The sequence below is a fragment of the Pipistrellus hanaki genome (genome assembly GCF_964339955.1).
Source record: "Pipistrellus hanaki genome assembly, chromosome: 3".
Taxonomy (NCBI): Eukaryota; Metazoa; Chordata; class Mammalia; order Chiroptera; family Vespertilionidae; genus Pipistrellus; species Pipistrellus hanaki.
The window spans coordinates 63,264,736-63,553,093 of record NC_140505.1 but is presented as its reverse complement, the minus strand read 5'-3'; the positions used below and the strand labels follow the sequence as shown (position 1 = coordinate 63,553,093).

The following is a 288,358-nucleotide window of genomic DNA, read 5'->3' as shown; positions in this document are numbered from 1 at the left end:
CTCACTTTAACGTTTGCTGAGACTAAGAGTATGAATTTTTAAAAGACATAAGAACAGAAAAAGGAGTATTCCTTAATCCTATGATTAATTATTAAAGGGGACTTTAAAACATTTGTTGAAGGGCTTAAAAGTCAGTTCATTTTTGGAGTAAAGATGGCTAAATATTCTTGGATACTCTTTTCTTTAAAAGCTAAGTTTTATTTCTTATCCCATTAAAAATGGGGCAAATGTACCAATAGATTACCACTGAAATAATGTACCAGTGTCTGCAGGTCTAGTCTTTCCAACACCTGCCACTTTCTGTGTCCTATATTTTGGAAGGTTTCTATTTAGAGCCCTGAATTGTCATGAAAGTAGCACACTTATTGGAGGGACAGCAAGGAAAGTCTTTAAAAAAAGGATTCTACCTAAACTAGCAATAAGATAACCCTGCAAAGGCTCTTGGCGTGTGAATAATGGGGTTCTCATATCCCCAGAGCAGTCCATGATCAAAGTGAATAACTTAAGTGACCATAGGCTTTATCACAAGGAAGAATACTGGCTTCCAAAGTCCTGCCTAAATCCTGTCCACAGTTCATTGGTTTGTCCACAAAATTTGGATTTTTTTATGCAGCATAGATAGAACAGAGCACATTATTTGCTTCCTATAAGTAAATGAAATATTTGAGTTTCTAGTAATGGCTGTTTTCAACAACATATCTCCAAAATCATTTCATTAGTAATATAATGTTTACACTGAAAATGTGAATTTCTTTCAAGGAACCAATTATGCTACTCACCAATCAATTTTTTCCCAGAGTACCTCACATCTCAAAAGTAGTCCTGCCATATAACATCTAAAATACAAGCCCAGAATTTAAAATCAACTTACATTACAAAAAAAAAAAAAAAACTATGAAACAATAAAAAATACATACACTGAACCATTTATATAAGTCATTGTTGAGAAATTCTTTCAGAGGTTATGAAAACAAGTCACCCTTACTCTAACATGTGTCCTTTCACAAGACTAACAGTCATAGTCAGCTGTTTTATAATTGGTTCTGATTTTTGCAATATAAATGGCCAATTTCTGCACCATTGATTCAACTAGTCATGCACTCAATAGCACAACAGAAAGCATCATGAAGTGCTATTTTTAAATGTTTTATTACAAACACTTGGCAACAGTTTTTAAGAATATAAACCATCTTGCTGTTTGTTTGTTTTTTTCTTTTGAAAAGAAACCATCTAAATATTTGAGAATACTGCCCTGAGAACTTTAATATCTTAACAGAGAAATTATCTTAAAACATTTTACTTATTTCTAAAGTGAAATTACATGATAAACTATAAAAAAGCATTTAATATAATAAATGTAAGACAAAGGAATCAAGAGAACACAAATACTTTTAACTGAAATAATGAATAAATTGTTATTCTTATATAATATTCATTTACAGAGCTAGAAGGATAATAACAAATCATCCTTTCTCCTTATCTGTAAAAATAACATTTTTACATTTATAGATAGATTTTACTCCTTCAATACTTTAAAAATTATTTTATAGCATTTTTCAAGTGATGCATATTGAATGTCTTTGTGTCTTTCACTTTAATCTACAATCTATGCTTCAATCACTTTTACAATACCCCTGGGAAGAGGTGGCGCAGATGATGCTTAAAATATTACCTAACTAATTCCTGAGGCATGTCTTTCTCTTTGAAGATGGCTCTGAATGGCAAAGTGTTCTTCATTATATTTAGCAAAAATTCAATTCTTTTAAAAATCTTTATTACATTTATTGGGGTGACATTGGTTAATAGAAGTATAAAGTTTCAGGTGTACTATTCAATAATAAATCTGATTATTTTGTTGTGTTCACCACAGAGTCAAGTCTCCTTCAGTCACATTTATTCCTTCTGTACCCTCTTCTATCTCCCCCACCCCGTTTTCCTCTGGTATTCACCATAGTATTGTGTGTGTCTATGACTTTTTGTTTTTATTTTGCTTAGTACTTTCACTTTTTTCTTTCAGAACCCCCCCTCCCGCAACACCCCTTCCCTCTGACAGCTGTCAATCCGTGCCCTGTATCTATGAGTCTGTTTCTATTTTGTTTATTTGCTTATTTTTTTTCATTAGATTCCATATATAAGTGAAATCATTGCTATTTGTCTTTATCTCTGATTAACATTATACTCTCCAGGTCCATCCATGCTGTGGCAAAAGGTAAAATTTTCTTCGTTTTTATGGCTGAGTAGTATTCCATTGTGTAAATGTACCACAGCTTTTTAATCCACTCATCTATTGATAAGCACTTGGGCTACCTCTAAATCTTAGCTATTTTACCTTAGTTTGTGTATACTCTTAACCATTGGGTGTATATAGAATATATTTTGCCATCTTCATGAATAATTGAAGATATTTGTCATATCCTTAGCATCAGATCATCTCTCCAACAAAAATGATAAAATAAAATAATTTAATCTTTCTTCACATGACATAAAACAGTTCACCATCCTGCTATTAGTATTTATAATATGATTTTTTGAAACACAGAACTCAGAATTAAAGATAATATATTAACTGTGATCTGGGGGGGGGCGCGCACAGGCCTGCAGGGGAGGGCAGTTAGTGGCAATCGGATTGGCAGGGGAGCAATTAGGTGTTGATCAGGCTGGCAGCAGAGTGGTTAGGGGCAATCAGGCAGGCAGGCAGGCAGGCAAGCAGATGGGAGCAAGCAGTCCTGGATTGTGAGGGATGTCCATTTATGCAGCTGGGACATCCCTCGAGGGGTCCCAGATTGGAGAGGGTGCAGGCTGAGCTGAGGGACACACACACACACACACACACACACACACACATATACACCCTTGTGCACGAATTTCATGCACCAGGCCTCCAGTTATTTTATAAATTATAAAGATTATGTTATAAATTATCAAGATTATTTTATAAATATATTGACTTATTTTTAATAATATGATTAGGTCTGATATTCTGTATAAATTAAATACTTGAACTATCTGAAATCTGCTTTTGTGTGAAGTGTTACTTTGAGACTAAATTTTCTTCTCCCTGATGCCCAAAAGCATTACTTAGATGCCTGAAAAATATTTTCTGAATGATCCATCTTTCCTTTAATGGCTCTTCTTAATTAAATAATTCTTTCTAAAAGGCCATGGTGTTTCATTCCTTTTCTGGAACACTGGGAAAAACTGTATGGAACACTGGGAAAAACAGGATAAATAAAACAAAAATAAATAAATAAATTTTTTTAAGAGTACATAACGTCAGTGTCTTATAATCCATGTTAGCCATGAACAAATTGACTAAACTCTTCCAGCACCAGTTTTCTCTCCTTAGAAATGTGGATTGTGTCAGTTATCATTGTTTTCTAACATTATGAAATCTAAGTTAAATATCATTCTTATAAGCACATTTATACCTTGCAAATTTTAACCTTTATGAATGTAAAGTGCTATTTTTCACTAATTAGGTTACCAATATTCTCACTAGTGTGGTCCAGGTCCTGAATAAGCAGTCTCATCCTTGGCTGAGAATTCATTAGAAATATTAATATAGTGGCCCTGACCCAAAATAATCCAAGTAACATCTGAGAACCACTGTTCTACAACATTAAACTGAGTTAATTGATATAAAGGTACATATGGTTCAAAGAAAAATATTCCAGTACAACTTGTAACAACGTACCTAAAATGTTTTACCTGCTTCAAAATTTTGCTTAGGGCTATGGTGTTTACATCAATGTTTTGACAGGAAGGGATTTTTTTCAGTATGGCGGAAAATGAACTGGATAGGAATTACAAGTTGAAACTGTCTGTCTTTCCAATAGTGTTGATAGCCACATATTAAGTGAGCCCCTGACTTAGCCATTAATCTTATCTAATTTATGGAATAGGCATTACTAGTCTATTCTTAGTGACATGTTTAAATTTGTTCTTGAGATCTATTTTTTCTGATTTCTGCAGTCTCTTTAACTCTTTGGGATTTACATTTTACATGTTCAAGTCAAGAAGTTGTGTAGTTTAAAATGCATTCACTGTAGCAGTAGACATTTATTTATATTAAATTAGCAACAGAACAAATTTAAACAATATAAATTGCTATCATCTTCTCCTTTCCACCTTATTACTGTGATACAGTGACCTTTAAATTGCAGCTTTGGAGTTATGATAATGTAGAAGGTGGTGTCAGCTATATAAATCTTGCAATGTTTACTGTCAATCCTCCCCCTCAAGGAGAAAACTCTATATTGGTAAATGAGTACAAGGTTAAAAGTAGAGGTCAAAACTTAAGTACATGGCTCAGTCATACTAATAAAACTATATACTCAGTTGGCTTCTGGGTAATAGGCAGAAATAGATGGAACTGGAAAAACCTAGATCTTAAATTATCAGGTTAAATACCCCCCAGATCCCTAGTCTGACTGCTTCTTGAAAACCTACATTTGTACTAACTAAAATCAACAAATACATTTTACTTATTGTTGTACAAGTCTACATCAGGGATAGGGAAATTCCTGCTAAGTCTGAAATATAATTTCAACCATTTCAAAAAGTATAGTCTTAGAAATAATGAAATAGCTTGTTTTGTGGGCAAATATAAAAAAAAAAAAAAAAAAAAAAAAAAAAAAACACATATTAGATGTAAGATTCTAATTGGAAATCCATGAAATAAACCTTTATATATACTGCTGTATTATAGCACTTAGTATATTATGTAGACCAGCGTTTTTCAACCGCTGTGTGCCGCAAGATGTTGCCTGGTGTGCCGTAGGTGCAGACAAGACAAGAATTTTATAATTTTTCACTATTTTGTTTACTTAATATTTCATAATAAAGTAATTATAAAATACTTTCTTTGTGTTTATTTGATTCCTATTCAAGAGAATTACTTTATATATAGTCAATATAGGCACAGAGTTAAATTTTTTAACATTTTCTAATGGTGGTGTGCCTCTTGATTTTTTTCATGAAACAAGTGTGCCTTTGCCCAAAAAAGGTTGAAAAACACTGATGTAGACTATAACAGACACCACATAAATAATATGTAATCTATTGATAATTTTCTGTGACATTCATTTATCTATACAATTTTAATTGATACTAGAAACGAAGGGTAAAAAGATGTTAAGGCTGATATGCATCTAAATAAATGACTATGGCAGAAATAGTAATACAAAAATTGACACAGGGAAATTAACATACATGTTTTTCTGTTTGTAGTGTCTTTATCTGGTTTTGAAATTAGGATAATGCTGGCCTTATAAAATCAGCATGGGAGTCTTCCCTCCTTTTGAATATTTTGGAATAGTTTGAGAAGAGTAGGTATTAGTTCTTGTTTGACTATTTGGTAAAATCCACTATAAAGCTTTCTGGTCTAGGGCTTTTCCTGGTTGGGTGTTGTCTTTGTTTTGGGGGGTAGTTTGTTACTGCTTTAATTTCACTAATTTAATTTGTTATCTGTCTATTGGGACTCTCTGATGCTTACTGATTCAGTTTGGGAAGATTGTATTTTTCTAGGGATTTATCCCTTTCATGTAGAATGTCCAATTTGTTGGCATATAGATGTTTGTAATGGTTTTTACAATTTTTTTTTGTTTGTTTCAGTTGTTTTTTTTATTTATTTAGGCCCTCTCTCTTTTTTTCTTGATGAGTTTCATTAAAGGTTTGTCAATCCTTATCTTTTCAAAGGACCAACTCTTGGTTTCATTGATCTTTTATACATTTTTAAGAATATATTTCATTTATTTGTATTCCAATTTTTATTATTTCTTTATTTAAACTTTGGATGGTGTTTATTTTTATTTTTCAAGTTCTTTTAAGTGTAAAGCTAGATTGTTTATTTGAGATATTTCCTGTTTCTTGAAACAGAAGATTTATTTTTCTGTAAAGTTTCACATTATGTTGAAACTTAAAAACTGTTTTTAACTAGGAAATACTTATACTGAGGCAAAACTGACTTGAAATATGAGCTTATGAATATTGTCAACAACATTAAATTAATTTAGAAGCTGATCTAAGGAGTATATATTTTTAATTTAAATAAAAGAATCTGAACCATGACAAGTATTGTCGCATTTTATTTAGAAGATACATGAGTAGGAGTTTTGAGTCCAAAATTAGTGTTATGACTGCTTTGGAAAAATAGAAGTAAAATCTGGAAATTTTTCCTAGAAGATTGTTTCAATTGCTGAGGAGGGGAAAAAAAAACACGTAGGTCACTGGTCAGGAAACAAGATTCTTACACAAACTGAAATTGTTGTGTAGAACAGACTCATTGGTCATTTACAAGCTTAAAAAATTTCTTCCAAAACTGTTGGATTTATCAGTAATGCTTAAACTTTTCCCAATATATATGACTTCCTTTTTGGAGCCTAGCTAGAAGTAATTGATACCCTGTGTTCTGTTGACTAGAGAACTATAATTAAATTATAGAAGATATATCAATGATTTTTATCAATCTCTTGCATCAAGCTCAACATAAGACAGTGGAGGTTTATATTATTAAACAGAATGCTGCCCCTCAAGGAGTGATTCATACAAATAATTTAATGTATCTGCGTGCTTGACTCTTGGAAACATCAAGGGTCAAAAAAATATATTAAATTTTATTTTTTATTTTTAAAATTATATTTTATTGATTTTTTACAGAGAGGAGGAGAGAGGAATAGAGAGCTAGAAATGTCAATGAGAGAGAAACATCGACCAGCTGCCTCTTGCACACCCCCCATTGGGGATGTGCCCACAACTAATGTACATGCCCTTGACCAGAATCAAACCTGGGACCCTTCAGTCCGCAGACCGATGCTCTACCACTGAGCCAAACCAGTTTCAGCTATTACTTAAATTTTAATTTGCCTTTAACAGTAACAACAGAAATTAATTTGATCCCAGAGTGCAGGAGATCATCTTTACAGTTTATTCTATGCAATTTAGTCTTAGCATTTAATCTTTTAAAATGCATAGAAATTAGATTTAAAAAATGACTTGCTAATTCTCTTTAACAGTAAAATTTAAAGGAACTTGTACTTGATGTGTAATTGTCTTATTTAACTAAATATAAGTCATAACATTTTTGTTTGATTTTAAAGCCAAGAAAATGCACTTTAACAAAAATTCCCAAGCAAAAATGCACTTTAACAAAAATAGAAAGCTATCAGAGTTTTTTGATTCTCTTTTGTTTCTCTTATTATGTTTCAGTTGGATAAAAATATAAATAACTAATTTAGTTCCATTTTCTCTTGAGATAAACATTTCCATATTGCAAAAATAAACAAAAATCCTGCAACACTTATTTAAAATTTTCAAGTTCATATTTTAGATTTTAAAGAAAAAGAGAGCATTTGTTTGATATCAGATCATAAACCATTACACTTATTCTTGTGATATGCTCTTGAATGGAAATTAACAAACATTTTGGATTTAATGACTAGACTTACATTTTGAAGAAAGACAAAACATACTGTTTGATAAAACAATTTAACCAATTTGGATTAGAGAAAAAGTTACTTCTAAATAATTATATTATTTTGTTTTCTAGTTGCTGATTCTTCTTATTAACTGTTATGTTAACAAATAATTTGATTTCTATAATGTTGCCATCACTCATTTCTAATATATTTTACATAAAAAAACAAAAATGGACCTCATTTAGAGTTTATATTCCTTTATGCCATTCTTCTTAGCATTGCTATTAGAGCTAAATGCCAGGAGGGGGGCAGTTCACTAATAATAAGGTACTATTCATTTATCATAGTGTAATTTCTAAAACATAAATTAAAAATAGCTCATTTCTCAAGATATTCAGAACAGCCTTCATTTCTCAACTATTTTGTTTCTCAAACATTTTGCATAGAAAGATCCCTTAATTTATGTTTGTCATAGAAATAAAGTCTAGTGGTTGCAATGGACATCATAGTCACGTGTAAGCTTGTTAATTCATTCTGATGTCTGGCTTTTTTTTTTTTTAAGTTTGCATAGAGTTAGCCCAAACTAACACTTGGCAGTGATAGCATAAACAGAAAGATAGGCCCCAACCTGGACTGAGCACCAGGTGACACAGAAGTCATCTCCAGCTACACTGGCTTAGCCAATTAGCAACATCACAGAGGCTTTTGAGACTACAAGAGTATTTATTCCATGGCAGCTGATTCTCCTGTACATGGACTTCATATTCTCTATTAAAAATCCATAAATATGCTCAAAATCCATTCACGTGTGATGCCTCTGTTGCCATGTGTAATACAGAGTATTATCATACACTGAATATGCTAAAAAAAAAAAAAAGTCAAGTCTGATTTCTGAGAGGGTATGTCTTTTGATTCATAAATGAGCAGGAATTAGTCACACAAAGTTGGGAGGTGTTGAGTGAGGAAACAGCCTTGACAAAGAGTTACAGATTTCAAAAAAGTTAGCCTAGGGAATTGGTCAGGCTTCAAGACCATGAATGGTGAGATGAGACTGACAATATAAGCAGGTGTCAGAATGTGAAACTGGCAAACAAGTCTCTGTTAGTTTAATGAACTGAGTTTTTGCACTGGAGAAGATAAGGAATAATTGCAATGATGCATCTGGAATATGCAAGAAACAGATTTGTTTTCAAGGTGTTTAACTCAGTGTTTATGAAGAAAATCTATCTGATAAAACAATAATGAAGGCAATAAAAAATTAAGAAATTTATATAGTCATTCAATTGAGAAAAGTAATAATCCTATTCTAAAGATGCTGTGAATTAGAAAGATTTTTTAAAATTGATTGGATTTTGTGAATATAATAGTATGAAGAGTCTAACATAAGTATCAGTTTTATAGCTTGCATAACAGAATTGATGGTGGTATTTCCTATCAAAATGCAGAGTAGAGACAAGTTAAGAAGAAAAATGAAAATTGAGTTCATAAATGTTGATTATAGAATTCCCATGGAAAATCCGTATAGAAATATTCAGAAGCCAATCAGATAAATGTGTCTGTGGTTCAGGAAATGGTTATGGGCTTGGGTATTGAGTTGAAACATCAATAGAATATAGGGGGGTAGTTGAAACAAATGAAAATGTGTGCAATAACCTGAGAAAGTACATTGCATAAGAAGAAGAATGAGCTAAAAATAAAAACCTGAGCAATATTTAACGTGTCCTGAGAGAAAAGAATCTGCTCAAGATTAAAAAAGAGATTAATCAGCCAGGACTGGTTTGGCTCAGTGGATAGAGCGTCGGCCTGCAGACTGAAAGGTCCCGGGTTCGATTCCGGTCAAGGGCATGTACCTTGGTTGCGGGCACATCCCCAGTGGGGGGTGTGCAAGAGGCAGCTGGTAGTTTCTCTCTCATCGACATTTCTAATTCTCTATCCCTCTCAATTCCACTCTGTGTAAAAATCAATAAAATATATATATAAAGAGATTAATCAAAGAAATCCCAGGGGAGGAAGGACAGTGTGGTAACACAAAAGTCTTGGGAATAGAGATTGTATTACATGAGCATTAGCTATTAGAGCAAAGGACACACAAAAATATCCTTACAAATAGCATGTGTTTCACAATGTTAGAATGTCACTGGACAATAAATTGATGGAAATTCCGTTTGCAGAAGTGTTAATGAAAAGTAAGGAAAGTGAGAACAAGTGCATATTATTCTTTCTAAAAATTTGGATAAAATGGAGCAGAGGTAGATTGGACATTACATTTAATATAAGGGCAAAACAGAAAAATAAATCAATAAGGGATGAACCAAGAGTGAGCAACATAGAGCAGGGGTAGATCAGAAAAATGCAAGGCAAACAAGGAGATAAAATATAGAACAATTTTATGAGATTTCTGAAAGTAAGAACAAAGACATGTTCTTTCAGCCATATTGAAGGTTTTTATTTTCCTTTCTATTGAATTTTTTGAGGTTATGCTAGTTAACAAAATTATACAGGCTTAAGGTGCACACTTCCACAACACATCAACTATACACTGTAGAATGTATTCACCACCCCAGTCAAGTCTCCTTCCATCACCATTTATTTCCCTTTTACCCACCTTTACCTCCCATTACCCTTTCTGCCCTAAAATCACCACCCTGCTGTTTCCATGGAGTTTTTTTTTTTTCTTCTCCCTTCTTTTGATCAATCTCTTCACCTTCCCTCCCTCTCAGACCCCCAATTCTGCTACTACTGACAACTGTCAGCCTGCTCTCCATGAGTCTGTCTCTATTTTTCTTATTAGTTCATTTTGTTCTTTAGATTCCACATACGGTTTGTGAAATCATATGGTTTGAAGTGAACATATTCTCAAGATTTTATTGTGCTATTGCAATTGAGTCTTGATTGCTATTGTTAAATTTTCAATTAGCAATAGCAACAGTGTGTGTGCGTGTGTGTGTGTGTGTGTGTGTGTGTGTGTGTGTGTGTTTGCAACTCTCAGGCTGTCTGATTACAAAGCTCAACCCCTACTGCAGCATATGAGCTGCTCTGTAGGTGCTGACCACACAGTGTGTAATTTACCGCAGCAGGGTTTGGTGCCAGCCAAGATTTCCCTTTGGATATGCTGCTTGTGAAACTTATTGGACCCTGCTCTGATGTGGTCTGAAGCTGGCCACGGGGTGTGTTGGTTCTGGGCCTCTTGGGAGGGACTCTGGTCCAGGCCCGTATAAGATGCCGGCACTGGACAAGCTGTTAGGAGCTACAAGTGTTCCACAGTTTGTGGCTGTCTCTGCTGGGCCTGGATGCCCACAGGAAGGACCAAGCTGTGCACCGAGATGGGCTTTTACCAGCACCAGGCATGAGGGTAGGTCATCAAAAGTCCCAAAGCATCCCCAGATCTGCCTCCACCTGCCTTGGCCTGCCAGCTGCCTGTTAGGCTCAGTCACTGAAAGAGCCTCCGGCTGGACTCAGGGAGGAAAGAGTGGCCTTCACCAAGTTGATACAGTTTCAAACTCGGTGCCCGTGCTTGGTCTAAGGCCACTCACAAATGTCTGGGTATACCAAGTCCAGCTACCACCCACTAGGTGCTCACACACCCTTGTGTTGGGGCAGGGTCTCTGGGAATCATCAGAGTGAGGCCGGCAGAGTTTATCAGGCCCAAACAGACCAAGACTTGGCCATGTGAAGGGAAGGTTCTGCCACGGGCAGGTGTGCAAAGGAAAACCCCCCCTGCCCCAGAGCCACACTGCTCAGTTGATCTCAGATTTTGCCTGGATTAGGGTGGGTGGGGTTCAGAGCCAGAGCCTGAGCCCTGAGGTGGATCTGCTGGAAGCCCAGAGGGTGGTTCTAGCAGATTTTCTGTGAGGGGGACGTGCCAATCAGGTTCAAGAGGAAGTGGGAAAATGGACCTCAGACCAAAGACACACAGCTCAGTCACTTACACCCCTGAGTCTGTCCAGATCTCTGTACCACAGCCAACCAGCTGACCCCTCAGCAGTGTGTAAGCTCCACAGGGTGGGTGAGAAGGTGGGGCTATTGCTTCCCCCAGGCTGATATGATAAGGAGGGGGGTGGTGCTCCACCCACAAAAGATGGTGGCTGCCCTATCGAAGAATGAGGCAGCAGAGGGAGTCTGGTGGCTGTCCCTCCACTCTTTCCCCAGGATGACAAACTTCAGACTCTCCTCACATGACTCTAGTCTGTTCTGCCCTCCCTCTGCTGAAACTCTGGGTAAGTGGCTGCAAATGAAATGTTGGGCCCTTTAAGAGTGCACTTGTGTCTCCAGAGGACTCCAGTCTCTCCTTGGCAGAAAGAAAACCACCCCCCACCCCCCGCCTTTTCACCGCCAAATGTTACATGTGTGACACTTCCCAGCTCTGGTGCTGTGGCCTGGAAAGCCCAGCTTGGGGTTCAGACCCATGCTCCTCAGGAGAAACCTTGTAGATACACAGCCAGCCCTTTTCTGTGTCTCTACCCTTCCTGCTAGTGTGACTCAGCCCTTCCTACTTGTGTCTCCACCCTTCCAACTAGTCTTGATGTGGCTTCTTTTATAAATCCTTGGTTATAAGAGTTCTCTTCAGCTAGTCTGCAGTTGGTTATTCAAGATGATTGTTCTATACTTTAGTTTTAATTCATCTTTGGTGCTGGGAGGAGAGTGTAGTTTTCACCTTGGACCTCATTGCATATCTATATCTATATCTATATCTATATCTATATCTATATCTAATCTATATCTATATCTATATATGTGTCTATATCTATATCTATCTATATCATCTATATCTGTCTATCTATATCTATCTCTATCTACATTAGAGGCCTAGTGCACAAAATTCATTTGGGAGGGAGGGGTCCCTCAGCCCAACCTGCACCCTCTCACAGTCCTGGAGCACTCAGGGTATGTCTGACCAATGGCTTAGCCATCATTCATGTCTGGAGTGGGTCTAAGCCATCAGTCAGACATCCTTCGCACTGCCATACAGTGACACTGCTGCTGCACTTGCCAGTCATGAGCCTGGCTGAGGGCTTCTGGCTGAGTGCTGCTCCCCCTGTGGGAGTGCACTGACCACCAGGGGGCAGCTCCTACATTAAGCGTCTGCTCCCTGGTAGTCAGTGTGCCTCATAGTGACCCATTGTTACCCAGTTTTATCTATTTGCATATTAGCCTTTTATTATAAAGGATATTTTTCTTATAATGTCATATATCTATATAGAAATTTTTAGAGGCAAATTTATCTGTTGTATAATCATTTAGAGTTCTGCTTTTAGTCAATAAATCTAATCATAGAAATATAATGAAACAGAATTTATATTTAATTCTAATAATTTCTAAGCAGTTTTTAAAAATGTGGAATGAAAAGAGGAGAGTCATAAAAATATGCTGGGGTGGGGGAGAAAGAAACATCTTTTGTATTGGAATTCAAGACCTAGTGAGATATTTTGCCTCAAAAAAAAAAACAAAAAACAACTTGTAAAATATTACATGAGTTCATATAAATATCTAACAGATCGGCTGATGTGTTCTATTCAAGTTTAATTAGCAGCTTCACATCCCTCAGTCTTTCCACTCCTGACTGCACCAACACCTGCTCTACTCAATTCGGAAATAAAATGTATATCGGGCTTCTTAGTGGACTGTAAACATGTTCAAATGCAGTCCAGGGTGAGGATGTGTGCACGGTGCAAATTGCTTTTTAATATCTGTAAACATGTAAACCTCCCCTTAGCCATCCTTCTCACACAACTTCATATTAACCTAATGATCTGACTATAACAAATTGTCGGATTGCATTTTGCTGCCAAACTGTTTTACAGTTAAGCTGTTGCTTTGTGCTTGCTCCTTTTTGTTCAGCCAAATAATTTGCTTCTCAGTTCCATGGCATAGAAAAAAAGAGATACACGGGGATTTGGAATGCATATAATCATATACACAGCAAGACAAATACCATCAATTTATTTCCAGTGTATTCTACTATGCATATTTTGTGTTTAGTGGTAGAATTACAGCTTTATTGGGAAAACATAATACAGATTTATTTTATTGTTGCTTACCATTCAAACACAACATTTGTAAATATAACATGGTAATTCATGATAATAAATATTGAATAGCATTTCTCTGTTTGGGAAGTGTTTTATAACTCTTAATTCCAGTGTTAGATGAACAGCTTATAATTATATAATAATATTTGTCATCTATGTACTTCAGGTTTAATTTTTAAATTTGATTTAAGTGGCTTTTGATCACAAAAAGAATGTAGTGCTCCTCCTCTGGGAAGGAATGCTATTGTAAATCAGTCACAATGATGCAGTTGCACAATAAAGCATAGGTCATGACAATTACTTGACTGTTTTAACAACCTTTGTTTTATGAGTTTCTCATTATTACAAATCACTATTCAATTATTCTGTATTTCACTTAATATTTTAATTTCCTCTAGTTTTAACCACCTAAGTTATTGCAAGAAATAAGTTATGTTTCAGATAGCTATTCTTATTTATCCTTATAATTCTCATAACCCAGATTTGGGTTCAGATACAGTTTTTAATTTATTAACATTTTGAACAACTATATTGTCTGTAAATTTTTTCGTATATTTATGACAAGATGGACTTGGCTGGTTACAACTCCATAGGGTTGGTGACTTCTGAAAAAGCTGGAACCAGAAGAAACAATATCGTTTTTCAGGAGGCCTTATTGCATGCTATTTATGTCTTAAGTCAATTTAATGAAGAGTTAATTTCTTCTTGCCACTGTTTGATAACACATTCATTGTTTTCAAGGAGCTAATTTTTAAAAAGGTACTCAACCAGTGCTAAAGCTTAATGCAATTGATTTAAAATAGTGTTTTGCCTTTAAAATATTTTGTATTATATGAGGTATACTGGTTAATAATAGCAAATTTTGTAATCAAAGAAAACATGATAATTTCAAAAGAAACATCAAAAGTGTCTTATTCAAAGTAATGTCCATCACTAGCTATACATTTCCCAATCTTTCAGTTAATTTGTGGATACCAACCCAATAAAACTTTTCTTGTTTTGAGGCAAACTATTCAGCGACCCAATTTTCCACTTCTTCGTACGTTTTGTGTATGTATGTGTGTGTGTGTATATATATATATATATATATATATATATATATATATATATATATTGATTTTTTACAGAGAGGAAGAAAGTTAGAAACATCGATGCGAGAGAATCATCGATCAGTTGCCTCTTGCACACCCCCTACTGGGGATGTGCTGCAACCAAGGTACATGCCCTTGACTGGAATCGAACCTGGACCTTTCAGTTTACAGGCCGAAGCTCTATCCACTGAGCCAAACCAGTTTCGGCAAAAAGGTGTTTTAAGAGGTCATTCTTTGACAAGACCAAACTAATATTGAATTAATTTCCCACTCATCAGTAGATTTTATTCTGTATCAAGTTCATGATTAATTTGCACATCAGAAAATTTCACATTTCCTTATTACTTTCCAGTTCATCTCTGAAACTGACACTGTGGACCAACCTCTAGTCATCTAGCACTTCTCTTTTCATATCTATAACCCTGAACTGGTCTTTATTTGATTTGTTTCTATTTTTCCCCTCATTCAGTGGCTCAGTCAATATGTCAAAAAAAATTGGAAATAAACTTTGGCCTCAGAAATTTAAATAAACAATGAAATTTTCCAAATCCTCTCTTTCTTCTTTCTAATTTAGTGAGGACTCCCATTCTTTATCACACATCACATTCTTAGAAGACTCTCAAATGCATCTCTGCAGTTTCATCTTTTACCTAAAGTTCCTAAGTGTAGCCAACTCCATCCTTTTTACAAAAAACTCAGAGAGTTTGAGATGTGAGATTTTAAGGCCTTAGTTAAATGTATTTTTTTGTGCCAGTTTTCTAAAAATGAAATTAGTCTGCATGACCATTAAGAACTTTTATAATTCTAATATTCTATAATACTGCAAATTACTTATTTTTAATTTCTTTTTATTGAATTTACTGGGGTGACATTGGTTAATAAAATTATATGTTTCAGGTGTACAATTCTATAACACATCATCTGTATATTGTATTATGTATTCACCACCACATAAATTATTTCTACTTATATATTTCAAATTGCTATCTCCTTTTCACCATAAATCAGCTTCCTTCTTATCAGCTAAGGTTACCATGATTTGCATTGTATATACAGTTAATCTCTTTCTTGTTCTTCCCTAATTTTGAAATTTAATTAGTTACTTGAATGAAAGTATAAGGGATTCTATTACCTTTATTATTTTGGGTAAAATTTGAGATAGTATTCAAGTTATACAATTAAAATAATTATTGAGTGATATATATACATATGTTTTTGTATACATATATAAACATATATAGATATATATGAGAACTTCCAGATTAGAGTTGTATTTACTATGTTCCAGTGTTCAACAAATGCAAAATTGACATATAGATTCCATTATCTTAGAAAGAAAACGAGATTTTGACCTTTACTTTTTCAAAGCTTTTTTCAAACATATGATTCCATAGACCAGTATATATAAAATGAGTATAACTCTGGAAAGAAAGGCTTGACAAGAAATGAGGATGGAGAACAATATTAAAGCAAGATAATGAAGGACTTTACACATTATATTGAAGGGTTTGAACTTTATTTGAAAGAAAGGGAGTACCCACTGAGCTAATTTACATAGAATTATCATATTATCATTTTCATTTTAAACAATTGACTTTTGCATCAGTGAGAAATTGAATTGAGAAGACAAAACTCAAAGCAGTAGGACAATTTATAGGGCTTTTGCAGAAACTCAGATATGAGATGACAAAGGACTACCCAGGGCCATGTCAATAGAAGTAGACAAAAAAGAAAACAGTATGAGAGAAATTTTAAAGGTATATAATCGACAGGTTTTTTAATATATATATATTTTCCCCCAAAGGAAATTTGCATTCATGTTATTTTTAATTTATTATTATTATTATTTTTTTTTTTAGAGAGCGAGGAAAGTAGAGGGGTAGAGAGATAGAGACATCATTGAAAGAGAAACATCAGCACTATTGATCAGTTGCCTCCTGCATGCCTCCTACTGTGGACTGATCCTGCAACCTGGGCATGTGCTCTGACCAGAAACCAAACCAGCAACCTCTAGGTTCATGGATGGACACTCAACCCATGAGCAGGGTGACATGGTATTTTTAAGCAAAATTGTATGTGAGGAATAAGATGGACAGGGGTGAAGGATAACAACTAATATTATGGTTTTAGCAATATTATTATGGATGATGGTCTTCTCATTGGATTAGAGCACTGGTCAGCAAACTGCGGCTAGTGAGCCACACGTGGCTCTTTGGCTTCTTGAGTTTTTAGCAAAGGCCAGCTTAGGAGTACCCTAATTAACTTAATAACAATGTACCTACCTATATAGTTTAGGTTTAAAAAAATTGGCTCTCAAAAGAAATTTCAATCTTTGTACTTTTGATATTAGGCTCTGTTGACTAATGAGTTTGCCAACCACTGAATTCGTATATAAATGAAGATTAGTATATATTAGATTAGTGTATAAATTATTATATAAATTAAGGCATTTTCTTATCGATAGAATAAAGAATAAAAACAAAGTGAGTTCTGATTTCTGGTCCAACAACCTCAAACTTTTGCACATGTTTTTATATGTTTTAGAGAACCTTAAGTAATAAGATGTGACTTTTGGAATTATATCATTGGCAGAAAATAGTCTGCCAGTGATTGAGAAATATTTTCTTTAAAAGGCCAGATAATAGATATTTTAGATTTTTTTTTCTAGTCCAGGTGCTCTTTTTATAACTAAAGAAATCTTTTGTGTATAGAGCTAAAGCACCCAAAGGTAGTATACAAGTAAAAGGATGTGGATGTGTTCCAATACAATTTTATTCTGAAATATAATTGTATTAAGCTACAGTGTGCTGATCTCTGTGTTGTGTAGTTGATTGGTCATAGACACATAGAGACTTGAATTTTTGGGGGGGAATGATAAAAAAGTATTTGGTTGTTAAGAGATCTCTATTCTAATCTAGGATTATCAGTATGTAAACTCATTATGATATCATAAAGAGAGGTCAACTTTTTCAAAGCAGAATAGCAAACGTGGTAGGGAATAAAGGGATTGTATTCAATTTGCCACCAAAAGTATGTGACTATTACATTTCTTAATCTTAGAAAATAGTCTGTCAGATCCCATGAGGAGTATTAAGGCCTTACTTCACAATTCTTAGGAAGGATGAAGAGAATAATCGTCTACAAATAGCTAGCTTAGGAACATGAAAATAATGTATTCGTATAATAGATCTTTAGAAATATATTCAATTCTTGCATTTGATTGAGATAAGGGGAGTCACCTGTGATTGACCCAAAGAAATTTGTCTTAAATTTATGAAAACTTAAGTTATTTTTCAATACAGTAAGAGCTGTTGGTGTACTTTACCATTATGTGAAAAGATTTACCACAGAGTTCTCATTAAAATTAAGTACTGGGTACTTAGCATTCTCTCCTACTACAACAGAGCCATTATACATTGAAAAGAAATATGAGGAAGCTAAGGTATTTCTTCCACTCACTTTTTCATGATTTTTTTTTTCTTGCCAGAGAAATGATTCATTGGCCCTTCTCTATTTGGCTTTCTGGCTTTTTTCTGACTTCTATACAGGGAAATGAATAATGTGTCAAAGTGTAAGGTGCATATGAATTGTACCCAAAAAAAGAATAGTTATTATTAACATTCAATTGTTAAATTTTATATTGTATTTATTTGATTGGAAAGGGAAGAAGATATTTAGAATTTGGCTCATATCCATGATTGATTTTTTTTTTTTAACTTAATGCTCTAATATTCTAGACATTTTCTCAGGAATAAAAATGTGCATTTTTTTAAATCAAAAAACAAATCCCCATTAAAATAATCAATGTGAGTTTTCTTTAAACCTAATTAAAATGAATATTTTATATATGTAATCACCTATAGTGTTTTAAGAAAATATATATATTTGAGAGGATTGTAAAATTGTTTTTCAGTCTTCACTAATAATGCTATTTTAAAGATATATAAAAAGTAGCAACTTTAGATTTTTTTTCTTCTTTTGTATGACTTAGCAAGCAAGATAAAATTCATCACTGAAAAAAGAAAATGCTATAATGTCCTCATTTATCACTTGTGAGGGTAAGGTGTATCCTAGTGCTATTAAATGTTTAATGTAGCTGTTGGCAGGTGTATATAATGAGCTATGTTTCATGTCTGTGAGGCTGCTAATATAACTATTTCTCATTCACCTATTGCAAAGTGTAGAAAATTTTTGTACTCTTTGAGAAAATTCATTATAATATTATTTCCTTATAGTTAAGATTATTCATGTTATACAGTGGCTTTAAGATTAGTTCAGTTTTATTTGCTTTGAATAAAATGGACATGTTCTTTTGTTAGGGAATATAAAATTCAGCCTCTGGGAGATTTTACTGGATATGAAAAGAGCTTTGTTATTAAAGGTCAACTGCATTGGAGAGTACTTCTTATTTTAGAAAACTTTATAGGGCCTGTTTAAGTCCAAGAATTCCCTCTAATGAAGTTATATGCTGTGTTGTGCCTTATTAAATTTACTTCATATTAGTTTGACCATCTTTTGATTGTCTACTTAATTGAATTCCTTCAAATAAATGCTATTTCACAAATCCAACTTGTACTCAGATGAAATTAATAAAATAAATATTAAAATTAAAATTGGCAAGTACTAATATATAAACTTTTATGGTAGTGAAATATTTTGTAGTATATGCTTCAGATTAGAGATTCTCAAACTCTATACATATAAATATAACTTATATTATTTTTTAAAAAATCTAAGGTATTACCCCAAAAGGGTTTATTCATGATACTCAATAAAACATGCTCTTCTATAAAACCCTCCATGCGGTTCTAAAGCAAACAGCAAACCAATTGAACAGAGAAGCATACCTATATTAATAGACATAGGGAACTCATTCTGAATGTTAAGGACATAGCTGTAAAATATATGCAGAAAAACAGGGAGCAAGGTGTTGCATAAAATTTGTACTGAATCTAAGATAATTTTGACACAGACACATATATCTTTTTTCCCCCCTCAGAAATATATGTATATCAGTGCTGGTTGTATTATAGCACTGAGGTTATTACTTTCTAAATTACTTATTATCAGAAAAAATATTCAAAAAACATAGTGGCTTGTCCTTTAAAGGATATAAGAGAAAAGAATGCATAGGTTTTTAAAGTAAATATGCTATACATTAAGAATTAACAAAATATCCAAAGACTTACTCTATAGTGAAAATACATAATAATTACCTGTGGCACTTGTTAAAAATGCAATCTTGATTCCACATTTAAAACTTCTGGTCCACTAACTGTGGGATCAGCAAAAGGACTTGCATGTTGTAGCCTCATTCTAGAACGTGGTCCTGAATCAGTTAATGTGTGCACCCCATTCTGAGAACACTGCTCAGATAACAAGACTGAGAATGAGAAAATTATCCATAAAATAAAACTGGTTTGAACTTTATCAGAATAAAATTAGGACTGTATCCACACCAAGAAGTAATTCACCTTTTCCTCATAAGACATTTAGAATTTCCTAGTCTATCCTATTATAAAGAACTTTCTATCTACTTCTCAGATATATAAAATGAGTGATAAATAATTATTTTAAAATTCCTTAAAATATAAGTATTATTAAAATTTATAATAATTTACTTAAGGCCTAGTAAATGGGGAAATAAAACAAAATTGTAAGTAAAGTTGAGCTTACTTAGAAAGAAACAACATACCATATTTGATCTAAGTTAACGTTCCTGTTCACATGAGTGAGTTGAAAAATATCCATTTTTAGCTCATGTGCTATCAATTCTCTCATCTTTTCATTTTTATGCTCTTAAGAACAACTTAATCACAAATGTATTTTTAAAATATATCTTTAGTTTTCATTTTGACAAAATTTAAGTCAAATATTTCCACAAATAAAACACAGATGAGTGATGAGGTAACTTTAAGCAGCCCAATATATATATTTTGATTTCCAATAGGAAAGAAGAGAGGGACAATATATTTTATCTTTAAAAAAGAACAATATATTTTTTCTTTATAGTTACCATTTTCTAAATTTCTTATTCCTTTGTATAGATCTTCTTTTCCACCAGTGGAACAGATAAATAAATAATGGTTTAGTCATACAATTAAATTCCACTGAAAATGAAAATGTATGAATTACAAATATAAATTACAACATGGATAAACCTCATGTGAATAGTATTAAGCAAAGAAAGCTGACATAAAAGAACATAAATTGCCCCATTCTATTTACATTAAATTAAAACAAAAATAGTAATAATATTGATGAGACAGAAGGAAGCTAGCTAGAAAGGGGCAGGAACCATGGAGGGCAGGAAGTAGAACCAGGGACACCATCTAGGTGAAGTTACTAAGACAAACAACCCGAATGTGCAGGGAAAGAAGGGCGAGAGCAGAAGGGAGGTTTAAAATGTATGGATGTTGCTATTACAGGCAGCTTGCAAATAACCAACCACAAGGCAGCGAGGTGTACTAACCAATTCCAAGAATGTGGCTGAGGCAAAATCCTTTGAAAGGCCCAATCAGAAACTATCAAGGCTGTATCTACCCTCTCCACCCCAGACAAAAATCCTGTACTTCCTCTCCTCCCTCCCTCTCCCAGGGCACCAGACATACTTCCCTGTGCCCACGAGGCTTATGGCCTGGTGGGACTTGCACATGGACTAATGGAATTTAAATAGCTTGGATGCTAACTATATCCCACTGGACACTGGCCTCCTTTTTACTCTCCTGGAACTCCAGCTGCACCCTTTCCAAAATTAGGTTCTCTCTATATATTTTGCTTCTACTAACCATTTTTATCAGTGAATCAGTTCTTTGGTTTTGCAAGACACCAAACTCAGACTTAAACCCCACATTTTGGTTTCAACATTGGTGTCAACTTAAAGTGATGACAGTGTAAGGGAAAACAACAAAGTGATCACCATAAATCTCAACACAGTAGCTACCTGGGCAGGGGTATGGGTGTGAGAAAGGACAGTAAGTAGGATATGGAACAAGGTTGAAGGGTGTTCTATTTCCCAAACTGTATGTTGCTTACAAACATGTTCATTTTGTGAGAAATTACTGAGTTGCCCTTTTGTTTCACTGGGGAAGTGACAAGCACACATTTCTGTATGTGCACTGTTTTTATTGATAAACTAGAGGCTTGGTGCACGGGTGAGGTCCCTCGGAGTGGCCTGTGGGGATTGGCCCCAGCTTGTGGCCCCAGCTTCACAGCCCTGCAGTCCCACCTGGCACCCCGCCATGGCCTGGCATCACCCCCTCATCTGCTCCACCATCCCTCCTTCAGGGCGATTGATCAGACCGGGCCCCCCACCCAGCTCCATCAGCTCCTGGGATCAAGACAGTGGTCCCGACCCTGACCCCTGCAGCTGGTTGCTATCTGTGGGGCAGTTGGGGAAGGGTGATTGGGCCCCTGCTCACACCTGCCTGGGCCTAGTGCAGCCCACTCACCTGTTCCACCATCTTGCTACAGTCCTGCTCTCATCCGGGCCTGCACTGCCACCCACTGCCAGCACTGCATCACTAATGCCTGCTATGTTCTGCACCGCCCCCTGGTGATCAGCACACGTCATAGCAAGCAGTCAAACTCTAATCTCCCAGTTGAACTCCTGGTTGAAAGTACACCCACAGAAGGGGAAATATGCATATGAGGCTTTTATTATATAGGATGTTTAAAAAGAAATGATTTAATAATCCTAAATTTGTAATTAGAAAAAAAATGAATACATTGCCTAACTAGGTGATTCCCAGTTACTTTAAATAGAATGGAATAATGATTTTTGGACTTGATGTTTAAAAACATAGATTTATATTTTAAAACGTATGATCTCTATGTTTTTACAAGATACATTCACCCTATACTATTTTATCTTTAAGATGACAATACAAGCTTTTTTTTTTTTTTTAATAAAGACATCAGAGAACTTATTATGAGGATTATATGGAGCAATGCTGATTTCAACTCAGAAATATATGTCAAGACTACTCTCTCCAGTTTTATTGCAAAAACTTGCAGTCAGAACACCATCATCTTATACAAGAATGATTGCTAAGTCTGAATTTTTTGTTTGTTTGTTTCAAGTGCATTCTCAAGCTTAGTTTTCCTTTTATAAAACAAATTGATAGCATTCCTACCTTCATTTAGCATTTTGCTTGAAAACCTTCCACTATAGGATGAGGTTCAGTTTCCTTAGATGACACAAAAGTGGGTTTCAAATTCTATACTTCACTCACTCTCCATTTTCATTTTCTACAAATCTCTATCAAGAAACCTATTCTCCCCCAACAAGAACTTTGCATAATTCCCAACCCTCCTTTCTTACTCCATATATTTGAACAAAGCGATCTCTGCGGCTGAAACGTGCCCTCTCATTGTCTGAGAAATGTTTATTCATTCTTCCAGATGCTGTTAAAATTATCCTCTTCTATTTAATCTTAAGGGTTTTCCCTGACATAGTCCATATGTCTAAGCTCTGAGCCTCTCGTGTACTTCATCAATATCTCCATAACTCCAGGGGAAATTTGGCATGATACATTGTCTATACTTAGATTACTACTTAGGTAAGTTTTAGGACTTTGCTGGCATTTTCATAGAAGTGATTTTTTTTCTCCTTCTCTAACAGGTACAAGAAAAAAGCGAAAAGAAAGAGATAGAAGCTGGCAAGTAGCAACAAATGAAAAAACAAAACATGTGTCGACTCCATTCAGATAAGTCAGGGTATTTTCCTTCCATTTACCTAGCTATCCTCCCAAAATGTGTGCTGCATCAAGGTGTTCTCAAGAGAAGTAAGTGAAAATAAAGATTGATGGACAGCTGTGGTTTCCCTACTAAACATTAAGGAACCAAAGGAACACATCACATGAAAAAACAGAAATGAAAATATAGTCAAAGCAAATTAGACTGTTTCTCCAATGTTAGCCATAGCCCACATTGTCATAAACATGCATATCAGAAGGAGTCCATGTTTGTTACTCATATCCACTTTTTTAAAAAGAATATTATATCCCATTGTTGCCTAACTAACAGTATCATTTCCTCCTAGAATGCTAAACATTTCACTCATTTAGAATATCTGCATAATGAATAATGCTCTGGAGAATTGGAACGCATTCTCCCATGAATAAATTGTGTTCCTACTCAAACAGGCCGTCCACAGGTTTGCCCTTGTTAAAAGGAGCTCCATCACCAAGCTTAATTTGGAGTGTGAAATTTGGAAACCCTTTAATAGTTGTAGGTTTTTGGAAGTGAATGTCTTCCATGATCCCAGCACTTCTTTCTCTCACAATTAGCATTTACCTGGGCCTTTCAGGGCAGCTCAGTTTCAGCTGATTTGAAAGATAATTGCTTATCTCAGCTAAATGCTCACCTGAGACACGCAAAGTAAATTTTGGATGCCCTATGACATCCCAAATGAGGAGACACAACTCTCCATGGGTCTCTCATGTTTCTGCACAACTTTCAAGAGAGGCATTCACAGTTCTTTTTCCTAGACAATCTTTTTTAAGAACATTTGTATTACCCTAAATTTTTACTCTTTTTTTTAAATAGACTATTTTTAGAGCTGTTTTAGGTTTATAGAAAATTGAGCAGTTAGTACATATTTCCTATACTCCGTTTCCTTCCAATCACAGTTTTCCATATTAACTTTTTGCATTAGTGTGATATTTTGTTTCAATAATGGACCAACATTGGTCCATTATTATTAACTAAAGGCCATGGTTTACATTAGAGTTCATTCTTTCTGATATACAATTTTGTGGGTTTTAACTAATGCATAATGTTATGTGTCCACTATTAGAATATCATGCTGAATAGTTTCACTGCCCTAAAAATCTGTTTAACTCTTTATATTTTCCTCCTTACCCCAAAACCCTCTCAGCCACTGATCTTTCTCTTTCTCTATAGTTTTGCCTTTTATTAAAAACTGTTATATATGTATAGTTACACAGTATGAGTCAGTGAAAATAAGAAACATATATTTAGTCTTCGTTCTCTATTCCTGACATAGAGCTAAAACCTTGGGATTTTCTGAGTGATAGAGATCATTGGAGCATTCTCTGTTACTCATAACAATACCTTTTGAACCATACTTTATTTTCACAAAGTGGCTTTTGGTGGGCCTCTAGATAGCTTCAGAACTGGGACTGGTTGCCAGAGGAATCAACCATGTGATTAGAATGTTGGGATTTTAAAGTCCATCCTGGACCCAAGGAGAAAAGAGAAGCTAAAGATTGAGTTGGTCAATGATATAATCAGTCATGTCCATGTAATATCACCTTCATACAAACCCTTAAAGGATGGGGTTTAGAGAGCTTCTGGGCAGGTGAACACATTGAGGTTCTGGGAAGGTGACATGCCCAGAGAAGGCATGAGAGTTTTGTGTTTCTTCCCCCCATACCTTGTCCTATGACTATCTTCACTTTTGTTGTTCCTGAGCAGTATCCTTTACAATCAGCCAGCACTGGTAAGTAAAATGTTTCTCTGAGTTTTGTGAGCCATTCTAGAAAATTACCAGATATTCATAGGGGGTTTTGGGAACTCTGAATTTATAGATAGCTGGTTGGAATTACAGGTGGCAACCTGGGACTTGTAACTGGGTTCTGGAGTCACAAGTGGGAGCAGTATCCTGCTATATTCAGGTAGCTGATGCTGGAAGTGAGTTGAATTGTAAGATATCCAGTTGGCATCTGGGGAATTAAAGAATTGTTTGATATGGGAAATGTCCACACATTTGGTCTGAGAAATGTGGTGAGCAAAAACAATCCAGAATAACCATTTTAGAATGGCTTCTTTCACTCAGTCATATGCATTTTAAAATTCTACCATGTCTTTCTTCCTCCCTCCCTTCCATCCTTCCATCTGTCCCTCCCTCATTCCCTCCTTCCCTTCCTTCTTTTCTTTCTTACTTTCTTTCTTTTTTTTTTCATGTAGAAGTTCAGTTAATCTCCTATCCTATGTTGAAAATATTATTCTCCCTCCATTACATTATCTTTCTTCCTTTTTTAAAATTCAGTTAGCTATATTTGTGTGGGTCTGTTTATCCTTTTCCATTGATATAATGCAACTTCTTCACCAGTGTCATACTGTCTTGGTTACTGGAGCTACGTACTAAGTCTTGAAGTTGAATGGATCAATCCCCCAACTTTGTTCTTCTTAAGTATTGTTTTGATTGAGTTCTGTTTTGTGTTTTTATTTATTTTTCTTCTTCTGATAAGAAATGGAATGCAATTCATATTCTTTATTCTATATATAAGGTATATCTTTTGCTTTCTTTTTGTTTTTCTTAAGTTTGAATATGTCATACCTAGTTGATACTATTGTTATTGGTCTTCAATGGGCTTTATGAATATGTGATTTGGTATCCATCAATAGCTTTGGAAACTACTCAGTGTTCAGTAATTCAAATATTCCCTTTACTTCTTGCTGAGCTCATCAAAATATTCTTAATTTGTCAGATTGTTTTTATTTCCAGCATTTCTTTTCAACATATTCTTAAGTTTCAATCTTTCTGTTAGTACCCATATATTGTTTCATGTTGTCCACTTTTTCCATTAATGTCCATAGCATATTTCTCAAAGTTATTGTAAATTGCTGGTCTGATAATTCCAAAATCTCTTTCATCTGAGTTAGATCCTCTTTTTTGCTTTGTCTCTACAGTTTACCCTTGTTTTATTGCATACCAGATAGTATTTCTTACGTTGTGGAGAGACAGAATGATGTATCGAGTAACATGAACTCACATAAATACACTTTTATTATGAGAGATTATGTTTATTTGGGTACTAGTTACACTCTGCTTACTCTTTGCTGTAGTTGTAGGTGCCTGAAACTTCAATTTTCTCCAGTGTTCTTGTTTTCCTCTCTGATCTTATCTTTAGGTTTCCCTAGAAACTTTTTTCTTAAATAGCATCTGCACTTGGCAATCTATCAGCTAAAATGCTCTATTATTATACAGAAGCCTTGTTGATGTGGTAGTAAAGTGTGGGGAAGGGAAAGTCTTCTGCACTCCTATAATTAATTCTTAGTCTTTTAGGGGGCTTATGCCCACGAGTTGTTACTTTCACAAGTGCTTCTCAGCCTTTAGTTTTCTTCTTTGGTGAGAAAGAAAAGCTAAAGCACACCGAAGTTGGGTACTTATCTTCCTCCATTTTCAGTGAAGTAGTTCCCTTAGAAGGGATTATGGGCAAAAGTCTCTGAGTATATTGCAAAATTTTAGGGTTTTTCTACACCTGTGATGCATGCAATTTTTATTTTTTATTTTTACCATGAGAATCTGTTAGGTTCCAGGGTATAAAATTATGAAATGTATGGGTCTGCCTAAGACTGGAACTCCAAAAAATTTTAATTCTTAAACTTTTCTACACTCAATCTCTAGTAGGTTATCAATTACAGTTTACATTTTCCTACTAGTTTCTGGCTCCAGTAGCTTCTGCTCTTGGAAAAGTGTGATTCTCTTGCAAAGATGTGATTCTCTATATTGCAGCTTTTAGTGTGTAGGTTTGCCTTGTTACATCAAGTTATCTGATGGATCTTAAGAGTTGTTGAACTTTTAGTTTGTTCATCTGTTGTCTTTTTGTGATAATGGAAGAAATAATTTCCAAGCTTTTTACATCTTGGAGCAGGAAATATAACAACAATTTTTAAGGGTATTTGTATAACAAACAGCTTTGGAAAATAATGTCCCCTCAAAATAAGCAGGCTTATTATAGCATTTGAAAATACAATGCCTCCCTCCATATTAAATAGCAGGTGTGTTTGCTCTTCAGAATTGAAAAGATAATATCTCTCCGGAGAACAAAGCATAGGCTTGTAAGCTGCTCATTATAAAAGGTTGAGATTCCCTATGTTCAGGGATGTTTTGCAATGCAATCCACTATGTTTGCAGGTGTCATTTTGCCCTCTTTCCGTCCTTCTGTGAGAATTCTGTTCTTTAACCAAAGAACATTAAGACAACATAGCAGAGTATACATGAACGATATTAAAATGACCTCACTTCATTTAGAATCTAAAATAAAGCAGCTGACTTAGTTTTCTAACCCCTTTGCTTTCACCCCTACTAAAAACAATTCATATACACCTTTCCTAAATGACTAGAGTAAATTTAGAAAAACATAAATATAAATAAAATATTTAAAATGTAACAACTTAGTGAGCTATTCATTATCTGATTTATTCTCTGGATTTAAAAAAAACAAATGCAGCCAAAATTTGCATTTTGAATTAATTATTTGCTTATTGTCAAGCCTTAGGGGTGGACTACTGTATCAAATGAGACAATGTTGAGCTACAGGGTATCAAAGATAGTGAGGAGAATCAGTTGGAGGGCTATGAAATTGTGCAGCAGAGTTAAGGTATTTAGAGTTTTACAAACTAATGTCAATCAAACAAAACTTTGACCTTTCCTGGAGAAATAAAACATTGGAAATTAAATTGTCATAAGCCATCAATACAAAAATAATTGAAATATTTATACACATATGCAATGAATCCCATTGCAATTTTGCTTATCAACGGCCAATGTCTAACTGTGGTTTGAATAGATCTTAACAGAATTATGAACTTATATTTTCCTGTAAAATTTAGGTTCTGGAATTATTTGCATTATTGCCCACATTTCATGATTTCTATATGTAGCCTTATGGTAACTCATTTTTTAAAAAACATTAATAATCCTGTTTTTAATATATTTTATTGATTTTTTTATAGAGAGAAAGGAAGATGGATAAAAATCTAGAAACATTGACCAGCTGCCTCCTGCACACCTCCCACTGGGGATGTGTCTGCAACCAATGTACGTGCCCTTGACCGGAATCGAACCTGGGACCTTTCAGTCCACAGGCTGACGCTCTATTCACTGAGCCAAACCAGTTTCGGTGTAACTAATTTTTAAAATATAAAGTGTTAACATTCTTTTGTTAATAAAACCTTAATGTTTATTATCACCAATTCAACCTCAAAACCCATCTTTTAGATGCTTAAGCATGTAAAATTAATATAAAAAACTAATGTTTCTTTTCTAAACAACTCATGAAGGTAAAAAATGTCAGTGAATTTAGTTTCTTACTAAGAGTCTTCCAATTGTAATTTTCTGTCTTGATAGCAGAGTGTGTTGATGTTATAAAGCTGATTTTATAGAATTCTACATAAAATCTCAATTTTATTAATGATTTTTCTAAGTTACATGGAGTGATCTCATTGAATCTGATAGTCCTCATAAAATTTTAAATGTGAAATATCAGCATTGATATATGTTTTCTATATTTCCCAATAAGGTTTGTCAATGTATCACTGTTGGGAAGTTTCTTGTTGTTCACAACTTTAAATAATTACCCTCATGGGTTACTGACACTTTTTATTTGGAAAAAAAAAAAAAGAACTAAAAAATTTGATAAAATTTCAGGCAATCTTTTCTAACAAATGTTTTCATTCTATTATCATTCTTATAAGATAATAAAAATACACACTGAAGTCAAAGTGTAAAAATATTGTGATAATGTACAATATAATCAATTTATACTTTAAGTGTTAAGATGAGACTTTGGACTTAGAGTTGATCAGAGGAACAAGGTAATATTTTAGAAACTATTTGGATGGAATGAATACATTTTTCATGTGAGAAGGACATGAATTGGAGGGTTGCAGAGTCAGAAAGCTATAGATTGAATGTTTGTGCCCCCCTAAAACCTAATCCCCATGACACATGAGGGAAGAGCTAGAAAGATGCTGTGTATGAAATATGGAGCAAGCTTTCACTAAACACTGAATGTTGGACTTCTCAGCCTCCAGACTGTGAAAAATAAATTTGGGTTGTTTATAAGCTACTGACTCTATGGTATTCTGTTAGAAAAGCCTGAATCCACTAAGACACATTTAATTCAGCATTTTTTAAGTTAAAATGTATTAAAAGTTCTAATGTAATTTGGAATCCATTAGACTGATAGTGCCTCAATGCCAAAGGCATGCAAATTGTATCTGAGCCTGCATGCGAAGCAATTATTTATCAGCCATGTTTTAGATGATCAGGAAATTATGTTTATGCACTTAAATCCTAACATGAGGGCATGTTATTTATACATAGGTGTTTTACTGCAATTTAATTATGTTATAAGAAATTGGATGGGGATTTGTAGTTAAGATATAAAATGTTTAAGTTTTCCCATTTAAATCAAAAATAGACTTTTATTGGTATAATGCTAGACAAAGATTTCTTTATTCTGAAAATATATTATTTCATGACTTGGATCTTTATAATTCCTACGTATGTAATTATTTGCACTGTACCAGAGTTTCTAAATGCCTATAGCATTTTCAAAGAGGAAAGATTTCCACCAAAACATGGAGTTTTGCTCATGAAAATTAATTTATTTTATCCAATGTCTCTATTTCTTACAAATGAATTTCAATCAATATTTTATGTGATGATATTCAATGAAGGATTTATATTGATCAAGACAGCTTAATATCACCTTCAGCTTGATTAAATCTCAGACAAGTTTCACCTTGGCTGGTGTGGCTCAGTTGGTTGTAGCATCACCCACTACTCCAAAAGGTTGAGAGTTTGATTACCAGTCAGGGCACATACCTAGGTAGGGGGTTTGATCACAGGTCCGGGGACACATGGAAAGCAGCTGATTGGTGTGTCTCTATCACAGTGATGCTTCTCTGTCTCCCTCCCTCCAGGTCAATAAATAAATAAGTAAATAATAAATAAATAAATAAATAAATAAATAAATAAATAAATACATAAATACATAAATACATAAATAATCTTAGACAAGTTTCTTCTTAGTTATAGTACTCAGATCTTAGTTTCCTGTCTTCTTGAAGGAAAGATTTCAATCAAGAGACAAAGTGTAGAAAGGCAAGCAAGAATTTATCGACCAGAGCAAAATTATACTTAGGGCAGTGAAACAAGGAAGAACATAGAAGTAGCAGGAGAGCCCAGGCTGGGCTGCTTTGGCTCACTGGGGAGTCAGAGAAAAAGGGGGAAAAGTGGCCTTGGAGACAAGTTCAGGGGGTCAGCCCAAGACAAGCTGCCACTGCTTATTGTTCCCTTCCTTGCAAGTCTGATGGGATCCCCTTAGAGGTTAGAGGATGAGGATACCTGCCTGTGAGGGTAAGAGAGGAGGGAAAGCATGGCACAGGCTTGCTCCCTGGAGGGAAGTATTCATCAGCTTTATGCTGATATACCAAGATGAAATGTATTCTCAATTTGTCTGTCCTTGGGCATGGTTTGCAAATAGCACTCATTGGATTTCTGTTATCTGTCTCCCTGAGTAGGGTGATTTAAACTATTTATCCTCTGGTTGGGAATGAGAAGTGCAAACCACTCATTGTTAAGAGTCCTTGGTTTAGAGAAGATATGATTTACTAGATGGTTTCTGTTTAATATCTTAGTTTCCCTATTCTGCTTGTCCTGGAATTTTCCTAGCTTTTATTATGTTATAACAATCTCCTCTTTTTAGACAATTTGTAGCTGTAAATTCTTTTTCATCCACTTTGAGATGTAAATCTTCTATAACCAAGCATGTTTTTCTCAAGGACTTGAGAGCCATCCTTTTGTGATATAATCAAGGAAGTTATCACCCCTATTCCTCAGCCTCCGTGGGGAGGTACTACTGTTAGCAACAATGATGGCCTAATCACATTCACTGCTTCCTCATAATGTTCTGCAATACTTTTTCAGTATCTCATTCCAGTGCTAAAATTCTTCTGCCTTTTGTTTGAAAGGGGTTGAGTTTAACCTGTCACTCCTAATACAACAGTCTTAAATAAATTCTTATTATTTTAAACAAGTGTCCATTACAAATAATTCCTTGATAATATAGTGCCAGGCCAGCACATATATCTATCCTTTAAAAAAAAAAATGTATATTTGACAAAATGAGGCAGGTTAGTAAGAAGCTAGAAAAATTCCTTGACAAGTGGAATGGGGAAACTAGGTCAGATAGTTAAATTGCCAAGCAATTTACAGCCAGATAATAAATCGCAAGGTCTTATCTTCCCTAACCAAGGACACTTAGGAGCAAATGGTTTACACACTCCATGCTGGGGCAGACCTGTCTCTGTTTTGGTCCCTCTTCAGTGACATTCTTTGAAGGTGAAACTGACCAGGAAATGATCCTGACCTCTCAACAGGTTCATTTTGATGAATCAGCATATTAAAGGACACACCTGGAAAGTTGATATTCTGTTGAGATCCTCCCCTGAGCCCTCTTCTGAAATTCCTGCCTTTAAAAAAATGGACAAAAACCCTTAGGACAAAAGAGTTGAGAACAGCTGTGCCTCCCAGCTCCCTCCTCCCCTCCTGCTTCTTTCATCAGGCATATGTTTGTGCTCCTTTCCTCCTAAGCTCTCAGGGTCCCAACAAAACTTTCAACCAGGGGAGCACGGGTAGCATCAGCTCATCCAGGATTAATGCCCTCAAAGAGCCTTCCTTTTGCCTAACTTTCCAAAGGACCAAGGAAGCTCTGCCCGTTGTCACTGAGAAGGTTACCTTGAATGCAGACTGACAGGGCAGGGTCCAGTGGAAACAAAGGCGGGTGGAACATAGGCAGAGGCAGAGGCAGTGTGAGCAGCCTAACCACAGGAACAACCAAGCAGAAATAACCAATGTTTCTAGTCTCAAAGCGGGAGGCATGGGAAACCAAAGGAGGGCCTGTAGTCACAGGGTGTAAGAACACATAGAAACAGAGAAAGTTCAGCACAGGACAGAGAAAGAACACAGAAACAAGGAACGTTCAGGTCTGTTACTGGGCTAAGAACAATGAGGGAATCAATCAGGTGAGGACACAGGTAGACATGGAGCAGGCTTGTGGCAAATACATACCCCTGGACCACAAGGCTTTAACAGGCATTCCCCTATTGGGTCCCTCTCTCCTTGCAGGGAGTCCAAATCTGCTTGTAGTAAATCTCCCACACTTTTGCTTAAATTGCCAGGTCCTTGGAGCTCATTCTGTTGTCATGAGACATGATCCCAGGGAAACACTTGGACTCACCTTTCTGGTTATCTCTATGATCTTGCCTCTTCTATCTTAAGCCCTTCCTTTGTTTCAGTCCTCAGATTTAATCATTATACTCTCAAAATCACCTTCACTCTTCTCATGAAATCTTTAATGCAGGGAGTTAAGAACCCACACATTCTAGACCTGGCTGAGGCAGACCTGCCTCAATTCCAGAGCCTTTCACACACAAGCACATGCATACCCACCGAAAGCCTGTCTCCGCCGTGTTTAAGACCTGGGGAACATTTCTTTGTATTTTGGTTTTGAAGTTTCTAAATGCAATTACATTTTTGCCAGTATGTAAATTTTGTTACAACACCTACTAACTTGTTCATTAGATGAATGATAGGTCATGATGTTTTTTTTGTTTTTTTTGTTGTTTTTTTTTAAATCAGTTACAGAGAAATAGATGATGAGAGAGAATCATCAATAAGCTCCCTCCTGCACACCATCTAATAGGGATGGAGCTGGCAACCCAGGAATGTGCCCTGCCTGGGAATCTAACCATTGCCTCCTGGTTCATGGGTGGATGCACAACCACTGAGCTACATTGGCCAGGCAAGCCATGATGTTTTTAAAGAATCTCAAGAACAAATTACTTGGTGAAAAATCCAGTGAGTATTAAGTGAAGCTGAATACTTTTGGCAAAATACAAACATAGGGATATTACATTATCAACAAAGCTTTGCTCTTAGAGAAACTATATAATTCTTTTTGTTGTTTGTTTGTTTGTTTGTTTGTTTAATTCTAGGCTAGGTTTAGTTAGTTTGTTTAATAAAACCTATTCTGGGAAATATTTTGGAAAATGTTATTTAATATTTTAAGGGAAATAATTTTTATACAATTTATGATCTTTATTTTTAAAATATGGGGGAAAAAGAAAGTATAAATAAAATTTATAATATATCTTTAAATCTAGGAAAACATTGCTTAATCCAAAATATTGTTCAATTGTAATAACTTTAATTACACCAAAACAACAATAGTTTAAAAAATTACCCTTTACACCATTCTATTTTTTTCTTTTCTTTTGAATACTGTGTTTTCTTTTCTTTAATTCAGGCTGCTTAAATCTCTTTACAATTCACATACATTCCAGATAATATATAGTTAATAAAATTTATACTTGTGAGTTGATTAATGTGTTTTCTTTTAAATTTCTGGGAAAATTTATGATATTCTGCTATAAAATTATATATATTTTAAAATAAAAATATGATTATTATGTAGAATTATTTAATCATTTAAATATAAAATTTCAACATAAATGTTATTAGTACTATCATATTTAACTTACAAGTGGTAGTACAGAAAATAATAAGCAAAACTTTATGTTATCTGTTTACAAGCTTTTCTACAGTTTAACCAAATAAATCCTTTTGATTAAGCTTAAATGAAGAATATTTTCAATGCCATAAAAAAATGTTTAAAATGCCTACAATTCTACTAAAATTTCCATAGACATAATAGAGAAAAAAGAGTGACTTGCGTTAACAGAATACTTTCAAGTGAAATAAGATTTTAAAGCGTAGTATAGCTAGAGTAGTTATTAAAAGACATCAGAGCAAATCCAAATAGGAAGAATTTATGCTCTTGAGTGCTTTGCTGAAATCCTTTCAGTCGTGTTGAGGCAAGATTGAGTCTGTGCTTTTCCAGTTTGTGCGTCAGGTAAAACATAGCAGGGGGTGAAATGAATTCATCTTTCTGTCTACAAGTAAACTGAAAGCAATTTTTGTCTTCCCATGTGGTCACTTGAGGTGCTTGTCATGTTCAAGCTAATGGTATCAGGCACCCTCAGGTTGTTTAAGTATTCATGAAGTAATTAAATTCTCATTAACATATAAATAAAAGAAAACTGAAAACAAGTTAGCAGGCACCTAACATCTGTTCTAATGCTTTTAAGTATTAAAATTTGCCACACACAGAAGGAAAGTGCATTCTGTTCTGGGAAGTATTTTGCATAGATTATTTATAGAAACTGTAATTAAACTGATTTGGCATATTAAAGAAAGTTAACAGCAGAGCTTTATTTAGATAGTTTGTTGGTCTCCGTCACCTAAAATAGGAATTGAAAATCAATATGGGAAATGTAAAATTAGGTTTTGTTTGTTTTGCATTTCAGATAAAGTTATAAGAATAATTGAAATTTTATTTCCATCTGGAAATAAGGTGGTTAAATTTTTATTCAGGCATACATCCAACTTTGTAGCTGCAACAAAAAGTCCTTTTATTGTCAATTATAAAGTGATTTGGATTCTTACTCAAAAATTTCACTTAACCCCACAAACTTACCTTACTTACCTATAGAGATGATTTTCTTGTTAGTATTTTCTACATGTGGATTTGTCAAATGTTAAAATGAAAATGTATTAAAGAGGATCTTGTGTTTTATTATTAACCTTCCTAGTTCCTGCAATTGTTCACTTTTAATAGAGTCTTTTATATTATGGATTATATTTTATAATTGCCTATTTCCCAAACCTTTGGCTGTTTCGCAGTTTTCCCAATCAAATTTGTCATTTGAATAAAATGAGTTCACTATGTTACCTGGGATTGTTAAAATCTATGTTTGCTAAAATTATGGAGGACACAAAATAAAAATAATGTGAACAAAGTTAAAGTGAAAATTACAGTGGAAGAAAAGTAATTATTCCTCTACCTTCTAAGTTCTCTCTGGAGTCTCTGTTATATATATATTAACAAATAAAAACAAACTGAAACTTATTAAAATGTATACCTGATTTATACATGGGCGATACCAGGGCAAAAATGAGTAACTCCTCAAGGTGGCTTAGAACTCAGGCTTAACTGTCATCTTCACTTAAACAAAAAAGGGAGAAAAGTGTGGGGGCGGACAGTTATGGGAAGGTAACCAAAAAAGTGGTAAATAAAAGTGAGATTTGTTATGTAGCCTTCTCCACTGATAAAGATACAAAACTGTCTATAGAGATTAAGCTTTGTCTTTCCTGGTAGAGGGGGAAAGAAGGACACTTTTGTAAATGTGTGTCCTTTTGGGTAAATCAGTGAAGAAATAGAGCTTTTCTTGTATCTGTTTCAACTCAGTTGTATTTAGCACAAAACAATTCTGTGTGAAAGTGGCTTTCCTCTATAATTTGGTATACCATTAGATTAGATGAATATAAATTGAATTTTGTACATGATGAGAGTAAGCACAAGATAAAAAAAAAAAATAACAAAAACAAAAACATGGACTAAATTTTTAAGAATTGTATGCCATGCTTCAATTTGTCCTTTTCTATTTTTCAATATAGAGGTGGGGGATGGGCTAAATATGTGTAACTAAGTAAATTTTATGGCCTTTGAAAGGTTAATATGGTATATTAGTACATTTATGTCTAGAAAATATTTATAGTTAAATAATTTCTATTTTTTTAATATATTTTATTATTTTGTATAGAGAGGAAGGGAGAGAGATAGAGAGCTAGAAACATCGATGAGAGAGAGAGTCATTGACCAGCTGCCTCTTGCACACCCCCTACTGGGGATATGCCCGCAACCAAGGTACATGCCCTTGACCGGAATCAAACCCGGGACCCTTCAGTCCCCAAGCTGATGCTCTATCCATTGAGCCAAACCGATCTCGGCATAATTTCTATTTTTAAAAGATCGGAATATTATGTAGAATTTTAAAATCTCACTATGAACTATTGAAAAAATTAATCACATTTTCAATGAAACATTGTCTTTATTTTAAAAATGTAATTCCCTTATTTCAAATAATCTTTGTTCATCTAAAGTCCTTGAAAAAATGTAAGATTAATTAACCATTAAAAGTTGTCAATTTAAACCACTTTATTTGCCATTAAAAAAACACCTTTAAGATGACTTAATATGAAATCCCCTCTTTTATTTCCTGTCTAATCACAACTATTCATTATTCATGGCCCAGGAAAAATATTACCTCATCCTCAAAAGCCTCTCCTGATGTATACCCAGCAGCAACATTTGTCACAATTTTCAAAAATATTTAGTTAATTTATTAACTTTATTAAGTCTTCCAGATAGTTTGAGTTTTCAAAGGCTGCTGTAACAAATTACCATAAACTTAGTGGTTTAAAAAAAAAAAAAAGAAATGTGTTCTCTCAAGTTCAGGAGGCAAGATGATGGAAATCAAGGTGCCCAAAAACATGCTCCCTCTGAGGGCTCTAGGATAGACCCCGTCGGCTTCTGGTGGCTCCAGGTGTTTCGTGTCTCATGGTTCACTCACTCCCAGCTCTGCCTTTTCTTCAACGTACTTGTCTTCCCTGCTCTGTCTTCTCTCCTTAAAAGGAAGATTGTCATTGGATTTAAAGCCCACACGTTTAATCCAGGACGAGCTAATGTTGAGATTTTTAACTTACATCATTGAAGACCCCTTTTCTAAATGAACTGTATGTTACTAAGATAGCAAGTGAGGACTTGGACATGTCTTTAGGAGACACCATTCAAGCCACTGTGCCTATTTAGTGTATTATATCTCTGCCTTCCACAATCAAGGAACTACTGTTTTCTGAGTTTTGTAAAGGTAAAAATTTTTTAATAGGCAATTCCCGTGTCCTCTCTCCTGTGTAACTTATCAATGTTCTTTGTACATATAATTAATTTAATGTAGGTATTTTAACTGAAACATTCATTAAGAGCTTGTCTTAATTTCTCTCAGATATATTTAATTAAATATACTGATGTTGCTTCTGTTTAAAAAATAATCACGTATTTGATATTTGGATACCAAGTGTTGAAATGTATAATTAAAAATACTGAAGTAATTTTGGATGGAAACATTAGTGCAAAATTCAAATGACTGCTATCTTCAGATTTTATAATCTTACAGCTGTTGTGATTTTTTTCTCACTATTTCCACATTAAAACATTTAGAATACTGCTATGAAGATTTTGCGTATATATATATATAAAAGCCTAAGCGACTATTAATATGGAACAACAAGAGCAACTGGAATAACTGATCACTATGATGTGCACTGACCACCAGGGGGCAGACACTCAATGCAGGAGCTGTCCCCAGCCCACAGACCCCGATCACGAATGGGGCTTGCTGGCCAACCTCCTGGTCCCTCCCCATGGCCAGCAGGCCCCTAGGCTGGGGTGGGGGAACCAGGGATGGGTGGCTGCAGATGCAGTCCCTTTGTCAGGGGAGCCGAGGGCTGGCTCCCTCCTTGGGGCTAGCAGCCAACCTCCTAGGTCCCTCCTCAAACCCCTCCCCAGCTGCCAGGCCCAAATGAGCCCACTGCCTGTCCATCATGCCCTTTCCCCAACCAGCAGGCCTCTATTGCCTGATCAGGGCTGAGCCCTGGGGCTGGGATGGGGCATCAGAGGTGGGTTGTGGCAGATGCAGGTGGTGAGGGAAGGAGAAGAGGAGGCAAAAAGGTGCGGAATCATGTGGTGGCAGTGTGCTGGTCAATAGGGAAGGATGAGGTGGGGGCAGGGATGTGGGGAGATGGAGATATACCACATATAGTGCATGTGATGGTGGTGCACAGGTGGTGAGGGAAGGGGGAGGCAGGGAAGTGAGGAGGCAGGGAACCATATTGGCCATCATCTCTGGCCAGGCCTAGTGACACCACCCATGCACAAATTTTGTTCACAGGGCCTCTATTCCTATCTAATAAAAGAGCACTATGCAAATTAACCACAACTTCAGTACACTCACAAGCCATGCCCACCAGCCAATTAGGAGCAAGTATGCAAATTAACCCAACCAAGATGGCTGCGGCCTCTGAGGAAGCCAACCTTCTGCAGTCCTGACCTGCTTTGGCCTCCACTCCAGGCTACAAAGTTTCAATTATAAAAGATAAATAAATCCCAGATACCAGGGCCTCCTCTTAGGTACCAGGGGGCATGTCTAGCCTGCAGACTACCATAGGCCCCCTTGCCCAGGCTGTCCTATGCCCCAAGGGAACCCACACCCTGATCCAGGACACCCTTCAGGGAAAACCAGCCAGACACCACCTGTGCACCAGGCTTCTACCCTATCTAATAAAATATTAATATGCAAATTGACCATCACTCAAACACACAAGATGGCTGCCCCCATGTGGTCAAAGATGGCTGCTTCCATGTGGACACAAGATGGCCAGCAAGGTAGGGTAGTTAGGTGGGACCAGACCTGCAAGAGAGGGCAGTTGTGGGCTATCAGGCCAGCAGGCAAGAGTGGTTAGGGGCAATTAGGCTGTCAGGGGAGCAGTTAGGCATCAATCAGGCTGGCAGGGGAGTGATTAGGGGGTGATCAGGCTGGCAGGCAGGTTAGGGGCAATCAGGAAGACAGGCAGGTGAGCAGTTGGGAGCCAGTAGTTCTGCATTGTGAGAGGGATGTCAGACACCAGTTGGACACCCCTCGATAGGTCCCAGATTGGAGAGAGTGCTGCCTGGACTGAGAGACACACACATACACTCCCATGCACAAATTTCATGCACTGGTCCTCTAGTATAATTATAAAATGTAATAGCACATAAAAGGTCTTTAGTGCAAAATCCGACAGTCACAAGACTGCTCTATCAACTCATTAAAAAAGGGAAAAGTGTGATGCAATGAAACAATGCAATGTTATAATAATACATTTCTTGATATTCTGTGACCTAGTAGTATGATATTAGTTATGCCCCATAGAATAAAAAGAAATAATAAGGAATTTAACATTTCAACTAGCTAGGAGCTATTTACTGTAAGCATAAAGTGAAATACTGGAGGTCATACTTCTATACTTCAAAAAAATACTATTAATAGGTAAACATGTATCGTAGCAGGCAGTTTATAAATGAGCCATTAAAAATTTTATGTATATACATACAACTTATGATATAGAAAATGATATTTTTCCAAATATCATTATAGATAGTGTTAGTGTGATCCATATATAGATCACACTAACACTAGATAGTTAAGAATGAAAGTTTCTGTACACACATCCACCACATCAACAGCAGTATATGCCTCCTAGACATCTTCATTGGTTATCTAACATGTGCTTACCATGGTTTCACGTATTTATAGGCTTTAGCAGGCTAAAACAATGATTCTGCTTTATCTATTTCACTATGAGACAAAGTTAACCATATTTAGGGAGCAAAAGCTTTATAATCAAGTAAGGAAACACATTAAACCTCCACAACAAGATGAAAAAACTTCTAAGGACATGATATAATCCTAACAGGAGGATGGGTTATATACCTACATATAGTGTATGTGGGAATAGTTTAGAGCCTGGTGAAATACATTAAGATACTAGAGGCCTGGTGCAGGAATTCGTTCATAGGTGGAGTCTGGCCAGACAGCCCTGATTGGGGGAGTGACCCCCGCAATTTGGGGAAAGGTTGAGCTTGGGGAGGGGCTGCAGGAGGTTGACCGGCCGGCCCCACCCTCTGGTTAAACTCCTGATCTAGGGTACAATTTCTGTATTAGCCTTTTATTATGTAGGATATGGGACCTAACTGATCCTCAAATCTGTAATAATCACTAGAACCTCCAATAGGAATTTCATCCAGTTTTTCTAGTGGAATATCATCCAGTTTATGGTTTAGGACTGCTCAAAGCTGTTCTTCCACTGCAGGTGCTCTGTCAGTGAAATCATTATACAAACTGTAGGGAGCAATCTGAATCACAAGGGATTTTGAAAAGTTAGGATGATTGCATATCTGACCTTACTGTTTTAAAATTAGTCCTCATCCGAGGATATTTTTCCACTGATTTCCACTGATTCCTCCCTGGCCGGGGCCCTGGACAGACAAAGTAGAAGAGAGAGAGAAAGACAAAGAGAAATATCTATGTGAGAGAAACACATTGATTGGTTGCCTCCTGCGCATGCCCAGGCCAGGGCCCAGGCCAGGGAGGAATCTGCCACTGAGGTATGTGCCCTTGACCGGAATTGAACCCAGGATCCTTTGGTCCACAGGCCCCATGCTCTATCCACTGAGCCAAACCAGCTAGGGCTAATCTTACTTTTGTATTATAAATATAGTACTATAAAACTCAATTATTTTTTCCAGCTTCTTCGATTTTCTACCATCATAGATAATTCAAATTACACACAGTTGACTGCAAGTTCTTTACTAGAGGAAGTAAAGGAAAAGTAAATTTTGGTTACGTTCTGCTGTGGGTCACCTCATGTTTGTATATTATCAATGAGATCACTACCCTAGGCATTGATTGTGCTACTTGAGCATAACTGAATATAAGGAAAATTGGTAGTTCAAGTTTTGACAAGTGATTTTTTTTTTTAGGGGATGGCTTATTTTAAAATTTAACAAAATTAACATCAAATTCAAAATCAGATGGACATTTTGACAAACTGAATGATGAGCTTAAATCTGTAAAATAAATTTAAATATGGAGAACTGTTTCTGAAAAGTCTAAAATTTAATCTTGTTCTTATGAACATTCACTTTGGCTTTTTTTAAGACATGAAGAGTTGGGATAAACTAACCTTAAAGATAACTCCTGCTGTTTCATAAGGAATCATTTGTCAGTGCTTTGAAATTGGAATATATTTTTTAAGTACTTTAATAAAGGGTGTCCCCAAAAATGTATACACAATGGAACAGCTGACAACTCAACTTTCAAAATGAGATGTACTTTAATAAACACTGTCCTCATAATTATTCAAAGTGTGTGTATACATTTTTGGGGACACCTACATTTTAACTTTAAAAAAAATTTTTTTAAAGCTCTACTCAAGTTTTTAGCTATTTAGTTTTAAAAATACATCATTTGGATCTCTGATAACCTTAAACGATAGTGAGGCTCAGACAGAGATCATTTCCTGAAAAAGGTTGACCTCTAACAGAACTGATTATTTTCTTACCCACATAGTTATATAGGATTCTGCCAGATCTCCACTACAAAAATCTTGCCAGTATTTTTAGACAATTGTTTACCATCTATTTAAAAATCTTATACCACCAGAGGCAAAGCACATAAGACTGAAAGTAAACTTATTTCTAGTCTACTTATCCTAAATAACTCTTATAAAACCATATGGGAGAACAAAAGTAATGTATAGAAAGTAATTTCTTTATTTTCTGATCTGTCAGACAAAATATAACTTAAAAAAAAAATAAAAACAGAACACTCAATGATAAAGTATCTACCTGTTTAAATTAAAATTACTATCCTGGAGTCTTTTAACATCAATACATAAAAAAAGAAAAAGCTTGCAAACTCAAGATGATGCTTGACATGATAGCTATGGTTCAAAAATGTCTGTTTATAGTAAGAAACTAAAATCATGTCACTGCAAAATTCCCTATGGCTTTTGACAGTGACATTAAAGATTTTAGTCTTATGGTCATGTGAAGCTGCTACTAAATATAACAATAAACTGTAAAAAGGAGGGAAAAGACAGTGAGGAACTGAAGGATAGCTAATGTAAGGACATCCTATACAAGTAAAGCATAGTTTGAAATGGACATTTTCTGCTAGGGATCTGAATATACAAGAAGTTTTCCACTAGCCCTTCCATTTTGAGAAGGATCCTCTGATCCTCTCTAATAAAAGAGAAACATGAAAATTGATCATACCTTTGCTACACCCCCAAGCCATGCCCACCAGCAGATCAGGGTGAGTATGCAAATTAACCCAACCAACATGGCGGTTAATTTGCATATTCAGGCCAGAGAGAAGACTGAAGACAGCATAAGAAGCCAAGCGCTGCAGAAGGAGCAAAGCTGTGGAGAAGCAAGCAAGCAAGCGGGGCTGCGCAGAAGGAAGGGAAGCAGGCGGGGCAGGGAGAAGGGAGGGAAGCAGGCGGGGCAGTGGAGACTGCAGCAGGAAGCCCTATTGCAGGAATCTTCCTGCAAGGGGCATCTAGTTAGAAATAATTCCTTTACATTAATGTGAATGGTGTTGCACAGTAGCAGCTTCAATTTTCTAGGCTAGTCTTCAATTCAAGTATGAGAAATCTCACCAGGAATAATCATACATGACAATGGGGTAATAAAAGTAAGGCAGTTCTCCCATGCACAAATATTTCAGACAAAAACCTTCAACTTGAACCACCAGGGCCTGGCTGGTGTTGCCCAGTGGTTGAGCGTTGACCCATACACCAAGAGATCGCCAGTTCGGGGTTCAATCCCCAGTAGATGTTTCTTTCTCTCCTCTCCCTTTTTTCTCTAAAATCAAAATAGCCATATTTTTTAAAAATTAAAATAAAATAAAGGTAACCATCAGGTATATCCCAGCATACTCACAAACCTATGCTTTGTTTTACAGCATTGATATAAAATTAACAATAAGATTAATGGTGAGGTTTTTGTTTTGTTTTGTTTTGCCTGCAACTATATACACGTTGAAAAACTATTTTACATCACATGATTTTAAATGAAATAAATATAAAAATGAACCATTCAATCAATACATAACTTTAAAACTACATTATTTATTTTGATAACAGTGTTGTTCATTTTCCGGTCAATAATCTTGTGAGCTGATGATGAGCTGATTCTCATTCTCCTATCCAACAGGCCGATAGCTGTACTCAGCTGCTCTGAATGAGGCTTGGGGCCTCCATTCTTCACATGGCGAGACAGGAAAACACAGACAACTAGGCAATCAGCCTTCGCAAAGGGATATTGGCTCCCAAGTACATTCTCACAGAGTCCTGGGTAACACTGACTGTCTGTTGGCACGGCACCATTGTACTAAAGGCAAGCGGCCAGGAGCCTTTGCTTCTTGTTCACATTCTGCTCTTCAAGTTACAGCTTCCCCTTGGTAGGAGTCTTTGTCGTTAGGTGGTCACCGATGGTAGACTTGGAAACATGATCACAGGATTGAGAATCTCATTGCAAGAAGTGCAAAGCGGTTTTCCTCCATCTTCCTGCAGCTCACTTCTGAACTCAGTGATTCATCCAAGGAAGGAAATCTTAGAATGGGCTCCAGCAAGTGGTACTGTCATGCCAAAGCTCTCCCTTCTGACTTTGCATAAGGTTTAGAGAAACATGAAAGTCATCAGACATTTTCAAGTTTAAAAGTTTACCGGATTCATTTATTTATTTATATGCATGTATTTAGTATGTATGTATGTATGTATGTATGTATGTATCTATGTATGTCTTGATACTTAGTAGAAAAGAGTCTCCAGCACAAAACCAGAGACACATGAAAACCCTGGCGCTTTTAGTCACTTGTCAACAAGTGGTGGTGGGCTAACATACCAGGGCAGGCATCCTGTTTTCTCTGTGGTGCTGGGAAGCCATGTCTTTAGGTAGGCTCCCCTCAGTCACAAGGGAAAGTGGACTAGATCCAGCCAGAAAGGAAAAGAGGAGAAAGGTAAAAAGGAGCAAGGAGGTGAGGGAGAAGGGGGACTCTATGCTGCTGCCACTGCCATTGCCTGCTGGAGCCCCCATTCCTATATCTTTTTGACTCTCCTTAAAAAATTCCCATCATTGGCCCACTCAGTTGTTCGATGAGACCAAGGGGAAGTTTTGTTGTTAAAAATCTTAACTTTGAAAATGAAGATTTACTAATGGCTTCATTTCCTAGACAAGTGGTTCTCTGCCAGGGATAGTTTGCCCTCTGAGGATCATGTTTTTTTGTTTGTTTGTTTGTTTTATTTATTTATTTATTTATTTTTAAAATTATTATTTTTTTTAATATATTTTATTGATTTTTTTTGAACCCCTCCCTCCCTCCCACACATCCCCTCCCTCCCCAGAGTTTTGTGTCCATTGGTTGCACTTATATGCATGTATACAAGTCCTTCGGTTGATCTATTATCTCCCCCAGATCTTCCTCCCTTCCCCGCTGTAATTTGACAGTCTACTTGTTGATATACTGTCTCTATATCTATCTTATGGTTCATCAGTTTATAATGTTCTTTATTATCCACAAATGAGTGAGGTCATGCGGTGTTTCTCTTTCATTGATTGGACATGTTTTAGTTGTAATGTTTTGGGGGATATTATAGGTATCTGCTGGTAAATATTCTTCAATGCAAAGGAAAGCTCCTAACAACAAATAAACCAGCAAATAATGCCAATAGTGCTAAAGTGGAGAAATCAATCCTGTTCTATACAATCGCATCCTCCCTTAAAAATAGACATTCATATAAAATATATGCATAATTTTTTAACTGTAAGGGCAACAAGTAAGACACTGTTTATTCCTCATGTATGTATGTATACATTTTTTTGTCTAGTGCTGCTGAAACAGGGCTGTAGCCAAATGATTATGATGTAGTGCTCTTTTCAAAAGTCTTTTCAGAGAAGCAGTGTTTTAATTTGGAACAAATTAGTAAGTATTTACTGCACATCTATTAAGTAAAAGCATTCCTGGAGGAACCAAATATGCCTAAATGAAAGTTTTCTTTAATCCAAGGGCTTAAAACCAGCGAGACCTGCACCAATAAGAACTACAATTAAGGTTTATTAGTTCTTTGAAAGGAGAAGGGAGGAAAAGATTAATTCTTGCTGGGAGGTTGTGGTAAGGCCTTATTTAAGCAGTAGGATCAATACATACTGGGAAATAATGTGAAAATATTCAAGGAATAGAACTTACTGAGAAATGCAACAATCTTAATTCCATGGTAAAGATGAGTTAATTCTAAAAATCTTAACTCATTTAATATGCTTCATATGAGAAGTGAGGATTAAGAAGAGATTTAAAGGCTTTTTTAAAAAGGTAAATTGTCATCTGGGTATTGGAGATTGTCTTCAAGCATATGGTTGCACATGAAAATATGCATGGAAAATGGCAAACTTGGACATGCATAGAAATGGAATATTTGAATTTCAGATTAGTTGTTTTACATGTTGTGCACTAATAAATATTCATTTTGCATTTTCTTTGGAAGAGAAAATTGAAAGCATTTTCCTAATCAACTATATATATATTCTTCAAACTAGTATCTTCTTGTAGAGGAAATTTTTATTTAATCACAGGTTAATGAGATTTATTTGGTTCTATCCATATATAATGATTTTATAGGGCTTTGGAGGCTTTTTGTTAAGAATTTTTCTTACTTTATGTTGTAAAATTACAAAGATACATCTAAATTCATTCCATTCTACAAATTATTTTTCCATGTGGTAAATTAAAAAATAAACAAACAAACAAACAACAAACAAAAAACAGGATAAAAGTGTTCTCTTTTGGTGCTATTAAAGGACCATAGAATCATATCAGCAACTTTCTCAAACGTCAACAGTTTGTGTCCATAAAAGCAAATTTCAATTATCTTGGACACACTCAACAATTGCCAAGATTCTTTATGTACTATGCTTGAGTATTCAAGCTAAACAAATACGCAAACACAAAAGTCACTCCTGATGTCCTCTAGATTATTTTTAGATGGAAGAATCTATAAACTAATTTACCCTTGAGAAAAATTTCAAGGCATACTTGTTTATTTTGCATTACATAATTTAAAACAAAAAATTGCTAATCAATTTCAATTTGCAATCTGAAGATTTAAACATTAATGTTTAAACTATGGCATTTGTTATTTTAACAGTCTCCTATTTAAAAATAAACTTGAATATAATATTTGATATTAAAGTGATATTAAACCAGGGCTAGTGTGGCTCAGTTGGTTGGGTGTTGTCCAGTGCACAGAAAGGCTGCTGGTTCAATTTCCAATCAGGGTACATGCCTGGGTTGTGGGCTCAATTCCTGGTAGGAAGGGTGAACGAGATAGCAAATAGGTGTTTCCCTTTCACATGAATGTTTCTCTTTCCCTTACTCTCTCTATAAAAAAAATCAATTAAAAAAAGTGATACTGTTACAGATGTCCCTTTTTTCCCATAATAAAAGCTAACAATTCTTAAAAATTAATGTATATACATGTATATAATAAAAAATTTATTGATATTAAATAAAAATATAATCACATTAAATATGTTACTATAGTCACATATTACAAACATTACAATCTGCGTAATTTAAACATTATTAAATGAATACATTATTTTTAATAAAAATTGTTTGTATTTACCTAACATAAATTTCATACTGATTTAAATTATTTTAACACAAACCATTTGGCAAGATTAGAAAATAGTCATTCCTGAATATTTATATAACTTTTCTAGTCCCAATAGAAAGATATTCACCTAAAATGTCATTTTCTGGAAGAAATAGGGTAATATTTTCTCAGATATGTGTGCTTTGTGTCACCTAAGACATTTCTATATAAGGCTGGCAGAGTGAGCTCTTTCTTAGTCTATCTATTCATTCTTGATATTCGATAATAAACACTTAATATAGCAATTGAATTAGCCAAGTACAAATGTCACCTTTTCATGACAGAAATAAATGAATGTATCCATAATAGGGACATTTGTTTTACATATACACTGTGACTAAGACTGACCTTATAGACAGACTATTTTTTTCAGAATACCAGGTGAACATTTGTACTTATAGGCACAGAATACAGAGTTAGAGTTCCTGCAAAGATAAACAGTAACACGAAAAAAATCAACATCTTTGGAAGCACACTGATTCTGCTATGATACTAGACTATTCTTCAGCAAACTTTTGCAACTGCAAAGGTGAGGTAGCAAGTAGTGTAATAAATAAACCTTAATCTTTTAAAATAATTAACTTAGAACCAAATAGAAACGAGAGACCTGTGTGTACAAACCACAATGGAGAAGCGCAGTTGTCACTGCAATATTTTAGCACTAGATTTAAGAATGGCAATTTAAATTAAATTGATAATAATAACAAAGCAGGTAAAGAGGGAAAAAAGGTTTGAACTTTTAGCCTTAGTGACACTCTATTAGAATCAGAAGAACTCTTGTAATAAAGACCTTCTTATGTTCTATTAATGGATGCTGAACTACGCTTCCCCCTTTGTATTACTAACAGGTCATGTTGCTGGAATAATGGATTTCATGAGAGCTTTACATTTTCAGGCATGTTGAGTTTCCAGCATTGTAGCACATGAGGTCACTCAATGTTAAGAGGGTTCATTTCAGACTAGAGCTTCTAAGCTGACAGAAAAACTGAATATTTATGGACTGGAAAGCAGTATAAAATTGAAATATTATTTTCCTTTCTTATTATGCATAGATACACAAAGCAATAAAATATGTTTTCTCTTTTTTGCTAATTCTATACTTCCCATGACAAGTAACATTTTATTTATTGTCATCTAAAATATACTGTATGTATGCATACACATAAGCATATGCAAACATGTATACACACATATTATACATGCACAAAAATGGAAAATATTAGAAATAATTGTGATTTGTTCCTATTTGAATCTCTTTATTTGAATAAGGTAAAATGGATCTATGGAATTCCTACCATAGATCTGTCTTTTTCTTACCCAAAAAAGTTTTTCTCTTTTTTACTTTAAAAAAAATCTTTATTGTTGAGATAATTACAGACATACAGACATCCCTCTTTTTCCTCCCATTATCCCCCTACATCCAGATCCCACCCTTCCCCAGGCCTTCCTCACCCTATTGTCTGTGTCCATAGGTAATGCATATCCTATCTATTGTAATAAAGAGGAAATATTCTAATTGACTGTCACACTCTCACAAAGGAGGGAATATACTAATTGACTGCTATGCCCTCAAAGATAGTGTTGCCCATAGCCACAAAATAATGGTGCCCAGCCTTGCCAAAGTGCCTGCATCTGGAGTCCCCCAGATACCTTGGATGTTGGTTGCCCAGCCACCCAGGGCTGCCTGAGGCTCAGGAAACCAGGGCCAGCCGAGGTTTGATGGGGACATCACCTTCCCCTGATCACTGGGTCGCCTCCAGCCCCTGAGGGCTCCTGGACTGTGAGAGGTAGCAGGCTGGGCTGAGGGACTCCCTGCAGGACATGAATTTTCATGCCTCTAGTATGCACATACATTATTTAATCTATAGCAGCCCTCCATTTCCCCCACCCCTTTCTCTCTGAGATTTGTTAGTCTGTTCCATGTTTCTATGCCTCTGGTTTTATTTTATTCATCAGTTTATTTTGTTAATTAAATTTCTTGTTGGTTTATTTAATTGTTAGATTTAATTGTTGATAGGTATATATTGCCATTTATTGTTTGTTTCTCTTCCTCCTTGTTCTTCTTTCTTCCTCTCCTTCTTCCTCTCCTTCTTCCTCTGCTTCTCCTTCTCCTTCTCCTTCTCTTTCTCCTTCTCCTTCTCCTTCTCCTTCTCCTTCTCCTTCTCCTTCTCCTTCTCCTTCTCCTTCTCCTTCTCCTTCTCCTTCTCCTTCTCCTTCTCCTTCTCCTTCTCCTTCTCCTTTTCCTTCTCCTTCTCCTCCTTCTCCTTCTCCTTCTCCTTCTCCTTCTCCTTCTCCTTTTTCTCCTTCTCCTTCTCCTTTTCCTTTTTTTTCTCCAAATAATACCCTTCAACATTTCATTAAATACTGATTTGGAGGTGATGAACTCCTTTAGCAAGTTCTTGTCTTTGAAGCTCTTAATCTGACCTTCAATTCTAAGTGATAGCTTTGCTGGGTAGAGTAATCTTGGTTGTATGTCCTTCCTTTTCATCACTTTGAATATTTCCTACCACTCTCTCTGGCCTACAAAGTTTCTGTTGAGAAATCAGCTGATAGTCCTATGGGCACTCCCTTGTAGGTAACCAACTGCTTTTCTCTTGCTGCTTTTAAGATTATCTCTTTGGCACTTTAAGTATTATGTGTCTTGGTGTGGGCCTATTTGGATTCCTCTTGTTTGAGATTCTTTGTGCTTCCTGGACTTGTAAGTCTATTTCTTTTACCAGGTAGGAGAAATTTCCTGTCATTATTTCTTCAAATATTTAGAAGTAGAGTTACTGTCAGAAAATTAATTATACAGGAAACCTAGTATGGATGAGGGGGAAGGAGATAATGGTGAGAACCAAAACTGATTTAGGCTATAATAAAGAATAAAAGTCATTTGCTTGAGCAAAGAGCAGTCTGAAAGGTGCAAACTCATGTAGCAACCCAACTTTGCTCTGTAGAGAACCAAGCAAAGCAGAGTTTATCAATGCCAATCCACAGAAATATAATTTTTATGCAAATTAAGGCTTGCTGGCTATGTTCACAGGGATTGATAAGTTCCAATGTGCAAAGGATGGAGGCAAAACTAGAAGAAATATAAATTCCATATGTGTTCAAACAGCAGTTGTTCCAGGCTCTGCCTAAGCTGAGTTTAGCAACTACTTCTCTAATAACCTTCTCACTCTATTTTTAGTGACTCTCCTAGCAATGCTTAATACATTTTTAATTTTTTTTTCTATTATCAATGGTTTTGAATGAATGGCAAACACATAAGTAATCCCAGAAGCAAGAAAAATCTGAAACATGAGAAGGAAAAAATAAAAGAAGTCCATTTTGAAATGCAGAGTGTGAGAGATGGAAAGAGTTGAAGACATGTCAAATTATCTAAAACTAGAAGCCCAGTACACAAAATTCATGCACTGGGGAAGCGGGTGTCTCTCAGCCCAGACTGCGCCCTCTCAAATCTGGGACGCCTTGGGGGATGTCCGACTGCTGGTTTAGGCCCGATCCCACAGGGCCTAAACCTGCAGTTGGACATCCCTCTCACAATCCAAGACTGCTGGCTCCTATCTGCTTGCCTGCCTGCTTGCCTGATTGCTCTGAATCGCTTCTGCCTGCCAGCCTGATCACACACTAACCACGCCCCTGACAGCCTGATTAACAGCTAACTACTCCCCTATTGGCTCAATCACCAGCAACTATCCTCTCCTTCTGCCCTGATGGCCCCCAACTGCCCTCCCTTGCTCACCTGGTTGCCCCCAACTTTCCTCCCCTGCCAGCCTGATCTTGCCCCCAATTGCCTTCCTCTGCCGGCCAATTTGGTTCTGATTGATCAGATTCTATACCAGTCAGCATCAAAAGTTCCACCTCCTAGGTAGCCATTGGCTACTCAGACTTCTCCCAGCTTTGGTTCTGATTAGTCAGTTTCTATGCCAGTCAACATCTCTGGGCCTATCAATGGGCCTGATCAGAAGGCAGGGCTTATCAGCAGCCCTGGTTGAGGACTGGAGAGAAATGGGGGCATGGCTGCTGGACAGGCCTGCAGAGAAAGAGAAAAGCAAGTTCTGACCAACAGCTTCCACAGAGGCTATAGATCAGATCCTGCTTCTCTTTTCAGGTCTCTCTGATTCACAGCTCCCTCAGCAGTCAGTGCTGGGTCACTGTGCCTGTGGCTATAGCAGTCAGTGCTGGGTCACTGTGCCTGTGGCTATAGCAGTCAGTGCTGGGTCACTGTGCCTGTGGCTATAGCAGTCAGTGCTGGGTCACCAGGGCAACCCAGCACTGACTGCAGGACTGACTTCCATTTGGACAAGCCTCTGGTCATGACAGACCCAGGGTTTTTATATATTAGGATTTAAAATTCAGAAAACAGTATCTTGCTGAAAGAAACTATATATTTAATATTTAGTAGAGAAAGGAATAAAATAAATATATGAACCTTTCCATAGATGCTGATAAAACCATTTGATAAATTTTACCACTTTGGCAACCAACTCAAAGAATTTTACCAATTATAATTCTGGAGTAATACAATTTTGTGAAATCTGGGAGTGCTTCAGCCATTTTGTAATCATGTGAAAAGACACATTTTTATGCTCATAGAAGTGTACTGTTAAAAATAACGAACAGAACTCACTAATGTTGGTTACTGTTATTACTGCTACTGGGAATAGAGTTATAAAATATTTTAAGCATTTAAATTGTCTTTTAAATAATATGCTTAGTCTTACAAATAGAAAGTCCATTAGTAAAGATAAGTATCCTATATAATGAAGAAGTAAAATGCAAATTGGCCCTCACACCCTTGCATCACAAGATGGCAGCCCCCATGTCATCACAAAGTGGCCACCCCAATGTCTTCACAAGATGACCGGCAGGAGAGAGCAGTTGGGGGCGATTGGGCCAGGAAGGGAGCAGTTAGGTGTCAATCATGCCGACAGGGAAGAGGTTAAGGGGTTATCAGGCTGGCAGCAGAAGTGGTTAGAGACAATCAGGCAGGTATACAAGCTACTTGTTAGGAGCCAGTAGTCCTGGGTTGTGAAAAAATACTTTTAGTTGGTTTGGCTCAGTGGATAGAGTGTCAGCCTGTGAACTGAAGGGTCCCAGGTTTTTTGTTGTTGTGTTTTTGTTTTTGTTTTTGTTTGTTTGTTTTTAATATATTTTATTGATTTTTTACAGAGAAGAAGAGAGAGGGATAGAGAGCTAGAAACATCAATGAGAGAGAAACATCGACCAGCTGCCTCCTGCATACCCCCTACCAGGGATATGCCCACAACCAATGTACATGCCCTTGACTGGAATCGAACCTGCGACCTTTCAGTCTACAGACTGACGCTCTATCCACTGAGCCAAACTGGTTTCGGAAGGTCCCAGGTTTGATTCTAGTCAAGGGCACATGCCCAGTTTTGATCCCCAGTGGGGAGGCCTGCAAGAGGCAGCCTATCAGTGATTCCCTCTCATCATTGATCTTTCTATCTCTCTCAGTTTCTCTCTTCCTCTCTGAAATCAATCGCTGGGGACAACCCAAACCTCTTGTTTGCAGCCATATTGGTTAGGTTAATTTGCATACTCACTCCTGATTGGCTCTTGGGTGTGGCTTTTGAGTGTAGTGGAGTGCTGGCTAATTTGCATATCAGTCTTTTATTAGATATGATTGGAGGCCAATCAGCTATGAAAAGAAGGAGTCATAGAAATCAGAAACCAGAGTGGATGTTGTGGACACAATCAAACTGCATGGTCTTAAAAGACAGAAAACATTCTTACATGTGATTAGAATTATCATCGTCCAGAAGCAGCAGTGAGGTGGGAGGACAGTGCTTTTCCCATTTCTCCTAAACTGAGATTCTAAAGTATTGGGGATGATGTAAAATAAAATATAATGTTTGAAAAGGAAGCTGCAGAAGAGATGATACTTATGGTTTGCAATCTGAATTTTTCTAAAATAAAGATAAGAGATTATTCTGAAGAAAGCATGGTAATATGTGGGAGATATGTTTGTTCTTATCTATTGAACAGAATTCTTTAAAAACGGTGAGTATAGAAGCAGAGAAAATATCAATTAAGGATTATCTCCAGCTGCATGAAGTAGATAACAGATAAAAGTGACTTAAAGGACAGCAGCTGTGTGTGTGTGTGTGTGTGTGTGTGTGTGTGTTAATATATGAAGAAAGTTAGAGCCTAGGATGGTTCATTAGCTTCCTGAGGTCACCATTTTTTTTTAATTCTTTTATCTCCCTGCTGCACCATCTAGAGTGAACACCATAATCCTCAGGGTCACATGTTTTAAATTGGCCTTCCATCTTATATTCTGAGTGATAAGTAGTAAATTAATAAGAAAACAAGGAGAAAAAGGTGGTGCCTGTTTCACAAGGTAAAACATGCCCAAATATTCTATAATAGTAGACTTCCACTGATACTGACTCAACTCTGCCATATAGAGAGAAGCAGGAAAACTTAAGTTAATTTAATTTATTTTAATTTAATTTAGTTTTGTTTTCCTTTATTTTTTTTTCATTCTACTAAGAAGGCCCATTGTCATCCTAACAAAATCAGGATGACCAAAGTGCCTCTATCTTACCTAGATATTTACCTTATTATTTTAAGATTTTTCCCACCAATTTTAATATTTTATTACTGAGACTGATAATTCTTTGTCTTCCACCATCCTCCTCCAGAACAGAGGAATAGAACATGAGGGCACAGAAAATACAGATGAATTGGAGGAGGGGGGAAGACATGACCCCTAATGCTAACCATTGCCCATTATGTAAAAATATATTTAGTCTAGCGGTAATAATTATAAATGTTTTGTCAAAAATAGTCAAAGTGGTCCTAGTTTGAATTGATTACCCTCCTGAGGGATTTGAAGGGTAAGGATGTTGAAGATGGAAATTAGGGAAAAAGAATTACCACCTGAAGCAATGAAATATTTACATTTGATGGGAAAGATCCTAAAATAAAAATGTAGGTATCTAAGTAAGATGAAGTTAAATGTAAGCTTCTAATTTTCCCTACCCCAAACTATTATAGCTTACCTACTCAAAACCATGGTATAATCATAAGAAATTATCAAAGAATTATACAATGCTTAAAAAAGAAACACACACACACACACACACACCAATTTAATGATATGGAACAGGTTCAGAATATATTGTTAAAATATAAAAATATAACAAAACTTTGTGTACATTGAAATTATCCCCCCCCCCCTTTTTTTTTAATCCTCAGCCAAGGATATTTTTTCATTGATTTTTAGGGAGAATGGGAGAGAGAGGGAAAGACAGAAACATCAGTGTGAGAAAAACATCAATTGGTTGCCTCCTGCATGAGCCCTAATCAGGGCCTACAACCAAGATACATGTTTTTTACTGGACTCAAACCCATGACCCTTGGTCCACAGGTCAAAGCTCTATCCACTGGGCCAAATGAGCTAGTGTGTCCCCTCTTTTCAATCATTAGAAGATTTACCCAACTTTTGGAAACAATTATATTTGAGTGGGGGTAAATTTTATTTTCTCCATATCTTTCTGTTCTTGCCATATTAAATATGAGTTACTATTTGCAATGAAAAAATTCATCATAAATACTTTTAATAATAGTAAATACATGAGATTGACTGACAATTCTGAAATGTATTCTTCCATTCAGTGATCATATAATATACTTCCTTTAATACATTCCTAAAAATAGATCAGATTGTTCCTCCTTAGATTGCATTTTTTACAACCAGGATCTGATGAAGCCCTGTTTTGGGGTCAGAGATTGGATACATTTACAAGCCAAACACTGTCATAGGAAAATTAGTAAATCTAGCTACTTTGTGTTAGAAACCTGAGACAACACCATTCTGACCCATTAGAAACTTGGAGTGATCATTGTACTTGCATTCTAAAGAAACCAAAAGTATTTGAATATTTATAAATAAGACAAGACAAATAATATGCTATTTTAAATTTTTTAGTGTTGTTGATACTGCATAATGTGATGTAGCCTGACATTATAGAGTTCAGCTTCTTTTTTGTTTGATGATGATCTTAAAATGTTTTATAGCAAATCATTATGCAACATGTGCATTTATTTTCATATTACCGTGACAATATATTTGTAAATCACCGAAGTACTGCATTATATTTGCATTTATTTCCTTTGGTAAAACAATAGTTACATATTTTATTATTATAATTTTACAACCTTATTCATGCAGACACTAACTACAGCAGCCACACAAAAAAAAACCTAAACTTTTTGTAATCACACAGCTGTAAACACACTAAGAAGAGGATATGATAATTAAGTGATTTGGGGTCTACAATGAAGATGCTACTGAAAGAATCAATTGTTCATTTTAGACTTTAAGTTTGAGGCTTTACTGAAATCTAAATGGCAGCCAGTGAAAAGTGCTTTTTTAGCCATTGAGATATTCATTCAACAAATAGCTATTTAGGGCCTACATGTGTCATGTCCTGCTATAAGCTCCAGAAAAATAACTCTAAAGAATAAATAATTGTCTTCATGGAAACTTCATGTTTTGTTCTCTTTTATTTTTTTAATAGAATTTATATGTAAGAGCAGATTTAGGTTCCCAGAGAAAAGAAAAAAAGTTGGAAGATATAAACATTTCACATATCTCTCCCTGTCCTGTCACATGCGTAACCTCCTCCATTATCAATATTGCAACCAGAGTGGGACATTCATTAAAATTGACTAGTAATTGATGAAAGTACACTGACACATCATATCCCCCAAAAGCCATGGTTACATTAAAGCTCACTTCTGGTATTGTCCATTCTATTGGGTTGAACAAAGTAAGAGTGTTGCATTTACTTAATTGAACGCATTCTATTGGTTTATAAGGATATATATATATATATATATATATATATATATATATATATGTATATATATATGTGATTTTTCTTCCCTCTGAAAAACTTTTTTTTGCAAGGCAGGTCTGTAGGAAATAAACCCTATCAGTTTTGTTAGTTGAAAAAATATTTATTTATCTTTCACTTTTGAAGGTTTCACTTTTAGGGTACAGAATTCCATTCTGTTGGTTTTACTGTCTTAATTTTTTTTCTCTCTTCGATTTTCAGTTTTAGAAGTTGCTCATGTGATAGCCTCAAATTCAGCAATTCTTGCTCAGCCATGGCCAGTCTACTAATGACCCCATCACAGACATTCCTCATTTCCATTGCAATTTTTTATCTCTAATATTTCTGTTTCATTCTTTCTTGGGTTTCCACTTCTCTATTCTTGCATGCTCTCTACTTAATGTGTTATTCCCCTTAGCATGTTACTTTAATCATAGCTATTATACATTCTTAGTTTGATAATTCTAATATCCCTATCATACCCCAGTCTGGTTTTGATGTTTGTTCTGTCTTTTCAAACATGTTTATTGCTTTTTAGTGTGCCCTACATACGTTTTTGTTTTGTTTAGTTTCATTTTTCTGGAAGTCAGACATGATGTACTACTAAAAGAAACACTTGTCCTACACACTCAGGGACACATAGTGCACTCTCCATTCAAAATGTGCACAATTTGCTGTCCTGGGAAATCCCACACTCCATCCAGCAGGACCATGCCTTGGAACCAGCCTGAGGTCATTTCCCATGGAGTTCAAACTAGAACATTTCCTGGTGGAGGGGCCTTGGGTAAAGGGGCCAGGGTGCTGGCAGTTGGGCTTGGTCAAAAAGAGCAAAGGGAAAAACATCACAAGTAGGTAGCAGGGGTCACCTGGGTCAAATTCTAGCTAGCTCATAGCTGCGGGGAGGAACAACGGGAGCAGAGAATGTGCAGTGGCAGGTGAAGTTAAGGCTGCTATGGCCTTGGGATTGCGCCTCTAGGTTCTGCTCCTGTATCATGGCCCGAGGCTCTTAGGGCTTCCTGGAAGGCTATACATTTGTGCCATCAGTGTGTATGGCTCACTTTCCTGTTCTGGCTTAAGCAGCCCCTCCCCGCCCGGATTTCAGGCCAGAGCCCTCTTCTCGCGCACCTGGCTGGGCCTCAGAGGTGCCACTGCATGGTGACTCAGAGAGGAGCAGGCCCAAGCGTCCAGGAGAACAGGGTTTTGTGTGCTAAGTGGAGTGAGCCGGACTCCTGAAGGCCCAGGATGTGACGAAGCGACTCCAGCACAAGGGGGGAGGGGGGAGGCGCGGGGGGGGGGGGGGGTGTGTTTCCTCACTTGTTTCTCATCCTAGGACCCACCCCCTCCCCACTGCCTCCCTCACCCCCATAGAACTCCCGAAATCCCTCAGAATTAGGCTTTTGGGAAAATGTGTTTGTGCTGCAGAGCTTCCAGTTTGATTATGCCACTCCCTGAGCTGCCCCTGATGCTCCACAGATCCCAGCTCATCCTCGCCCTGGTGCTCTGTTAGGACCAATACTAATTCGTAGGTAAGGAGTGGGGGCAGGGGGGGGGCGGAGAGGGGAGAAGGGACATTGGGTTTTCTCATGAGAGGTCTCAGTCTCCCAGGGAGCCTGAATCTCTGGACTATAAACCTCACAAGTGCTTTTCAGTTTCCTCCCCGCAGCAGGTGGGACAAGGTGGCAGGAGCAGACTGGAGATGAGCATGTCCCTCCTGCCTTGTAGAGTGCTGGAGGGGCCTGGGTTGGGCGCTTCACTCCTCCCAGGTTAGTCTCTGATAAACCCCCAGCAGGTTGGGCTCCTGGGGTGGGTGCAGGTGGGGAAAGGGGGAGGGGAGGGGGCACAACTGTGATAATGTCGACATTAAAACTTTTAATTTACAAAAAAAAACAAAAAAAAACAGAATGCTCAAGTGTTTTTCCTTTTCCTTCCCCCTGCTGGAAGTGAGAGTTTGTTTTTTTTTAAATTTTTTATATATATATATATATATATATATATATATATATGTTTGGTTTCTTATTTCTCCCCCCTCAACTCCCCCTCCCCCCTGCTTCCTCCTGGATATTCACTGTTTGCAATAGGTTGAGCTCCTGGGAGTAAAACCACTAAAGTATGGGCCCCTTTATAATTGGGCTCCTCTGAAGTTTTCTAACTCTCAGACTTATCCTTAGAAGCTCAGGCCGTTCATCAGTTATGCACATACCTCATTTTACTGTGCTTCACAGATGTGGCCCTGTTTTTTTGTTGTTGTTTTTGTTTTTTCTTTAAACTGAAGGCAAGACCCTCCTCTAGCAAAAAAAATAAATAAATAAAACTTGCTTTGTTGCATGATCTGGGACCAAACCCACAATACCTCTGAGGTGTTACTAAGTTAATTTTCCTTATCTCTGAAATTCTCCTGTTGTTCTTTACAATTTTTATAGCCACTGATCTGCCCAGTAATCTCACTTCTCTTATGAATCTAAGAAAAAGTATTGATGTTTTACTTTGCTCAGATTTTTATTTGTTGTTAGGATGCAGTGGCAACTCTAAGCTTCTTACATCCCTGGCTGGAGACCAGAAGTCTGGAGATTGCCTTTTAATGGAAGCAAGGAAATAATAAACTGAGAAACAAACGAAGTTTCTAATAGGTCAGATGAGGAGTGCTATGGGGAAAATAAATCAGGATAAGGAATATAGGCAGTTCTACCGATAAGGAGAGATTGCCATTCTATATTGAATAGTTAGGGAAGACCTCACCTAAAAGGTGGCATTGGAGCAGTGAGAGAGGGCCCGGTGCTGTCTGGAGGAAAGAACAGGTACAAAGACCTTCAGGTGTAGAATGTTCTTGGTGGTCCTGAGCAACAGCCAGGAGGGCTGTGGAGGCACAGGTGAACACCAGAGATGTAAGACTTAAGCCACAGGCAAAGCCCTTAGAGAGCCATGCAAGTTCCTGTGAGATGGGATGCTAACAATTTTGCATTGAACACTACTGAGGTGATCTGATTTAAGTTTTGAAAGTATTATTATAGTTAATGTCCTGAATATATACTGTGAAGGGCATGTGAAAAGAGAGGAAAGATTAGGGAGCTAATCCAATAACTCATGCTTCTCTGTATCATTGACTAGGGTGATGGTGAAGTGCTGATTTTAGGTTTTAAAATCTGGATATATTTTGAAGATGAAAGACGAGACTATTTGGATTTGCCAGAGGAATCAGTCATGGCACCAAATGTTTGACTTAGACCAAAATGAAACAGCCATTTTCTGTAATTATGAAAACAAATGCCTGAACTGGATACAGTATGAAGTGTGTTCTAATCCTATCTAATAAAATAGTAATATCCAAATTACCCTCACTATAAGGCACAAGATGGCCACTGCCATGTGGTCGAAAATGGCTGCCCCCTTGTGGACACAAGATGGCCACCACAAGATGGCCTGCAAAAGAGGGCAGCTGAGGGCAGTTAGGAGTGACCAGGCCAGCAGAGGAGGGCAGTTGGGGGAGACCAGACCAGCAAGGGAGGGCAGTTGGGAGGAATCCAGGGATACAGGGTAGGGCAGTTGCGGAGTGGGGGGCAGTCCTGCAGGGGAGAGAAGTTGAGAGGTACTAGACATGCAGGGGAGGGCAGTTAGGGGGTGACTAAGCCTGCAGTGGAGGACAGTTGTAGGGGACCAGGCCTGCAGAGGAGAGCAGTGAGGGGTGACCAGGCCATCAGGGGAGGATAGTTAGGGTGACCAGGCCAGCAGGGGAGGGCCCTTGGGGGTGACCACGGATGCAGGGAAGAACAGTTAGGGGTGACCAGACTGGCAAGGGAAGGCAGTTAGGGATGACCAGGCTAGCAGGGGAAGGCATTTAGGGGCAATGGGCTGACTGGGGAGCAGTTATGATGTTGATCAGGCTGGCAGGAGAGTGGTTAGGGGGTGATCAGGCTGGCAGGTAGAAGCAATTAGGGACAATCAGGCAGAGGCAAGTGAGCAGTTGGGAGCCAGCAGTCCTGGATTGTGAGGGATGTCCAACTGCCCATTTTGGCCTGATCCTGACATTGCTCAAGGGGTCCCAAATTGGAGAATGTACAGGATGGGCTGAAAGACACCACCCTCCCAAGCACGAATTTCATGCACTGCGCCTCTAGTGATATATAAAATTTCAATCCATGTGGTGTTTGCAAATATTAAATTAGTAACACAACTGAATAGAAAGTAACACCAAGAAGAGAATAACCATCATCAGCTAAAGAATGATCCAAATATTTTTCAAGCACTCTGGTAAGGGTGCTCTCTGGGAATTTCAATACTATCCTATAAAGCAAGTTCTTATTCTATATGTGTTCTCAAGGAAACAAAAGATCAAACACCTACTAGGAAATTCTAGGCAGCAAATAAAAGGAAAAAACAACAACACTCAAAGCAGCTTTAACCAGAAAAACAAAAATGTCAACTTCAGGCACTATGTTGTACAGATGATTTCTAGAATTTATTCATATTGTATAACTATAACTTTATACCAGTGACATAAACCAGCCACAGAAGAGCAAATACATACGTACTTCATATTTTCACATATATATGAGGTATGCAAAATGGTCAAATTCATAGAAGCAGAGAATAGAATGGTGGTTGAACACTGATAAGGGAAGATGAAAATGGGGAACTATTGTTCAGTGGGTATTATCTTTTTATCATTAGCAAAGTTTTCCTAGAAGTTACTCAGCAATTTTCTCTTCCCACCTCATTATCTACAACTCTAACTGCCTGTTCCCTGACAAGGGGAATTGAACAAAGCTGGTATTTATCTGATTTGCACCAATAGGTGGCCTTTCCACTTCTTAAATATTGAAATGCTGATGAATTACTTGTTAAACAGCTGCTGACTCAGGCCCACCTGGTGCCCCTCCAACCCTAACCTCAGTAGATCCTGGGAGGCCTCTTAGAGCAAGGGGGCCTCCTAAACCCCTCTCCATGTTACAGCAGGCCTCCCTCCTAATTGGTGGATGCCTTTGTAATACCAGTTGCAAAATATTTTAGAAAATGATTAGGATTACTGTGCGTAGTTGTGTGAAACTCATGGAAACATGGAGGTCAGTGGGTTCCCTGATCTAATTTAGTTTTGTTGAAAAAGCAGAAAGGCATGGTGACTAAGCCATTGCTAGTATCTGCTACAACAATTGGCAGTATAAAAGCCTCATTATGTGGGACAGTGCTAAGAATTGTCCTTTATGTGTGGCACTCCTCAAGGAATTTTTACATGGTTTAAACATCCTGAGTGGTTTTCACTTGTACAATTAAGCTAGCTAGTAACAATAGAAAGCTGCCTTATTCCTTGCACATCACTATGTATTTAATATTGTTCTTTTGGCTGTTGTTGTATTTAAAGCATAGGTACATTTCTATCCATATTTCCCTGAGTCAGTTAAGACAAGTCTTAAAGTCCAGATCTGCTCTATTCAGAAGTTAAGGAACACAACATAGGATGCAATACAGGAATTTTTCAGAACAACAAAGACATAGAACTGAATATATCTCTTAGAATCAATCAGCTACACAAGATTTTCTATCGTCTGTTCCTTTTTTCCTTAGACTGCTGGCTGCTGTTTAGTTATAGGAGTCAGTTTCATTTCACCTTAATGAAATTTCACAATCACCTTCCGTTCCTGAGGAGCCTACCCCCCTCAAGCCTCCTTTCACTGTAAGGTGAGGAAAACAAAACAAAACAAATAAAAAAATCACCTTTCATCTTTTGTGTAATTCTGTAGGACAGACTTCAACATCAAAATAATCTTTCTGGAGGGAAGCAATTTTGCCCAGAGGAAAACAATTTAGACATTAATATGCAGAGCAATTTATAAATCTTATTTTTATTAAAAGAACCTTATTTCTTATTTATATTGCAAAGGGACCATTTAAGTGATTCCTAGACCCCCACTTCTCCCAAAAGATGACTTTTCCCTCAATGAACTTTGCCTCTAACCAATAAAACTTCAGTACATTTCCCCAATTGTCACCATTTATTATCAGATATTGGGGTCGAGTCTCAGATGACCCTCTGTGACAAGAGCCTTATAAAATGCCTCTAGAATTAGTCATTTCAGCATATATTTAGCCTGAAAGATAGCCCAACTAAAGAAGCCATAAAGTGATATTGAATATGTTTGACTATGTAGCCAATAATATGTAGGCTAGACACCAGAAAATGATATGTAATAGATAGAAATATCTTCCTATTTCCAACATCTTTTAAAAATATATTTTTTATTGATTTCAAAGAGAAAGCTAAAGGGAAAAAGAACCTGAAACATCAGTGATGAAAGAAAACCATTGATTGGCTGCCTCCTGCACGCCCCCTATTGGGGATCAAGCCAGCAACCTATGCATGTACCCTTGGCCAGAATTGAACCCAAGTCCCGTTAGTCCCCAGGTTAAAGCTCTATCCACTGAGTCAAACCAGCTAGGGCTTCCCAACATCTTTTGATAAATATGCTGGAAGTGTCCCTAACATGCATTTAGACTAAATGAAGACAACAAAGAGGTTTTTTTTTTAGAGAATAATTTTATAAATAGAGATGTGTGAGTCAGGTTCATAAGTTTGAAATATTAAAACAACTATTTCTGATATTTTCTTTTTTTTAATATATTTTTATTGATTTTTTACAGAGAGGAAGGGAGAGAGATAGAGAGCTAGAAACGTCGATGAGAGAGAAACATCGACCAGCTGCCTCCTGCACACCCCCCACCGGGGATGTGCCCGCAACCAATGTACATGCCCTTGACCGGAATCGAACCTGGGACCTTTCCGTCCTCAGACCAACGCTCTACCACTGAGCCAAACCGGCTTTGGCAATTTCTGATATTTTCTAATCTCTCTTGCCAACTTCACCCATTTCAACAGAATAGAAACTGTTCTATGCTCACTGCTCCTGGGAAGGATATGCTGCTGTAAAGCAGAATCTTCTAAGTTTTGAATTGCATATGGTTGATATTTGAGGACAGTAGGAAAAACCCAGGGCATAAACAATAGGATTTGGAGAGATACATGGAAAAACAGTGAAATGTCCTTCAGACTGGGGAAAATAATGTCTAGATTGAAGCTTGAAGGGTATATAGTGGTGATTGGTTTTAAGGTCAATTTTCTTTGAAGTCCCATAGTCCAGGTCCAGGAGAGAGAGAAAAAAACACATCAACAGTTTTACATAATCTAATAGTAGGAGAAACATATACTTCACTTTCCAGGTAGAGCTAGGCAGAGAAGGACAGAAGGGTAATGGAATCTCCCACCCCCAAATGGATAGTTGTATGAAAAACCTAGCAGATAAGGGAGAGAGAGAGAGAGAGAGAGAGAGAGAGAGAGAGAGAGAGAGAGAGAGAGAGAGGGAGATGAGAAAGAGAAATTGATCAACTGCCATATACAGGATGAAGCGCTAATCAATCTAGCCCATGGACCGGGGCCCCAGCAGATGATAAGTTTCCTGGATAGTAGCATGAGAATGGGACTTTTCCTTCAGTGGGACTTTGAGCATTGAATGAAGGATGGTTCCATGGCAGCCCATATGCACTGACAACTAAGGACATGGCAGAGTGACGAATGAATTGCTAAATACCATCATGGACAGATGATGATGAGGACCAGATGGCCCTCTTTCAGCTGCAAGAAACAAACAACCCAACAAAACAGCAGCTTAAGCAATAGACGTTCTTTACCTCACATAACAAAACCCCAGGAGATCTGATTAATTTAGCAGCAAAATAATGTCATGGAGGCCTTGAGGTTTTTCATATTCTTCTTAGTCAACCTGAGCTGCTGGCTTGGGTTGCATCTTTTCTGCAAGGATCAGTGAACAGCTACCATAGATCTCAGCACCATACTTACTACACTGCATCTAAAGAAAACAAGGGTACTTTCTCCTTGAAAATCTCTCTTTATTAGAAAGAAGAAATAAAAAATTGCTTAGCATGCTTAATCCAATCTTTCTATTTATATTTTAGAGGACATGCTCCTTTTAGCGCAAATACAGGCAAATGTTTGAGAATTTAGATGGCAGAAAAGTGAGATAAAGGGGCTTTGGGGGAAGGGGAATTAATGTGTTTGTCAAGTAAAAATACATCAGCCACATCCACCATTCCATGTCTCTGTATCACTTGACTATGGAGTACATACTCCTATGGCCATGACAAAAGGAAACAGATTTGTTCATTGGCATTGAATATTTAATATTGACAGAATTATTTCACTAAAAACAAAAAACAAAACCAAGTCCAAAAATTATTTCAGTGAGCTATATGAAAACATGGTTATATGTTTTACACAATTAGGCCTATAAAATTAGACTTATGATATTGCTAACAAGAGAGAAATATATAATCATGTGTCATATATTTTTGGAAGGGACAAATATGCAAAGTTATAGGTTTATTCTTATATGATGTAATAATAAACATTATCCATAAGTGACCCACGATGCTCTTTCTGCTTTGCCTGGACACAGGGATAACAGGGATTGAGACTCCTCTTTGTCTGAGCAGAAGTGAGGCTACATCTACTGCACTTTTTCACTTTTACAGTTTGATTGCTATAATAGATAGAACAGGATGCTCAGTTAAATTTGAATTTCAGAAAAGCAACAAATAATATTTACATATTAGTATGTTCCAAATATTGACCAATGCATATTTATGTAAAATATATGTTATTAGTCTGAAATTGAAATTTTTATTTGCTAAATATGGCAACCCTTCATTAACCAGAGGAGTTGACATATGTAGGACTGCCAGAGTTTCCAAGTGCTCCTGGATACCCATATTTCCCAGATATCAGTTTTCAACTGCAGTACCATAAATTCAAACAATCTGGCCCAGAGATTGCTACAATATAGGTTGTGACTAGACTACCTTTCCAATTACTCTATAAAAAAAAAGGAAAACAGTGGGGGTGGGGGTGAGTAAAGGCTCCTACAAATGAACTATGGGTAGCAGAACATCCTAGTGCCAGTATTCTGCCTCCTTTCCCAATGGGAGAAATAAGCATTTATGCCTTCTCTTGACTTACTGAACAAGCTTTACCTGACTTTGCTGGCCTCCTCAATCTCCATCCTTCAAGAAGATGAGAGTCATTTTTCACTTTTATGAAACTATACTCCACTCTTAAGCCAAGAGGCAAGTGAGATATATCTGTGCTTTTCTGCCGTGAACATAGGATCATTTCTGACATCTTTATAATACACTAGAGGCCCGGTGCATGAAAATTTGTGCCTTGAGGGGGGGTGTCCCTCAGCCCTCAGGAGATGTCCTACTGAAGCTTAGACTCACTCCCCTTGGGCCTAAGTCTGGCCTCCCTATGTGGGAGGTGACTTGGCCAATCAGGGGAAGATGCTGCCCCCATCATCCTGCTGCTGCCACTGCCAGCCACCACAGTTACTGTGGCTTTGTTTGGAAGACATCCGTTCTATCTGGTCTAATTAGCATACTACCCTTTTATTAGTATAGATGCAAAACAACTGTAGTTTCTAAGACAGTGTTTGACATATGGTAAGCATTTAATATTTTTTTACGGAGTGAATAAATCACTTAATTTTACTTTGGGATTGGTCACAACTTAGAGGAAATACATTTTAGAAAAATAAAGCTTGACTTTCTCTGCTTTCAGAATTCACAGGCTGAACAAACTTACAGGTAACTCCTACTAGCACCATTTTACACTGATTAAGCATAACTTTGTAGAGCTGAAATTTGACAGAGTCCACTTTTATCAAGTGATCAAAATTAATGCAACCCATGATGGAAGAAAATGGAAACTGGATGCAACCTAATACTAGTAGGCTGCAATAAGAATACCATATAATTTCTGTGATATTCTTGCCAAAATTGTTCAAAATGAATCTAGAATGCAATCATGAGGAAATATCAAGACAGGTTTGAGGGATATTCTACTAAATAACTGTCCTTAAATCTTAAAATCCTGAGGAACTGTCCTCTTCTGAATGACACTAACGGGAGTCATAGATAAAGCAGTGACTGCATATGGCATTTAAAAAATACTTTTATTGTTGAAAGTATTATAGATAATTAGAGATATCCCCTTTTTTCCCCATTGACCCCTTAACCCCTCATCACCTCCCTTTACCACACCCTCCCAAGCCTCCATCAAACGTGTCAGTGGATTATGCATCTATGCATATAAATTCTTTGATGATCTCTTCCCACCAATCCCTCCCCGCTTCTCTCTGAGGTTTGTCACTGTTCCATGCTCCTAAGTCTCTGGATCTATTCTGTTCATCATTTTATTTTGTTCATTAGTGTCCACATATGAGTGAGATCATGTAATACTTATCTTTCTCTGACTAGCTTATTTCCATAATTCGCCTTTGTAATTATTGGAACATTTAATGAATCTGGAATAAGACCTAGGGAGTAGAGGGTAGTATTATCTTAATATTAACTTATACTCTTGATCATTGTACAATGCATATATATAGGAGAATGTCCTAGTCTGTTGAAATATAGCTTAATTATTAATTGAATCATTATGTCTGAAAGTTACTGCTACAATCATCATGAAGATATCATGCCTAAAAACTACTTTCAAATCATTCAGATAAAGCAGTTTTGGTGCTATCCTCATAACTTTTTATTTCAATTGAAATTATGCAACAATAAATAAAAATTAAAAAACAATAAACTGAGAAAATATCAAGTGAAGACATTCTGGTATTTGACATTGTTTTCTAGTGAGAGTAGCACAGTTATAATGAACTAGAGACCCAGTACATGAAATTCGTGTACGGGGGGTGGTGTGTGTGTGTGTGTAGACATGAGGGTGTCCCTAAGCCCAGCCTGTACCCTCTCTAATCTGGGACCTTTCACAATCCAGGACTGCTGGCTCCCAACTGCTCACCTGCCTGCCTTCCTGATTGCCTCTAACTGATTCTGCCTTCCAGCCTTATCACTCCCTAACCACTGCCCTGCCAGCCTGATTGATGTCTAACTGCTCCCCTGTCAGCCTCTTTGCCCCCAACTTCCCTTCTCTGCCAGCCTAGTCTTCCCTAACTGCCCTTCTCTATCGAGTTGATAGCCTCCAACTGCCCTCCCTTGCAGGCCTGCTCCCTCCCAACTGCCCTCCCCTGCTGGCCATCCTGTGGTGGTCATCTTGTGTCCACATGGGGGCAGGATCTTTGTCCACATGGGGGCAGCCATATTGTGTGTTGGAGTGATGGTCAATCTGTATATTACTATATTTTCTGGCATATAAGACAACCCCCTAATTTTACAGTTAAAACATAGGTTTAGGCCTATATTCGCTGTATAAGACTACCCCCCACTTCAAAGAAAAGACTTGTTTTGCTGTCAAGACCTACAGGTAATTTTTGTGCAATTTTGGTCTTTTGCCCCCGATTTTCGGTTGACTTTTTTTCATTTCAAAGGTCGTCTTATACAGCAGAAAATACGCTACTCTTTTATTAGATAGGATAAAGTCCTGGTGCACAGGTAAAGGTCAGCTGGTTTGCACTGAAGGGTGTCCCAGATCAGGGTGGGGGTTCTCTTGAGGCATGGGGGCATTGTGGGCCAGGGGCCTATGGTGGTTTTCAGGCCAGCCACACCCCTGGCAACCCAAGTGGAGGCCCTGGAATCTGAAATTTACTTTTCTTCTACAATTGAAACTTTGTAGCCTGGAGTGGTGGCCTGGGCCTGCCAGGGTGTGGGGAAATCTTGGCTTCTTCAGTTGCTGGGGAAACCCAAGCCTCCCTCATGCTTTCTCTGTGGTCACAGCCATCTTGTCTGGGTTAATTTGCATACTTACTCTGATTGGCTTGTTGGTGTGGCTTGTGGTTATAGCTTGTAGGTGTAGTAGAGTGATGGTTAATTTGTATATTAATCGTTTATTTTATAGGATTAACTAGAATAGACAGGCCAGTTGAAGTAGATGAGAAACTAGATCATTTCAGAATGGGGCTGGGACCGTAGACTTTGTGCATCTGTTAGAGAAAGCTTTTTGTTTGCAGGGTAACTGGGGAGCCAGACTTTAGGGTGACTATATTATATATAGGGTGACTTCATTCCTGTAGTTAGAGTTTGAAGGTCTCCTGAAAAAAGCATTTGCTGTGACTAAGAAGGAGAACTAAAAAACACTAAAAGCTATTGATAATTTCCTTTTTAAAATAACATTTATGTGGTTTGTTATGCATAGACAATTTTTTTTATAATCAATTTGCTCTGGGTAGGAGAAATGGCTGGCCAGGATTGGGCAAGAGGGAGATTAGTATTGTGTACTCTTGAATTTTGTGTACCATGTGCATGCATTTCCTGTTCACAAAAGTAAATAATAGTTATATAAACATTGTTATTATTTTTAGTGTACCTATGTTGAAAGAGGGGATCACTATCAATTCTTCTGATTGATAAAGAAAATGGATTCTAGGTATGAAAATGCATGGTGAGCAAAGAAGCAAACATTCACATTTCTTCTCTCAGACAATTTCAGTTTATTGAGATCATGGATTTTTCAATTGTTTATATGCTTTCTTCAATTTATTTCTGTAAGCCTTAGAACTAGTATATATTATACCCAATGCTGATACTCTGCTGTATGTCAATTTCAGCTTTGTGTGTTATTTAATGTTTTTGTTTGTTTTTAGGGAATAACCATGGGTATTTTAGAAAAATTTCAGTAACTATGCATTAGAGCCTTTTAGGCAAATGCTATGATACATTACAATTTATAAACACACAGATATTTGAATTAGAGACCAAATGGAATTAACTCTAAGTCTGAGGGTTGAAGCGATGAAGTTTTTTTTAATGTTTTTCTTAAAAACAACTCCAAAACTGTAGAATATAATTATAAAATATTAGTAAACATAAATAGATTGAACAGTATAGATAACCATATTCAGTGGAAGAGCTATATTGATTTTAAATCATGTTCCAAATGCAGTATAAAATTCTTAACTTCAAATAACAGAAAGTTACTATGCCATATAGACAGTGAATATTCTATATATTGATTCAAATATATAAAAAACATTTGCCAGCCCATTGATCATTTTAGTCATCCTCATATTCTCTTTAAATATAAAAAATATAGCAATGTGCTTCTTGTTATTCAGAGAATCAAGATTCATAGACTGTAGACCCAGCACTGTCACTTAATATCTGTGTTAACAGGAGGATATTAATAACAGGGCCTAACTTACAGGGTATAGCGAGCATAAAAATACATTTCACATGTAATTTTGTAAAGTGAGCTTTGAAAATCATATCATTCTATGAATATGTATAACGAAATAAGAAATATAATACCATGTGGAGGAGTTTGTAGAAATTATAAACTGAAAAATGGTATCTGAAAAAAATCTCTTTTTAGTAAGAATATTTTCTTATAGTTATTAGCATGTATAAATGTACATATCACATCAAGAATGTCTCACTCTTTTTTGTTTTCATTTAAATTCCTTTCAATTCTGATACATAATATATTAAAAATCATAATGAGTATGATCATTTCTCTTACTAAGTATAGAAGTTGATCAATTTATAAATTATTACTTTTTTATTTTGTCTCCGTTTTGTTTTATGGCAAAAAACACATAACCTAAAATGTACTTATTTATTTATTTAAAATATATATATATATTTCTGTAATGCTATGTATATTGACATTGTTATAAAACAAATCTCCAGAATTTCCCATCTTGCAAAACTGAAACTATATAAGCTTTAAACAACAATTCCTATAATCCCCCTCACCCAGCCTTTGTAACCACCATTTTACTTTTTGTTTCTATGATTTTGACTACTGTAAATATTTCGTTTAAGTGGAATCATGCAGTCTTTCTCTTTTTGTAACTGGTTTATTTACTTAGTATAATGCCCCAAAGATTAAATCCATAGTATAGTGTGAGACAGAATTTCCTTTCTTATAAAGCAGAATATGAATAAAATGTTCCATTTTATGTATACTAATATATACTGTTCTGTTTGTCCATTTATTCATTGAAGGATATTTTGATTTCTAGTCTATTGAGGATAGTCCTGTTATGAATATGCACTTAAAAATCACTTTGAAACCCTGCTTTCAATCTTTATTTAGAAGTGAGATTGCTGTATCATATAATAGTTCTATTTTTAATTTTTGAGGAAACACCTTAATGTTTTCCATAGTAGTTGCACAATTTTACAATCTCACCAACAATGTATAAGAATTCTAATTTCTCTACATTACCAACACTTAATTTTTGAAAAAAAGTTTATAGTGGCCCTCTTATAGGTGTGATTTGATATCTCATTGTAATTTTGATTTGCCTTTCTCTAATGATGAATGATGTTGTGTGTCTTTAATTTGATGTTAGTCATTTGTATATTTGTGTATCCTCTTGGGAAATGGGTATTAACTTCTTTTGCCCATTTTGTATTGGGTTATTTGTTTTCTTATTGCAGTTTGGAAGTTCTTTGTATAGGCATACCTCCCTTTCCTGCACTTCACTGTATTGTGCTTCACATATATTGCTTTTTCTTTTTTCTTTTTTTCTTTTTTTTATACAAATTGAAGGTTTATGGCAATCCTGTATTGAACAAACTGAAAACCAGCTGGAAAAGATTTATCATTCTAGATGCCAATAAGAATATTTATGAAAAAAATCAAAATATTAACATAGCAGATGTTTGGAAGAAGTTGATTCTAAAGCTATCGGATGACATTGAGGGATTCAAGATTTTGGTGAAGGAAGTAACTGGGGTGGTGAAAATAACAAGAAACCTAAAATTAGAAGTGGAGCCTCAAGATGTAATTTCATTAATGCAATCTCATGGTAAAGCTTTAATGGATGAGGAATTGTTTCTTATGGTTGAACAAAAAAAGTGGTTTCTTGAAATGAAAACTATTTCTGGTGAAGATGCTGTGAAAATTGTTGAAATGACATCGAAGGCTTTAGCATATTACATAAACTTAGTTTATAAAGCAGTGTCAGGGTTTGAGGATAGACTCCTATTATTAAAAAGGTTCTACTATCAGTAAAATCCTACCAAACAGCATCACACACTACAGAGAAATTGCTCTTGAAAAGTCAATCAGTGTGGCAACCTTCATTGTTGTCCTATTTTAAGAAACTGCCACAGCCATCCAAACTTTAGCGACCACCAACCATTCTGGTCAGTCATCCAACATCAACATTGAGTCAAGATTCTACCCTCACCCCACCCCCACACACATCCAGTTAAAACATGACTTGCCGAAGGCTCAAATGATGGTTAGCATTGTTTAGAAATAAAGTTGTTGTTTTTTACCCCCAAAAAATGGAGCTTCTTTATTCAAATCAGCAAACTCAGATTATTCAAGCCCAACACCATGGGGTGGCCCTCCCTTCTCTCTCCCCTCCCCAGGCCCCTTAGCCACAGCGAGGAGGATGGAAAATGAGAGGCCAAGAGGGCCTCTGCCAGGGCAGGCTGCCTCCAGTGTGTGCTGAGCCCAGTCAGGCTGTGGCAGAGTGGTGGCTGCCAGGACTGGGGAGACATATTTGTAGAAGGAAGGCCGAAAGGCAGCATCGTTGACCCCAGCCATGGAATGGAGTGAGAGGTCAGGGCAGAAGAGGTATGAAGGAGAGGCTCTAAATTTTGGTCCTAGGGAAAAAGAAGAGGGCAGTTAGTCCAGTTTTGTGGGTTTGGAGAAGGGAATGTATTAATAAGCACAGGGGGAGAGACCACTATTGGGCACCCCAGAGGAGACACGCCAGGCCAGGCCCTCACCCTGGCAGAGAGTAGCTTGAAGGCTCCAGGAGGTTCTTGGGGAATGTCACTGCTAAAATATATAGGAAGGCGGGAGCAGGGCTGGGAGTGGATCGGAGGATCTAGCATGGCATCCCAGAGCTGGTCATGCCTGCCTGAAGTTCCCCATGGTTGGTGCCCATCTGTAACCCAATCATGTTCTTGCCCTCTTGCAGCTGGTTTTCTGAGAAGTTCCAGGGGTACTCCTTGGACTTCTTAGGAAACCAGTTGGGACCAGAGAAAAGGCCATCCTTCTGAGCTACTGACAGCCCACCCAGGTTCATCGATGTCCATGGCATGCAGGCTGGGCTCTTTCCTTCCCAGAGGTCCACCATCTGAAAAAAGTCAGTGGGGGTTGCTGAAAGCTAATTTCAGCATGTCATAATGCAAGAAGTTTCTTCAAAAGGTTGATGGAATCTTGAGGACTGCCTGCTGGAAATGACTAAGGGCATTTCTCCACACCTAAAGATTTGCATAGATGATTGCTTGCTGCCAGGCAGCTGGAGGGCATTTTAATCTACATGTGATTGCCTCCTGCTGGCCAAACACCTGAACAGTGATAGGCAGTTCCCCCAATCTGACCATAGATTCTGTATACTAAGCCTTGCCTTTGATGTATATCTACTTTGCCTTAGGACAATTGGTATTAATAAAAAGCATTGGGTCCAGAGAGACAGAGGACTTGGTTTCTCTAACTAAGTCTTTTCTGGCTCCCCAAAATGCCTTCCAAAATTATGTTTCATCTCTGGACTCTTGATTAATTTATAGCACCCCCTTTTCCAGATTCCTGAACCCTTCAAGATGCCGGATCAAGACCCCAGCAGGGTTGATGCCCTAGCACTCCTCTGTTTGTAGGAATTGAGAGATCTGCTCCATCTGCTTAAAGGCCATAGTGCAGGCCTGGATCTTCTTCACTGGGGCCTGTCCTTCAGGGTGCAGCCCATTAATGGGCTTAGACAGCGTCATGCCACCCTTGAGTCAGTCCTGGGAGTTCTCCCACCCGGGCTGGGACAGGCCCACATCCTTGCAGCACCGGGTGGTGATCTACTGGATCGGGGTCTGCTCCAGGTCTGCATTGCACTGTATCTCAAACTTCTGCTGCACCTCTTGGCCCAGCCATAGGCGATGCTTAAGGGGGATGGTGGCTGTGGGGAGCATCAGGTGGGCAGGAGAGTTTGGGGCCACAGGGCGAATCAGAAATAAAACATTTTAAATTATTATTATTTTATTATTATTTTGGTGTAATGTTATTTTTGTACACATAATAGACTACAGTGCACTGCAAACAAAAGTTCTATATGCACTGAGAATCCCCTTCTGAACAGTGTGATTCCCTTTATTTGGCATTTATTTTATTCCATTTATATCCATTTCTTCCCACAAATTTAAGAAGTTTTTGACATTGTTTCTGGCTGTTGCTCAGTATCCTTGCCAATATTGGTATTGTCACTTTTCTGGATAATAGGTGTATAGTAGTATCTCACTACTTTACTTTGCATTCCCCTGCAAAATAAATGCTAGAGTGTAGAGCATTGTGTCATGATTATTTGCTGTCTGTGTATCTCCTTTGGTGAAATGTCTTTCAAGCTCTTTGGCTTTTTAAAAAAAAGTGTTTTTAAAAGATTTTAGAGAGAGGAAAGTAGAGGAAAGAAGAGAAAAAGAGGGAGAGAGGGAGAGAGAGAGAGAAACACTTTGACGTGAAAGAAACATCAAGCATTTGCCTTCTACTGGCCCCTTACTGGGGACTGGGTCTCCAACCTGAACATGTGTCCTGACAGGAATCAAACCAGCAACCTTAGGGCCCATGTGAATATGCCCAGCCAACTCACTCACACCAGTCAAAGTCTATAGGGATATTTTCACTTCCATTTTCATTTTAATAATAGTGATTTGTGCCCCCTCACTTTTGCTCTTAGTAAACCTGGCTAGATGTTTATAAAATTTAAATGACCTTTGCAAAGAGCTAGCTTTTGGTTTCAGGGATTTTTATCCAGTGATTTCCTATTTTCAGTTTTATTGATTTATACTTTATTTTTTAATATTTCTTTTCTTCCGATTATTTCAGGTTTAATTTGCTCTTCTTTTTATAGTTCCCCATGGTGAGTAATTTTAAATGAATCATTTTAGCTTCTCCTTCTGTTCTAATATATGCATTCAGTGATGTAAATTTCCCTTTAAGCACTACTTTTGCTGCATGGCATCCATTTTTTTTTTTTTTTTTGCCATGTTTAGAATCAACTGTCAGCTGAAGTTACAAAATGATTCACTGACATTTTATCATAATTGTATTTTAGAGTTTTACATTTGTATTTCTGTGCAGGATTTTTTTGAGGCATATATGATTAGCCTCTAGTGCAGTAATTGGCATATCTATTTTTTCTTGTTTTAAGATGCTCTCTTTCCTTTAATAGTAAGTCACAATATGTTCTGGGCCTATTTCAAGACTTTATATTCTATTCAGATATATTGTTATTTATATCTGTCAAAATTCTACTAATTACTATAAGTTTATAATATATTTAAACATATTTAAAGATATTTCTAACTTCATTACTCTATATTAACTAAAATTATTTTGCTGTGTTTTAGTTTTTATTTTTTAGAAATTGATTCTTTTTGAGAAAGTTTAGTTTAAAGATCTACTAAAATTGCTTTTTAATATTTTTCTGAATATTTTTCAGTAAAGTTTTATGATTTTATTTCTATATGTCCTATGCATGTACTTTTTATATTTTATTTTATTGTTCAAAGTATTACACATAGTAGTACATATATCTCCTTTTTCCCCATTGACATTCCCTCGGCCTCCCTTAACCCCTTTCACATGCCCTCATCCCTCCTCCCTACTGTCTTGTGTCCATTGGTTGTTCTTATATACATGCATACAAATCCTTTGGTTGACCTCTTTCTCCCCCCTTCCCAACACTCCCCAGCCTTCCCGCTGTAATTTGGCAGTCTGTTTGATGCTTTACTGCTTCTGTGTCTATCTTTTTGTTCATCAGGTTATAATGTTTTTTATTTTCCATAAATGAGTGATATCACGTGGTATTTTTCTTTCATTACTTGTCTTATTTCACTTAGCATGATGCTCTCCAGTTCCATCCATGCTGTTTCAAATGGTAAGAACTCCTTCTTTACTGTAGCATAGTATTCCATTGTGTAGATGTACCGTAGTTTTTTAATCCACTCACCTGCTGATGGGCACGTAGTCTGTTTCCAGATCTTAGCTATGGTGAATTGTGCTGCTACAAACATAGGGGTGCATATATCCTTTCTGATTCATGTTTCTAGTTCCTTGGGATATATTCCTATAAGTGGGATCACTGGGTCAAATGGGAGTTCCATTTTTAGTTGTTTGAGGAAACTTCTTACTGTTCTCTACAGTGGCTGTACTAGTCTGCATTCCCATCAGCAGTGCGTGAGGGTTCCTTTTTAAGAGTCTCATGCTCTACTGTCTGAGCTAGCCAGGCAAGACGAGGGTTCCTTTTTTACCCTACACCTGATCAAAGAGAAGCAGCTGTGCAATCAACCTGCCCTCATCCGAGGAGTAGCAGCTGCACGCGTAGCCAGCTTCCTTCCATGGATCAGCAGCCACATGAGCTGGCTGGACCCATCAAGGAGCAGCAGCTGTGTGAATGGCCAGCCTCCATCCGAGGAGCAGCTCCTGTGTGAGCAGACTGCCCCCTTTTCAGGAGCAGCAGCTGTGTGAGAAGCCCACCCACTTCTGAGGAGCATAAGCCACACAAGCAGCCTACCCCCATCCAAGGAGCAGTAGCCACACAAGCAGACTGCCAACATCCAAAGAGCAGCAGCCCTGTGTGGTCCACACTGGTCCGAGGAGCAGTAGTCACATGCAGCCTGCACCTGTCCGACGAGAATGAGCCAGGTGAGCAACCCGCCCCTGTTTGAGGAGCAGCAACAGCATGTGCAGCTCATTCCCACCTGAGGAGCAGCAGTCATGTAAGCAGACCGCCATCATCCTAGGAGAAGTATCTGTGTAAGCAACACATACCCATACGAGGAGCAACAGCCCTGGAAGCAACCTGACCCTGTCCAAGGAGCTGCAGCACCCTCCCCCCAATCTGAGGAATATCAGCAGCACCCAGCCAGCCCCCATCTAAAGAGCAGCAGCCACATGAGCAGTCTGACTCTGTCCAAGAAGCAGTGGCCATGTGCAACCTATCCACATCCAAGGAGCAGCACCCCCATAGTCATTCCACCTCGTCCAAGGAACAGGAAATATGCAAGCAGCATCTACCAGCACCCAGAGGAGACATCACTGCTGCAAACAGCACCCACCAAAGGAGCCTCTCCCAACTGAGAAGCAACTGCTACCATGACTACATGAGGAACATCCACAGCTTGAGGAGCCACTGCCATCTAAGGAGCAGCCCATGTATGACTTGACATCTAGATCAGTCAGTGAGACAAAAAATGAGTAGACAAGTAAACCTCCAAAGAAAACAAAAGGAGGAAGCACCATAAAAGCAGCTAAGTGAAACAGAGGCATGCAATATGTAAGAAAAATAATTCAGAATAAGGATCATAGAGTTCATAAACCAGATGGAAGAAAAAAATCAACACCCCTTATGTCAGAATTAAAAACAAATTGATGACAAAATAAACACCTTATGTAAGAATCAAGAAGAAACGAATGAAAAAATCAACAACTTATGTAAGAATCAAGAAGAAATGAAGAGTGATATAGCTGCAATAAAAAATACTATGGGAAGTTTTAACAGTAGACTAGGAGAAGTGGAGGACCAAATTAGTGAATTAGAAGACAGGGAAGCAAAACACAGCCAACTGCATTGTAATTGGAGAAAAAAAATTGAGGAAAGTCAAAGGAGCTATGGGACAACATGAAATGAAGCAAAATACAAACATTAGGGGTGCCAGAATGACAGGAAGAGAAACAAGGGTTAGAATACCTATCTGAAGAAATAATGTCAGAAAACTTCCCTGGTGTGGTGAAGAAAAAATTTATAAAAGCACAGAGAGCTCCAAACAGGATGAACCTGAAAATACCCACATCATAATTATGATAGCAAATATTCAGTACAAAGAGGGAATCTTAAAGGCTGCAAGAGAGAGAAAGGAAGTTACATACAAGTGATCTCTCATTAGATTATCAAATGGTTCCTCAATAGATACACATAAGGCCAGAAAAGAATGGAAAAAAGTTTACAAAATGATGCAAACCAAGGGACTGAATCCAAGAATACTCTATCCAGCAAGGCTATCAGTCAAAATTGAAGGGGAAATAAGGAGCTTCACCGTCAAAAAAGGCTAAGGGAGTTTATCACTACCAAGCCAGTAATGCAAGAAATGCTAAAGGGACTGGTGTAAAATAAATAAAAAGGGAAGAAGGAACACAGGCACAAAAAATAAAAATCACTACAAACAAGCACCTTTCAATAACTTTAAAGTAAATGGATTAAATGCTCCGATCAGAATACAATGAGTGGCTGAATGGATTACAAAAAACACGACCCATATATATGCTGTCTACAAGAAATCCACTTCAGAAAAAGGGACTCACACAGACTGAAAGTGAAGGGATGGAAAAACATCTTTCAGGCAAATGAAAATGAAAAAAGCTGGGGTAGCAGTACTTATATCTGACAAAATAGAATTCAAAGTAAAGGCTATAAGAAAAAATAAGGAAAGCCACTTCATAATAATAAAGGGACTGATACAAGAAGAGGATATAGCCCTGGTAAACATATATGTACCCAATGCAGGAGCACCCAAATACAATAAATAATAAATAAATAAATAAATAAATAACCAAATAAATAAATAAATAACCTCCTGGTAGATATCAAGGGAGAAATTAAGGACAATACAATCATAGTAGGTGACTTTAATACATCACTGGATAAATCCTCTAGACAAAAAATCAGCAAATAAACAGCAATTCTAAATGATTCACTAGAACAGGTGGACCTAATTGACATCTTCAGAGCATTTCACCCCAAAGTCACAGAATATACATTCTTCTCAAGTGCACATGGGATATTTTCAAAAATAGACCACATATTGGGTCACAAGCAAAGTCTTCCCAAATTCAAGAAGATTGAAATCATATCAAGCATTTTCTCAGACGACAATGTGCATGTAATTTTTATTCCACATCTATTCTTGTGTTCTAGTGCAGTGAAAATGATTATTTTGCTGTTACTGTTGTGGCTGTATTTTCTAATTCATTATTATTGCTATGTAAGAAATTTATTTATTTTCTACTTTAATTGATGCTTTTTCTTCTTTGTCTGAAATCAGTTTATCTGAAATAATTAAACTCATTTTTATATTTACACTTCTTATTTAACTTTACTCATTAAATTGAAACAAAAATGGTATACTGGTAAGAGGGGACCATTGTTTTGTTTGTATTTTATACTTTTAAAAGTAATACTTCCTGATAATTGTTACAAAAGAGATATTGGTTTTTGCTCAAATATCTGCAATTAGTTTTTCATATGATCTGATCATATCTTTTCCCAACATTTATCAAAACTTCCCTTTGACATGTTGATATCATTAATTATTTAAGATATGAATGTTAATATAATCAATTTTAATGTATTTCCAAATATTTAACCTTCCTATATTCCTAGAATTTAAAATCATGATTGGCATTTCATTGATTCTGTTATGTTGGTTAATCTTTCCTTTAAATATTGACATTTACACTCATATTGAAGATTTATGTTAAGTGTTTATTTGCCAGAATTCTATGCTAGGTTTTGATAGTCTGTGTGTTTGTAGAATTTCCAGAGGCAACCCCAAAACCCACTCTATCTTGTTGAAGCATAAAATACTTTATTGAATCACATAGGTAGAAAACTTTATTATAGAAAGCCACCATGAATTGGCTTAAAGGTAGTCTGAATGTAGGTAATTCATATAGTTCATGTTTGTCAGAGAGTGTGAGATTAACCACAGAAGTTAAATGTGGAGAGGCCAACTCAATGGTGTCTCTATAGATTCCATGGCCTATAGCAAGTAGAAGAAAGGAGAAAGTCAGGTACAAGAATAATAGAGAAGAAACATGTTAAGTCCCCAATGAGTATAAGATAGTCAAACTACCCCATGGACTTTCCACATTCTGAATTTACAAATGAAGAAAAATCAAAATAAAATTTTCATAATTTAAAGTATTTTACATTTTAACTTTATTGTTGCCAGTATATGCAGTTAAATTTAATCATAATTGTAACATATTTCATGAATACTAAGGATATTTTATCATATCCTGATTGAAAAATTTAAATTGATAAACTTAGAACCTGGCACAACCCCTGTATTTTTATAGATTCAAATGGAATACTTAGAATACTTCCTGTTTACTAAAATGGCAATCCTAATGTAATAATGCAGTCTTTTGTGAATCACAGAGATTAAAGTCATGATCAAAATTTCAAATGGACCAGCTATGGAGATGTTTATTGCTTACCCGTTAATTTTCCTGGTTTGAATATGAAGTAGTCTAACACATTAGAAAATGACAATAGATTATAAGAAAAGTAATTGGGCAGTGATTGCAATTATAGAAGCTATTCCAGATGAAGTATCTTTTTTTCCATGGGCAAATAATAAACCCCTGGCATTAGAAAGTAGTTATATGCCTGCAAACTTTTTTTTTTTTTTTTTTAATTATTGATTTTGGAAAGAGGAAGTGAGAGGAGAAACATTGATTTGTTGTCCCACTTATTTATGTATTCTTTTATGTCCTATATTATGACTGGAACGGAACCCACAACTTTGGTATATTGGGGAAATGTTCTAACCAGCTACCCAGCCAGGCCTTCAAAATTAAAAAAAAAAAAAAAAAAAAAAAAAAAAAAAAAAAAAAAAAATCATCTAGTATGGCAAATATAGATCATCTGGAATTAAGACTTTACCATCCTGCTTTAAGGATATATGATACTTCATATTGGCGTCATAATTTGTGTTGGAGGACACTGACAACTTCATCATCTCCACAAGCCATCATCCTGGGACATGTCACTAACAACTTGATTCTTATGGACCCAGAGAAAACCAGCAGATCAGGGAGCAGCCAGTTTAAGTTACTTAGCAACAATGGTAAGACATGTATCAGAAAGAAGAATGAATTCAGGAAATGTTAAACTGAACATCATTGAATTTATTGGGAACTTAAGTATTTGGGCAATATAGGATACTTCCTCAAAGAGAAAGATATTATGCTTCATTTTCTTGTTTTGTTTCAATCTGGATCTGATTGATCCATAAGTTAGGAAGAAGAGTAGGTATCAATAGGAGACTATTTACAAATTTCTAGGAAGCATAGAAAAAGGAAAGCCAACAAAGGATATTGGGGGCATCTCATGGTAGTGAAGATAGGGAGCTATTATTCTTCTACGTCGGAAGGAGTAAAAGAAAAAAATTAGTTGTACAAATGCAGAGATAGTGACTATATCTACAGAAGATGTCAGCTTGAGAGAAGTTATGCGAACATTGCTATATAAATGTAGCATTCTTAGAGAAAGCAAAATGGACTATTTAGTGAAAGAGATACTCTTTCACTAAAAGAAATCTGCTTTTCTTGGCCACTCACTGATTGGTTCACTACAACAGAGAACACTGGAAACCATTAATTTCACTCCAAAATGTTGGCATTCTGTGGTTCAGAACAGGATGATGTACGAGCAGAGAAAAGTTAGAAGAAACAAACAGAAAATATCCAATATTTGGAGCAGACATGTTGATAGGTACCTTTGGTGTTTTGAGACAAAGTACATGGCATTTAATTGCTCTGCTTTTGCCCATTAACTTAAAACCTGGAGTATTACTAGCTGTAGTTTGACATAGGAACTAGAATAATTTTCCAGCTGCCCCACATATGTAATAAACTTCTCTAATATTCAATACTATGTCTTGAAAGGTTTCACTGGATTTGGGTTCCAATTAAATGGATCGTCAAGCTTTATGGAGTCTAAAAATTTCTGGTAAAGGAATCACATCAGAAACTCAAAGTTTCAGGAATAATCCCATGTCACTTTCAAGAAATAAGTAAATTTCCTTTAAAAATACTCTTTCTTTGGAATAGAAAGGTTTTGCTGGAAACTAAATAATTAGCAATTGGAACTTTAGGAACCATGCAACTTTAGCAGAGATTGTCAATTGACTGCTGTCTGGTCAATGTAGACATCAAGTGAGCTTATTTAGTGGTACCCGATCATTGAGAGTAGGTAGTATATATGGACAGATCTAAGACAAAACCAAGACTGTTTGTTGTAGAGCAGACCCTTCCAGTCTACCTGTTCATACTATTATTAGGATCTCTGTCAACCATTGTCTTTAGCCTTAAATGTGCCCCTATTTGGTGATCATAAAACAATGTCATTACTTCTTAGTATTCAAGTTTGTTGGGGAAAAATAATGAGACTGTCATTATATATATATATATATTTTTTTTTTTTCTCAGAATGGTATAAATCCTTTGAAGCAATTAGGTGCTGCCTCTCTAATTATCTATGTGTGTATATATGTGTGTGTATTTGGTTGAAGTGTGTATATTTAGTTACCAAAAAGTAGAAGTGTGGATGGTGTTTTCTAGGAATATATTTAATGACTCACTTAAAATTTTTGTTCATAATCTCCATGACTCTAGCCTTCATTTGTTGGGCAATGTTCATAATCAAGTGAGAAACATTTTTACCAAGGAATATAATTAGGAGCCAGATAGAGTGGCTGAGGTTCCTACCTGATCATTTCTAACAACTGCCATGAAGAAGTGGGAAAAGAGATGATAGGGAGAAAAACTAGAAAGAGTGTCATATTTTTTTAAAAGAGAAATAGTGTGTGCTAAAAAAATGGCAGCAGGAAGGAAAATAGAACTTGTAGGAGTCTCTAGTGCAATAAAACAGGCATTGATATTTTGTTAAAGACTAAATATGCAATAATTTCAAAAACTTAGAAATGTTTGGAAGTTACTCCTAGGTAAATAACTCAATCTGGAATATATTGGCAATGGACGGGAATGTCATAATAATCAGTGGTAATAATTCTACAGAATTTAGAGTTAGAATATTTACCTTTATTTCTGGCTTCACATGAATTAAAATATTAAAATTATTTTTATTTTTCTAATATTACATAGGATATTGGTTATGGTTAAGTTTAGTCTCCAAATACCATAAGTTTCCTAAATAATATAAATTTTAAAAATAGGTATATTTTGCTTTAGCCAATTTGTCTCAGTGGATTGAATGTCAGCCCAAAGAATAAAGAGCCATGGGTTTGATTCTGGTCAAGGACACATATCTCAGCTGCAGGCTGGATCCCCTCTCTGATAGGAGCAGATGCTGGAGGCAATCAATCCATGTGTCTCTCTCACTTGGATGTTTCTCTTTGTGTCTCCCACTCACTTCCACTCTCTAAAAATCAATGGAAAAAAAATAGGTATCTTTCTTTCTGAGATATTGTGCTTAAAGCTGAATACCTGCTGGAAACTTTTGGGGGAACTTGAGGGTTTGCTGAATCAAGTGATGAAGGCTTAGATCTGAATGTGTTGAGTTAGTATAGCGCTGGGGTGTTGATCTGTGAGTGCCTTGTGTGGGGCCTGGAAGAGGTTGGTTGATCTATTTGGAAATGTCTTTTGTGTGAAGTGTATCCTTGGGCATGTGGAGTTATTATTGATTTGAGAAAATGCTAAGTAACTGATTTACTATCTGAAAAAAGCCAAGTTCTGAAAGTTTAAGGTCTCTTGCCAAAAAGAGGTTTTAAAGCTAACACCTTAATTTTAATGGAGAAAGGGGAAGACAAGTCCTTCCCACCCAGAACAGGTAATCCAATTCCAGCCAGCAGCTATCTTTAAACAATGTGTCCATTTACACTTGAATGGCTACACCTTTTGATAGCCTAAGGGCAAGTTTACATGTAAACAAGTTTGCTTCTCAGTTCCCAGAGTAGAAAAAAAAAAACAAGGTTTAAAATTATTAGATTTTAAAATTTATTCTTAGAAGTGTAAAAGTTTATAAATTAAAAAACAAAACAAAAGAACAACAACAACAAAAAGGAGATTGAAAAACCTGATGAACAATATTAGCTGTTTATTGTAGTAGAGTAGGCGATATGGGAGGGGAGTGGACTGACTGTTCTTGGGGAAAGGGAGAGTGGTGGATGCAGGAAGAGACTGAACATAAACTGTGCACCTATGGATGAGGGCAATGGGGGGTGGGGAGGGTTGGGTGAGAACCTGGTGGAGGGGGTAAGAAATGAGAACCTTTGTAATAATATGAACAATAAAGATTGAGAAAACAAACAAACAGACAAACAAACAAAAAACCTGAATACCTTCACAAAGAATGGCTTTGGATTGCTTATTTTTAGAGAAGGAAACATTTTGTATAGATGCCTGTATGTATGTATGTATGTATGGGTTTTTAATACGTAAGTCAGAATCTAACATAATATAGACATTTTAATTACATCTAGATCAAAAGATCATATTTGAATGTATACTTATTAAACAAGGAGTGAATTTAATTTTATCTTTTTCCCTTTCTTACCCACTCTGTCATTGCATCAATGGCAACGCCAGGAGAGCTACATTTTCCCCATTCTATGAATTCGTATTGAGACTATTAGTAAACATGTATCAATTGCTATCAATTTGCCTTAACTAAGAGATAAACTGTAATCTAGTAAGGTTTTCATTTCTGAGCATTTGAATGTAGGATTTCAAAGAATACATGTACTTTGAAGCTGAGTAGTTCTGATGACAATAGCTTCAAAGGAATTCTCAACAAACCTTTATATCTGTCCTTTCTTAAATCTTAATTATTTTGAACTCTTCTTTAATTTGGTAAGCTGCCAAGTATTTTATTTATTCATTTTTTGTTCTCACCCAAGTAATATGTTTATTACTTTTCTTTCTTTTGTTCTTTTTTTTTTTTTTTTTTTTTTTTTTGAGAGAGAGAGAGAAAGAGGGAAAGAGAGAGAGGAACATCGGTATGAGAAAAACATTGATCAGTTCCTTCCTGTAAGCACACCAATTTGGGATTGAATCTGCAACCTAGGCATGTGCCCTGACTAGGAAATAAAACCCGCAGTCTTTTGCAATATGGGATGACACTCTAGCCGTTAGGGCACAAGTATTTTTAAAACACATTTATTATGTTTGTTTGCTACAGTCAGTTAATATAATTTAGAATCATAGACTCCAAACTAATGTTGTTGACCTTTCTTCACCACATGGAGTAGCAATTGTGTTCAGTTGCAAATGAAGGAAATTTACTAAAGTGACTCAATCACACAGCGTTAATTCTCTTATCTAAAATAACACTGGACTGGGCCACTTTGAGGCTGATATGATAGCTCCACAGTTACAAGTTATCAACCAACCAGACTCCTTTGATCTTTCTGCTCCACAGTACTGGAGTCAGATCTGAAGTTCTCTTCATGTATAAGATGAATTTCATACATGATTTCTATATTATAAAAAGAAGAAAGAATAGAAGATATATATATATATATATATATATATATATATATATACACCACATTTCATCAAAGTCATCTGTCTAGTATACAGGGTTGGGCAAAAATAAGGTTACCACTGTTCATATGGAATATAATACAAAAATTGATAAATAATAACACAAGAATAAACTCTATGTTTCATGTACTCACAACTGTAAACCTACTTTTACTTACAATGTAATTTCTAATATTTCTCATTATCCAGAACTTGGTCATGGTCATAATGCAACTCGGAATCTACAAATCAAGCTTCTGTTACCAATGATTATGTGGAGAAGAACAATTTGTCTGCTATTTTCTTCATGACTGTTTTATAATTTGTTGTGTGTATAGTTAAAATATTTGGTGTTTTAAAATTCTTACTTCATTTGGTTATTATATAAATAACAGGTATAGAATCCCAATGGAAACCATAAAAGGTAGCTTCAGTTTATAATTTCATACTTGAAATGAGTTTTGTAAGAAAGGACAGCCCTGCATGTAATCATTGTGAGAGAACTTGGAAGTAATTATTGATGGCTCTCTTGATTGTTTTTCAGGGGGAAAACTTTTTTTCTCATTTGTATTAATAAGAGAGGCTATTAGAATTTATGTTTTCCTAAGACATTCAATCATTTTACTATGCTGTTTTCTCTCTTCTCTAAATATGTTTACCTTAAAATAACATTTTTTTGTGGAATATTAGAAAACATAGGAAGGCAAATCGCTGTAAATAAAAATTACAGCATCTTATGTCTTTGAATTATCCCCTGCACACATGCCATATTATGTTTTTATTTAGTTTTTAATCTATAATTCTACTATGGTACATTTAAACACACAAGCACATACAAATAGGTTGATACAGGGGTGGGCAAAAGTAGAGTTTATTCTTGTATTATCATTTATTAATTATTGTATTATTTTTCCATATGAATAATTGCAAACCTTTTTCCCACCCATATATATTATCTATGAAACCTCACCTAATATTAACTCTGTAGGAAGGGAAGAGAAGACTTCACATGGTTTATTTTTGTACTCATTTACTGTTAAAAGTAAAACATGTAGACAACAGTAATCAGTGGTTGGTGTAACTAATATATTACTATGCAAATATGACCATAACATAGTTGAAAAGTTGAGGATGACTTTTCAATATAGATTATTGTACAGTTTATCCAGTGCATGGGGTAATTGTAATTTGCCATTGCGAGGGCAGCTCTTCCATTCAAACTCTGTTCTTACTCCTTAACCTATGCAGTATGATCTTTCTAGGGAAAAAATACTTTTTTTTGGCTCTCTTTCTTGGGCCTTTGTTTTTTTTTTTTTTTGTGTGTGTGTTTTTTTGTTAATTGAGACCCTTCAGTCCACAGGCTCATGTTCTATCCACTGAGACAAACCAGTTAGGACTCTTTCTTTGGCCTTCTAACCTCATTTAAAAAATATATATTTTATTAATTTTTTACAGAGAGGAAGAGAGAGGGATAGAGAGCTAGAAACATCGATAAGAGAGAAACATGGATCAGCTGCCTCCTGCACACTCCCTACTGGGGATGTGCTCGCAACCAAGGTATATGCCCTTGACCGGAATCCAACCTGGGACCTTTCAGTCAGCAGGCCAATGCTCTATCCACTAAACCAAACTGGTCTTGGCTCAACCTCATTTCTACTGTCCCTCCAATCTAAGTTACCAGTTTTCACTTCAATATGTTCTCATGGGTTGGTGAACCAAAGTCTGTGAGTCTTCTAATTAGCAGTAACAGAGAAAAAAAGTAACTATTATTCTAGTTTAACATGCAGTTGGATTCTTTAAAAATCAGATTTTCACATTTCACAAGGTAAGAAGTTTCTAATTATATCCCATCTCTTTCATGGTATAGTAGTAACATTGGTTGCATTACAAATAAACCATATTATAAATAGAGCTAGATGCATTAAATAGATGAGGGGGAAAAAACACATTAAAATAAAATTTTAAAAAAGGTTCCATTTATTCTTTAGTTTTTGTAGGTATATATAATGTGTATGCTTCTTAGAAAATGGTTTTAAATGAAATTATACAAATATAAAAATAAATATAGATAAAAACTAATCTATAATAATAAAAGCATAATATGCAAATTGATTGAATGACCAAACAGTAGAACGATTGTCCAGACGACCTTCCAGATGACCTCACTATGACACACACTGGTGCCAGGCCAGCCCAGGTGGGTGCAATGTCGTTGATCGGGGGCCTGGCCATCGCCCCATGATCGCCATGCAGAGGGAGGCCCAGGCCACCGGCCAGCAGGGTGATCGATCAATTGGGGGACACCACAATTACCCCAAAGAGGGATGCCCAGGCTATGGCACAGCAGTAGATGCAGCAGGTGGGCTGTGCCTCCCTCTGTGGGGGTGATCCGTCCTAGAGCCCTGGCCAGGTGGGTGGGACCTACCTCCTTGGGGTGATCCATTGTGGGGCTTTTGGACTGTGAGATGGTGCAGAACGGGCTGAGGAACACCCCCCACCCTGTGCATGAATTTCGTGCACTGGGGTTCTAGTCTAATATATATATTCTATTCTGGCTTCTTAATTTTCAACTGAGTTAAGTGAATATGTGGGTAATGACTTCTAGACTTTATTGAAGTATTAATGAAAGCAGTTTGAATCAAATTTTTATATCAGCTCAAAAGTAAAAATTTATGGCCTGTGTACTATGCATCTATTTTTCTATTACAGCAATACATAAATTGCACTCCTATTAGATCTTAGGTTCCATGGAAAATATCCTAAAATATTATTGATTTGAATATTTTAAATGAAAAATACATTTCTTTAACTATCAGCACTACAAGTACTCAAACTGTGAAATTTGGATTTCATGGCAATCAGTTGGTCCAGAAAGTATATTCCCCTTATTTTTCAAGCAAGGTTGAAATATAATTTTTATTCTCTATTAATTTTACACTTGACATATATTTTGTAGAATATATTTAAAATCATCTGAGAGTTTTTATTTTCCATGAATGAGTCAATTGTATTCTATTTGCAACTTTAACATCAAATGAGGAGGGAGAGAAAGTTACTTCAAGAGCCTTTCTGCATTTATACATTAGCATTTTCCTCATGATTGAGTTTTCATACTGATAACCAAGTTATGAAATTAATATTAATTTAAAAAGACTATGTCTGAGATTTTAAAAATGTAATTAAGTAAATAAATATATATTTGATTCATTCAGAATATGCCTCTCTTTATACATGAATTTCATAAATTCAATAAGATTAGCTAAGACTGTCTGAAGAGAATTTTTTGCTGAGGTAGAGTAAAGGTTATCTAATCCTATAGATTTACATTGAAAATAATATACCAGATAGTCTACTTAGTCATCTAGGAAGCATAACTCAGCTTATTGTTAAGCTTTTAGAGTAATAAAGAGCTCAACATCCCAAATTTATTCACATGTGAGTTAACTTTAACTCCAAGAATATATTCCAAGATTGCATGTATTATACTTTTGTAAAAGGTATAATTCTTTTTATAAAAGACCCTTGTATAGTAATTCACATAACTTTATTCCTATAAAATATGTGCTTTATTATATATAAATTTAAAAAAATGCAGTTATAAGAGCATACCAGATCTTAACTAGAGTTGTTTAATTTCAGAATAAAGCATCTTGTTGAATGAGGAGGATAATCCAAGCCAGTTCCCAAAAATTTATAATAGCCTTCTTTTGTTTTAACCCTAATTTTGAGTCATTTCCTAAGTATTAAAATTCCCTGTCTTCCTTTGATATTGAATTGATTTAATATAAATTAGACATTTTATTGAGAAATAATGGGCATGGTGTTTTTGTGCAAGTGCATTAGTTTCCATGGAGACATATAGCAAATATTTTTTCTGCTATTTCCTTTAATGGAATGTTATAAATTCTTTTTAAAGTCACTTTGTGTGACTTAGTTATTATATAACTGATAGAAACATACTACTGGACTTCATAATAGACAACTATGGCCTACAAGTATAGAAAATAATGAAACCCTTTCCTATAAACAGTCCTCAAACTTAGAAACATGACTTTAGTTTTAGATTTTTTTTTTTTCCTTGAAATTTAGTAAGGAATACTATTTTTACAAGGAAATTCAGCTCTGCTGGCTCACTCTTTAAGACTGGCTATGAACGAATTCAGTAGAGTGAGAAATCACCTCGTGACTCTTGAACTTTCACAAGATAAATAAAATAGTTTGTTATGATCCCTTCAAAACTTTATCTGAGACTCAATACTAGTTGAAATGGAAAAAATCACGACTCAGAATTCTATAATGCTGTACAGAAGGATTGGGTCATAGAGGCCAGGGTTAGTGAGGGCATGATTGCAAAGCTGAACAGGAGCCTGGTTTGACTGGTGAAATCTAGCTAAGCTGTTAGGTCAAAGTTATGCTGACAGAGAGCTGCACCTCTGTACCAGACAGGAATTCAGCATTATTCTGTGGATTTGCCCAAAGAATTGAGTTAGACCAACAAATTGAAAATATCACATCCAGGTGCATACAAATATTACACAGACATTTTATACATGATATTGAATAGTAACATGAGTAGGTTTGGTAAAATATGTGATCTCTAAAATTTCTTATTTATATGGGAAGTTGCTGAAAGATTAAGGAAAGAAACTATGACCCTGATGAATAAAATATCATGTACATTTAAGTATACAAACAAATGTGGTTGACATTTCCTCCCCTTGGAAAGTTCCCTTGTAACTCTTCGCAATCAGCTCCTCCATCTTTAGTCTAGGCTGAATACCATCATGTCTGTTATTCTTAACTTTTATTGCCGATTTTTATGTATTTTGAGTTGTTTTATTTTTAGTATGTTTTTATTGAATTTAGAGAAAGGAAAGGAGAGGAAGAGAGAGACAGAAACATCATTGATGAGAGAGAATGATTGACCTACTGCCTTCTGCATGCCCCACACTACAGATCAAACCCACAACCCTGACATGGGCTCTGACTAGGAATTGAACTGTGACTTCCATTGAACTGACTAGGAATTGATATCCGACTACTGAGCCACACTGGCCAGGCTTATGTTAAGTTTTGTAGACAGTATAAGGTAATGGTTGAGAACTATTTTTAAATTTAATGTAGTTTTATTTTTTGAAAAGACTATGCTTTCCCCATTAGCTTACTTAGCATTATTTTCAAAATTCAATACTTATAAAATAAATTTAGGAACACAGACAACAGAAGGATGGTACCACGGGGAGGCAATTTAGGAGAGGATAAATAGGATACGGAGGGTCAAATATATGATGGAAAGAGAATATGCTTGGGGTGATGAATACACAAAGCTATATACAAATGATGTATTATAAAATTACTAGAGGTCCAGTGCATAAAATTTAGATTTTTCTTTTTCTTTAAAATTTCTTAAGAAAAATTATTTTTAACAAGGAAATTCAACTCTGTTTACTGGCTAACTCGAATAGGGTCCCAAGGCCTTGCTGGTAATCAGGGCCAATTTGGGCCTTCATTCCCCTGGCTGCCAGCTGCTGGCTGGGGCCTTCATTCATTCCACGCTGCCCCCTGGTGGTCAGCACACATCATAGTGAGTGGTCAAACTCTTGATCAGTCGAACTCCAGAGGGCACAAATTGCATATTAGCCTTTTATTATATAGGCTTCCCTTGAAACGTATATAATGTTATTAATCAACTAGAGGCCCAGTGCACAAAATTCGTGCATGGGGGGTCCCTCAGCCCAGCCTGCACCCTCTCCAATCTGGAACCCCTTGAGGGATATCTGACTGCTAGTTTAGGGATCTGGCCTAAGCAGGCAGTTGGACATCCCTCTCACAATCCAAGACTGCTGGCTTCCAACTGCTGCCTGTCTGCTTTCCTGATTACCCCAAATGCTTCTTTCTGCCAGTCTGATCACCCCCTAATCATTCCCAAGCCAGCCTAATTGATGTTTAACTACTCCCCTGCCAGCCTGTTTGCCCCAACTTCCCTCCTCTGCTGGCCTGGTCACCCTTAACTGCTCTACCCTGCAGGGTTGATTGCCCCCTACTGCTCTCCCTTGCAGTCCTGGTCCCTCCCAACTGCCCTCCCCTGCTGGCCATCTTGTGGTGGCCATCTTGTGTCCACATGGGGGCAGGATCTTTGACCACATGGGGGCAGCCATCTTGTATGTTGGAGTGATAGTCAATCTGCATATTACTCTTTTATTAGATAGGATAGAGGCCTGGTGCATGGGTGGGGGCCAGCTGGTTTGCCCTGAAGGGTGTCCCGGATCAGTTGGGGGTTCTCTTGGGACATAGGGAGGCCTGGGCAAAGGGCCCGTGGTGGTTTTCAGGCCAGCCACGCCCCCTGGTAACCCAAGTGGAGGCCCTGGTATCTGGAATTTATTTATCTTCTACAATTGAAACTTTGTAGCCTAGAGTGAAGGCCTAAGCTGGCCAGGGCGGCAGAAGCTTGGCTTCCCCCATCACCCGGGGCAACCCTAGCCTCCTGCAATTCCAGCTCAGTGGCTGCTGACATTTCTGTTAGAATTTACTTACCTTCTATAATTGAAAATTTGTACCCTTGAGTGCAGGTCAAAGCCTGCCAGAGTGTTTGAAAAGTTTGGCTTCCTCCATTGGTAGGGATACTCAAGCCTCCCTCCTGCTCTCTGTGGCCTCAGGCTGGTGGACATAGCTTGTGGGTGTAGCAGAGTGATGTTTAATTTGCATATTACTCTTTTATTAGATAGGATGTCACTCCAACAAATTTAATTATTTAATTAAAAATTGGCTGCTGTGTGTATGTGTGTGTGTGTGTGAGTGTGTGTGTGTCTATCATTGGACTTTGTGTTCATTGACCTGTATTGCTATCTTCATGCTAATTCAATGCTATTTTGGTTACTATAGCTCTCCATTCAAATTTGTAATAAAATAAGTTGTCTTCCAGCCTTACTCTATATTTTCAAAGATCAAATAAGTTTTGAAAGAGTGAACTATATGAACTTATATCTGTTTCTTATTTGGTGTCTTCATAGCACTTCTATTATATCTATATAGAGTGTAAGGGATGGGGAGAGAGAGAAACACTGATGTGAGAGAGACACATCGATTAGTTGTCTCCAATACCCACTCAAAGTGTCTTGGGGGTCAAACTTGCAACTTAGGTGCATGCCCTTGTCTAGGAATCAACCTGAAGACACTTTGGTGCTTGGGCCAATGCTCTAACCACTTGGCACACTGACCAGGGCAGAACTTCTAGTATATTAATTTGGTTTATAAATCTTTAAGAGGAGATAGTCAATAAAATATTTCTAAAAATTATTCTTCTATGAAAATTATATTTCCCTCTTCACATTAAGAGAGCTTATTATTTTCTGCAAATATACTTTTTAAGGTCTGCATTTGAAGTGAAGGAACATACGAACAATGCAATGCATTTGAATCCAGCAATTGGTGTAATATCTCTATAAGATAAAGGACACATTGATTCAAAATAAGTAGAATGTAATTCAAACTGTTGGGGTAACATCACTTTATATTTAACATATGTAAATCCAATTATTTTCAGACTAAAAGGGGAAAAAAAGTTGGAGGAAACAAAATATGAATTTAAATATTGCAATAGATTCTCTCTTAATGAGCTTCCAAAGTAAACATGAACTGAGAAGCATCTGTTCCTAGAAGAAGAAATAATTGTCTTGAACTTACTGTGATACAATGTGTTAATGGTATACTTTACATGATGACTACAGGGATTATTTACAGATAATTGTAACTATATGTGAATCTGCTTTCCATAAACTTACTTAAAAGAAAACAAAAACACACCTTTATTTTTGAAAGTATTACCTATGTTCCACCCCCTTTTTTTCTCCACTGAGCTCTTCTAGTCCACCCCCAACCCCTCCACCTTAGGCCTTCATCACACTACTGTCTGTGTCCATGGGTTATGCATATATGCATACAAGTTCTTTGCTTGATATCTTCTTAATTTCCCCACCACGCACCTCTACCTTCCCTCTAAGATTCTACAGTCTATTTCATGTTCTATGTGTCTGGATCTTATGTTCATTAAATTCCACATATGAGTGAGATCATGTGATACTTGCCTTTCTCTGACTGGATTATTTTCCTTAGCATAATATTATCCAGGTCTCCCCATGCTGTCTCAAAGGATAAGAGATCTTTCTTTTTTACTGCTGTATAATATTCCATGCTGTAAATGTACCACAACTTTTTTATTTTATTTATTTATTTATTTATTTATTTATTTACTTTTAATTTCTTTATTAATGAAGGTATTATATATGTGTCTTTATTCCACATTATCCCCCAACTCCCCCATTCATGCTCTCACCCCTCTGTTGTCTGTGTCCATTGGTTAGGCTTATATGTATGCATACATGTTCTTTGGTTTAATTCTTAGGTTTGTAATGAATGTCTCTTCAAACTTCGGTATTTTAATCAGTTAGCATACTTTGACTTTGTTACCTCCTGTGGGGTCCTGGCCAGATGTTAAAGGCCCATGTGCCATACACATGTGCAAAGGCAACAGCACAGCAGTTTTATGGTATGCACTGCACAAGGTGCACCTTTATCTTATGTAACACGGACGTCACTATTTGGCAAGAAGCCTTTTTTGTCTGAGCGAGTATACAAAGGTGCCGCTGACTGCTGGTTGTGGGCTGCTTTGTTTTCAATAAAGCATGACCCATCTACCTATGGCCACTCACATCTTTTTCCAAATCCCAGGGTCCAAAGAGGTCAAGCCCCTGTCAGAGGAACTTGGATCCAACACCTCCAAGGTGCTGCCTCAGAGAATTTCTTGTGGTGAGGAGAACCCTCACATACTTAGTTACAGGAATATCAGAGTGAAGTGCACTGTCTGAAAGAAAAGAAGACCCTTATCCTGGTTAATTTTATGGTCCCGTTTTACTCATTTTATTGCCAGATTCTTTTTCTCCTTGTATTTAACTGACTTGCATAATGATGATCAAATAATTTGAGTTGCTGTAGAAAAATAGCACAACTGGGATTAACTACAAATTTCCACTGCAAATTTAAAATTATACTTATTCAATTTTAAACCCTCTCAAGCTGATGGTTTATATGTTACCAATCCCAGTTATAGTTTCTGTTCTCATTTTACATAATTATTTCAGCTGAATTCCCAGGTGTTAGGCATTTTATTTCTTTTTGATCCTGGGATCCTTGTTATTCTTGGAAATTTGATATTCACTAAATGTGTATTTTTCTCTTCTCAGGTTTTTTGAATGTTTGTTTGGTTTGTTGGTGTGTGTGTGTGTGTGTGTGTGTGTGTGTGTGTGTGTTTTCTATTCTTAACTTAGCCTCCAAATATTACCAACTCGTTGGATGGATGCTGGATTATCTTCTTTTCTCAATCTCTATATATATTTTTTTACTCTTTTCTCTCTTTGAGTAACATGGTTATACATCTTATTCATGGCAATGCCTTCTAATTTTCAATTGTCCCTAATATCTCAACTGAGGTTCAGAATCATTTATTTGAGAACTTGATTTGGATACCTAATAAGTTTCTTAAACTTAAAATATCCAAGTAAAAATTCCTAATACTTCTATCATTTTCTACTATTTATGTAAATAATTCATGCTATATACACTTGGATTAGGAGCCAACTTTTAGCAGTCTGTCTTTCCATTTTTCCTCACCCTATTTCATATCCCCCCAAACTCCATAGGCTCAAACTTCAAAGTGTATCCTGAATCCGTTCAGTATCTCATTCTCTCCTTTGCTACCAGCCTAACTCACCCACCATCTGCTTGTACTGTTTCCAAAGCATTTCATATGATCTCCCTCTCTTCATGCTGCTCTTAATGATCTATTTTCCACATGACAACATAATGATCATTTTTTTGAAGAGTACTTTAAAACACATCTTCTACCTGCTAAAAGGTTTCCTGTTAAAATCAATTGAAATGAAAAAATGCTTATATTGGCCTACTGGGCCCATACATATCTAAATCTTATTTAATGTTTTACTTGTTACTTTATTTAGAATACACTGTTATATTTCATGTTCCTCAAAAATGCAAAACTTATTTCTGCCTCTCCTTAGCTCTTACCCCCCAAACCCACAAGATACTGTTTATTATTAGCACACTACATCCTTATAGAGCCTCTCTCATGACTCAACTAAAATAGAAATCTATTTTATTGTTGTGCTTTTGTTCAGAATAATTGTTTTCAAATGATCTTTTACTACACTACTCTTGATATCCTATAATAAGTTTATATATCAATAGTATATTTAGAAAACATTTTATACCACAATAAAAATCATATGCAAAATGATTATTCTTGAAATAAAATTCTAAAGTTTATACCTCATTTCTTTAAAAAGTGAATCTTGAAAGATCTATTTGAAAAATACTTAAAAAATATATAAGCTAGTGTCATAAAAATACAAGTCTTACAGGTAGAAGCAACTCAAAGCAATACAGAAGTATTCACCAAAACAACTATAAGTGTTGGCACTTAGTTGTTCGTGTATGTGTACATTTTCTTTGGGAGGAGAAACAAAAGGGTTTGGTTTATTCAAGAACAGCTCCTGTTGAGTCAAAGCTTATTTTTCTCACCTAAGTATTTTTTCGCCTAAATACATGTGAGAGGAGGTAAATGTAAATACATGGAGAGGAACACTGAGGTTCTAGCTCTGAAATGGAAATTATTAGAGTTGGGTTACTTTAATTTTAAAAATAACATATTTTACTATAAGCTTATCAACACATTTAGTGATTGAAGGCATTTATTTTTTAAAATAATTTTGTTGGTCTTCCAATAATATGTTATACATGTATTTTCTATAAAGCCTTCAATAAATATATAAAATAAAATTTTTAAAAAAGAATAGTTTCTCTTTTATCTGAGTTTGTGTGATTTTGACCAACTGTTCTAAATATATAGAATTAGATTACAACACCAAGACAAAAATTATATCTATGACTCAGAAAGCAGAAGCAGAAACAAGAACTAAACTTAGGAACCAGAGCAACTAAACTCTCAGACTGCTTCCAGGAATCATGACCTTGCCTCTTTCTGCTTTTTATGATAAACCTGAGTGTGATGGCTCACTTGTTCTCTGTCCTTTATGCACATACTAGGGGCCTGGTGCACGAAATTCATCCACTGATGTGGGGTGGGGGGGCCACTCAGCCCAGCCTGCCCCCTTTCACATACTAGGAGCCTTCAGGGGATGTTCTACTGATGTCTTAGGCCCATTCTCCATGGAAGCCACAATATGGCCGCCCTTTGTGTGAGGCAACCTGGCTGATCAGGGAAGGCACCAGCCCCATCACCCTGCTGCTGCAGCCATCGTCAGTCACCACAGCCACCAAGGTGTTTTCATCAACACAGACTCCAGTCCCTTCACCATGAAAAAATGACAGTTTTCTTTAGGCATTTTTAAGATGTGTCTTTCATAGGATATGACCTTTCTCCCTCCCTCCCTCCCTCCCTCCCTCCCTCCCTCCCTCCCTCCCTCCCTCCCTCTCTCCCTCCCTCCCTCCCTTCTTTCCTTCTTTCTTTCTTTCTTTCTTTCTTTCTTTCTTTCTTTCTTTCTTTCTTTCTTTCTTTCTTTCTTTCTTTCTTTCTTTCTTTCTTTCTTTCTTTCTTTCTTCGTTCTTTTCTTCTCCTCACTTGAGTATATGTTTCCATTGACTCTTAGAGAATGTGGAAGAGAAAGGGAAAGACAGAGAAACATCAAAGTGAGAGGAATAATTGATTGGTTGCCTCCTGCATGAGCCTTGACCTGGGCCCCAGAAAGGGAGGGCCCTGCAACCTAAGTACATGCCCTTGATCAGAATCTAATATGGACCCTGCGGTGGGCAAACTTAGGCATTATCCACTAAGCCAAACCGCCTAGGGCAGGTTATGACATTTCTTAGCTCTCCAGCAGTGGACCTTTGTTTTTTTCCCCCAGGAGTGTGGTGGAAAATCCTTAGATCACCTTTTTGGATTCTTATACCCAAGTTACTAAGAATATTACCAGTGACATAAAGGAAGGGAGGTTAGCCAATGAGCAGTCAGAAAAGGTGTTTCCTCTGTAGTTCACACCTATCTCCTCAATCTCCAGTTCTGACTATGGCCATGGCCAGCAAGGGCAGGTGGAAAGTTTGGCTTCCTCCATTGCAGGGAAATCCCAACCCTCCCTCCTTCTCTCCAAGGCCCACCCGTAGCATTCTTGTTGGGTTTATTTGAATATTCACTCCTAATTGGCTGGTGGGCATGGCTGGTGGGTGTAGTTGAGGTTCGATCAATTTGCATATTACTCTTTTATTATATAGGATAACCTAATATGGCCACTTCATAGAATGCTGATCTTCAGTTCTAGCCATCATCTCAGAACAATTCCAAATTCTTAGCCAATTATTGAAGCATGTAAAACATGGGCATTTTAAGCATACTTTTTAAAAAATATATATTTTATTGATTTTTCACAGAGAGGAAGGAAGAGATATAGAGAGATACAAATGTCGATGAGAGAGAAACATCGACCAGCTGCCTCTTGCACACCCCCTACTGGGGATGTGCCTGCAACTCAGGTACATGCCCTTGACCGAAATCGAACCTGGGACCTTTCAGTCCGCAGACAGATGCTCTACCACTGAGCCAAACTGGTTTCAGCTTAAGCATAATTTTTTTTCTCACACTTTATTGGATGAGAATTCATAGAACCTCAGAATTTCAATTGACTACTAAGATGGTTTAAGCTTCTTTGCTTGCCATTCCAATTATTTTATGCAAGAATATTTTTCTTACATTTTTAAAATATACTTGGTTAATTGTGCTTTATTTTCAAGTAATTTTTGGAAGTACATATAAAATGTAAATTTATCTTCCCACATTTAAGTCAAATAACTTGTTGTACAAATATAAATCATGGGTTTGCCTTTTGAGGTTCTGCTATCTAGAGAATTTTAATACCAGATTTATTCCTGTCACTTTTTAATAATTTTGTTATATGCCTTCAGATCTTATGTGTTTTTTTCCTCCATGTTTGCAATGTAAAAATAATATTGTCGGTATATATTTAGCTATGGATCTCATTTGAATATATATCTTTTCTAGAGTAAAATGAATAAGGTAAAATGAGTCTGATAAGCCAGATATTATCTCAAAGTGTTTACTGTTCTATGATAGTCAGGAAAAATGTTTTAAAATGAAGCTGATACTATATTTAATACAACATAAGGGCTCCAAAGTTCACATGGAATGAGGACTTGCACAAAAAGAAAGATGAAAATTTAAAAAAGATATCAGTAACCGCAGGACCAGATGCCACCTGATAATGAGGGGTGGGTCATGGGTATTGAAACATGACAGTGGCGAGGGAGCAAAGGTAGTTGGTAGACAGAATTACAGAATTCAGATTTTTAAAATATAATAAAGAAGCTTGTGAAGAATAGGAAGTTAGTATTCAATTATAGCTTTGTGGCAAGAAGTTTTTGGTGTGTGTGTGTGTGTGTGTGTGTGTGTGTAAGAAGATCTTAATATGTTTTAAACAGGCAGGATGGTCATAAATGATGGCACTGAAACTGGTTTTAAGCCTTCACTGACATCCTAACTTACTAGAGAACAATATCATGCCTGTCACCATCTTTTTTCCTCAGAACAAATTATAGAGCCAGATATATGGTAGATGTATAATAAATATTTGTTGAATGGAAAAATCAGAAGTTTATCATTTTTCCTGAATGATCAGTTTGTTCTAAACATTGGATTGAACAGTTTTTCAAAATTTATCTCCTTTTGTTTAATATTTGTACGGGATGTTTTTAATCATTGTTTCTAGATGAAAAGGCATAGGAAAAAAGTTATGTGCCTTCCTTTAAATCTCACAGTAAGCTATATATTCAAAACAACTGGCCTTTAACCAGTTCAGAAGGATTTAAAAGGCCTAGTTTTTGTGTTTTTAAACATAGAAATAGTTGTTATTTTACTCTCCTTATCATGTTACTTCCCCCACTTCCAGAACTTCAATTCAACCACATAGCCACTACTTAAAATAACTCTACAACATCCTTCCCAAGTATTCATTTATACTAATAAATCAGCAAAGCATAGTGGGTTAAGCCATGGACACCGGCCTCAGATAGAGCTTGATTCGAATTCTAGTCCTGTCTCCCATTAGTTGTGTTCCAGATTTCACGTTTCAAAGACTGTTTTTTGTAAATTGAATAAAATTTTAGCACCAATCTGATTAGATTGTTTTGAAGGTAAAATCATACAAAATGCTTGTCATTATTACTATCTCTCAGCAAGCACTCAATAACTCTAAATATTGTGGAGATGGCACTGTCCTTTGAGGAAGCTGGTTGTTGCTGTAGCATTTACTGATAAAGGAAGTATATTATATTGAAAGAAAAACCATTTCATGCTTTTTCTTTTCACTTTAGAAACAACTTTAATGTCTGTTTTCTACATCTGTCCTCTAAAGTGTGATTAAATCATTTTCCTTAAATAATATCCTCCTCAAATTTTGTTTTATGTGATTTTTATCCTAGAGTGAAATAACTCATATGATCCATTTATTTCAAGTAACTCAATACTTGATAGCATTTCTCTCAATCCCACAAATATAATTCATTCTTAAAAATTCAATTTTTATAAGAATTCCATTCTTTAACTTTTATTCTGTGGTTCACTCCCAACCCATCTCATGTCATCTCCAAATGGTCTGCTATTCTACATTCTTCAAAACATCTATTAATCAACCTTTTAATTCAACTTGTTTACTTGCTTGCATGTTGTATTTTAATTATTCTCCACTAAAATTGAAAATTCATTGAAGAGGTTATTCTGTCTTCGTATGACTCTGTCATTTGTGCTTAGAATTGTGCTGGGCACACATATGTAATTGTGATTAAAATTTTGTAACTTTATTTAAACAGACTTACTAACAATTTTTTTTCAGCTTTTATCTTTTACATATGTCTGTATTTCTCTTACAGTAGGGTTTACATAAATGAATTCAGTTATCTAGCTAAAAGGAAAACATAATTGCCCTATTATTCCCCTAAATATTATATAACTATAATTGCACGCAAAGTTTACATTAGCATTTTTGATAGACATTGCATATAGGACAGATTAATTGAATATTCAAGAGTTAAAAAAAATAGAATTTGATCCAAAAAAGATAGTAGGCTAGAATTATAAGCACAGATAATATGATTATCCTTAGGAAGATATTGGATCATCTCTTTTCCTGAGAGAGATAGCGGTGAAGAACACATAGTCAGAAAACAATGATTTGACAGAGAATAAAAAGGGAGTTTACATTTTTTAATTTTCTTTTATTATATTAAACTCTAATAAATATATGTACTTTATATATCCCTCTATTGGATTCTAAATGCTTTGTGACAATGAATTGAAATGGTAATAAAAATCACAAAAGAAACTCTAATTACAAAAATATTAATATTGAAAATAACTCAGAGTTTGAGTATTTCTTATATGTAATACACTAGAGGCTGGTGCACAAATTTCATGCATGGGGTTGGGGGTGTCCCTCAGCTCAGACTGCACCTTCTCCAATCTGGGACCCTCGAAGGATGTTCTACTGCCGGTTTACAGGGATCAGGCAGGCCTAAACTGGCAGTCAGACATTTCTCTAGCAATCCAGGACTGCTGGCTCTTAACCGCTCACCTGCCTGTCTGCTTGATTGCTCCTAACAACTTTCCCTGCTGGCCTGCTTGCCCCCCAACTGCCCCCTGCCTCTGGCCTGCTTGCTCCCAAAAGCCCTCCCCACCAGCCTGATCACCCCCAACTGCCCACCTGCTGACCTGCTAGACCTCACTTTCCTTCTCTACTGGCCTGCTCGCCCCCAACTGCCCTCCTACTGGCCTCCTCACTCCAAACTACCCCTCCCCCTGTTCATCTGCACACCCTCAACTGCCCTCCTACTGGCCTGCTCACTCCAAACTACCCCTCCCCTTGTTCATCTTCACACCCTCAACTGCCCTCTCCATCAGCCTGATCACCCCCAATGTCCCTCCCAACCACCACCACCAGCCTCATCACCCACAACTGCACTCCCCTGTTGGCCTCTAACCACCTCTGCCTCAGCCCTGCCACGGTGGCTTTGTCCAGAAGAATGCCCAGAAGGTCTCCTGGAAGGTCTCCCAGTCTAATTAGCATATTACCCTTTTATTAATATAGAGGTTTGTGCATGGTTGGGCTGTGGATGGTTTGCCCTGAAGGGTGTCTCTGATGAAGGTGGGGGTTCCCTTGGGGTTTTGGGGCAACCTGGGTGAGGCGCCTGTGGTGTTTTGCAAGCCAGCTGTGCCCCCTTGGGGTGAGGGTCCCCTAATATAATTTATAGAAAATATAATGCTACCTTTTACATTTAGAAAAATACTTTAAGAATCATTGCTCCTACTAAGTATGCTAAAGCGAAAGTTTTTGAAAGGCGGCAGTAGTCCTATTCACAGGGTGCACATTTTCATTTTAATCATCATTCCTATAAACTGTCACTTCCACTTTTAATGGCTCATTGATTTTGGAAGTCATAGTCATTTATTATTTCACATTTCTCTCAAGATAGTTGTGTAAAATAATAAAATTATGTCCCCTTAAAAGGAAAATATGAATTTGCATGTATGACTCATTTTCTTAGAAGACTGATATTGAACTGTAGGTAAAAGAATTAGGAATATAAATTTATATAATTTATATTTTGGGGTCATATTTTTAAAAATAGGTATTTTGTATTTGTTGTTTTTCTGAATTCAGAGTAATTAAGCCTCATTAATGTCTTTTAAAAATATATTTCAGAGAGTAAATGAGAGAAAGATAGAAACATCAATAATGAGAGAGAGTCATTTATTGACTGCTTACTTCATGTCCCTTACTGGGAATTAAGCCCCCAACCTGGGCATGTGCTATTGACTGGAATCGAACCTGGGACCCTTCAGTCCACAGGTCAACGCTCTATTCACTGAATCAAATTGGCTAGGGCAAGTTATTTTTACTTGAGATTCCTCTTGTGTTACTACTGAAGTATGTTATGACCTTGATATTCTATAATGTTTAACAGTTGAATTTTATTCAAAGTATAGATTTAACAAGAATGTTTTTATTATTTAACATTATTTATTATGTACATTTTATTCATCTATTTTACTTTTTAACTTTAAATTATAGAATTTAAGATTTACAATACAATTCTGCATGGCAGGATTTCAATTGCCAGACATAAATATCACATTTCATACCTCCACCATGAGAAACTATTAGAAATAGCTGGGAAATAGTGGCCACACAGCATGGAAATAACATACTCACTGACATCACTCAGCATTATCACCGATATTCTGTTAGAATATTTTATCTTGTTATAAAATAATAGTTGTATTATATAGATATCTGCTATTAAAATATAAATGGATCATAGGAAGAAAAATGTTTGAATCTGCTATATATATATATATATATATATATATATATATATATATATATATTTAATGTTGAATTTCCTCAAAGTGTATTAGCAATACCTAACCATACATTTGCATAATAGCTTTTCCTTTTCATTACTCCAATTGATTGCTTAAGAATACTACCTCTATTCCATTATTCCCCTGATAAAAGCCAGCTGCCCATTATGTAAAATTCATTTTATTTAATGCTTTAAAGAGCATTATCTCAACTATTAGCTTTGGTTTTCATCCTAAAATATCAAAAGTGACATAGTCCCTGAAAAGATTCTAACAGGGATTTCTTCCTTTACATTAATATTGGTGTTTGAAGAAGGAAATATAGATGGAAGGAGAACTTATATTCTTTGTTACTTATAAAATCTTACCACTTACATTCTGTAAATATTTGTTTGACTCTTCTGGTATTAGGGGCAACATATGCCAATAAAATTTCCTAATATTCTTCCAGTCTAAGTTTTGTCTCACATTATTCTGAAATGCTCCTAAGTTCAAATCTTAGGTAAGGAAACTGAAAACTGTATACCATCCCTGAGATACAATTAATATACATTTCCCAAATCATGATCAATTATCATAGGTATCTAGCCATTAGTTCAATATGTGTTTTATTATTATTATTATTATTATTATTATTATTATTATTATTATGTATAAGGGACTATATACTCTGGAAGACACAATAAAGAGGTAAGCTCTGGTCACTTATTTAATGAGGCTAGTTTTTAAAAAGTGAGAATAGTACTACATAAAGATAAAACAATCTAGCCAGCTGATGGTGCTGCAAAGATATGGCTAAGGAGGAATAGCAGAAGACGTTATCTACAGTTAGGCAAAAAGATCTCATGAAAGCGATACTCTTTTTAGTCAAAATTCAATTTTTAAATTGAATTGGCAATATTTATTGAAGTTCACATCTAATTTCTGCTTTACAAAACATAATAAATCATATCACAATATCAATATTAGAGTTTTATGAGAACTCAATAGACAAGTCAACTATACTTAATAACATCTATAGACACGATAAACGACCTTACTTGATTATGCACAGTGGTTTCACTAATTAGATAAGTCAATGATACTGATATTATAATACCTAAGTGAATTCTGGAAAACATTTTTATTATATACTTATTAGACATTTTGAAGGAAAAATGGCTTAATTTGTAAACAATTACTAAGAGTTTTCAATAATAATTTATTTATATTTTATAAGATTTTTTATTGATTTTTAGAGAGAGATGAAGAGAGAGTGAGAGAAAGTGAAACATCAATGAGAGAGAGTAAAACATTAATATGTGAGCATGGACCATCAATCAGCCACCTCCTGCATCAAACCCACACCCCGGGCATGTACCTTGACTTGGAATGGAACCAGCAACCTTTGGATGCATAAGATGAGACCCAACCAACTGAGCTACACACCAACCAGGGCTTTCCATAATAATATAAACATAGTGTTTGTGATAAATTGGATATTCCCATCCATTTGTTATCTATTCAAAATAAATATATTTTGTGAAGATGAGAAAATTAATCAAAGCAAGATTAAATATTTTAACAAGTCTAAACACTAATAACTGATGAGGAGGAATCCTGGACTTTTAAACTAATTAGCAAAACTTAACATTTTCATCTCAAACACTGTGTTGTATGCCCCTCACAGACAGATATATTGGGTCGGCAGCTAAGTAATTGCGGGTTTCACACATATATGGCTTCAGTTGAATTTTTAGGTTTGCAGACGTAGTACAAATGTAAAACACATTTTGTTATTTGATAGTTGGCTATTCAGCTGTTAATAAGTAAAAAAAGTTTTTTGATCTGTTTTGTAGTTTTCGTTTGGCGTTCGTTGAAAAATGGAAAATCAAAAGGAACATTTTTGTCATATTTTGCTTTTTTATTTCTGCAAAGGGAAAAACGCATCGCAAGCTCATAAAAAGTTATGTGCTGTTTATGGTGACGAAGCCTTAAAAGAACGGCAGTGTCAAAATTGGTTTGCCAAATTTCGTTCTGGTGATTTTTCACTCAAAGATGAAAAACGCTCTGGTCGTCCAGTTGAAGTTGATGACGCCCTAATCAAAGCAATAATCAATTCGGACTGTCACAGTACAACACGTGAGATTGCAGAGAAGCTTCATGTATCACATACATGCATTGAAAATCACTTAAAACAACTTGGCTATGTTTTAAAACTCGATACATGGGTTCCTCACGAACTGAAAGAATCACAGTTAACGCAACGCATTAGCAGCTGCGATTTGCTAAAGAAACATAATGAAAATGATCCATTTTTAAAACGACTGATAACTGGCGATGAAAAATGGGTTGTTTACAACAATATCAAGCGGAAAAGATCGTGGAGCAGGCCAGGTGAACCAACTCAAACAACATCAAAAGCTGATATTCATCAAAAGAAGGTTTTGTTATCAGTTTGGTGGGATTACAAAGGAATTGTCTACTTTGAACTCTTACCACCCAACCGAACGATCAATTCTGATGTCTACATTGAACAACTAATGAAATTAAACAATGCAGTTGAAGAAAAGCGGCCCGAATTGACAAATCGAAAAGGTGTTGTATTCCATCATGACACTGCAAGGCCACACACATCTTTGGTCACTCGGCAAAAATTAATGGAGCTTGGTTGGGATGTTTTGCCACATCCACCATATAGTCCTGACCTTGCACCATCTGATTACTTTTTGTTTCGATCTTTACAAAACTCCTTGAATGGTAAAAATTTCAATAATGATGATGATGTCAAATCGTACCTGATTCAGTTTTTTGCTAATAAAAACCAGAAGTTTTTTTTAACGTGGGATTATGATGCTGCCTGAAAGATGGCAAAAGGTCATTGATCAAAATGGGCAATACATTACAGAATAAAGTTATTTAGTTCCATGAAAAAATTGTCTTTGATTTTCTTTAAAAAATCCGCAATTACTTAGCTGCCGACCCAATATATCTAACTGAAGTACCAGTGGAGGGAGGAGGAAATATTTTAATATGTATTTATTGATATCAGAGAGAGGGAGAAAGAGAAAAACATTAATGATGACAAAGAATCATGGATTACCTGCCTCTTGCATGCCTCCTACAAGGGATTGAGCCCCAAACCTGGCCTGTGCCCTGTTCAGGAATCAAATCTTGACCCTCTGGTATATGGGTCAACACTCAACCACCGACCAGGCAGGAGGAAATATTTTAATAAATTATGAACAAAAGTTTAAATATTTGTACAAGTCTGGTAGTAGAATTGCTTTAGGTTGTATTAGGTCAGTGGTTAATCAAAGTAATCAAGGAATGGGAAGTTTGGTCATTTTTTTTCTTGTTATCCTTAATATGTTCAATTCAGACTAATTATCCTCATAGTCAAAGAATGGGTGCCTTAGCTCAAAGTGTAAAATATTGATTTGAAAATATACAACCAAAATAAAAAACTTTTTTTAACTTCATTTTTTGGTAGAGTCAAATGATATGCCCACACCCAACTCTGGAAGATACAAAAGGGGGTGAGCTCTGGTCCATCAATGGTATAGGACTACATTGTGTGTTTCCTGAGAACTGTAATGGAAGATGAACAATAAGACTATATTAAAGCCTAACCATCACGAAAAGAGGAAAAATTGACTCTTGAGCCCACAAATCATTTCTACCATATTCTGTTTCCTTCCCCTTTATGACATTCATCAGTTATACAGAGCACACCTCAGATGCATGTCTGCAGGCTTGTTTTACTCTGATTTTTCCATTTTTATATTTTTTCACTGACCTTTCTGTTTTACCTACGAACGAGAGGCCCAATGCACAAAATTCATGCATGGGTGTGTGTGTTCCTCAGACCAGCCTGCACCCTCTCCAATCTGGGACTCCTTGAGGGATGTCCAATTGCCATCCAATAGGATCGGGCCTAAACGGGGGGGCGGGGGGGAATCCACCTCAAAATCCAGGACTGCTGGCTCTCAACTGCTTGCCTGCCTGCCTTCCTGATTGCCCCTAACTGTTTCTGTTTGCCAGCATGATCACCCTCTAACCTCTCCCCTGCCAGCCTGATTGCAGCTAACTGCTCTCCCCTGCAGGCCTGGTCACCCCTCACTGCTCTCCCCTGCAGGCCTGGTCCCCGCAACTGCCTTCCCTTGCTGGCCATCTTGTGGTGGCCACCTTGTGTTCACATGGGGAAGCCATTTTTGACCACATGGGGGCAGCAACCTTGTGTGTTGGAGTGATCATAAATGTGCATATTACCCTTTTATTAGATAGGATAGAGGCCTGGTGCAGGGGTGGGAGCCAGCTGGTTTGCCCTGAGGGTGTCTGGATCAGAGTGAGGGTTCCCTTGGGATGTGGTGTGGCCTGGGTGAGGGGCCTGTGGTGGTTTGCAGGCCAGCCATGCCCCCCAGAAACCCAAGCAGAGGCCTTGGTATCTTGGATTTATTCATGTTCTATAATTGAAACTTTGTTACCTTGAGTGGAGGCCTAGGCCAGCCAGGGTGTGTGGAAAGCTTGGCTTCCTCCATTACCAGAGAAACCCAAGTCTCCTGCTCACTCCACGGCCACATCTTGGTTGGGTTAATTTGCATACTAACTCCAGTTTGGCTGGCGTGTGTGGCTTGTGGGTGTATTGCATATTACTCTTTTATTAGATTGGATTCCACTTTTTATTAGATTGGATTCCACTTTTAATGCATATTACTCTTTTATTAGATTGGATTCCACTTTTTACTGTATTCTGAATAATTCTTTTTGCCATAAAATATCTGTGTCATTGAAGGATATTATAATCATTCATATTTGTAGAATTAATGCAACAAAAACAAGATAACCATTCACTTGATCATACTGACAACCTCTCACAACACCATTTCATTCATCTAAAATCACAGAGCATGTACCACAGTATTCAGTGAAAGCCTGGGGGGAAATGGAGAAAAAGAGAATAATGAGAGACTCAGACTGAGAAAAAATAGTAAATATAAAAACAAATTTTTATATATTGGATGGTAGGCAATATGATAGATAGGGGATATGTTAACAAATAATTATATTGAAACATGTCAAGAATTATTAGAATAACGTGATAATTGAACATAGTGCAGGGTTTTTAAATTCATTCCTGGAAGACAAATTCAAAACTTCATTGAAAGAATAAAATTAGAGCCTATTTTTAAAAATAAAAATTTACTAGGGAGATAAGATGTACATCCATTCTATAATAAAGGAAAAGTTTTTATAAATTCAAATGTGTATGAATAATTGTTGCCAATATTGAAATGGTAACCTTAAGGCATAGTATATTTCAAAAAGTAGTAGATGATGAAACCAAAGAGTTTCATAATATCTATGAATGTATGCTTCCAACTATTCTCAAGATATTTTACTTCTGTTATATATGTGATATCTCATTTGCTATTGTTTTATTTTTTATCAATGCTATCTGTGCCTGAAGGTAAATGCCATGTTTAACACAATGTGCTTCCTGGACTTTTCAGAATTATAATAAAGATTTAAAAATAAATCTGAGTCATCATAGGTAATACTTGGTAGTGTAAATAGGTTGCTTGCAATGTGTCTCCTGTGTTGGGAGAGAGTTTACGTGTAAAGGTCATTTTTACTGGATGGTAGTGGCTAGTTGTGCTTTAAGCTAATACATGCAGCAGTAAGCCTGATACCATTCTGTATGCACTACATGCTGTGAAGGAAACCACACTTTGATAGAAATAATGGGAGAAAACCTTTGAAAATGTGAACTTTAATTTGATTTGACATGTAGCAGTGTTCTAGTCTTCGGTAGGCTTGCAAAAACGTAACTTAGTATGTACATTTACAATAAGAATGCTTGTGAACCGAATCCCAGATTTTGGGGGTAAGGGTTGTGCATACATTTTTGCATATGCTAACACACAAGTAAACACACACATGCTCAGAGATTTAATATTGAGATTAGGCATTAAAATTTATATATTCCACTCAGGCCAACTCTTACTTTTCTGGCACAGTATCACTTTGTAGATGGTCAGTTCCACCAAGCTTAGGTCCTTCCTTATCTTTGTTGGGAATAGATGAGTCTCAGGGTTATTTTTTTTCCCCCCTCAGTAAAGCTGATTTTCTTTTTCTTTTAAAAAAAGTATATTTTATTGATTTTTTTACAGAGAGGAAAGGAGAGGGATAGAGAGCTAGAAACAACGATGAGAGAGAAATATTGACCAGGTGCCTCCTGCACACCACCCATCAGAGGGTGTGCCCGCAACCAATGCACATATCCTTGAACCTGGGACCCTTCAGTCCTCAGGCCGACACTCTATCAAGTGAACAAACCGGTTTTGGCTGAAAGATTTTCTTTACTTTAAAAACACAGGAACTGTAGAAAAGAATGTCTAAGTAATTGTGATGTATACTAAATAGCTCACTAAATGATACATATAAAAGAAAAACGTAAATCTTAGAGCAACATGACCAGTAAAGCCGTGTTTTTAATCTGGAATTCTTTCTCTTGATATGATGCTTATTTTACTTTATTTTTCGGTTATCTCATGCTGTAACTATTTTAACTGTGTGCCTATATTCAGAACATAAATAATTAGTTTTATGATGTATAGCAAAGACCTAAATGTTTTAAAATAGTTTGAATAGTGAGGGCTATCTGTGTAATTAATGGTCCATAAGTATTGCTATGAGGATTTAAGCAGATTACCTATATATGTCATCCCAACCAAATTATCAATATGTATTTTGTTAAAAATCTATGATGAATTAATTTTGTTGAGACAAAAAGGTGTGCTCTTTGTTTTCATTTAAGGTTCACTTAATGGTTATCAAGCTGAGCTTTTCTTTAAAAACTAAATTCATTTAATTGACGGAAGGGCTGCTTCTTATAGTCATCACAGTATGATTCAATTTACCTTTGTAGGCTGGATGCCATTCTGAAGAAATTCTTAGTGGGGTTGAAGCTTATTCCTAAGTAGTTAGTGTCTATTTTTACACCTTAGTGGGGACACACATTCAAAAATTTCTAACTTTTAAAAGAATAAGAAATTAGAAAGTAAAGTGAAAAATGATAAAATGATATGTATTGTTTTGAATACAATGTCTTTTGAGAAAATATTTACCAAGATTTAGACTGCCTTTACTTTGTACTAAAAATGTTTGATTCAGCCCAGCTCGTGTGGCTAAGGGGTTGAGCATCGATCCATGAACCAACTTAATTCCTAGATTCCTGATCAAGGTACATGCCTGGGTTGCGGGCTTGATCCCTACTAGGGGCAACCGATTAATGATTCTCGAGATAGAATCATCATTGCTGTTTCTATCTCTCCCTCCCTTCCTCTCTCTGAAATCAATAAAAACATATTTAATTTTTTAATTCAGTATATCTATTTCATTGAAATAAAGTAGAAAGAATAAAATAATTATAATGAATATATTATTTTAATGAAATGAAAATAAAAGCTATTTTATTATTAATGCTTAGTAATATTTCCTTTGTCCTAAAAAGCTAATTCAGATAGTCACTACTTATATAGAAAATGCCTTCTAGCTAATTTAGAGGTTTAAAATATTATAGCTTTCTTCTAAATTAATATGATGTAGAATAAAATTAATAAAGTGTCTCATCATTTCCAAAAATACTTTGATATAGGGCTGGTATACCATATTTTCACTCAGTACAAAGGCTACACACATTGAATAAAACATAACAAGAAAAATATAGGCAGATATTTTACTGAAATACTGAAATATTCTCCTATCATTTGACTACAAGAGATTAAATTTATAATTTGATCTAATGCAAAGTGAGGTTATCTTATTATTATCATCCAAGTTCACAATTTATTCTAAAAAATTCTGACTTTTGTTGGTAGACTGAACAAGCTCATAAATTATCAATAGTGACTTTTCTCCAAAAAGAAACATTGTGCATATAGTAGACTAAAACTGTTTGAGTTTAAGCAAATTTAAAAATTATTATTCCCTGTTATTTCACATTGGTATATTTATTTTTATTAAGAATGAATAATACTTAATACAAAATATTATTAAGGATGACTTTGAAATGTGTAGTTTAGTATTCTGTGTCCTAACTTTGATTATTCAAATAACAGATCAATATAGACAACTTATTGCAAAAACAAAATACATTGTAATTTTGGAAATAAGCCTTTGTAAACATTTCTTTGGTTGTGATTAACATTTGATATCTATAGTTCTGCCATGGATAATAGATTTGAAATTTGTCTTTAAAAAGACTTTGCTTTGAAAAAGAAATATGCAATAGAAGGTTTATTATTGTAAGATTCAACCAGCAAATGCATATTGAAATAATTCCATGCTTTCATTTATGCCTGTAGCAGATGCATCCAAATGATAGCGTGAAAGTCTCTGAATACTGTTTTGACATTAAAGAGCAACAAATTCAGTTACAATGTGTTAATTTGTTTCTACATTTGCTTCTTTGTTGTCTCATACTGAAAAGACTGAATGATCTTAAACTTGTGAAATTACTGAATATGCTTCCTCTTATATTTGTAAAGAAAGAGTCTCTTTCAGCATGAATGCACACTATTACTGAGTGGTATTGTTGCCACTTTTAATTTTGGACACAGTAGCCTTTACACAAACAATTAAATTTTAATTAAAACTGTCATGTCAGTGTCTGTGTTTTTATATTAAAGAAAATATACCATGATTTCACCAGCATTGAACTGTACAACAACAGTTGTTTTATTGTCAATTAATAGGTTAGGCACATGCAAACCACTTCTTTCACTGCCTTGTGTATACAGTAAGTAACTACCTTTTAGAACTCTCACCATTGATTGGGAAAATGGGATTGCATGTTAATCACATCAAAAAGGAAATGTTAACTTTGCTTTTAAATATCACTAGAGAATGAGAAATGTTTCATCTCTGACTAGAGAGGCTGTAAATCCTTTGCTCTTCTGTGCCTTGACAGTAAGTTACACTAATAATCAATACCCATGTATTTGCCTTTGTTCACATATATGTGATCTCCCTTTCCCAGAAATAGTGGATTAGGTTATGTGGGGAAACTTTCCTGCTGAATATTAATTGGGAAAGTTGAATAACATATAACTTTACAATCTTCTTTAAGAGAATATAGAGCTGACAAGATAGTAAAAAAAAAAAAAAAAATACTCATCCAAATTCTAATAAATATTAATGTCCAAAGAGCAAAACAGCCTGAAAGTGCTTTTAGTCTTAAGTGCATGTCTTTACTTATCTTTTGTTGGAAGAGAAAGAGCAAAAAATCAAAGTCTCAGAAAATAGTACTCTAACAGAGGACCCACTACACAAAAGGAGTATTACTCTGGGTTAAAGGCACAATATAAACTTAGTAAAAAAGTAAAAGTTTAGGTTTTAAGAGCTTTTGTGTCCTAGGGGCTATCAAGCCTTCACTTGAGTTGAGGTGATTTCAGACCGGTTAAAGCAAATTTTGCATCTTTCAAAGAGAATAACTTCATTCATGGTTGTGCATTTTTTTTTTCAGCAATAAAAAATAATGACAGCCCAGTGGGTGTGGCTCAGTCATTGAGCACTGGCCTATAAACCTGGAGGTCACAGTTAGATTTCCAGTCATGGAACATGCCCAGGTTGTGGGCTTGATCCCAAGTGGGGGGTGCAGGGAGAATGCAATCAATGCTTCTCTCTCATTATTGATGTTTCTATCTCACTCTCACTCTCCGTTCTCTCTGAAATCAATAAAATCATATTTAATATGATAATAATAATAATAACAATATAAAGACACAGTATGGATTGTTTTTTCAAGTATCAAGGTAATAAAAGTCTTTTCAGTCCTGGGCAGTGTGGCTCAGTTGGTTAGGTGTCGTTCTATGCACTGAAAGGTTTCTGGTTGGATTCCTGGTCAGGGTACATGGCCAGGGTGTGGGCTTGATCTCTGGTGGAGGGCCTGCAGGAGGCAGTTAATCGATGTTACACTCTCTTATCAATGGTTCTTTCTTCTCTTCTCCCTTCCTCTCTAAAAATATATAAACTATTCTTTAAAAAAAAGAGTCATTTTAGACTCCAACTATGAAAAACATAGACCTTAAATTAAGAAATTTTACATGAAAATTTCATATCTATATCTATATCTATATCTATATCTATATCTATATCTATATCTATATCTATATCTATATCTATATCTATATCTATATCTATATCTATATCTATACCTATACCTATACCTATATCTATCTATCTATCTATCTATCTATCTAAACCTAATTGATCATTTGACCTTTCGACCATTTGACAGGTAGCTATGATGCACACTGACCACCAGGGGGCAGATGCTCAATGCACAGCCATGGAAACATAGAACAGATTGATGAATGTCAGAGGGAAGGAGGGCGGGGTGTGGGTAAGACATTAACCAAAGATCTTATATTCATACTAGAGGCTCAGTGCATGGATTTGTCCATGGGTGGTGTCCCTTGGCCTGGCCTGTGGGGATCGGGCCAAAATCGGCAGTCTGACATCCCCTGAAGGGTCCCAGATTGTAAGAAGGCAGAGGCCAGGCCGAAGGACCCCACTAGTGTATAAATCCATGCACTGGGCCTCTAGTAGGTAAATAATATCATTGAATGTAAATACAATAAATTTCTAGTTAAACAATAAAGGAAAATGGTTGTCATTATATATACACAAAACTGAAAAACTGATTCAATGGACAGAGCATGATACTGAAAATCTAACAAAGGTAAAGAAAAGCATTATATATCTATATATGGTGAGCATAGAGATTCCTGACCCACCAAGGAATGACTTGTTATCCTTGTTGCTATGAATGTTATACTAAAATATTTAATTCTCAGTAGCTTTAAGGTTTGCTTCAGTTGTAAATAGCCACTCTTGCAAGATCATTGCTTCCCTGGCTAAATATATCTGATAATTGATTGGAGCGGAGATATTAAATCCAGGACAGTTGAACTTGGTTTGAGCTATTTTAGCTCCAGGGATATCTATGGAGTTGCTTGAAGATACTAGGCCTATATCATTGCTCAACTTCTTCAGATCAGTTTGGTCCACACATTCTCTTCATAGAGAATTTATTCTGGAAATTATAGACATGAAAAAACTATGTAAGGAGTAACATGCAAACCAAATCCCATGATGGCAAGAGCCAATACATCGAAGAATCCACAAAATTCCAAAAAGATTCAAAAGATTGTTCAAATTGGATAACAATTATTCAAACATTTTAACCAATCACCAAGTTCATGAAAATATTCAAATCTTACATAAAATTTTTCAGGATAAAAAAGAAGGAACACTGCTTAAATGATTTTCTTATATCAAAAACAGAATTACATGAGAAATAAGTGAGAGGAAATATACAACTATAATTAAGCAACAAAATAATTAACCTAAATGTGAATGTAATTATTTACCTCAATAAGGTCAGGAGATTATGGATATGATAGGGAAGATACATGCTTAAATCTTATAAATTGCTACCCAAACTGTTTCTTGATAGATCTGGGAGTTATATTAGTGCTCATTATTCATGTATTTATCATATTTTACATTATTTCTATAGTAGCATATATGTTTTACATTTATTATATCTGAAAAAAGCTAAGATTGAAGGAATTTGTAATTGAAACATCCACAATATTAAATTGAATATAAAAATAATTGTAAATACCTTGACATAACTTGATAAATTAAATACTCTGAAATGGAGAAAGAAGTGGAAAGTTACAATCTCCACCGGAGTATTTGGCATTCTATGGATATGGACACAGAAAGTTACCATCTTAGGAGCTGAAGTAATATTTGAGCTATTCTAAGAAAGATTGTGCCCAATCTAGTCTTGGAATTTCAAAAAATCACAGCTATCAGCAGTTGCTAGAGTACTGGCAGGGACACAAGTGCATTACATGCCCTCCTGATGCAAAGCAACAAATCTGGGAAACCGTGTGCTACAAAACATCTGTCATAGGTCCAATCTAGTGGCCATTGCCGTTTTACTCTACCCATCATTAGGGTGAATTTATTAAGGGTTTTAACTTTTACTGGAGATGTTTTAATTACAACAATTTCAAAATGTAATTAAACAGCACATTTTTAAAGAATTCAAGACAACCATACCATCATTATTATTTTTTTAAAAAATCTTTATTGTTGAAAGTATTACAGACGTCCCTTTTTTGTCCCCATTGACCCCTTCTAGCCTGCAGCCACCCTCTGGTCCAGGCCTTCACCATATTATTGTCTGTGGACATGGGTTATGCATTTATGCATACAAGTCCTTTGGTTAATCTTTTTCCCGCCTACCCACCCATCCCACCTCAACCTTTCCTCTGAAATTTGACAGTCTGTTCCAGGAAACACACACACACACACACACACACACACGCACACACACACACACCACACACACACACACAGACACACACACACACACAATAAAACAAACAACAACAACAAAAAAACTGTATGATTTCAGTAATATGGGATATAAAACAAATAAAACAAAGAAACAAAAACTCATAGACACTGACAATAGTATGATGGATACTTTAGGAAAAGGGGGTGAGAGGAAGATTAAAAAGGTAAAAGAGTGTCAGATATAGGATGATGGAAGAAAACTTGAGTTTGGGTGGTGATCACACAGTATAATATACAGATGACATCTTATAAAAATCATACAGTTGAAACCTATATAATGTCATTATGCTTATATAATATAGCCCCAATAAATTTAATAAAAGAAAAAATAACCTTAGTAAAACTAAAAAAAATATCACTTTTAGCTCTGTTTCTGTTAAAATATTTAGGTAGATTCTTCTATTTATATGGCTTTAGCATTATCACTGCTAGCATAAACTTAATTGCTAGCATTGGGCAATTATTAAACGACAAAATCAACTTCGTCATAAAATTCCTAAGAATGCCTTTAAATCATTGATTTTATACTTTCTCTTGTACTTTATGATGCTCTCATTTTGGGGAAGCTTGTTTTTCTTAGGTTGGAGATTGACAGATATATATGTAAATATATATTTCACACACACACATATATATATATTTGTAAAATTGACAGATACATATATTTATAAATTTGAATACAATTGTCATGATATATACATTCTTGAGACAGTTGCCTGCCTTCCATTGACAAAATAAGTTTTTTGGGGAGAAACACACAGTAAGCAGTTCAAAATGAGATAGTTCAGTGCTATTGTTTGCCCTGTTGGTGGATTTAGAGGTAATTGAATTTCAGAGAACCCCAAAGAAGAAATAATATATCTAGTCATTGGTTTGTCTGCAGTATTGTATAGACTATTGTAATTTCTTCATGTTAAAGGAATTATAAATGAAAGGCCTGGAGGAAGCCAATGTATTTGAGAGACGTTGGCAGGCATCCCATGGAGGAGCACATGTACATTACTTTAGCCCTGTCAGATGCCAGCCAGGCTTGTTCCTTTCTCAGAAAAACACACACATGCATGCTGATAAACTGAGAATAATTTTCTGAAACATGGTGATAGACATTGTTTCCTATGAATGCATTCTCAGCAGTGAACACAGTGCTGTGAATCCTTTACTGGCAAGACAGCAGATTAGAAGGAAGGTTTTAATTAGAAGAAATCCCTATACCTTCTCTGGACTAAACTGCATGATTCAGAGAGGCTCTAGGACACATACAGTGATGAAACATATATATTAGTAGCTAACTTAGACATGATGCCTTAAAAAGGAGATTGGTAAGTGACATTATAGATTATTTCGAGGTAAAGTGTCCACGAAACAAACTATATATTGTATGCCTATAAATAAATCAAATCATATAAAAAGTGCTCTTAGAAAGAAAAAAACACACATGCCATTATCTAGGATTCTCACATATCACACAGCAAGCACTTACTTCATTCATTGTAAAATTAAAAAAAAAAAGTAGCTAGAGGCAAAAAACAACTTATAGTTTACAGTAATAAGGCATAAGAAAAGCAAATGATTTATACTGAGTTCCTCTCTGAGGCTGAAATCTGATCATTGTAAATTCTATCTGTGGCTCCATAAGAGTTAAATAATTGAGCAAGAGGAAAAATTGGATGAATTATTTTAAGTAGTTAGGGCATGGTACCCTGAGTACACTATTATCACATAGGTCAGCTAGACACTGACGAATAAGATTTTGAGATTCTACTTACCTTTGGTGGTTTTTTAGAGTCTAGTTTTAGCATTTTTGGGAAATGAGATTGAAACTCACTGGACTGCTTGCAATTTTCATCATCACAGGAGAACTGTTTGATTTCAAATGTGCCATTGAAGAAAGATGTTGGACTTTTTAATAAGTATCTTCATGTTAAAAGAATTACAAACAAAGCAAACCCATTTATATATTGTTTTAAGGGTATATTTTATACAGTAGAGTAGCAGCTATATAAATTATGAATATTTAATTAAGTATTTGTAGCCTATAATCAATCCATTTTGCAATCCACAGTATGATTGAAAATTACCTTTGAAAAATTTTGACCTAAAAATTTGTGCCATGAAGATTGGTGTTCTGGAAATGCTTTGCCTAATTCTCATGTTTTCCAACATGTTTAACTGAGTCTTGTATTGTGATGCAGAAAAAACAACATAGCTGAAATAAAATTTACATATTCATCACTTATTCATCATCTTAAAATATTTTTTGAAGTCTGATACACTAGATATGATGAGAGTTACATCAACTCAGATGTTGATGTAACTATTACACATCATGTTCTAATTTCCATTGTGATCTTAAGAATTTTTAGGGTAGAAGATATTATTTATTTCCCAAATGGAGTAAGCAAGTGTTGTTTTTATATTGTAACATTTAACTAATAAATACTAGGTATATCATCTTGTCCTCAATATATCCATTGGGAATGGCTGAGTGCTAAATGAAAAAGGAACTATCATTTTTCTAAAACTGATTTAAGAATTATTACTACAATTGCAATTGAGTGGAATAAAAAAATAATTTACTAAATAAGTAATTAATGAAAGCATTATCTAAAAAATGAATTAGTCTTTTTATTTATTCACTTCTTTGTATTTGGCTGACTAAAAGATTCTGAGTAAGAATAACCAGAAAATTCCTCTATAATAAAAGGCTAATATGCAAATTAATGGCGGGATGACCCTAGCTATGTCATGCACTGATCACCAAGGGGATGACCCTAGCTATGTCATGCACTGATCACCAAGGGGAAGATGCTTAATGCAGAAGCTGTCCCTGGTGGTCAATGCATTCCCACAGGGGGAGCATTGCTCAGCTAGAAGCTGGGCTCATGGCTGGTGAGCACAGTGGTGGTGGTGGTGGGAGCCTCTCCCAACTCCACAGTGCTAAGGACAACTGACGGCTAAGCCTTCAGTTGAACATTCCCTGAGGGCTCCCAGACTTTGAGATGGCACAGGCCTGCCTACCTGAGGGACCCTTGCACCCCGAGAGCACAAATTTCATGCAGAGGGCCTCTAGTGTGCATATATTTGTAGGAAAGGTGCAAAAGATGTAAAATTTAAGAGAAGTTAATATTGATATCATTGAAAGCTGGAATTGATCTGGGGCAGCCAGGTAATTGAGGGTAGGCAAAAAAAAAAAAAAAAGAAAAGGAAAGAAGAAAGAAAGAAAGAGAGAAAGAAAGAAAGAAACTAAACTAAACTAAATTTTGTGATTTAAAGAAATCTTGGCTTACTTTACCATTTTGTATCACTATAAAATTATAATTCAGTACCACAATGATAATGAAAAGATAAAAAATTTATGAATGTATACAAACCACCATTTTCAAGAGTAGTCAAAGAAATGCAAATTAAGTCCACATTTACCCTTGAAATTGGCAATCATGAGACAGTGTAATTAATAATTGCCTTAAGGGACCATGGTCAAGAGGACAGATGATAGGAAATATGTGATTCGGTACCACATATGGAGTGTCACCTGGCAATACAATAATCAAGAGGTTAAAATTCCACCTTTTAGGGATAGGTGGTTTTGATTTAAAGCAATTTCAACTCTGTCATGTGTTTGTCCCATGATATTGGGCAGAACATTAAACTTCTGTTTGCCTCAGTTTCCTTATCTAGGGAACGGAAATAATATTAATACTACATACCTCATAGGGACCTTATGAGGTTAAGGATGTTAGTTTCTGTAAAATCCTCAGATTAATACCTGTCTCATAATACAGGCCCAATAAATGTGGTATAGTGTTGATAATCTTTAAATGTTCATACCAGGCAACTTCACTTCATGGACTTGTTTTTCTTTTTTTTGTTTGTTTTGTTTTTAAGAAAATTATCAGATCTTACAGAAGTATATGAAGAAAGGAATCTAAACTGAAATAGCAGAAATATCCAGCATTAGGCAATTGGCTAAGCTTGTGTGTCTATGGGGACATTATATATATATATCGTGTTTCCCTGAAAAAAAAACATCCTCCAAAAATAAGACCTACTTACAGGTTTCCTTCTGAGTGAAATATAAGGCATCCTCCCCGAAAATAAGGCCCCCCCCCTAGGCTCTATCTCAGAATGAAAATTAATTTACCTTAAACTGGTCGCTAGGGCCGCCCTGACTGCGGTCTGGCAACCAGTGATGTTATGCGGAGTCCTGATGTCACTGCTGTGTGGAGGCGGAGCCGAGGTCAGAGTGAGCAGTGAGCATGGGGCGGGAGAGAGGAGGAGACTTTCGCAGATGCATGTAGAAGAACAGGAGGATTAGAACGGACAGGACTCAGCAAAGATGCTGAGTAGTACTGGTCTGTCTCTGGTGACACTACCTGACACTACTGAAGGTTCTCAGTCAGTGGCAGACCCTGCTCCAGCCCAGATCCAGTCCCCAGCAAGCCCAGTGACAGTCCCCAGGCAGGCCCCAGGGGGTAAATGTCTGATAAAGGTGTAGGGGGGATGTCTGGTGAAGGTGTTCAGTGGCATAGGGGTGGAGGGAGGGGGATCACTTAAAATGACACAGGAGGATCAAAAGGGGTTATTAAAATGGTAATTCCCCCCTCTGATTGTCCTGTGCCATTTTGATTCCCCCTTCTGATCCCCGTGTCATTTTAAGTGATCCCCCTCCCCCCACCTTGATACCCCAATTCCTTTTTTTTAACCCTAGAAATGAGCGCAAAAAGAAAAAGCTACTCTGTGGAATACAAGAAAGGAATTGTGGAAGACTCTTGGGGCCAAAATCTCACTGCTTTCTGCAAAGAGAAGATGTTGAGTATCCGATTGGTCCGAAAATGGCGAGCAGAGTATGGTAACCTCATTGAACAAGTGGACAAGGGAAATGCTAAAAAGCACAAGTGTGGATCAGATCAGCAACCATTATTTTCCGAGCTGGAAGACCTGATCTGTGAATGGGTTGTTGACAGGAGAGCACAGGTTTTGGCGAAGACTTCAAAGCATCACAACACTGGCTGGATAATTTCCTTCAGCAAAGTGAACTGTCTTTAAGAAGATCTACAACATTGTTTAGGTTGAAAGATACTCAAGTTATTAAGTGGGCATTTGCATTCAATTTCTTTATTGATGATGCTGACTTCTCTAAATACAATCTTTCCAACATGATTGCTATGGATGAAACTGCAGTGTTTATGGGCCAATCATCTCAAACAACAATTGAACAGTGGGGTGCCTCCTTAGTGTACATTCCCTCCACTGCTTACGAAAGTGCACGTGTTTCCTATATTTTGGCAATTCATCTGGAAGGCACTAAAATCCCACCTTTAAGCATTTCTAAGGGTAAGAAGGAAAAGATTGAACGTGTTTTGGGCATTTTTATTCTTGAAACTGAAAAAGCATGGGCTACACAAGCAGTGGCCCAGGAAGTGAGTCGATTTAATGCTGCCACTTGTTATGCGAGGGAGCCAAAGAGGTCTGATAGTCTGGGATGCAGCCAGCACTCACCACGCTAAAGACATGAAGACATTTCTTCACAAAAGAAAAATAGATCAGATAATGATTCCTGCAGGAATGACGGCCTATCTCCAGACTCTTGATATTGCAAGAAAGAAGCCATTCAAAGACAATTTGCGCATGGAAATTAATGACTACATTGAAAATAGAATGGAGAGAAATCAGCGTGGAAACTTTGTGAAACCTAAACTGCAAGAAGTTGTGACTTGGGTGAAGAATTCATGGGAGAAAATCACTGACAGTTGCATTGCAAATTCACTGCGAACAGGCTACCTTGACAAAAAGTACTCATTTAACAGCAGTGCTATTGCTAAACATGAAAGATTTGGTCCACTGATTCTGAAAGAAATGGAGTCACAAGAAATTCACCAGGAAATTCAGGAATTGGATTGTTATGATGATGTTCCAGAAGATGATGACATGATTGTCATTGAATAAATGAGTAAATTCTTGATACTGTAGGATTCAGTTTGTCTGGTTTGTGTTGACAACTACCGTACTACCGTACCATATAAAGGTAATAAATTTCCTTTATTTTCATTTAACAATAAATGTGTACCATATTCTTCTTCATGGAAAAATAAGACATCCCCTGAAAATAAGACCTAGCTCATCTTTGGGATCAAAAATTAATATAAGACACTGTCTTATTTTCGGGGAAACAGGATATATATATATATATATATATATATATATATATATATATGTAATTGATTTTTTACAGAGAGAAAGGAAGAGATATAGAGAGTTAGAAAAATTGATGAGAGAGAAACATTAATCAGCTGCCACCTGCACACCTCCGACTGGGGATGTGTCCTCAACCAAGGTAGATACCCTTGACCGGAATTGAACCCGGAATCCTTCAGTGAGCAGGCCGACGCTCTGTCCACTTAGCCAAACCAGTTGCAGCTAAAGTTTCTTTATAGGAGTTGTTTTTAAAACAAAATACCATAGCACTGCATATTTTATAAGGACAAAGGTATATGTTAAAAAAAGCATATCTTAGGCTAATATAATAAATGTATATATTAGCACAACAACAATGAAAAGACAGGCATACATATGTGAAGAGTAGTTATATTTGGATGGTAGATTAAGGGTAAATTTTCACTTATGCATGTGGATAGTTTGTAGCACTCTTCTATATTTCTAATGTGTTCTTAAAAATTCATAATTTAAAATCTAAACTCATAGTACTTTAGAATGGGACCTTATTTTAAAAGAATCATTGCAGATCTAATTGATTAAGATGAAGTCCCACTTAAGTAGTTGGTCATCTAATCTGATATGAGTGATGTCCTTATAAAAAGGGGAAAATGAGAGGAAGATGGCAGCAAAATAAGCTCCCCATTTCCAGCTAGATTCAGTGTGTGACTTTAATTCCCTGTTAACATGTGTGTGGGAAAAGGGTATTGCAGACTGGGTTATTCACACCCTACATATTAGCAAGAAAATTCCATTTTCAGGACTAGCTTTGGACAGCTCCTAGGAAGTATTTTCTGATCCCATGTATATTCAACCTGACATGTGTGTTCATATATGCCAGAGGCCTTGGGTCATATTGTATCAATTTGATCAGGCAGTATATGTTAACAACTTTTTAATAGCCATTTTAAGTTTTCTTTGTTACATCATTTTATGTATTCAAAAATTAAAGAATATCTTACATGTAATAATATTATTCTTCATCACTATTGTGTTGGCTATATGCATTAACACCCAAAATGTTTAGGTATAAATAATATATATACATGATCTACATAAGATAAATCACAAAACTCTGATGAATAAAATGAAATAGATATTTTATGTTCATGCATAGAAATGTTGAATATTGTCAAGATAACAGTTCTGTTCAACTTTATTTATAGATTTAATGCATGTCCAATAATAATCCTAGCAAGTTATTTGTAAATATCAACATACTGATTCTATAGTTTATTAATGTGAGTTACAGTGACCACCTGATTTTAGTCTGGAAGTCTGGAGTATGAGTTGTTTGGGTCATGCTAGCTCCGCACACCTGTATGAGTGACCCCCAAGAAAACCCCCAGAAACCAAAATTTAGGTGTGCTGCCCCTATTTGTAACACTTAAAATATGTTGTCATATATCATAACTGGGAGAATTAAGTGTGTCCTGTGGGGTGACAAATGAAACCTTGTACATTATTTCTTCTGGCCCTTGTTTTGCCCCATGTACCCTTCCTTTTGCTGATTTAATCGGTATCCTTTCACTGTTATGTACTGTGATCATGAGGATAATAGTGTCCCAATTCTACTGGCAAATCATGGATCCTGAGAATGGTCTATCAGTCTCCAAGTAAAGCATTTAATCTTACATTGTCATAAATTATGGGGATTAGAACACAGGCACGTTTATAGTACCGGTGTTCTTCTTATAATGTAATAGAGTTGAATCATTTTTTTAGTTTATAAATAATCATTTTTTTGCACTAAAACAAAGGCATCCATCTGTAGAATCAATTGAAGGTAAAAAAGCTATTAGGTGACCATTACAGTAAAAATGAAGGAGATAAGGAAGGAAATGGGGGAAGAGAGAGAAGGGAGAAGAAAGGAGAGAAGGGGATATGCAATTTGCTGTTACAGAGTCTAATGTAGAACCTATATTTTTATATAAGATATTAAAAGTAATAAAGTGGACAATATGAAACAGCATTACTAACAAAGGCTCAGTGAATTTGATAAGGAGAATGAAAAAAAGACAATGACTCACAGAGGCAAATAGTAGCTTTCATGATCCTTTAATATCTATTATAAATGGAATGTGAGACTAGAAATATTGATCATTTGGAATTTGTTCTAAGTGCTCTGACATCCACTTTGGGAAATAGGGAATTTAATATGAATGTCATGCTACAAGAATGGATGTTTTGTGTCTCCTTTTTAATATAACACTTTTTTTTAACCATCTCAAAAAGAAGTAGTTCTCTTGCTAGCTGTTAACTATTCCAGTGCAAATAACCACCTCCTTCTTCTTTGAGGGACTAAACATGTTTAACCTTTTAAATTTCCAAATTTAAATGTTAGGAAAGCAATATGGAAAGAAGGATATTTCCATCTTCTATCAATTTGACTCCATTCTCTTTTTAAAATTTTATTGTTGATCCCTAACTGGTCTGGTTTGGTGGATAGAGCATTGTCCTGTGGACTGAAAGGTTCAGGTTCAATTCTGGTCAAGGGAGTGTACCTTGGTTGCAGGCACATCCCCAGTGGGAGGTGGGTAGGAGGCAGCTGATCAATATTTCTCTCTCATTGATGTTTCTAACTTTCTATCTCTCTCCCTTCCTCTCTGAAAAAAATCAATAAAATATATTAAAAAAATTATTGTTGACATTATCTCCACTCCTTTACCAGCCTCTACCCAGACACTGCTCTCCTCCCTCTGATCATTGCCACATTGTTGTCCGTGTCCATGGTTTATGTGTATATTCTCTTTGGCTAATCCCTTCACCTTCTTTAATCCAGTTCCTTTCCCTTCTGAGCTCCCTCAATCTGTTCCCTATATTCATGTTTCTGGCTCCATTTTGTTCATCAGTTTATTTTGTTCATTAGATACCACATATAAATGAGATCATATGGTATTTATCTTTCTCTGTCTGGCTTATTTTGGTTAACACAATAATCTCTAGGTTAACCAATGATGTTGCAAAGGTAAGAGTTCCCTCTTTTTTACAACTGCATAGTATTCCATTGTGTAAATGTAACATAGCTTTTTCTTTTTTTTTTTTTTTATCTACTCATATACTTATGCACATTCTGGCTGTTTCCAGATTGTGGCTTTTGTAATAATGCTGCTATGAACATAGTAATACATATATTCTTTCTGATTGGTATTTTAGGAGTTTTAGGATATATTCCCAATAGTGGGATCACTGGGTCAAAAGGCAATTCCATTTTTAAAAATTCTTTCTTTTATTGATTTTAGAGAGAGAGAGATGGAGAGACAGACAGACAGAGACACAGACAGAGAGGGGGAGATATGGATGTGAGAGAGAAATATTAAATGGTTGCCTTCTGTATGCTCCACAACCAGGAATGAACCTGAAACATGAGTATGTGACCTGACCGCAAATCAAACCTGCCACCTGTCAAGGTATGAGACAATATTCCAAGCAACTAATCCACACCCACTAGGGCAAGGCAATTTTATTTTTAATATTTTGAGGAAACTCCATCCTCTTTTCCAAAGTGGTTGTACCACTCTGCATTCCCACCACTAGCTCTAGAGTTAGTTCCCTTTTCTCTATATCCTCCCCAGCAATTTGACTCTATTCTTGAAGAAAATGTCATTTTTTTTCTACTAAGAAATCATATTTGAGTAAATAAATAATTTTCATCAATTAACATGGATAACTATTAATTTTTTAATTAATTAATTCAGCCAGGTTGAATTTTGAGCCTGAGTTAGGATTACTAAGTAGCATCTTTGAGCACAAACCATGTTAATGTGTACTATCAAAATCCTGTTGTGCATCCGTTTTCCATTTCCTTGCCACTACCTTACTTTGTTTTCTCCCTAATATTTTGTTCCCTGAATTTTTGTTTTGTTTTAGGTTGTTCATTCTCTAATCTATCTACTCAACCTTTGTTTTCCTTCAGTCACATGAATTTCCACACATGAGCTCAGCTCACCTCCCCACATGGAGCCTGGTAATGACCTCCTTTAACTTTCTGCGGGGCAATCTTCATCCCCACACAGGATGCCATCTGGATGGCCAGTAACCACCCTAGTTCAGTGTCTTCACACGTTTTAATTCCTCTCTGATGGTTCTTGTTCCTTCTCCTCTTCATCCAGCCACTCAGTTTTTCTGATTTTCAAAATTTGAGTTAAAAATCTTTTTTCTTTCTCTCCATAAAGCATTTTTATGAATCATAGGACTCATATTCTCTCAGTGCTTTACCATCTTCAAATAATCTAGTGGTTCATTAATATATTTAACAGTCTCTCCCACTATGAAGTAAATCCTTGAGGGCACATGCTATGTATGTCTTATCAGAAATTTTGCTCCTGACCCTATAGTAGTGACCGCAAATATTAACTGTTTAAATGAATTTAATACATGTTTAGTGAGTGCTGATGTAGTGTTAAAATGCAAATGTTTGGGTTTAAATTGAGTGATTTCTTTCCCCTTGTATGGATCACAGGTGCTCTGTGCCTATCCTGTATTTCTGGGATTGTTTCTCAGTTCTATAGTTACTATGCTTTAATTTTAACAGATGAGAGTTTCAAATCAAGGGTAGAAGATAGGAAGGGCTAGAAGTGGGGGCTGGGTCTCTGCAAGATCTGTGTTTTTATTTCGCATCAGAAATGAACTTAAAACAGACTGGGGCATGCATATAAGCCTAACCAGTGGTCACGGGCAACAGAGGGGTGGGGGCATTCATGGGGAGGAGTTTGGGTTGGGAATGGGGGGATGAAGACAAATATGTGATACCTTAATCAATAAAGAAATTAAAAAAAAAACAGACTGGATTTTTCCTTTTATTTTGTTGTCACAATATTTTTCCATACTGCTCCTCAATGAATATTTATCTTATATTTATTAGCTTGTCTTAGTTACCTTAGAAACAATCCAATTTTTAAAGGATATATTCAGAACATGCAACCCCACAGAACACCTACTGTGGTTTCTAACAGGCCCTGTGGGGAAGATAGATGGTCCTCAGTACACATGGCTCTAGTAATGGTAAACAGATTTAGATTAGACCCACTTTGCAGCAATGTGAAGCCAGGTTAGAGAAAAATGGCAAACTCTCAGACTAACAGAAATTACAATGTGGTTGAGGCAGAGTGTCTAGGAATAAGGCTGGAGGGTAAACAGTGGGAAAATAATAATGGGACATTTAAATATTACAAAAAATTGTATAGCACCCACATGTCATTGGAAAGGAATTGATGTTTATGTATGTAAAGGTTTGATGTGATCATATTTTTTAATTGTAAGAGGGACCAAATGCATGAAGATTTTAATTATTAATAAAATTGACAAGTTCCCATCAATCATCTGTTATGATTTTTCCACACGTTATGCTAGGCAGAGTTACCCAGCAAGAAATTGTAAGATAATCTTAACAGTTGAAATCAAGATGGGGACAAAAAGGTAAATAAAAGAGAGAGTTTTAAATAGTTAACAAAATTGTTTGATCAACTGATATAAAGTATAATGAAGAGGAAGAAATTAAGGGCAAAACTGAGGTTTTCTCAGTGATAGAGTCTTCAAAGTATAACATTTAGAACTTTGCTCAAAGCCATAATAAAAAATTAATTCAATTTTGTACATTTAATGTGGAAATATATTTATATAATCTGGAGGATATGTTAACATATAATTATATGTAATTTCCTGGTGCCTGAAATAAGAAAAAGCTAGGAAAAAAATGTAAAGTTGACAAATATTTAAAAAGAAGAGGAAAAGAAGAAGACATATAAATAGATCTATAAATCCAAGAGTTCCATTAATAATACATGAATTAATATGTCATACAAGTACATCACATGAATATTTCAATAAAATTATTAGTAAGCAAAGGAATGGATATTAAAAATGAAATAAACATTTGCACACATGCAATTGGCCAAGATAAAAAAAATATTCTGGCAATTTTTAAAATTATTTTTATGACACTTTGAGAACTCTGAATTAGTATAACTTCTTATAAAGTAATTTGGCAATATTATTATGCTAAGTGTCAATATTTTATGACACTTTGAGAACTCTGAATTAGTATAACTTCTTATAAAGTAATTTGGCAATATTACAATATTATGCTAAGGAATTAAAACTATACTATTTCTTATTATTGATAGAAATATTTTCTGTTTAATTAGATACATAGCATCAGATATAAATGTTTAATATTTTTATAATGTGGAAATGTCAAATCAACTTTATTTCTAAATCAGGAAATAAATATATTATGGTGGATATAACTGCTGGGACATTACTAGTATTTTGCAGTTTAAAGATTATCATTCTAGCCCTAACTGGTTTGGCTTAGTGGATAGAGCTTCTGCATGCGGACTGAAGGGTCCGAGGTTCAATTCTGGTCAAGGGCATGTATCTTGGCTGTGGGCACATCCCCAGTAGGAGGTGTGCAGGAGGCAGCGGATGGATGTTTCTCTCTCATCGATGTTTCTAATTCTTTATCCCTATCCCTCTCCATTCCTCTCTGTAAAAAAATCAATAAAATATATATTTTTAAAAAGATTATCATTCTAAATAATGTTGGATGACTGGTAGGAAATGGACAGATTGAAAGCATCTCATAAATATTTGATAAAATAATTTATTAAATAACATGGTAATACAAAACTACATTTCTCTAAATCAAAATATATCCAGTAAAAATATTATGTATTTTCATATGCATATACAACAAATAGATGTGTTATTGGTATTAGTGGAGTTTTTGGGGTGCTATACGGAAAATCATTTTCTGAGTCTTCCCACAGGAGAATGGGATTTCATGGAAAGTTTTATTGATGTTTTAAAACTAAGGGTTATCCCTCCAAAGTCCCATCTCTGTTTCGCCATGTAAGAAGTCCAATCTTGACTTCATCAGACCAGAATGAATGCCCCTTCCCATAGTGTCTGCTCCATGTTAAAGTAAATGCAGTTCAGCATCTGCTCTGGCCAGCTCAGCTTGTGTCCCCAGCTGCAGCCCATTGTGTGGTAGTTCCCTGGGGAGCATGAAACTGGAGTTTGCTGGTGAAGCTGCCCAGACACCATGCTTATAATGCCTGGCCTCCCCGTGCTCTCTTCCTATTATTAATATTGACTAGCTAACTATGGTGACAACAGATGGGATTTATGAGGTTTATATGGGTGATTTTAATATTCCCCATTAGAGTGTTATGCATTTTGTAATGTTTCTACCCAAAATGTACATAAATTTATTCATTTAAAACGCCCTAGTTCTCTGATATATCATCCATGTTCTCTGCAGGTAGAAACACCACACAAGTTAAGATTACAAAATAATGTAAATCAATTTATAGGGCTTTAGAATCTAAGATTTTTTCATAATGGATTTGCTGTTTCCATTTGACCTGTGTACTGAATCTGAGTGAGAACATCTTTCATCAGGTTTCCTCTTCTCCCTGCATGAGGAGGCTTTGGCCAAGGGCTCAAGAGAGAAACTGAGGCATCAGGTAAAGAGACTTAGAACTAAAGATACCTGGGTGAAGAATGCACATGCATAAGAGCATGAAGGGCTAGCGGGTCTGAGTGCTTTACTGTAACTCCCTTTAGGGATGAAAAGGCCTGGGCTGCGCACCATGGCTGCAGCGAAGAGGGCCGCTGCTCCCTGTGAAACCCGCCAAGTAATGCCATTTCCAGTGCCGAAGGCCAGACCTGACAAATCCCACACAGATTGTTAATCAGGAGCCAATCCCCTCAAAATGAAATATATTTTGCCATAAAAGTTCTCATAAATTATGGTACAGTATCTTAATCTGTGGGGTGTTAGGCAATGTCATTTCTACCCATTTGGAGTTCTTTTTTTAAAAAAAGGTTTAATCCCAGAAGTAGTAAGCAAATATGACTGATTTCTCTGGTAGAGAAATTGTTGTAGAATCTTGCTATTTTGGGTGTTAACAGACATTTTTCCCCTGAGAAAACAATGACTATCATAACTAATAGTTCTCTCTGAATAAGAAAATCCAATTATTTATAATTGGGCAATCATGCATATTAACTCTCAAGGCTAAAATCTATATAAAACCCTCATATGCAAATAGACTGAACAGCGGAACAACTGAACAACCAAACGCTATGACATACAATGACCACCAGTGGGCACATTTCAAACATGGCAGGCGTCAGCAGCAGGTGGCAGAACGCACAACATGGCCGGCATCGGTTGCAGCGGGATGGTGGAGCAGGTGAGTGGGGGTGCCAGAGCAAGGCGGGTCACTGGCCACTGTCATCAGGGCCAGCTTCTGGTGGTTACTGAAAATTCTTTGCTGCTGTGAGCCATGGTCCGCCTAGCACTTGCACCTGCTTCTGGCCCCCAGTGCTGGTCCCAATCGCTTGGTACCATCAGTGGGTTTGAGCTGTGGCTGCCAGCCCCAATCGCCTCTGAGGGCTTCTCCCCCTCCCCCTGCTTCTGTGGGGTGATAGGGGCAGTAGCTGCTGCTCCCACTCACTGACAGTGTGGGCCCCACTCACATCTGCTGATGATGCCAGCCCCAATCTCTTGGTACCATCAGCAGGTGCAAGAGAGGTTGGTCCTGTCAACTGGTGGGAGTGGTGGTGTCAGGAGTGGGGCTGCAGGCAGACAGGGGACTGGGGGCTGAGGCGGGAGGGGCCAGAAGGGTGCACAGAGGATGGGCTGAGACCCACTCCTGTGCCCACTGCAGATTTGTGGACCACAATTCCTTTCAAGGTGCATGAATTTGTGCACTGGGCCCTTAGTTATATCTCTAAGTAAGTTTGACTAAAGATGGTGTACTAGCTTATTTCATAATGTCAGATATAAGTCATCTTGTCCATTGCACATAAAGATGAACATCTTATTTCATGGTCAGTGTTATGTATTTAATTCATGACTGAAATGTGGCCTATTTTACTTTCTTTCTGTTGCTATTCCTAGAAATTACTATTCACATATTTCCTAAATGGAAGATTTAATTAGACAAAATTTCCCAAAGACGTAGGGACTCAATAGATATTTTGGAATAACTAAATGATACTTAGATGTTGAGGAAACCCATAATTCAGCAATTTTATTAGAAACAATGTTTAATAGGAATACATAAAAATTTAATTCTGCAATTATCATATTATGGTCTAAGTTGTGATGTATTAGATGGTCTGTAGAAGGACTTAAATGCTGAATATTCATCATGTGCTTTTCCTCACCAATATTTTATTGCTTGACCTACTTTTTGTTTTCACTTAAGCAGAGCTTTTGTTAGCAAGCAGTGTTACTCACCATCCATTTTTTTAAATTAATTAGTAATATATAGATTATTCTTTTAAGATTAACAACTGGGTAATTATTATATTGATAACCCATTCACTTTAAGATATTTGTATATTATTGGTATATGTTCTGTGATAAGTTGCAAAATTATACAGACATTTCTTATTTCTTGATGTTTATACTCTAACTTAGGCCCAGTGCACAAAGATTCTTGCATGGGGTTGTGGGGGGTCCCTCAGCCTGACCTGCACCCTCCCCAATCTGGGAGCCCTCAGGGGAGCCCTCTCCAATCTGGGAGTTTCTGTCTGTCTTTGCAATCTTATGAGCAAATTGTCTGAGACCCCAACCCAGTTTGGTTTGTTGCTCACAGAATAATAGAGGCTTTTTTTTAATTTGCTTTACTGGTGGAGATTTCCTGAAAATGTTTGGATATCTTCCCTTTAAATTGTCCTAGACACTCTGATTTTACTTATGTCTCTCACCTTTGCTTTCTCTTTATCCCCAACTGCAACAATAACTTTCTCCAGGCTCACTTTGCTCTAGTGTCTAGGAGATCCATCTGCCACCAGAACTACAATTCCCAACATTCCTGGTGCTCCCCGTGCTCTTGGTTTGCCCTTCCTGCTCTGTATTTGTCTTATAGCCTCCCTCTCTGCCAAGTCTTCCAAGCCGCCAGCTCTCCCTCTCTGCCCTCTTCTGGTGGCTCACTCTACTCTCTGCTGGCTCTCTCACTTTGCTCTTTGCCCAGCACCTGTGTACGCAAATTAACCTGCCACCTATGTTGGGTTGATTTGCATACTCACTCCTGATTGGCTGGTGAAAATAGTGGAGGTATGGTTTCTCTTTTACTATGTAGGATCACTGAAAAGAAACATGAAAGAATGGGGGATGATGGTTCTTTCTTTATACACCCAGGTAACAGGGCATAGTATTCTCAGATTTTAATATATATATTAAAATTTTAATATCTATATTTACTCATATTATCCTAAAGTAGTCAATATATTTGTAGGGCAGTGAAAGATTACTTATTACCAACAGGAAGAACCATATTCCTTTCCATTTGCCCCCAGGAGAGCTGATGAGAACCAGAAGTCTTTCTAATCTATCTGTGTCAGTACTATAAAAAGGAACCTCAGGTATATGAAATTAGGAGTTTCTCTAGAAAGAGGATAGTATTTTTTCTCACTCTTCCTCAGGGAAAAAACAAACAAACAACCTGTTGTTTTATAACATAAACCAGTTCTCCTCCCAAAGAAAGACCAAAGAATTTGGGGTTCTTATTATTTGGAATAAACAGTATATGCAGGGTGAAGATAAGACAGGGTTTTTCAAGTTTAAAATGAGAATTATTTTTAAAAAATATAAACACATAGGAAAAATAACTCTTAAAATTCTCAGAAAGATTTTTGGCATTTCAGTTGCTTTTTGCATCCACCCAAAACCCTCCCCCTGAACCTGCTTAAAGAAGGTGAGAAAAGGTTCATAGCTTTTGAATAGGAAGAAATAAATAGCTACAAGTAGAGCACCCATGGCATGTGAGGAGGAAATGTTTCTGGGAGAAGTAAAAACAAACATTCTCCATCACATGGCATGTCCATTTCCATAGCTCTGGAGGCCAGGACTTGAAAGAACATTGAGGAATTTAGAGAGAAGACTTGTGTTCCCAAAGTGATAGAACAGAATTCAATGGGAAGTATTTAGGCTGAAAAAATTAATGTCAGGGAATTTTAAGGCATGTTTACTTAGGGAAAAGGGTGTTGTGTTGGCCATCAATTAGAATGTTTTTTCAAGTTTTGAATGGCATTTAAATAAACCATGACTACATGGAATAAAGAACATATTCTTTTATTTAGAAATTAATTTGAAAAAGGTACTTAAAAATATTCTCCTATATTACTTTGGATTAATTACAAAGAAGTAGAAAGGGAAAAAATCACTTTTATGTCTTTTAGTGTAACTGCTAATGTACAGATATTTGTATTTTAAGAAGACTATGAAGTATCATAAAATGTGTAAATGAATTGTAGGAGCTACAAAAGTTTAAAAATCTTAAGTATGCTTCTCTAACCCACACTCAGTTATGCTGCTTGACCCCACACAAATTGCTGTTGCCAGAAAATTTTAGTGAAAAGGCATTTTTTAAAGATATAATACTGAGTCTTATGATCATAAAGGCATATATTGTTTTTGTGAGCCTGTCAGATGATAAATGAGTATGTAGCTTTCAGAAATTAATTAGCAGGAAAGACTATCTACCCATTTTAGTAACTTTTCAGAGAGAGCATGCATTCAATTTTATGTCAAAAAATTGTCTCTTTTTATAGCTATTAGTTAGCAATTTTTTTAGAATCATAAATCTGATAATGAGTGAGCTAAGTGTTAAGCCAGCTAAAAAACATAATTGATATAGTTTGAGTAAAAATATCTCTATAAGAACATAATTTAAAGTTTATAAAAATTGATTATTTTTGCCTAAGAATCTTTCATATGAATGTTAATATGTAATTAAAACAGTATCTTGTTACTTCTTTCTTCTTAAATGTCATTAATAGTCTACACTTAGTGTTTGTTAAAAAACACAAAATTTCTCTAATTCCAAACTTATCATGGATCATAATCTATCACCTATGTACTATATCCTAACCTATTCCTATGTTCATTTTAATTCTTCTAAAGTTATCTATATAGTAGAAGTCCAGTACATGGATTCATGCACCAGTGGAATCCCTCAGCCTGGCCTGCAGGATTGCACTGAAATCGGCTCTCTGACATCCCCTGAAGGGTCCTGGATTGTGAGAGGGTTCGGGGCAGGCTGAGGAACCCCACAGGTGCATGAGTCTATGCACTGAGCCTCTAGTATATAATAAATTATATATATATACATATATATATATATATATATATATATATATATATATATATGCTATTAAATAAAAGCATTCACTGAAAAAACTTGGGCCTACCAAAAATATTAATATAGCTAATAATATATAATATCAGATTTGATTGTTCAGGTGTTTGATTGTCATATAAATTTCATCATTTTTATTCATTAATTATTATTTTATCAAACATTTATTTAGGGCCTTCTATGTGTCAGGGAATAGGCAAGAGAGAGCTATAAAATGTGACTTGTACCCAAAGCAACTATATAGCAGCATAAATTAGTCTCAGTGATTGTGAAAACAGTGGATTTGTACACTGGTCCAGTTCTATTCTTTAGTGTTAGAGCAAGACACTGTGGATGACAATTGAATTATTTTTGTTAGTTTAGTTTGTTTAACCGTAAAATAAAAACCAATAGTATTATTAATAAAACTAAAACTACTGCAAGTGAATATAGGCACAGACCTTACACCTTTCACACAAATAATAATAAAAAATGTACCAGAAACTAAATGAAAAATACAAAACTATAAAAATCTCAGAAGATAACATGTTTATTTCCCTCTCTAAAAAGCCATCTCCTTCAAATTGTTGAGTTTTGTTTTGTCTTTTTCTTTTTTAACCAAACTCCAGTAGGGTCCTAATAACAGTGATGCATGACTCAAAGATCACAAGGTGATTGATGGCTGTCTATACGTCTGGTAATGACTCAGTCTGAAATGAAAATACAATTTATCTGGCGTGAAAAACACAGTTGTCCCTAAAGCCTTTAAAGCATCAATGTTGATGTTCATAGGAAGTAGTGCTAGTGATTATGGTTCCAGTTTACCACAGTTAAGTTTAGTATTTGGGGCATAATTTATTAACATACCAAGTATGTTTTTAATGGTGTCCATAAGCAGAACTGGTGATCATCCAAGAGAAACCAAACTTTTAAGTTGAACTATATCAACTTCGAAAAGTTAACGAGTAGCCTGGGGAGTTATGATTTATTGTCAGTCCACCAAGAAATGTCAGTGCCCTAGAATACGAGGAGGCAAGTGTCATCTAGCTGGATTTGTGAACTTTTCACTTTGCCATTCAGTAGACAGCAAACGGAAAATTAGTCTATAAATAATTGAACTTGCAATTTTTTGAAAATCTATCACAGCATGTTAAAAGCAATTTTGTTCTTGAATTAGCTCTCGATGAGTAGTAAATATGTCAAATAATCTTTAAATAATGTAACATATAGAGCAACAGATAAGGTTAAATAAGAATAAGAGAAAAAGAGACGTTAGGAAACATATAGAATGAATGATTTTGTTTGTTGCATTTTCCATGTGAGAAAATTGGAATATAAATCTAATTTTTAAATGCCAATTAAAAATAGGCAATTTGCATAATGATACTTTAATATTCTAGAAAATGATGTGAATTTGTAAATAAACATTTTTAATGTGACTTTTTCTATTCTGTACACAGAAGAGCATATGTTTCAGCCTTTGTAAGAATGGAAATAGAATTACAAGTGAGTCAGTGGCTCATTAAGATATAGGGAAAGATAAAGAGAAAAAAATGATTCAATAGAAGGTTATTGAATGTTATTCTTTCAAAAGTATTATGAACAGATATCTATTTAAAAAGACACTAAGTATTTAGCACTTTAAGGAAACAATCATAACACTAAAACATGTTTTATTATTTCTGTGTCAAGATACCTATAATATAGAAATCTATACTAATAAAAGCCTAGGTGGCCTCACACCATTGCACGACACCCTCACATCATCACAAGATGGCTGCCCCATGTCGTCATAAGATGGTTGCCCCCAAGCTGTCACAAGATGGCACCAAAAGATGGCCACCCCCATGTAATCATAAGATGGCCTTCTCTACCTTGTCATAAGATGACCACCACACGATGGCCACAACAAAATGGTCACCACAAGATGGCCAGCAGGGGAGGGCAGTTGGGGGTGACCAGGCTGGCAGGGGAGGGCAGTTAAGGGCAACCAGGCTGGCAGGCAGAAGCAGTTAGGGACAATCAGGCAGGCAGGCGAGTGGTTAGGACCCAGCACTTCCAGATTGGAGAATTTGCAGGCTGGGCTGAGGGACACCTCCCCCAGTGCATGAATTTTGTGCACTGGGCTTCTAGTATATATATAACAAGAGTGATGGTAAAGAAATTACACTTGGCTTAAGTACTTCACCAAACAATAAAATTTTATGGGGATCAATAATTATGAATGTCCTATGAAACTAAAAATGATATGAAATAAAGTTCTGTAAGCAATCAACATTTACTATACAAAATATTAGTTTGTATAATTAGATTTATTATTAATTTTTAAAATGTTGTATAACTTCAAACTTAGAAAATGTTTCTTACTTCTGAACCAATGAGAATAAGTAACTGATATGATACCTTATTTCCCAAGGATACTTGATTGTATATTTGCTTACAAATAAGACATCCTCCTAAATAATCATGAATAATCATCAGATCAGAAATTCACGTCAGGGAAGTGCTTTAAGACTCTGGAATACTCTTATCCTGGATAAGACTTTTAATATATTTATTCATTTATGTCACTATGTTGTCTATTTCACTAATCAGCCATAACCCCTTATTATCATTACTAGAAGCCCAGGGTAAGGATTCCTGCAGGGATTAGCCCGCTGTGAAAGTGCTGCTCATCTCAGTCAACCAAGCAGCTGGAGACCTGCCCTCTGAGTGGCACTCCCACTGTGGGACCACACTGACCACCATTCAGCAGCTCCTATATTGAGTATCTGCCTACTGGTGGTCAGTGCTCCTCATAGCTACTGGTCAACTAGTCATTCTGGTCGTTTGGCCATTTGGTCACTGCGCTTCTGTACATATATATATATTTTGATATTTGAGCTATCCCAGATTTGGAAAGTGAAAGCCCCTTCAGTATAGTTTTTGTGTGACTTTGACATGCTTGCATCATTCTTTGAACGGATTTATACCTTTTGGTATGTGTGTGGACACACATAGACATGCACACACAAAATGTTTCAGATCACTTTCTGATTTTTTGCCCCAGGCTCAGAAAGAGTAATGATTCCAGGGGAACTTGGTTCCTTTCAGAAGAAAATAAAATCATTACCTGGGCAAAAGTTGTGCGCTATGTTATCTGCTCAGATGTCACTGCTTTTAGGCTTTGTCAGTGAACAAAGCCAAGAATTACATGAATGCACATATACATATACATATATGTAAATGCATATATACTTATATGGTATGTATAATTTATAAGTATAATTATTTGCATATATACATGAATAGATATAGAAAAAAACCTTACAGATTGACACCAAATCTCTAAATCCTACCCAATACCACAATGTTTATTTTTATCATATTTATCACTTTATTTTTTATCAGGGAGAGAATGGGCTATGATTATTTTACATCAATTTTGTTGTTTGAAAAAAAATCTGATTTTATACCCTTATTATCCCCTTGCCATTGCTGCCCATTCTCCTTGAACCTTCTTCAACCTATTCATGTTCTACCCACTTCCACTCTGCGTAATTCATATGTAGCTACATGATACCTAGTAAATGTGGCAATAATTGAGAAGATAAATTATGATGGATAATATGGCTTGGTAGTCACCATCCATTTTATTTTATTTTTTAAGTTTATTGGTTGATAAAATTTTGTAGGTTTCATTGTGTGCCCAACACTCAAAGTCAAATCTTCTGTCACCATATATCTGACCCCCTTTATCCTTTAATATCACAATATAAGACTGATATATTCAAACACCTAAAACAGTACTTGATATTAAAGGATAAAGGGGGTCAGATATATGGTAACAGAAGAAGAAATACTCCTTCCCTTTATTAATCACCATATTGCTGTCCATTTTTATGATTTTTTCTTCATTTGTTATTTTCAGTTTCATATTCCACATATGAGTGAAATCATATGGTTATTAAGTTTTTCTAACTTATTTAGCTTAGCATGAGATTCTCAAGATCCATGTAGTCACAAATCCATTTTAATATTCTTCTAAAATGCATTTCTTGATGGCAAAGTTGAAAATTGATAAACTGCATTTCCAAGACATTTGCAATTATTGTTTTTGGTGTGATTCAACCACCACCAAATAGATGTTATTCATGCAATTTTGGCAAATTGAAGGGAAAATGATTTTTTATATACCTGGTATTTTTGCAGACACATATCATAGAGATATTCAGTATTTCTTAAAATATATTTTTACTCATTTCATAGTTTCACCATGATGAGAAACTGCTCCTTGTTTCTCATCATGGTGCTTCTACTCATGGCTGACCTACATAGACTGTGCCCATTTACTAGTAGTAGTCATAGCACTGTAGCCAGAGATTGTAATGGCAACTTCTAGAATGAAGGACAGACTATTGCTGCCTTAGTTACCTGATTCTTGATATAAATCTCACAATCTTTTATAAATTTCAAACTAGATTTAGTTTCTTTAGAAATTATAATGATGTTATAATACATTTAGTATTTGTATATATATAAAAGTTTATCTTTCTGCTGGGATCTAGAATAAGAATATATATTTAACATAGTCTATAGACTGATATATTCAAACACCTAAAACAGTACTTGGTCCCAAGACTGTTCAAAATGATATTGTAGACCTAAACATAATCACTTGATATACTGTGTGGCTCAGAGGTTGAATGTCAATCTATGAAGCAGGAGGTCAATTCTTGGATTTCCTACAATATTCAAAAACAAGACTAAATATCTCTCAAGGAACCTCAAAATAGAAACAACCTAGCTAGCCATTTTTTTTTATTTCATTTTATGTTCTAGTAATTCTCTTTCATTTTATGTTCTAGTAATTCCCATTGCTTTACACTCTGCTTAAGTCACACTGGTCTTCTTGATGTTTCTGGACTATAACAGAAATTACTCTCTCTCAATCTTTGTAATCAATCTCACTTTATCGGGAATGATGGCCTTTGCTCAATTATATCATGCACTCTGTATAACATAATATCCACTTTTGCTAGCTCCTTAATAATAAATATTAGGTAATATATTATGTATTTTCATAGTAATGATATCCCATACTTAACTTTCTTCACAACTATATGAAGGTTACATGAAGATAGGCATTTTAAAATATATATTTTATTGATTTTTTACAGAGAGTAAGGGAAAGAGATAATTAGAAACATTGATGAGAGAGAATCATTGATCAGCTGCCTCTTGCATGCCCCCCACTGGGAATGTGCCAGCACCCAGGATACATGCCCTTGACCGGAATCGAACCTGGGACCCTTCAGTCCTCAGGCTTTATCCACTGAGCCAAACCAGTTTTGGTGAAGATAGGCATTTTATCTTTTATTTTTTTAATCCTCACCTGAGGATATTTTCCCATTGATTTTTAGAGAGAGAGAAAGGGAGGGGAGAAACAGAGAGAATGAGACATTGATGTGAGAGAGACACATCAATTGGTTACCTCCCGCATGGACCCTGACCAGGGCCAGGATAGAGCCTGCAACTGAGGTACATGACTTTGACTGGAATTGAATCTGAGTCCCTTCAGTTCATGGGTTGATGCTCTTATTAACTAAGTCAAACTTGCTAGGTAGGCATTTTTATACGCTTTTTGTAATGTTCATATTCCTGGATATTGAACAATGTCTACCCAATTGCAATCCTATAAAATAAAGAGCTAATATGCTAATTAAACCAGATGGTGGATGAACCTTCCAAATGACCAGTAGACAGGAAGGAGGAGGCAGGGCCTCGGGGCAGCTGGGGCTGCAAGGGCTGAGCCCCTTGCACAAATTTTGTGCATTGGGCCCCTAGTACTTAATAAGATAATTGAAAGTGTTCACAGAACTTGACATTATTTATCCATTTCAATATAATAGTAATTGATAAACATTTAGATTGGAATAAACATATTCTATAACTAATTTAACTGCCAGAACTCAAAACTCCTTATAACCAATGATTCACTATTGATTGTTGCAAATTCCAGATAAATTACAAAATAACTGTCCATGGATCTTTGTAGATTGATACTACTGGACAATTCTCTTTCCAAGGTGGTCAGCAAGAACATAAAGTTTGCAGTGTAGTCTACTAAGAGAAATTCTATTTTTTCCCATCTTTTAAGAACACCATTATTTGAGGTCTCAATGCCCCTGTAGTCTAATCTCAGCTAGTATAGACTGCAACAGAAGTAGGTGCACTGTAAGCATACATCACATCCTCGTGTAAATTATTTCTACATTCAGAATTTGTTGAAACGTGACCTTGTATAGACAACTTCCCAATAACAATGGAACCCTGCTACTATATCTACCTAGACTTATGGATTGATAGGTAACATGGCATTAGAAGATTATGTATTGGTAGTTCATGATTCACCTCTGGTTTCTTAAAATAAGTGGCTCAAAAGAGACCAGTAGAGGTTTTTGAGCAGAGAATCTATCTGATGTAATTTTTAACAGTATCACTCTGCTTACTACTGGAGAAAATGGTAGAATGAGAAAGGCAAATTGGCACTAATCCAGGAAAGAGATTTGAATCTTGGATCTTGGTATAAAGGATTTGGAAAGAAGTGGATAGTTTTTAGATATAATTTGAAGGAGAACAAAGAGATCCTACTGAGAAATGTTTTACTCCTTTTTCTGTCTCGAGCACAGTGATTCCTCAATAATATTACCAATGTTGTTGCAATATGACTCAGATAGTGGTTATCTATAGACTCAATAATATGGACTTCCTCTTAAAAATGGTAAGTTCTCACTTGGTGTCAACATTGCAACTTTAAGTGAAACAATGTCTGACAAAACCAATTTTACCATAGGCTAGTTGATATGAACAAGAGTTAAGTTCCAACAGCATCCCATTAACATTATAGCAAATTGACATTGAATGAAACAATGCTATTCAAGGCCCTGCAGCAAGTTAAATTGTTCACATCTACTGTCAGATATACAATCTACTAACAGCTAGGCAAATACTATGATATGGAATTAACACAAATGGGTCAATCTATTACTTTATTTATTTTTCTCATTAAGAAGGATGTAATGTTATTTATCCATACTATATTAGATACTTAATCTGGTTATGTACTCAACTTCACAACCTTTATCTGGAAACTTACTGAATTCCTCAATGGTGGTCACAATCTATTAAACAAAATTGCTTTTGAACATAAAAGATTATTGTATATAAAACTGATGGGTCTCATCAGTCAAAAGCAACTGCTCTTAAAATAATTTGCACTAGTTTATTAAAGACTTAGTTTTCATATTTATATCCTTTAATGTTCGGTATGCTTCTTGAAGTCAATGTTATTTCTCCTTGAATATTATATCTCTGGTCCTTGTTTCTGGATTGACACATGATAAGTAAGTAGGTCTAGGAAACAGAAAAGATAATCAATCATGTTTAGTAAATGGATGGCTTCAATGATTTACAGATCATACATGACCTAGTTTTTTATTTAATGGTAATGCTTATTTATACATTCATGCCTTCTCCACATGTTTATTATTTTTAAAACTTATTTGTCCTATACTTGTAAATGGTAATAGGTACTTTCTCAGAAATTATGTGGAAAGATTAATAAGGCTAACTTATCTTCCTCTTCATAGACAATGATTCTTGTCTACTTAATATCTGATATTTGTTAAAGAGATGATACTACTAAAATTATAATTTCTAGATATGAAATTTTTCCAAGATGGTAATGTAGACAAATAACAAAAATTATAAGAAGTGACTTAAAATTGGTAATACAAAATGTAATCATAAAGCATGATAAAAGTAAAATACCTTAGTTGTTTAAATATATCTTTATATTTGAAATGTTTTGTTTTAGCCCACACTTTGGAAAAATAAAATACATAATCCTTGACATTAATGATCCTTAATATGTCTTTTACTAAAAAATATCTTTAAAAAGTTATAAAATAAGTTTACTAGCACCTAGAAGAGAAGAGATTACTCTGAAGAACAAGATTGGCAAGATTGCAACTGCGAGTGATTGCTCATTTGCTTAGTGACCTAGAGAATAACTGGCAATTTTTGCAGTTTTCTTGTTTGGAGGGAGTAGAACTTGTCTGCTTTGGCGAGCACGTTTGCTTCCTGACCAGGCAACAGGGGAAATGTTCTGGCCTATTTTATGAAGGTGATTTACTCCTGGAATTAGTTAAAAACAGCATTGGTTTTTTAAAGTACAAGTTCTATCAAACTAATCTAAACCTGATCAATCAAGAGGAAGCAATAGATGCAATCTTTCTTGACATGAGCAATGATTCTGTAGCTACAGAATCAGTAAGCAGAGAACACATGTTTTTGTTAGAGCCTGACTTTTATTTGCAAGCAAAACTCCTTGTTCAATTCTGTATTTAAAAAAAACATGTACTGCCTTTTTGGCAATAAATGAATGAACAAGAACAATAAATAGGCATAAAAAAGTAAATGAATATTCTTTATATATAAACTGAATCCAATGTCATATACTACACTACTATTATTATCAGATATATTTTGTGCATTGTTAGTTATTTTACATGTATATTATACTGTATATTGGTATACATTCACCCAACCATGTATGTTAGTTAGTATTACAAGGAAGCTAAATTCATTCCTGGCCAGGAGCCAAAATTTGTATGGTGAGGCTTCTCTACTCATAAACTAATGCCAATTAATTATATTCTGTCACTTTCCAATATATTATTTTTATTTGATTTATTTTATTTCCTTCTGTTGAAACAAACAAAAAAAAATGTTACACTTTCCCAATTTTTTATGGGAAGGCATAGATAAGCCCCATTCCAGGCCACACTATTTACTTGTTGGATATATAAATTGTACACATTAACACAAATGGCTTTGATTGGCATGAAATAAATATATATTGCCTGTATACTTGTTTGTGTACTTCTTGGGCATTTTTTCTAGCACGTGGCTTGCTGTCCATTTCTATAACAGAAATATATTTCTTCACTAGAAATTATACCAAATCCACCATTCTGGTAACAAATAATATTTTTTACTCCATTTCAGAGTAGAAAAGTATATTTAAAGTCATTAATTTTTCATCTTTCCTTTTGTTTTAAATTTAAATTCTTTCTTGTTTAAAGTATTACATAAGTCTCCTTTTTCTCTCATTGACCTCTCCCCAGCTGCTCCCAGCCTCCAGCACATACCCTCCCCCTCCCCCACCCCTGTCTGTGTCCATTGGTTATGCTCATATGCATGCATACAAGTGCCTTGATACAAGTCCTTTGGTTGATCTTTTACCCTCTCCCCTGTTCCCGCCCCAGCTTTCCTTCATAGGTTGGACAGTCTGTTCAATGCTTCTGTGCATCTTTTCTATGTTTCAGTTCCAACATTCACTTAACCCTTTTCAATTAAATTAAAATTATATCTATTGAACACTTCTTCTTTAGCTGGCACTGTTGTAGGTTCTAAATACATAAATATATAGTGTTATCCTTCAAGTGGCTCATAAATTAATGAAGAGATAGGAAAAGATATATATATATATATATATATATATATATATATATATATAAATGAGACCAATACAATTTACTTATTAGACATTAGGTTTTCATAAGATATAGTAAGAAGATGGGGAATATCTCTGAGGAAATCAGGGATGGCTTTCAAGTTGACAGTTCATCTTGGGATTGGAAATAATGAAAAAGTAGGAGTCAGAGAAGAAAGAAACAGGCTGAGAAATAGCTCATCTGACAGTATTTCAGATATATACAATGACATGTAGGACATTCAATACATCTGGGTCATAGCACTTGTTGAAAATAAAAAATATTTTTACCCTGCTCTCTCCCTCAATGGTTAGGAAGGTTTGGTGAAAGAAAGTATTTCCATCCTTCTACTTTTCCCATCAAAGTCTTGTCAGATTGAAATGTTTTGAAATACATTTTACATAACCAATGAAAATCGGGAGTTATAATCATTAAGGTTAGAGTTGGAGCCATAGGTTTAGATAACCTGCTCCTGATGTCTATGTGGAGTAAGAAGAAAAGAAGTCTGAAGATCTAACTTGATGAATATTAACACTGAAAGATGAGTAGGAAAAGAAAAACACATGCAAGATCATGAGAAAGAGTAGTTAGATACATTAGAAGGTGGAGAAGATATTAATGCAAAGGCCACCAATACTGACAAATCTTTCAAGGTGTGTGGTAGCAAGATGTCAAGTAAAGTAAATATATCCATTAATTGTCACTGGTCAGAGATAACTGAAAATATTTGTGGAGATGCTCCATGAAGTGGTTGGGCTTAACTCATGCAATGAGCCACAGTGCCAATTGATGGTAAGTAATTGCATCAAGTAATAATGCTTACAGTGGTCCTATAAGGCAGGTTCTATTAGAGCCACTTTTTAGAAATGAGAAGACCATGGTTAGGGAATTAAAAAAACAAAACACAAAAATGTTCCAGCTAATTATATATAGAGCTGTGATATAAATTCAAGTGACTGACTTACAGTGATGTGTTGGAATTAGCCCAAGCTCTTCAGAGGCATTTATTAAATGTTCCAAAAATGTGTTAAGTCATTGGTAGCTTTGAGATAGGTCATGGTGGGAATATTTATACCACAAAAATTGGCAGTAAACACTCTGTCAGTTGTTTTTCCCCAAAAAGATACTAGAGGATGTTTACTATGAAATTACTGCTCAAAGCATTCACTACTATGGTATTTTGGCCTAAGGATAGATTATTATTAAAGGAATTTATACATACTATTAAGCTTAGAGTGATAGTTTACTCAAGCATGTAGATACACACAATGACATGGTGAAAGAAAGTATTTCCATCCTTCTACTTTTCCCATCAAATTCATATATAGGTGTGGCAAAAGTTTATAGTTGTGAGTATACAAAACACAAAGTTTATTCTTATATTAATATTTATTAATTGTTGTATGATTTTTCCATATGAATAACTGTAAACCTATTTTGCCCCATCCTGTATTATATGAACACTAGATATGTTCTAGATCTATAAACTTTTGAGTTAGCACTTAACATAATAATTTAAATTACCAATAAATACTGATATGAGCTTTTACATATACATATATGAAAATATCCAAAGTTAAATATTTTAACATTCATTTCAATTAATAAAATTTATATATATTTTAATAATTAGCTACCTATTATACTTGCACACTCCTACTTTCCACATGCCCCTAATGTAGTATTATATTTGAAACCCCTGCAATCATTGATTTAGGAAGCTTTTGAACTTTATGCATTTATATGTAGACTAGAGGCCCAGTGCATGAAAATTCATGCATTGGAGGGGGTTTCTCAGCCTGGCCTGCCCCCTCTCATAGTCTGGGAACCCTCAGGGGTGATTCTACCTGATAATCAGGGGAAAGTGATGCCTCATCACACCTCTGCTGCTGCCACTTCCAGCAGTACAACCCTCAGACCTGCCCTGGTTATCTGAGCCTTGGACGGGCCCTGGGTGGCTGGGGAACTGAGGGGACTAGAAGACTCTGGAAGCAGGTGTGAAGAGCAGCTGGGCCCATTTGGGGGCAGGCCCAGCCTTGCTACATGCTTGCCACACCAGGGAGGCTGAGGGGCCTGGGAACCACCATGTTGAGGCTGTGGGTACAACCATATTTGAGGACGGGTCAGCAAATTAGCATATTCCCTCCTTATTGGCTGTGGGCTCTGCTATCTTTGAGGGTGGGTAGTCAAGTAACATATTCCTTCTTTATTGGCTGTGGATGCTGCCATCTTTGTGATGGTGTGAGGATCTCTTCACATTGTAGTTTCAGTCTGGCTTAGGAATTAATACCAACAGTTGTTCAAAATAGAATCAGGGCTCATACAGAATATGAATTCACTTACTGAGAATCAATCTGAGTACATGGTGGCGGTAAACATGCAAAAGCAGACATTGTGATAAAAGGACAAAGTATCATAAAATATAAACAGAATAGAGCATAGTGATCCTAAAAATTTGGCTAATGTCCTTTTTAAAAAAACAACAACAAAAGGAAGTAGCAACAAAGAATCCATCAAAATGTTGATTAAGTGAATTTTAATATACACTTACCAAATGGTATTCTACTAGGATGTTAAATACAACCTTTATCAGATAATTATGGCCTATAAATTTTTATGCATAATTAAACATGCAGTAGTTTTGAATTAGCCTTGTGAGTACTATGTGATACAAATAAACAGGTCTACAAATGTTTGACTTAAAATGTACATTATCCTGAATTCTAAATTTAGTGGCCTTTGATTCAATAATTCATAGCATTAGAAACCAGGGATCTGGAAAATCAAGGACCTGGAAAATGCCCTTAGTCTTCTCTGTTTTCATCTCCTCACCTCGTAATATCTGATATATCTAGCATTTCAACTTGGTCTACAGTAGATATACCGCAGCCTTACATATTTTACTAGTGTGTATCCTAATTCTGTAGATTGTAGTATATCTTAATACCTCTGGAATTTATATTTATGTGTGTATATATGAATGTATATCTTAATATTTTAAATTGTACTTGTCCAGGACACTTTCTAAATGTTTTTACCTTCTCCATCACTTTAGCACTAATGTTGAATCATATATCTTTTAAAGGATACACAGAAAGTCTGGCTGGTGTGGCTCAATGGTTGAGCATTGACCTATAAACCAGGAGCTCACATGCCAAGTTTGTAGGCTAGATCTCCAGTGGGAGGTGTACAGGAGGCTGTCAATTAATTATTCTCATCATTGATGTTTCTATTTCTCTCTGCCTCTCTATCACACACTGAAATCAATAAAAAAAATATAGTTTAAAGGTAATATGCCTAAAGAAAATAGCACAAACCATAAATTCACTGCTAGGTAAATTTTCATTAATTAGACCTGCCTTTATAACCAGGATCTTTCTTAAGAAATAAAGCATTTACCTCATACTACAGTTCTCCCTTGTTCACCTTTGTAGTCATTAACCACAATAGTAGCAGTACAGGCAATTTTACCTCTTTCTTTGGCTTATGTAAGTGGAATCATATAGTGCACACTTTTTATGTTTGTGTGTTTAGCTTCTTTTGATAAAGGATTTATTTGAGTAGCTCATGTACTGTTGGATACACTTTTAAATTATTCATTCTAATTGCCACATAGAATTGAATATGTTAATAGGTTACAATTTATTTATTCAACTGCTGGTGGACATTTGATTAGTTTTTAGCTTGTGGCTATTATAAGTAGTGTTAATATTAATATGTAGTATATATCTTTATATACATGCATTTCTGATGTATGTATGAATAAGAATGGAATTACTGAATCATAAGAATTGCATGTGTTCAATTTTAGATGCTCTCATTTTTTCAAAATGGTTGGACTAATTTACACTCCCAATGGCAATATATGAGAGTCCCCGTAGCTCTAAATTCTTGCAATGATAACTTAGAATTTTTTAAAATAATTTTACTGGGTCATAGTAGAAATTCTTATGAGACTCCCTAAAACCATTATGTATAATATCCCTGATAAATTGCATTTATTTGGTCTCATCTGTTCTGCTTTCCTCTTTCAATGTATCTTTCTGATTCCAACTGAAAAAATTTCTGAGCTTTCAAGTTTTACATTGGGCCCACCATAATAATCCAGGTAATCTCCCTGTTTTAGGTCTGCAATTTATTTACATATGCAAAATGCCTTTATATCAGTACTTGAATTAGTATTTGACTGAATAACTAAAGACTAAAGAATGACAATCTTTGGGGTGGGGGTGATCTGACTACCATACAAACTAATGAGTCAGTAACACATTCCTGGATACTGGCACAAACTTGTAAGACAAAAGCTTTTATGACTCATGACAAAGCAAGCAGTACCTTTATCACAATATATGTGTAGATTTTCATTGTTCCTAGTCCCATAGGTATCACATAGATAGCCAGATGATACGGAAATGAATTCAAGTTTTTGCTTCCTGCCACAGTGAAAGCCAAACTCATGGGACAGGTGCATAGGAGAAAGAAAGTGGTTTATTCAAGTGTTGACAACTTGAGAAGATGGGTGACTCTTGTCCTCAAAATTACCTTAACAGCTCTGTCAAGCTAGCTAATTACATAGAGCAAAAGGAAGGTGGGAAATGAGGGGACTTTTTTGCAGACATGTCATTCTGTTCAGCTAGTCATTCTGTTCCTGATACTAATCTTGCTCTCCTGTGGCTGACCAGAGAGTCTGTACATTTGATGGTGTCTGGAAACAGGAATAGCAAGCTCTGCTAAGATACATTAAAATATGTGCTTTTTTAAGTACATAAATTTTCATTTTATTATTAGTTATCTCTCACCAGGATTTCAATATTAGATTGAAAGTAGCAACTTCATAGTGTCAATTTTCACTTCATATTTATGGAGTCTGACAGGTATTAACTTCTGATGGAAGAGGTATATCTGCTATGAGGCAAATCTTAGAGGGTTAAAGGAACATAGTTGGTTCAGGATTAGTATTTGGGCAGACATATGTTTTCCTGTAGGTGTGATACGGGCTAATATTAGTTTATTTCTAAATATAATAGGAGGATTATTAGAAGTGTAGTCAGCCTAAATTTAGCTAATCCCCAGAGAAAAGAATCAAAACCTTGCAGTATTCAAAAGAAAAGAGAACTGAATTGATGTCTGGCCCCTTTAAATAAGAATGAATAGTGGTGAATTGTTTGCTGGAGTCAAGTTGATGGTTGTCTAATTTTTATAATGGTGGATTCTATTGGGCATGGTTTTTATATAAGTATTAGAGGCCTGGTGCATGAAATTCGTACGTGGGGGGAGTGTTCCTCAGCCCAGTCTGTACCCTCTCTAATCTGGGACCCCTTAGGGGATATCTGACTGCCAGTTTAGGCCTGATCCCACAGGGACAGTGGGACAGCCCTCTCACAATCCGGGACTGTTGGCTCCTAACCGCTTGCCTGCCTTCCTGCTGATTGCCCCCTAATCACAACCCTGATAGCCTGATTGACACCTAACTGCTCCCCTGCCAACCCAATTGCCCCCCAATTACCCTCCCCTGCCATGACCCACCTCCTCCACTGGGACAGGCCTCCTCCATGCCACGCAGAGCTGCAGGGCCCCTAGGCCTCACCAAGTGGACCCCACCTCTCTGTGCGTGCAGCCATCTGTGACAGCCGTCTTGTGACCATATGAGGATGTGACACCACCTATGCTATTATTAGTATAGATAACAGGAAGAGTTAATAGCCATATATACCCCTTTTTGTTCAGCTAGAATATAACTGAATAGGTTTTGCCAAGCAAGACAATTTCAGAGAGTTAATCAAGTGTTTGGTGGGTAAGAAGAGAGGTGAGAGAGAGGACTATGAAGCAATGAGGGAAAGTAGATGTTATTGGGGCTGAAGGATTGACCTATTGGTGTTGTTTAAGTATTGTTGAAGCTAACTATTTTAAGGATCAATTGGAGAGATATAACATGGTGGTCAGAATTAGGAATGAATCCTGTACACACCTCAATCCAGACATGTAAAATTAATGGGAGTTTAAAAACTGTTTACTTATATGTCTGCTAGCCTCTTACTCTATATTCTATGTAATTTCCTTAACAGAAAAAAATGATTTCTTTAAAGCTTGTATTCCTAGAACCCTCAAACAAAATTGTTACTGGGACATAATAAACACTTAATTTTTGGTATGTAAATTATACACATATATAAACATATATATAATACATATAAATGTTGGATGTATCAAGTGCAAGAAATTATCAAGTGCAAGTCAATTAATATGTACATTTATGAAAAATGTATGAAATTCTCATGAAATTAATAACATAAACTTTAAATGTGGTGTGATAAATATTTATTTTTACTTAAATAGCATGATACATAACCCTGGCCAGTGTTGCTCAGTGGGTGGTGGTGGCAAGTTTGATTACCAAGTTGCAGGTTTGATTCCCGGTCAGAGTACCTGTGGGAGGATACCGATTGAAATTTCTTTCTCCCCAGCCCCTTTTCTCTAGCCTTTTCTTCTCTGAAATCAATGGGGGGAGAGGGGGAGCTTAATACTTGCTGATGGTTTTGGTAAAAACTAAATTTTATCCTGTTTTAAATTGACTTTTAAATCAATTTTATTTTAAAATGATTTGGGGGTAGGACTTAATTTCATATATATTTTATAGTCTATAGTTAAAGCATCTCCAAATGAATATTCCTATAATCAGATAGAGATGAGGTTGTGGGGAAGAGAAATGTGGACAAGAGAAGGAAAATACTGGTGACAAATTATGGACATAGATCACATTGAGAAGCCTCTACAGGTAGAGAACAGACTATCTTAATGTGTATAAAATAATAATTAAATCTGATATTCTTTAAAATTCTGTTTAGTGTGTATGCATTTCTCTGGCACTATTTTGTTCTTATAATATATGACTTTGTTATTATTTTTAAATAGTTTCTGCTTTCTGTTTTAGTTTTTCTAATATATTTTGTAAACTTGTTATAGGGTAGAATTTTTCTTTTATTTTATATATTTTATAAGCTCTCTTAGATCATTATACTAATGAAACTGTCACTCAATAATGATGTGAAATAAAAATTTATTCTATGTTTTTTCTTATCTTAATTTTCAAATTTTTCTCTATTTTTCCAATTTACTTAATAAGTAAATACATAGTCTATATTTTGACCTAATTTTTAAACAGGGCTATTTTGAGATATGAAGTTTTATACATATAGATAACCTTTTCTAGTAGCATTGATTCATCTAAATGAAAAATTTAATGTCACTGTAATTTTCCTAATAAGTGGAATGTGGAACATTTTGTATGTATTAATTCATTGACATGAATTTAATTTTTTTATTCTATAAATGTATATGCATATGTATATAAATGCATATATAATTTTTCTCTCTTGATTTTTCAAATTTCTATGCAAATGAAAATATGTAAAACATTTCATAACTGCTGAATTAGAGGAAAACCCATGTCCCTCTACTTAGACAGCACTCTTCGTAATTATATATAACATCAATTTTCCTCAGTTTCCTCATTTAAAAAAATAGATTTGTACTGAATAATCTCTAAATTGGTATAACTTTTATTATTAAAATATTTGGATTTTTAAAGATTTGTTGTTGAAAATAATGTCCAATAAAAAGAAAATGATGTCCAAAGATGTTTCAAATAAAGTGTTCCTATACATAGTACTTTATTAAAAAAAACTAGAGGTCTGGTACATGAAATTCGTGTACAGGTAGTGTCTGTAGGCCTGGCTTGTGATCAGGGCCAATCAGGGCCTTCTGGCTGCTAGCCAATGCCTTTCTTTGTTCCATGCTAGCCCCTGGTAGTCAGCACACATCATAGCGAGCAGTCAAACTCCTGGTCAGTTGAACTCCCAGGTGGACAATTTGTATATTAGCCTTTTATTATATAGAATGAGTATTTGCCTATTGTGTTGCTAATTTTATTTTTATAATTCATATAATTTTCCCAAAATATCAGTTTTTCAGAAATATAATTTGAGTTCAAAGAGTTATAACTAAAAACTAAAGACAAAATATATATATGTGTGGACTATTGAGAGACTATTTTCCATGTATGTCTTATATTTTTGCACAACTTGAGAGTGAGTCAACTCTACCTGTTCTGAACTATCTATATGGTAAATGGTCTTGGAATATATATCTATATATTCCCTTGATGCAAAAGGCAGATTCAATGTAGTCCTAGAATATAACATCTGAAGCAAATTGCGGGCATGGTTGCTGTCCAATGTAATAAATGAAATGCTTCCATCAAAAACAAAGAGTAGGTATGTTAAATAACAGTTCCTCCTTAAGCTGAGAGTTCCTCTCCTTTAATGCAGTTCACCACATGTATACAGGGATTTGTCTGAACCTATATTTTATGTCACCCATATGAAGTCATATTTTGATTTTCATGCTGCTTACTGTGACATCAGTGTTCTATATCTTTGACCCAGGAGTCTTAGATCTTTTAACATTTATGAAATTGTGGCTAACTTGTTAGATGGAAGCAGGTAAAAAATCTCAGATCTTTGACATTTTTTGGAAGTTTAGATATGGATACTCACAGATACATGGATCTTTTGAAGATGAAGGATGAGAATCTGTTGAGTAATTTATAGGACTTAAGGGAGTCCATGACTTTCACTGGGAGAAAATTGAGGGGATGACTAATGATTGAGTACTGTGAAATGAGGTAAAACTCACTTTCCTTAATGGTATCCTTGTTGCTGCTTACTCTCCTATTACTATAGAGGGGACATTTCTTTGCCATCTGGCTTTAAGCTCAGGTCTATCCCATTGTAATAATGATGATTAAGATTCATTCTGAATGGACATAACTTTGTGACCTACTCTCTTTCCCCCTCATCTGACAACAGTTACACAGATATGCTGTCATCACAAAATAATGATAGAAAGAAATGCATGATCACTATGGGCTGAAATCACAGCACTTTAAAAACCTGGAGTCATTGTGGGATAAAGAAATGGGATGCATAATGCTTGTAAAAGAAGAATAGCATTACCCAAGATGAAGAATAGCAATGCCCCAATACTAATTGGACATTTCTATAATTTATCATGGCAAGCTTATATTGTTTCACAAGAACAGCAACAAAGCGTCTTAGGGTAGTCATTGAGTATCTTCTACTATAGGGAAGAGCTGGCACACCTGAGGAAATTTTTCTGGAACAGAAAAACTTCCACGTGCAACCACAGGTAAGGCAATGAATAGTATTTTATTGCCTCTGAAGGGATTTAAAACACCAATGTATTGGATTCATCTGTACTAATAAAAGGGTAATATGCAAGTTGGTCACAATGCCCTCACAGTAACAACTGAGCAGCAGGCTACATAAGGTGACAAGGCCAGCAGAGGGTTAGCAAGGGATGACTAAACAAATAAACAGCAGACTGCATGAGGCAACCAGACCAGCAGGGGGGTTAGCGAGAGGGACTACCAAATAACTGAACAGCAGGCTGTGTGGGGTAACCACGCTGGCAAGGGGGGCAGTTATAGGTAACAAGGCTACCAGGGGAGAAAGTGAGGGGTGACAAGGCCAGAAGGGGGGCAGTTGGGGGAAACCAGGCCAGCAGGAGGGCATTTGTGGGCAACCAGACGGGGGGGGGGGGGGGCAGTTCAGCTGATCAGGCTGGCAGAGGGAGCAGTTAGGAGTGATCAAGCAGGCAGAAAGGTGAGCAGTTAGGAGCAAGTGGTCTCGGATTGTGAGAGGGATGTACAACTTCATCCCCAGGTCCCAGCTTGGATAGGGTGCAGGCTGGGCAGAGGTTACCCTCTTCCCCATGCATGAATTTCATGCACTGGGCCTTTAGTTAAGGAATAAGAAACAGAACCAAATATATCTAGATAATTCTTCCAATTAATTTATCTGACATGAAAAACATTCCTAAAACTGGTGGAATATGCTTCCATTTGTTTTAATTCAAGTAACTCTTATGTTGGAGCTATTATTATGACAATAAGGGAGAAAATAAGTGGGATAAAAATGAACTTATTTTAACAAGGTACTATTGTCTTAGTCTAGCCAAAGCATGCAAACTGTGTGTTTCCAACAAAAAAGTAAAGTGATAAAAGAGTCAGTGGATCCTTAAAGCTGAAATTGATGGTATCTATCTATCTATCTATCTATCTATCTATCTATCTATCTAAGCCTAATATGCAAAGCATCCCCTAGGGAGTTCAACTAAGCAAGAGTTGTAATATGGCTATTCAGATTTTCTGATTCTTCCTGCTTAAGTTTTGGAAGTTATGTTTCTAAGAATTTATTCAATTTACCCATCTTATCCAATTTTTGGCATATGGTTGTAATTTATACAACTCAACATCAGAAAGAAAAACAAATCCAATTTAAAAAATGGGCAGAAGACCTAATAGACATTTCTCTAAAGAGAACATACAGATGGCCAAAAGACATTTAAAATGCTTAATATCATTAATCGTCAGAGATATACAAATTAAAACCACAATGAGATATTACCACATTGTCAGAAAGGCTTTCATCAATAAATCAACAAATAACAAGTACTAGCAAGGATGTAGAGAAAAGGCAACCCTTATGTACTGCTGGTGGGTGTGCAGACTGGTTCAGTCATTGTGAAAAACAGTATGAAACTTTTGCAGAAAATTTAAAATGAAACTTCTTGGAATATATGCTAAGAAATCAGAACTACTAACTTGAAAAAATATATATATATATACCAGTATGCTCATTGTAGCCTTATTTATAATAGCAAAAATCTGGAAATAGCCCAAAACAAAACAACAACAACAACAACAACAAAAAACTATGTTACATTTGCACAATGGAATATTATTTGCCTATAAAAAAGGGACTCTTACCTTTTGTGACAGCATGGCTAGACCTGGAGATTGTAATGCTAAGTGAAATAAGCCAGTCAGAAAAAGACAAATACCATGATCTCTGATATGTGGAATCTAAAGACAAATTCCATATGATCTCTTATATGTGGAAACTAATCTATAATCTCTTATATGTGGAATCTCTACATCAGCCGTTCTTAACCTGTCATGACCCACAGGTTGAGAACCGCTAGCAGGGTTGTCTAAGACCATCGGGAAACACAGATATTTACATTGCAATAAATTAACAGTAGTAAAATTCAGTTATGAATTAGCAACAAAAATAATTTTATGGTTCGGAGTCACCACATCATGAGGAACTGTATTAAAGGGTCACAGCATTAGAAAGGTTGAGGGCCACTGGTCCAATGGAAGTAGGCATTGAAAGGCCCACTAGCTGGCTAGTATGACACATGAGAATAACTGAGTGATGTAAGTCCTCCGTAAAGGCCCTAAATTGTTATTATCAGGAGGTTTTTTGTTTGTTTGTTTGTTTGTTTGTTTCCCGCCTAGGATCGCTATGTGTGACCTAGGACTGCATGTCTTATGTGGAAACAGAGGATGTCCTTGATTCTTTCCTGAAAACACAGCGTCTTTAACAAAGTCGTTATAAACCCCTTCAACAGTTTAAGGAAGCACAAGCAATATATCATGTAGCCTTCCGATAATTGCAGCTCCCTCTCCAACATGGGGCTTGCATTGGTTATTTGTGTAAGCTCTCCAGTGCAATAACAGACTGATTATTTATATGTATCATTTGGGAAGTTGTCTCCATGATGGTAATCATCCAATTAAGAAAAATAAGAGAAAATGTATTCTTAAATTTAGTTGAAGTGATTAGTAACAGCACCTCCACCACAAAAGTGATTCTGGTTAGCTTCAACTCTCCAGCTGGTGTGGCTGATATAGAATTTCCCTAGTCTTCCCTCTCAAAGGCTAAGGTGAATTCCGTGCAACTGTTAGTTTATCCTACTGTTTCCGAATTGATGAATTTGGCCAATTGGAAATGCCAATAAAAATGTAGATGATAAAGCCACCGGGATTCTGGAATTTCTAAGGTAGATCCTGTTGTTGATGACATTTTTATTTTTACTTCTTTTAAATGCTTGAGATAGTCTGAAACTTGTGGATAGGAGTGGAGAGAATTGCTGAAATCAATACTACAGGTTGGTTTCATTTTCCTTCATGGAATACTATTAAAAATGCCTTAATTGAATGCTATATGAGACAACTTAAATGGATATAATCTCAGTCTTCTTTAATAAAATTAATGAGTGGATAGCAAACTCATGGAAAATTTTCATGAATGAATGTGGAAATTTTCAAATAGAATCAAAGTGGGAATCTCTTTGGAGCTCTCATAGTTTTTTTTGTTTGTTTTGTTTTGTTTTTTTTGCTTGTTTTTGTTTTTGTTTTTTATATCTGACAGGCAAGTGACTGAGTCTTTAGTATGGGACAGTTTTTCATATTTATATGCATACAATTTTACGAGTTGAATAGGCATCAGTGTCAAGTCTAGGCATGCTGAATATCCATTATTATAAAGATAGCTACAGCCCAGTCCTTGGCAGTGCTGCCATGGAAGCAGGAGAGGTTCCCACCACTGCCACTGCACTTGCCAGGCATCAATTCAGCTTCTGGCTAAGGGGCAGTCTCCCTGTGAGAGCGCACTGACAACCTGGGGGCAGCTCCTGTATTAAGCATCTTCCCCCTGGTGGTTAATGTGCATTATAACAACCGGTTGTTTTGTCCTTTGGTCAATTTGCATATAAGCCTTATTATATAGGATATTTCGTCCAGCAGAAAAGCAATTCTGAGAATAAATAATGAAACTAGAGGTATCACTCTCACTGACTTCAAATTCGACTACAAAGCTACAATAATCAAAACAGCATGATAGAGGCATAAAGACAAAACAATGGGATAGAATCGAGATCCCCCCAAAAAGAATCACAAGCATATGGGCAAAATATTTTTAACAAAGGAGCCAACAACTTACAATGGAAGAAAGAAAACCTCTTTAATAAATGGTGCTGGGAAACAAAAACCACATGCAAAGAGAATAAAACTAGACTACAGTATTTCCCAATACATATAAATTAACTAAAAAATGATTCAAAGACCTAAATATAAGACCTGTAACAATAAATTACATATAAAAAAAAGCAAAGGAGCTAAAATCATAGACTTTGGTCTTAGTGAAGATTTTATGAATTTGATCCCAAAGTCAAGAGAAATAAAGGTAAAAATAAATGAATGTGACTATATCAAACTAAAAAGCTTCTACACAACAAAAGAAACCACCAAGAAAAAAACCACAACCAAAGGAATGAAGGAAAACATGCAAACAACACATTAAAAAAACAGTTAATATATTTTTAATAGATGAAGAACTCATACAATTCAACACCAAACAAACAAAAAATCCAATTAAAAAAATAGGCAGAGGACCTGAACAGACACTTCTCCCAAGAAAATACAAATGCCTACAGATATATGAAAATGATGGTCAACCTAACTAGCTATTAAACAAACAAAAATAAAAACTACAAGGAGATACCACCTCATACCTGTTATAATGGTTGTTATTGACAAGACAAGTAATAACAAATATTGGGAAGGATGTACAGAAAAAGGAACACTATTCACTAATCTTGGGAATATAAACTGGCACAGCCTCTATGGAAAACAACATAGCTTCCTCAAAAAATTAATAATAGAGTTACTATGCCCAACAACTCCTCTTCTAGGTATCTACAAAAAATAAATCAAAAACATTTATTCACAAAGATATATGCACCTCTATACTCATTGCAGCATGATTTAAAGTGGCCAATACATGAAAACAGCCAGAGTTTCATTTATTTGTGATTTAAAGTGGCCAATCCATGTAAATAGCCAGAGTTTCATTTACTTGTTGACTAGATAAAGAAGACATGGTACATATATACAATGGGATACTGCTCAGCCATAACAAAATATGAAATACTGCCATTTGCAACAACATAGGTGAATCTTGGGAATATCATGCTAAGCACAATATGTCAGAAAAAAATTATGAATCATATTATTTTACTAATATGTGAAAACAACAAATGAACAATGAATAGCAAACACACAAAAACTCATAGACTTGGGCCGAAACCAGTTTGGCTCAGTGGATAGAGCGTTGGCCTGCGCACTGAAAAATCCCAGTCAAGGGCATGTACCTTAGTTGTGGGCACATCCCCAGTTGGGGGTGTGCAGGAGGCAGCTGATGGATGATTCTCTCTTTGATGTTTCTGACTCTCTGTCCCTCTCTCTTCCTCTCTGTAAGGAATCAATAAAATATATTTTAAAAAAAATAACTGATAGACTCGGGCAACACTTATAGTAGTTACTAGAGAAAAGAGGGGGAAGGTATATGGTGATGGAAGATTATTTGACTTTGGGTAGTGGGCAGTGGGCACACAATGAATTACACAGATCAAGTATGAAAGAAGCATACACTGATATAATCTTATTAACCAACCTCACCACAATAAGTTTAATGAAAACATAACAAAATAAAAATATTTGAGGGGTTAGATTTTAAAAAAACACAAAAAAGGGCAATTATTGATAGGTTTATTTCCTAATATAGGAGATTCAGAGTTCCTTTTTTATATGCAAACCTACTATATGTGCAGGTCATCCAGGCCCATAGTATGCTGCCCCCTGGAAATTTGGGTCAAGTGGAACCAATATACATGATGATGCTCATGAAACTCACTGGGCTGTGAGTAATAACATTTATTTGTCTCTCATCCATGAGTCTCATGTTTTATGCACAGCATCAAAGAGAGTATATTAGGCAAAACTTTTTACAACACAAATAGTATAAAATTTCAGATCTTAAACATTTTTTGACATGATTGTAAAATGTTCTAGCCAAACCTTTTAAATTATACTAAGTCAAGAATAGATGCAGACACAATTTACATCATTTCATTAAAAGTAAAGAAACATAATATTAACTTTTAAAAAATATATTTTATTGATTTTTTTACAGAGAGGAAGAAAGTGGAATAGAGAGATAGAAACATTGATGAGAGAGAACCATCCATCAGCTGCCTCTTGCATACCCCCTAATGGGGATGTGTCTGCAACCAAGGTACATGCCCTTGACCTGAATTGAACCTGGGACCTTTCAGTACGCAGGCCGATGCTGTATCCACTGAGCCAAACCCGTTTCTGCATAATATTAACTTTTTAAAATATAGTTTGGTTCACATTTTGTATTAAGACAATTTTATATTAAAGGACAATGCATTTATTTATTTATTTATTCATTTAAAGACAGTTGAACTCCTTTGAATTATTCGCAGAATATAAAGTTATTCATATTTTAAAATGATATATAGGGCATCGTAAATGCTCATAATAACAGGAAGTAAGAAATACAGACTTCAGAGCAATTTGAGTGTACCTTCTTAAATGCTTTAGTCAGAATATATTTATGTAGTAATTTGAACTATTTCTGTATTTTATGAAATATAATATTTCTAGTTTATGGTTTTTATAACATCATGCACATTATTTTATTTGATATGTTTTTACATAATACAACTTTGACATCTGGACATAAAGTTAAAACAAGTCTAAGTTTCACATTTTGTGACATTAAATTCTTCTTTGTTTGATAATATAAATGCTAAAATCTGATTTTTATTATTGCAAGATAGGCATTTTTGTACTCTTAGAGGTCATTTCATTGAAGGCTACAGAAACAGTTGTCTGATCAAGCATGAAAAGAGGTACCTGCAAATACTTAAAACTTCTTTTGAATTCCCAAGGGCAATATTTTAATTAAGTTTCTATAATATTATATTGTTATAAAGCTGGTGAAAACAAATATTCAAATGAATCTGTTCAAATTCAAGAGCTAAGCAAACCTTTTTTTTTTCCCCAAATATTTGAATGTTTGGGTAAAATAATTAATATACTCTCTGCAAAGTTTTTACTCTTTTTAGTCAAAATTCAATTTTTAAATTGAATTGGCAATATTTATTGAAGTTCACATCTAATTTCTGCTTTACAAAACATAATAAATCATATCACAATATCAATATTAGAGTTTTATGAGAACTCAATAGACAAGTCAACTATACTTAATAACATCTATAGACACGATAAACGACCTTACTTGATTATGCACAGTGGTTTCACTAATTAGATAAGTCAATGATACTGATATTATAATACCTAAGTGAATTCTGGAAAACATTTTTATTATATACTTATTAGACATTTTGAAGGAAAAATGGCTTAATTTGTAAACAATTACTAAGAGTTTTCAATAATAATTTATTTATATTTTATAAGATTTTTTATTGATTTTTAGAGAGAGATGAAGAGAGAGTGAGAGAAAGTGAAGCATCAATGAGAGAGAGTAAAACATTAATATGTGAGCATGGACCATCAATCAGCCACCTCCTGCATCAAACCCACACCCCGGGCATGTACCTTGACTTGGAATGGAACCAGCAACCTTTGGATGCATAAGATGAGACCCAACCAACTGAGCTACACACCAACCAGGGCTTTCCATAATAATATAAACATAGTGTTTGTGATAAATTGGATATTCCCATCCATTTGTTATCTATTCAAAATAAATATATTTTGTGAAGATGAGAAAATTAATCAAAGCAAGATTAAATATTTTAACAAGTCTAAACACTAATAACTGATGAGGAGGAATCCTGGACTTTTAAACTAATTAGCAAAACTTAACATTTTCATCTCAAACACTGTGTTGTATGCCCCTCACAGACTCAGATATATTGTAAAAGGAGAAGTTATTATACTAAATATGCATAAGCCAAATCATTATAATCCTCATAGGAAGCTCTGTTTAATAGTGATATAATTTTTTCTTATGACATTGAAAAATAATCTTTCAAATTGCTTTTCAAATATTTATTCTCAAAGTTAAAGTAAACATTTATAAAGGCCAAAAAAGGAAGTTACATATCGGCAGTCGATATAATCTAGGGAATTTTTTATCAAATTGCCAATGAATTTTAAATTGCTTGCTTACATAAGCTGACAGTCAACATCTCAAAAATCTTTAAAAAGAAAACAATAAATTTAAATATAAGTACTATTACTGGCCATAAAGAGCCTACATGGGAAGACTGATATTGCACATATACTATCAAAAGAAGAAAAGTCTTTTTTTTTTTTTTTTTACCATTGTGAGAATTAAAATTATTTTTTTCAAATACAATTGGCACTTTGCATATAGAGCAATTTCATTCAAGAAAATAGTTTCCAAAGTTATTGTTTTAACTAAAACCCTAAGTTACTGAAATTGTTCTTAAGCAATTTTATCATTCCACTTAAAAAAATCATAACTAGATGCTCTGCATAATCATGGAAAATTTATTTGTTATTGAACTGTAATGATTTGGATATAAATTGTTATTGCTTCACTCTTATGGAATGCAGTAAATTTCAAAAATAAAGATTTGTGTTCTTTTCAGGGAATAGTCTCATTTTCTGAAGAGTGTCAATAATACCCTACATTTCTTCAGGAATAACACAACAAGTGTGTACATCTCTCTGTTTAAAGAAAGATACCCTTTTATATTCTAAACATTTAATTTCTCAAACATAAATGCTACTTGCATTATTCTTCATACTAAGACAGCCTTCTAAAGATAGGCTTTATGCCCATAAAAACTAGACACAATCTGCACATAAAATTTATAATATTTTTAGGCTTATTGTAATTTTTATTTAATATAATTTATTGTGCCATTCAATATTTACCATAAAATATTATCCCAATAATCATGCCCATTAACTGTAATATATCTTTCTTACCTCTCCCCTGCCCTTACCCCAGAAATCACTATCTATACTTTGCAATCCTTTTACTTTGAGAGAGAATTTTAGGCGTATAGAGAAGTCATCAAATTAAGAAATTAATGATGATATAGCACGATTATCTGAACTATAGAACTTATTTTGATTTTACCACTAAGTTTATGGTTCAGGATTCAATTTAAAATTGATATATTTCTCATGTTTCTGTGACAGGCAAGTTAGTGTTGATTTCTACCCTAATCCCCAATTTATACTCTTCCAAGAGTTTCATATTCTCATTAGAAGCCAGATATACACAAATTCATCCAAGATCAAGTGTTCCTTCCCTTAATTGCCCGCACCGGCTTACCCTGGCTTCATCTGTGGCAATTACTTCAGTGATATTCTACTAGTGATTTTCTATCACCATTCTTCCTACATTTTTAATTTGAACTCTTCTTAAAGAAAGAGTTATCTTCCTCCCTTCCCCCTGACTCCCTTCCTCCCTTTCTTTTTTCTTTTTCTCTCCTTGTTTCTTTATTAGTGTGAACTCATAGATGTTTGTTTTATCTTTTGGTTACAGTCAAGTGTTATCATAATTCATTTTATTACTCAGGGTATTTCCAAGGCCATCGGGAATTCTTTCAAGTTAGTTCCTTACACCCTTTTGACATTCTTGTCTTTATCCTCCATCTTTAGCATTGGAATCATTGGAGTTTATGAAGAATTATAACTTTTCCTAGTGAATAATAAGATCTGGGCAGTAGGTTCACTTGTTGCTACTAGTAACTAGAGTATAAAAGCTATATTTTGCACTATAAAAGGCAAATATATATATTTTAGTGATTTTTGCTGTCATTGGTCTCAGAATAAATTTGGGGTTAAAGAAAAAAAATTATACTGTAGTTTACTAATAGAATCAAGTTAAATTTGTTCAGTCTGTAGTCATTTATTTTTATGTTTTCATCATTTGGAAATTGAAATCAGAAACAACAATTTCCATTGTACTTATTATTATCAATATCATTATGTACAATGACCACAGTGCCATAAAAAATGGGCATTCAAGAAAATAAGTATTGCAGATTATTACTGATAATTATGTTTTGAAATAAAAATAAATTAAGCATAAAATATTTTAACAAAAGAGAAGAGTAAAAAAAAAATGAAGTTTTTCCCAAACAATTGTTGTTCTTGAAGAATTTAAATCCTGGCGGTCTACTGTCACCATAGGTCTAAAGACAGCCATGAACAATCTTGCATGTGCTTATACTGATCTATACTAGGATCCTTGATAATTTTACTCATTGCATCAGAACTGTTTGTGGTGGTGGCTTAGAATTTGGCATCCCAAAATGTTTTGACTTGGAAAAAAAAAAAAGATTTATTTGACAACCCAGGTTTAAGTATTGCACATACAATACAGTCTTGAAATGCATTACCTACTTAAAATTAACATCGATTCAAAATTAAGAATACAAGGCTTTATTTTGTAGGGTAGATTCCTGTAATATCTAACTTGAGGCATAGTTGGATTTTGGAATTCTAAAGTTAAAGAAAAAAATGTGTTCTTTTTCTTTTATAAGTTTTATTTTATAGATTACCTAATAATGCATTACAAAGACTTGTGGAATTAAACTACTTATATTTTTAGCCAATACTACTTCTTAGAGCATTATTAAGTTTAATTAATTTACATATGAATGTATTTTTCAAATAACTATGATTTCAATCATTACTCAAACTTTATAACTTTAAAAATATTGCTGAGAATTAGATAAGTATGTATTATTAACGATAGTGTAGTTAACTTGGTACTTTAGTTGCTCTAATCTAGTGTGAAAATAGAATAAACTATATAACTAAATGTTTTTGCACTGTTTTTGTTGGAAAACCAGAAATATCTGAATGACAGCCAAAGGAGCTCTCCTTTGAATAAAGTTCATGGAGATTGGTGCTTAATCCTTATAATAATATCTAATTTGGCAGCTCAGAGAAATTATTTGTTCCACGCTGCTTATCTGCCCCAAATTGAACTCTTTCATGCTTCAGTGGGTGCTCCTAATTCTAATGTACTTTTGGTTGGATGAATATGCCATGTTCATCCTATCCACAACTTCCATTAGTTTATTAGAGACTTGGCAGTCATAATTTCAAGAGGCTTATTTTTATTAGACACAAAAGTTCAAATGCTTTAAGCCTCTTAAAACAGTAGTTATAGCATCTCTCTGCTACCCTATACCTAAGGTGACCAGACAACTTTCCACCCACACTATGATAATATGGAGAGTCAAAGGAGTACAGTTAGTAATGACTCCAGGACAAAGGAGAATATGTATTGTCTGAGCATATCAAGTCAGATGGATACCTTGCATATACCTATTTTATAATTTTAAGTGATACTCTTTCTTTCTTTTTTTTTTTTACATTAATGTTTCAATAGATATGCAGTAGTTTGTACAAGGCATAAATTATTTATATTTAACATCAGAATATTTTTATAAATATGGAAACTACTAGAGTCCACTTTTATTATTAATATCATTTATTCCTCACTTGAGAATATTTTTTCCATTGATTTTTAGAGACAGTTGAAAGGAGAGGGAAAGACAGAAAAATATCGATGTGAGAGGAAACACATTGATTGGTTGCCTCTTTCATGAGCTCCAATTAGGGCCCTGGCCAGGGAGCTTGCCCTTGACTGTAATGGAACTCAGGGCTCTTCAGTCTGCAGGCCAATGCTCCATTCACTAGCCAGGGCTTTACTTTCTATTATAGTTTATTTCATTCAATCAACTATGATCTACAAAAGGCACAAACCTATATATTTTTAATTTTTGTTATCAAGCATATGCATGATGTTCACATTACATTTTTTTTTCTTCTGATGAGGAATCTGAAGGACAGATAATTTTTAACCAGATCCCATTTAATTCCAAATCTTTGTTCACAAAACCCATAGAAAAATTAGTACTATTAGATTTATATTTTAAACTTTAAAGATATATTTGTTTCTTCCATTTGAAATTCATCTAACACTCTATTAATGGCACATACAACTTTACTAAATATTAATTTGTCAAAGAAAAAGAATATGATGGAAATGAGATCATACCCTAAAGTCTAATTTCTGGAATAAAATATTGGCTTTGCTATCTACAAGTTATGTGATGTTAAGGAAGTCACCACTTTCTTGACCAGAATTTTATGATTCTGTGACTATCAAATGGGAATCATAGTTGTTTTGAAGAATAAATTAGTTAATGTAGATAAAGTGTTAGTATATACTATAATAGGTAAAACTTAAATATTTACTATATTTGAATTATTTTTATGTTTATAAGAAAGTGTAGATACATATGTATATTATTTGTTTATGAATATTGTATGTATCTTTATAAATAATATATGCATGTGTCTGTTTATGTATTTTTATAATTTTGTCTATCATTCACTATGTTTATAAATAAATCTAAATACAAGGAATTATGTTTATGTGTATGTTTTAATATTTATAATATTTATATTTTTTATAAGTATAAAGTAATTGAAGTATAATACTTCTAATAAATTGGGTAACACAGGTAAAGCACTGGTCACTATTGCATTTTAGTCATTTTGTTATTTCATTGCTAGGGAAAAAAATTGATTGACCTGGAAACTTAGTAGTTTCACTCACTATAATATAATTTTTACAACACTACTGTGAAAGTGTTATTAATAGACCTATCAGAGATTGAGACAAAGAGGAAATAATGATTTAGGTGTAATGGTAATTTATAACTGTCCTTTGGTACCATCTTTATATCCAAATCAATTTCTCATTCACTAGAATATAGCTACTTTAATCTTAGTGACTATATTTGTTTTAAAGGCACATGGTAGAATATTGCTTTTTGGAAGATTTGAAAAAGTAAAAATATTCATCAGTTATACATTTTCTGCAAACTTTTTATCACCTCAAAACAAAAACTGATCATAAAATTGACATCATCAAAATTACTTTTATTGAGTGTTTACTATATTTACTTCTCAGGGAACCTTTCAATATTTGTGTAAAGTACAGATTTAAAAAGCAAAATGAGACTAAACTAAATTGCAAGTGCCAGGGTTTTTGCCAAGCTTGGAGAAATATTGATAATGGTATAGCTCTGAAATAAACCAATTTGTTTGGTCCTCAGACTACTGTGTTTCCATGTGTTTATTTTCTTTAGATAGAAAAATGTCGCTTCAATAGATGAAAAATAGATTCTCATCTGAAGAAAATATAAATGGCAGAGAAGAGTCAAGTTGCAAAATACAACCAAATTTGACCAAAATATTATAGATTGGGTTCTAAATTCTATCACATTTTCACAAAAGAATGCAATTGAGTCAGATTTGTTATTAAAATCATGTAGCCATATAAAGTATACGTATGAGAGAGAACAAAAAATAATTAAAAAATATTGAAAATATACTGACTTTAAACAATCATCTCTCTTGATGTTTGAAATGAATCTTATCTATAATTTAAATAATATTTTTTTTCTTTTCACAAAAAGCAAATGAAAACATAGTATTTAATAAATAGTTGTCACATAATAAAATTAGTTATGCTAACTTCTGTTGAGTTTAAAAGATAGTTCTTTTTACTTATTCCTAGCATCTTATATAATAAAAGCCTAGTATACTAAGTGTCCAGTCATCTGGTCATCTGTTCAACCAATCAAAGCATAATATGCTAATTATATGCTATGGCTGCTCAGCCCCTCTCTATGACATGTACTGACCACCCAGGGAAGACAGTTGACCGATAAACCAGTTGCTATTACATGCACTGACCACCAGGGGGTGGACACTCCAAACAGTAGGTTAGCTTGCTGCTGGGGTCTGGCAAATTGGGACTGAGCGAGATGGGCCAGACACATCCTGGAGCCCTCCAGCAGTACCTCCCTTGCTAGCCAACCTCCAGCATTCCTCCTCTGCCCTGATCATGCACTGGTAGGGTCCCTTGGCCTGGCCTGCGCCTTCTCACAATCCAGGCTGAGGGACAAATAATAGTGTATACAAAAAATTAAATATTATAGCATAGACATGACAATAATGTTATCAATTTAACCTATACAAATTAGAGTGCAATTTCAGGTAAGAAAGAATTAATGCATAATAACTTTTCTCATATTCAGAGGGCCAAGATATACTTTATTGTTATGGAGATAGATTTTTTTTTGTCACATGCGCATTGAATAACTGATAATTAATTAATATGCAGAAGTTCATGGAAGATTAAGACACTTATTTCTTAGTTGCAAAAAAGGTGAAATTCCTATAATAACTGCAACATTCAAAAAATTCTACTAAATATAATTCAACTTAGTTCATGAGAATTTATTAAGTTTTGTTAAAAGAAGAAAGACTGACTTAAGAGCTATGCGCTATGATTCGCTAGCTGTCTAACCTTAGGAAATTCATTTAAACTCTGTGTCCACTTGTTCATCTATAGCTCAGGAATGCTAATAAAAATACAGAGGGATATTGGAAGAATTAAAGTAAATGCATATAAAGCACTAATAAAAATTCTGCCTATTTTTTCATATTCTCTTTTAAGTTTAACATGACATATGCATTTATAAGACTTTTAATAGTATTTCAACAAATATTTTTTTAATGAAAGGAATAAAAACTATTATAATTTTGAGTTTTTCTTTAATACTTCCATTCTTGCTGAAAATTTGCCATTTTCTAGAATCGTGACTACCTTACAATGAGAAAAAAAAAATAGTATGTTTTTCAGGGTATTATGACATTTATGCAATCAGTTGTTGGAGGAAGCGTTCTACATGTCATCATGGTGAGATGAATAGCTCAGCTCTGCCTCCAGCAATATCAACAGTATTTCTGCAGGTGACGTAGGTTTCTGCAGTCAAAAGCAGTTTTGTAGATGTCAGATAGCAATGTTAACTCTTGCTAATGTTAGTTACCTATGTACCCTAGAAAGATGATGTGTTTTCATAAGTAATTAACACATTTCCCATAAAATTTATAAATGTTTTATCATTACTATTTATCTAACTTTTCTTCTTGTCAAATGTGGTTTTGTTTAGCAATCAACCTAGATTTTATGGGTCAATTAGAATGCAATAAAAAGCAGTTTGTTTTGATAACACTTTGAAATATTTTCTGCTAAAGTTAACTCCAAACTACTCTTCCAATGACTTTGCCAAAGTAGTCACTTCTAGTTTGAAGGCCCTAACCAATACATAGGCTTGGTCTAAGATATAAAATTTCCCTGTAAGTAACTAAATCCAATTCAATTTTTACAGAGGCAATTCTTGGTTCTTATAAGTTCAAGACCTGGAAGAATTTATGCAAGATGTGGACAATGAAGAATTATATATGGCCTCTGTGAAGAAGTTTAGGATATAGAAAATATTGCAGATAAATATGAATCTCATTATGAAAAATAAAAGCCATGTTCAATAATATGTGCAAAAATAAATGTGAAGTGCTTTATTAGAGAATAGTAAATAAGTTTTCTTAAAGAGATAGAATTTGAAGTGGTATAGACATAAGCATATTTCAAGATGCTTTCAAATCTACATCAGTTTAACTTTGACTTTAATATATCTCATGTGATAATTTTTGATATATCCTATTGTATACCAAGCTTCCAAAAAAAATGTTCCTACTGGACTTAGCCCATCCCCCTTGAAATGAAATAACAAATAAAAAAGAAACTCAGAGATGAACCAATATGAATATCTTTCAGGAAAATTATTGTTAAATTTTACTCAATAGGTATAAATTCTACTCAGTTTAAAAATTTTATCTTTAAATATTTTACTTGTTATATTTTTGTTTATACTTTAATATATCATTGTTATATTCTATTATTAAATAAAGATACTTGAATGAGATTTATGTTACAGACATCATAATGATTTTTTTAATATTTAAAATATCAAGATTAGGACATTCATTTATTCAATAACATTTAAAACCCAATATTAAATTAGTAACAAAATTTGTGTATTCCATAGGTCTTGTTTAATCAATTAATGATTTTTATTATTGTTGGAAACAATATAACAATTGTTACGATTGTAACAATATTTAAGACAAGTAATTTTTCCTAAATTTACCAGGTTAAGAGCTCTATGAAATTAACAGACCTATAATATTTACAAGTCATCTTTCCAAACTTTCTTAGCAGTCTCTCTTTGCTGTCATCCATGCCCCAGAGTGTGTTAATTCATCATTCTTTTTTCTGTCAGCTGTCTGCAGTGTTAGTTGAAGATTTTCAAAATGCCTGAAGGGTGCACTGTCAGCTGCAGATACCTGAGTCAACGTGGTAATATCAGTTGATTTCATTCTAGGCAATACACATACACACATACACTGGCACACAGTACACCTTGTAGAGGCACTTGACACATTTCAAAATATAACCTTTTGTGATTAAGTGCCTGAAGCAGTGCAGAAATTTCACAATAATATTTCTGCCCCTCGATTATTATTTCAAAGTTTTGAGAAGAGATATTCTTCAAGAGTTGCTTCGAAAAAACTTAATGCTCCTCCTAATACTTGAATACATTGGGATATAATCTAGACTCTGCATTGTTTTATTTTTTAATGAACTTCAGCAAATAAAGAAGCGAAATATACTTACTTGCAAATATAACCATTGGATCAGTAGGGATATAACATATACACAGAGGCTGTTAATTTAAAAAGCAAACTCCAGTTCCTTTATAATGTAAAAAAGAAGGAAAGAAGATGGTTGGATCCAGGCACACATATCGAACTTAAAAAATTCAAGTCCAAATGCAAGTTACATTCTGTTGATATCTCTGCCCTGCCCCCCTGATTATTTTATCTCTGGTTTTCTCATAGCTTTCATATTTCTTTAGTAATATTATAATCCATTAAATGACCACCCATGCTAAACATGCATAGTTATCATGAACTGATTTGCTTTGGATCAAATTAGCATCTGAGAGTATTCATATCACTTTGTAAAAACAAACAAACAAAATCTGAGAATTCAAGTTTCTGAGCATTTGTCATGAAGTGTGTAAAATTGCTTAAATATGTCATGATATGTAAGACTTCTTCTAGGACCCAGAAATCAAAGTTCCTATTTGTCCTAATTGATGCCAACTTGCATGGCAAGAAATATTAGCGATTACATGAACATCTTTCCTTCACCCACTTATAGAAGTAAAATATTTTTGAAACTATTATCTAGATAAATACTTGAGTAGTATTTGGGCAAGTGTATGGATAATAAACCCTATAGCAGTATCCAATATTGAGTGAAATATTACTTCTTTTTATTGATTCACAACACATGTTTATGTTGTATATAGTTATGTAGTTTTAACTACACAGACTTAAATTTTCTCATCTCATGTAATTGAAAGAACAGTCATTTTGGTCTATCAGACTACAGATACAATGTGCCCACTGGTAAATCCATTGTCAGCGGAATTTACTGAACCAGAGGACACTGAAAAATCCAGAACCCATCTGTAAAGGATTAGCAAAGGAATAGTCAGAGGTGGGTTCAGGTTTCCAGATTACAGGCCCAGGATGTGCCATGGAACACAGAGGAAAGCAAACTGCAAATATCTTGAATGTAGGAAACCTGATCCAAAAAGGAATTCCAAAGTAAGAACGCAGAACAGTGAGTCCAGTGGCTAGGCAGATATCAGGGTCAGGGGAAATACCTAAGGGGACAGTTTCATTCCAGCACATGTGAGACCGAAGATGAAACTCCCTAAAAGACAAGAAAGCACTGATCTTAATTTATATTTTTCTTATTCTGACTGGTTGGTGTTTCCTTCTTTACTAATTACTCTTATTTGTTTATTATTAGAATTTGAGTTTGTCATTCCCTTTGAAAAGTTCTGATCCATAATTTCATAGGATACTCTGTAATCCCAACCCAAAATGTTGTACTATAGAAATCTAGCTAGTTTAAAAACCATTGCAATAAACAATGCATTACTTTAGTAGCCTTTAGTTGTGATGTGCTTTTGTATTTGTATATATATTTTATGTGAGGCTGTATTCCTATAAATTCCCAGACCTATAGCTGCACAGACATATATTACAATTGTGGGCTATTTAAATGTATTCAAGTGTGATTGTGTTTTTTGTCTGTAGTAAAATTTTGTTTTATACTCTTGGAAGTAGCCATTAGTGCACAAACAACTCACATTTTAATTCCTATTATAAATAAATTATATCCAAGGTCATATCTAAGAATTTTTATAAATGATTCTAATTTAAGAGAGGTTCATAATTCCTTTTTTTTATTTGAAAATCTATAGCTCATTTTCTTCTTCTTTGGAGAAACTTTTTCCTTTTTATTTTCCCTCAAGGTCATATAACGCTGTATCAGATAGCAACAGAGCTTCTGCAATAACAGCAGATGCCAACTTAGATTAATGTAAGTGAATATTTTTTTTGCAATTTTTATAGTTTCTCTTCTTTGCACCCATTTTGACAGGGAACAATGTTGGGTTCAATGCCAGATGCCCTAGAGGTGCCCTAGAGTTATTTTAACGGATTCAATTTGCTTCGCTTTTCATGTAAGAATAGCTTTTCTTCTTAGATATTTTTGAGATATAGGAGAAACTACTTCTTACATAAAATATTTTTAAAAGTTTACTTTTTATATAAACTTTTATTATAGAATCATATAATTTTAGAACTAGAAACCATAGTGATCACTTTTTCCAGTGTTTCTCAAGGTACATAGGATTAAAAAAAAAATCTATCATTCATTTCATGTTTTTCTTCATGAATATAGTGATTATTGCCTGTTTTTCACACTTTTCCTAATCTTTCATTACGTCCACAGTGCAGAATTTAACAGGTTAACTTCTTTGCAGTACATTTTGAGTTACAAAACATTGGAGTCATTCACCTTTTTACTTCCCATAAAGAAACAAAAGGCCCTAACTAGTTTGGCTCAGTGGGTAGAGCAATGGCCTGTGGACTGAAAGCTCCCAGGTTTGATTCTGTTCAAGGGCATGTACCTTGGTTGCAGGCACATCCCCAATTAGGAGGTGTGCAAGAGGCAGCTGATTGATGTTTCTCTCCCATCAATGTTTCTAACTCTCATTCCTCTCTCTTTCTCTTTGTAAAAAATCAATAAACTATTTTTTTTAAAGGAAAGAAACAAAGGTACAGAACACTTTAGCTCATTGCACAAAAGCACACAAATATCAAGTGGCAGAGGCAGACCTAGAAGTGCTAATGGCTCCCAAGTGTGGGCTGGTCCCCTCTTATAACTCTTATTCTATTTTTCCCTACTACACCCCCCTCCAACTTCATAATTTCACGATTGAAAAATACTGGCTCTTCTTTGTCTATTTTTCTGTTTTGATTTTTATTTTATTTGTTTTCTTCTTAGTTTCAGTAACTTTTTTGTATTTAGGTACCCTGTGTCAGAGGGTAAAAGCTAAATCAGATTATCTATATACTAGATACCCAGTGCACAAATTCCAGGGCTGGCAGGTCCTGATTGGGGTCAATTGGGCCAGGCCGGCAAGGGGAAGGAGCTATGAATTGTTGGCTAGCCAGCCCTACCCCCAATTGTGTTGGGGGGCTGATTGGGCTAGGGCTGGCCAGAGGGAAGGGCCATGAAACGTTGGCCAGCCAGCCCCGCTCCCTGATCCAACTACTGGTCAAGGAGACAATTTGCAAATTATCCTTTTATTATATAGGATATAAAAGCCTAAGCAACCTTCTGACCATAAGACCGTTTGACCGGTAGCTATGACACACAATGACCACCAGGGGGCAAACACTCAATGCACAGGCATGGAAACATGCAACAGATTGATGAATCTCAAAGGGAAGGGAGAAAGAGGGAGGGTGGGAAGAAATTAACCAAATATCTTATATGCATACTAGAGGCCCACTGCATGGATTCATGCACTGGTGGGGTCCCTCAGCCTGGCCTGAGGGGATCAGGCCAAAACCAGCCTTCTGACATTCCCCTGAGGGCCTTCAAGATTGAAAGATGGAGTAGGCCAGGCCGAGGGACCCCACTGGTGCATGAATCCGTGCACCAGGCCTCTAGTGTTATGAATAATATTATGATTCACATATCATTTAATGTCCCAATTTCAATTATTCTCTCCAGTGTCCTAGGTGATTTGAACATTGTCTATCAAGCAGTTCTGTGCAGTGGGAAAGAGTCAAACTCAAGTTTCACATACTGACCTTCTGGGTTAAAAACCTTAGGGTTTTATTTACTGTACTAGAGGCCTGGTGCACAAAATCCATGCACTGGAGGGGACCTGTGCCCTCTCACAGTCCAGGAGCCCTCAGAGGATGTCCCACTGACTGCTTAAGTCCCCACCCCACAGGGAGTGGGTCTAAGTCAGCAGTTGGATATCCTTAGCCCTACTACAGAGGTGGGAGAGGCTCCCACCACTGCCACTGCACTCACCAGCCACTGACCAACAGGGGGCAGACATCCAGGACCCAGGCATTGCTCAGAGGCCACAAGGCACCCAAGGTACATATGAAACAGTCATGGGGATTTAAAATATAGCACATAGGGAATATAGCCAATAATATTTCAATAACTGTGTATGGTGCCAGGTGAGTACTAGAAATCTTGGCACTGTGTAAAGTGTATGGTTGTCTAAGCACTACACTGTACACCTGAAACCAATGCAAAATAGTATCAAAAGTTAACTGTAATCGAAATATAAAAATAAAAAGTGCAAAAAGAATAATGAGACAAATACTATTCTATTTCAGAAGAGTAAATTTTTTGCCCTTATTATTTAGTCTAGCTTCATAATAGTTCTTTCTTCATTTCAATGTCAAGTACCTAGTCTAATTTGGCTCCATTGAAGTAAAGAAGTAAAATCACACTTTCTTTGGACCCAGCAGTTGGAAGTGTCTTTACTGAGAATATTAGGATAATTAATGTCCTTAACAAATATATGTATAGACAGGCAAATAATGATTAATATCATTACCTAGAAATATACCACAGCAAGTTGCACTCTATTTTTCTTATTTATTTAATTTATTTATAAAACTCTATTTTATTACTTCTATTACCTTTGTCTTTGAATTGCAGTGAGGAGTAAACAATTCTGATGAATATGATAATGGTGATGAAGGAAATCCTGAAGAAATAATGGCAATTATAACTTGATCATGTTCATGTTCATTTTTTTATTGTATCTTTGTATGTTTAGTAGCTTTGTATGTGTCTGTGTTTTATGTTGCAAATACCTGTTCAACTCTCTGGGGGGAGCGATTAGGTCCTTCTTATTTGTATCCTCCATAAAGCAAGTAAAAATAGGTTGAAAAATAACTGGAAAATATTATTTAAAGGGAAGAGAAAAATACTCAAATTTATTTTCTTTATTCCTTGAGAAAAATGTCACTGAGTTATATCTCTGTGCTTTTTCCTACTTGAATCAAATACTTTAAAGCACACTAGATCTCTGCCTGCTTTTCTCAGTATATATAAAAATACATCATGCTTCTTTATGTGGACATTGAGATTTGAAGTGTTAAAGCCACCCTTATCAAGAACTATGATGTATCTGAGAATTTTTAGTCTACTTGAAAACTAACAAGTTAGCTTTCTACAGTTATATGGATGCTGGCAGAAAATATAAAATCCCTGGGTCAGATACAAACTAACAAGAACCAGGTTCCCAACATTAAGAGGGCCAGGTGACAACTGCACATGGAGAGGGATATGTTATAGGAGAGGAACACTGAATTAAGGAAGACCAAATATTTTAAAATAGATAGTTTGCATGCCTGCTATTTCTCAGGAGGGAAACACTAACTATATATCTTCCAAGCCTGGAGAAGTCTGCTCTTAGCTCTACAGGAAAACATTAATTTTGAATTCCACGGTAGTTTGCTATATGAGCATTCTTGGAAAGATAGCCTGGCCCTGACCAGGTGCTCTGTGGTTAGAGCATAATCCTAAACACCAAGGTTGTGTGTTCAATCCCCCATTAGGGCACATACAAGAATCAACGAGTGAATGCAACCAATGAAAATAAATTGATGTTTCTCTCTCACACATGTTCTCTCTCTTCCTCTCTCTCTCAAATCAATTTTAAAAAATGGGCAATTAGTACTTGTGCTCTCAAGATGTAGATACACACACAAAAAAAACTATGGATAATTGTTTTCTAATAGTCTCTTTCTGCAATGGTTATATCTTGATTATAAGATTAAAAAGGCAGCATGATATTTAGTCTAAATCAAAGCATTCCAACTCTGTGTAGCTCAGTTGGTTAGAGCATATTCCCAGTATACCAGGGTTGTGAGTTTGATCTCCAATCAGGGAATATAAAGAATCAGCCAATTAATCCATAAGTAAGTGGAACAACAAATTGATATTTCTCTCTCTCCTCTCTCTCTTTTTCTCTCTCTGAATCTCAATAAATAAAACTTTTTAATAAAAATAAATTTAAAAATCCCATATCAAAATGTTTTTTTTTCTTATTTGTCAACTGAGACAGTCTTATTTTAATTTTTCTATTTATTTATTTGTTTGTTTACTTATTTATTTTTGTTAATCATCACCTGAAATATTTTTTCCATTGATTTTTAGAGAGAGGGGAAGAGAAAAAGAGAAGGGAAGAGAGAGATATCCATGAGAGACACAGTGATTGGTTGCATTCTGCATGCACCTCTATTGGGTTGGGGATCTAACCTGCAACCCAGGTACATGTCTCTGACCAGTAATCAAACCCAAGACACTTTGGTACATGGGTCGGTGCTCTAACCACTTAGAATACTGGCCAGGGCTGTCTTCTATTCTTACTTCTGAAGAAATAATCTGTATTTTTGTTGCTTTAAGATATATGGATCCTTTAGCACTTGTTTTCTGCCATTTTAGACTTGTTTTGTTTTATTTTATTTTCAATTACCCTCAGTTCAAGTCAGGAGGTAACAATGCTTGTATAGTTTATATACTTCCTTATAGAAGTAGGAAAATATTCTGCTTAACCCTTATATAATACACTAAGTAGGAAGTTGTGACAATAGCCCTGGGAATTAGCACAAGAAAGAGGCAAATAAAGCAAGAAGGAAACATGTAACCAAACTAGATAAAAGAAAACAAAAACTGCTAAAAGTGAACTACTGCGAAGTCTGCACTCTATAATTACTTAATTCTCATAATTTAAGGAAAGGCTTAAGACATTAAATTTTTATCTATATAGTTCTGTAAACATATCTGTACTGTAATATAAGATTTAGACTAGCCTGGTACCAATTCTTCCTACCTTATATTACATATTATTTATTTTTGACTTTTCTATCCTCTTACTAGCTATATATTTTATGAGAGTAGAGAATGCATTTCTTTTCTACACTACTGTAATGCCTGCCCTGAAAATGTGCCTGGAAGAATAGGCAATAATGGATATAAGTTTAATTAACAAATAAAGTATCATTATCATGTCTGTAGTCTCTGTTTAAGTAGTGCGATTTATTTAATTTCTTGTTGCATAATAAATAAACATATACAATATGTGTTTAATATTATCATAGTTTAAAGATATAAAAAAGAATTCAAACTAAATGATCAAAACACTCATTGTTTTAGAAACAATGAAAAGTACTTGACTTAATTTTCTTTTAAGCTCATGCTTATAAAATATGTCAAGATAGAAATATTATTCAGATAAAGCTTTAAAATGTTTTCTAATCACCTCCTTTTAAAGTCCTTTTGTATGCAAGGGAGTAGGTGCTCTGTGGTGCTACTTAACAGCATGAACTTTGAATCAATACAAACCGGGGTTCAAGTCTAAGTTCTGCCAGTATTTATGTGACTTTGGCAAAATGTTAAACCTTCAGAAGTTTTGGTTCCTTTCTCTAAAAGATAAAACTAATAACAATGTATAACTTTCTGAGTATTACATGAGATTATTCATGGACAATTTAGCATTTTGCATGTTATTATTATTATTATTATTATTATCAATCTTAATTTCTCAAAATGTTATTTCATGAGAAAAATTAAGAAACCCTTTTATTATATTGTCTGCCATATTCTGAAAGTCATACCCATAATTGGGGGCTTTGTCTGCTTGAAAATTTGCCTTGTTAATCTTATTTCTAAGATTAATTTATTTATTATTTGAACAAAAATATTATACACCAGCATGTTAAAAAATTAGCATTTCAACAAAATACAATATATCAAAAACATAGTATATAGTAGGATCCTTTAAAAGGGAAGTTAGTGAATGACTGAGGTGGCAATATTCAATTGCTGTCAGATATTCAACTGTTTTTGAATGTCATTAATGAAACACCTATATACTGATGAGAACACTGAGTGAATCCATATTAATTTTAAAAAACACATAGAAGAAGGAATATACAGGAAACTTGTGGAAACTTGTAAAAGCAGAGATATAATATTAAGAAAATAATCTCATCTACTTATAAAATACCCAGTAGTATTCTATCTATATTTCAGAGGATAGAAAACATTTAGAGTTTTTGTAAATTTGTATCCCCTCATTAAGCCAATAACCAGAAAAGCAAATTATTATTGTAAGTAAATATTCAGACATATGTGTACCCCAGGAAAACTTTTTCAGAGAAAGTTGGTATACACCCACATGCACAAACACATGTGCCATTTTTGAAAAGGCAATTCCATTAGCTCTATATTTGAGTACTAGAGGCCCAGTCCACGGATTTGTGCATGAGTGGGATCCCTCAGTGTAGCCTGTAGGTCAAAACCAGCAGTCCAACATCCCCCAAGGGACAGAGCAGTGCGTGAAGCAGCAGGCAGCTGGGAAGTGCCTGTGGGAGAGGCTTGTGCAACCGCAGCTGCACTCACCAGCTGTGAGCTTATCACCTGGCGCCCATAGGTCAGCTGAGAGATGCTCCAGGGGGAGCACACTGACCACCAGGGGGCAGCTCCTGTGTTGAGTATCTGCCCCCTGGTGGTCAGTGCATGTCATAGAGACCAGTCGAATGGTCAAACGGTCAAATGGTCGCTTAAGCTTTTATATGTAGATAGATTCCTCTTTCCTAACACTTGTTATACATCATAGTTTTCAAAGAGGAAAGAAATCAGTATTTTTTTTCTTCAACAAGTACTGTTTACTATTGACTCCCTGGAAAGATTAGCTGACTAACCTATTGGTAAATAAATAAATAAATAAATAAATAAATAAATAAATAAATAAATAAAACTGTGTCAGTAAGTAGAACACAGTATGGGCAATGCCCTAGTAGTGTCTTAGAGGGAAAGATCACCAGATATACTTATAGAGAGTTCATGTCTGAGTTCAAGTAGTATAAAGGATGTCAATTAAAACCAAAATTTGATTGTTATCAAGCAAAGTATATGACACTATATTTTAGGAATGGTGGATGCATGAGGCAAGAGTCATAATATGAGTTGTTATAACTAAACTGTAGTTTATTAAGTTTTTGTAAAAAAAAGAGTTTCAGCTGACTTAATATAGTTTGGAGGATCTCTCTGACACACAAAAAAAGTAGTAAAATTATTTTGCACACTATCTTTGGCAATAATTTCCTAGAACAACTCTATTCATATTGACCTAAATGGCCTTTTACTTCACTCCAGTTAATTAAAATATGTGGGTACATGTAGTCTCAGTTCTCTATGCTCATTCTTTTTAGGCTCCTAAATCTGTTCAGCATGATATAATTTTATGGCTCTAATAGAAAGGATACCTTTATTCAACGTAGAAGGGGAAGTCTATAGTTCATATTAACTAAGGAGACCATTAATCCATAATTAAAACTCAGATAAATTCAGCACTTTTAGGGAACTAAATAAATAAAATATCTTACACACACACACACACACACACACACACACACACCAGTACTTCTTGTGAAAGATCCCTGTAACTACAATTTTAAATATCTCTGTGACAAGAACTAGTAGAACTTTTGAATAAAATAATGGAGAAAGACAAGCTTTCTGCCTGCCCTGGCCTGCCCTAGCCATTGTTCCAGTTATAGAAGTTTCAATTATAGAAGATAAATAAATCCCAGATACCAGGGCCTCCTCTTGGGTGCCAGGAAGTGTGGCCAACCTGCGAACCACCACAGGCCCCTCACTTAGGCCACCCCATGCCCTAAGGATAACCCCACCCTGATCCAAGATACCTTTTAGGGCAAACTAGTCGGCCCCCACTCATACTCCAGGCCTCTATCCTATCTAATGAAAGAGTAATATGCAAATTGTCTGTCACTCCAACACACAAGATAGATGGTGCATGTGAACACAAGAAAGTCACCACAAGATGGCCAGGAGGGGAGGGCAGTTGGGGGGACCAGACCTGCAAGGGAGGGCAGTTAGGAATGATCAAGCCTGCAGGGGTGGGCAATTAAAGGTGACCAGGCCAGCAGAGGAGGGAAGTGGGGGCAACTGTACCCACAGAAAATGGCAGTTGGGAGGGACCCAGGCCTGCAGGTGATGGCAATTAGGGGCAATCAGGCTGGCATGGGAGTAGTTAGGCGTAGGGGTGTCGAACTCAATCAGAGAAGGGGCCAAAATCTAAAATCCAGCCTAAATCGCAGGCCGAATGGTTTACTGAACAGTCATAAACTGACAATGTCATAAACTGACAGCGGAGTGCAGTGATGACAGCGCGGTGCGGGCCACATTGCAAGGCCTGGCGGGCTGGATTTGGCCCGTGGGCCTTGTGTTTGACACATGTGGATTTAGGGGATGATCAGGCTGGCAGACAGAGTCAGTTAGGGGCAATTAGGAAGGCAGGCAGGCGAGCAGTTGAGAGCTAACAGTCCTGGATTGTGGGAGGGATGTCAGACTGCCCATTTAGGTCGGATCTTATTGGGATCGCGCTTAAACGGGCAAGTTGGAGAGGGTGCAGGCTGGGCTGAGGGACACATACTCCCATGCATGAATTTCATGCATTGGGCCTCTAGTATATTGTTCTGGGATAAAAAAATAAAATAAATAAATTATATATATATATATATATATATATATATTAGCTTTAGGGGTTAATTGTGCGCAGTGAGCCAAAATATAGGCCAGGTCACAATTCCCATCCTGAATAGAAAGTTGATTCTCAATTTGAAGATTACGAATTAAAAAGCCCAGTGTCCTGGGGTCCATTCCACAGCCTGGAGTCCTAGCGGTTGAGGGCTAATATCTGGCTTCTCAGCCATCTATTAGGACTGAGATTATCTTTAGGTTTCAGTTTCCTCAATATAGATTCTTTGATATGTTGATTTTTATCATTACACAATGCACATTTAAGAGAAAGTCCTATTCTTTTAAGTTTCCATCGTTAGATAAATGTCAAAGTATATAAAAGATCCTTGTTAAACTGACCAAGTTTTTGTTAAACTTCACTAGGTCTTTACTTAAGCAAAAGCCCCAATTTGAATTTGTTACTTTGGCATATTATTGTTTTACTTTGCATTCCCTTCTGACTCACCTTTGTGTTTGTTCATTTGTCTTTCCAGGGAAATTAAATGTTACCATTTTTTCTGAGGGAGGAAACATTTTCATTCTTTGTTTGTCCTTAACAAATTCTCTCATTTTCTCAACTTTGTTCTTTTCACAAACGTGAATGGAGGTAGTTGTGCAAAACCTTTATTCCAAAAGAAATAAAGAGGCCATGGGATGCTTTAAAAATATTGTTCTCCTCATAAAAGGTAAATTTTATTTTTGTTAATTACAGCTAGGAAAATAGGTTTTGACTTTTTCCTGCTGTGACATGCCAACAGTTTATTGAAGTCTTCGTATTTCACACAAATGTGTTAAAACTGACAATTGCTAAGATAAAATAATACGTTATAAATGATTTCTATATGTTACACCCCCAACACACACATGTATTTATACTAGTAGACATGCAGATATGGACACACACACTTTCTCACAGGGAAACACACTAACTGCCACTTGGATATGAATTTGCTGCAGTGGTAGCTCTTGAACCCAGAGATTCCTGGGCTTGGTCATAGTCCCTCAATAAGCTTGACTTCAATAACTAGTGCATCTTTTTTTTAAGTATTTTTGCACGTTTGAAAATTATTTTAAAATATTTAGAATTACATAACATAAAACATTCTATGTTTTCTTAAAACTGCTAAGTTCATAATCAATATTTGAAACGGAAACATATACAAAACAATTGCTAGGGCATTAAGTTTAATGCACAGTACCAAGAATAGCATGCATTTGCAAACTACTTCTTTAAGTTACTAACTTCCAAATACTTTAAGAGATTTTATCAAATGCAACAAGGTCTTTACTTAACTATGTCACTTCCCCTTCCCCCTTCCCTCCCTTTACTTCTCCAAGGACACCAGCAAACTAGGTTAGGACTGTGGGCATTTCTCACTTTCTTTATTCGGGTTCCTTTCCAATGTGAATTCTTTCGTGAACCAGACTACACAGTTCTTCCATACATTCTCACCATAATTCATTACACTCCTGTGGTTTCTTTATAACATTTTTTCTTCATTTTCAGGGAAATTCTTCAAAAGAAGGCCATCAATCACTGAACATATACATGAAGAAATGACCTTCATGTCTCTTTTTTGTTCTAAATAATTTCTGTCTCCTTGTGCAAATTCTTCAAGGTGGTATGACTTTTTCAGTTTGTTGTCCCAAGATATTTCCTATAAAATTGATTGGTGAGAATAGGACACACACACACACACTTATATTTATGCTATATAGGAATAAATATTTATAAATGCTAGATCTGTTAAATCATTTTTATCTTCTTGTTTTTTTCTTGGTTATTTTAGATGAGTAGACAGAAAGAAGAATACAGCAAGTATTGATTTTTAAAAATTGTATGTGTATATTTCTTTTCTGAATGTTTTAGGTGTTATAAGTACCTAATTATCTGGTTAGTTACTTTATTTTTAAAAATATGTTTCTAATGATTTGAGAGAGAGAAGAAGACAGAAGGAGAGAGAGAGATAGACATGGATGTGGGAAAAACACTGATGGGCTGCCTCCTTCACCTCTCCCTCTCACTAGGGAATGAACCCTTAACCCAGCCATGTGCCCAGACTGAGAATAGAACCAGCTACCTCTGGTGCATGAGATATACTCAACCAACTGAACCACACTGGCCAGGGCTCTTTAATTACTTTAAATAGTCATGTTTCACAATACTATTATATGGGATAACAGTACACCATCAAATAGTTCTGGACTGTTACTAATTTTAATTGTTCAATATTTGAGGAATATATGTCTAAGCATAGGCTTTACCTAAGGTGGATTGGACTCATTGCAGTTACATACTGCTTGTGGATTAGTTAGGTTAGGCTAGATTATTGTGTGGTAACCAACAACCCCCAATATTATTGGTTAAATATAATAAAATTGTAGACATCCTTTGTTCTATGAATCTAACATGGTTTGGTAAATAATTGTAGTCTACATGGTCACTTCCAGATACTTCCTGAGGGAGACCTATTACCATGTAGCTGGATCATCATAACTCTGACAGGCTATTGGCCAGAGCTAGTCACATGGCCCCTCTATTTGCAAGAAAGTAGAAAAGCGCAGATCTGCTATGTACCTCGAAGGACAGGAGACCAAGTTCTGGGGAGCACCTTAGGAGACTTGACTGAAATGTAAATATCGTCTGTCACATACATTCATGAATCATTTTTCCAAAAGTTTCAGTAAAATTTCCAAGTGTTTGACACATTATCATACAATTTTAATTTAAACATTGATGTTGTTCCCCAGAGTTTCTTAATATTCAAATTATTAAACACATTCTTATCATCTTTTATTGTTTGCCTATTTACATTATCATATAGATATTTGTAATTATATCAATATAGTATATCAATATAGTCCGGCTCGCGAAATTCCTGTGCAAGAATACTCCCTAGGCCTGGCCGGGGAGCAGGGCCATCTTGCCCAGCTGCCCGCAATCAGAGCCTGAAGGCTGTTCCCACCTACTCACTGGCTCTGCCCCCGCCGGGTGTTACCCTCTGTGTGGGGGGCAACTGGTGGGTTAGCGGTCTTGGTCTGGCACCACCTGCATCCCCTCGCATCCACCCCAGTTCCCCATTTGCATTGGGGCGGTCAGAGCCTGCTGGCCAGGGAAAGGAACCAAGAGGTGGTCATTGTGCCTCATAGTGATTAGTTGAGCAGTCATTCTAGTTGTTCCCCCATTAGGGTCAATTTACATATTACCCTTTTATTATATAGAATAATTAATTCACTTTATATATATATATATTTTATTGATTTAAGAGAAGAAGCGAGAGGAGGAGACAGATAGAAACATCAGTGATGAGGAAGAATCATTGATTATCTGCCTCCTGCACACCACACAGTGGAGGGAGAGGGAGGATCAAGCCCATAACTTGGGCAGAAATTCCCTTGATAGGAATCTAACCCAGGACACTTCCATCCACAGGCCTTCACTCTACTGAGCCAAACCAGCTAGAGAAATAATTTATTGACTTTAATCCTTGTTTATGACATGTATGACCTGCTAAGTTATATTTTATATCTCAGAATTTTGTAGTGCGCCCTTTTTTAAGAGATTTTAATATGTGAAATCAATAATTTCTAATGTCTTTTTGCAGTTGTTGAGAAAAAATAATAGTATGTTGCCAAAAAATTTCAGAATCGTTTACGTATTTTCTCACTTATAAAGTCTATTCATAGAGCTTATCTTTAAAACAACAATAACAAACTCATGTGCTGCTTCATCTCCTTGGCTTATTATAAAGGAATTTGTAAGAAATCCTTTGGCATTTAGATGTAATTATTACCCTTTGTATCAACACTTCTGCACAATACATCACAAACATCACATATGTTTATTTATATAAATAATCAACTTTCTCAATTTTCTCAAATGCATTTCTGTGTGCTTCACTGGAATAATTAGGCCAAGACTTTTTGAGTTCTTATTATCCTCAAATCAATATACCTGAAGCAAGTACTATGCCCAACTTGATGAATATAACATAGTTGAATAGATAAAGCATTGCAAATGCATTTATTGTGCTGTTTTATAGTTCAATAGAGAACTATAATATTTTCAGAATTGTATAATAAAAAGGAATTATGTTCATGGATATGGGTAAATCTTTCTTATCTGTGCTTGGATTTGAAGGTATGCATAATTCTAAAAACAAATAATTTAAAACCATTTACATTTCACTTTGGAATATTTAATATGATTTGAAGCAGTAGAATAAATAATCATCTGACATAAATTTTGCTTGAATTAAAGCTGGAATTTTTGGCCTTGTCTGAGAACATGTGTATTACAGATTAGAACAAGGGTATTCTTAGTGTACTGAAAGCTGGGGAAGTTAGCCTAGGATTAAAAATTCAACACATCTTCCAAATGAACAACTCCACATGAATAAGTAAAAATCTCTTTTCATTTATAGTTTCACTGAAGAAAATAAAAATTCTTAGCTCATCAGCTTTAGGCGAACGGATAATAACCAATGTTAGAAGTACACTGACTAAATGCCAATTCGTAGATTATAAATCTCCTGATTTGCCATTTGCCATTATGCGTGAGCTATTTATCAAAAGTCTTATTTTCTGTCGCAAAGCTCTTATATATAAGAAAGCTATAGCTCGCCCATTTCTGAATCTAATCCTACAAAGTAATATACTTCCTGAAGACTTAACTATTTTACATATTTATGAATTTCTCCACAATCTCCCTAAGGGATTCATTTCTCAATAGTGTCATGAGACACCAAAGTATAATGCTTGGCTTATTTTCCCATCAGGTATTGTCCTACAGCTCCGTGGTTTTTTCTATTTGTCCTTGTCTAGAGCAAACTGAGGGTGTAGCATTGACCGAATCTGCTCAATGTGCAAGGCGCATGCCTGCAAGCATTGGGACTCTGTAAGACTTATCGCTGTGCGTTTCTGTGTCATATCAGCACGCTCATCTGTAGAAATACATTCTGACTGAGTAACCCTGGGGTAGATAATGCGTAATTCTCCATTGCAAAACCTTCCAGGAATGGAAAAATGATTCAGCTGGCAGGCATTCGCCCTGTCAGCACCTTATTATCCGAACGCAGTGTTTACTCTGTTACTGGTTTCAGTTATCCTTACACAGTGTGATAATCATTTTTTAAGCTGGCCTGGTGTATAACTTTACATCGATTCACAGTTTGCTTATGATTGGTTTTAACCTGATACCCATGGATTTCCATCTCCCTGAATAGTTCCTCCAATCTCTACTTTTAAGAAACATATCTAGAAAAGTTGTAATTGGAGGATAAATTATTAATCATTGAAAAACAACTTGCTAACAGTGGCATAAAGCTATTTTAGTAGTTATCAATTACCAATGTCTTGAAAATCCATTGAGAAAAAAAAAACCATTTAGATGGACATTAAACATATACATATATATCTCAAACACACAGGCATATATATTCATACATACACATGCATGCACAGATCCATAGAGAGATACTATCTTTAGTGTGTGTTTGAATATTGATATATAAATAGCTGTAAAATATGATGGAATTAAATTGAGAAATTAAGAAATTTGATCTTGCTTGCAAATTAAATAATTCAATTTATTTGTTATTTAGCATTCTATACTACAAATCTATTTATAAAATATTTCCTAAAAGCCAAAAGTCATTAATTTTCAATACAATGGAAAATGCTTATTGCAAATATATCTTAGCCATATTATTTTGGAATGACAGGCCGTTTTTCAAAAAAAAGAATCATAAAAATGATTGAGGATGCATAAAAACAGAAAATAAATTTGGATTTCAGTAGTTTTAAATTAGGTTGGCTGTAAAATATGTTTTATTCCATATATCTAAAGAATATGGTTTATATTAATCTAGTGACCTGGTACACGAATCTGTGCACACTGAAAGGAAATTAATTAGAAGAAATATTTTAATATCACTATTTGCCATTTCTCTATAATGGACTTGTCAACCAAATTCACCATCAACATGTGCTATTGGTGCCAGTGAGAGCTTAATATGTATCGCACATGCTGTGAATCAATTTAGTGTTTTATAGCTATAGAACAAATTTGCTTACGTAGACCTGCTTTCTGATGTAGTTAAGCAGTAAAACACCCCAACTTCTTTTTCAGATAATTGTCAGCAACACAGGAGTAAATATCAACAGATTATTATTTTATATCATGCAGGGAAAAAAAAGGGTAAAATTTTAACTGCAGCAGTGTTTGACTATATTCTGTGCAGTGAGAAAACCTGTAGTCATTTTCAAGGTCCACCATTTCTTACATCTTTTCAGTCAGGTCAAGTTTCTAAACTTTCTAAATCTCCATTTTCCAGCTAAGTGAAAGAAAATAGGATCCCAGCTAGTCTTCTATCTACCTACTCCAGGATTTCTGTGAGGATCAAATAAGATGAGGCACGGGAAAACACTCCACAGACATTTGGTTACAGTGTAAAGTGTTTTCATCTGCCTATAAAGCAAGTCATGTTCCTGAGCTGAAGAAGCTGTAAAGAGGCTAGTTGTCACTAGGGAGAGGAAGATGGGCATTGCTAGGTATCATCATTACCTGGACTGAAGGAAGGATACTTAGCATATTATCCTTTTATATAGAGAAATAACATTAACAAAACCATAAGTATTAAGATAACATTTTCTTTATCATGGCCATAATAAAGATTGAACATTTTAATACAATCAAAATATATAAATATATATGAGTTGAATCATTTGCTAATTTCTTTAATCAAACATTGAACAGATTTTTCTTCAGTTTTTATACCATATACTTCAACATTGCATTTTGAAAATTTAGATAGATAATAGAAAAATTGTGAATATATTAATGTTAGTTTGCTCTTTTATTTCTTTTCTGATTGCATGTTTCCTAAGCCAGCAGTCAGACATCCCTCTGGCAGTCCAGCGTTCTCACAGTCCGGGACCCCTTGCTCCTTACCACTCGCCTGCAGCAGAGGCAGGAGAGGCTCCCACCGCCATTGCTGTGCTTTCCAGCCATGAGCCCAGCTTCTGGCTGAGCAGTGCTCCCCCTATGAGAGTGCACAGACCACCAGAGGGCAGCTCCCGATTTGAGTGTCTGCTCCCTGGTGGTCAGCCCATGTCATAGTGACTGGTTGTTCTGCATTTGGTCAATTTGTATAGGATATTTGTATGTATATATGCACATATAATCATATATGTGTAATCATATATGTTATTTTAATATTATGTATAACCATATACGTGTATATTTATATATGCATGTGTGTATTAATTTGGTTTCTTAGGGGTACTATAACAAATTAACACAAACTAGGTGGCTTAAAACAACATGTCTAAATGCTAGAATTCTGAAATCAAGATGCTGCCATGGTTAATTCCCCTGGGATCTGAGGGTTATCTGTTCAAAGTCTCTCTCCTAGTGTCTGATGGTTGCTGGCAATATTTGGTATTCTCAGGCTTGTAGGCACATGACTACAATTTATACCTCATTCTTTACATGGTGTCTGTGTTTCTCCTCTACTTATAAGAACACCAGTCATCTATGATCTAGGTTCAACACTGATCTGGTACAACCTCATCTTACTTTAATTGATTGAATATTGCATTTGCAATGGCCCTGCTTCTAAATAAGGTCACATTCACAGGAGTCAGGGGTCAAGACTTCAATGTACCTTTTTGGGAGACACAATTCAACATACTGCTCATATTTCACAATTTTCTTCATTAATAAAGAACCACATATTGGTCCATTTAAACCGAAATATATACCTTATAACCAGTTTTTATTTCATACTGTTGTATTTACACTACTTTAATAAATAAATGCTAATTCAATGCAAATTTGAAACACCCATAAGTGTTTTAAAGCATTGTATCAATTAAATTTGAGTTTATTCAAAGACCAAACAATACAAGATTTTAATTCACATGGATGAAATAGACAATAGATTGTGCCTTCCACACTTGAAATTATAAAGAATGCCAATTAACTATAGACATTAATTTTAACAATTAGTTGATTCCTTTTTAAATAAAATTGTTAATGTTGATATTATTGCAGGTGTCCCTCTTTTTCCTCTTCTTGGTCTACCTCCACCTCCCTGCCCCCCCCCCCCTGCCTTGGCATTTACCATACTACTGTCTGAGTCCATGGGTATGTATGTAAGTTCTTTAGAAAAACAAACAAACAAACAAAATTATTCATATATGAAAAAAAGAATGGGTGGATTATTAGCATCCATATAATTCTAACATTTTGCTTTATAAGATGTTAAATTAAATGCTTAAATTTAAAATAAAAGATAGTATTATTATTAATATGCTGGACCCATAGGGAAAAAAATGGGTGAACCAAATCAAAAGTATGATCATCCAACTAAAAAATAAAATAACTTACCTATATTTATACAACAAGTTTAAAAAATAGCTACACAGATTCAATCTCTCAAAATATTCCCAAATAATATTTTTGCTTGTCAATATGATTAAAAAAGTGAACAGAACCAGTGTGAGAACCCTATCTTCAATGTTTGTTAATATCTTTATAAAATTATTTTCATTATAATAATTTTTAAAATACAATACAGTTGAAAGAATTTTATAGTGGATACTAATATATCTACTATCTAGATTCTACAATAACATCTATAATGATAAAAACATAATATGCTAATTAGATCCTTTTCCTTTTTCTTTTTTTTAAATATATTTTATTGATTTTTTACAGAGAGGAAGGGAGAGAAATAGAGAGCTAGAAACATTGATGAGAGAGAAACATCGACCAGCTGCCTTCTGCACACCCCCTACTGGGGATGTGCCCGCTACCAAGGTACATGCCCTTGACCGGAATCGAACCTGGGACCTTTCAGTTCGCAGACCGACGCTCTACCACTGAGCCAAACCGGCTTTGGAAACCTAATATGCTAATTAGACTGGACAGCTAAATGACCTTCCAGAAGATCTTCTGGACAAAGCTGGAACTGTGAGGGCCGAGGCAAGCCACTACCATGGCAAGGGCTAAGTCCCTTGTATAAATTTCGTGCATTGGGTCTCTAGTTTTATTATGCTTGTTCAATCACATTTATATCAGTCTATCTATCCTTCTACATATCCATCAGCAGATGTATATTTCTCTCTAAACAATTCTTTATGATACCAGAGGTCTTTATGATAATCAGGGACCAATATTTATTACAACTCAATTGTTTTTGCCAAAGTTAGATATCCTAGGTAGTCATTGTTTAAATATCATTTGGCTCTTTTTAAAAGTTTTTTTTCCCCCCTGTTTCTATTCAATTATAGTTCACATCTTATAAAATTTACCCATTTATAATGTTTACTTCAATGGTTTTAGTATCATTTAGAATTGTGAAACCATCACTACAGTTGAAGTTTAGAACATTTCGATCCCCTCAAGAGAAAAGCCCATTCCCCTTAACAGTCCTTTCTCTTCCCCTGTCTCCCCATGCCAGTCCTGGATCACAGCTCATCTTCTCCCTGCATGTATATATTGCCTGTTCTTGACGTTTCACATGAATAGGTTTACATAACATGGAGTCTTCTGTGATTGGCCCACATTACTTACCATGTTCTTTAGGCTTATATCAGCATGTTATTCTTTTTTATTGACAAGTGATATTTGTCATTGGGTAAAAGCCATTGTTTTTACGCATCAACTAATGGACATTCAGATTGTTTCCAATTTGTGGTTAGTTTTAATAATATATCTATGGGCATACAAGTAAAAGTACTTTGTGGATATATATTTTCATTTTCCATGGGCATATAAACAAGACTGAAATTAATGGGTCATAAAATCATACTTTAACATGTATGAACTGTCATTTACAGAGTGCTGTACCATTTTATAGCCCAATTAACAATGCATGAGTGTTCTAATTTTTGAACACCTTGCCAATACCTATTTTCTTTATTAAAAAATTATATGTATTTTTGTGGGTGTGAAGTGATATCTCATGTGGTTTGGTTTGAAATTTCTTAAGAACCAATAACACTGGCCATCTTTTGAGATGCTAATTGATCATTAAATATCTTTGGAGAAATAACTATTAAAATGTTTAAAATTTTCTGAAATTAGATAGTGGTGATGATTGAACCACTCTGTGAATATACTAAGATAAATTGAATTGTACACTTTAAAATAGTACATTTTAGAATATGTGAGCTATTTGAATAAAATGGTTATTAAAAATAAATTATTTAACGAAATAAAGTTATTTTAAAAATAATTTTAACCCAAATATTAAATTTCATTTTATATTATTCTGTAATTAAGTTGTAAGAGTTCTTTACACATTATAGATAAAACTACTTCACTGTATATGGGATTTGCAAACAATTTTTCCCACTGTGTAGATTTCCCCCCCACATTTTGGTAATATTTTTGTAGGACAAACATTCTCAGTTCGGATATATTCCAATCCATCTCTTTTCTCTTGTTACTAGTTCAATCATATAGTTGTTTTCACATTTTAGTTCTGGTTACCAGGTAGAATTTCCAGAAAAAACAACAACACAGTAATTTCACATACACTTATATTTTTCTGTATAAGTACAATATGTCCCAAATATTGCAAAGGTGCACTTCTAGTAAATAAATGTTTAATTTTTATTTGAAATTCTAATTTACCTGGTGTCCTTCATTTGCACAACATTAACAACCTGCTAGCAGAATACATGAATGAAGTAACTAATTCTTTGAAAGTAGGAAATAATGAGAATCAAAAGATCCAGATTCTGCCTTAAGTTCTGCGAATGACCCTATAAGTCGTTCAGCTTCACTTTGCTGCCTTTACATGTCCAGCAAATGAAGAAGACAATGCCTGACCTCACTTTTTACAGGAGCGTTGCTAAAATGAATGAGGCAATGAACACATAAACACAAGGCACATTGGAAGACAAACACTCTATAAAACTGTAGTATCATTAATATTATTACTGTTATAGAGGGGATTTTTAAAAAGTCAGCTGGTTGAATGTATTATAGTAATCTTCTACAAAAGAGAAAATAAAAACATCATTACAATACAGATTTAATGGCTTTATCTTTTATTTTATTCAGCACAGCATGAGAACATAGATGACTCATCTTTGGATTATTACAAAAGGGCATTGTTTTCTGTATCATGTTACCTTTATGCCTTCTCAATTACAGCCTAACAATATGTAGATGGTTGGATTTACTAATTTCTTTACATTTCTAAAAACCCTGAAGCATAGTCAGATGTGCCAGGTATTTTAAATTATATCTTGACTTTTGTTTGTGGCTGTGTGTATATATATGCACATAAACAGTGAAAATGTAATTCTTTGTGCATGAATAATTCAAAATACCCTATACTTAATGCTATGAAATTGATGTGATCACACACATAATTAAAAACAACAACAACATTGTGTTAGTTTATATAACTTAGATCCTGATTGCTTCTTCTTATAATGAAAATACCTTCTCTTTTTTTAAACAATAAATGTTGGAATCAGCATATTTAGCTATCTATATAAGAATAGACAAGTCACCTTCCAAGAGATTATTTATGTTAAATATTTTGTGATTGTGCAAATTAACTATTTTTAAAACTTACATTCTAATATATTTGGAATGTGTAGAGTGTTTAAGCCAGAGAGAGGGATGAAGAGAAAGAGGCAAGATTCTAAGATACATTTTAGAATAATGAGGAAATGTATCCCCAAATACATATATGTACACATATATATTTTAAAATAAAATCTCATAATTAGAGCACTTTTTTCAGATTGTGTATTTTGAGCATTCTTATGTCTGCTTTCTTATATATAGAGATAATCAAAGGTACATAAAAAGCTATTATTTTTAAAACCATCTTGTTATTTTTCTGTGTATCCCCAAAGGATAATATATGAGTTTCCATGTTGGATGACTAAACTTGAGTAAAAATCTTTTGATTTTATTGGATATGAGTCATGGGAATGTCTGTGTAGAGTAGGTTCTTAATTTTCATTCTCTAGAACTTGAAAAGAAAAAAAAAGCACTTGCTGAATTTGGGGATATTTTGAGTATAGTCCTAGCCAGACGTGGGCATCTGGACCAAATGATTTCTCAAGGACCCTTTTTGTTATATTTTCTTCTTCTCCTTCTCCTTCTCCTTCTCCTTCTCCTTCTCCTTCTCCTTCTCCTTCTCCTTCTCCTTCTCCTTCTCCTTCTCCTTCTCCTTCTCCTTCTCCTTCTCCTTCTCCTTCTCCTTCTCCTTCTCCTTCTCCTTCTCCTTCTCCTTCTTCTTCTTCTTCTTCTCCTCCTCCTCCTCCTCCTCCTCCTCCTCCTCCTCCTCCTCCTCCTCCTCCTCCTCCTCCTCCTCCTTCTCCTCCTCCTTATTTTCCTCCTCCTCCTCCTCTTCCTCCTCCTCTTCCTCCTCCTCTTCCTCCTCCTCCTCTACCTCCTCCTCCTTTTCCTCCTCCTCCCCCTTTTTCTTCTTTCTTCTTCTTCTTCTTCTTCTTCTTCTTCTTCTTCTTCTTCTTCTTCTTCTTCTTCTTCTTCTTCTTCTTCTTCTTCTTCTTCTAATACTGCTTTATTAAATTGATTGCAGTGACATTGATTAACATGAACATACAGGTCTCAGTTGTGGGTTTCTATGTTACAAGATTATATATTGTACTGTGTGCCTATTAATCAAAGTCAAATCTTCTCCTGTAACTTTATATTAGAAACCCCTCCTCCAACATCTGACAATCACCACACTGATATTTATATTCATGAGTTTCAGTTTTATATCCCACATATAAGTGAAATCATATAGTTCTTAGCTTTTTCTGACTAACTTATTTCACTTAGCATAATGTATTTAAGGTCTACTTCAATTTTCCAAAGTAACTGTTCTCAAAACAGCCTGGTTCTGACACAAGAACAGACATAGGGACCAATGAAATATTGTAGAACAGCGAACCCAAAAATTGACCCAAGCCATTAAGCTCAATTAGTATTTGACAAAGGAGGCAAGAGCATACAATAGAGTCAAGACAGTCTCTTCCATAAATGTTGTTGGCAAAATTATATAGATACATGCAAAAATGAAACTAAACCACCAACTTACATAATACACAAAAATAAACTCAGAATGGATAATGGACCTAAACATAAGATGGGAAATCATAAAAACCTTAGAAGAATCCATTGGCAGCAAAATATCAGAAGTATGTTGTAGCAATATCTTCACTGACACAGCTCCTAGGACAATGGAAACTAAGGAAAAAAATAAACAAATGGGACTACATCAAAATAAAAAGCTTCTGCACAGCAAAAGAAACCATCAACAAAACAACAAGAAAGCCCACTGTTTTGGAGAACATGTTTGCCAATGTTATATCCAAAGGGTTTAATCTCCAAAATTATAGGATGCTCATACAACTTAACAAAAGGAAAATAAACAATCCAATCAAAATATGGGCAAAGGATTCTAAATAGACCTCTTTCAAAAGAGGACATACAGAAGGCCCAGAGAAATATGAAAACATTCTCAAAGTCACTAATCATCTGAGAGATGCAAATCAAAATGACAATGAGGTACCATCTCATACCTGTTGAATGTCTATCATCAACAAATAAACAAATGACAGGTGCTGGTGAGGATGTAGAGAAAAAGGAACGCTAATGGGAATGCAGACTGGTGCAGCCACTGCTAATGGGAATGCAGACTGGTGCAGCCACTGTGGAAAACGGTATGGAATTTCCTCAAAAAATTAAAAATAGAGCTCCCATTTGAACCAGTAATTCCACTTCTAGGAATATATCCCAAGAATACAAAACACCAATCAGAAAGGATATATGTAGCCCCATGTTCATAGCAGCACAATTTACAATAGCTAAGATTTGGAAACAGCCTAAGTGCCCATCAGCAGATGAGTGGATTAGAAAACTATGGTACATCTATGCAATAGAACACTACGCTGCTGTGAAAAAGAAGGAACTCTTACCATTTACAACAGCATGGATGGAACTGAAGAACATTATGCTAAGGGAAATAAGCCAGTCGGGGAAAGATAAATATTACATGATCTCACTCATTTGTTGTGAATATGTTACTTTAAAAATCTATTATTGCCCTGGCAGGTTTTGCTCAGGGTTTAGAGTATTGACCCATGGAGTGAAGGGTTACAGGTTCTATTCCTGGTCAGGGGCATATTCCTCCATTGTGGTCCTATCTCCAGCCCCAGTTGTAGTCCATGAGGGAGGCAACCAGTAGATGTGTCTTTGTCATATCGATGTTGCTCTCTCTCTCTTCCTCCCAACTCCCTGCCTTTCACTCTCATAAAAATCAATGGAAGAAATATCCTTCAGTGAGGATTAAAATAAAGAAAAGAAAACATGAAAAATGTAATACTATTTGTCCCTCAAATGTTTTTATAATTTCTACAAATATTAATCCTAGCATACAATTTATAAAGTAAAACACATATCAAAATGGGTGATATTCAGGTAATCAAGTCAATATGAGGATTTTAGTTAACATATTTAATTAAAAATACTCTTTCTAATTGGTAATTTGTTTTGTAGTTAACTTTATTTTCTAATATTTTCTTTCACTTTATTTTTTAATATTTCTTTTAAAATGGAACTTAGATTAAATTTATTTTAATGGGAACCACTTGCCATTTGTTTACATTTGCTATATATTTTAGAAAATGTACAATTTATTTGCTAATGAATGTGGTAATTACAATAATAAAGTCTAATGACATCTTTTCTTTTATTGTGAAGTCTAAATGTATTTTCTCTATGCCCTTAAAAAATTTACTTTATTTTTGTTTTTATCCACAGAAACATTTTATATTTTGAAACTGATGTGTCATATTTGGCTGCCCTTGTCATATTACATCAATCATATTCCTTTCAGTGAGACATAATCTGATTTTAGTTGATGAACATAACTTGACTTGAGACACTAAAATTCCATCTTATATAAAAGGTCAAAGAAAATAAAAGTAAAGATAACAATTTTAACATTAAAAACAAACTAAAATCTTTTGTCATACAGAATTAAGATATACTATATATATATATATATATATATATATATATATATATATATATAGTCTTCACAGATTTTTGGATGTGAATGTGGAAGTTGAAGGGGTAATTCCTATATAATAAAAGCTAATATGTAAATTGCCCTTATGGCAGGAGTTAGACCTGCACTGACCACCAAGGGGCTGCTGGAAACATGGCAGGTGTCAGCAATGCCACGTTGGCAGTGGGTGGCAGTGGAGGTGCTGCAGACCTCAGCAAGCCCCAAAGAGAGTGCCGCCCCCTGATGGCAGGATGGTGGAGCAGGTGAGAGAGAGGCACCAGGCCAAGGCGAGTGCAAAGGGAGGCAGAGGCATCAAGGGAAGGGAGGCCCTGGCTCACAGCAGAAAGCCAGTGAGGACCTGACCCATGCATGTGTTTTGTGCACCTGGCCTCTAGTTTACAATAAAACTGTTGTATAGTAAATGCAATTATGGCAGTAATAATATGCATAAATGCTTTGAAAAATACAAAAACTATTTTTTTAGTAAAGGTATTTTGTTTAATTGCTGAAGATAAAGACATTTAAACAATGTCTCTGCCAATACTTGCTGTAATAGGTTGTACTTCATTTTGTATCTCTTTAATTTTTCTTCAGACTCAATTCTCTTCAGCCATATGATATCAGACAAGTTATTCTAGAATCTTTGCTTCTTACCAACAAACTCTACCTTTTTTTGCTACTGCAACTACCTCTTCTTCTGACCCTCTCTTTTGACACCTAAATTTAATTGTAACTAAATAAAATATTCCTGTAACAGACACAAAGAAGTTTTATAGTACTCTTCTATTATTTATTAAGGCTATATATGTCATTACTGAATTAGAATTAAAAAATAAAGCAAAAATAAAAACTAATTAAATATTGTTGGCTTGAAATATTCTATAACTTTTTCACATTTTTCTTCAATTAGCCTGCTTGAAAAATAAAATAGCATTGTTTTTATGGACAATCCTGCTTATAAATTGTGAATTATTTTATTTTTTTTAAATTTTAGTTTTGGACTAAAGTTAAAGATAACTGTATCTTAATCTCTTCCTCACTTTGGCCAATAAAAGTAATTTAGTAAAATGTAGGATATTTAAGAAATGAATAAAAATAATAAATAGTTCATTTTCTTAAGATGATGATAATTCATAGTAGATCTCTAGTTTTCAATTACAAAATTTTACAACAATTTAGTGTTTAATGAATGGTAGTGATGACAAACAAGATGGTCAGGAATATACAATTTAATTATTATTTCTATTTTTATATTACAATTGTAGACATTAGCATATAGAAGCAATTTTTAAATTAGCAGACTTTACTTCTTAGAGGAGTTGGAGGTTTCCCAAAATATTTAAGAGAGGAAAGAGTTCTCATATATTTCCTCTTCTCCATCCAGAATTTTCTCTATTGCTTTGGATGTGTTACATTTGCTGCAATTGATGAATGAATATTAATACATTGTTATTACTAAGTCTATAGGTTACATTATGCTGTGTAATTATTAGTTTTAGCCAAATTCATAATGACAAATATATATCATTAGAGTGCCATGCACTATGACAGCATCATATAGAATAGTTTCCCCATCCTAAAACTCCTGTGTTTCACTATTTATCTTTTCCTATTGCCACCCAGCTCATGGCAACCACTGATATTTTATTTTATCAACTAAAGGCTTGGTGCATAAAATTTGTGCATGGCAGAGGGAGTGTCCCTCAGCCCAGCCTACACCCTCTCCAATCTGGGACTCCTTGAAGGATATCCAAACTGCCCATTTAGGCCCTATCCCACTGGAATCGGGTCTAATCGGGCAGTTGGTCAACCCTCTCACAATCCAGGACTGCTGGCTCCCAACCATAGCCTGTCTACCTTCCTGATTGAACCTAACCACTTCTGCCTGCCTGCCTGATTACCCCTAACCACTCCCCTGCCAGCCTGATTGATGCCTAACTGCTCCTCTGCCAGCCTGTTTGTCCCCAACTTCCTCCTCTGCCAGTAACCTCTAACTGCCCTCCCCTGCAGGCTTAATTGCCCCCAACTGCCCTCCCTTGCAGGCCTGGTCCCTCCCAACTGCCCTCCCCTGCTGACCATCTTGTGATGGCCATCTTGTGTCCACATGGGGGCTGGATCTTTGACCACATGGGGGCAGCCATCTTGTGTGTTGAAGTGATGGTCAATTTGCATAGTACTCTTTCATTAGATAGGATAGAGGCCTGGTGCATGGGTGCGGACCAGCTGGTTTGCCTTGAAGGGTATCCAAGATCAGGGTGGGTGTTACCTTGGGGTGTGTGGCAGCCTGGGAATGGGGCCTGTGGTGGTTTGCAGGCCAGCCATACCCCTGGCAACCCAAGCAGAGGCCCTGGTATCTGGAATTTATTTACCATCTATAATTGAAACTTTGTAGCCTAGAGTGAAGGCTTGGTTCGGCCAGGGCTGCAGAAGCTTGGTTTCTTCCATTGCCAGGGGCAACCCTGGGCTCCTTCTCTCTCCAGCTCTGTGGCTGCAGCCATTTGTGTTTGGATTTGTTTATGTTCTATAATTGAAAATTTGTAGCCTTGACTAGAGGCCTAGGCTGACAAGGGAAGAGAGAATGCTTGGCTTCCTCCATTACCAGGGAAACCCAAGCCTCTCTCATGCTCTCTCTGTGGCTGCAGCTATCTTGGTTGAGTTTATTTGCATATTTTCTCCTGATTGGCTGGTGGGCATGTCTTGTGGGTGCAGCAGAGTGATGGTTAATTTGCATATTACTTTTTTATTAGATAGGATAGTTTACCTTTGTCAGAATTCCGTACAGTTAGGATTATGTGATATATAAGCTTTTTAGACTGGCTTCTTGCACTTAGCAATAGATATTTAAGTACCACTATGTACTTTGTATCTTGATATATTTTTTAAGTAAGTGAATAATATTTCATTGTATAGACCTACTACATTTTGTTAGTGAACTTCTTATTTTTGGTTTTTTGGTCATTACAAATGATATATTTTGCCTTTTTTTTTTTTAATGATTCAATTTACTAGAGAAAATGTGCAGGAGACTGGTTTATTGGTTGTGTTGTAAAATTATGTCTAGCTCTATAAGAAATTGTTGAACTGTCTTCCAAATTAGTTGTACCTTTTACATTTCTAGCAATAATACATGTGAATTCTTATTGCTCCAAATCCTTGTCAACATTAGGTTCTGTCTGTTTTGGATTTTAGCCATTTTAATAGTTTCCTAGTGATATAGCACTATAGTTTTATTTTCCATTTTTTCATTGAAATATAATTGTTAGCATCTTTTTCCATGCTTACTTTACATCTGCACATTTTCTTTGGTGAGGTGTCTGTTCAGATAATCCCCACTTTTTAATTGGGTTATTTACTTTTTTTTTTATTTTTTGTTTTGTTTGTTTGTTTGTTGATTCTCACCTGAGGATATTTTTACCATTCATTTTTAAAGAAAATGGAAGAGAGGAAGGAAAGAGGAGAGGGAGAGAGAAAAAAAAAAAGAGGGAGAGAGAGAGAGAGACGAGAGAGAGAGAGAGAGAGAGAGAGAGAGAGAGAGAGAGAGAGAGACAGAGAGAGAGAGAGAGAGAGAGGTGAGAAAGACACATGTATTGGATGCTTCCCGTACACTCCCTGACAGGGGCAGGGGATCAGACCTGCAGCCCAGGTATGTACCCTCTTGACCAGGAATCAAACCTGTAACCCTTCAGTGTATGGTTGAGTTCTAACTACTGAGAGATATCAGCTAGAGCTGTCTTCTTTTTTGAATTTTCACCCAAGAATTCATTTTATTGATTTTTAGAGAAAAAAAAAGAGGGAGAGAGAGGTAGGTCAGGGTAAGAAAGAAGCATCCTTTTGTTGCCTCCTATATGTGCCCAACTGGCTAGCAAACCCACAACACCAGTTTGTGCCTTGACCTGAATCAAACCTGCATCCTTTGGGAGCACAGGATGAGGACACTCAGGCACCTGAGCCCCACCAGGGCTGGGCTATTTATTTATTTTGAGTTTTAACATTTCTTGCTTATTTTGGAAACAAGTACTTCTTAAGATATGTGATTTGCAAATGTTTTCCACCAGTTTTGGCTTATATTCTAATTCTGTTAACAGTATCTTTCACAGAACAGAAGTTTTACATTTTAATGAACTCCAATTTAGCAAAATTTTCTTCCATAGACTGTGCTTTTATGTTGTATCTGAAAGTTTATTGGCAAAATAAGGTCACATAGTTTTTATCCATCATGTTCTCTATATGTTATCTTTTAGAAGTTTTATGGTTATTCACTTACATTTCAATTCTATGATCACTTTTAAGTTCATTGTCATGAAAGCTGTATGTTTTTACATGTGGATGGATATTCAGTTTTTTACATGTGGATGGATATTCAGTTGTTTTACCACTATTTTTGGAAAAGACAATCACTTTTCCCTTATATTTCCTTTGTTCTTGTCATAGATCAGTTAAATGTATTTGTGCAAGTCTGATTCTAGGCTCATTATTATATTGCATTGTTTTGTAATATATTATTTCACAGATATTATACTGTCCACATGACTGAAGCTATGCAGTTTGGATATTAAGTGCATATTGACTTCATTCTCCTTCAGGATTGTTCTGGCTATTCTATGCCTTCTGTTAATCTATATAAACTTCAAAATGAGTTTTCAATATCCACACAATAACTTGCTGATAATTTTATTAGGGTTGTATTAAATCTATAAGTGAATTTGAGTTTAACTGACTTTTTAAACAATAGTGTGTCTTCAAATCCAAGAACAAGGAATAACTCTCCATTTATTTAGATTCTTTCATCAAAGTTTGCAGTTTCTTTCATATTAATTTTGTACATATTTTTTTGGATTTTTACCGAGGCATTTCTTTTTGAGGCAGAGTCATATAAATGGTGCTGGTTTTTATTTAAAATACCATTGCTCATTGCTAGTACATAAAACAGTGATTGAATTATGTTAACATTGTACCTGAAACCTTGCTCTGAACACCTATTATAATGTTCCACACGTATTGTTTCAATTCCTTTGGATAGCCTACATTGATAATCATGTTATCAGCAAACAAAGGTAGCTTTATTTCCTTCTTCTCTACATTTTCTTTTCTTTCTTGTATCATTTCATTAGGTAGGATATTCAGTACATTCTTAAAAATGTTTAGTGAGAGATGACCTCCTTTCTTTCCTCTGATCTTAGTGGGTAAACTCCTAGATTTTTTATTTTTTTTATTTTTTTTTTGCCATTAAGTATGATGTGAGTTGTAGGATTTTTAAGATGTCCAAGTTTATGAAGTTAATCTATATTCTTAGTTTTCTGATATTCTTTTATAATAAATGGGTGTTATATTTTGTCAGATGCTTCTTCTACATCTATATGATTATGTAATAGTTTCTTCTTTAGCCAAATGATGTAATAGATTATGTTAATCAATTTTTTGAATATGAACTTGCCTTGCATAACCAGAATAAATGCCACTTGATGAGAGTATACAGTGTGTACCAAAAAAATGTATACACAATTAATAGTAAATAGTTTAACTTTGAAAAAGAAAATATTTTAATAAATATTTTATTAAATAAATAAAATATTTTATAGTTATTCAAAGTGGGTGTATACATTTTTGGACACCCTATATAATTTAAAAATAAATAATTAAATTTGATTTGCTAATATTTTGTTGAGGATATTTGCAACTATGTCCATGAGAGATATTGTAGGTTTTTTGTTTTGTTTTATTTTTCTTTTGCCTGGCTATGGTATTAGGTCACTGATAAGCCTCATAGCATGAATTAGGAAATGTTCCCTCTGCTTCTATTTCTCAAATCAGATTGTAAAAAGTTAATATTTTTGTCTCTTGACTTATGATAAAATTCACCAGTAAATGTATCTAGGCCCCTTATTATATTTTGAAAGATTATTAATTGATTTCATTTATTTAGTAGACAATGGCCTATTCATATTATTCATCTTTTCTGATTTTTGGTCAATTGTTTCTTTTAAAGTATTATTCCATTTTATCAGTTATTAAATTTGAGGGTTAGTTGTTTGTGTTATTTTTGCTAACCTTTAATATCCAAGGTATTACTAGCAATGGTCCTTCTTTTATATCAGTAACTTGTATCTTATCTCCTTATTTTTTTAGGCTTGCTAGGTGGTTATTAATTTTATTGTTTTTATCAAGTACCAGTTTTTTTGTCTAACCCTCACAAAAAGAACATTGCCAGTACACAATAGATAGTCACAAATATTGTAGAAATGATTTAGTGGATGTGTGGAATTTAATGCATGTGAGGAACATTGTAATATTTCTATAAGCCACATATACTTGCATTTCTAGTTTTAAAGCAATTTTAATTATTACACTTAAGGTCAATCTTCCATCAGGCTATTTACAATATTTGAAGATGGAATTTACACAATCCAGGTAAGGTCACTCCTGTAATACAATGGCAATGATTTTACCAATAGCGTCTGAAACAAATTGAGGTCAGTGTACATTTTCTCATAGCCTTGCTCTTTGCTTTCTTCCATAAACTGCAGAAGGTTTCAATTTACTGAAGCACCAGGGTAGGTAAGATCCAATCAAAGTAAAAGCAAAATCAATAAATGCTAACCTGGAAAGGCTAAATAGCAGTGACATCAGTCACAGAGAAAAGTTGTTTGCAGGCTTGAAACACTATTGTTCTGTAATGTTGAGAGAATAAAACTGCAACTATGGACACTTGTAAGTGTTATTTACCCAAATATATTTACCATGCAGACAAAGAGATAACAAGGTGAATTGCATTATGTTGATTGATAGACTAGTAGCTTACAGACAAAAAAAAAGTGATCTTCTCACCTAATAATATAAAAATACTAGAGGGCTGGTGCATGAAATTCATGCACAGGGGGCTGTTGTCCCACAGCCCAGCCTGCATCCTCTCCAATCTGAAACACCTAGAAAGATGTCCCACTGGGATTGGGCAATTGGATATCACTCTCACAATCCAGGACTGTTGGCTCCCAACTGCTCACCTGACTGCCTTCCTGCTTGCCCCAAACTGCTTCTGCCTGCCAGCCTAATCAAACCCTAACCACACCCATGCCAGCCTGATTGATGCCTAACTGCTCTTCTGCCAGCTTGATTGCCCCCAACTTCCCTCCCCTCCAGGCCTTCCTCCCCAGCTGCTCTCCCCTGCAGACCTGGGTCCCCCCCAACTTCCCTCCTCTGCCAGCTTGGTCACCACTAACTGCCCTCCCCTGCAGGCTTGGTCCCTCCAAACTACCCTCCCCTGATGGGTGTCTTATGGAAGCCATCTTGTGTCCCCATGGGGGGAGCCATCTTGTGCGTTGGACTGACAGTCAATTTGCATATTACTCTTTTATTAGATATGATTTGGCCATTTAAGTACATTTTTTTTATAATATATTCTTTAAAACTAAGTTAGACAATGTTTAAAGTTTGTGATAATTTGAGTATATATATATATATATATATATATATATATATATATACAAATTTCTTTTAAAATGCATAAATTTTAAAATAAATAACTATATATATACAAATTATCACTATATATATATATATATATATATATATATATATATATATATATAGTTATTTCTTTTAAAATTTATGCTTTTTAAGCCCTACTTGGTTTGGCTCAGTAGATAGAGTTTCAGCCTTTGGAACAAAGGGTGCCAGGTTCAATTATGGTTTAGGGCACATGCCCCAGTTGTAGGCTTAATCCCCAGTAGGGAGTGTGCAGGAGGCATTAAATCAATGATTCTCTCTCAACATTGAAGCTTCTATCTCTCGTTCCCTCTTCCTTACTCTCTGAAATCAATAAAAATATATTTTAAGATTTATGCTTTTAAGACATATATGCAAAGCTATACATCAATTTTATATTTAGAGAAAAATGTATTAATGTAAAGGAAGACTAGAGCTATGGCTCAAAATGTAATACATCAAAAGTGGTTAAAAGCATATGTGTTTGAGTCTTCATTTTGTCACTGCTGCATGAACTTGAATAAGTTTTTTATCTTCATTAATTCTATTTTTATATTTGTAACACAATATCACTTACCTAATATGATATTTTATACTGTAATATAAAACACATTAGGTGATCATTAAATAATTATTGAATAATTTAATACATGACAACTTGTCATAGTAAACAATGAACACATTGAAACTGTCTACACCAATAAAAGAGTAAGATGAAAATTGACCATACCTTCATGACATCCACCAGACAATTAGGAGTGAGTATGCAAATTAACCCAAGAAAGATGGGGGTTAATTTGCATATGCAGGTCCCAAGCAGATGGGGATAGGGCGATTATGCAGGCATTCTGCACTGTTCCAGCTTCTCTGGGCCTCTGGGCAGCATGGGAAGGCAGAAAGGCTGCTCTAGACCAAAGCAAAAAGGTGGCTCTGGCCACTAAGAAGGCAGTGCCAGCAGCCAGTAGAAGAAAGGCCCATTCTTGCATGAGTCTTTGTGCATCGGCCCTCTAGTAAAGTTATAATTACAGTAGAGTCTTTTTTTTTTTTAAATATATTTTATTGATTTTCCACAGAGAGGAAGGGAGAGAAGAGGGATAGAGAGCTGGAAACTTCGATGAGAGAGAAACATCGACCAGCTGCAGTTTTGGCTACAGTAGAGTCCCAATGTATGAAATTTGTGTAAGAGTAGGCCTTTTTGCTACAGTAGAGTCCTAATGTATGAAATTTGTGTAAGAGTAGGCCTTTCTTCCCCCAGGTGCTGGCACCATCTTTCCTCTGTCACCTGGGATTTGGGCTGCCCTCACAGCCGTGGCTTCATCTGAAAGAACTTCCAGTCTAATTAGCATATTTCATTTTTACTATCATAGATACTTGGGAAGGACTCTGATTTTCCATCAATAATTTTGTGACGACTAAATGAGTTAAATTATTTGAGTGTCAGAAATAACTTGTGACATAGTTTGTTTTTAGTTTATTTTTTATAATTTTAATGTTGCCATCCATTTTATCTTCGTTGGTTCATGAATCAACCATACACTTAAAATTTCTATGGAGATTATCATGTTGTATCAATTTTTTAAACCTATGGAAATAAAAATTGAGATAAAAATCGCATACATTTTGTATGATCATATAGAAAGCTATAATTCTGAACTCTTGACAGTATTTTAAAAATGACTTTTTGCACTACTCTAGCACAGTTTGTTGTTTCACATCCAGTACAAGGAAGATTATACCTCCAGATAATTGTTTCAGATCTTGTTATTTAAATATACAATCTTTATATTAACTCTCTAGTTTAGAGCAAAGATATTTCTCTAGCTATGATGTATGTTGAGTTTATCACTTTACATCCAGCATCCTCATTTTGAGCAGTGTCTACTTTGCCCAGAGATGTTATAATTCATCCAGGAAAAAGATGGGTTTTAGAACAGAGCACTGGAACTGGGATGAGGCTTATATATATTTGCTTAGGGGCAGACAAGAGTAAGGACATCACATTCATCTACTGCAGGAATGAGTTTGGGGCCCATATGGATATCGTCCTCTTTCATTTTTACCCTTTTGTTATCACCTAACGCCTAATAAAATTTTGATTTAATGCCTAGTCTGATCTCATTTCTTCCAGGTGGAATGGCTGATAGGGTCAAGCAGATAAGTGCATTAAGGAGAAAGACGAGCTCCTTGAGAACCACATATTACCATGCTAACTGAGGGGAGATCCCAAGGTTAAGATAAACAGTTGGAACAAGAATGTGGCCTAATGATGTCTGGCTGCATTTTTCACCCAAATATCCTTCCTTTGACAACTTGGATGATATGTAGTATCCAGCTTTAAAAATAAAGAAAATCTTTCCGTTAATGACAACATGGATACACCTGGAGGACATCATTATGCTAAGTAAAATTGTTGCCAGTGGAAATAAGATTCTTTTGTGGGATCATGGGAAATGTACTTTGGGGACCCAGGCATAGGATACTTGAGGCATAGCCTCAGGACTTAGAGGAATGAAAACAAAGGACTGCCCGGAGGTGCCTGATGTCTCATCCGCCACTAGGCCACCAGATGGCTCAGCTGCTTCAGGCTGTGGAAAAAGTCCAGCCTCCTGTGCTGCAGGACCTCAGTTATCCTCACCCATCTCTGCAGAAGGTCCAGGGCCTGGAGATGCTGTGCCATCACCCCAGCATCAGCTTTCAAAGCATGGGGATCTAAAGCTACTATAGCCTAGTTTAGTTCTTGAACACTAATCTAGCTCAGTTTCTACTCCCATCCGGCAGGAAGTGGGCGCTGAGCTGCCACATACAGGCTTGTGCAGCTGATATGGAGAGAACATGCACATATGCCCAGAGGAACCCTGGGTCTGAGGTAAGCGTAGATTATCTCTCCTTGGGTTTTGGAATGGGGTAGCTTTCTTTCACATAAACCAATCCCCTTCCTGGCTCTCCTCCCCCTGCCTCTGGCTTCTATTGCATGTGTCTCAGCAGAGAAATTTTCCCTTTTACTGGTTCTCCCGCCCCCTGGGTAATCTATGGGAAGGGACTGGTTGTCCCAGGGGAAATTGGAAAGCAACTCCTTCCTCCTTACTGGGGATGAGGGAGGGTGATAATCCCTTTGCTGGGGCAATGTGGCTATCCCTTGAAGAGCTTGTGAAGCTGCCCCTTCCTGGTTTATCAGACTTAATGTCTGATTCCATTCACTCTCTTCCTTTCTTAACTAAAGAACTATGCCAACAAAATAGGTCTGACATGGAAAGACAAATAGTACATGATCTCACTTCTATGGTGACTCTAAAATAGAGAGTAGGATGGTGTTTGCTGTGGGCTGGCAGTGGGGAAAATAGGTCAAAGGGTACAAAATTTCAATCATAACTTTGGAAAACCTAATGGGTATCATAGTGATTAAAATTAATGGTATGCCACTATATATTTAAAATTTGCTAAGAGGGTTGATATCAAGTGTTCTTACCACACATATATAACTATGTGAAGTGATGGATATGTTAACTTACTTGATTAATCAATACATATTATTTAACAATATGTACATATATTACAACATCACATTGTACACCTTTAATATCCAAAACTTTTATTTGTCAGTTGTTCCTCAATTAAGTTGGGAAAAATGAACTTTTTTTTTCAAATGCTGAAGAAATAATTTGAGAAAAACGTTGATTTTCTTTTTCTCTCTACAATTTAAAAAGCAAAATAGTCCTGGCCAGTATGGCTCAGTTGATTAGAGCATCATCCTGTGCACCAAAGGGTGGTGCCCGTCAAGGCACATACCCAACGTGCAGGTTTGATCCGCAGGGCAGGGCTCATATAGGAGGCAATCGATCAATATTTCCCTGACAGATTGATGTTCCTCTCTCTCTCCCTCTCTTCTTCCCTCAAAAATCAATGGAAAACATATACTCAGATGAGGATTTAAAAAGTAACGATGAAATTTGTTTTTAATTAATTGACTATGATATTGTATTAATCCACTCAGATTTTCAATCTATATATAATATTAATATAAATATAAGGAACATTTCTCCCCCCCCCCCCCAGTAACATGTTTCTTAGTATTTTATGTTTTTTGTACACAGAGAATAGGAAATTTCAGAATTTTTACATACAATTTAGCAAACAAGTTTTGATCTATTGGCTTCTTGGTGCAGTAACACAATGGCAATCCCCTCTGGTGCCACAGGCTCCTAGGACTACAAGGAAGCTGTGAACACTAATTTCGTAGGAGGTGAGGCCAGCCCCACAGGAACTTCTCTTACATCCCTCTGGTTCACCACATTTCATAAATACTTAGAATTTTTTCCTCAAGAGAATCGCTAGACGTTAAAAATGGAACAACAGAGTCACAAAGGACCACATGCCTTTCAGCAGAAAGCATTCTCCCTCACTAGGCGACCACCACAGTGCAGGCCTGACAGCTCAGGGGGATAGTCAATATTGTTTGTATTTGGTTTAAAAAAAACCAAAGTGCATAGTGAGAACAAATCAAAGCTTTTTTTTCTTTTTCTCTTTCTTTTTCTCTTTCTTTTTCTTTTTCTCTTTCTTTTTCTTTTTCTTTTTCTTTTTCTTTTCAGCATCAGTTTCATCTAAGCATCTTTCTAAGCCAGGACTACTCAGAGGCCTTGCCTTTGCCCTCCCTACACTCCAAAAATAAAAAAATAATAAATAAAATAAAATAAAAATAATTAAAATGTCAAGCAATTAAGACATTCCTCAGCCTGGTAAACAAACTTTGCCAGCAAGCAGAAGTCCTGCTATTGTAAAGAAAATTGATAAGACAAAAAGTACATATGATGACCCAACTACTGTGTGGTTGAGTAATTTATAAGGTTGACCTCCGACTTCACTGATGTAAAGTCCTATTTGAAATATTAGGGCAGCCATACAGAAAGGATCATTCCGCTGCCTCAAGCCTTGCACCCCATGGGCCACCGGTGGGCCCAGAGTCCCTGCGCAGCTTGTGTCCTCCGCACGCCCAAGATAAAATATTTTAATGGTATGATCAATAAATTGTGGTTTCTAAAACTAAGTTATAGGTAGAATGAAGACAAGCTCTACTGCTTGATACACATAGTCATCACTCACTATTTGATGCCAGAAAGCCCTCCATCTCTAGTTTAGGGAGGGCAACACATCGCCATCAGATATCTGCAGCTGCAGTTAGCACTATAAAGGCAAACTGAGCTAGAAACAGAGGAGTTCATCAAAATGCAATTTATCCTCTTGGAAGTCTAGATATTATGGAAATGGCAGGATAGCAGCAAATATCAAAGCAAAAATACGCAGCTGCAACCCAAGAGAAAGGCCAGAGCATGGAAAAGCTCCCAGAGGCCAGGCGCCTGGTCTGCCTTAAATCAGGGCCTTCCCCCTGTTTTAAATGAGGGAGTGTGTGAGTGACAAAAGGCCAGTGACTGAAGGAAGAAAATAAAGTGCAGGAGGAGGGATTCTATAGCTCGTCTCAGGCTACAGATCATGAAGCAGCATTTGGTTCTTGCTTTTCAGTTGCCTAATTAGACTTGAAGTTCTTTTTGGTAGGTTTAGTTTTCCTCTTGAAAAACTGGTGCCCAGCATATCAATCTCAGTTTTCTTTAGTGCATATCACACATCCATTCACCTATCCCATGACTCAGGTGGTGCTGTTGTTGTGGAAATTTCTGCTTACAAGGGAAGGTAGGTTTTACAGAAGCCTTTAAATTGATTGTTAAATTGCCGTAAAGTTGACTGCTTTACTTTTATATAATATTAAACTTACTACTAAATGCAGTCTTTGAGGGTCTTCTGTGGTACTGATCTCTGTGAAAATAATGCCTCATTGTGCAAATCCACAAGGTCATAGGGGAATATAATTCTCAAACTCTTTCGAATGCAATTAACTTCTTTTTCTGGTTCAAACTCCGTGAGTTAAAGCAATAATTCTACCCACGAAAGCCAGAACTTTATCCCCATCTGTTTGAGTGGCCCAGACACATTACAGTTACATAGATCACTGGTTATTATGGTGTATATGTCATGTAAAGGAGACCTTCAGCTTCACCGTAATAAGTCAAGGTTCACTTGGTTTTCAAGTGTCCTGTCTATTTTGGGGAAATATTGATAACTTTGCACAGCAGAATGCAGAAGGTTTATTTTGTGGATAAATAGCAGGCAACTGGTGGAATGAGCTTTTTATATTCCATGGAAGTGCAGATGTTAGATACTGTGTTGACATAAAACCCCATGTAATGGAAATTTTACCAAGAGTACAAATAATATCCTACAGGTAAAGTCATACGGTTAAGTCAGACATTCTACTCCCTAATAAATACATAAATAAAGTTGTCCCCTGAAATAAATTTCACAAGATGCCTCAGACCTGAAGTACATTCATTATCACTTAAGAAAATGTGATTTATTTTTCTCAGAGAAATTTTGGAAAATCAAGAACTACTACATACATGGTGGAGCAAAAGTAGTTTTATAGTTGTGGGTATGCAAAACACAGAGTTTATTCTTATTTTATTATTTGTTAATTTTCGTATTATTTTCCACATGAAAATTTATAACCTGTTTTTATCCCACCCTGCATATTATTAATATTTTAAATCTCTCAGAACTCACATAGGTAATATTAGGTTTTTCAAAATAATTCAGAGCTATAAATGTGCATTTATAAGGTATTTATGTTTCTTCAAACTTAAACTACTTTACATTTAATAAAAATATTTTGCATCTTTACCCTATAAAAGTACATACCATTTTATTTTGAATGTAACATTTTAAATTTGTCAGCAATAGTTGATTAGCATTATTAGAAGTAAACTTGTAAATTTTTTAAGTAAAATTACTTTCTGTACTATTTTATATAATAGTACAGAAAGTAATTTTGAAATAATCATAGTAGAACATTTAGAAGAGTAATTTTGTTGTCCTATTTCATTTTTCTTTTAAAAAATATTATGCAAAAACATTTTTACAATATGTCTGTACCATGGTAGTGAAAGGAGCTGACCTATGTATTATAGACATATGTCAATTTGGAGAACACAGCATAGAACACCTAATTATTTAATCCATCCTCTTTTGTATATATCAGCATATCCTGTAGTCCTTATTTTGTTGCGGCCACTGCTGCAGTGCCTAGTCCTACACTGGCTTAAAACAGTTGCTTTGGGTCTGTGTCACCTGATGGTTTTGCAGACACAACTTGCTTGTCTTCCTGTCTTCTAAGGTGTACAGACACACCACCATTCACAGACGCAGAACTCCAAAGGGAAGGGAACATAAGGCACAGTGAACACCATCAGGGGTGCTCTTGGCGAACAGGAGATGTAAGCTGATAAAATAAATATATTTCTTTTCTCCGTCTCCCACCCTGCTCTCTCAGATACCACTTGCTAATAGACTGCTTACACACAAATCATTATTTGTGTTTTAAAGATGAAGATAATAAGCATCATAAATACTTTTCATTAGCAGAATATACGGATAGGGTTGTGGAGCTAAATTACTCAACAAACAGTAATAATAATTCTTGGCAGAAGTGATGATTCCTGGCATGCATTAATATGGCACAATTAGCCTTTTTTCCCCCACTTGTGTTCATTGGGGTGGGTACAGGTAAAATGTGAAGAGTTGCCTTTGGTAATGTCTGTGCTACTTCATCAATATGGATGAGAGACTAAGTATAAATATCGAGGGATAGCTTGACTTTTGCTAATTGAATTGAAAGCCATTTAAAAAGAAAATAAGTACTTGGTGTCTTAATATTACTAAATGTATCATTATTCTGAAATGGCCAGATAAACTACTGTACTGATATAATAGCACAGTAAACCTGCCTTGTGAAAAACATTTGAAGAAAAAGGTTTTTTAGAGAAAATGAAAATAATATAGGTCAGCAGCTTGGTTCTACATAAGAAAAAGAACAAAAAAGGAGGATTAGTGCACATTTCATTGACCTGCTTTCTCATATATGTGAGCAGTGTTATTCTCATGAGCTATACAAATAGTTGAAGGTTAATTAGCAGTATAACTAAGTAGTAACGCTGCCAGTCTCCTTCAGACAAACAGTAAAAATAATAATAATAACAATAATATAAAATATAATAATAGCTGAAACCGGTTTGGCTCAGTGGATAGAGCCTCAGCATGCGGACTGAAAGATACCAGGTTCAATTCCGGTCAAGGGCATGTACCTTGGTTGCAGGCACATCCCCAATAGGGGCTGAGCAGGAGGCAGCTGATCGATGTTTCTCTCATTGATGTTTCTAACACTCTATCCCTCTCCCTTTCTCTCTGTAAAAAAATAAAAAAATATATTTAAAATAATAATAAATAAAGGAGGATTAAGTGAAGGTAAAATAAAAATTTTATTTTTATTATTATGTACCTAACAGGTAACAATTTGTTTATGATAATAATGCATTTGGTTACATATACTTATAATGATTGTGCATGCTTATAAATAAATTAAATGAATGACAGTAATGACACAAGTAACAAGAAGGAGGAATTAGGATTATTTAGTTATTACAAGGTCATTTATACTTAGTCTCACACCATCCTTCTTGTGCTATAATGTTATTTGAAAGTAGACTATAATGTTATTTGAAAGTAGACTTCAATTAGTTGTAAATGTATATTATAAACACTAGAACAATAACTAGAAAATATTAAAAAGTATAACTGGTATGTAAGATAAGAGAAAATAAAATTATAGAAAGTGTTCAATTACTGCCGCAAAAGAAAGGAAGCAAATAGAAAACAGCAAAAAAAAAAATATGGAAGATAGTAATCCAACTATATCAATAACCATTTTGAATGCAAAGGCATAAAAGTACTAACCAAAAGACAGAGACTGCCATAATGAATCAAAAAAAATATGATCTAATAATATATTTTACTAGAGGCCCTGTGCACAAAATTCATGCATGGGGGGGGTGTGTCCTGCAGCCCAGCCTGCACCCTCTCAAATCTCAAGGGATTTCTCACTGCCCATTTAGGCTCAATCAAGGATGAGCTGTCAGACATCCTTTTCACAACACAACTGCTCGCCTGCCTTCCTTCCTGATTGCCCCTAACCATTTCTGCCTGCCAGCCTAATCACCACTAACCACTCCCCTGCCACTTGATTGATGCCTAACTGCTTCCCTGTCAGCCTGTTTGCCCCTAACTGCCCTCCCCTGCAGGCTTGATTGCCCCCAACTACCCTCCCTTCCAGGTCTGGTTCCTCCCAACTGCCCTCCCCTGCTGGACATTTTATGGTGGCCATCTTGTATCCACATGGAGGCAGGATCTTTGACCACATGGGGCAGCCATCTTGTGTATTGGCGTGATGGTAAATTTGCATATTAATCTTTTATTAGATAGGATAGATGCCTGGTGCATGGGTGGGGGCCAGCTAGTTTGCCCTGAAGGATGACCCGAATCAGGGTGGAGGTTCCCTTGGGGCATGTGGTGGCCTGGGCGAGGGGTCTGTGGTGTTTTGCAGGCCAGCCATGTTTCCCAGATACCCAAGTGGAGGCCCTCGTATCTGGGATTTATTTATCTTCTATAATTGAAACTCTGTAGCCTTTGAGTAGAGGTCTGGGGTGGCCAGGGTGTATGAAAAGCTTGGCTTCCTCCATCGCTGGGGGCAACCCTAGCCTCTTATTCATAGCCATCTTGGTTGGGTTAATTTGCATACTCACTCCTTATTGACTAGTGGGTGTGACGTGAGTGTAGCAGAATGGTGGTTAATTTGCATATTACTATTTTATTAGATAGGATTATATATTTTCTATAAGAAAACCACTTAAAAATATAGACATATCTAAATTAAATATAAAGGGATATATAAAATATAACATACACTAATCTAAAAAAATCAGTAAAAGCTATATCCAGATAAATCCAACTTGAAAGCCTTGGAAGTTTTCAGGGGGAAACAAGGGAATTATATCATGATAAAGTGGTCAGTTCTTCAACATGGCCTAGCAATTCTTAAAATACATGTGTCAGACAGCATAGCATTCAACTATGAGGCAAAATCTGATAGAACTGTAGGAGGAATAGATGAATCCAGTGTCATAGATTGAGACTTCAACTTTCCTGTCTCAGGAATGGACAAATTCAGCAGACAGAAAATAGGAAAGTACATGGTTGAACTTACCAACGTCATCAGTTAACAGGATGTAATTGACATCTATTGACTAATTGATCCAACAACTGGAGAATGCACAATTTTCTTAAGCTTACATGCTATTTTGACCAATATAGACCACATACCTTACCAAATTTTAAAGACTAAAAATGTTAAAATGTTGGCTTTAAGACCTCAATTAAATTGAACTAGAATTCAATACTGAAAAATAACTGGAAAATCCCAAAATATGTGAAAATTAAAGAATGCACTTCTAAATAGTACATGGTTAAAGAAGAAATTGTCTTAATTAAAAAAAAAAAATATATATATATATATATATATATATATATATATGTTAAATAAATTGAAAATAAAAACACAAATTATCAATTATCAAAATGTGTTAAATTCAGGAAACCAATGGTTAGAGGGAATTTTATAACATTGAATATATCTATATGTAAAAGGCTAATATGCTAAGTGTCTGATCATCTGACTGGTCACTATGACATGCACTGACCACCAAAGGGCAGATGCTCAACACAGGAGCAGCTGTGATGCACCCTGGCCATTTATAGAGAAACATCACCACAGACCTGGAGCCCACAAAGCAACACTCAGATTCCCCCAAGTGGGACACAGGCCCCACCACTACCCCAGAGCAATAGGCCACCAAATCACAGATGATGCTTCCAAGACCCCATGGCCCAAAATGTGGCCATAGCCCAGCCCAGAAATGGTGGCTGTGGGCAGTGGGTAATGACATTGTATAGCAACACCAGGCTTCCTCTCCCTATCAATAACTAGCCTCCTTGCACTTTCTTCAGCCCAAGAACAAGACTTGCTTTATAGCCAGGTAGAAACACTTTACACTTTAACCAAATGTCTGTGAAATGTTTTCCAATGCTTCACCTCATTTGATCCTCACAGAAGTCTTAGAGTAGGGAGACAGAGGCTGTCTGGAATCCTATTTTCTTTTCATTAGCCTGAAAATGGAGATTTAGAAAGCTTAGAAACTTGACCTGACTGAAAAAAAGTAAGAAATGATAGAGCTTGAAAATGACTTTACATTTTGTCACTGCACAGAATATAGTCAAACACTGCTGCAGTTAAATATTTTACCCTTTGTTCTCCCTGCATGATCTACAACAATAATCTGTTTCATTTTGATATTTACTGCTGTGTTGCTGACAATTATCTGAAAGAGAAGTTGGAGTGCTTCACTGGGCTAGAAAAAGTTTAGCTACTTCAGCAAACAGGTCTAATTAAGGAAGTTTATTCTACATATATAAAAGGCTAAGTTGATTCCCATATGCGTGGTACATATGGTGCCAATTGCACATGTGTGTTTTGATCTGTCATTGTCAATCATGAATTTGACACTTCTATTATAGAGAAAGGGTGAATAGCAATATCAAAATATTTCTTCTAATTAATTTCCTTTCAATATGCATGAATTCGTGCACAGGGCCACTAGTAATATCTAATAAAAGAGTAATATGCAAATTGACTGTACCTCCACTATACCCACAAGTCATGCCCACCAGCCAATCAGGAGCAATTATGCAAACTAAACTAACCAAGATGGCTGTGGCCATTGAGTGAGCAGGAGGCTTGAATTTCCCCAACAATGGAGGAAGCCATACTTCCCGCCGATCCTGGCCAACCCTGGACTCTACTCAAGGTTACAAAGTTTCAATTAGAGAAGATAAATAAATACCAATAAAAATGGAGGCAGCCAAGGAGCTGGAGAGAGCAGGAAGCTTAGATTGCCACAGCAATGGAGGAAGCCAAGCTTTCTGCCTGCCTTAGCCTGCTTTGGCCTCTGCTCAAGGCAACAAAGTTTCAATTATAGAAGATAAATAAATCCCAGATACCAAGGCCTCCACTTGGGTATCTGGGGGGGCATGGCTGGCCTGCAAACAAGCACAAGCCCCTCGCCCAGGCCACCCCATGCCCCAAGGGAATCCCCACCCTGTTCCAGGATACCCTTCAGGGAAAACAAGTCAGTTCCCACCCATGCACCAGAACTCTATCTTATCTAATAAAAGAGTAATATGCAAATTTACCATCACTCCAACATGCAAGATGGCTGCCCCCATGTGGACACAAATGGCCACCACAAAATGGACAACAGAAGAGGACAATTGAGAGGGACCAGGTCTGCAAGGGAGGGCAGTTGGGGTGACCAGGTCTGCAGGGGAAGGCAGTTAGGGGTGACCAGGCCTGCAGGGGATGGCGGTTTTGGACAATCAGGCTGGCAAGGGAATGTCTAGGGGGTGATCAGGCTGGCAGGCAGAAATGTTTAGGGACAATCAGAAAGACAATTAGGCAAGCAGTTGGGAGCCAGCAGTCTTGGATTGTGAGAGGGAGGTCCGACTGCCCTTTTAGGATCAGGCCTAAACAGGCAGTTGGATATCCCTCGAGGGATCCTTGACTGGAGAGGGTGCATGCTGGGCTAAGGGAAACATGCCCACATGCATGAATTTTGTGCACTGGGCCTCTAGTATTATAAATAAATAAAGATCTAAAAATCAATAATCTGTGTTTCCTACTTAGGAAACTGATTTTTAAGTCAAAGAGAAAATAAAAACCAAAGTAAGCAAAACAAAAAGAAGAAAGTAAATAATGAAAATTATAGTAGAAATTAATGAAATTGAAAACGTAAAATTAACGGAAAAAATCAATGAAGCCAAAAACTGGTTCTTTGAAAATTGTCAATAAAATTTGCAAGTCTCTAGCCAGACTGACTAGGAAAAAAAAAGAAAAAGGAAAAAAAGAAAGAAAGAAAGGAAGGAAGGAAGAAAGAAAGAAAGAAAGAAAAAGAAACAAAAATTATTAATATAAAAAATGAAGGAGTGTCATCACAATAGATACAATGTATATTAAAATAATAAAAAATAAATACTATGAGTAACTTGACTACACAGATATTTAATAACCCAGAAAATAGGCCAGCTTCTTGAAACAATCTGCCAAAACTCTCAAAAACAAAAAATAAATACTTTTTTATAGGCCTATATCTATTAAGTAAAGCAAATTAATAATTAATTTTCCAAACAAAAACACCATGCCCTGATGGGTTCACTGGTGAATTATAAAAACAAACAAACAAAAAACATAAAAAAGCATTAAGCAATAATCTGTACCCATTCTTCACAATTTCAGAGTATAAAAGCAGAAGAAATAGATTCTAACTCATTCCATGAGACCAGCATTACACTAATACCAACAACAGACAAAAACATTAGAAGAGAGAACAACTTCAGACCAATATCTCTCATGAAAAAAAAAGTAAATATCCATAAATAATACTAGAAAGTCAAATCCAAATATTATGAACAAAATTACATACTACTAACAAGTATAATTTATCTTAAATATATAAGAATGGTTCAATACACAAAAAGCAATTAATGTAATCTATTATTTTAACAGGATAAAAATCATAAGATCATATGAATAGATGCAGAAAAGCATGATGAAATGCAAAACTTACTTATGATATTTAAAAAAAATGTCATCAAGCTGTAATGGGTTTGGCTCAGTGGATAGAGCATCGGCCCGTGGATTGAAGGGTCCCAGGTTTGATTCTGATCAAAGGCATGTACCTTGGTTGTGTGGGTGGTGAGCAGGAGGCAGCTGATAAATGTTTCTCTCTCATTAATGTTTCTATCTCTCTACCCCTCTTAATTCCTCTCTGTAAAAAAAAATCAATAAAATATATATATATTAAAAATCTCAGCAAAATATGAATGGAGGGATATAATATCTCAATTTGATTAACCATATCTACAAAAAAAACCTACAACTCACAACACACTTATGTTGAAAAGCTAGAAGTTTTCCCACTAAGATCAGGAATGAGGCAAAGAAGGCCTTTCTCATCACTCATTTACAAGATTATAGTAGAAGTCCTTGCAACTAAAAGAAATAAAAAGTGTGCAGATTGGGATGGAAGAAATGAAACTGTTTCTTCACAGTTGACATAATTATCTAAATAAAAAAGTAAAAAAAAACAAAAAAAACAACAAAAACCACCTTTGTAACTAATAAGTGATTATTTCAAGTTTACATGAGGTAAGGTTAATATGAATAAAGTTAATCACTTTTCTATATTCCAGAAATAAACAATGGAATTTGAAATAAAAAATGTGATGATTAGCAACCCAAATTGTGAAACATTTATGTATAAATCTAACAAAATTTATACAAGATCTATAAGTAAAATTACAAAATTCTAATGAATAAAATCAAAGCACTAAGTACATGTAGAGATAATACATGTTCATAATGGGAAGACTCACTATTGGTACGATGTCAGTTATTTACAACTTGCTCTAAGACTCAATGAAATAACAATTAAAATACAAGCAAATTATTTTGTGAGTATTCACTAACTGATTCTAAAGTTTACCTAAAGAGGCAAAAGACCTTGAGTAGCCAACACATTGTTGAAAAAGAGGAACAAAGTTGGAGGAATTCCAGTTCATTGAAAACCCTATGTGTGACATTATAATTACGGATGCATGTCATTAGACATTTGTCTAAACTCATAGTGTATTAGATTTTTGATTTTGTCAATAAAAATGTGTCCTCTCCTGCTATCCTATCTAATAAAGAGGGAACATGCTAATTGACCCTCAAGCTGTCACAAAGATGGCTGCACCCACGGCCAATAAGGAGGGAATATGCTAAATGACTGCCATGCCATTAATGATGGTAACACCCACAGCCACATGATGGCGGTGCCCAGTCCCCTCAGCCCTACCAGGGCTGCAGGTGTGCAGCAAGGCCAGGCCCATTCCCAGGAAAGCCCAATTGCTCAGTGTGCCTCTGGAGTCCCCCAGTCCCATCAGCCGCTAGCCGCCAGGGCCAGCCCAAGGCACTGGCAAGCTTTGGATGTCAGCTGCCCAGCCACCCAGGGCTGCCTGAGGCTCATGTAACCAGGGCAGGCTGAGGCTTGTGCTGCCTGCAATGGCAGCAGCAGAGGTGTGATGGGGCGTAGCCTTCCCTGATCACTGGGTCACCTCCCATTCCTGAGGGCTCCCGGACTGTGAAAGGGGGCAGGCTGGGCTGAGGGACCCCCCCCTCCAGTGCATGAATTTTCACGCACCAAACCTCAAGTACTAGTGTAAGTATCTACATATTCTTGCTGTTGACCTCTTTTCCTTCAAAGTCTAAAATATTTATAAAATATAGTTTAGTGTATACAATATATATTTAGCATAGTAAATTTGCTAGTGGTTATGCTAGCAAATTAGTAAATATAATAGAAAAATATTTCCAAACTATCTAAAACATCTACCTATTCAGAGAAATATTTGTTGTTCACTTAGAATGCTATTGAACAAATCCACCTAAGACAAAGTTGTTTCACATGTGAGTGTTTACAGTGGAATTGAGAAGAAATGACAACATTTAAATGTACTTTTATAGGAATGAAACAAGAATTTGCTGATGGATTGGACATGGAGTTGAGACAGACAGGGGATGAGAATAGTACAAAGATTTGGCTTGAGCTAATGGAGAAAGGAGTTTCCATCTCCAAATGTGGAAAGCTGTCATGGAGCAAGTTTGAAAACTAAAATCACTAAATCATGTTTTCAATGTTAGAGTTAAGTGATCTGTTAAATATGCAAATGAAAATTATGAGCAGACAGTTTGACACATACATACAGGTCTGGTGTTGAAAGTGATATTTGAAAGGTGAGGTAATAAAAGCACTGAATATAAATGCCTCTTTGAAGAAACACAGCCTTGAAAATAAAAAGGGAAGTGAGGGATTAAATTAATAGGAACAATTTTTTTTATTATACTTTATTTTAAACAGAGTTAGGGAGGGTCAAGTTAGAGAAAAGACTAAGATAAATATCAAAGTTATAATAATATACTTAATAAGAATGACTCAAGGGCAGTGATATAAACACAACTTACGTGTAATCTGCCACTGCCTCCTTGAAATGTTCAGTGAGGTAATTTCTTTCTGCCCTTCAATAAAAGTTAGACAAGTTTTACTGCTTCCAATCATTCTTAAGACATGAGATGTTTTTACATTTCAAGCACAGGTGGAACTTAATATTGAAAATTCTAATCACAGGAAGTTGTGAAGTTAATTTAATACTAAGTATTTTCCCTTCCTCACCGGGTGTCATTTAAAGTTTAGTCCAGGAAGGAAGGTCAGTAAGGGCTAGAAGTTATTGTGTGAAGTTTATACAACAGCACCTCTCTCTCTGGGCATGGTTCTACTGATACATAAGGGTTTCTCTTGGAAAATGGTCACTCAAGATGCTGGTGGTGCCTCTCTTTAGAAGACAAGTTGCCATTCACCCCCTGGCTTTCTGTCTCCAGATATTTCATATTTACAGTCCTATTGCTTTTTCCATGTATCTTTTTGTGTGAGGCGTAAATTGCCCTCAGATAGAGATATTTACTATGAGTTCAAGAGTTGATTTATAAAAAATTTTTTTTAAAAAAGAGTGAAAATTCTCAAGGGAAGTACTATCAATATTATGCTCCAGACACAGTGGAGACATTCCTTTGCTATGTTACCCAAATATTTATTCTACCTATGTTACTCCTGTCCTTGAGACTTCCTGGAGTGGATCAAATCTCTGTCTTTTGAGTCAAATCCAGTCATTTGGGTCTGCTAAGTTCTTACAGCCATATTTCAAACTATCTGCTTCTTCTCATTAAAGTTTTTTTTCCCCTCCTTTCCCATTGGTAGAATAGCATTGATAAATCTCTTCACATTTCACCTCTAGAAGCTCCCCCCCACCCCCAATATTTCCTGATTTAGGTAAAGGGTTCAATACTTGTCCTATAGATTTCTACCTTCAAGTCAGTTAGCTACATCAGAAAGTCATATCTATTAACTTCAGATCATTCAAATTAAACCTTCCCATTTAATATTCTGCTACATGTAAATTTACAGAGAAGATAGATAAGACTGGAAGGGTAATGAAAAATAATCCAGTACAAATTGATATGGCAGTCAGCCAGATGGTTTCAATCAGAAATAATTCCGAATATCTCCAAAGCACGACCTGAGTTTTGTTGCAAACATGTTCTCAGCGGAATTTATGAAACCTATTCTCAATTGCATATTTTAGGGAATATTCCATTTCACATCACATAATTTATTGGATATGAATTTGTTATTTGCAATTCAGTTAGATGGCTTCGGTTTGCAAATCACAGTGAGTAACCCCAGGACACAGTAGATCTTTTATTAACCAGACATAGGTCAGGACTCACTCCGTTTTTTTTAAACCTGGGTCCCCTGTGTTTTCTTTTATTTTAACTTAAACAATAAATGAAACAGTGTTCAGAAAAAGATTCTATGATTTTTTTTAATTCTAAATGTGAGAAAATAAGTTGACTAAAACAGAAATATATCAGATTTTTGTAAAACCTCTAGTCTGTTAACTAAAACCCTCAGAAATAATATAAAATAAATTTCATTTCATATTTAAATAGTTTATATTAAAATGTATTAAACTTATGTAGCACATAAAATTGTTGGGATATGTTGAAGAGGAATTGTATCAAATGTTACAAGAATAAAAGAGGAAAAAAAATATGTACAAACACTGATTTTTGTTAAGCTTGTGGGTTTTATGTCTAGCAGATTAAAGTTTTCCCAAAAGAGAAGCTGTCTAAGGACGATCTTGAAGTCAGATGGAAAAGTAGTTGTATGATGCAAAACATGAACAGTAAATTGTTGCACATGAAAAAGGTGGTCATGTGGCAGGATAATAAGAAGCTAGGGCCGAAGCCGGTTTGGCTCAGTGGTAGAGCGTCGGTCTGTGGACTGAAAGGTCCCAGGTTCGATTCCGGTCAAGGGCATGTATTGATACATTGGTTGCGGGCACATCCCCGGTAGGGGGTGTGCAAGAGGCAGCTGGTCGATGTTTCTCTCTCATCGATGTTTCTAGCTCTCTATCTCTCTCCCTTCCTCTCTGTAAAAAATCAATAAAAATATATTAAAAAAAAAAAAAAAAGAAGCTAGGAAAATTCTTGGGCAATTGGGATAGGGAAACTGAGACAAGAAAGTTAAACCAGGGCAAACAATGTAGACATCCTACAGCCAGCTTGTGAATCACAAGGACTTACCTTCCCTAAACAAGGACACTTGAGAGCAAATGGTTTAAGCCTCTTTCCCCAACCAGAGCATGCATAGCTTAAATCACTCTGGCCTGGGAAAATAGAGAACAAAGACCCAATTAATGCCACTTGTGTCAGCTGAACCCAAAGACAGATGACATTTGAGAATAAATAACAGCCCTAACCAGTTTGGCTCAGTGGATAGAGCATCGGCCTGCAAACTAAAGAGAATAAATAACAAAATACCTCCATTTAAGCCAGATAGACCTAAGATAATAGTAAAACAGACCAAAGAATAATCCAAAGCTCACCTACACTCATTTTGATTTATTAGCATATTAAAAATGCAACTGGAAAGCTGGCAAATATATTCTATTGAACACCTCTCCTAAGATTCTTACCCACAGGGGGAAAAAAAAAAAAAAAAAAAAAAAAGGATAAAAAGCCCTTAGGAAAAATACTCAACTGGCTCACTTGAGAGCATGTTCATGCCCCTTTCCAGGCATGGATTTTTTATTTCTTCTTAAACTCTAAGGGTCCCCAGGAGACTTGCAACTAGGGGAGCAATGGGCAGCTGGACCTAGGCTTACCTTTGATCCTATCTCCAAGGCCCCCATTTCTCTGACTTCTCAGTGAACCAAAGCAGCCCATCTTGGTTCACTTCTGATCACTGTGACCTTCACTTCCTAGTGAGCTAACAGCAGTCCAGCCTGGGTTCACTCCTTTCCTAGAACATTTCTAGAGAGCCAAAGCGGAGCACCGAGTAGGCTCTCCCCTGTTGTTTCTTCTCCGAAATCTTCCCTTTGCTCCACTGTCCCCAGCTTTAAAAGCATACTCTCAAACCACCTGGATTCACGTTGTGAAATCTTTCCTACAGGAAGTCAAGGATCCACACACTATAGGCCAGCCTTGCTCTGGGCCAGTACCTGTCCAGTAATAGTAAGAAATTAAGTTGAAAAGGCAATTAGGTACTGGAGAATGAAGGATCTTACATGACATTCTAAGGAGCCTTTTATAGTAAAGGCCATAGGGGATGATTAAACAATTTTCATCAGGGTAAAAACTCATGTTAGTGATATACATCTAAAGGATTTATGGTGAATAAAGTGCCAGAAATAAGAATCCAACTATGGAGAGAATAAAGAGATACTAATGAATGCAAATTGGTTGGAAATGGAAGATAACAAGATATAAAATTTAAGAAAGAGCCCACAATTAAGAATAAGATTTACAACGCTTGTATATTTTGGTTTCAACCAAGAGTGAAAAGAGAAAAATGGCAGTTTGAGAAAGGATGGGAAGGCAATCATAATTTTGAAGAAATAACTCAGTTTTGTAATATTTATTTTGAGACATGCACTGGATATTCAGTACAAGATATAAGGTAGAGAGGTGTATGTCAAAGTTTGAAGATCAGGTGGAGAGCTTTGGGCAAGATAAAGGGACTTGGTATTCATCAAAATAGGTATGTGTTGAAGTTTTGAGAAAGATGAGATTACCCATATATAACCTGCTTTGTATTGTTGTTTCTTATAGAAATCATTTAATTTTTCAAAATTTTTCAATATTTCATCTCCTGTGAATTTATTTCACAGGAGATGAAATAAATACTTATTTGGTTTTTATTTGTATACTTTATTGGATTTTTCTTTCTAATTTGTATAATTTATTGGATTTTTCTTTATTACATCTATATAATCAATACATACTTCCTGAATTAAGCCAAGCAGCCTTCTAAATATATTTTCTGATTTCAATTATAAATAATTTACTACTATTATCTTCTTTTAAATATTTGGATCATTTTCATTTCCATCTCTCTGTAGTATAGATATACCTTACAGGTATCATGATTTCAGTTCAGACCACTGCAATAAAGTGAATATTGTGAGAAAGCAAGTCACATGAATGTTGTGGAAGCTATTTAGTCTTATAAAATATATTTCTTAAATAATGAGACTTGAAATTTAAAATCACTCTTTAATCCCTGGGCTGAAGAATGGATATTGTGTTAGCAGGCATGAAAACAACATTGATGTTTTTGTACATCTCTATGCTGGATCTCTTGGGTGACAAGGTGCATTGTCAATAAGCAATATTTTGAAAGGAATCTTTTTTTCTAAGCACTAAGTCTCAACAGTGGGATTAAAAAATGTATGTTGTAAACAGATGTGCTTCATCCAGGCTTTGTTGCTTCATTTATAAAGCACAGGCAGAGTCAATTTTACATACAGCTCTATGGATTCTTGGAAGGGTTAAATGAGCATTGACTTCAACTTAAAGTCACCCGCTGCATTAGACCCTGGCTAGAGAGTCAGCCTAACTTTGAAGCACTGAAGCCCAGCATTGACTTCTCTATAGCTATAAAAGTCCTAGATGGCATTTTATTTCAACATAAGAAATATGTCTTATCTATATTGAAAATATGCTGTGTAGGGTAGCCTCCTTTTTAATTAGCTTAGCCCAGTCCTCTATATAACTTGCTGTAGCTTCTACATTGGCACTTGCTGTTTCACTTTGTACTTTTAGGTTATGGAGACAGCTTCTTTTTCTTTTTTCTTCCCCCCCCCCCCTTTATTGATTAAGGTATAACATATGTGTTCTTAGCCCCACATTGCCTCCCACGCCCCACTCATGCCCTCATCCTCCAAGTGTCTGTGTCCATTGGTTATGCTTATCTATGCATACATACAAGTCCTTTGGCTGATCTCTTCCCTTTTGCTCCACTCTCTCCTGCCCTCCCTCTGAGGTTTGAGGGTCTGATCAATTCTTCTCCGCCTCTGAATCTATTTTTGTTCATCAGTTTATGTTGTTCATTATATTCTACAAATGAGTGAGATAATGTGTTATCTTTCTCCAACTGACTTATTCAGCTTAGCATTATGTTCTCCAGGTCCATATTCTCTTGCTAATGGTAGGAGTTCCTTCCTTTTTATAGCAGCATAGTATTCCATTGTGTAGATGTACCACAGTTTTCTAATCCACTCATCTGCTGATGAGCACTTAGGCTGTTTCCAAATATTAGTTATTATAAATTGTGCTGCAATGAACATAGGGGTGCATATATCCTTTCTGATCGGTGTTTCTAGTTTCCTGGAAAATATTCTTAAAAGTCAGATCACTGGGTCAAATGGGAGTTCCATTTTTAGTTTTTTGAGGAAACTCCATACAGTTTTTCACAGGGGATGCACAGAATGCATGCTCACCAGCAGTGCATAAGGGTTCCTTTTTCTCCACATCCTTTCCATCACTTGTCATTTGTTGATTTGTTGATGATAGCCATTCTGACAGATAATTAGTGACTTTGAGCATGTTTTCTTATGTCTTTTGGCCTTCTATGTGTACTCTTTCAAAAAGTATCTATTTATTTCCATTGCCCAATTTTTTTATTGGTTGTTTATCTTCCTTTTATTAAGTTGTATGGGTTCCCAGTAAAGACTGGAGATTAAACCCTTATCAGAGATAACATTGACAAATATGTTCCCCCATGCAGTGGGCTTTCTTGTTTCCTTGATGGTTTCTTTTGCTGGTGCAGAAGCTTTTTATTTCGATGTACCCCCATTTGTTTTGTTTTTGTTTTGTTTTGTTTTGTTTTTTTGTGTTGTTTTGTTTTGTTTTGTTTTTTTCCTCTTTGGTTTCCATTGCCCTAGGAGCTGTATCAGTGAAGATAGTGCTTCAGCATATGTCTCAGATTTTGCTGTCTGTGGATTCCTCTCAGATTTTTATGGTTTCCCATCTTACATTTAATTCTTTTTAATCCATTTTGAGTTTATTTTTGTGTATAGTGTAAGTTGGTGGTTTAGTTTCATTTTTATTTTTTGGATGTATTTTCCTTTAAACCTCATGAACCAAATTCTGCTAGCTTCAAAGTTTTCTTCTGAAGCTTCCTCACCTTTCAGCTTTCATATTGAAAGAGTTACAGCCTTGCTCTGGGTTAGGCTTTGACTTAAGGAATTCCTGTGGCTAGTTGGATTCATGAGAGCAATAAAGTTTTCTCCATTTCAGCAGTATATCTACTTCACTTTCTTATTATTCATATATTTCCTGGAGCATCACATTTAATTTCCCCCAGAACTTTTCCTTTGAATTTACAAATTTGGCTTGTAGCTATCTGTTGCAAGAGGCCTAGCATTTGCCCGTCTCAATTTCTGATATGCCTTCCTCAGTAACCTTCAATCATCTTTAGCTTTTGGTTTATTGTGAAATATTTGTGATTATTTTTGTTACTTGAACACTTAGAGGCCAATTGTACAATTATGATTTGGCCTAAATTGTGTCTCAGGGAATAGGGAGGCTTGATGATAGAGAAAGATGTGGGAATGGCCAGTTGATAGAGTGGTCTGAACACAAACATTGTTTATTGATTAAGTTTGCTATCTTATATGGGATTGGACTGTGGCTAGCTACTTGCATGCAAGAGATTTCCTGGGGATTATACTTAGTAAATGCTATAAGGAAGTGAGAGGAACAGGAGAGGACAGAGGGGGGAAGTTGAAGAGAGATCCAGCTACAATATAATCTTCACCCCATTTTGTAGGGATATCTATATCTAGAATGACCCTTCAGAGTGATCCTGAATGGAGGCAAAGAAATAAATCCTTGAACAATCATATAAAACTAGAGGTCCGGTGCACGAAATCGTGTGGCCCTGTCCAAGCAAACACGCCTGGCAGAGCTCACCTCAGGATACCTATCTTGCCAAGCTCTACTCACCTGCCTGTCTAGCTTGCAGCCTTGCCCACCCACATGCACCTCTCTGCACCAGTTTCCCTGCTGGCCCACCAGCTGCCAGTCTTGCTGTGATAAGATCCTGTGGGCCACAGGGAAGAGACCAAGAGGTTTTCCATGCATTCCATGGTGACCGGTTGTTTGCTCATTAGAGCATTCCAGTCGTTGGCTTTTTATAATAAAGATGGTCTTTAAATGCAGGATGCTTCTGACAAGGGGTATCACTTTGGGTGAGACAACATTCATCACCTAAGGGCAAGTTCAAGGAAGGAACTCAACTTTAAGCCTTCAGCAGCCATAATTTCTTACAACTAAGAGAATACATGTCTTTGTTATTAAGTGGATTCTGGACCAAACCCTTTGTGGTAAATACTACCTTTTCCTTTGTGGTAGTATTTACCACAAAGGGAAAGTTAATTAATAAGCACTATGCCTTAATTGATAATCTATCTTTGGGATCTATTCAATAAATATTGAAGAAGATAGCATGTTGTGCTATTAAGAGCATAAGATCCAGAGAAACAAAATATTCAATTGCCTTTGGGCAAGCAACTTAATTTCTTCAAAAACGTTCTCTATGAAACAATGGCAATTAGGCTACAGTTGTCACTCAGTGTCTGCTGGTGGATTTGTTCTAGAACCAAACCATCCCCTATTCACAGGAATGCCAAAATACTTGGATGCTCTAGTTCTTATTGATGAAGGATGGAAGAAGGAAGAGACGAAGGAAGGGAAAAGTAAAGGGTGAGGATATTAGTGGATTAAACTATAAAGGAGGAATGGTTGTCTGTTTTCTAAATATTAAATCACAGGTTTATTTCTAATCTATTATTATTTGAACATTCTAATGTTTATCTCTGAAGAAGTTGAGAATGTCTTTCATATACTAGAGACCTGATGCATAAAATTTGTGCACAGGAGGTGGATGTGTGTGTCCCTCAGCCCAGCCTGAATCCTCTCCAATCTGGGAACCCTGGAGAGATGTCTAACTGCCCGTTTAGGCCCAATCCTACTAACATCTCTTTCACAATCCAGGACTGCTGGCTCTCAACTGCTTGCCTGTCTACGTTTCTGATTGCCCCTAACTGCTTCTGCCTGCCAGCCTGATCACCCCCTAACCACTCCCCTGACAGCCTAATTAATATCTAACTGCTTCCCTTACCAGCCTGATTGCCTCCAATTTCCCTCCTTTGCTGGTATGGTCATCCCTAACTGCCTTCCCCTGCTGGCTTGATCACTCCAACTACCCTCACTTACAGGCCTAGTCCCTCCTAACTCCCCACCCCTGCTGGCCTGATCACCCACAACTGCCATCCCTTGAAGATCTGGTCCCTCCAACTGTCCTCCCCTGCTGGCCATCTTGTGGTGGCCATCTTGTGTCCATATGGGATCAGGATCTTTGACCACATAAAGGCAGCCACCTTGTGTGTTGGAGTGACAGTCAATTTGCACAGTACCCTTTTATTAGATAGGATAGAGGCCTGGTGCATGGGTGGGGACCGGCTAGTTTGCCCTGAAAGGTGTCCCAGATCAGGGTGGGAGTTCCCTTGGGGATGTGGGGCAACCTGGGCAAGGGGCCTGTGGTGTTTTGTAGGCAGACCATGCCCCCCAGGAAACCAAGCAGAGGCCCTGGTATCTGAGATTTATTTATCTTCTATAATTGAAAATTTGTAGCCTTGAGCAGAGGCTAGGGTAGGTCAGGGCAGGCAGAAAGCTTGTCTTCCTCCATTGTCAGGGAAAGACAAGCCTCCTGCTCACTCCACGGCTGCAGCCATTTTGGTTGGGTTAATTTGCATACTCACTCCTCGTTGGCTAGTGGGCATGGCTTGTGGGCATAGAGGAAGTATGGGAAATTTGTATATTTCTCTTTTTATTAGTGTAGATTATACTTGAAATATTTTCTCTACTAAATTTTAATTTTCTCATTCAATGTTCTTTAGTTTGTGAAAGACAGGGAGGAAAGGAAAGAGGGAGAGGGAGAGGGAGAGAGGCCTCTCTATTTTTAGGACTGATTGCCTGCTATCAAGCAGTATTGGTATAGACACAGAATGACCAGACAATTTCTGCAATCATTGGTGAATGGCAGTAGGTCTTTGGGTCCTGCCGTGAAGAACTCTATTACTGCCATCTTCTTCAGATGAGTGTCCTATTTGGCAATGTTCTGCCATGACTGCTACTGAGCTTCCATCTGTCATAGCTCAATGCAACATCTAGGACAGGCACTTCAAAAGGGGAATTGCTCCAGTGCCTAGTGGGCTTAAAAATAAAGAAAAAAGGAGTTAACATTGTGGGTGTTTACATTAAATAAAAACAGAGGCTCATTTACTATGTATGACCTATGAGCCAAGTACTCTACATATGCTTTCCTTTTAATTAATGCAACATTCCTATAATATATAGCCATTAATTGGTTGAGGAAACCAAGCTTGTAAATTAATGAATTTTAAAAGAATTAAAATCCAAATATATTGTATACAAAAACTTCACTATTTGTCTTGGCCATAATTATTCAGACACTTAAGATTTAATGTAATTTTTAATATATATAAGAAAACATTTCATTTAAAAATATTGATTCCTGGGGGGGCAGGGAAGGGGACAAATGTAATACTTTAAACAATAAAGAGCCCTAGCTAGTTTGGCTCAGTGGATAGAGCAATAGAGCATCAGCCTTCAGACTGAAGTATCCTGAGTTTGATTCCAGTCAAGGACACATGCCCGGGTTATGGGCTCGATCAAGGAGGCAGCCAATCAATGATGTCTCTCTCATCATTTATGTTTCTATCCCTCTCTCCCTCTCTCTGCCTCTCTGAAATCGAGACATTTTATATATATATATATATATATATATATATATATATATATATATATATATATATAATTTAAAAAATAAAATAATTCATTCCAAGAAATATATCTATTTCACCTTCTATGTGTCTACTTTGAAACCACATCTTGAGAATATGTTAGTTCCTAAACCCCTTTAGACTGTTTTACTCAGTGTTTAAATGATCTGATTTCATTTTTTAAAAATTAGACTGCCTCTGTTTCCCCACCCCCCCCCAACTTTCATTTTTTATTGTAATTCTTATCTCATTCAGGAAAGAACATAAAATTACTTCACACATCTTGAAAGCTTTTGGGATAGAACTCTGTTTTCTGCTTCTAACTTTTCTCTCTTCATTATAAACCAGCATCCTACTCCTGTACCAATTACACAGACATATACTTGAATTATTAGCAATGACCACATGTCTTTCTCCTTCATGTTATATGTACTTCATGGAGTGCTGGTTTTCTTTCATTCTTTCTCTCCTTTCCACCCCAAAATGTATTTTTTCTACCTACCTGATGGTTTATTACTTATCATTCAGGAACCATGAATAATATTTTGTCAGTTTATCCTCTTTTAATGCTGACAACAATATTGGTTTTTGTTTTTTTGTTTTTTTTTCTGTGTCTTTTATTATCTCCTTATAAAGGACGCTTGTTTTTTAGTATATCCTTACAAAGGACTCTTGTTTCATGTTTCTCTTTCATTAGACTGATATCCTTGAGAGCAAGTACCAAGTGTCATAATTATTGTTGCTATCCTGTAGCCTCACTATACACAGATTACACAAATAATCATATAAACAAAAAGAATAATTTATCACAGACATTTTAAACATTACTTTAAAAATCTGTGTACTATGCTTACTCATAAATTAGGAAACAAGTCTTACTAACAAGTTTTACATTTCTGTTTATAACAATAACCTTTTTGGAGAAAGAAAACAAAAAGTGAGATTTTGTATTGAAAATGTGTAATGTCTCATATGGGTTTTGTTGGAAATATATACCTGTTTTTCTAAAAATTATGAACTGATAGTTAGCATAACATTATGAACTCTTTCATGATACCTACAATTTCCAAAACACTTTTCAAAACTTCAAAGATGTTAAACAGAAAACCTGACTTTATGATATTTTCTAAAAAGTTGCTTTTTTCCTAATGTGACTGTCTCATTATTGTTACATACATTATTTCATCAGTGAAGTGTTTGCAAATGCAATGCAGAACTGATAAATGACACAATGTGCAGGATTTGTTGAACATAAATAGTAAAACATAAAACTTGTGAAAATGGTTTTGTAGGGAAAATTGAGTCCATATTCCACTTTACCCAAAGCTTTATTTAGCAACACTTCCTTTTATTACCATGCAATTCACCAAGCATGAGTAATTTCCACATCAATTCTTTTATCCAGTGGCAACATAAACACTCACACTTTCTGAAATAAAGGGCGCGGAGTGTTATAGTTGCTCTGTTTAAGCAGCGATCTTTAAGGTTGTGTCAGCACTTCCATTACATACCCAGTTTCTTGAAGTTTATAACTTGCAGTAAAAACTAACCCTTGGGTTGAATCTTTACTTACAGAGGTATTTTTCGGAGCAACTTATGGAGATATAGCTGCAAGACACCCCATTTCCGTTAATAGAAGCCAGGTCATGAATCCGTTCTTGGCACATTGAACAGATTTATCCTGTAACTCCCCTACTGGGATAAAATTATTTTTTATCAAAGTGAGGGAAATATTTTGGTTTGATATCAGTAAAGTGATAAAATGCAATACCTAGCCTATGCGGGTATGAATTTTCAATAGCTTTTCTATACTTATGGCACAATGCCCCCTCCTCCAAAGTGACCTTGGTAAAGTATAAGCTAGTCAATTCTATTCAGGTATAATTTAAAATAAGCTTATATTTTCTTTCTCTCAAATATATTGAATTGTTTCTTTCTTTAGCATGTCACTTAAAGCTAGAAAAAGAAAAGTTTAAATGTTTCACAAAATAAAGTAAAATTAGTAATGAATTATGAGTACATCACAGTTTTACCTACAGTATACACATGAATTCAATTTGTTATTGGCAGATAATTACCTTAATAAATAAATATAATAGATAGTATAAAATCCTGATATTTTAGGAAAACTTTGAAAGATATATAACAAAACAAATTATTAAAATATTAAATATTTTTGTTATAATTTATATAAGCAAAATTTACCAAGTTAAAATTTCTAAAATAGAATTGAGTTTTCTTATATTTTTAACATACTTGAGTGTCTTTATTCAGTTAATAAACCTTACAAATTCAATGAGATTCAAAAAGCACATGTTCAAAAAAATAAAAGGGAGGTGGTAAAATCAATTAAATCAATAATTCTCGTGTTAAAGATAGGCTATAGAAATAAATTGTAATGGGCCAAATCTCCATTAATTGTAACATCTACCATAAACATCCATAAAACATAGTACCACTGTCAAATAATTCATAATAAAATAATAGCACAGCAAATAAAAAAGCAGAATATGAATGAAATTGAAGCATATGTTCAAATATGTTTGACAAAAATACATAAATATGTTCATTTCCAATATTTTGTATTCAATTAATCTTCCTAAAGAAATTAAATGGTCTCTATCTAGTTATATTTTTAGTTGACTCTATCAAAAGTCTCCAATATGACCCTTTTATAATTTAAGCATTACAAATGCAAGGTATATTTGGGAGTTTTGCTTTGGAGACTGTTACCATTTTGTTACAGTGTACAAACACATACATGTATTTTAGTTGTGTGTGTTGTCAACATTCACTGATACCAATATACAACTCTGAAGAAAGCTGTCATACCAAATCCATGTTTTCTTTTTAAAAAGCTGTTATACCAAGTAATGTTGACTTTAAAAGTATTAAAGTGATTTAAGCATAACCAAATTTATTAACCTACCACTTGATATCACTATCTCTGCCCCCACATCTTTGTCTCTATTGTGTACTCTCGATTTTTGTATCATTGGAAGAATTCTCAATCTTCCTCTTCCTGCTTGCTCTGTTTTGTTTTGTTGTTGCTTTTTTTTTCTTTTTCTTTTCACACTAGGTCACTTAAAGGAATCCTATAAGTAACCTGTCTTTCTTAACCAAGTTTGGAGTAAAAAAAATAACAAATTTGTAGGCAAGTGAATTAAAAATATTGAAACCCAGATTTAGACAGAAAATGAATTTACACTGGTAGTTCTGAAAACCATAAGCCTAAGTACATGGCATAGACAAGTGCAATCAAGGATACCTGCTTTTTTTTTAGGATTGTCAGCTCCCAAGAAAAAAGGGGAGAGGAAAAGTAAAGGGCATAGCAAGCATTTCCTTTTCACCTGAATGCCCCATACTGGGTCAGAGTATGTGAGCAAGCAGCCAGTGACCAGGAGGAGCAGTATACCACTACTTCTCTTCATTGAAGAAAACATCCTATATAATGAAGGGCAATGTGCAAATTAACTTTCATGCCCTCACAAGATGGCTTCCTATGACCAGGCCAGCATGGGGGTTAGCTAGGAACTACCAAAGGACTGAACAGCAGGCTGTGTGGAGTGACTAGTCCAGTGGGGAAGCGGGGGGGGGGGGGGGGCATGAGGGGTGACCAGGCCGGCAGGTGACCAGGCCAGCAGAGGGGGGCAGTGGGAGGCAACCAGGTTGGTGGGGGGTAGGGGGCAGTGAGGGGCTACTAGGCCAGCAGGAGGGGCAGTGTGGCAGGTGGGGTGTAGTTGGGGGCAACCAGGCTGGCAGGGGGGTTAGTGAGGGACAACTAAATGACTGAATAGTAGGCTGCATAGGGTGACCAGGCTGGCAGGGGGACTGTGAGGGGTGACCATACTAGCCGGAGGTTGGGGGGGGGCAGTTGTGGATGACCAGGCCAGCAGGGGGTGCAGTAATGGGCAATCAGGCCAGCATGCAGAGGCAGTAAGGGGTGATCAGGCTGGCAGGGGAGCAGTTGGGGTTGACCAGGCCAGCAGAGGTGGGCAGTCAGGGGTCACCAGGCTGGCGGGCAGGTGTGTGATTAGCAGCCAGCGGTCCAGGATTGTGAGAGGTATGTCCAACTTCCTGTTTAGGCTTGATCCCCGAGATCAGGCCTAAACAGGAAGTTGGATATCCCCAGTGGGGTCCTGATTGGAGAGGTGCAGGCTGCGCTGAGGGGACCCCCATGCATAAATTCCATGCACTGAACCTCTAGTTAGAATATAACAAAATAAACTGCTAATATCCATGGCCTATGAATAAAATTCCTCCAATGCTTCAACTGTCTGGTTTCTTTTTCCCATAATCACAATGACACAAAACTTTTCATTTGTGTCTCTACTTGTTCTGTCGATAAAATGAAACAGCTGCACAGAACACTGGCTGACAATCCTAGATAATTCACTGCTTCCTAGTTAATTCACTTTCCTACTTTCCAAGGTAATAGTTTCTCCTTTCTCCCAAACTTCAGCTCACCTCCCACTCTAAGATGATTAACTCAAATTTTCCACCCAGAACATATACATCATCAGAAGCAAATATCCCTCTACCACTGCATCGCAATGAATTCTGTCTTGCCAGTTACAATGACGTATTCATTATCTTCATTTTATTTAACTTCTTGCAAGCATTTGATGTGGTTTATTGTCTCTAGCTCCTTTATTTTATTTTTTTTATTTTTACCTATGAACAGCATAGGTATTTTATTTATTTATTTATTTATTTTTATTGATTATGGTGTCACATAATTGTCCTCATCCCTCCATTGTTACCCCAAACCCCTCCCCACACATGCCCTCACCCCCCTGTTGTCTGTGATCACTGGTTAGGCTTATATGCATGCATACAAGTCTTTTAGTTGATCTCTCCTCCTTTCCCCCACCCTCCCCTACCTTCCCTCTGAGGTTTGACAGCTGATCCATGCTTCCCTGTCTCCAGGTCTGTTTTTGTTCATCAGTTTATGCTGTGCATTATTTCCCCTAGAAGCATGAGATCATGTGATACAAGAAATACACTTATGAGAACCGAAAATGGGACCAACCATAATGGATATGCTGAGGCAAATGAACCAGTCTGTAGTGAGTTTCTTTCTGGGCCAACAGTTCTTTTGAGTCCCAATTTCAATGTCAAACAGTTCCTTATGTGTACATCTCTATCTCCTTTAAATACATTCTTCATGTCACTTCCGGTAGACTACTTTGGGTTTCCTCCACCTCACCGGTTTCTCCTCAAGTTTTATCACTAGCTTTCCTTCCCTTGCTTACCTACAAATGTTCTCATATTAAACACTGATCTTAAACTCCTGTCAGTGTTCTCTAACATTTTAGGTAACCTTATCCCCTCTCCGATTTTTAAATATCTCCGATTTACTGAAATATCACACTTTAATTGTTTAACTCCTTCTCCCAAAGTGCCAGAATATAATTTGCAAATGTCTATTCCATATCCATTTGGATTGATGTCTAAATGGCATATCAAATATAATATGTACTAAAACCAAATTTTCCATTCTTAAATTCAATGGAACACCATTTTTTAATTTAAATTTTTCATTGGTAACATTATTACAGATGTTCCCCATTTTCCCACCCCTTTGCCGTTCTCCACCTAGCTCCTACCCCCCCCCCTCCCATGACCTTCACCACACTATTGTCTGTGCCCATCAGCTACGCATATATGATCTTAACTAATCCCATTACCTTCTTTATCCATTCCTTCCCACCCTCTTCCTGCCTGTCATTTGTCAGTCTGTTCCAAGTATCTATGCTTCTGGTTTTATTTTTTTAGTCAGTTTATTTTGTTCTTTGGATTTCACATATTAGTGAGATTATATGGTATTTATCTTTCTCTGGCTGCCTTATATTGCTTGGCATAATACTCTATAGCACATGTGTCAAACACAAGGCCAGCGGGCCAAATCCAGCCCGCCAGGCCTTGTAATGTGGCCCGCACCGCGCTGTCATCACTGCACTCCGCTGTCAGTTTATGACATTGTCAGTTTATGACTGTTCAGTAAACCATTCGGCCCGCGATTTAGGCTGGATTTTAAATTTTGGCCCCTTCTCTGATTGAGTTCGACACCCCTACTCTATAGATTTATCTATGCTGTTGGAAAGGGTAAGAGTTTCCCCATTTTTTTAATAGCCATATAGAATTCCATTGTTTAAATATCCCACAACTTTTTTTATCCACTCATCTGCTGATGGGCACCTGGGCAGTGCCCAGATCTCGGCTATTGTAAATGCTGCTATGAACATAAGGGTTTATTTGTTCTTTCTGATTGGTGTTTTGGGATTCTTAGGGCATAATCCTAGAAGTGGGACCACTGGGTCAGAAGGCAGTTCCATTTTAATTTTTTGAGGAGACTCTAGTTTTCCAAAGTGGCTGCACTGGTCTGCATTCCCACCAGCAGTGTACTAGGGTTCACTTGGGTTTACATTCTCACCAGTAATGGTGGGTAGTTGATTTATTGATAGAAGCCATTCTGACAGGTGTGAGGTGACACCTTATTGTGGTTTTAATTTACATCTCTCTGTTGATTAGTGACCTTGAGCATTATGTCTATTGGCCACCTGTATATGCTCCTTGGAAAAGTGTCTATTTAGGTCCTTTGACCATTTACCCCAGGCTTCCTCATTATGGTGAAGGTAACAGCTTTCCCTTAGGAGTCAGCTTGGGTTCCCCTCATTTCTTATTCCTCACATCCAAACCATTAGCAAATTTTACTGGCTCTATCCTTTACATGTCTTACAGAATCAGAGCAGTTCTCACAGCACCACTCCTGTTTATAACCCTGCAGTGACGTTCATCAAGGACAGGGGATTAGTTTTCTATTGCTATATAACAAATTAATACGTATTTAGCACTTTGCCATCACATCCATTTACAGTTTTTGTGACTCAGGAGTCGAGTCAATTTAGCAGCATTCTCCACAGAATATCTATTTCATAAGCTGCATCAAGGGATCAACAAGAATAGTGTTCTCCTTCAAGGCTAAAGGTATGTTTTGAAACTCATGTGACTATTAGTAAATTCATTTTCTCCTAGCTGTAGAACTCATAGTGGATTGTTTCGTTCAGGCCAGCAGGAAAGGGTTCCTTCTTTGCATCAAGTTCCTTCCTCTCTAGACCATAGTTTAAAGGTGTGGCTGATAAAGTGAAGTCTACCAAAGATAATCTTTCTTTTGATGAATTTTAAGACAACTGCTAAGGAGCTTTAATTATACAAGCTCCTTTGTACCTGCCGCTTCAATGTAAAAGTCTTAACCCTAGCTTTTGTTGATGGAGCTCTCTTAAAAATATTCAGTTTGACTCTGCCAGATTCCAAATGAGGTTTGCTCAAATAAACTCTTAAAATTTGTACTATGCCTGTTTATATTTTAACACTATTATAAAATGAAGTATTTGAAAATGCTATTTTCAAAATTTTATTGAGATTATAGATCATTGTGATTTTTTTATACTCTGGCATTATATCTTACAACTTTACTAAACTCGTCTCTTAGTGCTATAAGCTTTTTGTATAATCTTTTGTTTATTTATATGCAGAGATTCAAGAAAGCTGAGAAAATAGGCAATTTCATTTCTATCATTCTTATTTTTTGCCTTTTGTTTTTTATTTCTTGCCTTTTTGACCTAGCTATTATCTTCATAGGATATAAATGTGAGTGATGAGAGTAAACATTATTGCCTTGTTCCTGATTGTAGAGGAATGCATTTACTCTTTAACCATTAATTATAATGGCACAATGAGGATGTGTAATTGTATCGATAGTTTTTATCATAAAATATAACTTTTAATTATTTTTCTCTATATAATTAGTTTTTCTTCTTTATTCTATAGATATTAATTTTCTAACATTTAATCAAATTTCCATTCCAATATTAACCTACTGGGATATTATTTATTATTTTTAATATCAAAAGTAAATATCCATGTAATAGCTTGTCTAGATTTTTTATTTTTAGATTTTTTATTAATTTATTCCTTTTTCAATTCATACACTTTACTACTTGCTATTTTTGTGTTCTTAAACTTTCTTTTCTTGGTTCTGGCATTATTGTAATTTAGGGCTCATAAAATGATTTGGTAAGGGTAAGGGTTTCCTCCTCTTCCACATCCTCACAGACATTCTGTTGAATTAATGTTACATAGTCCTTAAATGATAGGAATGATTCAACAGTTAAGCCATCTGATTCTGGAGGTTTTTCTTGTGGGTGTGTGTGGAAAAGTCATTAGTTGCAAATTCAATATCTTAAAATATATAAGATGTTCAGGTTATTTAATTCTTTAGAGGTAAGCATTAATTTGTGACTTTAAAAGAATTTGTTCATTTTATGCACCCTGTTGCATTTATTAACTTGGAGTTGTTTTAAGTTTTCCACTAATATTCTTTTAATACCTGTAGATTCTGTATAAGTAGCACCAGTTTTTTGTTGTTGTTGTTGTGAGAAGAGCCAGGAGGGAGCAAAGCAAGGACCCTTAGGTACTTTTGAGGAGCATGGGTGGGGGTGGCTTGTGGAATGTGCGATACATTCTAATTAGGTAATGTTAACATAACTCAGTCCAAATGAAGAGGAGGGAAGTGGTAAATTGGGCAAGTTGTAATGAGGCTTCAAGCTTGAAAACACTTATTGGGGAGAGATACTCTAAACTAGGCCAATTACTAGGTAAAAGATCAAAACAAGCAGAGCAGGGCGCAGATACAAAATGAGCCACTGAGGCAACAAATAACTTTACATTACAATAGAACAGAGGGTCATGGCCATAGTCACAGCTGTATAGAATTAAAAAAATCATTTCTAAGTTATTGATTTATGAGGAGTAGCAAACTCTGAGAACGAATTCAACTATAATTGAACAAATATATATTTTACTGAAAATATTTATTGCATAAGACAGTATACTAGAAGATTACTGAAAACAAATAAACAAAAAACACACAAATATAAACTGGGATTCAAATTCCATAAAGTGGTATTTTATCAATGAATATAGAAATTACAATGGTTTACCATTCTAAGACTTGAACTTCATACAATGGATTTCATACTATCATTATCATCCCTGATGAACATGGTAAATTAAAAATAATAAACTATAGACAAGGGCAAAATTAGGAAAAAAAAGTAAGGGGAATATAAATGGACCATAAATCCAACATACTGGTTTTAATGTCTATTTTTATATCTACTGAAGGCACATCTATCTAGTACTCATTTACTCTTTAATCCTGATTCTTGTTGTTGATGCGCTAACATAATATGATTGGCCAGGCAACATAAGTTTTTCTTTTAAAAGAAATTATTTAAAAAATTATTCTAAGCTTTGTTTTGGTAAAAATACCTTATTTTATTTTCACTGGAATTTTTCTAGCTCAAAATAGCTAAAATCAGATGGCTGACCATTTGATCACTCTTCTCCACAGATGTATTCTCTTATGAAACTTGGTATTTCCTCTTTAATTTTTAGTTATTTTTCCAGCTTTTTTACTTCAATTTAAGCACCCTTCATTTCCTTAGCTTTCTGGTCTTTCTACTATACATGCCTTGTTAACAACCTTTCACTTAGTATATCTCACCATCTGTGTTCGCTGCTCTTGCCGCAAGCTCTTGGGACATGTTGGAGAAAATTACATAGCTCATCTGATTAGTGCCAAAGCATATTCATTGATTCACATTCAAAACTTGTGGGAACTTTAGCACTACTCACCAATTATATCACTTATCCCAACCCTATCTTCTTTAAGTGTGCTGCTTGCTGTGAAATGCTTTATCCTCATTCTGTCTAACCTAACTGCCCACATTTCAATAGTGTGCTTCATAATGAACATAGAAATGAAAGCACTCAAAAGTAAGTTTTCTTAACACCCCATAATGTCTTGAGTCACCTTCCTGAATGTTTAATTCCCAATTATCCCTCAATTCCTATCTTTCATATGGATTTTCAGTTTGATTCATCCCTAAATCCTTTCTTTCCCTCTTAGGTTTACTTTATAGTTTTTTTCTCCCCTTCATCATCTAACTTCATAAAAGGATAATCTGTGCTCACTGCAAATATTTTCTTACTTCAGTCAATTAAAAAAAAGATTAAATTCTTTTGAAAGTGTTCTCCGGTCATTAACAACCTACTCTATTCACTATTAATTTAATAGTGTTGAATCAGAGGTATACGTAATTATAATACTTTATTATTCTTATAATTAAAATCAAACATTTTATATCCCACTCCACTTTTCGTCCCACATTAATTATAATATTATATCCACAAAACTAACTCACATTTGGTGTCTTTCATTTCCTTTACCTTACAAGGGAGAAAATGAGAATCAAACCCTGTTCAGCTGTCCCTACCGAGTTTCTTACTCTGCCCTGCCTCGACTGTCTCCATCTTCTGGTCATTTATCTTTGAGGGATGAACCAAGAAAGCAGAGCATTGACTTTTTAGACCTCAGCTAGGAATGTGCCCATTGGGTGACTCAGAATTTTTGCTACTCTGCACATGTCTATCATTGACCATGAAAACACAAGTATTAATTTGGGGTAACACATTTCAGCCACTAGACAAATACAAAAGTGAATAATAGGATCAATTATATGTTTTATAATATATATACATTAGAAGTCCAATGCACAAAATTTAGTCCATGGATCAGGACTAACATGGCAGTCAGACATTCTGCTCACAATCTAGATGCTGCATGTACCAATGACGATACTTTTCATACAGGTGAAAGACATCTTGCTGTTCTATGGACAGCTACATATTTTGCCCTGATTATAAAAAGTAGTACATGACATGATTCTTCTGAGCAGTAGTACCATTTCCCCATCTTATGAAGAAACTGAAGCAAAGAGAAGTTAAGTAACTGGCTTTGTCACACAGTTGTAAGTGTCAGAATCAGGGCTGACCACAAAATGCACAAGCCAGAGTCCATGCATGTCATCACTGCATAGTCCTATTTTTTCAGTGTTAGAGTAACCTTCCCAGGTTTTAATTTTTAAATCTAAGAGACTGTTCCCAATATATAGGGTAGGGTCCTTAGACCTGGCTGGCAATCAGGGCTGATCAGTGGGGTGATTGGTGAGTGAGATTATCAGGAGCGCCTGCTGGCACCTGCCTTGGCTGGCGGCCTGGTGCCACCTGTTGACTGGCCCTGCCCTGCAATCGCACCATGAGTCACCTTCCTCTCAGGGAGCAGATACTCAATGTAGGTGGTCAGTGCACATCATAGCAACCGGTTATTCTGCCTGTCATTTTGCTGTTCAGTCGATTTGCGTATTAGGGTTTTATTAAATAGGATATATATGTATGCCTGCTCTTACATGTATACATTTGTTTAAACTTCCTCATTTGGGCAGACTCTGCAAAATTTTAAGCTTGTTGCTGTTCTAATGCAGGTGTGTTATTCTTACACTGGTGGCCCAGTGCAGGGATTCATGCACATTGAAAGGAAATTAATATATGCATTTGGAAAACACATTCCAAATCAAGAATTATCTACACAGTCTTTTTTGATCACTCTTCTCCACAGATGTATTCTCTCTCTAGTTTTTTATCTTCTTATGAATACATTTTTCTTTCAATTTTCTATTTCTTTTTTTTAATATATTTTATTGATATTTTACAGAGAGGAAGGGAGAGAGACAGAGAGCTAGAAATGTCGATGAGAGAGAAACATCAACCAGCTGCCTCTTGCACACCCCCTACTGGGGATGTGCCCGCAACCAAGGTACATGCCCTTGACCAGAATCCAACCTGGGACCTTTCAGTCCGTAGACCAACACTCTATCCACTGTGCTAAACAGGTTTCAGCTCAATTCTCTATTTTTTGCTTCTAATTTCACAGAGTTGCCACTTACCAGTGTCTAGGTAACCAAATATAAAAAGAGACTTTTAAAAATAATCATGCTTGGGCAGACTTTAGTGACACTAGGAGCCAATCACCCTCTTCTTTTACTCTATGGCAGACTCTGCAAAACTTTAAGCTTGTTGCTGTTCTAATGCAGGTGTGTTATTCTTACACTGGTGGCCCAGTGCAGGGATTCATGCACATTGAAAGGAAATTAATTAGAAGGTGGCCAGTGGGGTGGGACTGAGTGAGAAGGACCAGACATGCCCTGGAGCCAACCTCCCGCTGCGCCTCACTGGCCAGCGCACTACGGGCGGTGCCATAGCTCAAAGGGCATCTGTAGTCACTGCTGCTCAGCAGTAAACCAGATTCAGGGCCCTCAGTGCTCCAGCAACAACAAAACCCATGGCCAAATGTAGAATTGCACAACCCAGAGAGGAATCGGGCTCACTTCTCTCTGGTTCTGGACAGCATCACCCGAGTACCACCACTGCCAAGTCATAGCTGCTCAGCAGCTCTTGTGCTGAGCATCTGCCCCCTGGTGGTCAGCATGCATCATAGCTACTGGATGGTCGGACGGTTGCTTAGTCTTTTATTTTAAAGATGGCTATAAATCAACACGTGCCTTTGGAGGCACTAGACTTGCTTCTCTGGTGAGTTCTGTGTGCTCCACTATGTCCTTCTTTTTTATGTGCTCATGAAGGAAAACAGCTTTTTCCTACCTCTTCCAGAATCAGATTCACTCCACTACGGTTTTCTTCTTTTTATTTTTTTATTACTTCACCAAGTATTATATGTCTTTTATTGATTTTGAGAGAGAGAAGAAAGAGAGAGAGAGAAGGTTGCTTCTCATATGAACTCAACTATGGATCAAACAAAAAATCCAATTATGTACCATGACCAGGAATCAGACCTGGAACCTTTGGATGTACTGGACGATGCTCCAACCAACTGAGCTGCCTGGCCAGGGATTCATTAAGGTCTTCTGCTGGGAGGTTAGAAGGATAGTCCATTTACCTTCAGGAGAGGGATTTTGTAAGGGCTAGCAAACTAACCATGGATAATTCTACAATTTATAATTTCTTCAGAGGCCCAGAAAACATGCATTTTTGCTGTACCAAGCTTGTCTGTACATAAAACTCAGGGCAGTATTTTACTTCTTTAATTCACTAATCTTTTCACTCTATCATCCTTTTACAAAACAGAAAAAAGGGGGATCGTCTCTGTGGTCTGTAGTCTGACTCTCATCAAATTCCTCACAGAGTATAGGCACCATATATATGTTTCAAATCTCCCAATGCACTAGCACCAACATAATTTATTTCACTTTTTCTACTTGTTTTTGGCCATTGTCCTAATTCAGACTCTCACCTTTTCATGTGATCTATTGAAATAATTTTCTAACTGGCAGCTCTGTCTCTGGTTTCTTTACTTCAAATAGCTCTGAGTTGTGTTTTAAAATAAACATTTAGAGTTATAATGTAGTAATGTGATGCTTTAAAAGTTTTATTGTTATAATGTCAATAAATCTCACACATTTGAGTACTTACAGCTATGTTTTAAGTGTCACTGATGAATTGCCTATGAACCTCAATTTTATAAGATGTGATATAAAATTTCTAGAATAGCAATAAACACACTTCAAGATGTTTCCCATCTAAATAACCTACATTATAATTTTTGAATCTCCCACAAAATTACACTTTAGCTACCTAGGTTATTCCGAGAGCTATATCATGTGGGTTTTTTTTTAATCACTCATTTTTCTGTCTATAATATTCTTTCACACTCATTCTTGGAAAACTGATTATTCTTCACCCCAAGTATATTTGCAGTGCATCCTTCTCTGTGAAACTTTTCCCAATGCACTAGGCACCTTTAGTTGCTCTGTTCTCTTCTGATACAAACACCACTTTGTACATAAAGAAGATATGTATTCTTGACTTACTATTGAATGGAACAGACTCACTTATATGCTTTTGGATCTACCTGACTCACTTTCAATTTTGGTAACAATGCAATAGCTAAAATGTGAGTGTACAGAGCACTTTAAGCAGAATTGACAAGAGGGTATCCTAGTACCAATTCAAGGACTTCTGAGAGATATGATTAAGTGAGAGGCTTTATAGAGATTGTGTGTGTGTGTGTGTGTGTGTGTGTGTGTGTGTGTGAATAAATACATGCCAGGAGTCTGAACTCTTGCCTCCAAAGTCGGTCAGGGATGAACTGTACTAGTAGATATTAACTCCTTCACATCAAGTTTAAGAATTCCTGCACCATCACTGGAGGCTTGATATATATTCATTTTAGTACCATGGCCTGGTGCCTGACACATGCAAAATAAATCTAAAATAATGGTGGCAGGGAAAAGGTTATAAGATAGAGTAGAGAGCTGTACTTGGAAATAGCTGCATTAGCAATGATATTGAGTATATGAATTGGTAAATGAGTTCTGTCTAGTGGAAGGGAGCTGCACAGCGGAAAGCTGCCAATGGGGGTTCATTTTGGATCAGATCAAAGGGGTGCCTTGGGGCGAGAGGAAACCTTGTGGAGGAAACAAAAGCGGGAATTGAGTTCTCATATTCACCTGGAACAAAGATGAATCATTTAAAAAATTATTATTAGAGTTAGGATGTGTTCAGAACCCAGTGTCTCTGAATGCTCTTTAAGCTGTTTACTCCTGCCGTGCGTTCATGAAGGAGATATGCAGGAAGGATGGAAGGATGTCTAATAGACTTTTTAAATTAACATATAAAGTTTTCAGGATTATTCACTCAGCTTTTCAGCAGATTTAGTAGGCTTTAAAAATAAAAATAATTATATCAAAATTTAAATGATAGAAAGTTTTTATGAACAATTAATTTGTGTTTAATTCTGAATACTGACAAGTACATAAACGCGTGTAACAATTGCCACAATCAAGATAGAGACTATTTATATCACCCAAGAAAGATCTTTGTGTCCCATACCAGTCAATCTAAGCAAATGCTACTAAAAATGTCTATCATGATAGATTGTATTTGCCTGATCCTGGGTTCTCATATTTTTCTCATTCCATTTTCCTCCAATCTATTTATATTTGCACTTACTTTCCAATTTTGTAATTGCACTTTTTTTAAATTAGCATGTACTCATGTTAAGAATGATCGAAATTTGCTCCTTCTTTTCAAATAGCAAACAAACAAAAAACAAAAACAAAAAAGATAATTTAACTCAGCACACTATACTTTCAATGTTAATTACATTAGGTCAAGTATTTTTTTTTCTTAATCATTTCTTCTTGAACCCCAAAGTTAGATATAAAATAATAATTATTATAGCATCTTTATAAAATTATATATTTTCTTTATAATTATTTTATACTTAAATTGTATTTCATTAGTGACAGATTTCTTTTTGTTTTCTATCCATTCTTTTCTTTTTTTTTCTTTTTTTTAATATATTCTATTGATTTTACACAGAGAGGAATTGAGAGGGGCAGAGAGTTAGAAACGTCGATGAGAGAGAAACATCAACCAGCTGCTTCCTGCACACCCCCCACTGGGGATGTGCCCGCAACCAAGGTACATGCCCTTGACCGGAATCGAACCCAGGACCTTCCAGTCCGCAGGCCGACTGACCCAAACCGGTCTATCCACTGATCCAAACCGGTCCCAGCTCTATCCATTCTTAATTGTATTGCAAATCTTAATTTTAAGATTAGTTTCCTCCTGCTTAAATCACATCCTTTAGAATTTCTTATATAGTATTTTTATAAAAACACTATTTTCTGAAAATGTTTTCATTTTATCATTATTTAAAAAAATTGTTTAGCTTGACAGATGATTCTTGATTGATATTTATTTTCTTTATAATTTTAAACACTGTTCTACTGTTGGTATTAGTCCACCTCAATATAGTTGTTCCATTTTAGGGCATCAGTGCTTTACTCTCTGAGTGGTTTCATAGTCTTTGGCTTGCAATTTCATTTGAAGTGCAAATATATTCCAATATATCTGCCTCAGGATTATTGTCCTCATGAATATGAAGATTAACCTCTTTTATAAATGTGAAGGAATTATTAGTGATTCCAGTGCAAAGTATTTTAGATCTCCTTACCTGCTCTTTGTAGTTCTTACAAAAGCCTCCCCATGATTGTTCTCTGTTGCATTTATAGTAAATTTGTGAGATGTAACTAATAGTTCATTATTTCTTAATTCCTCTGTGTCTAAAATAATGTTTTGCCCATCATTTGAGTTGTTAATTTCAATATTATAATTCTGGGAGACTATTTTTTTTAGATCTGCTTGCTAAATTTTACAATGTCTCGCATTTATTTTCCACCCCCTTTTATTTATTTAAAATATTTAAACTTTAAAAAATATCTTATTGATTTTAAAGAGGAAGGGAGTGGGAGAGATAGCAACATCAATGATTAGATAGAATCATTGATTGGCTGCCTCCTGCATGCCCCCCATTGGAGATCAAGCTTGTACCTGGGCAACCCAGGCATGTACCTTGTCCTGAATAGAACCAGGACTTCCTGGTTAATCGGTTGATGCTCAACCACTGAGCCATGTTGGCTAAGTTCTTTAAAATATTAAAACATATTAAGCATATTTATCTTGATTATTTTTAATCATTCTAATATTAAAAATACATAGAATCTGATTGTACTCTCTCTTGTCTTCCTTTCCTGTAAATTCTTTTTTTCTTCTTCTTTCTTTTACTTGAAACATTATCTCTATTTAAGGTACATACCACTGGAGAAGATTCTCATTAGTTGCAACAATGTAACAAAGTAAAATAGTTTATTTTTACTGAAAATAAAAATTCATTTGTGGTTATGTAGACCACATTGGTAGTGCAAATCTAGGCTTCAAAATAGTTTGTGGCAATAATTTTCATATTTTTCCCCCCAATGAATGAGCAACAAGATGGAAATTTATAAGTATTTTAATATCAAGATCATTCTCTTCTGATGGTCCAGTTAGTCTTAGCTTTATACTGAGATTGCTTTAGATTACCCAACTTGGTTGAGTTCTAGGTTTTATTTTTTTCCTTTGAAGTTTGTTCATAGATAAAGAATCTCAATATCACCTGGACTGGTATATGCCTTCAGGGACAACAGTGGTTTAAATCTTTGTTTGCTTCTAGAATAATTCTTGAGAGGTAACTCTTTTGAAACACGTTCATATTACTTTTGGCCTGGTTTCCGATCTCCTCAGTGTTTCCATAAGAATGGCTTTGTAATACATTTTACTACCACTTTTAGTTACTGATAAAGGGCGTACTCAGAGTGCGTGCAGCAGCAGTGCCTTGCATGCACAGCAGTAACCTGTAAAGAAAATACGTATTTTTAAACATTCCAACTCTCCAGTTTTCATAAAAACTTGGGGAAAGTACAGATTTTCTTAGATAAGATCCTATGGTGCCTCATTGAAATAGAAAAAAAAAAATCAAACTCTGATCTTAAAAACTAATTCACAGGTTATCTTATAGTTACTTGTATTCATATACAGAAATACTGAAAACTAATTTAAGAATAAAATACTATGTGGATACGTGAAATTTCTTTTATTCCCATTAGGGAGATATAGGATAATTACATATTATTTCATCATATGTATAATTATACTATATTCCATTTGTTATATCTTGGCATCATATTATACCTATTATCATATTACAGTTATATATAATAATAAAAGTATAATATGCAAATTGACCAAACAGCCAAACAGCAGAATGAACTTCCAGAGGACCACACTATGACATCCACTGGAGCCAGGCCAGCAAGGTGTGTGCAATGTGATTGATCAGGGGCCCTGCCGTCACCCCATGATTGCCCCTTAGAGGAAGGCCCAGGAAGCTGGCCAGTGGGGAGGTTAATAGGGGCTCCACGATTGCCCCAAAGAAGGAGGCCCAGGCCACTGACCAGTGGGCTGCAGCAGGTGGGTGGGGCCTCTCTCTGAGGGGGCGATCCTTCACGGAGCCCCGGCCAGGTGGGCGGGGCCTACCTCTTTGGGATGATCAATCATGGAGCCCCGCTATCGATTTCCCTGCAGAGGGAGGCCCAGGCTACCTGCTGGCAGCACTGTGGCTGCTGGGTGGGATCGCTCTCTGCAGGGTGATCAATCACAGGGCCCCTGGACTATGAGAGGGCACAGGTTGGGCTGAGGGAACAGCCCCCCTGAGTGCATAAATTTCATGCACTGGGCCTCTAGTTTACTGAATTACTACAGTGTGAGTATGTCACCTTAGGCAGATTTCATGAATTCTGTGGGTGTTAGATTTTCTTTTTTCTTTTTAAAAAAACATATTTTATTGATATTTTACAGAAAGGAAGGGAGAGAGATAGAGATCTAGAAACGTTGATGAGAGAGAAACATCAACCAGCTGCCTCTTGCACACCCCCCACCGGGGATGTGCCCGCAACCAATGTACATGCCCTTGACCGGAATCGAACCTGGGACCTTTCAGTCCACAGACCAACACTCTACCACTGAGCCAAACCGGTTTTGGCGAATTCTGTGGGTGTTAGATTTTCAATTGATTAATTATCATCTCATATTGTTATTTTTGAGACCTAAGTATTAAATATTAAATTTCAATAATCTATGATAGTGTGATACATAAAAAAAACTCAAAATTTTCTGTTTTTTTCTATTTTTAATTTATACTCTCACCTTTCATTCTAGTAAAGAGGAAAATATAATTTTCTTTATGTACACTGATTTTAATACATTTCTTTTAATGTGGACTACATTTTTTTAAATCAGAACAGAAAGCATTTCACATTAGACATTTAAAACTAGGCTTAAGAGTATGTTAAATTTCTCTAAGAGCTAGGCCATTTAGCATACAGAAAGAAAGTATGCAATTAAACAAACTTCTTGGCACGTAGCCTCTTGGATATGGCTAGTGCTGAACAAAGCAGAAATGACAGTTGTGTTTATTTGGAATGAGACAGTAGAACAGACTAGGTCTTCTAAGCCTGCAGAAAAAAAAAATGAAGTTAATACCAAGGTAATATTAAAGTTCCTTGTTAGGAGTAGAATGGTAATGGATAGTTGAAAATAATTGGTAATTCTGGAAATAAGTACCAATTAAGTTAGTTCTTATCTTTCTGTCTTAAACATCACTGGAGACTAAAACCTTTCATTTTTGTATTTGACTTTGGTTCAAGATAGTTATGGAAATCCTGTAGTTGTTTTTTTTTTTTTTTTTTTTTTTTTAAGTATAAGTCCCTATAAACTTAACTTGATTTTAGAAAATTACTGAAATAATATTAGTATAATTTGCCATTCTTTGCTAGTTAGAGTGTGCCAAGCAAAATAGATTGTTTACCTGAAATTGTCTTAAAATAATTTACAATATCCTTAAATCTTTTGATTGAAAATTGACAATAAAACTAGTTGTAGCTGGTTTGGCTCAGTGGATAGAGCATTGGCCTGAGGACTAAAGGATCCTGGATTCTTTTTCAGGCAAGGGCACATGTCTAGGTTGTGGGCTCGACCCTCACAACATCATTGATGTCTCTGTCTCTCTCTTCTCTCTCCCTTCCTCTCTGAAATCAATAAAAATTATTATTTTTTAAATAATAACAATGAAAGGAAATAATCGCCCTCCATGGAGACCACTGTGAGAGATAAGATTCTATATTTCATTTACCTTTTACACAGCTATAATGTTAGTCTGTGTTCAGTTTAATGTCCTGATTTGTTTATTTATCATTGGTAAATAATTGTTTTATTGATTCCTTGAGAAATAGTGACAGAAATCGTGTGCAGGATGATTAGTGGGAAATACTTGGGGGAATGTGCAAGTCCAGCGGGATATAGAAGTAAAACTTCAAAGCAATTGGCCCAGAGGCATCAGACAGTTTTTTAGCCCAGAAGTTGGAATTGCACTTTAATGAAATAATGAATTAAGGTGACATAATGAATTGAGATGATGGTAGAGGACTGTATGCCCACGTCTATTAATCATTGGATTCAATCTGATACCATCGGTGTAACCATGAGTTCAGCAGTTTCCTCTGGCCAGGGAAATTTCTGGGAGGAGAATCTCCTGTGACCTGTATAGTCAACAATGCCAGCAATGGGGAGAGGAGTGCCCGGGCCTTGGATTGGGACTCTATTATGAGAAAAATTGCATCAACATTTTTATAGAAATGATATTTGTCATATACCAGTAGTTGAATAATATTCAATAATGGTTCCTGTTAAAAGCTACATCATATTTCATTGTAAAGAAATTACAAAATTACTTTTCCATTCTGCTCTTGTTCCTGGTTTGGATTGTTTCCAGTTTCCACAAGGGAAATATTGTTGGAATTATGATTTTATTTTCTCTTCTTTCTCTTATTTTTTAAAATTTTATTTTTCAATAATTTACACTTAATTAAATTCAAAGACATATTATTCAAGTGTTAAAAATATTAACATAGTTATTACCCCTCATATAATCATTATATTGTTTAAAATGAAACATTTTAAAAGAGTTTAAGACCTTATATGACAACAGATTTTGCCAGACAATGGAGTCATGCACTGCAAAACCATCAAACATCTTGACATTATCTACATGTATTCCACACTAGGCATGCACTTATTCTGTCATTATAGGTTTATGTAATAATCCCCGATACTGCCAACCTAATCACAATCCCAATTAAATATACATCTTTATGTAACACCTTTTTGGTATATAATTCAAGCTATTAATATAATAAAATATTTCTGAGAAAGACATGAAATATTACCTAGAATTCAAGGGAGTGGAAAATTACATATTAAGTCTAATGGTAGTCATTATACATTATTTAGTACTATGTACTTTATGAGTACTTAATTTTTTTATTAGTAAATTTCTTTTGTATACTTATTGGTTTCTTTCACAGACTTTTAGCTTTTTAAGGATGGTTTTAGATTTGGAATACATATCTTTGTCTCCTTCATTACTAGTTCCGCTCATCCTCATTAGTCTGACTATGTTGAGATGTTAAAAGAAATAAATTATTTTTCAAATCTGCTCCACTCTTTTATATACCACAGCTAATCATCATATTTCATCATTACTCGTGGCCTAAGATTTTGGACACATTTTATTTGGGATTTGCATGTCTTTTTAAATAATGAATATCATAAGTGACAGTTCATCTTTATAATCTTTGCTTTTGTTTTTAATTTTTTAACCTCCCAATTGTTTTTGTTTTGTTTTGTTTTGTTTTTAAATATATTTTATTGATTTTGTACAGAGAGGAAGGGAGAGAGATAGAAAGCTAGAAACATCGATTAGAGAGAGTCATCGATCAGCTGCCTCTTGCACACCCCCTACTGGGGATATGCCCGCAATCAAGGTACATGCCCTTGACCGTAATCAAACCCGGGTCCCTTCAGTACCCAAGCCGACGCTCTATCCACTGAGCCAAACCGGTCTCGGCCTCCCAATTGTTTTAATTTTTTACAATTAACTTATTTTCTAATTTCAGTTAACATGCAATATTATATTAATTTCAGATGTACAACATAGTGATTATACACTTATATACTTTACAAAGTGACCATCCCAATAAGCCTAGTATCAATCTGAAACCATACATAAGTACTACAAAAATATTGACTAAATTTTCTATGTTATACTGTACATCTCAGTGACTATCTTTATAAATACAATTTTTAGTTCTTAATCTCTTTCACCTTTTTCACTCATCCCCAGCACTGTCCAACTGGAGATACTTTTTGACTTTTAAATTATAGAGAGTAAATTTTACATTACAGAAGGTAATAGTGAAGAAATGATATAAAATAGAGAGTGCTCTAGGCTCTGGTTGATAAAACTTAAATTCTACCTTTTCTATCTTGCCCCATTCACTTCCAGCCCTCATCGAACTTATATTACCTAATGTATAGTTTATTCTTATTAAAAGAAAGGGTTTAATGACCCCAGATTTTTTTCTGCTTAAAAAAGAGCAAATTCCAACATTAAAAGTATACTATTTATTTTCAAAATGACTTTAAAAGGTGATAATATTATATCATTTTTTCAGTTAGATATTTTTAGGCCAAAGTTCATGGTAGCATCTATGTCTGCTGACTTGAAATTTAGCACTCTTGATTAGATTGAACTACACCCAGCATACTGAGCTCTGCAAAATGAAGATGCAGTTTTCAGAACAGAATGCACTTAAGTAACATTTTCTGTCACAGTAGCATTTTGCCTTTACAAGCACTTTTCCTGTGATTTCTTTTCTTTTGCTTTTATTTTCTTTTGAGAAATAATCTGAAATGTTGATGACTTCTGTCAGTTACATATTTTTGACTGATTTGTGCTCACAACACAGCACTGCTGGATCATTGTCTAATAATTTGTTGAATTCCAGCTATAATCAAGATGCTTAAATAGTGTATCACAAGGATTTAGCTCTCATGGAAACAGTTTTCTAAATGAGAGTTAGAACACCTTAATATAGTTACTGTATTTATTTTTTTAAATAATCATTAACATTTTAATTCATTATCTATCTGTGCCCTTTACCATATTCTTCAATGAGGTAAATTAGGTTTAGAATGGTCCTTTCTAATAACAATATATTTAATATATAATGTACATTTAATATAACTTTTTGTTGCTGCTAATCCTCACCTGAGGATACTTTTCTTTTCTTTTCTTTTTTTTTATTTTTTTTCTTTTCTTTTAAATATATTTTATTGATTTTTTTACAGAGAGGGAGAGGGATAGAGAGATAGAAACATCTATGAGAGAGAAGCATGGATCAGCTGCCTCCTGCACGCCCCCTACTGGGAAAGTGCCTGCAATCAAGGTACATGCCCTTGACTGGAATTGAATTCAGGACCCTTCTGTTTGCAGGCTGACACTCTATCTACTGAGCCAAATTGGCTAGGGCTCAGGATATTTTTCTATTGATTTTTGGAGAGAGTGGAAGGATGAGGGAGAGACACACACGGAGAGAAACATCAATGTAAGAGAGAGAGATTGATTAGTTGTCTCCTGCACACTCCCTGACCAGGACCAGGGATCAAGCTTGCAGCTGAGGTAAGTGCCCTCGACATGAATCAAACCCTAGACCCTTCAGTTCTCAGGCCAACGTTCCATCCATTGAGCCAAACCGGATAAAGCTAATATACTATTTTTTTTAACTGTTATGTTATCCTTAAGAACACTTTTTATTATATATATATATATATATATATATATATATATATATATATATAATAAGTTTTCTTCATTTGTACTGCATGTGATCACTACATGATGTAATTTTCAAAAACAAAGCTTTGAATCAGTATATGAATTAACAAACATTTGAGACCTTCTTTATTAAGATGAATTTCTATGTAAATTCTCATAAGAATAGGCTCTATTTGCAGCAGGAAAAAATGAATACATAAAGGACTGACAAGACAGACAGCCTGTCACTGCAGCAGCTGCTCCGATCTGTACAAGAGACGTGGGAGAGAATGAGCAGCCTGTCTGTTTTCTTGCTGCTCTGCGTGGAATGAGCTGCTAAGGGGATCATGGCCTTAGGCTTGTCTCTGCGCATGCCACTTAATTGGAAAGTGAAATATGTGAATTTTCCTAAGTTAAAGAATTCCACACATGATAGTCTTATTATTGAACATGTACATTTGCTCTACAATTTATCTTTAAAGATTATTTGCTTTAATTGACTTTACAAAAATCTCTCATTGATATAATTTAATGATCAGTTGGATAACAATGTTAACTGGGCCAGTTCATAACAAAATCCTGAATGCTCACTCTTTACATTTTATTTTCCTTACAAACTCTTAAAAGTATTAAACATAAATTTGTGTTTCTAAAATACAACAAAATTGTGTTGAAATTATTTGATTGTATATACTCATTAAATTGAGATATGTGAACTAGAAGCCTGGGTGTCCAAGAATTATGTGAGGGAGTAAATAACAATTATGTATAGAATTTTGGCTGGTTAAAGAGATAGATACCATAGAAAAGATAAAGACAAAGATCACAGATCCTTGTGGAGACTAAGGAATATTACAAGTATTTCTAGAGTGAAGGAGCTTGAAAGATAATAGGCAATGGCTTTAGGATGAGACACTTTAACTCAGGATTGCATAGGAATTTAAATTACTTGTAACTACAATACCTGGCATATGGCCCTGGGGAAGATGAGTGACCACAGTGGACAGAGAACAAGCCTATTAACCAGGAACCTTATTGACAGCACGTATACAATCACCAACAATTAGGGCAAGAGTGATGTTTTGAGATAATGAAAGTGAGCTAAAATCTTCCAAAAATAGGCAGGAGTGAGAACTATAGATTACTGAAAAGAGGGGAGGGTAGCAATGGGTCAAGTCTAATGATATGCTAGGTCAGTAGGAAAGAAAACAAGAAAAAGGTGTAAGATAAACTACCCTACTTACAGTTCTATTGGTACAAAGGGTTATGGAAACAAAAGCCAACACTTAGAGGGATTAATGGAAAGCAGTGTCTACTTAAAAGATCCAATTTTCAGGACAAGATGGTAAAAGGGATGTTGAGATAAGAATTTGAGAAAGGAGAGAATTTTTCAGTAACTGAATATGAATTGCAGTGTGCAGTTTCAGTAGTTAAGTTGTAGTTAAATAGTTAAGGAAAGAAAGAGGTAGGATTAGATATGAGATTGCTTAGACTATTATAAGAATTCGAATCACGCCAAAACCAGTTTGGCTCAGTGGATAGAGCTTTGGCCTGAGCACTGAAAGGTCCCAGGTTCGATTCCAGGTCAAGGGCATGTGCCTTGGTTGTGGTTGCGGGCACATCCTCAGTAGGGGGTATGCAAGAGTCAGCTGATTGATGATTCTCTCTTATCGATGTTTCTAACTCTCTATCCTTTTATCTTCCTCTCTGTAAAGAAATCAATTAAATATATATTTTAAAAAGAATTCAAATCTAGGGGATTAGAAAGGAGCCCTGAAACCATTTTAAACATGGATTATGACCAAAAGCACTTACTGCTAATATACACATGGCAGATAGTACTAAGGAATCTGTTAGTTCAAGAGAGAAGTGGTGGTAATTCCAGGTGGTGACATTATGGGGTTTGCAAAACACCCTACTGGATATGTGGAGTCTAGTTAACTAGTAGTTAACTCTTAGCATCTTCCTCATTAGAAGCAATTAGGACCTTTTTTTTTTTTTTTTTAATTCAGTCAAAGAAATAATGGAAACCAAGAAAGAATTTTAGTTCAAACATGTGGGATTCCCACTTGACCCAAGTCATAAGTGCTGGCTAAATTATTTCCAGGGCTCAATGCAAAATAATGATGCTATACCTCTTGATCAAAATTAGGAAAATGAAATACTGTTAAAAGGACTATAATTTAAAGTGTCTTTCTTTTTTTCATATCTCTCACAAATGAATACAGTGAGTTTTATTTGTTGTCAAATACTCTAAAGAATCATGAAAGTTTTAAATAATTTGGAATGAATTTTACCTATCATTTTTATGATGTGCAAAATCAGTTTAAATTCCAAATATAAGAGCAACTAATTTATAGGTGAAATCACCAAAATTATACAATTATCTTTTTCCTCTTAATTTTTTTATTCTTTTTCATCACAGTTTATCTTTCGTATGCCATCTTCGGCCTCCAACTCCCTCCTCCCCTCTGCAGTTGCCACCCTATTGTCCATATCCATGAGTTCTTTTCTTTTTTTTTGCTCAATAGACATGAAAAGATGCTCACTATCACTAATCATCAGAGAAATGCAAAATTAAAACCACAATGAAATATCACCTCATACTTTATTCTTTTATGCTGTATGCATGCATAAGAATTTCGTTCTTACCAAAATGAAGAAACAAAAACCAACTCATGATTTTTGACATGTGTACATTCTATCATAACTGTTTATATCTGTGTAGCTTATGAATAAGGAAGGGTTGATTGAAAAGAAAAGAAAACATATGTTTCCTTTTATTTCTTTTACTTCAGTGTAACTTTTTGGCAAATATAGGAAGTAATATAATTATAAATGATATGATAAGGTTTCTTGAGTGTTCATGTTTTTTAAAACTTCAATTTTTTATTTTTTATTTTGTTTTTGAAGCATGTTCTTGTTCAGTTTGAAAGTGCAGCCTTTCAAGACTGTCAGTGCCCCCAGGTAATCAGTAGTTAATTGTAACAAGCTTCTTTTACACTTGCTTTGAGTCTCATTCAAAATCCACATGCACCGTGAGTCTACTGAAATGTTGTGTTCTTGGGACATTGGGTATGCTGTATGCGAATGGAACAACAGGAACAGCTATACACACACAATGCCTCTGTCTCCTTTGCTCTCACGTGTGTTCTGTTGTCCCATTTGCGTTACAGCACAAAGTTCAAGACAAATCTATTACAAATTTTACAAATGTGACAGCAGAGCATTAAACCAAGAGCAGGACTCTTCAGAGCATGGAGCCTTGTACAACCTCATGCAAAAGGTTTAATAAAAATTAACATAGAGTAGAATATACATTCTTCAACCTTTCCATGATTCCAAATTGCCTAGACAAATGTTTATACCAGTAAAATTTTATTTTTGAATTACATTTTTTATTATGCAGATATACAGAGGTTCAAATAAAATATTTCTAGGAAAATTATTTTGGAGGAGTGCTGCTTACTATGCAAATTAATTTGATACGTTTTTTAAGGAAGTTATTTCTGTCTCAGCTATCATCATAAAAATAAATGTTAGTGAAATATTCTCTTCGTTATTTATACTCAATTACATTTATGGAAAACCTATATATGTTCTTCATTCCCTGACCAATTAAATGCTTTATGAGTTGATGGACCCTTTTGGGCTTTCTATTACTGCTTTTATCTTTTAATGTCTCTTGCTCTCTGTCCCCATTACATGATTTTGAAAAGTCCAGAACTCATAAGTTTATGCAAAATATTTCCAATCATTTTATACTAATGAAGCAGGTTTGAATTGTAGAAGTTCGTTGGGTTAAAAATGTTAAATTTTTCATGTTAAAGCTCTAGTCTAAAGCTATTATTGTACATGAAAAAATTTATTTTTCACTTTGTGCAATCATCTTTGGATTTGAAAGACATTTTCAAAACAGTATATATGTCTAATTAGTAAATATAGATTAAAAATTTTCTCAGATACCTATGTGAAATGTAAATTTATGAGAAGAAAATTTGCAATGAATATGTAATAAGCTCCAGTTGTTTTGTTGCTCTTGTTTTAATTATCCAAGTTCTATCTGCTTACTTCATTTATATTATCTTTATCTAATTTTAAAGAATATTTCTTCTTCTTGTGCCTTGACCTATGTTTTTGAAGATAAATTCTGTTATTAGATTCACTTTGGAGGGGGAAGAAGAACGAAGAATATTTTTTCTTAACATAGGTACACATTCATCAATTTAGATAAGAATTCCATTGGAAGTCAATAAACAGAGAACACAAAAAATGTCAAAGCTTGTCAGCTAAATGACTTTTGGAGCTAGGGAGCTTAGAAAAGTCACCCAATTTATGAGCACTGGATTAAGTGAATGAAGTATAGCATGATCAATTCCAAATACATCTTACATGTGATTGTCTAACCATTTGTTCTCCCTTTCTATTTCATTCTCCTCTTCACATGATCTTTTTATTTTCCACCAAATAATAGGTTATAGTATAAGAGGCTTTAAAACAAATTATATATCAGTGTGTTTGGTATAATAACACACTATAAATTTAAAAAATACATGACATTAATGTTATCATTAATCACCAATGTTTAGATAAGTATTGGTTCAAGAATTTTACTAGAGAATTAAAGGAACTAGTATTATAACTACATCTGGAATATTTGCCTTCTGTGTTAAAAAATAATAAACCAGTTACCTTTATATCTAGATTATAAATAATTCATATATTTTAGGATTATACTTGTTCATGGTAAATATTCAATTCATTAATTTTAATTTTATAGTATATTAAATAGGTCAGTAGATTTTTTTTTATTTAAGAAACAAAGAAATATGCATTACTCTGATGACATGTGAATATGCATGTGCAAGTATCAACCAAAGGTAAATTAGACTGGGTCTTTAAAAATTATAGATTTGTTTAAATTAAACATTTTTGAAAATATTTTGTTCATAAATTATAAATTTAAATTGGATTTTACTCTTATTTTTTTAATATAAGGAAGGCACTGAAGTAATAAGTAGTGATTAATTTATTTATCTATGTCATTTATCTATCAATATATCTATATTCCAATATAGTGAATATGATATCACATATCAATTTATTATAAGAAAAAATAAAATAGTGAAAACAGTTATATGTAGCTATTTCACAATAGCCTTATTGGTAATATATATATTAATTTGAAGATTTCTTAATGATCCTTATTAGCAAATTGAGTGTGTTTTTGTTTTCTATACTTTCAATCATTTGCCATATTTTTCTGTGTATAAGAAGCTGTTTTTTCTAAAATTGTTAGATTGAAAATTGAGGGGCTTCTTGTACAGGGAAGTCAGCTGAGGAGGAAGCCACAGGGTGCATAGCTGGCCATACCTTGTCAAACAGGTTTCCTCCAATCACGAACCTTATTGTTACTGACATCAGCTGATGCTGTAATTGGAGGTGGAGATGGAGAGTATGCAGATGCAACAGGAACCAGAATGTTCTGAGCCCATAATGATAAAAAAATAAAAAGATAAATACCAGTAAGTGATTGTCTTACTCCGCAAAGTTCAAAGTGAATTAATCAGCTCTACAAAAGAGCATGGAAATAGAGCTGCAGAGAGACACTTTGGACCTCCTTCCACTGAGTGTATGATCAGACAGTGAAGAAAAGAGAAAGAACAACTCCTTAAGGGGCCACAAAGGAAGAGGGCCCTCAGAGGAAAACCTTGGATTGTGGAGCAGTGCCAGAGTGGCTTATGTGTGTCAAGGAAGCTTTTCAATGTCAGGCAAGAATGTTTCCAAGCAAAATGAACATTGTTGATTTTACAGGAAAAGCAAAATGGTGCTTCAATTTCATGAGGAGAGAAGGGTTGGCCATGAGAACATGAATAAAGTTAGCCACCAGTTTATGATGTTGATTTCACATAGACAGACAGTGACTCAGAAGACAGCAGTGATACAATAGAAGCTGAATAAATTGATATGTGTGGAACTAATAGTGATGAAGAAGAGAGCAGTGAGACAACAGAGGCTGAATAAAGTGATATGTTGCATAATATCATAGTACTGGTATATAAACATTACCTGTGGTAATTACTAAAATGTGTTCCTTTTTGTTTAAAATATTGATTTTTTTTAATTTGGGGTTGGGAAAATATGGTATTCTCTGAACATATACCTTATGGCCACACATTTACACTTAATTTTTATTATTTCTCCAATCATTATAGGTTTTAATTTACTCTTGCTAAAACAAAACAAATTACTAAAAAATCATGACTATTAAATACAAGTATTTTCTCTTAAAGATATTTTGTTAAATTACATTTAGCCAGTGTTTAATGCACTAAGGGTACACTTATTAAATAATCACACCATTAAGCATATGGTGAACTTTTAGCAAGTATCAGAATAGTAGAGACAAGAAAATCATTCCTATTTTGTCATCCACGATCCCCCAAAAAGGGAAGAGGAAATATGAAAATATATACACAGACTCACACACTTATGCATATTTATCTGCATAGATTTGTTTCATTAATTATGGATAGTAGCAATTATTTTTTAACTTTTATTTTTTGGTGACACAGTCACTGTAATTTACTCCTACTATAAATAGGCTTAGAATTGAAAAAAAATGTATATATTGCTGCATTAATTTGAGGATCCTCAAGCCATTTAGTTGATTTGTATATAGCCTTATTTGTATATAGCCTTAAGTGAGGTTAACCATTAATCAATACCTTTTAATACACTGATCTAAAATTTGAGATACCAATGACACATTTAGCATTTTGAACATATTTTTAAATCTTGGTTTAGGCTGTGACCTGTGGTGTTATAAATTGATAACAAGTTGTTCACTATATAATATTTTAGTGCTTCCAGTTATTACACTTTAAAATTTAATTTCTCTTTATATCCAATAAATATTTTTTCATAGTCTTTGACCAGTTGGCTTTATGTCATACTTAGCCAACTCAATAACCCTAGGAAGGAATTATGGGAAAGGATGAAGAGGAGTCATATAAAATTAAAGATCTATAAAAATATAAAACTGTTAGAATAACAATTTTAAAATTAAACTAATTAGAACAGAAAAAGTATAAATGTTAGTAGGATCTGATAGCTGTGTGCTAAATGGAAAGAGAAATACTATCTCTTTCAGGCAAGAGTTGCAAAAAAAATGGCAGAGGAACGATGTTAATTTGATAGAAAAAATGAGAGGATAAAGGCAGCTCACTTTTTAGTTGTGCCCTGTGGGTCTGTCAAGATCACTGAGCTCTTTTTTATATTTTCTGTCTCATTATCTAATAACGTGAAGCTCAAAAGTGACAAAGTTAAGGAGTTTAAATTTAGGAAGAAAGATACAGAGCATTTAGGTTTTATTTTAGCTTTTTCACCTCCAATTTGCAATTCTCCAGTTGTTAGAGAGGGGAAGAATTGTGTATTTCACTGGGACACTGGAAGTCTAATCTATATATATTAGAGAGAGAAGGAGATACAGGGAGAGTTAGAAATATTGATGAGAGAGAAACATCAATCAGCTGCCTCCTGCATGCCCCCCACTGGGGATGGAGCCCTCAACCCAGGCATGTACCCTGACTGAGAACTGAACCATGACCTCCTGGTTCATGGTCGCATTCTCAATCCCTGAGCCACACCAGCTAGCTGGAAGCCTATTCATGACAATAGTATGGGCAGATTAAAATATTTTAAAAATATCAAAACTGCTGTTTATTAAAATATGTTATATATATATATATATATATATATATATATATATATAACATAGTTTTATAATATATCTATATGTATTGTAATCATTCAATTTTATTGAATATCTGTGGACAATAGACCAATATGCTACTGCATATTTCCTATTGTGAATTGAAGTGGAAAAACCATTCTGGGAGTCACAAGACTTGACCAAATTTGGTGGATGTCACATTCAGCATTTGTTTATTAAAGTAGGTATTTCACGTTTTCAGCATAAATTGTTATAGTCTGTAAACTTTCACATGAAGTAGATGATATTTCTTAATGCTTAGGATGCATATAAATTTATTTTGTAAATGGAAAGTAATGGTTATATCTATATTAAAATACATCAATATTAAAATCATTCATTTTTAGTGAATATGCAAGATATTATTGAAGACACAGCACATTTTATATAAAGAAAATCAAAACTCCAGCAAACTCTGAAATTGAAGATTTTACAGCCTCATTATGAGCAGACATTATTTGATTAAAGGAGATAAGAGGTAAGGTGACCTAGCAGCAATACCAGATATGATTTTATAGTAAAAATCATAGCTACATAATGCCATGTCAACAGTTATGCAAATAAATACTTGATCTTCTTATTTCAATTCATTACAAATGTTATATAGGGAGCTAAGCTTCCTCCTGAGAGGAAATAAAAATTCTGAAAAAGAATTTAACATGAATGGTAGAATCTCAGATGGGAGGTGGAAATAGGTGGGGAGGGTGGGGAGAGATTAACCAAAGACTTTATATGCATACACCATGGGCACAGACAATAGTGTGGTGAAGGCCTGGAGTTGGGGGCATGTGTGGTTAGAAGGGGTCAATGGGGGAAAAAGGGACATCAGTAACACTTTCAATACAATAATAAAGATAAATTTTAAGAAATGAATGATAGGTGCTCAAGCATGTACCCTAATTTTTTAAAAATATATTTTTATTTATTTCAGAGATAGGAGACAGAGAGGAGAGGAGAGGAGAGAGAGAGAGGGGAGGGGAGGGGAGAGGAGGGGAGGGGAGGGGAGGGGAGGGGAGGGGAGGGGAGGGGAGGGGAGACGAGGGGAGGGGAGGGGAGGAGAGGGGAGGGGAGGGGAGGGGAGGGGAGGGGAGGGGAGGGAAGGAGAGGGGAGGGGAGGGGGGAGGGGAGGGGAGGGGAGGGAAGGAGAGGGGAGAGGAGGGGAGGATAGGGGAAGGGAAGGGAGAGGAAGGGGAGGATAGGGGAGGGGAGGGGAGAGGAGGGGAGAGGGGAGGGGAGAAGAGGGGAGGAGAGGGGAGGGGAGGGGAGGGGAGGGGAGAGGAGGGGAGAAGAGGGGAGGAGAGGGGAGGAGAGGGGAGAAGAGGGGAGGATAGGGGAGGGGAGGGGAGAGGAGGGGAGAGGGGAGGGGAGGAGAGGGGAGGAGAGGGGAGGAGAGGGGAGGAGAGGGGAGGGTAGGGGAGGGGAGGAGAGGGAGAAAGAGTTAGTTCATGGGAGGAATATGAGAGTTGGAATTGGTAAGTAGCAGTTTTCATAAGTTGCAGGCAAGGACCGCTTGTTGATAGTAGAGAAGAAATATTTGTTGCTGTGATAAGTGATATGTGGGAGCCCTCCCTTCATGGATTTCTGACTCCAGTGTTGAGTTAGGATTTCTTAACACATTTTCCACACCATATTTTCAGGAGGTGCTATTAAGGACAAGTTGGTCCATGTTCAAATACTTGCACAGCTAATGGTGGTTGAAAGTTCTGGGCCCTGTAGAAAGGAGAGGAATTTAAAGCTTGGTCAAGTCAAATGAACAGATGGTTTGCTCAGATTGTTCGTGGGTACAAATAGTTAATCATTAATGAAGCACTGAATGGGAATTTGGAAAGTCTGTATATGAACTTTTAACAGGTAAGAAAGAGAGGCATCTGTGAATCTTATATGTCATATGGAAGGAGGTGGTTGTTTTCAGTAAGTAATTTCTGTAAACATATTTGACATATTGATTCTGCAAAAGACTGAATTGGATCTAAAGGCTACTTAGGCCTTGGTCCTGGCACCTGCTAGAGAATTGTCACAGCAGAATCAGAAGGTAGTCATGGCTTTAGGAGATTACATGGGTGCCTTCTGCCATGCCTGCATTTGGGGTACCAACATACATGCAGAGGTGCAGAAGTTGCTGATGGAAACTCCCTCTATTATTGTGGGCACCCCAGGACATGTGTTTGACATGCTTAATCACAGATACCTGTCTCCCAAATGCATCAAGATGTTTGTACTGGATGAAGCTGATGAAATGTTAAGTTGTGGGTTCAAGGACCAGACCTATGACATATTTCAAAAACTCAACAGCAACACCCAGGCGGTATTGCTGTCAGCTACAATTCTTTCCAATGTGCTAGAGGTGACCAAGAAGTTCATGAGGGACCCCATTCAGATTCTAGTCAAGAAGGAAGAGTTGACTCTGGAGGGTATCCGCCAATTCTACATCAATGTGGAAAGAGAGAAGTGGAAGCTGGACACATGGTGTGACTTATATGAAACCCTAACCATCACCCAGGCAGTCATCTTATTGGCTCACTGAGAAGATGCATGCCCCAGTCTTCACTGTCTCTGCCATGCATGCAGATATGAACCAAAAGGAAGGAGATGTAATCATGTAATGTCCTTTAACATTGTTACTTTCCCCAAGCACAATGCTCATGAAGTTTAAAATTGCCAAAAGGAATAATTGAATAAATTATTCATTTTTATAACTTATAGTGTGATATGTATGACTCTATAGAAATATATATATATATATATATATATATATATATACACACACACATATCCTTTTTTATGTGTTAATATTTATATTTACATGCCTGTTTATTTGTATCTTTTGAAAAAGTATGAGCTGTTCAATTGTTTAACATGTCTAATTGTATAAGAATAACCTATGATTATAGTATATTCATCATCCATGCCTTGTGACCACAATATGCCAGTGTCACTCTTAATGTATTATGACAATAAAAAAATACACTTATCCCATACTCCAAATGCTCCTTTGCAGAGCAGTTCTTTTTACTGAGAGTCATTAGAATGCAGATATCATGATTGTATTATACATCCCCAATACTGAAGCTATATCCTACATAATAAAGAGGTAATATGCAAATTGACCCTCACTCCAACAAACAAGATGGCTTCCCCATGTGGTCAAAGATGGCTGCCCTCATGTGGACACAAGATGACCACCACAAGATGGCCAACAGGAGAGGGCAGTTGGGAGAGACCAGGCCTGCAAGAGAGGGCAGTTGGGGGTGATCAGTAGAGCAGGGAAGGGCAATTAGGGGTGACCAGGCCTGCAGGGGAGGGCAATTGTGGGCAACTAGGCCAACAGGGGAGAGAAGTTAGGGTCAATCAGGCTGACAAGGGAGGGAAGTTAGGTATGACCGGCCCAGCAGGGAAGTTAGGCAGTGATCAGGCTGGCAGGGGATTGGTTAGGGGTGATCAGGCTGAAAGTCTAAGTTTTTAGGAGCTATTTGGCAGACAGGCAGAAGAATGGTTGGGAGCCAGCAGTCCTGGATTGTGAGAGAGATGCCCCAGATTGGAGAGGGTGCAGGCTGGGCTGAGGGATATACCACCCCCCTTTCATGCATGAATTTTGTGTACCGGTCCTCTAGTTTTAATATAATATTCTGTATTTGTCCTCATATGCCATATGTACCGTATTTTCCGGCGTACAAGATGACCCCCCTAATTTTACAGTTAAAACATAGGTTTAGGCCTATATTCGCTGTATAAGACTACCCCCCACTTCAAAGAAAATACTTTGCCATCAAGATCTGCAGGTAATTTTTGTGCAATTTTGGTCTTTTGCCCCCGATTTTCGGTTGACTTTTTTTCTTTTCAAAAGTCATCTTATATGCCAGAAAAGATGGTATTTTTAAGCTGCTTTATTGCATACACACATAACAAAAAACACTTATTTTATTTCCTATCTCTTTGAATATAAGTGATCACCTAATCCAACCAAGCACAGAAATTCTATTTACTTTATCAGCTATTGGAATCCTCCTGGTCAATATGACCTCAGGGGCATCTTATAAGAATTTTCAATAAATTAATTTCAGGGTCATAAATAAAAAGAAAGCAAAGGGGAAGTGATGATATTACTTTGTCTGGACATTTTTTAAAGTCTATATAATGTGAGACCAAAGCAGCTGGTGGGAGAAGTCATACTCTAAGGAATTAAAGGAAAGAGTGTGAGAACTCTAATATATCACTAGTGAAGTTAGTTTTCTTCTAAAACTGTGTTCATGCAAGTTAACAATATTCTTTTATTGTATAAGCAAATCTGAATTGGAGATTTTATTACTAATGGCCAAAGGCATCTTATACGATATGCTATATTTTATTACAGTCCAATAAAATTAAAAAAACTCTTACTATTATTTCTAAAAATATGTGAATATGTGTTATTTGCTCTTTTCCAAGTTAAAAATGAAATATCTCTTAGATTAGTAATATAATTTTAAAAAAAATAAAATAAGAATGTATTAACTTAGCAAAAATATCCCAAGAGATGAAATTAAAGACATGCCCACTTACTGATAAGAGTTAATTAAATATTTTTGGTAACCAGGTTAGTGATTCAACACTGGGTATACATTTAATGAATAGAGAGAAATTACTATAGAAAATGTTAAATATAAACATTAGTCTGTTCTTTGTGCTATATCTAAGTATGATTTTATATTGCACATTCTTTGTGCTATATCTATGTTTTTATATTGCACATATGTGAGGAAAATTAATAATGTTGACTTTTTATTAAATAGTCTTTCAAATAAACTTGCGCAGTCGGAAGTCCTAAGAGAATGGAATCAAAAGCAGGCTTCATTCCATGAGGAGGGAGGTGTTTTAGGGATATCAGGATCTAAAGTCACTGCTGGCTCACATTAACTGCCCCCTTGTTGAAATTTCAGAGTTAACATGAAACCTGAATACTGAAAAAGCTGGTAAGCATAGGGAGTTACTTACATGGAATAGGAGATACTGAAAGGAATAGATACATCAAGTTATTCAATCAAGATTACGTCTTGAAAACCTAACATGCTGCAGGAACTGTTATGAACCTGGGGACACAATCATATGTATTAGGTATTATTTATTCTCTCATAGAATTTACATTCTGTGGGAGGGAAAAAATCAGTTACTAGGACTTGTTTCACTTAGCAATTTGTTCTATACGCACATAAAGGAGTAATGGTGGGATAGGAACTACGTGAATATGAATAGAACGGTTAGGCGGAAAATAATATCTGAGAGATGACAGTTGTGTTGGATTCTGAAAAACAAGCAGAGCCTCGCCACAGAAAGACATCCAAGCATGATGCAGCAGAAATATTGACAGTTATAAAGGCATGAGAGTAGTTAAAGTTTGCCTTGGCAACCAAAACAAAGATTGCCAGCAAGGCCAGGATATTTTGAACAAGTGAGGTTGTGATTCTAAATGCCATTTAAGGTAAATTTGGGATGTGACAGAAAATTTTCATAATGAGGAGTTAGGGTAATATTCAAACTGAAAAATAAAAAAGCCATTGGAGATATATTAGAAGTACAGTGGCAAATTTTAAAAAAATATCAACCTTGGTGCTTAACTGGGAATCCTTGCCTACACTAATAAAAGATAAATATGCAAATTGACCATACCTCCACTACACCCATCAGCCAATCCAGAGTGAGTGTGTCAATTAACCCAACAAATAATGGAAGATTAATTTGCATATACAGGTGCATTGTGGCCAGGTGGGGTGGGATGCCTGCGATAAGGGGGAGGGTTGTGGTGGGGATGGAGCTACAGAAATGTTGTCCCAGCCTGGAGCAAAGACATGCAGGCTCCAGGGCTGCTGGGAGGAAGACAGGGGAATGAAGCCCTATTCTTACACAAATCTTCATGTAACGGCCTCTAGTAAAGAGATAATAGCTACATGAGTGCTAAAATCATTTGGACTATAATATAGGAAGTGAATAAATTCAGGATATCTTTGGGAAATGTCTATCAAAGGATTTTTCAAGGATTTGATTTAGAAGAAGTGGAAAGAGAAGAAACAGAATGACATTTAAATCTTGTGTGTGTGTGTGTGTGTATGCACATCTGGAAGTATGCAATTCCCATTTGTAAAAATGGATAAAATAACAACAAAAAATGAGGCATTAGGAGAATCTCGACTTATCTTTATTTTAAGTGTATCCATTTCTACATATAGTATGGTAATTATTCTCTTTCCAGAAAAGTCTATGAAGAGGATTGCTGATATAAAAAATGACAATTATAATCAATCTACGATTCCTAACATGGGTCCAAGGATTTCAATTATTCCTAGCATCTATCCATTAGTCTTAGGAACAGATTTCCTGAATTTACCTGGGCACATGGTTGCCCGCCTAAAGAAGAGGTTATCATCCTCCTCTATAGCAATACGTGAAACTTCTAGGTTATCTCATTAAGGATACCCAAAAGCGCATCCTCTCCCACCCTTCTTGCTGGTTATGAGATAACAAGATTGCTCCCTGGTACTCTGAGGGGAAAGCAAAATGTTGAAATCAGAGCCAACCTGCCAGCTCACTAACCTTAGCTCATCTGATAACCTTTGGAATTTAAATTCCTGGAAGGTCCAGGACCCCTTTCTTCCATATTATAATTGGGTGGTTGGGGTAAACTTTCTGTTATTCAAATCATAATGTTTTTGAGAATGTGTTATTTTAACTTGCAGTTTTAATAATAAATGCATATTTCCTAGAAAATCATACCTACAAATAACATTTGTGAAAGTTTTAATAAGCATATAAGATGGACATTTGAATTATGGGGAGGAGGGGACAGGGCCAGAATGACATGGGCTACTGTGGGAAACCTTAACATGACCCGCGTGATTAGGGCCCACACAGGGTCTGGTTTCTGGAGAGACTAGAATGAAGAGAGAGACTCAAAAAGTTAATTTGGGACAAATGGGGGGCCAGGCGGGAGTCAACCTCTAGTGGGAAGACTACCACTGGGCTCTGGCCTAGCTATCCCTTTTATTGAGGCTGCTATGGGATACACCCATTACCTTTAAGCAGCTTTGGAAACACTCATAGCCCTTAGGCAGGTAATAAGCGGATTATCATATCAGTAAGGATTTACATGATTACAAGATGGGGAAGTGGCCTCAGTTACTATTGTCTCAATTAGATAGGGTGTGGTTGGCTCTGACCTTTCAGAGCTTCAAGGTTGACCAGCCTCTTTCTATTAGTGAGACAATGATTGGTTTCTGGCAGGCTACCAACTGAAAAATGGAGTAGAAAAATAATTTTATTCATCACCCCCCCTCCCCCCCAATGGGTTAAATTGATACTGTGTGAGTACATTGTTGAATGGGAAGGAATGTGAAATAATGTCCATATGCCATAAGAATCATTGCTATAATAAATGTTGCTTACAATAGAACTGGGATAGGGAAGTAGTACTATGTATGCAACACATGTTTTCAAAGCTTCATCTAAATTCAGAAATAAATGTCATAGTAAATCAATCAGGAGGTTAATGAGAACCAGAAAAAAATATGAATTAAGTGTTGGTATCTTTCCTCAAACCAAAGACTTCAAATACTTTTTTCAGGATTCTTTTGCAAAATGCTTAAGATGCATTTTAGTGGCATTAGTGAGGATATAAAAGTCTAGGATAACTTCATGTTGCAAGTTGGATACCCTGCAAGTTTTTGAATCCTATATATAATTCTTAAAAGGGGCATTTTACTTGCTTTTGCACAGCAGCCAAATAGGAAGCATGTTTGAATAAGCAAATTAAAAATGTATTCACTATATATCCTCTGAAAGAAAATGAAGCAGATGCAATATGCCCTCCTTATTTCAAAAAAATAAATAGCAATCAATAAAGCTGGCATCTCATATTTTAAAAGTTTAATCAAAGTCACCAATTTCAACTTTATAGCCAAGCCAAATTATTAAGTTAGTAAGAGACCAATGGCCTATAAAAACCCTCACAAAAATATATTTAATGCAAAGAAATTTAATTTAGTCGAAGAATAATGAGAAACAAAGCTAAAGCATTTTATTTGCATTGCACTTCAGTTAAATATTAATATATCAGTGTCCTGGTACTTTCCTGATGTGGAAATAAAAGTAGGCAACCGTAGATCTGGGTCTTCCTTCCTTAGTGTAAATTGTTTCCAGAAAGTGGCTATTCAGTCAGTGTCTTCATTTTCCAAATCAAGTCAGAAATGTAATAACTAAGGACACAGTTAAGTTTGTCAGGAGGAAGATAAAAGTGAAGTAAAAAAAATAAATACTACAAATTAAAAAATTTGAAATAGTAATATTTAAATTTATAGTTGTAAATAATTAATAAATGTTTTGCCTAGCAGATTTTCTGATTCATTGTATATTCTTTGTAAAAAAAAAAAAAAAAAAAAAAAAGGGGGGGGGGGGCCTAAAAGGAAAGAGGAAAAGGGAAAAGTTAGAGGAAAAGAAAGCAAAAAAAACAACAACACACAAAACATCCTTTGGAAAAAGGAAAATTGGAATATCACCTATAATTTATTCCATTCTCTTGTTATTAAAAATTGGAATGATCAGTCTACAGTTCAGGTGAGAAATGTTGCTAGTTTGAGCCACTACTTCTGCCTTGCATGTTCCAGTTGTAGCTTTGAAGCAGCAAGGCTTATAGGAGCAAATACTGGAACTGATGTCCTAATACAAGTATACTTTCAGTCAGCTGGGTCAAGTGAAGTCTAGTGCTTTGTTTTTGCCATAACAGAGAAAAGCAGCAAAAGATTTTCTCCTCTGTGGGTCGGCGAGAACCTGGAGAACCAGTTTGGAGCACTGCAGTGAGGACAACAATGAACTGATTACATGTAAGCTATGGGGTTAGAGACTTGTGGACTCTATGTATACTATTATCCCTTTAATTTGTCACTCAAACTATACTACTTTGGAGGTAAATTAATAATTAAATTAATAGAAGACAATTTCCCTGAGCTGGAGTCCTTAGTTGCAAACTAGGAATCCATAGAATTCCAGGCCAGAATAAGAAGTCATGCTTAAGGATCGCCATGACATCAAGAGAAAAATCTTGCATCTTTTATGTAAAAAATACCTAATATCTACAGAGAAAAATGAATATATATTTTTAAAAGGAAAAAAAAAAAAGACTACCTAACATTATATGTTTCTTTTAGGGCATTAAAAGAAAAAAAGGTTGTATGTACATGAGATTGCCAAGAAGTAAGCTCTGAAATAATCTTCTTTTTGAGAATCAACTTGAAAGTATGAGAAATGTAGCGTGGGTCTCTAGAATTAAAGGAACAATGACTTATCATCATTTCAACTGATAGCTTGCCTTATGTTATAGTAAATTATCACTTTGGTTTTGTATCTGGCCAACATTTCAGTCCCTTGACTCCCTTAGTTTGTAATCAGGATACAGATAACAAACCAAATCTATTATCTGCATGAATATTAAAAAAAATTAATATGAATAGCCCTGTATATAAACTTATTTTTATCTTAATTTCTCAAGCAATTTAATTCTGATTCAGGATATGTTAGTTATAGATCTTACTATTAACATCAGAGGTTTTTCATATTTTTTTCTCACTTTGCAATCAATAAATGCAATTAAAAGCCTGAATTTTCTAGTATCTTATATTTTATGCTCTTAAATACAGGCAACTTCACATGCATAATTTTTCGTTTTAGCATATTTACTCAGTTTTATTTGGGAGCCGTGGTTAAAATATAAAATAAGCGTTTCAATGTTTATGTAATTCATTTCTAATTGTAACCTTAAACTATTTAGTTAATCATGTAATTCAGTAAAAAGCCAAGGACTAACAGCTTTTAAACAAAAGCTATTCTAAAATATTTTATTTCATCTAAGAACATGTTTCTCACCACTTATCCCACAATCTGCTGAATGCTATTTTTCTTACTTTCGTATTTTGACAGTTTTTTTATATACCTTATGAAGCTAAACAAGGTTGAGATTGAAAAAATCTATTATCATATTAGCTAACAATTTTTCCAAGCAGAATTGTGTATAAATGTCAACTGGTAATAAAATATGCTTGTTAGGCATATGTGAGACTTAAGAAATAAAGAAAACACCAGTAATAATTAAAAAATAAAATTGATAAAAATGAATGTATTAATTAAATATAAAATAACATGTAAATACTACAAAATCATCCATCCTTTGTATGATTTTGTAATATCTAAATATACCATTAATTTTATATAACTTAACATAACAGTTGTGATGGCTTCCATATATATCTAGATAACTCTAATTTCAAGTAGAAGAGAGGCAATAGAAGTATTAGGAAAAAGAAAACAATTTTTGAAATACCAATTTATTTTATAAATGAAAAATATAAACTGCAACCATACCTTTGACATGAGTATATATCAAAATCTTTCCTCAAATGTGGACTGAAGCCTGAATTGTTACTTGCAGGCCTGATTATAGTGCAAGGAAAAACCAATAAAAATTGTAACACTATACTTGTTATAGGCATGTTTCTCTAAATAGTATTGATTTTGAAATATTGGTAAAAATGACAGCTTGTAGATATGAAACTATTGCTCCAAATATAGTGCAAGTATTTTTCTCTAAGTGAACTGGTTAGCTATAATTTGCTGAAGTGATTTAATTTGATTAATAAAATTAGAGATAGTACTGATTCCTATTCATTGCTATACTTGACATATTAAAGATAGTTGTAAACATGGTGGAAAATATTTTTATGTGCTCAAGGAGAACGAACTCTGTCATGTAAAGTTTATTAAAATCAAGGTAATTGATATCACAAGAGCACTGTACATACCTAGGTTGGTCCACAAACACCAACCTCTGCTAATATTACTGTAGTTTATAAGGACAATTTTTTATAATTTTAAATACTTTAAGCACAATATATCCAACAGGTTAAAAAGTTTATTAAATCCAAAAGAACATTCATGGACAATAATATAATAACATGACTTCAATACCATATATTTTTAAAGAAAAATATTTTGTTAAGGAATGCAGCTATTCTTTTAATAATCTCAACTTGCCTCTATTGAATTACTATATTACATGTAGTTGACCAATATATAAAAACTACAGGCTAAATGCATGAATTCATGCATCAGTGGAGTCCCTTGGCCTGGCCTGTGGGATCGGGCTGAAACCAGCTCTCCAATATCCCCCAAGAGGTCCTGGATTGTGAGAGGGTGCAAGCCAGGCCAAGGGACCCCACCAGAGCATGATCAGGGCCAGGGAGGGACACAGGAAGTTGGCCAGCTGTGGAGGGACCACAGGAAGGCTCCAGGGCATGTCTGGCTCATCTGCTTAGTCCCAATTGGCTGGACCCCAACAGAAAGCTAACCTAGTGGTTGGAACGTCTGCCCCCTAGTGGTCAGTGCACATCATAGCAAGCTGTTGAGTGGCCTGAGCATATCATTAGTATATTATACTTTGATTGGTTGAATGGCCAACCAGACAACTGGACACTTAGCATATTAGGCTTTTATTATATAGGATATTTTTTATGTTGCTAATATTTTGTCTAAGAAAAAAGTAAAAAGTGGCATATTTGTTTAAATGTAAATGAGTAAAAAAGCGTTAATTGTTGTGCATATATGTAACCAAAACAGCAAATAAAATTAATGACATGGTAATTTATAATTAATTTTTAAATTAAAACTTTTCTCTAGTTTAAGAATTAGAGACGTCATTGTTAGCGTAGATATGGAAATCTTGTTACATTTCAGACTTGTCTTTTTTTTTTTCCTGTTTTATTTATGACAAGGGTGAGTGGATACTAAATCAACATATCAAAGCTTGTGTTTTCCAGGATTGTTGGTTCAGAGGCACAAATACAAATACAACATGGAACAGGTTAGCCCAACAAGGAGAATAGACTAACATTTATACAACAATTCTAAAACATTCTGTTTAATGTTACCATACTAATTTTGGGGAAATAACAGCTCAAATGAGAAATTGTCCTGGAAACCAAGAACATATTTAATTATGAAGAGAACTATACTTGTTCTAAATATAATATATGCTATGTAGTAATAATGAAAATATTTTCCCATATTTATGGCTATTAACTTAGAAAATATTTAATGGTGAAGAGATGCATTTAGTTTGAAGGAAACCTATTCACCAATTTATTTTTTAATTCTATTAGTGTTTTCTAAGACTCGGGAACTAAGGTGAATAAAAGAAGACTATGACCTGACTTTTATTCTTAACAATAACACTACATCTTTCATGAATCAAATATTTACTTAATACTGACTAATTGCATTCTCTTCTTAATTCAAGTCTTAACTCAGTTTCAGAGTCATATCCTTTGGGAAACCTTCTCAGACTTCACTGGGATGGGTTTGTGGCCTTCCAGAGTGATCAAAGAGTGGTATTCTCTGAAATTCCTTAGAATATAATCACTCTGTTGTCTAATTTTACTTAACTCTGCTATTGAATTGTCTAAACATTTAAAAGATACCATTAGTTTCCATATTAGTATTCCACCATTTTAGTCCACTGTCAGTGCCTCTCAAATATAATGGATATATAAATCATGATGGGAGCACATGGAAATGCAGATTCTGATCCAGTATTTCTGGAATATAGACTGCAATTCTGATTTCTATTTTGATATTTATGCTGCTGATCTGTGGACCACAATTTTAGTACCAAGGCAGTAGATGTTATTAAATTATAAACCATTTAATGATTTATGAAGATGAGAGATAAAAATATTAAAATTTAGTGGATAAATTAGAAAGAAAAGTGATTTAAAAAAGGTACAAGAGCTTAATAAAGTCAAAGATGAATAGAAAATGAAGGATGTAAAGATGAAAAAGTTCTGAATGAAGTTCAATAGAAATATAGCTTATTCTATCTTATAGTTTGTGTAAACGTCCTAAGAATGAAATGGGTCGAATGCCACGATAGTAAAGTGTACTCTTTCAATATCCATTCATGGAGCAAATATTTATTGAGCATCTACTAACTGTCAAGGTGTTTTCAAGACATATTTTGAACTATGAAATCTCTGTTCTCATGGGGAAATAGTGGATAAAAAACAAGTAAATAAGCAATATGTAATGTAATATTAAGTAGCAGCAAATGCTACTAAAAATTGCAGCATAAGAATAAGAGAAATAAATGGAATAGCCATTTATTTTTAATAGCTTGATCGAAATAAAATTCATAAACAATTGAGTACACCAATTAAAGTATTTAATTCAATGGCTCTTGGTATTTTCAGAGAGCTGTATATCTATCGTATTACCATAATCAATTTCAGAGCAGCTTCATTACTTCAGAAAGAAATCCTACAGCCCTTAGTTGTTATGGTACCTAATGGGGACCCGGCTCAAAGCTGGTCAGGGTCAGGGTTCATGGCGTCATGCAGAAAATATTTTAAAACACGGATCCAGGTGATTTTGCTAGTATAATTATTAAAACTGGAGACGATGGAACAAAGGAAAGACTTAGGGCAAGAGAAGCACCAGGAGAGAGCCTGGGCGTGCTCTGCTTTGGCTCTCTAGAAACGTTACAGGAAAGAAGGGAGCCAAGGCTGGACTGCTTTCAGCTCACCGGACAGTCACAGAAAGCGGACCTTAGCGGCATGTCCAGGGAGTAAGATCAAGAAAAGCTACTGTGACCCCCTTGCTCCCCTTGTGAGTCTCAAGGGAACCCTTAGAGTTTAGGAGAAAGGAAGTAAAAAGCTCATGCCCAAGAACAGGCATGGACATGCTCCCGAGAGAGCCCACATACTGCTATCCTTTGTCTTGAGGGTTTTATTTAGCTTCTGTGGGCAAGAATCTTAGGAGAGAGTTTCAGTAGAATATTCATCAGTTTTCCAGGTGTGTCCTTCAATATGCTAATACATCAAAATGAGTGGACAGGGAAATTTTGGAATATTCTTTGGTATTCTTTACCATTTTACTTTTATCTTTGTTCTGGCTCTAATTGGGTTTTTGTTATTTGTTCTCTGGACTTCATTCTTCCTTGGGTCTGGCTGGCACACATGACATGAATTGGGTCTCTGTCCTTTATCTCCTTGACCAGGGTGATTTAAGCTATTTGTTATCTGGTCAGAGAGGAAAGGTACAAACCATTGTTCTCAAGTGTCCTTGGTTAGGGAAGATAAGGTTTTGCAATTCACTAGCTGCCTACAAATTGGTCAAATTGCTTAGCCTTATTTAATTAGCTTGTCTCAGTTTCCCATTCCACTTGTCCTGGAATTTTCTTAGCTTATTACTTACTATCCTGCCTCAGTTATCCTTATCTGCCTTCTCCCTAGACAATGACTAAACTACTTTTTGTGAGGACAGACTTTTCTGTATAGGAAACAGTGAGCAGACACCTGCATGAGATTTATTTGCTTTTCAAATATCTAAATAACAGGTGTTCCCTGCTGGAGAAAGCACATGCAGCAAGACCTTGAGCTGGATGCAAGTCTGATACCTTCTGATAACACCTAGGAAATCAGGGACTGGAATAGCATGAGCAAGTGGAGCATCCAAGTATGCAGATTTGCAGGAAATCTGTGGGACACAGTGGGGAGTTTATCATTGTAATAGAAATAATGAGAATCCTTTGAATAAATTTGAACAAAGGGGCATGAGTTGTTATTCATTCACCTGACTTCATCTGTCTTTGGATTTAACTGGCACTAATGGCATTAACTGGGTCTCTGTCCTCTACCTCCCTACCCAGGGTAATTTAAGCTATTTATTATCTGATCAGTTATTATTTTACAGATATGTTTGCCAATTCTGTCCCGGGATATACTATAATGGTAAAAAAATGATGTTGCCTGAGACTAGAAGCACAGTTGAGGAGATCTTCATACATATATTCACAATACATATATATGATAAATGTAAAGGTACAGACTATAAAATGTTGAAAAAAAATATTAAAATAGTTTTGCATTGGAGAAATCTGTCTACTTATCTGAGTACAGATTCTGGAAAGAACAGAGTGAATAAATGAAGATTCTAAGAGCCATCTAATTTAGGTATCTCCCAACTACAGCCAACCAATCAAGCCTAAACCAGTTTTGCAAAAGCCCATGAACTACAAAGTATCGTTATATTTTTGAATAGTTGTTATATAAGAACAGTTGATCCTCATTACTCCTGGATTCTGTTTTTGTAAATTTGTCTACATACGAAAAGGTATCTGTACCACCACAATTGGTACTGAAGGCACTTTAACAGTCATTTACAGACCTGCACGTGTACAGAGCTCCCAAGGTACCAGTCATCCATGCGCATGTTTCCAACTAAGGTTGAACAAGGTAACATACTGACTTTCTGTTCCAAATGTTGTTTCATCCCAGGCCTATTTACTGTGCATTTTGTGGGTGATTTCTCCATTTAAAATGGCCCGTGGAGCAGTACAAATGTGCTGTTCAGTGTTTTAAAATGCAAGAAGATTCTGATGTATTTTATGGAGAAAACACATATTTTAGATAAGATCTGTTCAGGCATGAATTATAGTGCTGTTGGCTGTGAGATCAATGTTAATGAATCACCAGTATACATTAAATAAGGTATCTTTAGACAGAAACACACAAAAAACACGTTCACATATTGCATGATTGGTAAAACTGTTGTGATCAGAGGCTCACAAATGCCTAAACTTTTATTTCCTCTCGGAGCAGCGATTCAGTCATTGCTAACTCAGTGTCTGTGGAGACTGTATAGAATAAAACAACTGCAGATCACGAGAACTGCCCATAACTATACAGTACTCTCGCTTTGCTGCCTGACCAGCAAAGCCTAAAATAATTACCACTTATTACTTTACAAATATATTTCTCAATCCTGTCTCAGGATACAGTTCATCAGTAAAAAAAGACGCTTCCTTAAACTAGAGTGGTAGATGTGAAGATCTTGAGACGTTTATACGCTATAAATCTATAATAATGAAAGCATAATATTTTATTAGACTGTAATATTTTCTGGACAACCTTCCGGACATCCTTCAGACGACCTTCCGGACGAAGCTGGGCTCCAAGGGAAGCCTGGGTCCCGGGCGCCTGAAGACAGACAGAGAGAAGCCTGGTTCTTGGGTGCCAGAGGGAAGCTGGTGCCAGCAGCTGGGGTAAGGAAGGCCTACTCTTGCATGAATTTCGTGCATCAGGCCTCTAGTATACATACAAGTATATGACGAATTAAAAGGTAGAGACTATAAAATGTTAAAGAACATGCTTACTGTATACAGTATACATAAATTCAAATATTCAAAGATACATAGATATTGGTACTGACAGCTATCTTTTATGCACATTGTCTAATTTAATTCATTAGATATTGCTATGATAATGTGTCATAATATTGTACTTCAGTCTAATTCTACATATAGTATTTATTTTATGGTTTACTACTGTTTCTGATGCAAGCTTTCTAGCCATATACATAATCCTAAATTTTATTGAAAAAAACCATGTTTTGCTGGACTGCATTATAGTTACAACAGTCATTTTGTAACTTGGACAAGGTTTAAAACTTCACATAGTTACTCTGATTACTTTTCTTTAATTTATCTTAACTCGTTGAATGATACACACACTATCCTTGGCAGAAAAAGAAAAAGTTGCCCTTAGAAGATTAGTCAGGAGTTTGTAGGATGATGCCAGTCACCAGAAGGTCCCAATTATTAGAATATTTCACTCATTCATTTATTGATAGAGTCGTAATTGTGTACTCACTTTGTAGTGAACTAACTATCCAGAGATTAATTAACATATTAGTAGTGGTAATGATGGGCTGATAGAATATTTGTAATGAAGTTTTGATAAGTCTTTATGATTGTCCTTGAGATATACGTAAGAATAAGAAATCAAGATGACTCTTCTTTTTCTGAAAAGAAAAGTTTAAAAATGAAAATTATTTTATCCAAATATAGTCTTAGAGGAAGTAACCTACAGAAAGTCTTATACAAGTCTGTATCTGATGGAATGTGGGTATATTTGTCCAAAATTCAAAAGACAGTTTTAGAAAGGAGATAAATATTTGGAATATATCATAAACATAAATGAGGAACATATGTTGAGAGTCCATAAAAGAAATATGCAAAAGGATATATTTCTCACAAAAGGAATAAGAAATAAATAATGTGGGATAGAGGTTATACTTGATAAATCACTAAATAATTTACTTAAATTAACAACACATATTTATTGCTGACTTTTTTGAGTTTATTAATAAAAAATACCAATTTTTAAAATATTTTTATTGATTTTTTACAGAGAGGAAGGGAGAGAGATAGACAGTTAGAAATATCAATGAGAGCAACATCGATCAGCTGCCTCCTGCACATCCCCTACTGGATATGTGCCTGCAATCAAGGTACATGCCCTTGAGTGGAACTGAACCTGGGACCCTTCAGTCCGCAGGCCGATGCTCTATCCACTGAGCCAAACCGGTTTTGGCAGTATTTTTTTTTAAAAATTAATTTTGCGGAAATAAAATACATATTTGCCAGTGAAGGGGAAATGATTATGGGTGTACAATAATATGGTAAAAAAAAAAAAAAGGCTTTAATATTTTATGAAGAAAGTAAATAATCCTGTAGTTGCCTATGGTTGCACTACTAAATCATCTTACTTTGATGCCTCATTTCGTCTCATAGTGTCCCAATCCAGTGCGTTAGAAAAATTATTTTGTTCATTTATTGATAGAGTTGTCATTTGCTCTCCCTTTGTAGTGCATTAAATTACCAGAGCTACAGAAGCACAGTTGAAGAGACATTTTGTGATCTTTACCTTTTGAGTCATCTGAATCCCTAAAATATTTGCTGCATCATTAAATATTTAATTTTAAAAATGGAGCATGACATATCTGTGTACTTTTAATACATTGCTTCTGCAAGTAATAATATATGATGTTAAACAGTTGTTTGTTTGTTTTTTTTCAGAATATATAGCTACTAATTTTAGAATGCTGTTTTTTGGGTTAAATTCATAATATCAACACCATATAGTAAGAAGTACATATTAGCTAAACTAATCTATCTTTCCTCAATTCAGTTCAAAACATTATTTTGGCAATATTTTAAAATTCTCAAAAGCACCCAGTTTTTATTTTTCTTCAATGTTCATACCCATCTTTATTTATAGCGAATTTTGTTATCCTAGTAAACAGGATAATCAAAATTCTTTGAACTGTTTGATCAAAGATGCAGCACACATTAATGCCAAAAGTGGAACAGGATGAACAGGAAAAATGCCTCCATCTGTGTTTTATTGTTGTCAATGTTAACTTTGTTCATTTTTTTATTGTGTGAGATCATCTGAAACCCATCCAGTTTTTTAAATCCTGACACCCACACCTAGCAGGAGTATTTGATGAGGCTGGATGTATGGATATGAGGGAAAGAGACTGAGATCAGAGATCAGATTGGGGAAGAAAGGAAAACACGCACAGTGTGGAAGCAACAACTTTCTATTGAGACCGAATGACACATTTTGCATGTTATTCCTGATTAATGAGAAAACTTTCAGAAACTGCTTTTGTTCCTTGTAACATCTCTAGTTTTGTACTGAAATTTAGATCTATTATCCAGTAATTTCAATAATTACTTTCTAAGCATTTAGCAATTCATCACAATGTTCTACGTGTTCCCTCCTAAATTCACTCATTATGAGGCTGGTTTTGCTTAATTTATTCTCTAACATTTCATTAAAATAAATTAAATTATATGTTCTCATTAAAATGAAATGAGAACCATTATCATGAGATTTATAAAAGAACATTTTCTAATTTCTTCAGTAGTTTTATTTATTAATATTTTCATACCATTTTCCTTAATGCTATTATTTTTACTAGAAGTATGTATCTTTTTATTGCTTTATAATATTCTATCATAAATAGTTACCAAAACACCAATACATTAAAAGTTCCACTTTCTTTTAATATTTTTATCATAGATATTTATTCTAAAATTTTAAATAGGGTCTTCACTCACTATAATACAATAATGCAATCTATTTTTGTGTATTTAACATCTTCCAATTATCAACATGCAGATCCAAGAAACTCTTCTGTTTTAATTTGATCATGCTCTCAGTACCAGATTTACATTCTAATTTATTCAATACTCATATTCTGAAAACTAAAATTAAGGACAAATGTACTAATACTAATACTCCTATTAGAATTCTAAAGAATCATAATCACTTGCAAAGTTAAAATAAAAAAAAAGTGTTTTTGTTTTTTTGGGTTTTTTTTTTGTGTGTGTGTGTGAGAGAGGCGTGGGGGAGAGAGAGAGAGAGAGAGAGAGAGAGAGAGAGAGAGAGAGAGAGAGAGAGAGAGAGAGAGAGAGAGAGAGAGAATGTGGAGAACTTCAGCCAGTGCTATATTTATAAGTATTAATGATTTAAGAAGAAATTGGAAGTAGTTTTACCACTAAGTTGAAACTGATATTTATATTAGAAATATCAGTCGTTAACAAAATGTGTTTTATATTCTCAAACTGACTATCATTACCATGTTTAAACTTTCCATAAAAAAAATAAAGAAAGAAAGAAGAGGGGATGCATTTGAGGAACAGTAAGAAGAATATACCAATCAAAATCAAAGCAGAAATAAATGTAAACTTTTTAAATAAAAAGTAGCAATAAATATTAGACTTTTATTTTACTTAGTTAATGAGGAAATTTTATTCAAGAGAATATTAGAGACAGTACATTTGACTAATTTTAATGTCTACTATATTAAAATAATCTAAGCAATATTTTATGAAAGATATTAAAATAACTGTGTAACCTGGCTCCTTAATATTTTTTTAATTTTAAAGTATAACTTACATTGTTATAGTTAGCTGAATCAATATAAAAGCACCCCTCATTTGCTGTTCATCTCTTGATAATTTTTCTTTATTGCCTGATGTCTAATAAACTAGCAGCTTTTTTCTTAATTTTTTAGCTGTGTGGGTGAGAAGGTAAATTCAGCCCCTGTGATTTTATCTTAACAAGAAGTCCTAAATGCTTTTTAAAAAAATATTTGATATTAAGTTTGAATGTTTGGGATATTGAGGCATTTTTCCAACTCAGAATTAAGAAATGTTGTGGCTATGTTCAGGAAAGAGTTTCTGGGTGTGTTGTTATTGGCTTTAGTAGATAGACGGTAGAATAAAATATGATGTGAAATAATCATACATCATTGAGAAGTTAAGAAATCAATGACTTTATTGATTTTATCTAAACTTCTTAGTACGTGATAGAAGCCAGGTCTTGCACTAAGTTCTAGTGGAACTTTATCCAAATGTTTTACAATTATCAACATGCACATCCAAATAAAATTCAGTTTTGCAAGTTGTGGTAGAGATATTAGGTTGCCAACCAGATAGACATTCTACTTGCATTCTTAATAAGAGAATTCAGCACTTGCTCATGTTTGGTGCTTCAAGAGAATATAAGTGTCTGTGATCCCCAGTACAAAGTCTTCTCTTTATTGATGGAAATGTATAATGGTATGCCTGTGAAGCAAACCTGGAAAATGGCACAGGAAGATGATGCTGATGTGGGACATTCAGGAAAAAAAAGAAAAAAAAAGAAAAGGTTTTATTATAGTAATACAAATAGGGCAACTTACAAAGAAAAAATATTCCCCTTCTCTTGCCTTTTTTGGTGGACATACAACTTAAAGCTGTGGTGGCTATCTTAAACTCAGAACAGAGAAATCTGAGATGAGAAGAATGGACAGCTGAAAAGTTGCCTCATTTCCAAAATTCTTATTAAATAAAATATACTATGTACTCATGTACTTAAGAGTTTGGTTATTTACAGACAGATTATCCTGACTGAAGTAAGTATATCATGCAAATGTACTTTTGCAGTCCAAAATGTTAATACCATTAGGCATTGCTTCCAATTCTACAAGTTTTATTCAGAACTGAGGGATTTAAAGCCATTTACTCCTTTTTTCAGGGATATTTTTAATGCTTAGTTCAAGCACCAACTGACCAACATAATGGGTAAATTATAACTCATGGAACTCTTGATTCAAAATAATTATGGTTTTCTAAGTCAAATGAGAGGTAATAGGTGATAATTACCTCTCATTTCCCCACATTTAATTGGAAATGTGAATACTTAATGCTGCTAATTATAATGACTGGGTTAAACATTTTTGTCTTAACATCTTTTAGCCTAAAATTTGATCTCTTTTTGTTAATTTCTGCTCTCTTCCTCATGGGCAAAGTACATGGAATTCACACAATTTTCAAAAATGTGTGAAATTTTATTTAAAGTCATGTTTACTTTCAATGTTCATGTATATGTGTACTTTTTACATTATAAATTCAAAGTGATAATATGAAACTCCTCATAAATCAACCTATTAATAAAGGAGGCTTATGTGTGATCTAGAGTAATTTTCACCGTGGTGTCACAAACCTGCTTTCATTTAAAAATAATGTTTCCAACATCGTATTCCTTTTTTTGTTCTGTGATCTTGTGAATAACAGCACTATTTGAATATGATTTTTTTTCCCTCTCCATCACAAATCGCCTAAATAGTCACATTCAATAGGTTTTGCTGCCTTAATATCCTTATATCCTTCCTCCCATTCTCTTCCCAATGGATGGCAAATACTTCCTGGGTGTACTATTTCTCACATATATTATTGTAATAGTTTTCAAAATTATCTCCCAACTTCGAGTTTATGCTTCTCAAGTTGATCTCCCTAAATAATGCCATTTGATTCCCCTAAAATGTCAATCTAACAATTTGATTATTTGGCTGAAAATACACTAATAACTTTTAGAATCGTTTTGGGATTCCTGAGCTTAGCAATTAAAGTTCTTCACAGTCTGGTGCTTAGTTACATTCTGCCTTGTCCCTCCACACTGAACTCCGATGATAGCAACTGCTGAGTCCCCAGCCTGCGTCTGGACGTTTTATATTACCGAGAGTTTGCACATCCTGTCTTCTCTGTGTTGACTGATTTTCTATCCTCTCTTTATAGCTGTCTCCTTCTGATAATTCATAACTGAGCTCAAAAAAATAAAAACTGTTTCTGTGAACTTTTCTCTGACATCCCAATAGGGTAGCTTATTTATTTAATGTTACCATAACAACTTGTGTACATAATTCCTTACATTAGTCAACTTTTATGCCTGCTGCGCCAGCATGCTACTTAGAATATAGAAGGCACACAATAAATGCACGCTGAATACATAACTATAAGGATGAACATTTTACTACCTTGATTTATTCTTATCTTTTGTGAGTGTCATAGATGCTGCTGTTTTAAAAAGCAATTTACAACTGCTTTTATACACCTGTCGTTCAAAATTGTTCATATGGGAAAATACTTGCCAACCAGTGTTGAAGGTAAGTACAAAATAAAACAAATGACACTGCAAGTATAAAACAAAACAAAACACCACACGTTCTGTAATTTTGACTTCTTTCAGACACATAGCAGAGCTTTCTTTTCTATTATAAAATTTATTTATATTTTTCTACAATGTCAAAATATTTCTTGTTCTAATAACACTCTACATCTTCCTAGACAAGGTATTCTTTATCATGCACATATTTAAATCAGTTTTAAACGTGTAAAGAAAATCGTTATGCTATAACACTAGTTTTAGGAACATATTTACATTTTGATTTCAGTGTTATGAAATCTAGAGGCCCATAAGGAAATTCAAAAGCTTATCATATGAGTTATAACCATGTATCTCTAGTCTCAATATAAGACAAAGGAGGTAAAATGTATTTCCTTGTACTGTCAATTATTATTTCTGATCTAAAGACGTGTTAGGAAGACAAAAAGTGTTTTGAGGGCTTTCATTTTTCCTCTAAATATTAGTATACATACTTACTTATTACATAAAGTTAATGCCACATTATTTTAAAACTATGATAGAGAAAACATAACAAAATTTTCTGAGACTAGTACACGTGATATGTTTATCAGTTTAGTTTGTCACATTCTAAATGTTAATATGAATCACACAAAATAGTGTTACATCAAAGGAATTTATATAGGATGTCCCCCAAAAATGTATACACACATGTGGAATAATTATAAAGTCAGTGTTTATTATAATACATTTCATTTTAAAAACTGAGTTATCAGCTACTAAAGTGTGTATATATTTTTTGAATACCCTGTACATAAAAAAAAATTAATAACAGGATCTATTATGTTCATTGTATTTCTTAATAAGAACATTTCCTCACATTTGTATATGTTTTTCAATTAAAGTTTATTAGAATCCGTATCACAAAATAAAATTTCATTTTAATAAAATAAATTCTAAGGCCCTAATTGGTTTGGGTCAGTGGATAGAGCGTCAACCTGCAGACTGAAGGGTACCGTGTCGATTGTGGTCAAGGGCACATACCTGGGTTATGGGCTTGATCCCCAGTAGGGGGCATGCAAGAGGCAGCTGATCAATGATTCTTTCTCATCTTTGATGTTTCTATCTCTTCCTCTCTGAAATCAATAAAATATTAATAATAAATAAATAAATTCCATGAACAAAAGTACTTACGTCAGTATGCAATTTCAGCATGACAAGTGAAAATTGATAGAATTTGGGAGCAAAATATAATTTATACATAACGTGAAAAATAGGTTAAAATAGAATAGCAATTTACTAGAAACACAGGTAAAGAAAAAAATGATGGAAACTTATCTTATTATAGTCATGAAAAAAGTGGCCTTTGATACATTTTAAAGATTTAACACTAAACTATCTGAATCATTCTTTATTAGTCAAAATCATACAAATGTGCTACATCTAGTTTTTAATAACAGCCTTTATAAATTCACTTAAACATATTAGACACCAAAAAGTTTAAAGTAGCAGTCAATAGAATTGTGAAGAATGAAAAAAAGGGAGTTAGCATAGAGTAAAAACAATAAAGCTAAGATGAAATCATTGTGTGTTTTTGGTATGCGTTTTGTTTATTTGTTTGTTTTTGTAAAAATGAGCTTTCTCTAACAACTCTCCAATTTTATATAAGTGAACAATAGGGAAGTAAGAAGGAAATAATTTGCTTACACCTTATTGGAGCGTGTTTGTTATTTTGCTTTTTGCGTTATAAAAATGATATATTTGGGGAAGCTCTGAATGTCTGTTTCTGGTAATCTTAGGGGGGAAACATTTTTTTTTCCTGGATGACCTTTATTTTTGCCTGTTGTAAAAGAGAGGCTTCTTTATTTAATTCATTTAAAACAAACAAACAAACAAATAACAAAAATACTACACAATAACTAAACATTAACTTATTTTCAGTTATGTATTAGCAATTCTCTAAGGCTTTAGAAATAAATAAAAACACATGGCTTCTGACACGAAGGTGCTTACAATTTGTTGAGATATTGCAATACAGGATGGTAATTGGCTTAATGATAGTGTGTCTTGAAGTGCTATTTGGAAACAGAAGACACCTCTAAATGTCATTATACTCTCCAGGAAAACAAAAACAAAAACAAAAAACTTTGCAAGTAAGATGAATTGAAACCAACTTTAAAAGAAGCACAGGGATTTCCCTTGAGAGAGAAAATCATTGCAGGGCAAAGGCCTGCTACATGCAAAAGTAGCAGAAGGGTTTGACAGGTTAAAATATTGTTTTATTTTAACCAGGAGTGCAAATGGCAGGTAGAGGAGGCTGGGAAACTTGAGTTCAGCCCCATCTGGAATAGGTAATTATTCAATTCAAAAGTTTGGAGTTTATCCAGTTGTTAGATTGTTTCATAACATAAAATTACACGGGAGCTTTTTGTATTTCAGAAACATAACTCTGACCTTAGGACACATGGCTTGAAAAGGACAGAAGGTCAGGGAGAATAATAAAAAAAGCCACAGCAGAAGACTAGTGAGGGGATTGATGGCCACATCTAAGACACACAGGTGTGGGTCTAAGAAGAGGAGGGCTCTAGGGAAAGTTAAGAAGCAGGTTATTCCTATTTTACTAGTATTCTTAAAAATTACAGCTAGATGCCAAAACCGGTTTGGCTTCGTGGATAGAGCGTCGGCCTGCGGACTGAAAGGACCCGGGTTCGATTCCTGTCAAGGGCATGTACCGTGGTTGAGGGTACATCCCCAGTAGGGGGTGTGCAAGAGGCAGCTGATCGATGATTCTCTCTCACCGATGTTTCTAACTCTCTTTCCCTCTCTCTTCCTCTCTGTAAAATATCAATAAAATATATTTTAAAAAATTACACTAGATAATCCTATCTAATAAAAGAGTAATATGCAGATTGACCATCACTCCAACACAGAAGATGGCTGCCCCCATGTGGTCAAAGATCATGCTTGCATGTGGACACAAGATGACCACCACAAGATGGCCAGCAGGGGAATGCAGTTGAGAGGCACCAGGCCTGCAAGGGAAGGCAATTGGGGGCAATCCAGCCTGCAGGGGAGGGCAGTTAGGTGTGACCAGGCTGGCAGAGGAGAAAATTTGAGGGTGACTGGGCCTACAGGAGAGGGCAGTTTGGGGTGACTAGGCCTGAAGGGGAGCAAACAGGCTGGTAGGGGAGCAGTTAGTCATCAATCAGGCTTGCAGCAGAGTGGTTAGGGGTGATCAGGCTGGTAGGCAGAAGCAGTTAGGGGCAATCAGGAAGGCAGGCACGTGAGCAGTTGGGAGCCAGTAGGACTGAATTATGAGAGAGATGTCTGATAGGATCGGGCCTAAACAGGCAGTCAGACATCCTCAAGGGGACCCAGATTGGAGAGGGTGCAGGCTGGGCTGAGGGATACTCCCCTCCATGCACAAATTCCATGCACTGGGCCTCTAGTCTATACATAAAAGCCTAAGTGACCATATGACCAGTTGACCCAACAACTGGATAACAGGTCACTATGAAGCAATTGACCACCAGGGGTTTAGGTACTCAATGCAGGAGCTGCCCCCTGGTGGTCAGTGCACTCCCACAGCCAATATCCTCTGGCCGGCTAACCTCCTGCCCACCAGTCAGCCCCAATCATCCCTGAATGGTCCTGATCACCAGCCAGGCTGAGGGACCCCACTTGTGCATGAATTTGTGCACAGGGCCTCTAGAATACTATAAAAGAAAGCAGCTATGATTGGAAAGCATGAAGACCAGGGGATGATAATGCTGAACTTTATGTGAACCTTGAACTCCTAGAATATAGCAACTGTTCAGAGATTCCTCCACCCTTCTGGAAAAAGGCTTACTATAAAATTAATCAATTTTATGTGGTTTAGATCAGAGGAATAAATGTCTATCTCTAGCCCTGTCCCTGTTTTTGCCTCATACATTACTCTTTGTTCTCTTTGACTTATGAGGAAAAGTATGTCCACTATTATGACCCATCAAATGTTAGCTGTAATTTTATTCTTCCAGTTTTTAGAAATGTGACTCATTACCAGTTCAAGTAAGCCATGGATGTGAAACAACCCCTTCCTTACTGGCCCCTCCCTAGAACAGGCAGACACAAAGAGAGACTGCTGGTGATCAATTGTCTGATCCTGGTTCTTTCTGGCCTTGTTTACTGCTCCCCGTTAAGGCAGTTAGACAGACATGAGCAGAGTAAGAATGAGGGGCCAGGTATAAAATCTCACCAAAAAGCCCTGGGTGATTAAACAAGGGGCAAAATTGGGAAAACAAGAACCTCACCCCCTATCCTCTCCTAGCATATCACTGACCATGTGGTTTAGACCCCTGGTACTTCATATTACTGGTCATCACTTTTTCTCCCTAAAGATAACATCTAGGCCTCAGCCACATTTCAGTTCCAGTCCCAGAAAAGCATCAAAACCAGTCGAGTGATTCCATAGCTGCCTCAAGATCAGATGCATTGACTAATGACCCTTGTGTTGACCAATCAGTGGATACCAGGACCCTGAGAGAGCACACCTTATTGAGGCATTTCTAGCTATAAATTAACTACATATAAGCTATTATCCATTAGAAACATTTTTGTTAACAGTTTTGGAAAGCTGATGGGTATTCTATTAAGACCCTCCTCTGAGACCTCCCCTAAGATTTCCACCTGCAAGAGAGAAATAAATACCCTCAAGATGTGCTTTCCCCCAGGGGAGTATATACACACCATTCCTTCCCCCTTCTTCCCTTTAGAGTAGGGGTGTCGAACTCAATCAGAGAAGGGGCCAAAATCTAAAATCCAACCTAAATCGCGGGCCGAATGGTTTACTGAACAGTCATAAACTGACAATGTCATAAACTGACAGCGGAGTGCAGTGATGACAGCGTGGTGCGGGCCACATTGCAAGGCCTGGAGGGCTGGATTTGGCCCGCGGGCCTTGTGTTTGACACATGTACTTTAGAGGATCCCATGAGACTTGGCGAGCAATCATCAGTGGCAGCTCATGCCAAACTAACCCACTGAATCTGTCTCCAAGGCACCCTTTTCTCTGACTTCTCAGTGATCCAAGGCAGCCCAACCTAGGCTTTCTTGTTATTTTTTCTATGTACCTGCCTTGTTTCACTGTCTTATGTATCATTTTTCTGAGGTCAATAAATTCTTACTTACTTTGCTGTCTCTTGATTGAAGCCTTTCCTTTAACAAGACATGACCTAGGTCTTGTCTTCTCACTGGTAACACCCCACATAAAAAAAGAAGAAGAAGGAGGAGGAGGAATAGGAGAAGGAGGAGGAGGAGGAGGAGAAGGAGGAAGAGGAGGAATAGGAGGAGGAGGAGGAGGAGGAGGAGGAGGAGGAGGAGGAGGAGGAGGAGGAGGAAGAATAGGAGGAGGAGGAGGAGGAGGAGGAGGAGGAGGAGGAGGAGGAGGAGGAGGAGGAGGGGAAAGGGAAGGAAGAGGGGAAAGGGAAGGGGAAGGGAAAGGGGAAGGGAGGAAAAACATTTTCTGCCTAACTTTAAAGAAACTGACTATAAATCTCATGGTTAGAGGGATTTTCCTGTTGCCATAGTCTTTTTTTTATTATTATTTTAGCAATAATCTTTCAATTAAAGTCTTCCCTACCTGGATATGGATTTTTTGTTTCATTTGACATGAAAGAACAGGATGCTTATTGAGGCATTTCTACCTATACATTAACTACATATACACTATTATCCATTAGAAATGATTTTGTTAACAATTTAGGTTAACACTATGGGAAGAGGCAAAGGAAAGAAAAATTGGTCTACATAAATATGTTTGAAATTAATTGCTATATTTAGTGCAATCTAAGATATGGATGATCATTTTAAATGCCAAATAAGCATATGGAGGAAAATAATCTAAGTAGGTTATTTCTTGGACATTCTAGTCATTCCTTATTAGTTCCCTGATTCAGATTAAGATTCAAACAGGGAGAACTGATTCAACAGGGTGATAACCCTCAACTCTTCCCCATGGCAAAATCCATTTAACCTGGCCTGACTATACCTGAGCAGGAGTGAATTCTCACTGAGGTGCAAATTCATTTTTATCTAATAAAGTGGCTACCAGCAAACTGGGGAAGCAGCAACTGATTCAGTTGAAGTATTTAATTCAGTTTTTTAATACAATTAAAATTTTTTCAGAAACAAACAATATTGCTGGGATAACCTTCAGGTTATATTGCCGATGGAAAATATATGCTATTATTACTTGACTTAGGTGAAGGTCTGGCTATACAATATGGAGATACTTGGAAACTGTAGTCTATCAGACTCACACCCCTCAGTTACAATTAAATTCCTAAAAAATACATATATCTTAGATGAAGCACCTTCACTGCTCCATTACAGAGTTTGCCCTTTAAATTGTTGCCTTCCTAGGGATTGCTTTCACATGAAGTGATTGCAAAGGAATATTTCATTATCGAGCAGTATATATATTTTGACACTTCAAATAGTTTTCACTGGCTTCTAAGGGGCCGACTGCCATAAAATCTGTCTTGTTTGGAGTGATAAGCTTCTGTGAACTCTATGTCATTGTTTGCTATACTATTTTATTGCACATAATTGTCAACATATATGAAAAAGTAGCTTTGGAAGTACTAAGGCCCATCATCTTTCATTGTGCACTACAAGAATGTGGCAGCTATAATATAGTTGTGGGGGCATGTCACTAGTAGCCTTTAAAATGGATTCATAAAATGGCTAATTATATCAAAATTAGTTAATATGATAGAATTCAAAACAGGTTATTTTTAACAGCCCTGATACCTGGAAATTAAGTGATGAAAACTGTTTAAATGACACATTTCCAATGACTGTGTATTGTAAAATATTTCCCAAGATTAAGTAAATGTATTTTTCTACTAAAATATATTCCAAATTTTCACCTGAACTCATGCTAATAGAATGATTTTGAATTTAGCATCTAATAGACAATTAGCTTAGACAATTATCTAAAAGTTAGAATATAGTTATTATTCCTTTTTAATGAAAGCAATAAGAAAGAGTTGCTAACACTTAGCAATGCAGTTGATTTCTTTTAATAATTGTACCAGAACTCATCAGCAACATGATATAATTGGTGACATAATGATAATTAATCCTGTTAAAGTTATGTGTATCAGTAATTGTATTACACAGCTGTGTGAGAAATAATTTCAACAGAGAATAATCTCCAGTTTATGTGAAAAAATAAAACAGCTAAAAGCTAAAAGCTGGATCTGCTGCAGGTGCATATTAACAAGATAAAAATTTTAAAAAATAGCAGAAAAAATAGAAACCAAGGACTAAACCCAACAAGAGTCTAACAGGATTTTCTGGTTTAAAAGTTTGCAGATGTTGGCCCTGGCCAGGAAGCTCGGTTGTTTAGAGCAGTGCCCTGATAAGACAAGTTCTGGTGGACAAGGTTCCATCCCCAGTCAGGGAATGCATTAGAAGCAACCAATGAATGCTCAAATAAGTGAAACAACAAATTGATATTTCTCACTCTCTTAAAAAGAATTTCAGATGTTCATTTTTTACCCTTGGGTCAAAGTATGAATGTTATTTCCATTAAGGCAGAGGTATATTTAACCACTATAAAGAGTATTTGATAAAATAAGATTAATATTAACTATAATAACAAAATATTAACAAAGGTATAGGATGTAATGGGCAGTTTTCTAAGAAATAATCTTATTTACTTCTCAATGAACCATGAGAAGTAATATAATATGAATATTTTTTGCATTTTGCAGATAAGGAAACCAAGGCTTAAATAGGTTAGACAAATTTTCCAAGGTAATAAATTAAGTATGGGAATCAACTTTGAAATGAGTTCTTATAACTACTAATCTGGACTCCTAACAATTACACTGTTGTTATTTTTTCCCCCCAGAGTACAAATATCCAGTACCCTGGATTCTCTACTTCACCTCTCCATTTCCATAGACATCTCTTCTGTTCATGAAAACATGATGGAACTTGAAAGCAGTCCAGGTGTCCTTCATTACATAAATACATAAATAATCTGTGGTACATCTAACAATGCACTATGATTAACACTAAAAAGAAATGAGCTATCGAGTCATGAGAAACATAAAAGAAGATTAAATGCTTCATATTAAATGAAATAAGCAATTCTGAAAAGGATAATATCGTACTATTTCTACTACATTACCCTTTGGGAAAGAAAAAAAGTTATCCTATATAATAAAGAGCTAATATGCTATTTAGGCCAAACAGCCAAACAACCATCCAGACGAACTTCTGGATGAAGCCAGGGCTCCGAGGGCTGGCCAAGGCAGCTGTGGCTGAGAGGACTGAGCCCCTTGTATGAATTTCATGCATCAGGCCTCAAGCAGAGAAAATAAAAAAATCAGTGGTGGCCAAGGATGAGGGTTTGGGATAGGGATGAGTAAGCAAAGAGAAGAAGATTTTTAGGTCAGTAAATACATGTTGTCTGATACTATTATCATGAATACATACCATTATACAACCATGAAAACCTGTAGAGATACAATCCTAAGAATGCACTCTAATTTAACCTATAGACTTTAGGTAATTATGATGCACCAATGTAAGTTCATCAATTATAACAAGTGTACCACTCTTCAGAGGGATGTGGACAATGGGGAGTTGGTGCATAAGCCTGGGCAGAGAGTATATGGGAAATCTCTGCCTTCCTCTCAATTTTGTCAAAACCTAATACTGAAAAAAAAAGTCCTTTACTTATAAAAATACCAGTTTGCTGTAGAACAGTATGCTGTGCTAGACTGGCACAGCATACTACATATGTTTACTGTGTCTGTATTGCATCATTTTTTCTTGTATTTTATTTTATCTCAGATTGCTTTCTTCACTATGGCTCCTAGGCATACACAATTTACTGCCAATGTGGACAATAAGGAGCCGCATTCAGTAACTGACCTAGAAACAATATTAGAAGTGATTAAGTACTACAAAGGTGGAAAATCAGGAATGCTTATTGCTTGCCTATCAGGCATGTCCAATTGCACTATGATCTTGAAGAGCAAAAACAAAGTAATAAAATCAGTTAAAGGATAGGCTTCATTGAAGGCATTGAGACTAAAAAATGTAAGAAGAGACTATATCAGACATGGAGAAACTTCTAATGGATTGAAGGCCAGATATAGAACTGCATTTCTCTTAGCACCATTACAACCACAGCTAAGCAAAAACTTTGTTAGTGATATTAAAAGAAAAAGTTGAACACAGTTAAAATGCTGACACAGTTACACTGCTTGCTCTAGGTGGGTTAAATAATTCAATAATATTTGACTTATAATAAAATATGAAAATAAATGGTGAGTCTGTTAGGGCTGATGTGAGGTAGCTGAAGAATTTTTGGACACTCTTAGATTAGCTGATTGTTAAGAAAAATTACTTGTTAGAGCACATATTCAATATGGTTAAACCCCCCAATTCTTGAAACATATGACCAAAAAGACTTTCATTTATAAGGAGGCTAAGTCAATAGCACACTTCATGTCTTTTAAGATGAGATAATAGCCTTCCTAGGAATAATGTTGCAAATTACAAACTGAAATTCTTTGTGATCTGCACAGTGAGGGCCCCAGGGTCTTCAAGCCTATCAATAATGACATACTGTCAGGGTACTATATGATCAATAAGACAATAAGAAGGTATGAATGACCCAGCTCCTCTTCTAAGATGCCTCTTGAATTGCTATGCCAGCAGAACGGAAATGTTCCTTTTAGAGAATAGTAATCATTTCAATAGTTTGATTACTGTTGATAATATTCTCAGATACCCTCCTTTACATTATGATCTTCATTCCTATATCAAAGTGATCTTTCTCACTACAAACACCA

General features: G+C 35.7%; 2 pseudogenes across 2 annotated transcripts; one reads left to right on the top strand and one right to left on the bottom strand.

Annotated features, from left to right (window-relative positions):
• Positions 1–71,171: 71,171 nt before the first annotated feature.
• On the bottom strand, positions 71,172–72,246 carry LOC311618585 (transgelin-2-like; annotated as a pseudogene). Its single transcript has 2 exons — positions 71,930–72,246; positions 71,172–71,453 (listed from the first exon to the last, which is right to left on the bottom strand). The product of its transcript is annotated as a transgelin-2-like (transcript).
• A 55,569-nt stretch (positions 72,247–127,815) lies between these two features.
• LOC311619645 (eukaryotic initiation factor 4A-I-like) lies at positions 127,816–258,779 on the top strand (annotated as a pseudogene). Its single transcript has 2 exons — positions 127,816–127,888; positions 258,093–258,779. The product of its transcript is annotated as a eukaryotic initiation factor 4A-I-like (transcript).
• The last annotated feature ends 29,579 nt before the right edge of the window (positions 258,780–288,358 follow it).